We start from the raw sequence: 243,793 nt of genomic DNA, 5'->3' as shown, positions 1-243,793 counted from the left end.
TGGGGGAAAATTTGTTACGTTCTCTTTGCTTTTGCTTTATTTATTTATTTATTTGCTTATTTGGCTTCAATGGGAGGTACTTATAAAAGTATTGATTATATACAGGATAAGGGACTCAGAATTAATAGTAATCTTGGAATATTTTTACACGTACAATTTAATCATTTTAATTTGCAGACTGATACAAATCAAAGGCAGATATTGACTCTGCCATGAATGGCTAATAGGGTTTCTTTGTCTCTGCACAGTCTTTGAAACAGAAGTGGAAATCTGGCGTGTTCTTATGAGACAATTCTGTGCTGTCCAGATCTTTATGAGAGACCTGCCTGCTCCTCTTCCTTTCAAAATACTCATTATAACATGTTCGACACCCTCTTTCCATTTCATTACAACAAGGGAATATCAACTACAGTGAGTTCTAGACCAGCCCAGTGGAATAAATTTACAAGGTAACTAAATAAATCTGTACCCTGCCCACTCTGTCTATTCAGGGCCAGACATTTCTTTCATGCTTGACGTCAGTCCAGCATTTTCCAGTGACATCTTGAGCTGCTACGGTCTTTCTGGGTCTCATTCTTTCCACCACCCTAATGCCTACTTTCTTGCTTCCTCTCTAATCCTTTCAGGGAATCTGGACTGGTTCTTCAGCTGCTTCTGGGCTGCACCTCTCTCCACTTGGCCTGAACCTGCATATTAGAGAGATTCTTCCAGCTGAAAATATCCAGTTGCTTCAAGAGTTATTTCACCTGGCCCAGCACACAATAGCCAAAACAAGGCTGTCCAGAAACATGTTTTCATTGAAGTATAGTGCATAGCATGATATGCATTACTAAACAAAGAGAATAATGCTTTCTGTCACAAACTTTCCTGTACTTTAGTGCTACATGTACGGATGAGCAAAATCAAAGAGATACTCATTGTGGAGTCTGGGATCCAATAAAAGCCACATTTTGGGATTAAGATTTCAGTTCTTTATTCATGCAATGAGATTTTCAATCTGAGGTAAGCAGCTGTTTCCTAAGGCTGAAGGCTTCACTTCACTTGGCTTCACCGGTCTACATTTGCCTTCCAGGCACCTTACAACCAACCAAAATCTTTTTTCTCCAAATGCACCCACAGCTGGTAGAAATGCCATCTCCCAGAGGCTGTGTATATGCTCACTGGACAGTTCAGCAAACGTACATTCAGAGCAGGAATATACAGAAATGATAAGTAACAGCTCACAAATCAGCCATCATGTCCCTATATTCTTTATCACAGTTATACTTTCCATTCTTGTTTTTGTAGTTACAGCATAGGTGTTCAAATAAGTGAATTTTCAGAACAGGAGGGGGTACATAAAGCAGTCAAAGGAACAACTAAAGCAGCACATAAGGCAAAATATGTATTTTGCAACATCTGTCTGACAATTCAGATGTAAAGACTCGCTGAGTTCCAGTACTTTGAGGACTGCTCCATCCTTAAGAGCGTAATCTTTCAGTATTTTGAAGATTATATCTGATCCTTTTTTGAGTGCTGGGGCAATCTGCATATTTGTGTACTGCAAACTTTAAATGACATAAATCAAAGCTGACAAACTAAAAACGTTGTTGTTGAAGTACCTAAAATCCATAATGCTGTCATTCCCATGATTCAACAGAGCCTTTCCAGGTTTGATTGAAAGGTTGCTCTATAGCTCTCCAACTCTAGTCTAAAAAGCCAATGCATTATGGTAGGACTGACAGGATATTATTAATGTTGTTAAAAATATATCAGCGTGTATTAGGGCAGACTTTGTGTATCCATTCAGGCCAATCAAATTGTCCATTATCAAATGAGGTAAGAAAATAAATAAGAGGCTTTCAGTGTCACATTCAGACTTTCTGATTACGTTTGTTTTTTTTTGCAATGTCATTTGCTATCACTTGCTACTTTTCATTAGAACTCAGTTGTCTCTGAAACATGAAAAAGCTGAACATCAGTCATGCTGAATTAAAAATACACAACTTATGCATAAATTTGGCATTCAGAAAGTGTAGAACATTGTCCTTGAACAAAAATTTCCTTGGTAAATATGTCTCTACTCAGTCTGCAAATGTACCAGATAGCTGAAGTGCTGTCCTCTGGAGATGCGTAAATTTCCATCATGTTGCTATTACTAGAAGACCTACCAGCTACCAGCAGACAAATTGTCATGGAATCACAGAATGGATGTCATCAGGTCCAACCTCTCTGATGAAGCAGGGAAACCCAGAGCAGGTTGCCTAGGACCACATCCAGGCAGCTTTTGAAGATCTTCACGGAGGGAGACCCACAGCCTCTCTGGGCAACCTGTGCCAGTGCTCAGCCCATAGTCATGGGTATTACTACTGTTAGAGGTACATCATGCTTGATTTTGGCAATTGGATTATCCTTCTGTTGTGCGCTTTTCCCTCTCATCTAATTCTGTGGGCAGAAGCACACAGAATTATTGCACCGGGGAAGTATCTGCCTTGGTAGGAGAAAGACTGCCAAAGGTGTTGAGAGTTCAAAGACCTTGATGTGAGAATGTGTGTTAATTGAACTTAACTTTATAGAAATAGATAAGGTGCTGTCTGATAAGGATGCTGTCTAAGGTGCTGTCAATAGTCTTGAAAAGGAGAGGTTTGCAGAAAGAAGGCAGCAAGCACTACGATAAGCTTAAAGACGGATCAACTGTGATATGTGTATTGACTGAGACACAGTGGATTTACAAAGAAAATGTGGATCACCATGACAGAAGAAATTGCTTATGGCATGACTTTAAAATGAACTGCAGAAAAAGCAGTGGACACACTTTGTTAACTCTTCTCCTGTTAAAGCCATATAGATCAGATTGCTCCAAAAACCCTTAGGTGTGAGCTGTACATTTCCAGGGCAGTATTCTCAATATATAAATCTGAATCTTTGGAGGATCATGACCTTTGAGAATAACACATGTGGTCATTAATGTCCAACTGAAATATATTTTTTAAATAATAAGTATCATATGATTTTGTGATTTAATCATAGAATCATAGAATCATTAATGTTGGAAAGGACCTCCAAGACCATCTGGTCCAACAGTCCCCCTACCACCAGTGTTATATGTAAAATCTGGATAATTATCAGGAACATTTTTTAATAGTAATGACCATACTACCAGGATTTTCCTTCCTGGACTCGTCCAAGAGGCCATAACAAAGTTTACTTCAGGTCACAATTCCCATGTGAAAACTGGACTAGAATTGAAGATTGCTATGCTGTATTATTATATACCATTAGTAAATGGCTGCAATTTGAAGATCATCTTCTATTTCAGGCATGCTAAAACTGAAGGCATGTCTGTAATCAAAATTCCTTTTAATATTTATACTGCATTCTCTCTTCCTGGGTCTGTTATTTAGATCAATCCATCAGACTTAGGTTTCAGTGCCCTTTTACCAGGGTGTGGAAACTTTGGCTTAAGTTTGTTTTCTCCTTCTTCCTAGAAGAAGAATTAATATTGCTTTTTATGTTCTGTGATTTAGACTGTTGGTTTTGCTCTCTGGGCAGGACTTGTTCTGAGGTGTCCGTGTTTTGAAGTAAAATCAATAGAATCTCTGTGAAAACAAATGTCTAAACATTTCAAACTAATTCCAGATTAGCTCTGATACTCCCTGGAGACCATTTTTATTCTTGGCTGTGGTGGTGACTATCCAGGTGGAATTCTCTACTGAGCTACTACATGGTTAAGTTTGCAAACAAACAAAGAAACAAACAAACATGTAGAAATGCTGTCTCATACCTTTTGACTTTGTGGAACATGTGGCAGTCAGATATTTGTGTTGATTTACTATACTGTTTCAGTAGAAGAGTGACTTAGAAAACCTGATGAAGTAGTGAAGGCATTTTGGCACTTTTCAGTGATGGGAGTGAATGCACAGTAATTCTCTATGGTGTTCATAACATTTAGCAATGTGTTAGAATAAAAGACTCCTCCTTAGTATATTATTTTATATAAATTATATAGTGAATGGATATATTCCACCATACCTTCAACAGCTACTATAAAAAGTTTTTTTAATACTATGCCACAGAATTAGTTGGATACTACATTATGTATAATACTTCATGCTGAGCAATGTTTCCAAAATATTACAAAACACATCAAATGAGAAAGTAATGCAACTTCAAAAGAGTATCAGAGTCTACAAACATTCATTTTACTTCAATAATAGGTATGTTTTGGTTTTGGACCATAGCATCTGAATACAAATGACAACATACTTCTAAAATTGCATTGAGATTGATATTGTGATTGAAAAGAAGATGAGAACATTGCACCTAGGGAGAGATCCATATGTAGCATAACAAGCTGAAATGAGAACTTTCTTAATTCCCGGTAGTCCCATCATATTAAACAGAAGCATTTGTCCCCTTCTATCCACCAACAAGAGAGGAATAATCTTTGTCGCTATGGGATAATCCCACCCTAAGTGACAATCCCTTTTCAGAACAACCATGATGTGACCTGTAAGGAAAGAAAAGCCTCCTGCTTTTATTCACCACAGTTGAAGATTATTTTGTACTAATGGAAAAGCTAAGATCATTGACAGCACAGCAATGAAAATCTACACTTTATGGCCATGATGTTGTTCCAGATTTTGAGTACATACTCCTGTGAGATGGATATGTCCCAAAGAGAATAAATGCTGCTTTATCTCAAACTTTCCATGCATTACCAGACAATGTCATATATATAAGTGAATCTGAACTACATTTACATATATATAAAAGCCATATTATCTTTGTTTTATTTATGCTTCTTAAACTTTGTCACTTTATAAATTAAACCTACCAGAATTTTCATGTGTGAAGCTGCCCAGAAGCTGCCTATCATCATAGTAAAGGGATAAAAATTAATGTTGATTAGAAGTTATAAAAAAATGTTTCTTTTAGACAGTAAGATTGTATATAACCACAGCCTTGAAATGTGCCTGACTAAAGCCTGCTTTTCTATTCAGACAGTCTACACTTCAGCAGGGAACCAGAAAGACACAAGCCTTTGTAGAGATCTTACTCTCCTACGATACAAAAATCAAATGCTATGAGTACAGTTTTATATTTCATTATTAGATTATTTAAATTTAGCTGTTAAAAAACAACAACAACAACAACAAAATTGCAGTCAATGCAAAGGAAATAATTTGGAAATTATAAACATCAGCATTTGGAGCTCCTTGGTAAATTCTGGCTTGAAATGTTAATGAAACATTAAGTTTCTAATACATTCACAATACCTGTACTCATAACCCTTCTTTCATACTGTTGACATTCTGGTATGATAACATCTTTTCTGCATACACTTATACATACAGAAACGTATTCAACGTGCTTTAAAAAAGCCATACCCACCTCTAATCACAAGAGCACAACCATTTTTCCAGTGACAGGAAAAGTAGAAACATAAACTCCATTTTTAAAAAGTGAAAATAGGAATCCCAGAAAACTACAGGCCACTCAATTTCACCTCTCTGCCCGGGTTGATTCTCCTAGAAAGTGCTAAGGCACATGGATAACAGAGAAGGGACCGGTGACAGGCAACATGGCTCCACTAAGGGCAAATCATGCCTGACTAACTTGGTATCCTTCTACAAAGGGTTTATACCACTGGTGGATAGGGGCAGAGCATTTGGAATAAGAAACCATTTTATCCATAGTTTCTGAAGTGATTTTGTTGCTATTTTCATAGTCTTTATCAAGGAGAAGCAGATTTCATGTAAATAAGCAACTAAGTATATGTTCGATTGACATTGGAAGAGTTGAGCAACCCTTTCAGTACTGAGCAAAGGTAGAACCAGACAGGATGTGGTGGAACTTCCTTGTGATTTATTAGTGCAGAAAATACTTCATGGATAGAAACACTGCAAGTTCTGAGCATTACTGGCCAAGTTTCAAAATGCGAGGGCCAGCCTGAACAGCAGCTGAGGTTATTTTTGTGTGTGTTTATATGGTCTTAAAATGCAGATAATTTGAGGCTATCAAGTTGTGCAGTGGTTAAACTGTGTAAGTACATGGTTTGATTTTTCTGTACTACCACATCTCTCCTTTTTGTTGGCAAACCTCATATTATCGTATTACAAGTTCTTCTACCATATCCTTAGACTGCAGACCATCTTTCCCTATGACAGGGCAAACAACAAGGTCCTCAACACAAGGGGACCTCCATGTCTACCTGGGATCTAATGCTAGGAAAATGTTAAACCAGTTAATTAATAACAGCTGATGGGAAAATTTACAACAGATTCATCCTGGATAGTAATAAATTTGGTCAGAGAGCCTGAAACTGAAAGATAGAACAGAGAAAAATCTTATTATTTTAATATGCTTATATCTAATTATATCATGAAAATATCCAGAGGAGCTGGATATCTGACCTTGGTAATCCACTTGCTAGAAACCAGGAGCTTCTTCTTCCAGCATCAACTTGCAGCAGACTGCAGACCTGAGAGCACCTCTCCATCTGCATGGCTTGTGTGGTATTTCATTGCTTCTATAACCCTGAATTCTGAAATGGATTCTTATCTACATCTTCCTCTTTGCAGGTATAATATAAAAGTATTATATAACATTTTGAACTGAAGACAACTTTTTTTGGCATTGATGCAAAATGGTAGAGGAAAAGGTTATTCAGCACAGTTGCTTTTAATACTATATTAAAACTGGCAAAACATTTTCTTTTCATCTGCTTTGCTTTTCTGAGTTTTAATTTAAAACATTGTGCTTTTGAATAATAAGCTACGTATAAAGAAGGTAGAAGATAAACATGATCAATGAAAGTTTACCCAGTGTGCCTACCCAAAAACAGCAGAGATATTTTTCAGTTCAGTCACACTCTTGCAAATCCAAAATGCACATACAGTTCAATACCTAATCTACAAACACATTTGCCAGTCACGTGCTCTGAATATATAACCATATTTAGAAGTCACTACTTGATATTAGTGTGTTCCCTTACCCTAAAGATAATTGACTCATAGTTATGATTTCCTCCCTGCTCCAAAAAGTCCAAATATTTATATGTAAGGAGCTTGCTAACTTCCTTCATGAGTTCATATGACCTGGTTGCCCAAAATAGGAGGGTGAGCAGACTCAGCAATGCAGGCAATCTTCCTCAGTTCAATGTGCCTAAGTGTTTAAGCTCTCTGGAGCTTCTCTTTTTTTGAGAAAACTGAAATTTTTATGTGCACTTTGAGTCTTTGCTGTATAAGAGCTTTAAAGGTTGCATAACAGTCGGCCAAGTGTCATCACACCCCTGTTACATTAATAGTGGGAAGAGAGCTACCCAAGACTCACAAATTTATCTGAAGAACATCCTGAAGTTGGATGGGAAAATATTTGTTACTCTCATTTTAGTAATGTTCATGGTGTAACACGGTGTATAAAAAAAAACAGGGAACATATTTCTTGAGTAAAGGGTCAGTGCAGCCCTGGGTCCATTTCTTACGGTGGTTTCCAGTGAATATACTTGGTTATCTCTTCCAGACCCATGGTTAAAATTACCCCATTGCTTCCTAGTTGTTCAATTCTTTCAGAATTTAGCGTAAGAATATTAGATTTTTCTATTATTATTTATTTATTTATAATCTGTTAACGAAAATTTTAAAAAGAACCAAAAAAGCCCACAAACACCCTAGAAAATAGTGGCAGGTCACTGACCTGCATCCTTACTGCCTGGAGGCCCAGAGGTCCCACAGCATCCACTGTTATCCTTCAGAGCAGGGCTGATGCTCAGCCCTCACCTCTGTGAAAACAGGAATATTGACCTCTTCTCATAGAATCACAGAATCACAGAATATCCTAAGTTGGAAGGGACCCATAAGGATCATCGAGTCCAACTCTTGGCACCACACAGGTCTACACAAAAATGCCACCGCAGCTTGGCATATCAGGGCAGCTTTCAGGTGACCTAATGGTGTTTTTTTTTTATGTAGGAAACAAGTATTTAATAACAGAAAACTGGATACATTTCATTTGTAATGTCTCAGCTGCTACTTCTATGTCTCCTTGGAGGCCTGTTTCTGATGCCATGCTGTGGTGTATCACCCCAAGGATTTGGCCATGACTGCTTTCCCTTACATTTATTTAAAAAATGTCTGATAAATTCCCAGGAGTTACTGCTGATGCACACTAGCTACAGAGGAGTCTAGCAAGAGACTGTCTCTATAAAGACATGTTTTTATATGCATTAGGTGTTGAGTATAATTTATATGGAAATGTTTAAGGGCTTTCCCTCTCTATTTGTTTTGTGAAAGCTTAACTAACTGTGCAGATGAAATCCATTTTAAAATATACGATCATCCTTCTAATGGAAGACAATGAGATGAGAAACTCAGTGATGATTAAATAACTCAAGATATGCATAATTAATAGCAAAAGTTTTTTTAATTTTTTTTTTTTACAGAAAACATTAATTTATGAAGTACTTCACAGTAAACATTCGCTTTAAAAGGGCCTGAGAAAGGATAAGAATAATAAAAAAGGAGGTGAAAATGACATTCATGAGGAGGTGTAGACATGCAGGATGTTATTGGCCAGAGATGGATGGGGTGATACTGTGGAGTAATGGACAGCACTAGTGAGAACTCATTCCAATAGGAAAATGATATGGTTTATGGTGTACTGGAATCAGATGGAAATGGACAGAAACTGTGGGCAGAGCAGCCAGTCAGAGTGGAGAGGCAGAGTCAAGCTCAGTCAAGGCGAATTTAAGTGGAAAGAGCCAATATGTATTCTCACTCTCCAAAATAAACAAATTGTACACAACAAAGAAGTAATTGAGATTTTTTTTAATATCATTTTGCATGATTACATACACCTGCCCATGAAAAGCAGATGTGAATGACACAACTCTGTATATTACACTTTTTAAAGTAGCTGCCTCTGGGAAGACTCATGTATTATGTAGCTCTACAAAATACTGTCTAATAGAAATCCTTCACTGCACCATTGTGACCCCAAATATTTGCTTTCTTTAAACAAACAAAAGAGAAGAAGAAAATCTCATCCTTTTCTCGCACCAGCCTAAGTCAAGAGTATCTGCAGGAGAATCCATGGAATTGCACTTATGCAAAACTGACAGTATCGTTTTCTAAATCTTTGGCTGTTGCAGTGTTGTGAGGATCATTTCAGTTCAGTGTGAAATTGTTCAGGGATGATTTCAGTGCTGTATTCTGTAAAAGGCTACCAGGCTTAGTGGCATATACAGTAAGTATCCATTTCAGTGAAACAGAAGGCAGAGGAGTGACATGTCATTCCCAGGTCTAGAGCCAGAACTGCCCTTCCCACGGGATTAGAGAAAACATACTTTTTCACATCCAAAAGTCTCCATAGCATATCTGCTCATGAATTTAAAGGCTTTCCAGTATAACAAAACTTCAAACTGTGAACCTAGAAGCAAAAAGTACAGTTTTTCTTTCATACAACTTCTCCAAAGCAATTAAAAAAATAACAGAAAAATGTGCTGCAAAATTAAAACAGAAGATTTTGGAAATGAATATATATAAATGTAAATAATACCCAAGAGTTTGCCCTGAAAACATGAAAATGTAATTCTGATTCTGACTACTCTGAGTTTATAATGCCTGTGGGACAGTATGTTGCTGAAAAGCTGTGCAAATCTCTGAAAAAAAAAACAAACCTAACTATCATTCTTACCCTACCTCTGTCACATTTTCTTCTGTTCTCACAAACTGCGGGTTAAACTGCTAATTATTACATGTCCCTTCTGTGCTGTGTCTTTTACTACACAACTGCAGCTAAAAGCCGATATTATATTAATTAAACATTTCACCACTCACAGTGTAAAATCTTCAGAAATCGATCACTAATTTTTTAAACAGGAAAATAATTAGAGCAAATTGCACATAAAGTATGTTTATACTGAAAACAAAACAGAAACAGATTTTTTTTACTCCCAGAAGTCCATTCTAGAATGTTTTCCTCTTGTGATCCTCAGAGCTCATTCTATATGTATTCCACTGTTTTCATAATGTGAAATTTACACTAAATTATGCAAATGAGGAGAAGACAGTAGAAATCCTAATGATGTTTTATCCCATTGAATCAAAGCAATTTTTAAAATATTTCCCACTTGAGGTGAATATAACTCACTGGTCTGTGCATTTTATGTGCCTCTTGCCATAGCCAGCTTATTAAGGAAGCAAACCTGCAACACTCCCTATCTATTTTAAGTGGCTAAGATACACTTTCAGCTCCCCATTCACTTTGTTCAGTCTGCTGTGTCCAGCAAGATGATGGCTGCCCCAGAAAGAAGGGCTGACACAACAGACCGTCCAAGCCCAGGGATGCAAGCCTTGCAGGTTTGGGGTGAGCTGCCCATCTTTGCACGTTTGTACCTATTCACTGCTGTGGATTCTGCATTCCTCTTCCCTTACATTTTGCAGTAAAGCCAAAGGATACTAGCAATTACAACTCATTCCAATAACACTGTGTGTCTTTGACTCAATCTTGGTGCCCATCAAGACAATTTAACAGACAGACTAAAATGCCCAGTTACTCAATAGCACTCGCTTTTCACTTCTTACCAGTTAGAAAGGAGAGTCCAAAGTCAGATTAGCATTGGCTTAGACACTCAAGTAGGTACTGAACAGGAGAATATCTCGGAGATACCATGACTCAAAGCTTGAGCTCTAAATTGTTTTCTACGTTAGTGAGTATGACACAGTGGGTAAGATCTCTTTACAAGAATAGTTCATAGCAAGGGGATGAGGCATAGATGAAATACCGGTAGCTTGCTAAAACAGGCAGAGAGCCATGAAAGCAGGCGAGCACATATTTCTAATGCAGCATAAGAGATAAAAACTAGCTGTAAGGTTACTACATCCCTACTCCAGTGCACATTCTTCCACTTCCCAGTTACTCACCAACTGCCATGCATGCCGCACAGAGATATTTCTTGTGCCAGCTTAAAGATGTAATCTGAGATAAACTGGCTGTGAGTACTGCTCCACTTTCTTTACACTGACTACATTAATTCAAATTGCCTCTATGGAAGAGAGTGGGATAGATAGTTGTTATTTGGTGACAACAGAGTTAGTTTTTCTCCCTGTTATATAATCATAGAATTGTTGAATCATTTAGGTTGGAAAAGACCTCTAATATCATCTGGGCCAACCTTTAACCTAGCATTCCCACATCCACCATTAAACCATGTCACTAAGCACTACATCTATATATCTTTTGAAGACCTTCAGTCTTAGTCCAGTCATACACCAGCATAGAAACAATGAAACCTTTGGGTTTCCACTAACATAAAACTGGTATGAGGCAGTGGAAGGCTGAATCCATTCTGCTGATGAGAGCAGCTCAGCTTCACGGAAAGTGGTTGAGGTGGCATCACTCACAGGAGAATGAGGTTGGATTTCTTCTACTGAAGATACTGTTTCCACCTGCAAACCTCTATTTCCATTTAGTGTCATATAATGATAAAACTACTATCTATTCATATTTTACTTGAGCACTGACAAATCCACAAGTTTCTCTAGTTCAGCTATATTCAATTTTGAATGTGAATATCACACACACAAAAAACTCTTAATCTGCACCGAATGTGCAGTATTTACTTCACTCTGGATCTGGATACTCACTTTTCAAGTTATTACCTAGATAGAAAGTGCTAAAGCTACAGCCAGATGCAAAAATTTGCAGTGAAAGAAGGAAATAACCATTTAAACTTCTAAAAATCCTTAAGAGCCTAAGGGAGAAGCACAAGTCTGAGTACGCACATACAATATAGGAGTTGCTAATGTAAAGAATTTATGTAGAACCAGCACATCACACCTGACTGAAAAGTTTCTAAGCTGATCTAAACTTGTCCTTTCCAAGGACAGATAATAGGAGAGAGTACTGTCTCTGGAGACAGCCACTGAAAGACACTATTGCACTCACTAAATTCTTCTCTGCTGCTCTATTCTCTTTTAATTCCCACCCTCATCAGTGTTGTACCTGAACTTATTCCAAGAGCCCTCTAAACAATATGAATTACATCTGCAATGCATGTTTCATTATTTTATCCTCTCCCATCAGGTACAAAAGAAGACCTAGAAAAAAAGGCGTTCTGGCAGTAATGTGCATAAATGCTCTTGTTCCTGTAAAGTTCAAAGGAAGAAAGTGTAACTGTTTTCCTTTGGGCTCATAAAAAAAAAAAAACAAAAAAACAAAAAAAAAAAAACAAAAAAAAAAAAAAACAAAAAAACAAAAACAGTCCAAGCACTGATGCAGATTACCATTCAAAGAAATAAATAATCAAACAACTACAATAAGTAACAATAACTGTAGGATGTGTTTTCTTTAAAATGCAATTCACAAAGGCCCTCAGCAAATTTGGAATTTAAAAAAATAAATAAATAAATAAAAGAGAAATACTAGAAAACAATTATTCAGTTCTAACATGAAGTAAAGTGAAAGCATTCACTGTGAAGGACTGATTTATAAAGAGCTCTCGGACACCCTTTTCACCGACATAATTCCAGGGTGTTTTTACTTGGCTGACATGACTTCCATGGAAAGGAGCCATAAAAGGAGAGAACTGTACAGATCGTCTTCTGGACAGGACAAATCCTTACTCTTGTGATTCACAGCAACCAACTTATTGAAGAGCACAGCATGTATTTGTGGATGAGAATGGTAGGGGAGTACTAATCCATCAATATTTATTCATCAGTAATTGGATATGAAAAAAAAAAAGGAGTGGAAAAAAAAAACTTTACTGAAAAGACAAAGAAAAATCTGATTTTAGAAAGTATTTCATAAAAAATCAAGCAGAGCATTTTGTAAACATTGCTGCCATGGTGTGATATAGAAAAGGAATACTCTAATTAGAGAAATGCCAAAAGTCAACTTCAAAAACAGTCACAATATAAATTTTCATTGAGACATGAGACATTGTAAAAATATTTTTTCCCATTGGAAGACAACTTTCAGGAAGAAATCCCACTCCATTCTTACAAGTGGACACATTCCGACTTAACTTAGCATTATTATCTGTAGCCTGCAGCAGTTCAGATAAGTATGTGGTGCAAATTCTTCCCAAATTTAGGAGAACACATTTGCAACTAAAATTAGTAGATTCCCCATTTCAAAAGGAGAGCTTTCTGGGTGTCTAGCACTGTGCAAGTAGCAGTGACTTCCTTCCTTTATTTATTTATTTATTTATTTATTTATTTATTTATTTATTTATTTATTAGAAGTCATAGCAGAGTAGGAAATTTCCCTTAACTTCTATAAAGAGAAAAAAAAATCCCTGTTATAAAGAGAAAAATTACTTGGCCAGCCACACACTTTCCACATAAAAATATTTTGTGACTTGAACGCAAAGAAGATATGACTTTAGGTATCCTGCAAAGACACCAGAGAACCTAACTTAACAAATACAGCTCATTTGAAAAATCAGGGTTCTCTCTCTTAAAGAGGAAAATTCATTCCCCATGGCAATAGAAATTGAGCCACTTGTTTTGCAGAATTCGCCAACTAGAGAAGGACAATGAGAAAACTGGCCAATAAACCCTACAAGCATGGGATATTATTTTACTTAAAGAGACACTAATCCTTGCTTTCACTGGACATCCTCAGAAGTGCACTGAAGTTAAATGGAATAATCCTGAAGACTTTTGGATCATCTGAATAATTCCTTTCACAAATTCTTAATTGAAATTGCCACAAAAAGGATAAGTAGAAAATAAAAGATCAGTCAGTCCAAAATTGCTCTTCAGAAACGTTTTACCTTCTAGGCCTTATGTATGCCACTAATAAAAGTATAATCAACTTATGTTAGGTAGCATATTAAAGTCCAATTAAAAGTTGTAGTTTTGGCCTGCAAATTATAAGACGTAACTCTGGGACATTAATATAGTTTATCTTATATGTTGGTATATTTCTCTCTTTTTCTTAAAGATCTTTCTGAAGACCTTCCCTTCCCTCTTAAACTTGCTCAAATTTGAATTAAATAGCCTGCTGGAAAATGTACTGCCATTGTTTCCCCCTCACTAGTAACTACATATATACATGTTTCAAGTGATAAAATTAATTCAAATTTTCTCCTCTTTGATTCTGCTAGACTTGTCAGAATTTTCAAAAAGGCGTCTTCAGACCTGACTTTAAAGGGCATTTCTGAAATGGTGCCAAAGTGATTTTTGCACCCAGGTAACAATTCAGGCTTTGGAATACAGCTATTAGCACAAGAGAAAGCATCCAGATGTCTGATAAAAAAACAGTCAGTTCCTGGTTGCCCATCTTCCACTCATTTCTTTCTTCCAAAACTATTACTTCACCAGTTCTTCTGTCAACACTTATTCTAATGTTATATAAATCATTAATTTATTAAGGAAAAGCAATCTCTGGAGAGAATACTTCAGTATTGCATTATAAGGAAGTGTTAAAGGGATGTAAACCTGTTTTTTTATGTTTTTGTTTTTGTTTTGTGTTTTTAATATCTTAATTTCATGAAATATTGTTACTGGCACATGAGGTAGTTTTCTGAGACAGAACACCAAAACGCCAGAATAAAATCTGTTTATAAGAAACTAGGTATTTGCAAAGAAGATTTTGATTTTTTTTTGCATGGAGTTTTCAGCAGTCTTCTTTCACTGGGCCGAAGCTAGACTTACAGTAACAATTGTTAGCATGCCAAAATCTTTGCAAATGAACCTACTGATGTCCTGAAGTAACCAAACACTGAGAAGACCATGCAGATTAACTTCTTGCAGGAAATTCCATCCATCAGCCTTGGCATGTAAACTAGGGCACACAAAAATATGCTTATACTTGAGACGTAAGAACTGGAGAGGAAGTAAAACTGTGAAATGCCACTGCCAAAACCGTAACAGTTTAAATTCCTCTGCTAATTGCCATCCCTCTTACTCATAATATAAACAAATGAGAGAGTAGTGGTATCAGTGAGTTCAAACAAAAGACACTGGCTAGGAAAGATGCATATGTTTTTCTTGCAAATAAAGTTAAAAGCACAGGCAGATCAACTGAGCCAGAACTTGTCTACTCAGACTGATTAGCTTTTAAATGACCACCTTTAAAAAGAAAGGGTAATAAAACCAATAAAACCACACAGAAATGTTTCACTACTATGTGCCTTTGCACTATGTGCTGCATAGTTCCACAGCAATCAAAGTATTTTAAACTGTGATAATATTTTGATTCAAGAGGTTATGTTTGGGGTATGTTTCGAGGTTACATGCTGTCAGCTAGCATTTGACTAGCTCCAGACATCATCTTCTCTCCATTAGTCAACTAAGATACTCTGGTGGAAAAAATCTCCATACATAAGTGTGCTACAATACACGTCATGGTGTCTGGGGAGAAACTCTATTCTCCTTTGGAGCAGAGGATAGAGAGCAATTCTGAAGAAAATATTAGCTCTGTTTTGGTTGGGCACTTTCTGGCAGTGCCTTGAAAGCAGCCACTTACCGTTCTGCATGTCCGCTCTCTGCATCACATGTGGAAACACCTCTCCCTTGCCTAATTCAGAGACTGACACCATTTGTTTCACTGATAGCAGGAATTGAAACACTCTCAAATGCACAGCTTTCCTGCTGGTGGTGGGATATGGTTGTTGGTCATAAGATTTGTTGCTATTACTGTGGCACTAAGTGAGCATGAATATCTGATGATGAATGCAAACTCCCATCACTTGGAAACAGAATGTTTAATACAAATTTTTAATTAAATTATTTATTTTTAAGCAGGACTGCATGGGCATATCAGCAAGCATTTCCTGCAAATGAAACTAAATACCACCTCCATACTTCAGCGAGGCTTACAGAACCTGCACTGTAAAGCAGTAAACTGTGCTGCTTCTACTGCGATTAAACCAGATATTCATTCTTGATAGCTGCATATTTAACAGCCGTGGCACAGTGCTTTCTGAGCTCTTCAGGAGTACAGGACTCAAACCAGTTTACTTCCTTCCCTTCTGTCTGGTCTGATCGTATGCAGCTCATTGCTGGGCTGCTGCCCAAGGAGCCCTTAGTTAATTGAATATAATTATTCTGCATCCTACTTTCAAATGCTAATGCACTTTCACCTCTCCTTGTAATACAATACAACTGGAAGCCCCAACTGTTGTCTGGTAGATGTAATTCTTTCCTCTTCAATACATTCACCTCTGTAATAACGCAGCAGTTTGCTGGTTGTTCTTGATCTTTAAGTATAATGTACGGTGGTGAGTAAATTAGTAATGAAAGGTAGTTAAAGGTGTTCTCTTAAAACATAGATGGTTCTTCACTGAAAGACAGATTTTATGAGCATTCAGCACTACTCTTTCTGTCATTACTCATCAATAAGTTAACAAGGCAGTCAATTAACATGTTCATCTTCACCTGAGATTGACAAGCTGTAGAGAGCAAGGAGGCAAAGGAGGATGCGTTTTCACTGAAACAGAATGCTCCAATATCAATAAATGTCTGTCAGGGCTGAGGGAGCTCGTAATCAGTTTAGAACATCTAGATAATCAGTTTGTGTTGCATTGCCTTCTAAGAGCTTTCCTGTGCCATTTTAAAAGGGGCAGGATTAGAATGTTTTGGTTTTGTTTTGCTCCACCCCCACCCCTTTTTTATTTAACCAGATTGAAGGGCATGTTGTTTCAATTTGAACAAATAATAAACTCAAAATAATCATTTAAGGTGCTTTGAAAGGTAATGCTATACATACCCTACACATAAATTATAAGGTCTGGTCTGAAAGCTTTCTATTGTTTTTTGTTATAGGTTTTGTTTTGTTTTGTTTTTTAATCCGGGGCTGAGTGGTAGAGGTGAAGGTGGGGATGGGGGTTTCAGGAGAGAAAATGTTCTGAATCAAGATAACTGATAAAAATTTCACGCTTTTTTTTTTTTTGGGGGGGGGGGGGGGGAAGCAATTTCTCAGCAATGTTTGTCAGCTTGCTTCTCAGCCTCCTGAAGGGTCTCCTTAAAATAAAAGTCCTTTCAAAATACATTTTGAAATGGAAAAGACACTGTTCAAATCTATTTACTTTAAAGATGTTCTCTGGAATGTTTTAAACAAATTTTTGGTAAAATGTGATTTTGAAAAGAAAAAGAATGTGATCATGTTTTAATACAAAAACTATTTCAATTAAAATATTCTGGCTGGTTCTGCCAATTCATCACAGGCATTAGCAAGCACCAAAAATACTTCTTCACTTAGTCTGTTGAGAAGTATTCTGGGGATGATATTTACTTAAAAATGCACATGCGCGCAATTTCTGATACTAATAAAAATTGAAAAATTACTGTCAAATGCATCAAAATCAATATTTTGGGGAATACCTGGGAAATGCTTTTGCCAGCCCACACCTGTCAATGTTCACATGACATTTGGACAATGCCTTTAATAATATGCTTTTAGTTAGCCATGAACTGTCCTCTTCCAACTGAACTGCTCTGGTCTGTTCTGTTGTATTCTATCAACTTATAAATATTATACTGTATTAAAGCCACTGTTTTCTGTATTCCAGTTTCAAATATCCAGGCTTGTTGTAAATGTTAATGTAAACATTACTGAAACATTTCAGTGCTGGGTGGATAGGTCTCAGACAATAGTTTTAATTTTAAGCATGAAAGCATTTTAAATATAAGCATGTGTTTATGGGTCCTTCTGGATCAGGATCTAAAAATAGCAAAGATTGTAGGGACAGTCTGATCTGGCAAATCTAGTTGTGCTCCAAAATCCAGCTCACAAACCAGCATATCAGCTTAAATCACTAACTAAAAAGTGAGTTTGAATTATGACAACAGCACACCAACTTCAGTGGCTGTGGCATGAGCATGTCTCCCCATCTGCCCGATCTCCAAGGCAGGCAATAGGCTCCCCCAAAAAAGTCTTTAATGAACAGCCAGCGAAACAGGGAAACCACTTGGCTTACTGCAGCTGTTTCCTCAGTTGTCATAGGAGAATGTCATAGGTGGGGTGGCCACAGAACTGACCTACACACTCAGTGACATGTAATCTAAAATGCATTTACTCAGCAGGATGGACATAGCGGGTGGATAGTGATTTCTGCACTGAGATTTCTCTCCACAAACACACACACACACCATATGCCCACCCCAGCCCAGGCCCCTGGCTGCTCTGTTCAGACTGCCATCAGGGTCCATGGTCAGGACACTCACTCACATTGCCTAAGCAGACAGGTCCTGCCTGGCCACCCTGTGTGTAGCTTTTCCACCTCGTTCAGACTCTGACACTGTTGGATGCCTGTGTAGATGTTCTCCACAGCATGGTTTACTGGTTTAGGTATTTTTTACTTTATATAGAAGATTGTTGACATAAGGCGCAAACAACCTTGCTAACAGTCTAGCCCCAGGCCAACGTAACTGACTTCCTGACCCCAACTGATTGGGGTGTTAGAATTATTCTAATTATATGTATTAGAATGAGTCAGAGGAGGGCCACAAGGATGATCAAGGGGCTGGAACACCTATCCTATGAAGGCAGGCTGTCAGAGCTGGGGTTGTTCAGCCTGGAGAAGATAAGGCCCCAGGGAGACCTCATTGCGGCCTTCCAGTACCTAAAGGGAGCCAACAGGAAAGCTGGGGAGGAACTCTTTGTCAGGGAGTGTGGTGAAAGAATGAGGGGGAATGGTTTAAACTAAAAGAAGTTAGATCTAGATTAGATATAAGGAAGAAATGCTTTGCTTCAAGGGTGGTGAGGCACTGACACAGGCTGCCCAGAGAAGCTGTGGATGCCCCATCCCTGGAGGTGTTCAAGGCCAGGCTGGATGGGGCTTTGGGCAACCAGGTCTGATGGGAGGTGTCCCTGCCCATGGCAGGGGGATTGGAACTGGATGATTTTAGTATTGCTTATATAAATACCAAAAGAAAAATGGTTGTGCCACATCCTTGCATAGCTTCCACTACAAAATAAGAGAGAAGGCTGTGGCTTCTATATAAATAATAAAAGAAGTGATCAAATCAAACAGTTGTAGTGGTTGTGAGGGAAGAGAATGTAATCTTTTAATTTATAGTTATTTTATTTGACCAGTTTCTTTCCCAAACATCATTGCAGGTCTTCAGGCTTATCAGTCTCTACCACATTTATGACTCCACAAAGGTATGTGTCCTGCCTTTCAGCCTTACTTCTAGAGAGGATATCAGCCAAAGATTATAAGGTACTTAGAATAACACTAGTATAACCAAAGATGTCTTTTCCTACTTAACTTGATCATTGCTCAAAAGAGTTAATTCCTTCTTATTACTCAGTGCCTTTCCCAAACCTCATGGTCTGATCAGGAGATAGGCTGGATGGTCTCAAAGTCATCTAGATAGAACTGGAGACGTCAGGAAACCCAAATCCCTTTGTCTTTGTTTGAAAGCCAGAAGTTTCCCTTGCATCTCACTTTGTCTTTGCAAAGCAGATGCATTCAGGCATCACAGAAATGTGCAACAGCAGAAATTCAATCCACACCAAAATAAACACCATTTTACCTGATGAGTTTCTGCCTCATGAATGGGAAAAGGAGATACATTTGAGAACACTATTGGCTTACTTAGTCCTGTGGACTTTTTCTTTTGCAGCTGTCTTTCCTAAATGGTTTACTGTCCAAGCAGGTATTGTTTGAGACTATTCACCAGGGGTTCCTTATGCCCTGGGTAAGGTTTGTTTCCCAACATTTGTTTTACAAAACGTACACCTATTTGTGCCTATTTTTGCTCTCTCACTGAGATCTGTCCTCTTGTGGTACCTTTCCAAATCTTATGAGCGCTCCTATGAATATTCCATTAATTAGGACATGTTGCAAACTGGAAAAAGCAGATAAGAACAGATACAGCTGCTTATGTTTTCTTATGTCCAATTTCCCTTTAATGTGGATTTGTTTGTTTGTTTGTTTCTGTCCTTTTTTCACCTTTAGTAAGATAAAGAAGTTCTACACACCTGTTTTTTTCTGCAATTTCTTCTTAATATTCAAAATTATGGGAAATGTAGAGAAAAAAAGTAAACAGCTGTAATAATGATTACTACTTGTTACTAGCTACTGTCTACCAGGAGGTGCTACTAAAAAAGACTGCTGTTGCATGTATAGAAAGTGGATTACCAAGAGACACTTTAACTATACAAAAATTCACTTTTTGGCTAACAGAAATAATTAAAATAATTAAATCCCCTCTTCTCCCATTCCCCCTTTTCTTCTGTAGGGTGCCACTCATACACATCTGGTATTGACTTCAGTGAGCATGTGAGAAAGTTCATGACAATGACTCTAAACTGGAGGCACAGACATATGATATTGTAATTACTGACCAATTTCCTTGTGGAATTAGGTGGTTTGCTACTGAGAACTTGCATTCTTCATCCTGTTAACACTCTGACATTTGATCCAAGCTAGGTCTGTCATATATAGATACAAATCAGCCTGGTGACAAAACTTGAACTATTGCTTGAAATAAGAACTTATACTAAGAACGTGCAAATCTTGAAGCTGGTGATTGCAGTATAGCTCCTATGCCTTTAGCATTCCTTTAACAAGATCTACAACAGAATTTTAAGTTAAAACAGCAATCTGTGAACTAAAGTTCCTGAGGCCTCATCTTATGTTCCTTCCTGCTGGATTAATGTAGGTCTGGTAAACTATTAGCCAGACGACTGTGCACACAGACGTTGAGAGTAACTCCTGAAGTATCAAAGTGTGATTTGCACTGCTGATTTTTCAAAGACCTTTGTCCAAACTATCATTCACGTTTTTTTTTCTGTCCAAGTGTCTTTCTAGTCATAAACATCTGCAGCTTTAGTTAAATGGTGCTTTTATATGGTGCTTGATGGCCACTTGGTGAAAGGGGCTTTAAACTAAAATGCTGCTGACACCTGAACTGATAAAGAGAGGTATAAAGTAGCTCAGGTTACAACACTGTGAAGCAAGAGCAGCATGTGCAGCTCTTCAGTTGCTCATGCAATCTCCCTTATAAGACACGACCTTCTACTGCTCTGGTGCTGTTCTTGCAGCATGGCTACCATCACTCATCTCTCTGGAAGGAGGCTGCCTTGAAGGAATATTTCAGAGATGCTGACTTATCTTTTGCAATGAAGCCAAGCTTCAGTTCTTAACCACTGTACAGTTTGTCTCCTGTATTTTCCATCTTTGCAAGGTGCAGGTTGAAAAGTTGAAAGTTGCGTATCAAGTATCTAGCTTTGAATGTTTACGGTCACATTCATGTTTATACAACAGTAGGCCTGGAAGAGACCTCTTACATCATCTGCTTCAAGACAGGAATAAGCATGCCTCAACCACTGATGTTAATGCTTTTCTCTGCCATTCTGGAAAAACGTGAAGTGGTAGGGATTCTACAGCTTTTTTTTAGTTCTTCTTTTTTTTTTTTCCCACTAAAAATCATCAGAACTCTCTGTAGTGCTTCTACTGACAGTAACTTGACAAAATTTAGGAATAGCAAAAATATATTTCTGACACAAAAAGCAAATGCTTGGCAAAGAGAAAGCTGCAAGCCCAGCATACAGGAAGAATCAAGTACTAGGTCTTAAAGTTTGCCTCTTCCTCTAACAGACAGACCTTTTTTAATTATAATTTTCTCATGTCATATTTCTCCCCAGGTAACTAGTTTGGGACAGAATCATGACTAGAAAATATTACTACAAAACTTTAAAATTCTCTAGATTGGAAAGTATCAAAAATAGACAGTGGGAAACCATCAGATGACTTCACCACAACCCATTCAAACCCAGGTTTGTTTACTTTTAAATAAACCTTTTAACAAAATTTTCTCCTGCCACATATACAGAAAAAGAATTGAATCTGTCAAGAAAAGCCAACAAACAGACATAGAAAAAAATGAATGTATAATATAATTTTACTTTAATTAAAGGGTTTCCTCTGGATTTCTGTGAGGCAACGGAAGTCTGAGCCAGCAATTGAGTATTGATAATTAAATCTGTTTCCTTCCTTCACATTTTGTTATAGCAAGGGATATTTATGCCAATCTTTTTCACAAAATGTAATGCACTTGGAAATAGCTGGATGAATATCTGTCAGTAATGATAGAACTAGAATTCTAAATCAGTGATATGAACATGTACTGAAAGATAAAAGCTTAAGCAGAAAGAAAAATTTTCATCATACTGCAATGGCAGTTACATCAGGCAGCAAAAGTGAATAACCATGCTGAGGTACTCAATAATGTCATTTAGAAAACTGTTATCAATTAAAAATAATTAGGGAGTAGGTAATTTCAGTAGGACACTTGGCAAAAGATATATGAAACAGGACTGGTCTCAAGACTTCTAGGAATTGTTGTTGAGATCTCTGGAGAATGACTCATGCAGAATGAACTCATAAAAGCATTAACATTTGTATTTCAAGGTTTCATCTGTAAGGTAGTTACCTGCTTTTCCAACAAAATAACACTTACATGGTAACAACACAAAACACTGTTATCTCTACCCATTGTGTTTTTTCAATATTTAAATGGTAAAAGATTTTCAAGATATATTCTGTGTATTCTGATCTTCTTACAACAGCCATACATTTTTTTTTTTTTTAATATTCATATTCTAGCGTGTAAGAGTGTTTCAAATTTGGTCTGAAAATTCTTGGAAATAGTCTAAACTAAACTTAAGGTTAGTTTGCAAGCTAGAGGGAGGCAGGGAGAAAAAGAGAATGTGGCTGTATGCAAGATATTCAGATTTCCTCTTGCAAAGTCCACTTGCAAGCAACCTCCTTCAATGACTGCTGGTTTTGAAATTTTGAAAGGTTTCACCCAAACATGTTTTTGATTGTTAATTTTTTTAAATAGTCTGATCTGGTGTCTTGTGTGTTGGAGGGGGAAGGAGAAAAAGGGTCACTCCCAAATTCCTCATTGTATAATTGGAAGTTCCAAGACTGCCTGTGAAAAACTTGAGTTTAAAGATTTTGATGGTTATAAGACAGCATTTAGGAAAGAGGTGAGTTGATAATTCCCATCTGTGAAGCTCTCCTAGCTCAGGAAGAGATTCTGTGACACTGGCAGGTCAAATCAGCTTTCTGGGCAGGACCTTGTATACTAAAATTGTTCTTTGACATTGCTGCAGTAGGTACATGTATCATTCAATCACTTTTTTCCCAGACACTCCACTTCAAAGTTTAATTTCAGGAATCTCTAGAGATGGCAGGACCTGCAGGATTCTCTCCTGTACACCAGAAAACTGTGGGTCACCTGCCAGATTAGTGGGAAATACAGTCAATTTTAGAATGAGGAGTGAGGTAGAGTTTTTAGGAGGTAATAAGGGAATGTGTACTCGGATGATTCTGTATATTATTATTATTATTCACACTGTCTACTGACTCTGTAATTTATTTATTTATTTATTTATTTACCTTTAGTAGTGAAAACATACGGACATTCTGGATGTTCTTTAATGATCTTTCTATCATGCTACATGGAAACATGGACTTGAAATTATATTTAGATAGTATTCAAAATAGCAGCCAGAACCTGCACTTTATCCATAGTGCCTGGAAAAGCAGATTATTTTTCAGCATTTCAGAGGAATTTACATTGGCAACAATAAGGAAAAGCATTTTGTTTCGGTTGTGATTTGTTGGGAGCAGAAGGACTGGACATGAATTCCATCTCTGTGGTTGTGGTCAGTTTTGTCCAGTTTCATTGCCCAGGCAACAACTGTAGGCAAGAAGGATATTTTGGTCCTCAAGCCTCAGAAAATGAGTGAAAATCTTAACAGGAAACTCCTGCTTTCTAAGCATGAGCTTTATAGCTATTTTTTATTGGACATCTTAAATGTTTGGCTATGATTCAGCAACAAGATAAAATATAAAAGATTATAAAATGTTCTTAAATGAATGTGTTAAAAGTAGCCTGTAGCAAGACACATTAAAGACAAATGTTTATGCCTTCATTTAATAGGGTATTAAACATTGTGTTAAATGTGAATTGAGTAGTTGATTGGATATGAAAACTACTGTAAATGAGCATACATTGTGCAATGCATCCTGTAGAATTCTCTGATCATTATTTGGATGAGTTAATCCTGGAAAGATGCAAGAATGGCTGATGTTAAAGGGAATTAAATACTTGTGTACTTCATAATCGGTTGCAATTTGAAGAGCTAAAGAGATTGCAACTGAAAGAAAAACAAGTCTGGAGTTTCATATATTCTCTGTGAAATATAGAGAGCTACTCCTACAAAGCCTGATGTCCTCTCCCCTTATTTTAGCTTCTGCTTTTCTGAACACTTTCATGCAACCAATAAAATGCCTTTTTTTAACAGGGAAGAGCCATTAAAAAGACCATCTTGGAAAACTGCAAGCCAGGAAATGTGATTTTTTTTTGTCCAGATTCTTGTTTGCAAGCAGCATATGACTACAAGAATTTATATGTAAGAGAATAAATGAACGTACTAAAGTAGAAAAATATTAAGGTTGTGTCCCTTAACCTTTCTTGGTGATGTTGATTCCTTGCTTCTGTATGGACAGCATTCACTGAGGTTAGGTAACAATCATTCTTTTTACCAGAGCTGACTGGGTAAAATGGGGTGAGTTTGTTATCCCTAGCAGGGATTAGGTTTGTGCCCAGTGCACTTAGCCAACAAGCACACAGAATCCACACGAAGGTCTTTATTTTAATTCTGCATAGAATTTGGTGCTTGGAGATCTTTTATAAAACAAGCACAGTCTCGACTAAAAGCACGATTATTTATACACAGCTACTTGCCAAACTATTTCCCTTTACTGTTTCTGCTTGGCTGCTCTGACCTGCTAACTTACCTCTACAGGGTGTGCATCTTGCAGGTCAGAAGACTCTAGGTTCATGGGGAGGTAGCTGTTGTCTCATTTCCATATTGTTGGGAGTGGGTTTTAATATGTTAATGACCCTTAATGAGTATAAGGTTTAGGGTGGGGTGGTTCCTTTCTGGTCACTTCTTCATTTTTCCTTTCATCCTTGTTTCCTGTTAAGGCTACAGGTTATTGCAAAGTGGTTGGAACTTCTGAAACTACAATATCCCATCAAAAAAATTCATTTTAAGACTTGGCTAATTCAGGAAATGACCTGAATATAGTGGATTTGTGTTTCAGAAAGAACTGAAATATCTCTGAAAGATAATTTTTTCACCATTTGACATCACTGAATGGTCTAGAAGATTGTTGTGAGAAGGATCTATTGTATCCATGAATAATGCTATGATGGAATTGTCTGGAATTATATGCTGATTTGCCAACTTCATCCGGCTTGGAGAAGAATTTTATTCAGTGTTTTGAGAAGTTTGTCATATTCTGGCCTTTCCTTTTGTGCAACATTAGCCCTTGCAATACATCTGACAAGGTCACAGGGAAAAAGATTTGGGCTATTGTATTTATCCTTGTGGTGTTCTCTTTCTGACTAGAATTGTTGTTATTGTTTGTTTCTTATTACAAAAAAAAAAAAAAATACAAATCCCTACAGACTAAAGAAAATCAAACAATCATGAATTTGATTTCACCCAGACCCTAGCCTGAAATTCTTGACATATGTTTTTCAAGGTAACTCCTGCTGCCTTTCTTACTTCTCACAACATAAATATTACATAAATGCATGAAGAGAATTTCTGTGTTTCTAGACTGCATTACAGTTAAAGATTTCCTTAGTGTCTTGAGCAAGAAGACTTTTTCTTATAGTTAGGTTGATAGAGACAAAAGATTAATATCTGCTTGCGCATATTAAAATTGTTCTGTCTCTGTATTTTTAACAGCAGAATAAGTCTGAACTCTATAAAAACAATATTTGAACTACTGGGTGGATAGTGCTCACTCTAAATTAAATGATAATGGAATCTTTGTCTTTTAGAAAGCTTTGAATCTGGACTGCATAGTTACATAAGACTATCCCAATATATAATACACATGCATGTATTTAATCAGGCACATGCCCATGTTAAATCTTTCCCAACTCTCTGCCTTACCTACACCCTATATATTCTTTGCCTCATCTCATTCTTGTTCACTAATGCTGATCTCTGAATTTATTCTTAATGCCAAAGAAATCAATGAAAAACAAATGGGCTCCAATGTCTTCTGCAAAAAAATGTGTTGTGTTTTTTGTTGGTTTTGTTTTTTTCTTTAAAGTAGTTCCAGTAAAAAATGAGAAAAAAAAAAGAAGAAAGAAAGAAAAATAAAGGATATAAGCTCAGCAGTCACCATAACTTTTGTCACATATGCACTTGCACAGCAAGCCATTCCTGTGCAGTGGCACCTCAGAACAAACATAGCTTTCTGAAGCCAACAAGTTTTTTTCAGAAGCTCCTGAGTAACAGCCAAACACCAGCTACTCATCCATGTGGAAACTACATGATTTGGTAAATGCTACCTTATGGATTAGTCAAATACAAGAAAAATTGTGCTAAGAAATTAAAATATTATCACAAGTGTAATTGGCCTTTTACTTGTGAAATGTCAGTATTCCCACCTTGTACATATTTTTAAATTAATGATTTAAAAATATTACCTTGAATTCAATGTTTCTTTTTTTTTTCTTGTCTAAATTATACACAATTAAATAACTAATATTTCCAGCATCATTAACATTTAGCCAATTCATTGATATGTCGGAAAGGTATTCTCAAGCACTTGTGGCAAGTGGCAGGAATGTGTTCCTAGGAACAAAAGTACTGGATAGACCCTTCCCAAAAGTCATCAGATCTCAATTGCACCATAACACCCTTCTCTAAAATGAAAGGTTTGATGATCCTCTATAAGTTAGTTAAATTTATAGTTGTCCTCTTTCCACATGCTTTTGAAGACCCGCTGATAGTTAGGATGTTGCTTCTTCTTCCTCCATAGCATAAAATACATAGAAAGTCAGCATTCAGACTTCCACCTTCCCTTAATTTAATCTGTACAGATTATCTATAGATAATCTGTATTCCTGATACATTTACTCCATTCTGCATCAACCCTCCCTGAGCATCCCTGACCCATATTGTCCATTATGTTCGATCTGAGGTATAAGAGGAGGGCCTCGTACGGGAGCATTAATGCGTCTCTTTCTGCTTAGCAAATCACTTGCCTAACACTTCCCACTGCCTTTTCTCACAGTCAAGTCAAATCACAGTAGCTGATCACTGAATTCACTGATGTCTTCCACATTTTCCTTTGCTTTCAATAAATAAAACGCCAGCTTGTCAGTGATATTCTTACCATTAGCTCCTGATTAGAGAATGTGTTGCATTTTGATTATTTGCATTTCATACCCACATTCTACTATTGCTGTTATTAAGCTGACAAAGCTTCCGTGTGAGAACTGTTTTGCATTTTGAACTTTCAAAGGTGCCTAAGAGCCTTCTGTCACATTCAGTCCATTTCCCCTGCAGCTGGGAGCTCCCCTGGGTTACAGACCTGTGTTCTGCATTCTCCTGGTCCAGGCTCACTTGAACAAGGGTTTTTTCCTGAAAACCAAAGACTAAATAGACAAGTGAATAAATCAATGACACCAAGTCACACTCACCTGGTGAATATAAAACCATACATCTAGCTGTAGTTATGAGATGAGTGTGATGGAATAAAATATTTAAGCTCATCATGACGTCCCCTCCCCTCAGCTTGCGGTGGCCTCGCAGCTCAGAGACACCGAAGTCTAGGTACTGAGCACCACATCCAGAACGATCTGTTCATAACCTGGCAGGAAAAAAATGTGCACAGAATAAAATATGAATAGGGGAAAACGATGTAAGTCTATCTAGAACGGATCAGTGAAAACGAAATACTGCCACCTCGTGACATAACGGGGGACCGTCGGGTTGGGGGGCGCGGTGAAGCGTCTCCCAAGGGGCATCCCGCTCCAGAGGGGATCTCCAGTCTCCAGCACCCAGGGCTTTCAGGATGCGAGTGTTCATTTAGTCGTTCCCTGTGCATTATAGCTGGCTGCGTAGGCACCTCCCTGTCTGCTTCCAGTTGCACAGTAAGTCTCAGGAGGTCTCACCAGCTGGCTTAGCAGGAGTCAGGAAGGCATTTTCCTAAAAGGCCTTGATAAGATGAGATGAAAGATGTTTTTGCCTATTTTATGCCCTCGTCTAGACTGAGACAAAGTGCTGGTGAACTTTTATGCACTTCTATCACAGCAATAGACTTCATCCTCCCCATCATAAGGAAGATTGTATCTCTCACAGCAAGCAGCCTGAAAGACGGTGACAAGGCTCCCATTCAAGCAGATGGATCTAGGAGCAGGTGTGTGCCATGAAAGCTTTGAGAATAAGGGTAGGAAGGTATAAACCACAATGGAACCAGAGCCTTCTGGTTTATACAGCTTTAGTTTAATAATCCTTAATTAAACTAAGGGATTTTGTTATTACTGAACTACAGGTTATATGGTAGGAAGATACAGATTGTATCTGCAAAACATGTGATTGAACCAGATATAGAAACTTGCTTTTGAATACAGCTGTTACAGTATGTGTATCACACGTCTTTTCACCTGTCAGATTCAATTAACTTGTAGCACAAACAGATCACTCTAAGAAGGTTTTTGGAAAGAGGGCCAATAATCTGCAGTTCATCACACAGCATTCTGTTGAGACTTTGGAATTTGTATTTGTTTAGTGGCACATCACTGGTGACAGATCTTGTCCTTATGCTGGTCTTTCTGGTTTTCTATAGACCAAGGTTATAATGATATTGTCAGCTGCACTTTACATACTCCCAAGTGCTTTACATTCCCAATGCAGATCAAATCCAACCCAATGGGCTTGTGTATTCCCTTTGTATAACTTGCCACCCTATTTTAACTAAGGGAAATAAATTAAAATTACTACAAAATTATCTGGGGCTTCTTTAATAGGAACAGTTAAGAATGAACATCATATCTATTGTATATTTTTCTTTTTTTTTTCTTCATTTTCTTTTTCTAACCCATTCGTCTTTTCTATTAGGTTGTTTGAAATTTCTAAACTAGCATTTGCAGCCACAGTACATCTGCGAAATTAGACCTGCTTCTTACACACACACCTGAAGTAGTTAGTTAAACACATAATCAAACTATAAATAATAATAATTATTATTATTATCTGAAATGATCCAGAATTCAAAAGGATGGCTTGGAAACATCTTTTCCAGTTGTAAGATGATGGAGGTGAGGAAGAAGGTGCCCAGCCAGTTGCATTCTGTCTGCAAATATCTATATTTGAATATGCAAAACCTTCCTCCCAGAAACCAAAGGTTTTATTCTTCCAAATATTTAATCAAAGTCTTTTTCATAAGCTTCACATACAGACATTTACAAATATAAAATCTACAAACATAATCCCTATGTCTACAATTAAGGAAAGCAATGTACTGTAGCATAAGCATTATATAATGTTTATTATTGCTGAAGCTGACCTGTGGAAAAACACTGTTTGAGCTTTATTCTGTAAACCATATGAAATAAGTTTGAAAGTGAATCCGTCTTTGTCAGCCTTAACTCAGAAGCACAGCACATTACTTCCCAACTCAAAGCAATTCTGTGATTGGCATTGCTATGAGAAAGTAACCTGAGAGACACAATATATAGCAATGATGATAAGAGTTAATGGAAGCCCTGCACCTATCATGAACCCGTGTGAAGCAAAAAAAGACTGGAAACAAAGCGATGCACTATCCCAAGTTACCAGCTGATTTTCCTTAAGAACATCAACATTTGAAGATTACTACAATGGAATTGAGGTAGTGGAATTGCAGCATCAGACTCAACTGTTACTATATAAAAAGGGTTCCTGATAACTTTGAGATGTTTAATATTGTACTTCTGAAGTTTCCCCTTGATGTAACAGAGAAATACATATACTAAAAATTCCCTCAACTTTTTAAAAGACACTATCTATTCTTTTAATTAATTCCCTAGATCATCTCAAAATAATTTATGCCTTTTATTGCCCTATTTTTTGAATGCTCATCTGATTCATTTGAAAACCCTGGAGGACAGAACGTCAGCCTAGCCCTCCCAAAGATAACTCAAAATAGTGCATAGGTCATCAGAAATCACTAGCCATCTATCTAAAACAATTCTTGAGAGAAGTGTTAATGGGTCCCAGGATAGAAGTTATTCAGATAGATACATTTCATGTCTTTGTACTTTGCTTGTATGAATTTTATAGCTCAAGCCAGTATCTTTTAGAAGAAATTCCCTTTTCTCATTAAGTCTGTATTTCACACAAATTAAATAGCAGTGAAGTAATGTGAAATGGGAGTTTTCTAAAAAAGATCTCTTTAAAAGAGTAGTCTCTAGTTCTAAGCACCTTAGCAGACCAAGTGCTTCTTCCAAGATCTATTCAGTCAAGCCTTTTGCAAAACTGAATTTGACTTCAAATGGCGCATGCTGACATTAGGGATTCCCTCTTCCTCAAATTTGAAGGACATTTAATGCACTATGAAACTAAGCAACTTTGCAACTGTTGCGTTTACAAATCATCACTAAGAAATGATAACAGGGCCAAAAACAGTTGGAAAAATAATGTAATTCAAATTTCTCCATGAAAAAGAGTTTTAATAGCTGTTACAGCTTTTGCTCTATGACTTGTGCCCATATAAAACCATGAATTGACAGAACATTTAACTCTAGATGCCTTACCTGTTCCTGAGTAAACCCTGAAGCACATTAAATAATGTAGACCAACAAAAGAATGACAGAACTTAAAAGGACTTTGGCAAAAACTGTCTTTAAATCTTTTATTTCTGACACACGCAGACCTCTTAGTGGATTGACTATATCTTCTTTGAGTATTAAAAGCTTGGTTCTTGACATAAGGTTAGTCTCCTCTATCTACTCAGTGCAGTTTAAGAAAGCTTGAATACTGAAAATGCTATTTCAATCATTTTAATTTTGTATTTTTCATGGTAATTCTGATCCCGGAGATGAATGAACCCAAAGGTTTACCTTCTAAGTTGCTTTAAAATTATCGTCACTGAAACAATTTATGAAAAGGTTTTACTTCTGCAATCTCCGAGAACGACCTCTTCCTATTTTTTCTTGCCTGGCACTTTGCAGTTCGTTAAATTGGACTGCTGACAAGAAGTGACAAGCTGTGAATCGTCTGGGGGTGTTCCCGTATCAGTGGCAACAAACAGATCAGCACAAGGCAGACAGCTTTTATCTAAACACCACTCGGGGGCAGGGGACACGGTGCTCCCTCACAGAGCTGCCAGAAACTCGTTTTTCCAAGCACGGCCTTTTGTTCTCAGTGTGCATTTTACTTGTGTTTGTGCAAAGCCCCTTTGCTCACAGAAGGAATAAGCACAAGGTAGAGTCTGATTCTTAAATCTAATATTGGCTGTGCCACTAACTTTACAGAGTATGGTACACCAGTAACTTTGTAACCCTCTCTACAAACATCTTATTTTCCAAATAGCTTTACTGGTACTTTTTACTGGTATCCAGACAGGCATTAGAAGGAATGTTGTGGCCCCAGCTGGCAAGGTGCTCATGATCCACCGGCATTATAAACCTTAGGGATGTATTTGCAGACCTGGAGTGTAATGGTCAGTGTTGCATTTCCATGTGCAAAGTTATCAGGCAATTAATTATTAGGATTCTATGAAATATTAATGTAAATATTATCTGTATTTTGACAATGCCTGAATGCTCCAGTCAGGAGTTAATGCCCAGTGATCAATGCCCAGAATTTTATTTTATTTTATTTTGATACAGAACAGCCTTTTCACACACGCCTGGATGCCATCCTGCACAACGTGCTCTAGGTGACTAGATGATCTTCAGAGGTCTCTTCCAACCTCAACCACCCTGTGATTCTGTATGTGATTATTATTGTTAATAGGTAACACAGTAGCAGGATGAAGATGAATTAGCTCATCTCCATAGAGCCTTTCTGTACTTTTCTGCATTTGCCTCATTTTAATGTTGAACCCTAAATTTGGACTTTCACATTTGTCAAAAGTTAACCTGACTTTTGCTTTGTTTCAGAAGTAGTGCTCTTCTATTGCACCTCTTCAATTTTAGCCCCTTTTCTTTAACACTTCTTGCTTCATTTAGGTTTCTCTCTATCCCACCCAGGAGAGACAAATATATAGATCTGTCACATACCTCTTTTTCTCTTATTCCACGAGGACCCAGAGCATTTGCTTTCCACTTGATTCTCTCCTTGTCACTGGATCATGTTCATGGGCCAGGCAGACTACACACAGCCTTCTAAGTCTGTGAGCAGATTACACAGTCTCAGCTTTGGTGAGGTGCTTATTGTAACTTTTATACTAAATGGTGTTTAAGAAATTCCCTAATAGTTTCCTGTGTATTTTCTTTCCTTTTTTTCCTCGTGAAGGAAAAAAATTGAAGTTCTAGGAATTTCTGATACCTTCAGGTGAAACTTCTTATCCCCTCATGAGAGCAGTCTTTAATTTTGTGGCCAGTGTATTTTATAAAATGTCAGCAGCCATTCTTAAACACTTTCTCCTGAAGAGGGTGGCTCATGAACTGTTTGTACAATGCACTAAGGTTTTTTGATTTCACAGATATCTTATAATTATGCTGCTTCTTACCATGACTTTCCAAGCACAGCATAAGTGAACGTGCTTGTCTCCCAGGCTAGTCCTCCTTTCCTCATCTTTCTTTTAGCAGTTGGGTCTTGAAATTACACCTTACCTATTAATACATACAAAGGGCAGGCTGAGGTGGCTGCAGCAGCTGTACCCCAAGCCATCCAGAAGCATGAGTTTTTCAGCTAATCTCAGGCATATTGTATTCATGATTGGCCTCATTATTTTTCTGCCAGAGATGAATGGCAGTTTCTCAATAGATCTGATTGTGAACGAATGGGAGGCTGGAGAAACAGCAGTGTCTCTGCTGGAACACCCAGCATTCTCACCAAGAGAAGTGGGGTGGCAAGGGCAAAAAAGCAAGCAGTTACTGTGTGTACAGTCACACCACAAAGCCCACAGTTCAGTTTTCTAGTTTCATAAAGAGAGTTTAATTATCTACCTCCAGCGCAGACTGGATGGAGAGAAATGGATTTGCGTTGGGAGGTGGCAAGAATTTGGGGCAGCACCAGTTGGTCACCTGTCTCTGAGCTGCAAGATATGTGTTCAGGAACAGCAGGAGACCTTCCTTGGGGACATTTGATAATTTCCTTTATATCCTTTTCTATGTAGCGGTAGTAGGAGGCTCTTTGTGACTTGTTTATAATAGAGAGAAAGACTTTTGCAATCACGAGGCTGCTTGGCTATATTTTTCCACCTACATGGAAAAATGGCACAAAAAGAAAATATGTCAGTGGTGCTGCAGCAAACTGCGAGAACTTTTCAGTAATTACATAGCTTGATTTAGTAATAGCAGGCCCATCTTTGAAAAGAACGCAATCAATCATCTTGAATTCTACCTTGATTTTCATCTTGAAATTGTTAAAGCACAAAAAAATATGGAAGCTATGGGTAAGCATTCCTTTTACAGTATATCTTTCTTCTGAAGTTGTTCATACAACACAGATTAGTCCCTTTTCACAGCTGAGAAGCAGTGGAGACAAGGCAGCCATATGGTGTAGCAAGGACACAGAAGACACGCCAGTCATGTACTTGAAATCCAGAGTAACTCACTGTTCTCTCAGTAAGTTTCAGCCCTAGTGGATGTGAAACATGGTTTGATAAATCTTTGTTATTACAATCACTTTCTCCAGCTCTGTTGATGTAGAACAGTTAGATTTATTAGCTCTCATGTCACCGTGAGATGAGATACCAGGTGACTGACTCAGCAATATGAGCTAGTATGACTGGCCCCACTGACAGTCCTCATCTCATACCTCTTATCTTTCCTGTTGTTGATGTATGGTGACTGACCAGCAGGATGAAGACAACACCTGTTTTTTGTCAGTGCTGAATTAATGTTGACTTCTAAAGAAGTGGTGCCTGTACTAACAGCTGTGAGCGATGAGCAGGTTCTAACTGCTTCTCCCACTCGGGTCTCAGGGCCTGGATGCAGACATTTGGTACCAGTTCCCAAGTAGAATATTAAAGAAAATGAGTCAGCAGGAGAAGGTATGCTTTGGCTTACAAATTAAGATGATGTTCAGCATTTTACTGAAAGGAGACTTAAACAATTCACAGTAGGTTCATTCTTACTTTTAGGCTGTGGGTAAAGAATGAACATCTCTTTTAATGCAAAATGAAGATTTATTGTTCTGCTAGCCACACTCAGAAAATGATCCCATCAGATTTGCCTACGAGGCTACTGAGACAATACTGTGATTCACAGTAAAGCCTCTATATTAAGGAATAAGATTTAAAAACAATAATTTGTTGGACTTGTTACAAGAAAGTGTCACATTTACAAAAGAAAGTGTAACCAAAACTTACGCAGAGAGGGAGTTCTGTGATAGAACTGCTGCTGCTTCTCTCTATGTTACAAACATCATTATATATGAACAACTAAACTCACCAAGTTCATCAGCATATGAATTCCCATTAATTTTCATGGATCTTTCAAGAATGAATCGTAGAGTCATGGAACATCCTGAGTTGGAAGGGGCCCACAAGGCTCTGTCTAAGTCAAACACATTAATAAATGTCACAGAAGTCCTAAAGTAGTAATGATTTCTTCCTTAATTAAAAGAGTTTGTTCTCATGTTACTTAACTGATACCTAAATTTATGTGATTATGATGATGAACTATATGAACAAAACTTTCTGCCTTCTGCAGTTCATGAGTTATGATGGAAAGAATATCAGAAGACAAAAATAGCCTTAAAATTAATGGACATATACTTGAAGTTTTAGTAGATGTACAACTGTTGTCTTGGCAGATACTAATTGGGAAGCTCGAAACTAGAGATATTTAAAATGATATGCTGGAGCAGCATCACAGGAGATAGCACCAGCACAGCAATAACTCACAGCATCAGCATGACAAAGAAAGAAGTTGAAGGAAATCAAAATGACCAATAATCACCAACACAGTGACATCTAAGCCATCCCAGCTACCCTGTTACTAAGAATCACCTCAGTTATCATATAACATGAAATACAAGCATTGACACTTCACTGGCGACTAATGAAAGTAAAGGTAGTCTGGTAACTGCTCTTCATCTACCCAAGGAACAAAACCAGCGCTTTCTAAAAAGCTTAGCTTGGCAGTTGCTAATGTGTTCAAATAAAGGAGTATTCTTGCAGGCTAAAATTACTTTTCTTGAATTTTTTTAAAGGCTGAAACTTTGTTAAGTGCAAGTGGTTACTGAGTTACACATAAGAAAGCTGAGTACTGTTCTATTAAATTCCGCTGTCCTTTGCTGTTACTTCACAGCTTTTCAGAGAAAATATTTCATCCAAAAATAAAAGGTAATCAATGATATTTGATAGTTAAGATAGAAAACAAGAAATGTGATGCCCAGCACTACACTCCCAGTTTTTATTTTGTTTTCATACACATGTGAACTTCTCCCTGGCATATACTCTTAACCATTTATTATGCTACCTCCAAGTTTTCATCTTGATTGATAGCAAATGAACTTCTAATATATATCACAATGCCAACATTCATGAATAGGCTCTGAGTTCAGAGTAACTGGGCAGACATTACAAATTAAAGTGAAACACAAATCCAGTATTCATTGTGGCTGTTTTCGTACTACATCCCAGGTTTCCTTGAAATTTGCATTCAAGTTCTTCCTTGCATGCTGTTTTAGCATTAACATCGTCAATTATTGGATTTGAAGGAATGAGAAGACTGACGGTCTAAGTAAATTACTTGAAAATTAGCCAAGTTTAGCAACAACTTCTTGCTTTTTTTCTAAGACTGTTTCTCAAATGAGAATGAGAGGGCAGAGTTTCAAAATTATGTTTTTGCAACTATGCAATTGATTATTAACTTCAGTGGAGTTACTCTGGATATGTTCTGTTATAAATCAAAACCAAATCTGAACCACAACCAGGAAGACTGCTCATTTGGCAGTGATTCAGAGGGATTCCATCATTGCAGCAGCAGAAGAAAGAGGATAAGGATCTTGAGACATACATTACTGATCTTCCCCATTCCTTCAGGTTGGTGAGTGCTGCTCCTCATGCTGGCACCAGTCCCTGTCCTTCACCTCTCTCAGTAGCAGCCCAATACAATTGCTCTGGGCTTTGAGGACTAGAACTGTGTGGGAGAGCTGCAGGGCTGGCCACCATTGCCAGTCTCGATGGGATGGTGGCTACTGGGAGGACATCACCAAACTCTTGATTTTTGATGGCTCTTTTGACCTAGACCCTGTAAATATATACTTTTATGCTGAAAATGGCATGTTATTAATGACTTTCTAAATGGAAACAAACTAACCTTTATAGCATTTATTGAGATTCTGCTTTTTACCAGTATCCTGTCATTATTTTGTCTGAGAAAGCATCTTACATATTTTAACATTAGTGAAATCTACTACAAAAAATAAAGTTTTTTTAAGCTTAAGAAAACCAATAAACTAAACCTAAATGAAAGCGGAAGCAGAAAGTCTGTGTGGAGGGTTCACTCGTGAGACTATCAAAAGCTAGCCAGATGGGATGACAGAATAACGAGCTCTGCCAGTGAAACACACTGACATTTTCCTGTAAGTAAAATCCTTTTTCCTCCTCCCATACCTTTGATCTTTGACAAATATTTTGCTCTTGTTCTCTGTGTCCTTTCTCATCCATGATGCTTACAACCTAGTCAGGTCAACACACACACACTTCAGTATCATCTCATAGCCATTTCACAAAATCGATGTGTTTTCCTGAGGTTGAAATTTCCACAAGTGTAGGAGACAAAATGCTCATTGACTGTAGCAAATGTACAGAAAGCATTTAAGTAAAAAAACAGTCATTATAAGTTAAAAAGTATTGTACTTTGATTAACTGTACCTTGTAGTCACTTATATTTAAAAGAAGAGGTGTTAAACCTTCTTAGCATGAAGGATAGAATTTCAAGTCCTGTTTGCACTTGAACCATTGTCTCTGAAAAACAAAGGGAAATGGAAAATCAGTAAAGAATCACAATTCCTCTACTTTTTATTTTCATCCTTCCTTCTAACGCTTTGCAGATTAAGTTGCCTAAAGCGTGGGCTATAGTTAGACAGATTTTGCCTTTTTAACCATCACCCTCCAAATGAAAATGAAATACTATTCTCTTAACATATTCCCATTCCCTTTCTGGCATTGTTCCTAGGCTTTGTTGCAACAGAGCTTTTACCGACATGTAAAAAGAATAAAAAATGATTGAAACTTTTAACCAGCCTGACTATGCAAGTAAAATTTCGCCTGTGACATAGACTGATGAATAGAGCACTGTGAGAGTGCTAATGCTCAAGATGGTAAAAGAAAAGGGAATGGTACTCCGAGAACAATGGGAGTGGGGAAGAAACTTGACAGGATTAGGACTCCTGCTTGGTACTGCAGGTTGTCATGTTTCTCCCAAATACATTAGTGATTGTTATTGTCGATTTTGCTCTGTTCTCTTCCAGTAATACATTGCACACTTTCCCCCCACTAGAACAAAGGAATGGGTTTATTAACTGCATAGTTTTTGTCACTGCTGTTCTGAGATCAGCAGTCCACTCATTTTAGATGTAAAAATTAGATGAAAACTTCAGGCCTTAAAATTTGTGAAAATGATAAAGCTTGGTCCCTGACAGTGCTGAACACAGAAATGGAAACTGTTCAAAAGAAATTCTTGGACATTCTATTGACTAGGCTGGTAGGTAACCAGTACGCGTAATTGCTACAAGAGTAGGGAAACAGGGAAAAGCTGGATAATAAAATACTTGCTTTGTCAGGATTGTTTGAAATTTCTGTAGTTTTTACAAAAGCATGCTCATATATACTCCTTCTAGGTTAATTTAAGTTTCAGAGAACACTGGACTCTAAATTGCCTTCTGGGAGTTTCAGGTCAGAACAGGTAGCCAACAGAAGGTGTAGGAGATTAGCTATCAGAAGCAGAAATGACATGTAAAATGCCCTGCCTTGAGTGGTCTTGTACAAGAGGTTGTCAGTCACTGTACAATTCAAACACTGCCCAAGGGCAGCATGTATTGCAAAGTCACCTGCAAAGTGCCAGTGTTCCTTCTGAATATTATTTATGACCTATTAAGAAAATCACATATTTTAAATAAGTGGTTCTTCACTGTTTCCCACACACAATACCAAAGAAACACCTTAAAGGATGTTCTTATTTTTTTTCTTCAAAATAAAAATATTTTCATATTAGAACAAAAGAAATTTTACTTGTTTTTCACTTTTTTTTTTCAAGATTCTTCCCTTCTCCACAGTGTCTATGACTTAGATTTCTTTGTAATTAATTAGGTGGAATATACACTTCTCATTTACATTTTAGAAGTTTTCCTCATTTTTTTTTCAATACAATCTCCCAGAAAACCATAAACAGAAGCCACTGATTACTGAAGCAATTACTATTGGTAACTGTAGTTGGCAGGACCTGCCAAGATCACAAGGCTCATCTAATGATCCTATGTACTTTCTTCATCATTTTCTAAATCTTGCTGTCTTTTCTTTAGTCATTGCAGAAGTGAATCTTAGCAAATATGTAACAGTGAGATATGCTTACCATTTGCACATAGCAATGTTGTGACTTAAGTGTACCTACAGATTATTTAGTATTAATTTTGCTTTGAAGCATTACAACTTGAAGAAAGTGACAGAAGTATTATTGTTATAATATTGTGAATTATGTGAATGAGAAAGATGTAAGAATGCTATATACAGACATTTGCTGTAGCACTTGCATTATGTTTTCTATGCCTATGTCACAAAAAGAATCTAAACCTAAACTAGATTCTAAACCCAAACGTTCAGTCCAGATGTACTTTCAGTTTACATCAATGTAAAAGGTTACAAGAAGACAGATTAAAATAATAATAATAATAACATACAGCATGATCCTTCATGAGAGAATGTGAAATCCAAACACAAAATGGTAATCTCCCACAGGAAAGAGATTTCAGAACATTACAAGAAGTTACAGCAGGTAAACGCACTGTAAAGCTTTCTGATAAAGTGTCAGCTAGCCTTGTGAGGCATACCAGCACACAGAGCTCTGACCAAGCAACAGAGACCAGACATATAATAAAAATGTCATATTGGATTTCTATTAGGGGGAAAGTTAACTCTGGTTCGTAAAATACCATGACTGGTTGAACTAAGGATACCTTTCATGCAGGAATAAAATGAGTCCATCTTGCTCACTCAGTGTGGCTACTGACTTTTAAACATCTCACACAGCAAAATCCATAAGAAACTAACTCATCTGAAAAGTTTAAATAAAACTAAAATTTTACCTTCTACAACATGATTGTAGATCAAGCTATTAAATGCAGCAAGCAAGTAAGTATAAGCCATAGCTCCCAGTGCTGAATGCTTTTTAGTTTACACTGTCTCCTAAGTAAAAGCAGTGTTAGCTGTATGGGCATTGAATTCCTGACATTTCATAAGCATACACATAGAATGTACTCATACAGTTTAGTACCATGACTGGGAAATACACAAAGAAAAATGTTAAATCTTGATCATATCTCATGTTCACAGTTTGTTTTTCAGACTGAAGAAAGAAAAAAAAAAGAGAGAAAAAAAAAAGGCAGCTTTTTGCAAGGATATGACCGTAGCAATAGAATATCTTTTTAGTTCTCTAGGTAACCCCCTTTCTCTTTCAAAAAAAAAAAAAGTACAAAATGAGAACTCTACAAACCTAAATGTGCTGCAGAAAGGATAAGACCCACATCTGAGAGGCAAGAATGTACTGAGTCCTGTTCAATTTGTACTGAAGTCAAAAGTTTCACACGAAATCAGTATTTCCCAATTATGGATTCAGATTTCATCTCAAGTACTCTTTTTTTCCCCCTAAATATCAGGCAGACTCAAAATCTAAGAAAAGTAGTCAGAGAAGGAGGTAGAAAACATACACTATCATCTAAAATTGGAACTGGAAAGCGTCTTGTAGAAATTATGGAAGAAGTAGATTCTGAGACTGAGATCTTTGCTTTTCCATTACTTCCTTCAGAGAGGAAAATAGATCATCTTACAGTTTCCAGTGATGTAATCTGACAAAGGCATTTTGGGCCACATTATATTTCTATGTTCAGTCTGCAAATAGGAGACCTTACTCACTAAATTCTTAAGCTATTTTCTTCAGGTATACAGAATGAAGGAATCGAAACCATGAAAATCAGACTCAGACTACAAGCACTTTCTGGCAAGAAGCTTTACTGTTTGTTTGTCAGACAGGCGCCTTATGTGAAAGTCCTACAGATGTGATTCCATTATAGTTTAAATGAAGTTTAACAATTTGTCATTACTTATGTTGGTCTATATACAGTAATATGCATTTTTAAAGCAACTCCAGAAAAGATAAATATGTTAAATCAATAATGTATCATCAGATGTACCTGCTATCTGAGTAATGACGGATTCTTCTGTATTATTTTAAGAAGCACCAGCCTAATAGCAATATGCTTCTTCTGGCACCAGACTGGAGCCCTATCATATCTGCAGTGTGAATCTTTATTGCTTATTCTGCCCCAGTTCTGCATGCAGATGTCTCATCGACATCAATGAGCTCCATGCACAAAGCTAGCACAGAATACACAATAGAAACCTACTTCCACGATGCAGGAGGGCTGTGCAGTTTGAATGCTTTAACAGTGACTTCCAATAAACGGTTCTGAAATGCACACGATAGCAGTGAAATTCATCCACTGTAGTGCTGCTACCCCTTGGTCATTCAGGATAGTTTGTATCATGTCACGTGTTTGTTTAGACAGTGTACTAAATGAGACAGGAATTTTATCTTCTTCTGTGCTTTACACACTGTAGACGCTGTCATCTCACCAATGATATAAGTGAATAGTTGAATGGTCAGTCTTAGTTTGCAGTTTAGTAACATTATTTCTAAAGCACTAGTATCTAATATGTTTACAGTACAGGCAGAAATAAAATTCCTTACTCATAAAATTGATAAAGATTGTTTTCAGACTGTGAAAACTATATTAATACAAAAATTGAATCTTTAATTAAACAAGAATCACTGCTATGTTATTTGATGCTACAGAAATTGTGTTCTAAAACCATACCTACATAAAGCATAAACTTAATTTACCAGGAATTCAAATTATGCAGAAAATAAAGGGCCCCATATCCAAAATAAGGTCCTTTCTTAAGCATTTAGTGAATCTGGTGATTCAAAAAGGTACAAGTACGTCCTTGATGACTGAATTCAAGAGAACTGCTACAGTATATTGCAGGAAAGCAGTAAAGATGTCCAGATTTGCCATGCCAGTGTGCCTAGAGAAATTACAACAGGCTCATTTCCCACAGAGTATTAAGGGCTCAACACTGGACAAGTTGAGCCAGAAAGTCTTCCAAGTTCAGAAAAAAATTTAAACAAGATGATAATCAGAACTATGTCTAGACCACAAATCACAACATTTTGAGCTCAGAGTGAGATAAAACTCAACTCATACGTACTTTAATAACTGGGATTGTTTAAAAAAAAATGGATTTCACATCAAGGCAGGTGATATAGTTGAATATTTATGTGAGTTTCTAGTATGTCCCTAGCTTCCAACTTTTGCCTGCTTTAAAATGCGTATTCTCAAATATTGCTTCCAACTTTTTTATTTCTAAACACTTTTTTATTTCTAAAAAATTCTTTACAAAATTGGCCCTTCATATGGTATTCAATAACAATAGTACACTAAGTGGCACTTCTTTTCTTTAAGAAAAATTAATACTGTCCATAACACTTTTTAATCCTAGGTATTTCTTTATATATATTTACTGCCTAGTTCCTTGTAACTATTCATCAGAGTCACTAAACCAACACATCAAGCTTTTGAATGTTTCCATTTAGAAACACTTCTGCAGATAGCACATCTGTCAGTGAGGCAGATGCCTCTTTATCCATATTATCTGCTCTTTATCCATATTTTTATTACTAAAACATAAGCTTTCTGGCAGTGGTTTGCTACCCTCAGATGACAAACATCATAATCACATTTTTGCAAAGTTACAATCATTCCTACAAACAGTGGTCCAGGCAATATAAACCACACAGTGCAAACAGAAGTAGATAAACCCTATAGCCATTAAGATCTTTTTTCCTTAGTAATATTTTCAGGTATAGCAAATGAAACAGATTTTTCCCGTTAGTGGTATAAATAAGGTTGAGGAACGAATTGTCCCCTAAATCGAATATTTAGTTTTCTGGAGCTGTCAGGTCTCTAGATAAACCAAGTATATCTCATAAAGTAGTACAGATCAGCTTCTATAAGCTTTATTAGTGAATTATTTATATTTAGCACATCATCTATTTGGTCATGTTGTTTTATTTTCCTTTTAAACACACAGTCATGTATATATACATACATACATGTACATGTAGCAATTAACCCCACAGATGTATACATTCAGCTTTCCTTCAGGAAAACTAGAACTCATAGTCATCTCTTTACATTCATAAGACATCTTAATGACTGAGCCTTACAGAGCCACTTTTTATCATGTGACAGCAACAGTAGGACAACAGTTCCTTTTGCATCCTCAGACTGAAGGTGCTAACGCTATTTCAAACATCCACTTCAGAAGGTCAACAAGACAAATCTTGCTGCTCAAATAGCAGTCAAAATATCAAGGGAAATTTAAACATTCTGGGTGTCACAACTCAAATTTTCAGTATACATAAGAAATCCAGACTCAAAATGTTATTTTTAATTTTAAAAACATTTTTCTATTATTAAAGGGAAATACATGTCAGCTCACAGTAGTGGTTTGGGCCATAAAAGGGGAAATATTTGGACTTTGGATCAAAATCTCAGTTCAGTTCTGCTGTATGCATATCCATTTATTTTCTGGGGCTTTGATGTAGGGCCATTTCTAATGTAAAAAAAAGATAAATTTATGAAAGTTTAAGTAAAGATATTTGATTATTTAATAGCATCCACTAGGAAAAAAAAAGAGAAAAAAAAAAAAAAGGAATTTCTGACATATATTTGTGGTTTTGTGATAGTACCAAGTGTTAGAGAGAGCTTCTTATTTGATTTACTAACTCCATTTTTCTCACCTCTTCCCTCTTGATGTACAATAAACTGAAGCAGAGAGAAAATTCAAAGTACGAATTTTGTGTAAAGCAATTAGGATAAATACTAATTGAGCACTACTATAAAATCATGTGTTTAAAAGATTAAATTCTTAAAAGTTCATATCAGAATAGTGAGGCATATAGACCAAAATGTACTGGTTGAATAACAAACAATCTGAGAGAATGCAGACATTCTGAACTGACTCATTTTCAGGACATAAACTGTACAAAAGACAACTGAATTGGCAAATAAAACTAGCTATCTACTCATGCTGATACTAGTTATTCCAATGTAGGTATACATTTATGTAGTCCATATGCTCAACATCTACTGATGATCAGTGGGGCCCCGAAATCTTTTTATTTCCATTTTCCACTTCTAACAGCAGTGATAGCTGAAGTAAATGGTACTATCTAGACAATTAATGATCTACCAAGGTTAATGGCCATCAGCTGGGACTCAAGTCATATACCATATCTAGCAAATCATTTATCTCAGGGAAATACTAATCACTTCAATTATTATTGCTCAAGTAACTGCATTGCAGACTTAAAAAAATAGTCTAGATGACTTTAAATTGTTTAGAGAAATTAGAAGGACTTTCCCACCATTGTTGTTGCCTGCCTCTCAGTCATCTAGTCATCCTTCAACCTCATACTTTATTCGCTCTGTGGAGAGGACTCCTCCTACTCCAGTGAGGTTTTGTTATGACCCAGGGCAAGTTGAAAATATTCTGAAATGTCTAAACATCTGCCAACACTGTAGGAAATCCTTTTTATTTAGCTTTTTCTCCCTTGTTGATCGAGGACTCAAGGTATACCTGCTAGTTCTGTCTCTATGACTGCTTTTCTGACCTCCCTGAAATATTATCCATTCCTACTCTTCACTGCCACAGTGCTGTGGGAAATAAATATATATAGGTATATTTGTGAGTTTTCCCTGGACAAAAATTCAGGTCCTCAAAAGAAGCAAGAAAAGACTTCAGGTTTTGGTCTGTAGTATCCTTTTCTCTGATCTAATTGGGAGGGTCATGTAAATGGATTTAGAAATCTTGCTCATTTGGGGGGATTACAGATATCAATTAAAAATACATAGTGTTTAAGTGTCTAAATTATGTGATCCTCACCCATCTTCTGGCAACTTAGTAACTTGATGAGCCAGATGTTATATTTGGAACATCATTCTTACAAGCCATGAGATGACATTGCTTGAAGCTGTGAAATGCCTTCCATGTGAAAAGTGTCTGTGGATCTCCTTAAGCAGGTTGCTTTTACTACCTGTCTTCCTAAGTTGTACAGTACAGAGCATTCAGAAATGGAGAAGAGTTTGGGCTTGTTCGTGAAGGTAATTAATGCTTTATATGCCAAGTTATCTTTTGTACTATGCAATGGAGCAGAACAGAACCATCAAAAACAATCCTACCTCTTTGGATACATCCATTGACTTTGGAAGTAGCAGAATCATGGTCTATTTTTGTACCAAAACCAATATAATTAAAGATATTCATAGATCTAGGAAATCACTATAACTAAAATGTGTTCACTGAGTCCCACAATAACTAATCCCAGATTTTGGTTCCTGGTTATATCACTATTATATTCTGCTTAGTCTATCTAGTTAAAAGACTACCATAAGTGGCTAAAATAAACAGAAATTAATATCATGAAACACACCAATAAAATAAGCAACAAAAGGAAAAAGAAATGCAAAACAACAAACCATTGGCAACAGACGCAGCCTATTCTTATCTAAGGCTGCTTGTTGCTGGACTGTAGTATGCAGACTTAGCCCTAAGTGCCTCATGCTTCTCTTTTTAACCAAGAGAGGGAACAACTTCCGCTTCCCCATTTTACCACCAGGTCACCGTAACTTAATAGTTCTCAAGTTAGGTGACACAGACCCAGTTGTCTTCGTGGCAATTCCAACTGAAGTCCAGAGGCACAGACAGCAATCCAAGCATTTATTTTTGGTAACATTTGGGACCAGCAATGCAACTGGAGAAGGACAACAACTGGAAAAAGGTGTCTGGAAACTGCTACTTTTACTGTCCCTTAAAAAAAAAAAAAAGCCACAGAAAATAATTAATTGAGAACAGACAAAAATTGATCACAAGGTATCCTTTTGCAAGTTCCTCAAAAACAGAAGGATGCTTCAGATAAACAAAGATTTGTTTTTCATTTCAAGTCACAAAATACACATGTATATGTGTGTGCACAAACACAAAATACATTTCATAGAAAATGCTACATTGACTTACATTCTACATCATGAGCTAATCCTAGAGCAACTGCAGTCAGTTGCAAAAGTCAGAACCGTACAGAGTAACAGATTGACATTACTACTCAGTAAAATAGTACACACACAGACATGCCACATCTCATGCACTGCAGTGTGAGTTAGGCCTGTCTAATGTAGCTATTGACCAGTACCTACCATCAATACCTCCAACAAGCGAAGTGATGCACTTCTCTTGCTACAGGAAGCACATGCATCACTTACACTTCCCCTCACTTAACACTGTCATTGTAGTCCAACACTTAATAGGCAAGAAAGTTACGAGTTTGATGTATGTACTGAGAAACCTGGTGACAAAGACACCTGGCTGTGCTGTGCACTGTGTGAATGAAAGCACACAGGACTAAGATGTGTGTAAATTTACAATCTGTATTTATCAGAAAACAACCTGGTGGGCATAGGCTATTGGTGATTCTAACTCAGGACTATAATAACGTGCACTGGAAATTTTGGTAGGACAGTGTACTTGTGGACCTTGCACATAAAGCTATGATTTAGATGGATTTGAAATTCAATATTTATTTAAATACATATATATTTCAAGGCCTAAACATAATTTTGTACTAAGTGTAAGTTAAGAAGAAAATATGAAGAGCATTGATTTTACATCTCTTAGCCGTCACTGAATTATACAAACTGGAAAATTGTGGGTAACTGAAATGTTTACTTTTAAAAAGTCAACTAATATTTACAAAGGGTTTTCCGAGCACAGCCATAAAAAGTAGCCCAAGATGAATGCAGAATCCAAACAATTAAAGTGTGAATCTATGGTAGGTCATGGTAAAATGCATTATAACAAAATCTGAAATGTACAATGTAATTTTTTTCTCATTGGCTTGAGTTCATTAGACTGAATTTTCTTATGTTTTTAGCTCATTAGAAATGTTTTCAGATATATCTATTACAGTATAAAGTTTTATTTATCCGATTTATTGCTACTATGAATCATTTAAATTATGATGTGCCTGGAGCCTAGACAAGAACAAAGCACATTATGGTAGGTGTAGAAATAAATATGCAGGCTATCTTGGAAAGCCAAAGCCAAGCCAGAGGGGATAAGATAGAAGTAAAATTTGTGGTCTCATGCTCTACAAGGCAAATCCTCTAGATTTCTGATATGTCTTAAACTTTCAAAATAACATGAAACAAATTAATGATTATTACTCACCCATATGGTTTACAAGCATCTTAAAAAAAAATTAAAAAAAAAAAAGAAAAAAAAGTAAAAGCAATGTCTGAACCATTGTTTTTTTCCATTCTTAGGTGTACTACATCTAGGGTCTGTACTTCACATCACAAACAAACAAGCAAACAAATGAAAAAACACTGTTTCTGAACAAGAAATACTGTAAGAAATACTGTAAGAATATTTTTTAAATTGTCAGTAACAGGAAATTGTTCTCACATAATCACTTGAGAGACTCTGTTTATACTCCCCCTTTTGTAACTTGCTAAAGAAATGTTGGTTTTAGCTGGAAGCAGCATGCATTTTGAGGGTACAGAATAAAGTAACTGGACCCAATTTTTCAGTAGGCACTCATATGTCTTGGGAGAAATGCACTTCATCCAGAGACACTTTGCAGTTTTGATTGCACCTTCTGCTAGATTAACTCTAAACCCTTTTGCAGAAACCAGCACAAGGAATTCTGTTTTGAGGTCTTGTGTGAACTTGAAATGGTATACAACTCTACAAAATAAACGTTGTTTACTGGATCTGTTAGTGATTATGGAGAGCCTAGAGGCTCTACCCAAGAAGGAAATCCAACATAATGCACCAGAATGCACTAGAACCAAACACAAATGCTATTAACCCAAAAGGTATTCAGATCAGACGATGTATTTTCTGAAGCAAATGAAGCCAGAGGAAAAAAGACCGTCTGTAACAACACAATCTAGTTCAAGGTAAAGCACCAAGGAAGAAATACTGTTAAGGGTTAGCACTTGATTGCAAGCAAGCTGGTCTAAATACTTTCCTATCATTATCAATGTTCGAAAATTATCTACTATAACTGCTATCTCTGTAAACAAGAAGTTACATGTTTCTCCTCCCTCCCCCAACACTGACTTCATCAATTGTTCTGCAAATGTTCCCAGTCTGTGTTCATAAAGTTCAAAAGGGTGTTTCTGATACAAAGCAGTTTTCTCAACTGCTTTTTTAAGAGACACACAATTTATGTGGTAATCTGCATGTCATCTTATTCATGGCAACCACAAAGCTTTAAAGTGAGATTATGAAAAATGCCCCACAGCATGTGAGCAGACAGCAGGATAGAAATGCTTATGTGACCAGCCCTCAAATGGCAGTTCACAGACCTGAATCACTCTTTTTATGTAAAGTCATCATTACAATTAATGGGAGCTTATTGGGAAAGGAATTGCAGCAATTTAAATATATATATATATGTATATGTATATATATATTTCCCTTTATATTATTGTGTCTGAACCTGTTCAACATCCATGCGCAATCTTTTTCATGCTATCTATACAGCACCCTAGAAATACAATGTTTAGCTATGTCACGGCATAAGTTAGACTGTCAGCATTGCAATTGCCTGCAAGAATCTTGTTTGAAAAATTGTGCTTGTAAATGATGATGTAAATATCAAGATATTTGTGCTTTTTTTCAATGACATTGTGCTGGTTTTATACTTCTGGGCAGCTGAACTCCAACACACTGCTCTCTCACTCCCTTTCCTCAAAGAAAAGGGGGAGAAAATACAACGGAAAGGGCTAAAGGGCTGAGGTAAGGACAGGGAGATCAATCAACAATTATCATCACGGGGAAAACAGAATCAGCATGGGGAGATTAATATAACTGCTGAGGAACTGCTGCTGCGTGCCTGGAGCACCTCCTGCCCTCCTGCTGCACTGATCTGGGGGGCTGCAGGGCTGGCTCTCACCCCTCTCTCCCAGCTGCTGTTGCCCAGCAGTTCTTCCCCTTCCTTAACTCTGCTCTCCCAGAGGCCCACCCAGTGTCACTCATGGCTCGGTTCTGGCCAGCAGCGGGTCCCTCTTGGAGCAGCTGGAGCTGGCTCTTCTCTGACATGGGGCAGCTGCTGGGCTCTGCTCACAGAGGCCACCCCTGCAGCCCCTCTGCTACCCAAACCTTGCCATGTAAACCTAATACAGACATTTCTCAGAAGTTCTTGTACACCTTTATTATAGTAACTTCACAGCCTATGTGACTCATTTACAACACCACCTTGCATAGTACAGGCTCCATTTCTAATTATAGAAATATTCCAGTTTCATCCTTGCCTCTGAGTTCTAGCACAATGCTAGACAATGCTCAGTCCACTGCCCAGCCATATGAAGATTTATACAAAGTAGAAAATATTTTCTGCCCAAAGCATTTCTAGAGACTCCTTTGGAATACCTTGTAAAAACAGATTAAATCCCCATGTTTGGCACTCCAAAACAAGTAGTCCGGTTATTAGATCCCTCCAGTAATTTGTTCCCACATAGCTTTTCCCAGCTGTCAGTTTTATCACCATAGAATCATAGGAAGGTAGAATATTCCGAGCTGGAAGGGACCCACAAGAGTCATCAAGTCCAACTCCTGGCTCCACACTGCACCACCCAAAAATTATGTGTCTGAGAGGATTATCCGAATTCTTCTTGAACTCCAGGAGGCTCAGTGACATGACCACTGCCCTGGGGAGCCCATCTCAGTGCTCAACCACTCTCTTGGTGAAGAACTGTAAGAAGTTTGATTATCTGAAAATACTATTGTAAAAAGTGAAACAGCTCAAAATTTGAATCACAGCATTCCTTTAAATACCTGTTGATTCAGGGCCTGACTTAGTGTTCTGGTAGAATTAGTTTACCAGTGGTAAAGAGAATTACCATTTAATCTGGGAATTTTCATACCACAATATCCATTAACCTGTTGTATGAGTCCTGTGGGATGCATCCTCAGAGAATGGTCTCAAGAAATGTTCCCATAATACAGTCTCAGGGAGAATTTGTTTAGGCTTCACTCTCAAAATTTCATGAATCCCTAATTGGTTACATGGATGAACTTAGTTCATTGTATGACTGTGTACTTCTGTATACAGAAATTAAGAGACAGTAAATTCTCCTTCTCTTCTTGTATGAATATCCTCTACCATTGCTACTAAGAGGAATGCCCACAGATAGAATAACTGCCTGTTTTTCTTGGCCCTGAGTGGGATTTCATGGCACCTAAGACAAACAGAATTAGTAAAAAAATCTGACCTTGCCAAGTGGCATTAGTATTTGGCATACTCCCAAAAGCTGTCTTAATTCTATCACATTGGAAAGAAAGGTGTGATATCATAGGGAAGATAAATAGAAAGTCATTGCAAAGTTGCAACCAGCTATAAGTTTCATAAATGTGTGATATCAATACAAATTACTTCTGAAAAACAGACTGTGTATAAAAAAAATACAGACTAGTAAACTATGGTGCTAAGAAAGCTGAAGAGTTCAAGCCAGATGATAGGATTTTGTTTACACAATTGCTATTTCATGGGTAACCTGACTGCACCACTGGATCAGATTCAAGTAAATGTATAAACATTCCATGTGGAGGTATATCAAAATCTCTATTGCCTATCAGTCTGCATGAGAAGAGAAAAGGGTAAATGCAGAAGAGACCAACAGCAACAAAAAAATTTGTTCTCCTGAAAGCTGCTTCAGTGTAATTTATGAGAGATATGAGTAGTTTAGTTTATATTTACATACTGTCTTTTTACAGTAAACCAGGAGAAAGCGATAGACTCGAACATTTCTTCAAATAAATATTCTCCTTTGAAAGCTTCAGTTTCAAACCATTAGAAATATTGTACTGTTCAGCTGTACATCCAATACTGAAATGGTGAATACAGCATCAGCAATCCAAATGGTTAACCAAGTGCAGAAATGCTTGCCAATCAAAGCCACAGTACCTACATTTTGGAGTATAGTTTGGACACTCAGCTCATTTAAGTCAGTCACTGTCTCCCCACCTCCACCTCACATCAGAATTCACCTTTAAAGCAGCCCTGGCTTTTCAGTAATTTATACCTAAACCAGAACACCTAGTAAATTTCATTCTTACATTCCCATCTTCATGCTTTAGTTGTATTCCTGTTAGCATGCCTTTTTCTCTTTATATCACAGATAAAACATAATGATTCCTGTGTCTGAGTAAACTATATTTACTAACAACATACAATATGCATGGACTGTCTGGTAGCATTCTCAGTACTCTAGAAGCATTAATATATATATTTTAGAAGTATTAATATATATATATTACATATATATATATACACACATATACATATATATAATGTATATACATGTATATATATATATGTTTAAAAAAAAAAAAACACCAAAGAGCTCAAAGGCATTTTTAAAGAAAACATACAAAATATTTATGCTTTTCAGGAAAGTAAGGTAATCTTTCAGATCAGAAGGGGCAATAACACTCTCTCTCTTTTACTGGATTTATTTTCAATTCCAAATCCTATTCCAATTCCAAATTGTGTTTGTGGGTGTCAAGAAACTATGAGCTCAGGTATAGATGCTACTGTTTACTGACTGAGCTTCACCGATTTCCTCTTACTCATTTTCTCTGTCCTGTCAGGCACTTTGCTCTTTACCTTTGTGTTTTTGTTGATCTTTTGCACTTTCAGGTACCTTGGGAATAAGACATACAAAAAGGAAAAAATATCTTTTCACTTGTCAGCAGAGAATAAGTGACATGAGAATAACTAAAAGTCAGTAAAACACAAGACTTTATGATAACAGCTTTCATAGCATTGTTTTTGACAAAAGACATGTTCCTGACAGTGCAATTTGATAGCACTTAAATCAGTTATCTGTAGGAGTGTCTACTTCAATTTGAGCCACTGGCTTGATCATAATGAAAGAAAGGTAAGGTCTGAATAGTAGTACTGGCTTCATAATTAACAAACCATTATTAATAAGGACAAATGTTTGTTAAGACAAAAAAAAGTAAATCTTAATGTCAGTGAAGTGGAAGGTAAATCAACACAAGAGGTTAGCCAGGCTAAGGTTACAGCTGAAATATTTGAACTCTGTGGAAGAAAAACAGTTGAGGCACCAAGAGGGACAGGCAAAAATGCTTTTGCAAAAGGCCACACAAAAGATCTGAAAAATGTTTTCACACAGTGTGTTAAATTAGAGTTTCGGCTTGCAAAGTAGATGTAGGAAAACTATGTAGGAAAAATAAAGCAGAAATTTAGAAAAATATATTCTGATTATTTTAATTTTTCCTTTAATTTCAGTTAGACTTATGATTGTACATATATATTTTAGAAGTTTGGGGATCTCTGAAAGCAGTAGACAGAATTTTTGCCCTGACATTTCACCAAGTTTCTAGTGTGCAGAAGTAATCTCGTATTTTCAGAAGGACTTTAACGGTACAACCTTGTCATATACTATTTAGTATTCTTTTTCACATTCTGAACAGTGCTGTGTATAAAAATAGTTATTACTATCGTTTCCCAAAACCTTATGACTTCTTACATCTGTAACTATTTCCTATCATTGGAAACATCTGCTAGGTATTTCAACGAAGTAGGTTTCTATTGATCTTGTTTCTAATTATGGTGTCCCTGCAAGCCAGCTGACTTAGATGAATGCATCAATAATTTGACCTCTAGAGGAAATAATTCGGAAATTGCTTGTGACCTGTTGTAAAAGTAGCATTAAAAAAAATGCTTTCAATTAGCTTTTTGAAGTTTCTGAAGACACTGAGTTGTAGTGAGTTTATGTGGCAAGGTTTAGGTAGTGGGGGGCCATAGGAATGGATTCTGTGAGAAGAATCCAGAAGCTGCCTGTGTTAGACAAGGGGCCCGCCGCTGGCCAAAGCCAAGCCAATAAGCCATGTTGTTTGCGCTGCTGTGGGAGCATATTTAAGAAAGGAGGGGGAAAGAAAAAAAAAAAAAAAAAGGAACTGCTGTAGAACAGCAGCTGAGAGGCAGAGGAATGAGAGCCAGCCCTGCAGCCCCCCAGGTCAGTGCAGCAGGAGGGCAGGAGGTGCTCCACGCAGGGAGCCGCAGTTCCCCTGTGGCACACTGTGGAGAGGCCCCTGGTGGAGCAGGCTGTCCCCCTGCAGCCCATGGGTCCCACACGGAGCAGATCTCCACGCTGCAGCCCCCCCGTGGAGGAGCCCCCGGTGGAGCAGGTGGATGTGGCCTGGAGGAGGCTGCGGCCCATGGAGAGCCCCCGCAGGAGCAGGCCCCGGGCCGGAGCTGCAGCCCGTGGAGAGGAGCCCACGCAGGAGCAGGGGGTCTGGGGGGAGCTGCCGCCCGTGGGGGACCCGTGCTGGAGCAGTTTGCTCCTGGGGGATGGATGGACCCCGTGGTACGGAGCCATGTGGGACCTGTTCTTGAAGAGCTGCTGCCTGCGGGCAGCCCCCGCAGGCTCAGTTCGGGAAGGACGGCATCCCGTGGGAGGGACCCCACGGAGAGCAGGGGCAGAGTGACCGTGAGGGAGTGGCAGAGACGAAGCATCAGGGACTGACCGCAGCTCCCATTTCCCTGCACTGCTCGCTGGGAGGAGGTGGAAGAGGGTGGTTGGGGGGAAGTTGTCTTAATTTCTTTCCTTTGTTTCTCATTGCTCTATCTTGTTAGTAATAGGCAGTCAATTTCTCTAATCTCCCTACACTGAGTCTGTTTTGCCCATGATGATAATTGTTGAGTGATCTTCCCATCCTTATATCAAACCTTGAGCCCTTTGCATCGTATTTTCACCCCCTTTCCCTTTGAGGAGGGGGAGTGAGCGAGTGATTGTGGTGGAGCTCGGCTGCCCACCTGGGTAAAACCACCACATGACTACTATGTATCAGTGCCTAAAACTGTATGTGAGTGTTTGTTAGCTGAAGAACCCCATGTAGAAATTCCATGGAAGATAGTTTGCAGTGCCCTATCTATGTATCTGGTGAAATAATTAGGAAGTACTCATGTAATTTCATGTATTTTTGATAGCATCTATCTTTAGGGTAATATGAAGGCCAGGTAAGATTTAGAAGAAGAGACCTGATACTTGCAGTCTATGGGGCAGCTATGTTTTTTAAGGACACAAAATTTGTGCTGATTTAAGCTGGTATACAGTAGAATTTGGGATTTGCTAGTTACAACTGAGTAGCAATCATTTTTGCTTGTCTTGCTAGGGTTATCTTTTGTCCAAGTAAATAAATAGTTTTCAAAATAAGGACAGAATCTCCATGCAACTGAAACCAATAGATATTCTCCATTTCCATTAATGATCTTCTGTGGAAAAATCTGTGAAAAATCTGAGAATTTAATTCTTGATGTGAAGCTGGGAATGACCAGATTAATGTGGCTTAGTTTTCAAGTTTCGGACCTGGTACAGTATGTGACTTCTGGTAAAAATTATAAATACCTCTGACTAATATACACATTCATTTGAGCATAAGAAGGCTGCACAACACTAAATAAAGGTATACTTGATAGACTTCAGAGAAATCAGATTATGCTGGTGAGAATTACATGCTTATGTCACTCTCTGCCTGGTGCTTCCTTTTAACTTGTTATTTAATCTTCAAATCTCTTAAAGGGGGAAAAAGATCTGGTACTGATAATTTTGCTCAAATAGAAAAGGAGAAGAATGGTTAAAGCCAGGCCACACTGCTATCTTTATTTAGACGTCAACAAACAGTCACACAAAATGACAAGTTGTTCTTGAAACTCAGCCAAATCTTCAAGAAGCATGCATAAGCAGGTGAGCCTCTTTGTGTCAGGACAGCTAATGTTTATTAGCGTGTAGATGCCTAATTTTTCCCTGCGTACAAATGCAAAGAGCCAAATAATTTTACTATATAAATTATTACTCTGTAAATTATTTAAAATTGTGCTTCAAAATTAATTTGAAATCCAAATCAAAATGCACAGGATATCTATATCAATTGGTTGTCCATACATGCACCTGCTCTAGAGAGAACATGCATATTAGCAGATTTGAAATACAATTTTAAATTATACTGCATTAAAAAACAGTGGTGAATGCAGTAGAATAATGCAAATAATACCATTACTTTGGACATCTTTGACATTTTTTTCCCTCACTGCAGACACAGCTAGAATTCAACTAATACATAAAAAGCATGTACTGTACTGCAACGGTCCAAATGCCGTGACAGTAGCTCCTAAAGATTAGGGGAAAGACATAGGCACTGTCAATTACTCAGAGAGGTCTCTGGCAGTACGCTCATGCAGTTTCTCACAGCGTTTGGGAGTCATCCAAGTCTATTTTTTCTTCAGCTCGACTAGGATGTTAGCACCTCACTATCCCTCAACAAAAAGTTCCACAGCTGAAGCATTGCTTATGAAAAATGTACTTTAGTTTGTTTAAACCAACTATCCCATAGCTTCATCTGATGATCCACGTAATTCTTGCACTGGGAGGAACAGGAAATAGTTATTCCCTTTTAATCACTCCCATCCTTTTCATGATCTGTCAACCTCTATCAAATTCCAGACTCCATCTTTTCCTGACTAGGTACTTAGTCCATGTAATGACTCTTGGCTACAGAAGCCTGACCAACCTTGTCTTTTGTGTCTTTTTGTATCTTTTTAAATCCTAACAAAGGCTTTGAAGATAAGGAGAGGAGGAAAGGGAATACAGATCTCCACGACTATATGCACCAGGTATTTACATAGCAAAATAGTTTTCAAGCTTGTTCTCTGTTCCTTTTCTAAGAACTTTTACCATTGAATTTGTTTTCTAATCTGTACTCAGAGGACTTTTGTATAGAACTTTTTGTGGTAATGCCAAGATCTCTTTTTTCCTGAGTGATAAAATCGTACAGGTCAGTATTAACTTGTCTACCCACGCTCTTGACAAAATTTCATGCAGGCTAATACCAATGATCCTCCATAAATGGTAAGCTTTAGTTAGAAAGCTTTTACAAGAATCTTAGCATGAGCACTGGCAGACTTTAGCTTGCATCTATTCCAGTTGTGAAGTATACAATATACCAACAGCTCACCATGGTTCCAAGACACCATAAATTGCAGGGCTGGAGCTTTAGACAACAGACCAAGAATAAAGACTCCAGTTCTTTTAATATGGCTAAATTCAAAGAAAATCCACTCGCTATTTAATTATCCATTTTAATTCTTCTCCCCTACACACATACCCGCACACTGACCTATAAATTCAAGTAACACATGGGTGGAAGAACAAGAAAACATAAATTAAAACAATTGTTAATCATTTATATAGACTCTTAATACCATAAAACTGCCTTGTCACATTGCTGCTACTGGTGGTGTATTTCATCATAGTCCATAATAAGCGAGTAGTTTCATATGCACGGAAACTAATGAATTTTCATTTCCTGTAATGTGTGGCTCACAAAGAACCTCTGTTCAGGTGGCTAAAGAACAACAGGTTTCAACTGAAACTTTTCCCAGTGTCAGGGCTTTGATAAAACTTCTCCCTGCCTCGAGTTCTTCAGTTGTACTCATCTGCAAGCTCTGAATCCCCTTGTCTTTCTGTTACCTGCATGGTCTCCTCCTCTACCCAGTCTTCATGAAAGTTTTAGGAATTTAATTTTTGAGACTTGTATCTCCCTGATGGATACAGTTGAAATGCATCACCAGCTTATAAAATAATTTAAACCCCGTGGACACTGTTTCCCAAACAAGTTTTTTTTTTTTGTGTTGTGTTTTTTTATTGTTGATGTTGGTTTTTTGTTTTGTTTTGTTTTTTTTTATGAAAAGTTTAGTCTTGTAGCAATGACAGTTTCCTCATGAGCTAATTGGGTTAGGGTTTTGTTTATCTCTTTCTCTATGCTGCAGTATTTGAACTGGGACACAACAACATTTCTGTTACCAGTAGGTCATGAGCTAACTGCTTACAAGAACTGCAACAAAAATGAATTTCCCTGCCTAGCAGAAACAGAAGACATCAGACTTTTTAATGTACTACCCAAGGGGGAAATCTCCATGCCACAAAACACATCATATGTCTCCACGTAACTGGAGCAGAGATTTACTTTTTCACTGTTCACTCTTTCACGAAGATGGAATGCTTGAGCAAGCCTGAAGCATGTCACAGCTGAAGGCTGACATGCAAAACAGCAGTTGTGAGAAAAGATCCTGGACCAATCTGGAAACTGAGCAGTGAAACCTTGCTCTTTGTCAGAAAATTTAGCAGAACAGGCAGTTGTCACTATACAACACTCAAGGAGCTAGAGCCTCCCTAAAAGTAGAGTGGAGTGCCCCCCAAGATGAAAAGAGACAACAGAAGATGTTGGTTTCTAAGCAAAACCTTCTACCTCTATCTGCAGTATGTATCCCCTGGAGGCTGGGGATTGATTTGGGTCAATTCAATTTATCTCTGGCTTTTCTGCTTCTTCTGGATTTAAAATAAAAAAAAAAAAAGAGGAATAAATATTACTTTTGTTCCATTCCTATAGTTTCTTTTTTCCATTTATTAAATGACTGCCACAATACGTTTGTTTCTGAACACAGCATCACAGTAACATTACGACTTTATGACTTTATGCAATGTCAAACTGCATCCAAACAGTATCCAGACAGAGTACCAAGGATAGTTCTGAATTTGCAAGTTCCAGTGTTGCCAGTGATACCAGTCTTAGTATGGGCTACCTGCCTAGCATGAGAAACTAGGTAAGGGGTTTGATCCGTTTCAAGCTCAATGAGCTCATATACTGCTGTGAATAATCAAACTAGCTGAAAACTGGCTGAGTTGTGGCCATCAATCCACATGCTTTGTTTTGCTGTTGAATTTTGAAGATGCTTTTATTTTTGCCAGGTCTGATAGCAGTTTTTAGTTGCAGACATTTGAAAAAGTACTTTGCTCGGTGATTTTCAGTAATAGCATCAGTCCACAGAAATGCAGCTTCCTCTGTTTCATAAAAGTCACTACTATCCATTTTCCAGTTTGTCATCCTTCTATTTGTAAATGCAACACCTTATGTTCCTGTTCATTTCAGCGAGCTCTTCTTTCCTTCTCTTAATGCAATGGTTGTGCCATTAAAATTCAAACCAGCCTGTAGAGAACCATTTTTGCATCTAGCAACAGATAGACAACTTAATCTGAAGAAGATCTACTTAACATTTCTCTTTCTACATCAATTGGTTTGTGTAGACAGCTGGAATGGTAATATAGTTTCTGTTTTGCTGTCTGCTTTGGTTTGTTTTGTCATGTGTTTAGTTTTCAGTTTTACATACCTCCAATGGTAACTCACTGCTGACAGTAAATTCTGTATCTGTTCTAAAGAGACAGAGCCAAGACAGTGTAATGTTCAGACCTCCTCTTCCACACATACTATTCTCTGTCATCAGATGCTTCCTAAAAGCAGTGTTCCCTAAGTCTGTAAGCACAATCATGAAGTAGTGTCCTGTTGGGAAACAACTTATTGTAACAGCAACAGCCTCAGCACTACTAAACTGCATGTGATTGATGGCAAAAAGCAATTGCATTGAGGTCTACAGAAGACTTAAAAAAAAAAAAAAAGTAAGAATGCAGATATACTGCACTGGACATGGTCACAAGCTTACACAGGGATAAGAATATTCATCACTGACATCATTTATACAACTAAGCAAAACAAAAGTATGAAAAATTTGGCTTTATGGAAGAGAAAAAATAGTGAAGCTGAAGCAAATGTTTCTGCATCTGTACCTCATCATTAAATCATAAGCTCATTTGACTAACGCTTGGAACAAGATAAGGAAACACAGGAGGAAAAGATATGAGAAATATTCTTACTGTCAGCATTACAATAGCTGACATTAAACTCCTGAAAGAGCAGGAAGCTTAATCTAATTAACATACAGTAGATAATAGGCCATAATGTGTCACTTCTCATACAGTTCTTTTCTCTTTCATCTGGTGCTATGATATGCATTTGAATATTACGTCAAAGTACCCAAATAATTATTTTCTACAATTATTTTTCAGCTTTGATAGTAGTATTTCTTAATTCTTGCAGATGCCCTCAGCAAAAGCAGTTTTTACCAGCTATGGATCATTGATTCTTCAACATTGATTCTTGCCTGTCTCCAAAACCATTAAGACATCTCACTTCAGTCCTCACTGATGCCGAAAAGCAGTGTTTGAGAACATGACCACTGATAAAAAGTATTTTTATCTGTTAATACTACACTCAAAACATATCCTTTTAATATATTATTTCTAGGCAGATTTCTGCTAGTACATGTCTCTGCTTTCTGATGAGCAGTGTGGGTTGCATCTTCTGCTCATGTGCGCTGTGAACCTACAGAAGGTTCTCAGCCTTCTCAGTCAGCTGAAATCTTTCTCAGATCTCCAAATTTTAGTCACAGATGTTACAGCCCAGAAAGCAAGAAGGAAAAGAGATTGGGTTTAACAATGAGCTGTGGATTTTAAATGTAATCAGCAGGAAAAAGATGGGGAAATGAAATACAGAAAGCAAACGCAATGAGTGTCAGTTCACTGTTCCACCCAAAACAACCATTGCCTAAAGATTTTCATAGCTCTTAAAGGGCAAGCAAAAAGGACAAAAGCAATCACCAAATAAGCTTAATAAAATAAAATAAAATAAAATAAAATAAAATAAAATAAAATAAAATAAAATAAAATAAAATAAAATAAAATAAAATAAAATAGCATGTCAGACATTGTCAGTGTATCAGTGCACTCAGTGTAGGCATATGCATCTGAAAGATACTTATGCATTTACCAGGAATGCCCAGAGGTTCCAGGGGGCTGATGATCAACTCTTGTTTAGCAGCAGGGTTGAAATAACTGAAAAGAAAGAAAAAAAAAATCACACCATTCCTAAGCAAGCATATCCACAAATAGACTGAGCATAAGGCAGTCTAGAAGAGCCTCCTTCTGCTAAGCTAATAACCTAATGACAAAACAATTACTAGGAAATTAAAAATTACTTTGTAATTTTAATTGCTACTTAAAACATCAATAGCAAGATGTCACTTTAGACACCAATAATAATATTCAGCATATTGCAGTAGCAGACACTAGATTTGAGGCAAATTCTTTTTCCTCAGTTAGGAGTCAAACCTCTGGGTAGTGCTTTCTGCCCTTCTGTTAATTGAAATCAAGTCAAATTGAAGACGTTCAGCACCTTGCTGGTATCCAGTGATTTCTCAGATTCACAACCGCAAACTTTTTCCATTATCTCAATGAGTAGGTTGCATTCTTGGTTAGATTAATCATCCCCTACACCCCCTCCTCCAAGGACATTTGCAAATGTGATTTCTCTTTAGTTGCATTTTAAATGAGAAAGCTAAATGGCTTCCAGCTATGGCTGAATATAAAGTTAAATAGATGTCTCTTGCTCTATTTCCTGAGGATGAGTCACCTAAATTGTTAAAACAGCAGAGTGACATACACAAGTAAGAATAATAATGTCCTTGTTGGTGATAATTTAATGAAACAAGTTTATTAGTCACTAGGGAATGATTGAAGTGTTGTATATTTAATTTTTCTGAGTCCATTTTATTGTTACTATTTGATGGGTGTGTATCCTTTCATTTCATTAACCTGGTTATAACAAAAATCAAAACTGGAGGATAATTTAGATTACAGAGTAGATGTTGAAGAATCCAAAACTGTGTACCAGCTCGGTGTTTGCACATACTCTCATGACTGCAGAAGTCTGTAATTTAGCTGTATAGAGCAGCCAGTTAGTCCCTCTGAGTGTTCGAATCAAACTATTCTAGTAAGATAGATGTAAAAAGTCTAAGTAAATGAGACAACACCAAAGCAAGTTGTAGAAAGGTGTAGACTTGATGCAGACTACTAATCCGATCACTGTCCACTAATGACTTGTCTAGATGTCTACTGCATCTAGTCAGTACTCATTTGAAAAGATTATCCTGTTTTTGCTCTTCTTTGAGATTCTTCCTATTAACTTGTTCCCTCTGCATGTGTGCATGTCCCTGCTAATTTCTGAACTGAACAGCTGACTTCAACCCAGTCTGCCCAAACATATCTGACAAACATTTCTTCGGGTGGCAGTATCAGGGTGCACAACTCCCAACACCATTTTGTTCTGTCCTGCCCTTAATTGTAACAATAAAATTGCTTGTGTGGCTGTGCGCTGAAGTAAATCTTACAGGGATGCCCTGGGTATGTACTGGTTCGCTGAGCTTGCTTACTGTTCCATGCTACCCTTGCTAATAGCTGCACCAGCACAATTAGGTGTGAATAAGTAGTGGGTACCTGTAGAAAAGAATGGATAGGAGCTGCTACTGTCCTAAATTTCTGCCAGCAGACTGAAAGATGGCAGCTGGGTAGAGGAGAGGGACACTATTAATGTCCTGAACAAGGGAAACAACTCTGCATGAGATCACTTCTTATTGGACATGAAAAAAAAACCACCCTGTTTCTCAGTGTAGGTGTTTATAAAGGTCTTTATCTTCCCCAAGTTTCAGCATTCAAAGTGTTGCTAGACCTTTACATAATTTGCTCATGTCAGTCACAACCAGGAAGCTGTCTGTACACACAGAACCTGATATGGCTCAGTTGGCATGGTAGGAAGGATGTTCAATGTCTTCTGAAGGGCATAATGAAAAATAATAATAATTTTGTTTGGAAAAATAATAATAATTTTGTTTGTTTATTTAGCTTACTGCAATGCGCTGATCAAGGTCTACTTAAATAGGGAGAGTCAGATCCAGGTGAGATTCTCTGTTGTCCTCTGAGAGGACTGACCATGAGGGTGTAAAGTGTGGGAATCAGAGCAGCCATCAGAGCTCTCACTTCCTTAACACATTCCTTGCAAACACTGAGGACTTCTATGAATCCAACACTTCCTTTCCCTGAACCAACAGATCTGCTTTCTGGGGTTTTACAGCCATTCTCAGCTGTATAGAGAGAAAGCTGGAAATAACCAGCATGGTATTTGAGTTCTGTATTAGCTGATTCCCATTGGTAGAGGTAGTCTTGCTGAATATCCATGATGTTAGGAAGGCTTCGCACCATGAAAGCAGATTACCAATTCTTTAACCTTCAAAATACACAGCGTGTGTGCTTGCCCAAAACATGGACACCCAAGTCTGGCTGGAAATTTCATAAGCAAAATGGCTTTGTTGAATTTCTGTTCATTAAAGTCCAATAAACTGCAAAGAGATACCAGAACCTTTGCTAGTGCAGGAGCACTAAGCACACTTCTGATTCAGGCTTTCAGCTGGGACAGCTGTGGAGGCAGAGCAGGAGCTCTGAGGATTTGATTCTTCCAGTGTTCAAGACAGGACTGTGTATGTGCTTGTAAAAAAAATAAATAATAACAACAAACAAACAACAAAAAACAAACAACAAAAAACAAAAAAACAAAAAAACAAAAAACAAACAAAAAAAAAAACAGAAAGGCACAGGCTAACTAAATAAACAATTTCTCCTGTTAGAAGTGACCTGTCAGACTCTGGGTTTTGTACATTTCATAGAATCACAGAATGGATTGTGTTGGAAAGGACCTTAAAGACCACCCAGTTCCAACCCCCTGCCATGGGCAGGGACACCTCTCACCAGACCAGGTTGCCCAAAGCCCCATCCAGCCTGGCCTTGAACACCTCCAGGGATGGGGCATCCACAACTTCTCTGGGCAGCCTGTGCCAGTGCCTCACCACCCTCAAAGCAAAGAATTTCTTCCCTATCTCCAATCTAAACCCACCCTCTTTTAGTTTAAAGCCATTCCCCCTTGTCCTATCACTCCACTCCCTGACAAAGAGTCCCTCCCCAGCTTTCTTGTAGGCCCCCTTTAGGTACTGGAAGGCCGCTATGAGGTCTCCCCAGAGCCTTCTTTTCTCCAAGCTGGACATCTGTCCCCAGCTGTCTCAATCTGTCTTCATAGGCAAGGTGCTCCAGCCCTGTGGTCATCCTTGTGTCTCTCCTCCATATTTGTTCCAGCCAGAGGAAACAGATTCCCAAAGGACTGGGTAGCCCTAAAATCCTCAGGTCATGCTCTTTATGGGGACCACTGAGCAGCAAACGTCAGCAGTCAATCTTGCTACAAGATAATTAACAGGAGATTCCAATGTTGCTCGCAAAACTTAGCAAAGAAGAGCATGCTTGCTGATATGATGAAAATCTCACACACAACAAAATCTTTCTGCAGAGGAGAGCTTTTGGGGAAGAAAAATATGGCAGTTATGCTGTCATCACCACTGCAATTATGCAGCAACCGGGTCTGAGAAAATGTTCAGATCTACAGAATTCACAGAGCTATTGGCTAAAACTTCCCAGTTCACCAGAAACTGCATTTAAAAGTTCCCTTATGATAAGGAGTACATTTGCAAATCAACATTGAGCTGATTGTTATTACCCGTTATATTCTATATTTGCATGATTGTCCCATTGGATCATCTGACCTTTTTTTTTTTTTCTTTTGAGATGAAGGAAGCTTGCCAGGACATGCAGTGTATGAAAAAACACAAGTCCTCAGACTGCAATGTATAAATCACTCCAAAGTGGTAAAGGATTGGCACACACCCAAGCTGGAACGTCAATGAATGGTGAATGGTGGTCTGCATGTCAGACAACTGTTGCTGCTGCATGTGGTGCATAAGGAAAAAAGAAGCGGGAATCCTTAGTTTACAGTGTACTGGTGCTCAAACTGTCAGATTACTTTCTGACAGACACATTCCTTTTCCTTTCCAAAAACGATAAGAGGTACAGTGTGCAGGCACTGAATAAATCACTGCATAGCAGCTGCTCCACAGAGCTGTGTGCTTAGTCTCATACTGTTGTGGCTGACACTAGATAATTTCCGATAGGTTACCCCACAGTGACAAAGAGGAAAAACTACCTTGTTTTTATACAATGCTATACTGCAGGGCTTGACATAATATAAGCTCACATCCTGTTTATCCCACTGCAGTTTGTAATGCCAACAGTAAGTTTGAGAATGGGATCAGGAGTTAATTTTTCTCCTCAGTACAAGCCAGAAATATTTCCAGAGTCAAGAGAGATCTTGATTTCTGGTAAACTCTTCAGCATGCCTCTAATTGCATTCAGCTTTAGTATCAGCTCACAAAGGAACACTGCACTTTGATTTAGCAAAATGAATGCTGGTAGATGGCCAGAATTTGAATTTTGTGAAATATCATTAGTTACCCTCAGAAGTGCTGTCTCTGTGCTATTCTGAGGTCTGAATATTCAGATGAATTAGAAGGAGATCTCAATTTGCTAAAAGACTATGCAGCTGGAGAGTGAGACTTGCTCATCATTGCCAAAAGAGAGAGCAGAGCATGGCCCTTTATATAATAACATGAGATTTTAATGGGATCCAGAGTTTGGTGATAAAGTTTTCTGAAACAGATGTTATCAGCTCATTTTGTGACAAACAGAAAAACTGATGGCAACTGCCAGATACTACCTAGGCTGCCTTTAGTCCATTGTCATTAGGCTTATCGACCCCGAGCGTTTTGATTGGAAGCAGTGATGTGCGCACAACTGACTCACAATGGATTGTGTGTCTTAGGTTTGCATTATGGTTTCTGTCTGTGGCATCCTGTCAGGATTTGACCTTGCTCAGGAGACAGACAATTGGAATTTTCCAGCACTTTCTGTGCACAAGCCCTGTATAAATGGAAAATTACAACCATAGCTGCGGAGATGAGTCAGCCAGTCTTCATGACTCCCAAGTATTCCAGCAGAAGCAGACCCCAAAGCAGATGTAATAAGAGATACAGAACATCAGTTTTTTTCATAAGTCTGAGAATATATATCAGTGATGCTACAGGACAGGGTTGCCAGAGTCTGTAGAGTCAGGAAACAGTCATTATAGAATACCCGTTTCTTGCTACAGTTGCTCATAGAGATTAGCAAAAATAGTTACTAGAGTGGATGGTTGAAAAGTCATGGACATATGCATCTTGTTCTGTCTGTGTGTTTTGTTTTGTTTTGTTTTGTTTCTGTTTTTTTTTTTTTCCCTCAGAGAAATGGCAAGCATAAGTTTGTGCCTAGTGTGGTACTAACACAGAGGTCATGTCAGACCAAGGAGATCACAGAGGACCATTTCTGTTCTGCAGTCACAAATCTCACAGAGATAATAAGCAAACTTGCCAATCTTGGAGCCATGCAAATGTTCAGCCAACATATGAGAAAGGTCAAGGTCTTAGAAGACTGAAATCACAGGTCTAGGATTGTCTTCATTCTGCCAGAAGCACATTTCCCCAACACTCAGCACTTGCAGGAGCCACACAAGTGTCAGTCTTCTCTATTAGTATAACTGGGCTGCAATTTCATGAGAATGAAATTGTGATGAAGAAAACTTGTTTCAGCACACAGCTGCACTGGCAGAAAGTTACTTCAAATATTATGCTTTTGTTAGCAGTTATTGTTCATGTTTTAAAATCTCTGTGCCCTTACACTAGCGAGATTAGACGAGTCTTCTGGTCTGACCTCTGACATTGGAACTACGGGGTCCTGATGAGCTTTGGCAAGGAAGAAACAGGCTCTGTAAAGGCTGGTCTGGCTGACCCAGTAGTGTCATGCCCTCATACTGCTCTTTCTTGGTTTACAGGAAAGTCTCCGGAATCATTCCTTGGCAGATGTAATATATGATTATGTAGTAAATACTCCTGTTGAAAACATTGAAATATTCGTTCTTCTACACGAAACCTAATCACAACAGGTTCTTAACAAAGCAACATTTTATTCTGCAGGTATTCAGCACAATTTTTAGGTATGTGTATGATATCTTATACATTCTTATTCAGACAGTCATGTCACTATTACTGCAGTTACAAATTATGTTCTAAAAATAGCCACGGAGTTGTCAGTCAGTTTTCAGTCACTATTTACAACACACAAAGGTTTATATTCTTTAGCACATTTAATACTTACTGGATTTATCTTTTCAGATCATGAAAATAAATGGTATTCATGTCTGCATTTATTCAGTTTTCTGTCACAAGTTTCCAGACATTTCACCAATAATACCTACAATATATATTTTTAAAATAATTTGGTTTATATTTTGGATTTCTGACAAATAAAGCAGGAAGAACACACCCAAACTGACCAACTATCACCTGAAGTAATGATTTACTTTTCAAAACCATCCTTTCAACTTCTCAAAGTTTGCATTCTGAGTCCTCTCTATACGTAGTCTCTATTCCCTTTTCCCTCTCCAATAATTTGTGGACTCCACCTATCAGTTTGCTCATATGTAATTACATTGCCGACCAACATATATATTCACCTTTTACCACACCCCAAGAGAGTTCTCAAAATACAGAAATATAGATAAAATAGCTGTGGTTACAGAAAATAATAATAATAATAAATATCACAATGGTATATTTCAATACATTGCTAATGAGCAAGTGACACGCAAACTGTGCATCATGTGAGCTCCCAGTTTTCCTCTAAATACCAGTACCTGCTGATTTTAGGGATTCTGAATTACCCCTCCTAGTTTGATTTTCTTTAGTAAAAGAGACAAAATTAAACATGGCAAAACACAGATCAAGCACCATGCCACTCCTACTTGCTCAGAAGTCCTTGCTGAGCATCATTACACTTATCTCCAGGTCAAAGTTTTTCCAACATTATTTTTCCCCTGTGTAATGTAATAAGATACTCAGAAAAATGACTAAAAATTCTCTCCACATATTCTTTCCAAGCAGAGTTTTCAGTCAACTTCTAGCACTACAATTTTCCTTTTAATCAAATACTTCTCTTTTGTCTTGTCTCAGTAGTCCTACATGCAGGTACAGACAAATCACAAGGACTGTTGCCATTATCAGACTGGAAAAATTCAGCATCTAAAATTTAATCAGATCAGAAATCAGGGCATTCAACAGATGGGGTACACTTTCTAAAATATATAGAACAGTAGGTAAGCAATGATTTTTGACTAACTCTAGACTCTGGAATTGTGGTGCACAGGAAAATACAGTTCCATAAACTAAGGTATTCTTTCACTGATGTCTTTTTCTTTTCTCTAAAAGTAGTATCGTTTCCAATATTTAAAAGAAAGGAATTAGAAAGCAGAATTCTCAGCAACCTGAAATCTCAAAGCAGTTTGGAATCATCAGGTAGGATTGATCCCTCTTCCCCATACTGTGCACAGAAGGGAGGGAAACCTACTTCAGTTTGCAGAGTACTTTTGTCTTTGTGAATTTTAAGTTACATTTCCAACTTTAAAAATATGAATTGATGAAGTATCCCGGAATGTAAGTCTGACCTTTTGAATTACTTCCCTTGTCCTGCTTTTGTTATCTTGCACTTGTTGCCTAGTAGACTATCCCACAGACAATAATAACTTTGGCCTTGATTTCATGACAGTGTAAAACAACCAATTTGCTTAAGTTATTGTTTGGGCATCTGGTCAAAGGAATGCTGTGCTTTTTATTTATTTATTTATTTACTTATTTATAGCCTTTTTTAAAAACTTCTCTAATAATACGTATGTTGACTGCTTGATTCTTTCTCCATTTTACTGGATCATAATGATGCAAATGAAAGAATTTATCAAACCTCCAAGAAAGGCTATCATGTATCAGAAATGATATTTGGTATAATGGCACGTCCTCATAATGAACAATCTTTGAAGATATGCGTGAATCTGATGCCAAAATTCCTCTTTTATTTTGACTTTCTTTTTTCTTTCTTGTTGTTAATCTTTTATTTTTGCATTATCTTGCATCAACTGCAATGAATGCACCTGTCAATTATTCTCCAAAGTAAGAACAATAACGACAGTACATAATGAAAAATACATGTTTGCATTAAAAGCAAGTTCCTTGTATTTAACTGCCCTTGAACTGGAAGGAAAACAGATGCAGGTATCCAGCTACAAACCATTAGTAGCACAGCATTACTAGTATTTTCCATTGTACATAACATAGTCTCCACACCTCAGCCTGCCTTGAAACTTTACTGGCGTGATTACTTTAATTAGTTGGTTTTTTTGTTTGTTTTGTTTTGTTTCCATTGAACTATTATGTTGATAACTATGCTATAAGAACTAAGTATCTTTATAGAAATAGTTTATCTGCAAATACTATTAAAAAATGCTACTAGGGTCTCTGGACAGACAATATGCCCCTTCTGGCTTGGAGCCAGATCAAGGCTGCAACTGCCTCAGAATACCACTGCTGAATAAAAGATTAAGTACTTAATTACTGTTATGAATACTGTTACAAATAAGTCCACCATTATCTTTTCAATTTGTGTTCTAAGTCACCAAGCAGTGATTAAAAACAGGGTTGTAGGGCTCCTTATTATTGGACCCATGTCATTACAGGGTGAGCCTTTGAAATGCCCCTCACCATTGGCACTGAACAGTGCCACAATTCCAGCAGAAGAGACCCAGAAGAACCACAGATGGCTCCAAGAACATTGGTGACATATCAGAACTACAAAATGTTATGGGTAACCTTAATTAACCAAAGCTCAAGAAGATGAAGAAAGAGCTAATACCAGGAACCCCATATTCCCTTATCATTTTAGAACCTATAGTAATCTAGTTTGTTTATGGAGGGCGTTAATCTGTAAGGAAAAGCACTACTGTAACAACCAGCTAAGAAGATTCCTTTGGACCTAGTTAGTGCTAGATGTTAATCACATCTAGAAAAATCAACAGTAGTCCTTCTGATTAGAAATTTGAGTGTACAGCAGTCCAGGAGTCCTGAAGCGTCAGTACCTGCACTCTTACAGCCCACATCTCATGTTTTCCTTTGGGTACTCCATTTGAAGTGTATGTGCCCCAGCTGAGCTACAAAGCAGTGCTTCTGCATTAAAGTCATACTTACACATCTCGTCAACTCTTGTTTCAGTCACTGGCCATTCAGTTCTGCAATCTCGGTTTCTATACCTTCTTTGTCCATTCTGTTCAAGCTGAACAGGATTCCGATTATTCAAGCAAGAGCTTATTTTATTGCCTGAGCACAACCATTCACATTGCTCGGTGGTGTGCCCTTTGAAACAAGGCATCTCACCATCAGGTGGAAAAGCTTTCCTTTACTTACAAGTGCCCAGCTATCACACTGCCAAAAAAACAAGTCCATTTCTAGTCCTGTCTATCAGCAAATAAATTTCAACAAATATATTGCTCAGAACACTTTTCTCTTAAAAACAAAACAAAATAACAACAAAAAAACCTAACCATTAGCATAGCAATAAAGCACAGAACCTCCCCTCTCCACCAGCTATTCTTGTCAGCATTAGCAAAGCACAGACAGAGGTCTCTGGACCCCCATCTGGTCCTACTGACAGTACACCTTTGAACTGCTGCCGAAACCAGCTGGCAGCAACACAGGGCACATGTGGAGTTGATAACCAGCAAAAGTCTCTAGCTGTTCCAGGAAAAACTGTCATGCCCATTTAGTACTAAATTCCTTCTCAGTAGTGCTTTGTAAAAATGATTGCTGAAGTATACAAAATGTTGTTCTATATGCAAGCTACCTACCACCAGGGACATGGAAATAGAGAGAGATCAGGGAGATTATATGGGAGAAACTGCAGCCGAAGAACAGAAGGGAAATGTCATTTTATTTTGAATTTCTGACTGACACTGTGAAAAGTTAGACTTTCACTTCTCCAACACTGTGAACTAGAGGTACTTACATGGCCCTTATGTCTTTGGAAAACTAATCCTCTCTAGAAACATGAGACAGCTTCACATTTGGCATATGATTTTGATGCCCTGACCATTTGATTATCTGATTTAATAGATAGTATTTAATAATGCCTCCTCAAATGCCAAAATGACTGCAAGGTGGTTTGCACACTTCATTCTCCCTGTGCAATATGCCCCAAGCCTTTGGGAATTCTTCACAGAGACAGATATTTGCTAACCAAAGGTCCATGCTGTTTTGGTTTTGTTGTTGTTCTTCGTTTGTTTGTTTTTCTTGAGACAGAGGGAAGATCCATGTTGAAAGACCTCATTAACATCTCATTAACTAGCAAAATAACATTGAGTGATCCTTGCCCTACCCACAGCCTGCCAAGCACCCAGGTCACATTGTCATGGGTGCTGGTGGAGGGGCTGCATCACGCAAACCAACACACTAAGCTCCAGGAGGCAGGTCAGGCCCAATGGGCAAAGACTCTGTATGGCTTCCCTGGAGTACACAGCATAGCCTTTACTGTTTTTGTTTGTTTGTTTGTTTTTCCAGTTCCTCCTCTTGGTCTAGAAAAAGTGTAGCTCAAATGTACTGGTGTTTGAATTCATTCATGGAGCCTCACTAAAGAGAAGATAATTTATGAGAACTTTGATTTTGTTAGCTGGAAGCTAATGGTAGTGCCAGCTTATTTTACCATCCAAACTCAATCTTAGAGAATCCTACACAAATGTGCCAAACCACTATGAGTATGGCTATTTTCTAGAGGAAGGAAAGCTCTCCTGCTACCATGCTGACACCAAAGGAGGCACAGCACAGGGGCACCCAGTCATGGTGCCCACCTAATGACCACCAAGCTTTGTCTGAAGGCATGGCAGGGCCGAAACCCTTGTTAGCTCTGCAGCAGTGCGGGTCTGCTTTCCATTCCCCAAACCGATGTCCTGGGACACAGGGCACTGATGAACTGTGGGCCTCCTCAGGGCACTGCTGAGAGGAAAGGAGGAGACAAGTGACCTGAATAACATGTCTGCCCCTCCGTGGGGCTGGGGTTGGCCCAGTTTGTTATGCTTTTAACATACAGGGATACAACTCCATGCACCTCCCTCTGTATTGCGCTTATATAGCAAGGTTTTGGTAAAAGAGCCCAGCAGCTGCCTCATGTCAGATCAGAGCCAGCTCCAGCTGCTCCAAAAGGGACCCGCCGCTGGCCAGAGCCAAGTCAGTGAGTGACACTGTTCGGGCCTCTGGGAGAGCTGGGAGAGAGGAGTGAGAGAATGTAGAGAGAAACCACCCTGCAAAAAGTTTGCATGTAGCCCATGGGTCCCACACGGAGCAGATCTCCACGCTGCAGCCCCCCCGTGGAGGAGCCCCCGGTGGAGCAGGTGGATGTGGCCTGGAGGAGGCTGCGGCCCATGGAGAGCCCCCGCAGGAGCAGGCCCCGGGCCGGAGCTGCAGCCCGTGGAGAGGAGCCCACGCAGGAGCAGGGGGTCTGGGGGGAGCTGCCGCCCACCCGGGGGGGACCCGTGCTGGAGCAGTTTGCTCCTGGGGGATGGATGGACCCCGTGGTACGGAGCCATGTGGGAGCTGTTCTTGAAGAGCTGCTGCCTGTGGGCAGCCCCCTCAGGCTCAGTTCGGGAAGGAGGCATCCCGTGGGAGGGACCCCGCGTGGAGCAGGGGCAGAGAGGGACCGTGAAGGAGCGGAGACGAAGCATCAGGGACTGACCGCAGCTCCCATTCCCTGTTCCCCTGCGCTGCCTGGGGGGAGGAGGTAGAACAGAGTAGATGGGAGGGAGAGGTGTTTTTAGTTTGCATTTAGTTCTCACTGTTCTAGTCTGTCATCAATAGCAACAAATTGCATTTATCTCCCTTATGCTGATTTTGTTTTACCCATGACAGTAATTGCTGAGTGATCTCCCTGTGCCTATCTCAACTCATGATACTTTTCTCATTGTATTTTCTCCCCCTTGTCCTTCTGAAAAGGGGAAATAAGAGAGCAGCATGGTGGTGCTGAGCTGTCTACCAGTGTTAAACCTTGTAGGGAGTAGAGGAGAAACTTAATATTCATCAGTGCTCAAGGACCTTAGGGTAAAAGTGCTATGGAGCAACAAAAAGCTGTGCTACTGCAGTTTGTAGAGGTTCTTGTCTTAACTAGTAAGGCAAGGGAAGAAGACATCCACAAAAACCCTCAGCTGTTACCTCTGACACGACTGTCAAGTAAGGTAATTCTCAGATCTTGTGTGACATAGCTGTTTGAATATCAATACACATGGAAGTGTTTGCTTTTAATCCTGCTAATTTCTGGCAGTGACTCTTAATGTAATGAAGTGCAGAACCCCTCACACTGCCAGCCTGCTGCTCCATCTCTTTGCAGCAAGGGATCCAGTGCTAGGGCCAATGGGTCATGGCCATGGGGGCCCCCTCTGACACAGATGCTGCAGGCTGCAGATAACCAGTATGAGCTGTGCTCTGGGCCTGTCAGACCTCCCCTGACTTCCAGTGGCTGACAGGGGCATCTTCTGCTGCCCAAAGTGTTTGGTGATAACAAGGAATATTACTTCGCATCTGCACAAGGGCTCACACTATCTCATTGCTTGAGCCAGCAATTCTTCAGTCCTTTTCAAATTTATTTATTTTTTTATTTTTTACAGGTAACAAATGATAAAAACAGCCTTCTCAAGGTTACACAGCTAGCTGGTAACGGAGTCAGAGAAATAAATCATATTTTCTCAGTTGTCATCCCTGCTACCTCCTGGCCTTTCTGCTGCTCTCCAGCTTTCTCTCAAATTTCAGCAAGTATCTCCTTAGTGAACCTGTAGGATCGTGACTACTGGAAAGGGCAAGCAAGAGCAAGATAGAGATAAGCACATGACAAAACAGGGATATCTATAGCACGTCCTCTGTACAACTGTATAACTTTGTAAGTGCAGCAATGCAAACAGTATAAAGACCTTAAATTCCAATCTGTGCACTCTCACAAATACTCTGGGAAATGCAGTCTGAGTGTAGGACAGAGAAAGTCCAGAAAAAGTTCTGCTGATTTTTAAGCAGATTCACAGCAGAGCAGAAGCCATTATGCGTGGACAGCAAGTACAGGCATCAGTACACATTTCTTTGATCGCCTGCAAATCCCTCATAACTCTGTCTCAAAGCATTAATGGGTTGAAAGAATGGGAACTCTATCTTATAAAGGATGGACAAAAGCAATCCCATACAATTCTCAAAGGAATACGGTAAATAGGCTTTACATAAATATGAAACTTTTACTAGTTACTTAAGTTATATCTCCACTCATAAACTCCTCATATATACACTTTCATAATGAACTAAGATTAGCTTTTTTTTCCATTTAATCTTTTGTCTTATATTTTGCAACATAAATTAAACAAATTATGATAACTAATAAATACCATCCATTCCTACACCAGCATGAGAATGCGAATGCATTCAGTCACGTGTGCTGTTAATACAATACATCCATACAACCTGCTATGACAGTATCTTTCTAGATTCACATCTTCTCTTACTCCCCTATAGCTGTGCAGAGACCTGTAATCTGTGATCTGTAAATCAAAAAAATGTGTTCTGTTACAAAGGTCATTAACACACAGAGGAACTCTTTTGAATTTTTTTTTGTCTGAATCCAAAATAGCACAATGACATTATAGCTAAAATATTATATGTACCATGTATATACATCAGCATACTTTATGTCTCTCCAAAATATACATACGGTGTATATTAGTACATTTTTATATACAATAGCTCAGCAATATTTTTGTATGCTTGCTAGTATTTATCTTAACTGAACACTAAGAAATGTGTCATAGTAATATACACCACCCTGCCTGCAATTTCAAAGCTAACAGTCATGCCTGTATTTCAGTCTGGCCTTTGGCAACTCAGCTCCACGTTGCTTACTAGCATTAATAAAATACTCTCAGCCAAGCACAGCATGCTTCAGAAAACAGCCTATGTACCATCGGCACTCTCTGGGTTAGGTACAAAAATGATTTAATCAATTTCAGTAGTACAGGTTTAAAATTTATTCCTTCCTACATGTGAATTTATCATCTTAGTGGGGTTCCATTATATACTTTGTTTTGCCAGCTTCCTGAACAATATAAATAAAACTAAGCTGAAACTCACAGGCTTAAAAGAATTTCTCAGGTCAGTATTGTGTCTAAGAAATTTAGGACTTTGTCACGTAACATCTTTTCTACAGGTGTTTATAATTACATATATAGAGATGGATAAGTGTTATAAAGTTTAAGATTCCAAGTTCATCTCTGATCTTTTATCTAAAAAACACATTCTTGATGCCTTGTGTGTATGACTATATTTAGATTTGCTTGCAATTAGGAATAAATTAACTCCTTTTATTTTGGTTTCACAAAATCACAGAATCACAGAATGATTGAGGCTGGCAGGGACCTCTGAAGGTCGACTTGTCTAAGCCCCCTCCTCAAGCAGGGACACCCAGAGCAGGTTGCCCAGGACCACATCCAGATGGCTTTTGCAGATCTGCAAGGAGAGAAACTTGAGAACTTCTGTAGGCAACCTGTGCCAGTTGCACAGGTTTACCATGCCTTCTTTACCTGCATGGTAAAGCAGTGTCCAGGTGGAGCCTCCTGTGCTCCAGTTTTTGCCGATTGCCTCTTGTCCTGTCACTGGACACCACTGAAAAGATCCTGGTTCCATCTTCTTTGCACCCTCCCTTCAGGTGGTTACACACACTGATGAGATTTCCCCTGAGTTTCCTTTTCTCCAGGCTGAATAGTCCCACAGCTCTCAGCCTCTTCTCACAGGAGAGGTGCTCCAGTCCCTTGATCACCTTGGTGGCCCTCCGTTGGACTCTTTCTAATATGTCTAGGTCTCGTCTATACTGGGGAAACCCAAAACTGGACCCAGTACTCCAGCTGCAGCCTCACCAATGCTAAGTACAGAAGAAGGATCACCTCTCTTAACCTGCTGGTGCCTGATGCAGCCAAGAGTGCCATTAGCTTTCTTAACAGCAAGGGCACATTGCTGACTCACGGTCAACTCAGTGTCCACCAGGTCCTTTTCTGCAGAGCTGTTTTCCAGCTGGGTGGCCCCCAGCATGTCCTGGCACCGGGGGTTGTTCCTTCCCAGGTGCAGGACTCTGCTTGTCTTGCTAGTGTAGCTCTGTAGTCCGTAATTAAGGCAAACTCTCTTAATTATGCACTCCTTAATATCCAAGGAATTCTTCAATCATGTATGCTACATGTCATATTGCTGCCATGATATATAGTGTATATTAAACCAGCAGACACTAGAAATTGAACTGGCAACCTTTATAAAATAATATATAAGATACATCACACACACTGTCCAATAAATTGGGTAAGTGGATTTTCAGGAAGTCTGAACCAGTAAAAGCATATGCTATACACCAAATCTGTTCACTCTTTACAGTAAGCATTGCTGTGCAACTACCAGTGCCAATGAGAACTGATCAGAGGCACTCCTATCTGCATGCTGTGCAGTTTAGCCTCCAGTTCCTTTGAACTACTGTCAAATTGTCTTCCTTTCTAGGTCTCAAAAGAATCCTTCTGCAGCATGGTAGGTCTTGAGGAGCAGCCAGAATATGGTGAAATTCTCCTACAGATGCTCTGTGTTTCCGCATCAATAAACCTAAGCAAATCAGGAAGAGTAATACATCTGCAAAGAGAGTGCTGTCATCCAGACAGAAATGCCCAGGCCATGGGAATCAGGAGCACAGAGCTATAGGGGTTGGAGGGCATCACCCTTCATTAACATTGCCTTACCAAGCATGCAGTATGTTGTGGTACGTAGCTATACGACTAAATTCTTGAGATGAGTCTGCCCTACTACTAGCCTAAAAAGTATGTCTCTGTAGTGCAACAGGGAAAGAATTGGACGTTGGGAATATCTCTCTCAGCAAAATGTTCGTGGCAATATAGAAATAAAATGAAGAACAACTGAACCTAAGGGAGCCTGGATCAACCCCTTCTGTTCCAAAATAATAAAGGCTGAAAATGGGGATGAGAAAGAGAAAAAGTGAAAAGACGTGAAATCCACTGCCATGGAGAACGACAGTTATATAAAACTTGCTTGGAGGTTAAAGAAATTTTCTGGTTGTGCGGTGCTGCTGACAGTATCCAATTACAGGCAGGAAAATGAAAATTTTGAAGCTTGAGGCAATAGTTGATTGCCATTACCCTTGCACCCTCTCCCAGGAATTTTCTTTTTAAGCTTAAGCATCAGATGAAGGGTATAGCAGATGTTCTGCAGCTGAATATAGCTGTACTTACCAGAATAGGCTGAATAACCTCTTTTTCGTAGTCTTTGTCCAACTCAAAAAGTAAGGAGAGCTTCCATTGCAGAACGACCGCTGCTGGACCTCCAAATGCAACTCTGTGCCTGTGGAAAGTTACAAAATAAAGGTTCTAAAAATGGCCTTGATTTTATACTTCATGTGCTCACATTTCTAGAAATTTAGTGCTCCCAGTTAAATTTCAACCTAAAGGGAAGAAAGTCACCTAATCAACAACATCATTTTCTAAAATCTTTTTTAAGGTTTTTCATTTGTTTTTTGTTTCATTGGTTGTTGTTTTTGTTCCTTTTCTCTTTTTTTTTTTTCCCTTAGATGTTGCCCACAAGGACTCTTACTTAATGACAGCGTTTCAGACCACAGCTCAAATAGGTGTGATCACCTAACAGTTGTTTAACAAGCAGTAACTTCCATTCCCAAGACACAGCAGGCATTTTCTCCTCAGTTCTGTCTGCTGTCATTACCTTGCCTTGCTGACCACCTCTGGTGGTCTTAAAAATTCTCTGTGGTTTCATTCTGTTGGGCACAAAAGAAAAGTGCTAAAAAAAAAAAAAAAAAAAAAAAAAGCTATTTACCGATTAACAGTTTTAACTGTTTAAATGGTCAGAATAGTGGATTCTCCTAGACATCAGCCTGAATAAATGGACTAAAGTGCCCTCTTGTGTTTCACAATGTTATGAGAGGCTTAGAAATATTCTAATAGAATACAGAGTGTTGAGACAATTTTCTTAAGAAAATACTAAATAGCATATCAACTATTAAAATATGAAAGAACACAGAGACATTCAGAAAACATTTTCAGGACCCAGATATCTAAGCTGCTGTCACATTTCACAGTGCAAAAAAATATGCTAAAATAGCTCTAGGTTGATCACTTGTCCTGTACTGTACTGACTCCACACTGCAACATTTATATCAAAGTTACAGCATAAATCAAGAAAACATCAGCAGAACAGAGTTACAAAAATAAACCTGTATTGAAAAGCCCCTTACATTTTTGCTTTGTTTCATTTTCTGAAGTAGTAACTTTGAAAACACCAATACAGCATTTTTTATGTTTAAAAACAAACAAACAAACAAAACTTTAAGAAGTTGCAAATATTGGTGTTAAACTTGCTTCCTTTTTTTGGCCAACTGTATTTCTCTTGTGAGAAGGGATTGCCCCTGTGAATGAAGTCTGAGGGGTCGGGTACTGAAAAGTTTCTGTAGTTTGCTGTGCTTTCTCAGGATAATACTGTAGTACATTAGATTTTAGTGTTGATGCTCAGATCCTGCTTCATCTGTTCATTTTATGGAGGAAACAGCATGAATGATAACAACAATTTTATTGTTTATTTATGAGGGAGGAAAATATATAAGCACCAAAATTACTTTGGAAAAATTAGTCATAATTTGTATAAACACTCAAACCTTCATGTGTCTTTCCCTAGGAATATGCCTGACACAGCCAGCTTGTCAAGAAGATAAAAATCAGGAGCTGTGCACAAAGCCCATGCAGTAAATTCAGAGGATTGCAGCAGGAACGGGCACCCTAACAGCATCCACCAACTGTCCTTGGCTGACAGAGGCACACGGCAGTGCTCGTTGCCCAGGCTGTTCTGCTCACGGCACAGCATCCCTCTTCAATTACTCCCGCTTTGCTCTGTTCCCACATTTTTGACAGGCAGCTCCCTGCAGATCTCTGTTTTAATATTTCACGGCTGAACTGGAGCAGTTGTTTAGGGAAGGAAATGGAGGTTTTAATATCTGGGAAATTTTTGCCTGGAGGCAAAAGGGACTTTCCCATTAAAGTGGTTGGCTTAGAAATAGTTACAGAGATCTAAATGTTCATTTTTTAGGATTCAGTTCTGACATATTGAGATGGATGTAGCACTTGACACCTTTCACTTGAATTGTTTCAGTTCTCGGGAGAGTTAGGAAGTTTGCCTTCAGCTCACGATTTTCCTTCAGATTTTCATATTCTTCACAACTATAAAGGCTCACTCTGAAATGAGAGTTCTGCTTCAAGAGACCTACACAATGCCCATCAAATTATAAGCTAGAAGGGTCTCTAACCACAAATACAAAACTTGTTTACCTATAGCAGGCAATGGGGTGGGATTGGGGGGCTGTTTTCTTTTTTTTTTTTTTTTTGGATCTACCAATGTTCAGATCTTGATATGTGTGGAGAACAGGGCTGTCTGTGTAGTGTTGTCCTTTTCTTTCCCTGTGTTCTTGTGTCATTTATCACAAAAAATGTTTTAGCCTAAGGTAGACCCCCTACTTACCTAAGTCTGCTCCTCACACACAAAGAGCCAATGCCACAGATGTATGATGCCTCAGGAGCTACTTCGTCTCTCCCAAAACGGGGCAGTTTGTTTGGCCATCAAACCCCCAAGATAACTCAGCTCTGCTGCAAACTGTATGGGCAATTCTCAAAGATCCACAGCCCCTCCTCTTCCTCTGCGTGATGGGAAGTTTTTCCATAGCTCAGATTTTCACAGCCACTTTCATTTTCCTTTCTTTTCTTTTTCTCTTTCCTCCTCTAACACCACACTTATAAGCCAAGCCCTGGCAAACTGGTACGTGTTTGTCAGCTACCAGCTAGAAGTCCAGGAACCCTGACATGGGGTTCATTGGTTACTGCTATCTCACCGAGTCCACCCTGCAATCTCAGAAAGAAGCCATCAGCTGCATCTAATGACACTGACAAGAAAGAGGAGCAACCAAAATGTAGACTGAGAGACCTCCCCAGACCAAGCAATGAGTTACAGCTGAAAAGTGATTTTATCTATCACCCTTTTTAAGAAGTAGAGTCTGAATTAACAGATTTGGGTTCATTAATAGTTAAAACTACAGCCATGATTAATGACACGGAATGATTGCCTCTGCTATTATGTTGTTATATTCTTATTTTTTTGGTTATTACTTTGCTAGAGCCTAATTTACACTTCAACATCTTAGCTGTTTTGTTTGTTATGTTTTGCTACCATTTCTTTCAGCTGTTGATGAATTGTGCATGTCCCCTGGATGAGAAGATGCATGGAAGTCCAGAAAGCATGAAAGAGCAATTCCTATCAGATAGCTTACTGGCATGACCTAGTAACCTGCTTTCTTCACCCAAAGTTAGAAGGAAGACATTTTTTTTTCTTGCTATCCCCTCACTAAACACTTGACCAAAGCCTTCTGACTTCAGCAGAGCTACTCCCAGTGACGTGTTGTCTCTGGGCTGTCAGTCAGGAACCCGACTGAGATACAGGTGTAGATGGCTGACTACTGCAGTGTTCTTTTAACAACTTTGCAGAACGAAAACATCCCTGACATCCCTCTGAACTAACTGCCCAAGAGACCAGAACTGCCAGTGATGGCAGACTGGCATATGTACATCCAAGGGAAGAGAGCACAGGAGAAGTCATCCACAGCCACTCTTGCAGGTGGAGGAGGGTGAATCTTTAATATCTCTGCTGTCCCCTTCTCTCTATAAACACAGTCACTGAAGTAAATAAATGGATATTATAACTATTCATGAAAAAAGGCTCAGACGTGAAATATGGTTTGAGCTATAAAATTATTATAACGAAGTTGTGCACTCTCCTGAATACCGTGAAAATAAACACATCTTGCAAGACTGAACAGTAAAAACATACAATGAACTTAAAACCATACCATTTTATCTGCTTTGGATTAAAGTATTGGCAAAGTTTCTGATGGTGTAATTATGAAGAATTTTCTAAACCTCAGTTTCTTTTTATTTAAAGAAATTACTAGATATCTTTTATATCTACTCAATATGGTTAATAAAGTCAGACTGCAATTTATTAAAGAGACTTGGCTATCTGTTGTCTTTTTTTTTGTTTTTGCTGCAATATCAGATGACACATAATAAAAAGAAATAAGAGATGTCAAACAGGTTTATTTCTTTTTCACTGAATGCATTTTACTATGGAGGCAATACCAGTAGAATTCTCATTGGCCCTAATTTGATTGTATACTTCTATTGAGATAAGTTTTCACATGCATTTGCAATCAGCAAAACTTTTAGGCATGTGCTTAAATCTCACAGGCTTACAAGACATATTGAAACTTTACTTCAATTCCATATCTCTGCAGGAATCTCACTGGAATGCTCTAATTTTAATGCCCTAGATAAATGTTGCAAGTTACACTTCCAAAGGGATTATCCTTTCAACTGTTTTAATTTTGTGTATGTTTTTATTCCTCTGGCTGTGTCAAATATTGGCCTTGCAGAGCTGACAGAATATCTGACTGTGTTCATATATCTTTGTTTTTGTTCTATACTAAAGCACTAGATATAGTCAAAGTAGTGGTGAAAAAAAAAGGCCTTGAGGTTTGGGGCCTGAAGAAAGGGTACATAATTTATTTCCCTTTTGTCATGTTGGGATTTGAGCATTGAATTACAGGGCACTATGACAAATGAATCTAGTTGGCCATGTTAAGAAACAGTAAGCAAAGAGTTTACTGAAGTCAGAGGGAAGTCAAGAATTCTGTTTGTTCCCAAGAGATAGCATGTCTGCTTTGATAAAAAATTTCCATTTGATGCTCAATATAGTTACCAAAGATAAGTGAATTTCAAGTGCTTGCCTTACTTTGATTGACATTCTCGTAAGCAAAATTAAACTGATGTTAATGAGTGTAGCTCCAGCTAAGTCGATGGTACTAAATAAATCCTTAGCAGCTGAGCATTTAGCATAGCATATATCCTAATATGATCTCAGATATTTTGGTCAAGAATCAGACCTGAGAAGACAAGTGCTTCTGTAATTAATGGTAGGTGCTTCCTGCGGTTGGTTTGATTGGCCCATAAGTGTACTAAATCCGAATCAGCATAAGCTACAGAATGAAACTGAGCACCTTCTGCAAGAAGCTCAAGAAGTGGGGCCAATCTATATATATGGAGAAAGACATCAGTCAATTGGCATGAGCATCCCAAATGACTGACCATTTATCTTAGCCCTTGAGAGGACTGCTCAAAGTGTGTGTTTTCTGGTTTTGACTTTTGTGCTTTCTCATGATGATTTTGTTTACAGTTTATAAGAATAAAAAGAGAGAGATACAACACCCCAAATCAGCACTTTTGCAACATAGAATAGTGAGAGACCAAGCTGCTAATCTCCTGTTGTAGGACCATCGATCAGACTTGCAGTGTTTTCCTAACACTACTACTAACATTCTTGTAGTGTTTCCCTAACTCCACACATTTTCATAATTCATTTCAATTGGAAAGCCTCTAAATCAAGTTTAACCTGAGTCACCGGAACAACTTACATGACTGCGCCCACAGTTTCTAAGAAAAAAGAAAAAAAAAAAAAAAAGTCGACCACAAAAAAACAGAAATAACATCAAATGTGTCTATGCTGCAGACACATCAGCAATCACTGTGCTCCAAAAGGCAGCTCATTCTGTCTAGCCGAGGTTCTCAAAGAACATATGTGTGACCTACAGACAAGGCTCTCGGGTCAGCAGCATGTCCAAGGGACAGGCAGCTGCAACTAAAAGCCACAAAATTGAGGACAATACCTAAAATCTACCCAAAATCCTAAAACAGAAAATGACCAAGGCTGTGGGAGCAATACTGTGGACTGGCATATGTCCAAAAAAGTGGAGCCCAAGAAAACCATTATACTTTCACCATCCAAACTTGTGATCTCAAGCAATTAAATTAAGTACCTTTGACAAGACCTATTTTCTTTTAGGCCATATTGACTGTCATTAATTATACTGCAATCTTTTAACCATTCCATTTTTTTTTGGCCACAAATCAATGAAAGATTGACCTAAAATTACTCACTTACCTTTCTAAAAATAATTTCATGACTTTTGCGCTGCCTTAGTCTCTTGGAATGCACCCAGTGATAAATTTACAAGAAGTTGTAGAGGTGGCCCAGAGATGTCTACTGTAAGCAAGCCTTTTTCAGTCATCTTTGTACCATTGTTGGAGTTTAAAGGATAGAAGAGGCCAGAGAAAACTGGGCCTCCAACTTACACATTTCTTTACCTGGGTGTGTTTGACAGCTCCAGATCAATGGCTGCAGGTGGCTGGAGCCATTAATCTCATTAATCCCTAATGCTCTCAGATGGCCCTCTTGGCCATTATCTCCTCAAAATCTTAATGCATATTAGGGTGCAGTCAGTCCTAACCTGAGAAATTTTTCCTCAGGCTTGTCACTTGTCCCTATGAAGAAGGCCCTGGGTGTTGGGAAATCAGTGTAAATCAGTATATCCAGGGAAGAGAAGAAGATCCGCCCTACAAAATGTGCTGCAGATTAGGGGGAATATGAGACCATTAAGTAAAACAAGCATGTCACCCTCCTTTTTGTCACAACTCTGGATTATAAACTGCTTGAACTGTGCTCCTCTGCTGAACATGAATCTTAGCATTTTACAGCTTTGTCAGACCATTTATTCTTTGATTTACCCCTCTCCATACATTGTCCCTCTGACTGAAGTAGTTCTGCATTTCTGGCTTCTTATAAATTGATTTTTCTTTCAGGACCCTGGGTTTTATCTCCTCTTCATTCTGAACATCATCTCGTTGCTTTCAGAAGAGCCTTTTTCATTATTAATAACATAACAATCGTACCCCTCACAACCCTTCTTTCTCCAGAGATGAACATGATAGTGATGGTGATGATGATGATAACTATAATAACAAAAATCTAGTGTATTATAAAAGAGTAATAGGGAGGAGGGAATAAGCTGTAATAGTAGTTAGTCTCTATAAAATAATTAATCCTTATAGCAAAATGCTTGGCAGACTGGTAGAAGACTTGAAAATCCCAATCATAAGAATTAAAGTGACTGAAAGTAAGTGGTATAAGTATCTTCAGGTGAGCGTAGCTGGTGAGTTTCTTTATGCAGTGATTCTTCGTGTAACAGCCTTACCTCTAACTTTCAGAACAATCCAGCAAACTAAACATGTTACTGACATCTACAGAGGGATTTTCGTGAGTCATGCTTGCTTTGCTATGCGACATGAAAGCAAAAATGCACAGAATCATGTAGCATTTCCAGTGAAGATATGCCAAGCAGTAGATGAATCCCAACACTGAGATGGTCCTTGTGCCTACTGCACCCTGTAAGGCTAGAGGGAGAACAGTGAGGAGCATCGCAGGCACACTGAAGTCAGAGGTAAAGCTTTTTGCAAGGCCTGTAAGAACCAGATTTCATGTTTATTTTGCCAGTATTTGATAGCTGCAAATAAAATGCATTTTTTCTTTGTAAATCATTGACCATACAGCAAGGCTTGCTGTCTCTTCAGCACCTTCTCCCCCATGTGCCAGCATCTTAGCCAGTGGAAGGCATTGCAAGAAACATCTGGTTTAATGGGTTTATCATTGTTTTGTTATCAATCGTTATTTAAAGACAAGAACTGTATTGAGAATTCTGCACTAAACATATACTTAAATGTCATGTCACATGTACCCTTTCAGACTGGGAACTGTCTCACTTGAAGTAACCTGTAAAGTGCTTTTAGCTTGTTCCTTTTAGCTTGTCTACTAGGCCACAACATCCTTCATCCAGGCTGGATATCTGAAAGCAAAAGAAGTGTGAAGGTAGCCAGGTGTGCAGCAGGGCTGGGTATTGGAAGCACGTATGTTTTTATCTGACTTGAAAAAGATCTGTTTTCACTTTCCATCCAGCTATAAGAGTAAACCTAACAATATAAGGAGAACTGAAAGCTAAGAGTAGTGATGGTTTCTGTCTGTTTGCTGTGATCCTGGCTGGAGGAAGCTTTCTCCTAGCTTTATGAATATTCATTCTTATGTCTCCAAACAGCAATAGAATGTATATTTCATTCTATTTTCACAAAGACAACCAAAAGAATAAATTTCACATATCCAGGCTGTGCAAGGAAGCAAACTAAGGAGCAAAATGGTCCAAGTTGGTCAGGTTGGGTATTCAGATACACATCTTTATTGCAAGTTGTCTTTTCCACTTGAACTGTGGTAAGATGATCCAAGGGAAATGACATGTGCTAATAATGGATTGAGTGCCTGAATTAGGGAATATGAGACATCAGCATAGTTTCACTTTACTTTGGGCAGAACTGGGTAAGAACAGAATTTTTTTTTTCTTATTTTTTTTTTCTGTACTTAAAAAGGAGTCTGAGAGTACTGCCAAATATAGAGAGAACATCAGCATCTGAACTGGGGATCTGTCATACAACAGGCACACAGTCATTAACGAAAGAGGGTCACGTTCACTGTTGATGTAAGTGGACACAGCATTTTGTATCTTAGTGAATCCTCATTTAATCAGCAGAGTAAAGTGATATTCTCAGCGTCAAGGACAAATACTCAGCTCACAAAATCACCATTACCTCCAGCACCCTTGTGTGTTAATTTTCAGAGTGTAATCAAAGTTAAGAAATCAGACATCTCTCTTCAGAAAAGAAAGATGTCGCAAGTCAGTGTGCCAAAAGGGGTCTGCCTCTTCTAATAGGAACTTTGACCCAAATCCTTGGGTCATTAAAAAAAAAATAACAGGCAAGTTGGCCACTCCATCACCAGCTGGATTTGTGTTGGCTATTATGACTGGAGGAACCAAATCCAAAGCTCAATAAACATATTCTGAACTTCACAGAAAGCCATCTAAGCCTTAAGGCTGAGGGAGACATCAGTGTAGCTGCACGTAACACCCAAATACAATGCATTATAACATAAGGTAGATACTGACTACAAAGAAGGAAGAGTTTCCATCACCTTCATTGCCCAGGGAAACCTTCTATGAAATGATATAACAGAATACTCCAAGGTGGGGAAGCTGAAGCACAAGCATGAACATGAATGCACATTTTCTGTCATTCCTCATGCATGGTAAGAAACAACTTTAGCTTCCAAAACATTTTTTTTATATATATAAAAAGGAAAAATCATTAGAGGAGACTAAGTCCTTAAAGGGCATTTTAGCAAAACAGTTACTACTATCATGTATATCTTGCTCCATCCCCAAAATACTCACCTTGCTAAAAAGGCCCTAACACAGACCTTGCTGCATTCTCAGCAAGGCACTATTTGGTTGATAAGTAGTGATTGAGGAGCACTGCAACAACCTTTTTCTGAGCACAGGTAGACAGCTGCTTGGTACACACAGGTATTTGACCACAGGGCTACAGTCAAGCATTTGTTTGATCTGAAATAGAGTCTGTTATATTTCGTATGTGAATATACTCAAGAGATAGAGTCATGGAATCACAGAATGGCTCAGGTTGGAAGGGACCTTCAAGCTGATCTAGTTCTAATGCCCCTGCCATGGGCAGGGACACCTCCCACCAGACCAGGTTGCCCAAAGCCCCATGCAGCCTGGTCTTGAACACCTCCAGGGATGGGGCATCCACAGCTTCTCTGGGCAACCTGTGTCAGTGCCTCACCACCCTCTGAGTGAAGAATTTCCTCCTAACCTCTAATCTAAATCTCCCCTCTTTCAGTTTAAAACTATTCCCCCTTGTCCTGTCGTTATCTGAACGAGCAAAGAGTTGCTCTCCATCTTTTTTATAAGGCCACTTTAAGTATTGAAATGTTGCAATAAGATCATCCCAGAGCCTTCTGCCTTCTCTTCTTTAGGCTGAACATCCCCAGCTCTCTCAACATTTCTTCATAGGAGAGGTGCTCCTTGATCATCCTTGTGGCCCTCCTCTGCACCTGCTCTAACAGCTCCACATTCTTCTTGTGCTGGGGCCCCAGATCTGGACGCAGCACTCCAGGTAGGGCCTCACAAGGGCAGAGCAGAGAGGGACGATCACCTCCCTCCACCTCCTGCCCACCCCTCTGTTGGTGCAGCCCAGGACACAGCTGGCCTTCTGGGCTGCAAGCACACACTGCTGGATGGTGTTGAGCTTTTCGTCCACCAGACGAAATCTATTTCCAGATAGATTGGAAACAAGCAGTATATATGTCCTTCAGAAAAGGAACTTCATTAAATCTTCCTCTGAGGAAGTAATATAGCATGGGGTGAAGAGACTGAGCTTGGGATGTTTCACTGCAATTCAAAACAAAGAGCAAATTGTCCTTACACAAAATTAAAACAAACAAACAAACAAAAATTTTGTTCTTCATAACAGTTACCTTCACAAAGCAGTAACTATGATGACATCAAGTCCTGAAGCACAGAAATAAAGTAATGTTTATGAAGTCTCCTTTTCCCAATGTCTGAAATTAGAGAGAACTTTCTCATGTCAACTGAATGATAACAAAAAACCACAATTGTTAAAGGAAGTATTTTATAAACTAAGGGCCATTATTAGGGTATCTTTATAAACATCCAGGAAGAAACAGATCTTAGAGAATGCTTTCCCTAAATGATGCTGTAAGTAAATCAGAAGCAATGAACAGGATTTGCTGGATTAAATTCTGCAGTCTGAATTAGTCTATGTTCCAGGGTTAGATAATCGGAGTGATTTCTTCGGGAAAAGAAACAGCTTCTGTTATGGATTCATTTATTATTTTAAGAGGATGAAAATACAGTTTAATAAATTTTATTAAGTACTGCTGGGAAACACAGATGGAAGTATAATCTGTTTAATTTTTCATGCGAGTTTTTATTAACAATGGTATGTAACTGTGATACATGTTTTTTCTAAGCTGATCTCTTTTACTAGTGGTATTTGAAACAGCACTGATTGAAATTTGTGTAGCTAACCACTGAAATTGAGTAGGTCTAGGGTAAGTAAATGAAATATATGAGTAATATTAGAACATGTTTGCTTTTAAAACTTCTTTCTTTTTCTTATTTTCTGGAAAACATACTTATACCAGCAAATCCTGAAGGAAAACAAAATAAAATTATTTTATTGTTTTAAGACAACAAGAAGAGCATAAAGACATATGAAATTGCTTTTTGATCTTCATTTACCATATGTGATTAAATTAAACTATAAATTTTGGCATTGCAGACAAGTAGACGTATTCTCCTGAACAGAACCTGTTCTTCAAGTCTCTGTCATCTTCTTTACATAATATCTGATAATATGCACAAAATCAGAAGAAATGGGTTAACTGGAAAACAAAGAATAAGTTGTTGGGATGGTCAGGGAAGGATCATGACTGTTGAGTAAATATCTCAAATATCCATACACAATATTAATAGATAATAATCATTACCCACATGTGAAAATACAATGGAATTGTACGATATATTGTGTCCTTTCAATAAATATATATATATATATATTTTCTTTTTCTGTTCTTGTAAAAGCTGCAATGCTCTTGAAAAACAATATAGCATTAACAAATGAATGAGTTTTTTCTTTTGACCATCTCTCTGTCTGATAATCTGGTAACTTATTACTGAGGGGACAGTCAAGCACTGGAGTGTGCTCCCCAGAGAGGTGGTCACAGCACCAGGCCTGCTGGAGTTGAAGAGGGTTTTGGACAGCACTCTCAGACGTATGATTTGATTTTGGGGTGTTCCTGTGTAGAGCCAAGCGTCGGACTCGATGGTCGTCATGGGTCCCTTCCAACTCGAGGTATTCTATGTTTCTGTGATTTACATACAGTCATCTCTGCAGTTGTGTAAGCAAAGATGGGACTTGGCAAAGGTTTTGTTGTTTCCTGCTGTTACCTGGGTATAAGGTCCCACTCATGATTCAGGCTTGTGGGAGTTTGTAGGGTTTGTGTGCTATCTCGCAATCCAGTCAGGATTACTTTAACTGTAGGCACCAACATGAAAAAACTTCTCTGTAGAGAAAATCCTCTGCTGCACCCTGATTCAGAAGCAGGCATAGGCCATAAAAACCTATCCGCTATCTGATGAGCAAGCATCAGCAGATCAAGAGTAAGCCACCTAATGATAAAACTCCCTGCCAGAAGAGACTTTTAAAACATATCTGTAAAAACAACTCGGGAAGTAAAATCAATTGCCATTCTATTATGCAATATATAAATACATATTTTTTTAATAAAACGCTGGGCACTCATCCTGCTGGAGGAGACTGCTCTGGAGTTCAGTACTGATCACTAGTGCTCAGGCTCCCAATAAGCTGCTTAGCATGGCTATCAGAAAATTGCTTATCTTGTTAAATTACAGCGTAATCATGGGCAGAATCCCACAAACTTGGCAAAATTTCTTATAGCTGATGCCAACCAGAAGATACTGAGGTTGAAATAAATCATGCAAGAGAAAAGAAATGAGAAATAATATATCACTGTACGCCTCTATTGGTATTTGGATAGCTATAAAGTATCTAGCACATAATCATGCATTACATTTACTTAATGTAGCTTCATTGCCAAAAAGGTTACCCTTTTCCCACTGCACGTTGCTCATTCTCATCCACGCAGGATCAGCCATCTTCCTCTTAAAGAAATGGTCTGGAGGTGGGAGGAAGGGTCAGCTGTTGGTGGCAGAGTGGCCAGAAACATCTCACACCAGCTCTGGGGCTGAAAAATTGCAGTATGGGACTACGTTGTTATTCTTTACAGCAAATGTGACTTAGCAGCCTTGACCTGAAACAGATCTCTTTTTCACTTAATCATGTCACAGTGCTGACAGCAGAGTCCTTAAATAAGACACAGATGCTCCAGAGAAATGAGCGTGCATGTGTCAGAAAGGAAGAAATGACTGCAACAATTTCTGAGCTAATTGTAGGGTAGACTTGTGATGCTCCTAATTGGGGCTAAGGAAATAAGCTACAGAAAAAGCAGGAAGACAGGAAAAGCAGGTAAAACACAGAGAGCAGGGAAAATACAGAGTCAGCATGTTGGATAACAGGGAAATGTGAATCATGCAGGATCAAGGGACACTGCAAAAGGAGGACCTGTCAAAAACAGTCCTTTCCTTTCCTCCAGCCCTTCTCAAGCATGCAGTTTATACAACCAGGAGTATCAAACCCCAGATGCTGAGAGTCTGGCTTGGTAATGCCAGGTGAAATAACAGTTCTCTTGTCAACTGCTTCAAGGACATCATTTTTTTAACTTTCATCTGTTCAACTAGAAGGTTTCTGGTCTGCCTCCAGAAAAGCAGTTTCTTTCTTAAATGCATTTTTTTTCCTGCTTATGAAAAAAAATATATATATACATTTATCTTCTGAAATTTAGGTACAGGAAGTCATCAGGAGTATGGGCAAAAAGACATCGATAATTCAGAATGGATCCACAAGCTTTCATATACGAAATGTGAAGCAGTTTTCTGCTCTCCCCAGCCCTGGATTCAGTTTGGGGGCTGTCCTTCCATAAAAATAGGAGCTTCTTGAGAGGGTCTAGGGATGGGGTCAGGGGGAGCAATTGACGTGATAGAAAACATGACTTTTGGAGACAAATTAAAGAAATTGGGGAGGGAGGGTTGTACTTTAAAAAAGAGGAGACAAAGGAGGAAGGGATGTAATAAGCTCAGGGGAATTCTGCATAGAAAAAAAAGGAATTTTGCTCTTCATGCCCACCATATATACAACCTAATCAAGCAAGCCATGCTGTCCCAGGAAAGGGGGATGCTCCAGGACTTCCCAGGGACCCACTGGTAACTCCCAGTCTGGGTAGGGCTAAGGACAGTTAACTAACTCCTTGTCTGGACATAGCCATCAATGGTGCCTCTTCACAGCATGGCTGTCACCCTTCTGGGTAAATGTAAATTATTGCAGAGTTTGGGTCACTATTGTGAAGCAATCATTTACTGAGCTGATCATGGAAAAAATAAAAATAAAAATGTATCTTCTATGTGTTGAGAAAAAGAAAATAAAAAAAAAAAATCACAGATATTCTTGATGGTATGCTTGTTGGATGGCAAAGCCCTGCAGGTCTGCTTTCCAAACCTGAGCAGTTGTGTTGCTTAAACAGGAGATTCAATGACACTCAGATGCCCAAGGAATTGCTTTAGCTGGCCACGGACGCCATCTAGGCAACAAATCTAAAAGTTGTCCTCTCAGCTGCAGAGCCTGCAATGCAAATGAGTGCTGTGTCCCCTTTCCACCCGTTTTTCCCTTAGAGGGCTAAAAAATGTCGGTGTGGCCCTCTCCAGACCCATTTGTTGTCGGTGAGCATGTCCCGGGGAAGCAGCTGGCACCCTGGGCAGGACGCTGCCACCCTGCCAGGAGGGGTGCAGAAGGGAAGGAAGCTGGTACCAGTTCAACTCCCTGCTCTTAAGTGAAAAGAACGGTGTTTCAAAAGCACTGCTTGTAACCCAGCACTCTTACAGCACAGGGGCAAGGTGTGGGTGCTTTTTGGTCAGCTCATATACCCACACGGGCACCCGCTGACCTGCTGGGGGAGGCAGGAAAAAATCTATTTTATTATCAACAGGCTTGCTCCTCAGCAAAGCCAAATGAACACACGATTTTCCTCCATTACAGTGTCTTTGCTGTGTATGTCCCATGTGCTTGCGTGATGGTCAGCCTTTGAAATCTCTCCTAGCCAAATGCGCCAGCGTCCAGGAGCGTGTTTTAACCCCTGTAAGGATGTATAGCTGGTGTACACATCCTGCCTGGTACTTAACATATAGCCAGTGTATGCATCCCGCAGGTGGTTCCCGTGCTCAGAACCGAGTATCTCAGCGCCACCACAACAAAACCAGACGGGTGCAGGATCTGAGACCCCACACCTCCCAGCACACGGGTGAAGCCCACCCAACCCACTCACCGACACCTCTCGCAGACCTTCCCACACCCGCAAGCAAACTGTGGACAGCTTCTCGGCCGTCAAAGGGGTGACTTTGCCCCTGCTGTGCTCTGCTGGCCGCCTGCGGCCCCCAGTCCCTCCCAGTCCTTCCCAGTCCCCCCCAGTTCCTCCCGGTCCCCCCGGTGCTCCCGGCGGTGACAGAGCAGTGCGGTGCGGTGCAGAGCTGCCACCTCCTGACTGCGGAGCGCGGCGGGGTCGGGCCGGGAAAGCCACATTTCGAACAGCAGCCTCTGGATGTGGTGGAATTTCAGTGGGGGCACTCACCACCGAAAGCCATTTTCGGCCACATCTATAAGTGCGGGCTCCTATGTAGGCTCCTTTCAAAGTCGTTGGAGGGTCACGTCCGTTAAAAAAATCACCAACCTCAGATGACCAGCAACACCAAAGTTAAAGCACACCTTACACTTTGAAGAATCAGAGTTTTTAAATGATTAGCACTGTGGGCATTTGAGACCAGATACCCTTTGGAACAAACTATTCAGGCTATTTCTAGCTTTCAATCTGCTAAGTATATTTGTTCATTTTTTTCCACTGACATTTAGAAATATGTTGCCATTATAGCAGCTAATTTATATTTGCTTTCATTGAAATATCCTATTATTGGGACTGCAAGGGGGTTTCCTCTATCCATACATCACAAATTTATACACCAGCTTTAACATCTGCAGCAATTCAGTATGTGACTTTGAACAGTGCAGTGTATTGTGCATAGCTACAGACTTTATATTTAAACACACATCCCATTTTCAACTTTTTTTTTTTTGGGGGGGGGGGAGGGGGAGGCTCTGGGGTGACCTCATTGCAGCTTTTCAGTACTTAAAGAGGGCTTATAAAAAAGATGGAGAGTGACTCTTTGCTTTTTCAGATAATGACAGGATAAGGGGGAATGATTTTAAACTAAAAGAGGGGAGATTTAGATTAGACATTGAGGAAATTCTTCACTCAGAAGGGGGTGAGGCACTGGCACAGGCTGCCCAGAGAAGCTGTGGATGCCCCATCCCTGAAGGTGTCCAAGGCCAGGCTGGATGGGGCTTTGGGCAACCTGGTCTGGTGGGAGGTGTCCCTGCCCATGGCAGGGGGTTGGAACTGGGTGGTCTTGAAGGTCACTTCCAATCTAGCCATTCTACGAATTATTCTGTGATTTTTTTCCCAGTTCCCTTGTACCTGGTACCCCAAGTAGAAATTCATGTTCCTTAGTAGTTTACATGATGTAATTGTTTTGTTTTGTTTTCTTTATGGCACTATGCTCTATAATCAGACTTAACAGAAGGAAGACAAGTCTAAACCACTGTTGCTTGTCAGAATAAATTGACAGCATTCTTGATCTCCAGTTGGCAGAGAAGCAGTACCCACTGCAATGCTCCCTGAGCTACTGGCCAGCTGCCCCAGGGCTGGGATGCAGGCAGGGCCCTGATGGCACGCAAGGAGCCCTGTCTTGCCCCTGCCCTTGTTCTGGGAGAGGTCCCACCGTAGCCTCACCTAATTTTTAATTTTTCCCTAATGATTTGCCCCAGGCTTCTGCCTCATGGATGCCCTGGGAGGGCAGCCAGTCTCATCCCCTCAGACCATGTGTGTCCAGCATGCCCATTCAGCTATTCCATGCACCACCACCACCATTGTCAGCAAAGCACTTAGCACTGCCCTCTGCTCACCTTCAGACTGGTAGCAAAAACCAAACCAGGCCATGGACTGCAACTTCTGTGTGCACCATGTGATGGGCAGACACTGCCCAGTGGCCCAGAAAATGGGCTCCGGTGCATCAGGTGTATGTGCTTCACGCAGAACTTGCTGCTTGCTTCTCTTAAAGATAGATAAAAAGAAAGACACTGACTAATACAGCTTTCCAGTATTTACTGAAAATACTACAGCTTTGAAGAATAAGAGACTGAACTCTTTACTTCACTACAAATTCTGTTTAGGAAGAGTTCTTACTGCTTTGTACACACAGGTGTTGTAATGGCCAGCTGCACGGTTTAATGACAGCAACTTAATGGGAGTGAGTTCATGATTTATCTCCAGGTCTGACAATTATATTAAATATTTTATTAATTTTATTAACTGAATATGTTAAATAACTATATTACTAAGACATGGAGATAAGCATAGCTGCTTCTTCCTGCTATCCCAGCTGCAAACCTGCCAATTTTCAAATTAGGGCCTGCGCATTGGAAGTCTGAAGACTGCACAGTGTCACAAAAACCTGGCTTTTCAGCTGAAGAAATACTTATTTCAAATTGAATCTGAGCATTTAGGTAAAAGCAGAGGCTACTATGCTACTTGCCCAAAGCAGGAGGTCGAAAGTCTGCCACAAGCTTGAAACCCACCTGAAGTCACTGTGTGTCAAGAGGATTATGCAATGAGAAGCAAAACATACCTGAGAGTGATGAGGGGCACAGCAGAGAGTTTTGGAAAACAGGAGTCTAAGACTTTATTTGCAAGAATCTAGTGTGGTTTTTATTAATATGGCACAGATCATGGCTGTTGTTAAGTAAAGGTCTTTGTAATTCAGCGATATCCATGTGGTCCAACATTCGTATCCCTCCAGCAGAAAGTTAATCTGGCATTGAAAGGAAAGTATTTTCCTTGGCTTCTTTCAAGGGTCTTTTCCAGGACTGATGAAACTCTGTGATGAGGACTTGAACTAGTGCAAGCAAGATGCATTTAAAGTACATTCTCAAACCTGGTTTTCTTCCATTTGCTCGTCTTTGTCTTTGTCAGCTGTGTTGTATGGAACATGTTTTGCAAAAGCAAATGACCAGTGGCTGTTCTGTCAGTGGAGTACACTTTCTTAAGTATAGGGAAACTGAGCTTTGCTGGAGGGGATTAGCTATATTCCAAGTTAGAAAGATGATGTGAAATTTTCTGATTCAGGCCCAAAACACTTTTTCTTCCTCTTCTCTTTTTTTTTTTTTTTTTTTATCCTGCAATGAGTTTTATTAATTTGATGTGCAAAACTTAACACAAAGCAAAGAGAACCTGAAGTCTGTTAATATTAATTTTGTCAAATGACAGCTATCCAAGGATCAAATCAAATCTTGTAAATGAAGGTGTAGAACAGGGTTTTCCTTCCTCTTTGACAGGTAGTTTGATATCTTGTAATGTTGTGGCCTTATCACTTTGATAAGATAGGAAAGCCAGTTGCTAAACTAAACAACCTAACATGAATTATCTGCAAATATTTCTGCCCATATTTATGTCAACTATACAGTATTTTGTGTGCATTTAGACCAAACCTACTATAAGAAGGAGAAGGGCAGAGAAATAAATGTTCTGGTCAGTAACTCAATTTTGGAAGAGGGAAGTAAAAATTGGCAGGCTCCTTTATGACAAGATTATAACGCTCACTAAAATTTCTGTAAAATTTATGGTAATATCCTTTTTTATCTTCCAGTTTCTTGAGAGCTGCTCTCCTCTGATTTCAGCAAGCCTTGGAACAAAGCCCACCTTGTGACTTCAACCCATTTGGCTTGAACATGACTTGGCTTATTCACACATGATGTAAACCTGTATGAATGAAACCTAAGCATACTTTGTAAACTGGATAGATCCAGATCATAACAATAACTATGCAGGGTTCAAGAGCATGGTTAAAATCCCATCTGCATTGAAAATGATAATTATACCTGGATGAGACATCTACTTTTTTAGTGATAGTTCAGGAAGATGCAACCTAAAGGGTATTGCAGTCGCCCCTTAGTCTTTTGTCTTTTGTCTTTTCTTTTTTTTTTTTTTAGTATATTTTAATATTGCTTTGAAAATAGAGAAGGTTGGGGGGTGGGGTAGTTCTTTTGGTTTGTTTGATTGATTAATTATTTGTTTGTTTTGCAATGAGACTTGCTTGTGTTGTCACCAGGAATGACAGGCACAGGGAAAACACATTTTGTGCCATTTTAAAAAAGAGAGAAGTAAATATAAGAAAATCAGTATCTTGCTTAAAGCATAAAAATAACAAATGTCAACAAGTGACTAAGAAGTGACTTTTTGTTACTGATTAAGGATATTTTTATTAAATCAGAGTTCATCTTAATGACAATTTATGAATTTACAGGAGATTTCTCAATAATCTGGGTAGAAGTTGGCAAAACCAAACCTAAACTTGTCATTGCAAACACATTCCAAATGTGAGCAGTACTGACCTCAGCCGTGAAACATGGTATAATCACCGAATCTGAGTAGCACTGGGTAAGTGTAAGCTTTTGACTTAATTTCCAGCAAGTCAGTCCCCACAGACCTGCTCTCTTTCAACAGGCTAAGTATTCCCTAGCATAAAAGATGTTGAAAGTAAAAATGTGTTTTCTCTGGTCCTTTGCTTCTCAAAGCCTTTTGATTGTCACTCTCTAGCATTCATTTGCATTGTATGTGTCATATCAAAAGGAATGGCAGCCAGAGGAGAAGTGGCTTCTCCATCAGGTTTGCATTTCAAAGAAGAACCATTTCCCAGATTAACTTCAAAGCTGCCAGCCCTTGTGCCTTCGCATTCATAAATGCTCCACGGAGGATAACCCGATGCTACCAGCAGTGTCGGAAAACACATTAAAACCGGGGCTGGTCCCATGTCAAAGAGCACCTCACGCGGTCTTAAATCTTGTGCCTCTCCCTTGAGAAGTAAATAGGTGTTTGTGAAACTGCGGATTGTACAAAGCAAAGCACACATTGACTATACATGAGCTTCACAAAGCAGGCCGGGCCTGTCTCCCAGGAAATACTGCCAATGGCTGCTGAGGAACCACACAGCCCATCTCCCCTCATTATTTTAATGCCTACTTCTCGTCAATATGCCTCGATTATGGGTGCTTTAAAACATCTCCTTGCTTCCTCGTGCTGCCCTGGTGCACGATCCAGCCTCACAAACACGTGCAACCAGCCCTATTGGGGTGCACCCACAGCAAGAGCTCCTGGGAGGACAGATCTCCCCAAAAGTGCCTGGGGGTGAGCTCAGAGAAGCACAGTGCTGCAGCAGGGCAGCAGGAACTGGGGCTGCGCACTGGGGGTAACGCTGGGTAGCCCCTCTTTGGAAAGGAAATCAACATGGTTAACAGCTGAACTGGAACCAAAGTCAGACTGAAGAAATCAGTATTTCTTAAGCAATACAGACAACATTTTTAAAAAGTAGTGGTAGGCCTTCTTTAAAGCTGAAAAAAGAAAAAGAAAAAAAAATGGATAAGCTAGGTTTAAGTCTCTTTTATTCTTCCCTTGAGTAGCTGTAAATAATAAAACACTAAAATGGGCAATACGTAAACAAGTAAATATGTAGGCTTTTCTCCTTACCATATGTATCACCCTACAAGTGGTTGTGTGATCTCCAAGGGCATGTTCTTTGCACTGCTTCTCTGAAAACGTCCTTCTGCTTGCATTAACATTAGAAACCCAGCTACTAACTAGATAAGAAAACCGGAGGAGAAGGAAAAACTAAATGAAGGGGGAGATGCTTGGAAGTCAGTGAACGCATAGCCTGCCTGCATGGTCAGGGTGTGCCCTATCAGTGCCAAAACCACTGGCATGGACCCAAAACAAATGACAGGACAGCCCCGAGGAAGAGCCCCCTGGGCCCACGCATCCTGGCATACTGGCTGCTCGCATGACAACTTAAAAGAGGGGTGCAGGAAGATAAACTCATGTTTATATACCATTTGATGTATTTACACCACAAATCTGCATGCCGTGTGCTACTGCCCTTTGATTGAGCAGCAGCAAGCTAGGCTGAGCACGGCACTGCCAGGCGCTGGCTGCGCACCGGGAGCTGGAGGGGGCAAATGTAGGCTGCATGATGCTAGGAACATCTCTGAACTGGCAGAAGAATTGGGATATTTAAAGGAGAAATAGGATCTGCAGAGAGAAGTCTAACCAGTACATCCTTTCCTCATTTGAAAATGCTCTTATTGTAAGTTTTTGTGTCTAGAAGAAACAGTGCTCTGGAATGAAATTAAAATGGTACCAATGTGGTGTTATAACTTATTTTTTTACATAGCAAGTCCCTCTTCATCCCTGTTTTTATGTCCTATTAGCACTCTGAAATGGACTCTATTGTCATTGAAAAGAAAAAGCAACAATTAAAATTTTTAGCTGGATTTGCTTTGTGTAATGATTTGCTTGTTCCCCTGTCAGGCAAGAAAAAGTTTTCATAACACCTGGAGCAAGACTGAATTCACACCTGCATGAATACCCTGCAAATTCAGAGGGTACCTGACAGTGTGGGTGCCTGACAGGTGGGGAAATCCTGAAGAAAACCATCCTGTTGGCTCTGCCAAGGTGTACTGTCACACCTCCACATCCTCCTCTGGCTTAGAGCTCGCGGGTACCGGAGGAGTTGCACCACCGGCACTGCCTGAGGTCCTTGTGCCTCTAGGTCAAACATCCCCCTCACCAAACGCACCCCCAGGAGCACCCGAAAAGGATGTTCCTCTGACACCTTGCATATTCCAAATAACCGGGTGCAGGGCATGCGTTTGGCCAACAGTGTGCGAGATTACAAACAAGAGGGCTCTCAGAGCTGCCAGTATTACTTGAATGTCAGCATTTCCTAACAATTTATCAATGAGTAGCTTAGTAACATTCCAGAAAAAAAAAGAGACGTGCAAACATGTCAATGCATATATCCATATGGTTACGTATAGGCAGGTTCGGTGATAAATGAAATGAAGTGCTCCCAGTTTTCCTTAGCCAAGTGGCTGGCTCAGAGCCTTGCAATTTTCTCATGAAATGACTTCCCAAAAGAATTCTTCATCTTAATTTATCACTTAACTTGATTTTGAAGGAGTATTTATGAGCCTACCTCTTAAAGGAACTTTTTTTTTTTATTATTTAGCTGGTTTAGTTATGATGTGTTGTGGCATAATATAACTAAGAACAAGGATGATGACCCATTTATATTGCATTAATATAAATGATTAAGTTTATACTGCAGTTCTTTTTTAATAGAGGATAGAGAGATATCTGTACAATGATTCAGACAACAGTTTTTCATTGGAGATGGGCATTGTGGGTTGCCCAGAGCTGTAGGTTGCTCGAAGAAGCTGTGGATACCCCACCCTTGGTAATGTTCAAGGCCAGGTTGGATGGGGCTTTGAGCAACCTGGTCTAACTGGGGGTTGGATCTTGATGGTCCTGAAGGTCCCTTCCAACACATACCATGCTATGATTCTATGATCTTCTATATCAGCTGGCCAAACACAATCTTTTTACATTATGACATTTATGAAGAAACTGTGAGGAATGCACTGAACCTCCCCGTGTTTTAGCCTACCAGGTCACAGTGGGTTCCCAACCCCAGAAATAACGATTTCTAAACAATGTGCCTGTGGGTTGTATGTTTTCAGCAGCACTAAGTGGGAACCTCAACTGCCTGCCTTGTTCAACCACCCACATAAAATGGTCAGTCAGAAGCCCTGGGGAAGAAAATAGTCAATTTTTGTCTCCTCTGAAACCTTTTATTGGATGAAAGTTTTCTGTCTACCTGCACTTTCTCTCCATTTCCCTCAGCAAGGTTTAAGGACAACCATATTTTCCCTCCTACCCATGTTAGTTATGTTGCATGGAGGAGCAGAAGATATGGCTGCTGCAGTTGTCTGCAGGTCTGAGAGCAAAGAGTAGAAAATCCAGTAACTGCATCACAGCCAAGCTGATGTGGTTGTAATGGAGCAGGAGAAAGAGAGGGGCAGAACTTAATTAACAGGCAGGAAAGAACTGATTTAGAGAAAAACGTTATTTTCAACTGTACCAGCCTCCCATTTCTTCTTTACCAACGTCTTATGGGAAATAGGAGGCAGGAGAAATGTAAGGGTTAAGAACAAGGACTAAGCCTGTCAAACCAGGCAGGCTAGCTAAAACAAACAGATCCTTTCATGCCAAGTTGGGTTTCCCAGTGCAATGTTTATAGTTGGGCAATAAATACACAAAAAGCCTTATTATTTTGGCAAGGAGCTAGAAATATCCTTCAGGCCAAGTCAAAGCCATTTCTTTCTAATTTGAGACTCCTGTGTAAACTGAAGCTCTCTCTCATGCCGTTGTCCAGTTTGTTTCTCTGCACCTTAAAATAAGCTTTCAGAAAACTGTCGCTGAGCAAGAGCTGACCCAAAGACCACTCACTCAACATCTTAGCCTGCCCCTCAGGGCAAGCATTTCAGGAAGTGTCAGTAAACTCTTTATTCATGTGCTGATGTGCCCCCAAGAATATTCTTCAGCCTGAGTCTTTTTTCAAGCTTCCTCAGCCACCCTTCTTGTCTTTATAGTGTCAGTTTTACTCAAAGCAATAAGCAAACCTGTCATTTACACCTTTGAACAACATACTTGAGATTGGCTGTCGTATCAGAAAGTTGGGAATTTTCAGCAGAATACTGTTTCTTTTTCAATGCTCCTGCCTTCCCAGCAGTGTGAGCCCTTTTCTCATAAAAAAGCGTGGACATGCACACTGTAGCTGTGTAGCTGTTTTAACTGCATCAACATTGCTCACAAGACGTTCACTGCAAACAGCCTCCAGCGCTCACAGCTGCACACACAACACTTCCAAAGGCAGGAACCAACAGAAGCTGTAACTTAAACACCCTGAAATGAGTAACATCTCAAAATGCAAACGTTGAATGTTCAGAGATCCAGGTTTGAGCACTGGTACCAGTTTTCAGAATTGCAGACCAAATCAAGCATGGTGCTGGATCCACCCGATCTCACTGAAATTGTGTGGCTGGGCTGCTCAGCCTGGACAGCTAAGTACCACATGCCTCCACTGTAAGGACGGGCAAGTGTATTTTGAAAATGCCTGAGACAGTTTCTTTTGATATGCTTTCCCCTCTGCTAACTGAAGAGGGAGTCTTGGGCACCTACATTCCTGACATCTCAAGAACCAGATGTGGCAGCGGTCCTAACTAGACTCCTTCCTTCAGCAGCTGAAGAACAGACATACCGGGTAGGTATAGGTGCAGACTTGAAAACCACAAGCACTGCTTTCTCCCCCTAAGTCACTTGTTTTCATCTACTCCCAAAAACATTACTTCAGCTGAGATACTTCAGAGATGGGACATAATAATATGAACAGTCAAGCTACTGTATTTTCAACTTTTATTTTTAAAAAAAAGGAAAAAGACATCACATTTACATTTCAGAATATTTTTAAATAAGGCCTTTTTGTTAAAGCTTTAGATATTTAAAAAGAGTCTACATTATTCACACCTGCATGGAGCTTTGCAAATCACACAGTAGTCACCAACATCTATATTGCACAAAGATCCACACAATATCACACCATTCTTAGCTTAGTCTACATCGTAAAGTGCTGTTTTGTATGAAGAAACTTGTTTTGGAAAAATAAGTATCTGTATAGGCAAGTACCGCTGAATTGTATTTCTGAAAGGTGACACTCCCACTGGAGAGGAAAAACATCACTTGCCTCTGACATTACGTTTCTATTTAATAAGCTGGAGCAAGCACCGTGTAGTACTGCAATGAACACATCCAAAGGATTCAACACCAAAAGCGTTACCAATTTTTAAACTCAGAATGAGATAAATACAAACAGACATATCAAAAGGCAGATAAATGTTTGAAGTAGCATCAGTCTGTGTCCAGTAAAATAAGTAATTGCATAGCAGGGCACACCTTAAATGAATGTAAGGTAAAGCTACAGCAGAAAACAACCCTGAATTCTTCTTCCCTTACTTCTGTATTCTCAAACCAGTACTTTTTTTTTTTTTTTTAAATAAGTGAGCCTGAGGGACTGTCTTCATGTATCTAAGATGATGTGCATAGTTTATGAATATTTTCACGACGTAATGAAATGCTAAAGCCTGGTGATATTGGTCCGGATGCTTCCAAAGAATCCAAATGTGAAACTGTGGAGAGCTAACGAACACAAAACCTGTAACTTAGACCAATTTATGAAACAGAATAATCAAAAATAATGACATATTTGCCTGTAGAAAGAGATTTGATCTGGGGACAACAGACTGGGATATCCAATCCTATAATCTGTAGCCTTAAGCTGATACTAGATTCGGCAGATAAATGGAAAAATGACAATTATGCACTGGGACAAGTCACAGCTACTGAAAAGAATCTTGTCTCCTGAGTCTGTTTGACTTATTGAGCTCACAAGAACATGAATTATCTAGTCAAAACATACTAAAATGTAAGGGTTTTCAGTAGCTGAATAATTATGGGCCAACTGTATCCTGGGATGCATCAAGCATGGCATTGCTAGTTGGTCAAGGGAGGTGATTGTCCCGCTCTACTCTGCGCTGGTGCGGCCTCACCTCGAGTACTGTGTGCAGTTCTGCGTATCACAGTACAAAAAGGACATTAAACTGTTGGCGAGTGCCCAGAGGAGGGCGATGAAGATGGTGAAGGGCCTAGAGGGGAAGACGTATGAGGAGCAGCTGAGGTCACTTGGCCTGTTTAGCCTGGAGAAGAGGAGGCTGAGGGGGGACCTCATCGCAGTCTACAACTTCCTTGTGAAGGGGAGTGGAGAGGCAGGTGACCTATTCTCTGTTATCACCAGTGATAGGACCCGTGGGAACAGTGTTAAGCTGAGGCAGGGGAAGTTTAGGGTGGACATCAGGAAGAGGTTCTTCACCGAAAGGGTGGTCGCACACTGGAACAGGCTCCCCAGTGAAGTAGTTACTGCACCAAGCCTGTCTGAATTTAAGAAGCGACTGGACTGTGCACTTAGTCACACGGTCTAAACTTTTGGGTAGACCTGTGCGGTGCCAGGAGTTGGACTCTATGATCCTTATGGGTCCCTTCCAACTCGTGATATTCTATAATTAACTACGGTTTAATAAATGGAAGGAACAGCACATGTTCAACAGAGGGGAAGAGAACTGATGTCTCATTACAACGTAAATTGTTGCAAGATCTGGAAAAGGAAGCAAACAAAATGGACTGCAATTGTGTGCCCTATAAAATTTCTCCAAACAATCAAGACTAGAAGTGACTGGAGAACTGCAGCAGGCCTGCAGTACCAAGTGACTAGGTAAGTTGGCAGATGAAACTCAACCTTAAATGCAAGCTAGTGCACCAGGTGGAGAAACCCTTCATGTGCACATCTTGTTCAGAGCTAACCATAAGGATCATGTGGAAAACACTGCAGAAGTAAATCCATGCACATCAGCTTAATACTTGGCCAAATATTAATATTGGCCAAAAAAAGGCAAATACAGTTTTAAGACCACAGAAAGAAGCAAATCCCATGACTTCTGTCATTCTTCACAGAAGGAAGTGTCTGTACAGAGTCAGTCTCAGAAGGCAAGAGAAGGAGAGGGGAGCAGGATGCTCACATGGACAGAACTGCTTCTATTTAGTGAGAAACTACACGGACTACCAAACATGAAGGGGTGGGTACAACAGGAAAGGCAGGCTATGACAATAACGACTGAGGGACAATTTGCCATTTCTCCTTCAGGAGAAAGTTCCACAAGACACGCACTGCTTCAGCACTGCTGCCTGAGGTATCAAAGTGTTTCTCACATCAGCAGGCAAAAAGCTCTAGAATTTACTTCTACACGGCGTTAATAAGGCAGAAAATGTTTGTGGTGAGACACACACAAGAGGTTGCCCTTGCTGAGCCTTTCCAGCCCCCAAAGAGCTGTCGTGCTCACCTTCCACCAGTTTTCCTTTCTGCCATTTTTTTCTGACAGTGGTCACTGGATGGAGCCTTAGGAGAGAGGACACTGAGCAGGGCAGACTCGTCAGCACAGCAGTTCAGACAGCAAAGCACAGCTAAGGTTTTGCACTACGACTTACATTCATTTAAGTGTACTGTGATTTTCAGGTCCCAGTTCATTGCTCTACAGCTATATACAGGTACTTAGTAAGCATACTTCACACACATTCATCAAGATGCGACATTATATCCCCAATTCAGAAAGCACCAAGTGTGTATTAGAAACATCCTTCACTTTAGATGTTATTTTTCCACAATGCAAATTAGCAGTGCAAGTACTCAACTGTTTGGTTTTTGTTTACATAGATTACTTCCAAACAGGTGCAAGCACTACTTCATGATACAGTTTTTAAACACAAGAACAGAAATTTGAACAGAAACATCCTTTAAGGCAGAAATTGAGTCTCAAAACTTAATCAGTGCATTTTTATCATTATTACTAAAAACAAGCCATTCCTAGATTAAAAATTTAACTTAGAAACACATTAACAGAAGTACCTGAATTTTTAAAAGTTTGCATGTTATTAGTCATGTCAATAAGTCGTTTGCTTTTGCCCTAAATACCAGGTTACTATTACTCACACATGCAAATACTTCTGATTTTGGACTCTAAAGTCTGTTTAAGGTCAAATTGCACTTTATATATTTTATGTAGCCTACACTAAAAACCTGGAAGAGTACAGAAACTTACCATTATACCACCAACTATACAACAGGTGTCAGAACTAGAGTTTCAGCTTACAGTCACATTAAACATATACGAAATACAGTTTCTAGTTTAATCTCCTCCTTCCAAATACAGCCTAAATGTTCAACTGCAATTCTCATTTCTCACTGCTTTCTATTGTATTTGTGCAAGAGTTATAGAGTGCTCAAAGAACCACCTCCAGGGTGCTCATTGGTTAGTAAGAAACCATTTCACCCCTCAGATGCACTCAGGCAGATTTCTTAGAAGAATAATGGCAATCACACATTGTCAGCTTTGACTTCGTCAAATGCAAAGCTGACTGTGTAAGGACTTAAGTTACATAAAAGGCAGATTTCCACCCTGACAAGTGATTTTGGTTGCTAGCTGAGCTTCCTCCTCACCTCCCCCTGGGAGGAAAGTCTGTGGAGATCAGCATTGCACAGGTCACAAGGAAGGCAGGAGTGCTCCTGGAAGAACATCTCCTACTGGTGGAAGTGTCTGGATCATTTGTTTGAAAAAAAAAAAAAAAAAAGGCACAAAAAAACAAACACAAAAACATGACCCAAAGGCTTGTGTGCAGCACTTAGGTATAATGTAATTAATCAGGACTGAAAACTAGGGTAGGACACCTCTGCTCTCATCTTCCATCTCAAAACAGCAACAGGAGGAGATCACCACCCTATAGGTCATCTTGGTACTCCAGGTACTTTGTTGCGATGGCTTCCTCAAGATGAATTGCTGCGCTGCCCATCAAGGCAAATGCTGGGTACATTATACCCGAGCAGTCCACCTCGCACTCGTAAAGGCATTTCATGCGGCCAGCGTCGTAGAAACCCACCTTGCCGTTGTCACAGTCAAGGCAGATCCCCAGGCAAGAGGGCAGGGGGAGGACTCTGCTCGCTGCATCCTTGGGGTCAGCAGCGGCCTTGGGGATGAAGAACTTCTTCATGCCCAAAGCGACCAGCGTGAAAGGCTGTGATGAGTCAAAGCAGGCATCCTCACTCCCACTGTCATGGCCGCTGTCTTGTTCGTACCTAGAACGGAAAAACAACCATTTGCTTGTCACATTTGGGCAGCACTTGTTCACATTGGCAGCACTGTGAACTAGAGAAAACATTTCTGTTATACAGGTAACAACAGCACATGATCACTAACAAAACCTTGCGGGGTAAAAATACACCTATGCTGGAAGGGAAGATGCATTTCATAGCTGAGAACTCACTTGGGCCACTTGAAACACCTGGTAAGAGTTGAACGCTAATGAGAATGAGACCACAGAAGGCTTTACCTAGGAACTATTAAGCTGCAGATTTATCTGAATGTCTCTATGCTAGGTAATCATTAAAGAGCCTATAGGTATAGCAAATTAGTTAACTTGGCAAGTAATATAGCAAATATGACTCACTACTACAGGCAGGATAGGTTTAACCTTATTTTACGCAATGTTAAACAACATCAATAAATACATTTAACATTACTGTTGTCCAGTGAGTTTTTCATGTTGCTACTGTACTGCATTGCCTTCACAAGACAACAATTAATGTGTTAAGTTTTAAAGAAAATCACGCTCTGCCTGGAGGCTTCCCTGAATACCTGTGTCCCAGCAGGTAGCTGGGGGAAATTTGTAGCCAGATCTGCTCAGTTTACACGTTTTCCTCCAGCCTCTGTCACCAGATAAAGATAGACCAGAGAAGCACAAGAGTCAATATTCTTCTATGCAGGCAAGTCCTATGTAGATTTGCATTTTTGGTGGTGATTTATTTATTTTTACGGATGAGCAATAGCTGAAGGTTTCCAGATATTCTTGTGATTAAGTAAAAAAGGAATCTGGAAATCAGGACCTAATTTCTCACTTTGCAAAAAGGCTCCATCTGACTAAGCAACTCGAGACACTGGCATTTTTTCAGTTTCAGTATGTTGTATAGCAGAAAGCAAATACAACTCTTAGATTCAAAGTTAAGAGTCCCCATGTGATACCCTCCCAGCCTCCAGTTCATAGGTACATCCAAGCTTACTACAGATGTAACTGAGACCTGGAAACCTTTGTGTTCGTTTGTCCTCTGTACTTTGGCTTGTGCTCAGTAGCACTCCCAGTACTATATGTAAGTGTATAGCCTGGGAGAAACCAGTGACTTGGAATGCATTGTGACGCAAGCTACAGCAAAGATACACAGACACGTACAGTGAACGTTGCACCTCTGAATGGCTGCCAAAATCCAGCATGCTGAGGGCATTAAGCCTAGTGACAATTGCTTCAGCCTTGCAACTGACAGATTTTTCCCCCCTCTTGCTTTAACTAACACATCTTGACATCTGTTCAAACCTGACTTCTTTCCAAAAAAGAAAGGCAAAAGAAACGTGGGTAACTAGAACACTTTTCTACTAATGGCAGAGAGCAGGGAGAGGAACAGGATAACCAGCACACACCATATTGCTTCAAGCTATTTTCCACTGTTTTGGTTCATGTTGTTTATTAACTGAGACTAGATTTGCTCTTAAAATAATTTTTTAAAAAGTCCTATCCTTATATAAAACATATTATGCACAAGCCTGCAATTTACCTCGGGCTGGTCACATCATGGGTATTATGGAACAATTTCTGTACTTTGGCGCTAGAAACAACTCCCACTTTCACCAGGTAGGAATATGCTTCCACACGAAAGGCCCAGAAGTGCTTCCCTTTGGCAATCCCAGTGTCACCAATGATGTAATCCAGAGTTGTGTAGCATCCAACCTGTATGCGTTCAGCTCCTAGCAGTAGAGGAAATCCAGCTCTACTTTCCACAGCAGTTCTTCTTGGGTTGAGCAGTAGACGTTCACTGTTGTACCCACACTTGTCATCAAAAAGAAAGCTAAAAACTGAAAAAACAGTATTCCAAGAATTTCTTGTTAGTTAAATATTTTTGGCCTTCTGCTCTTATAAACTACATTTTAACAAATTAGCATTAGATATTCTCATCTCTAAAAGCTACCAGGAATGTCATGCAAGCAAATAGTTTCAGTTTGTTAATTAACCTGTTCATTAACAGTGCTTATACACATGTATGCAACCAATAATGAAACAGAAGTCCGGGAGCTACTGGAAATCTCCTAACAGCTCTTAATACCTACAGATTCAGCACCTTGTGGAAATAAGAAAACGCAATACCTGGAGCGGGAGGTGTATGCAAAATAACTTCTTTGCTCCAAGGGCTACAGATGGACCCTTTATATCCTCGAACTCTAAAAGCATAGCTGCTGTTGTCATCAAGATCAGATATGACTTTGCTCTTGCTGCAAACTTCAATCTCCTGCCACATCACGTTCTCCTCTTCTCTGTTAAACTTACGATACTCAAGAACATAGATATCAGCTGAGTCTGTCTTCCCAGGGGATTCCCAACTGATCACAGCTTTGTTGTATATTCTGCTCTGCTCTTCATTGATTTCTGGTATTTCCAGACCTGGAATGCCAAACATTAAGGAGAAAATTCTTTAAGTTTAGATACTTAGATATACGTTATTTTAGAATTTCCACACAAGCCTTTATTCAGCAGCTTAGCATAGTGGAGAGAAAAATAATCTGGAACACACAGGTAAAAATTGTAGGTGAGGATGGCTCTGTGCCTGCACACAAATAAATCCCTTACTTTCTGCTTTAAATTTGAAACTTGTATCCTTTACTTGTGCTGGCAGTTAAAAAAACAGCAAAAAAAACCCACAACTATTCTGCCATGCAGAAAGGTTCTACTAAGACTTACTAACATAAGTTTTACTTAACTACAGTTTTTGGAAGCCAATGTAAGCTGGTACTGAAGTTGATGGCACCTTAGTTTGCCTGTCAAAGCTGAAACTATCACTGCTGACAGGTAATGCCATGTGGATCACGGAGGCAGAAGGAACAATGCAAGTCAGGGCACCTGCCTGAGTTCTGCAACTTCACCCCTGCATAAACCTTGCTCTTTCTAGAGAAGCCCTTAAAGCTGTAACTCATGAAAGACCTGATGTTTTCACAATTTACCATTGGAATAGAAGGACAAGTCACCAAGGATCTGTTCTTGCTTAGCAGTGTCCACCACAAAGTCTTCAAAAGAAGATTCAGCTGCTGGTCTGAAGCTCTTCAGAGATTCAGTAGCTTTTTGGATTCTGAAAGCACAGGAGCAGAGGGACAGAAGAAGAGAGAAAAGGGAATTTGTGAGCATTTTTAAAAATAAAAATGCTAGGTTTTGCTTAAAAAATGTTCTGTTTTCGTGTACTTACTGAAGTCTCCCAGGAATTTGTCTCACTAGAAGGAATTTAAATTCAAAATTTAAAAGCCTTTTGTATACACATGTGAAGATAACAAACAGATGGCAGAGTATTTTTGACTGTTTAGGGCATTATGTTCAAAGAACAAAGTAGATGTGAAGTGCTAATGGAGAACAACTACTAAGATCAAAAGTTTAAAGCCAGAAGAGACCTGTTTGATTAACTTGCAAATAACTGATATAATCACTGAACAAAGGAATGTGTCAGTGAGCCGAACGGACCACCTTTCCATTGCAGTTTTACTAAACAGGGCTGGATGCTGTAGAAGGATAAAACCCATTCAGTGCACACTGTAATGCAGTAATTTCTTCTGAACCGTACCTGGACCGGTCATGGGGCTCTGCAATACAAGGTACTGCACTCAGAACTTTGCTAGCGGGTGTCAAGAGAATGTTTGACCAGACATCCTACAGCAGAACGTTTATCTACACCAGAAGGTAATTGAGATACCTGACATGAAGTTGTTTTGCTGTTTGAACAAAACAGGACTGATCTGTTTCTTTAAGTACTTCTTGAGCATATCCCACAAGGCCATTATTTTCCAGGAGACCTTGATATTCTTCTGCCTGGGTTCTCAATTTGTCCAGTCTTAAATTCTTAGATGCATCAATTGCCCGAAGAGCTGCAGATTTCTTCTCCTCCAGAACATGAATTAATTTCTCAAAACTCTGAGATGCCTCTTCTTTAGCTCTTTCCCCCTTGCACTAGGAGGGAACAAAATACATTTCAAACTGATTCCACAGGACTGTGGCTTTGTATAGAAACATACCTAAGCTTTCTCAAGCTATCACAGCAATCTAGTTACCTGTTAGAGTGACAAGATTTATGAGCTTTGTTAAGCACTGAAAATGCAAGCAACAGTGCACCCAAACTAGTAAGCGTTTATCATCTTAACACAGAGAACGAAGGGCAGAAAAATATTCCTCTGATTATGCCTTGAATTATGCAGTACATTCGTGTGCCTAAGCAGCTCATGGAAAAGCACTGTAAAAGCAGGTCAGGCTCAGAAGTCTTCTTGCCCAAGAGGCTGGTGCTTTTCCATCTTCCCTTATCATCTTGCATCAGGAGCCTAGACCCATTTCCCACGTATGCCCTCACATCAGCAGGCCCACCTCAACTACTAAAAAAGAACTATAAAGCATAGATATGGTCTGCACTAAGACATGGGCAGGGACATGACCTCCTGCAATTTCTGTCACAGACTTTCACAGCTTGCATGCAGAGAATGTCCCCAGCTCTGACTCTCCTATGGCAAGTTTTTATCCTTAATGCTGACTTTACTGCAACATCCTCAGGAGAAATAGAAAGCATGAATCGTCCACTGCCATTAATACACAGACCTTTAAGTTTAACCCAGCTTTCCTTGGGTAAGGTATCAAATAAGCTTTATTTCAATTGGATTTACACTAGCACCTAAAACTTGCTTTCCCTCTGTACGTTGTCTAGATTTCTTACTGTAGAAAAAGTGCAGTTCAGGACTAACACAAACTGTACAGAGACCGTTTGTATTTTCAGTTAGCTAATAAAAAACCGTGCTAGGAACAGCTCCAGTCCCTGCTGCATCCCCTCAAGGACCATCCCCTACCAACCAACAAGTCATTCTTACCTCTGTTTCTTTCAGCAGCAGACCCAGCTGTGAAAGGTGAGCTTTTACCTGGCTCTCCTTACTGATGAGATACTCTATATCTTTTGAAAGCTTTTCCTGTCAAAATAAAATGGCAAAATGGCAGAACAAAAAGCATTTCCCACCCAAACGGACCACCAGCACAGGTGGTCACCCTGCAAGTGTTCGGTTTATCTTGTTACAGGGCTGACTGCCTGCCAACAGTTACAGAAGGCAACACTGCAGAGAACTGCTAGATAAACCAGGATGAGCAAGGAGGGAGACCAGGTGACTTTTCTGAGCAAGACAGGGAGCACATGCAAGATACAGTAACCTAAGTTGACTCATTCCTTCCCAAACTGAGGAATCATGCTCTCTTAGTCTGAGAAACCTGAAGTTATGGACATTACTACAACTTGCAAAAAAGCCTTGCTAGTTATTAATTCATTTCTAATAAAATTTGCTAGAGAAATTAGAGGTATGGAGCACTATCTTATGCACTTCCCTATTTGAAAGAGTTCCAATCAGTACAGGAACAGCCTTGCAAACAGGCAAGGAGGCCAAAGAGCACAAGGCAGGAAGACTTGGTCTCCCCCCAGCTCCATCCTCTCTCTTCCTCCTCTTCCCCGTCCTCTCTCATCCTTTTTTCCACTTTCTTTTTTGTTTCTTCCATTTTCTCTTTTTATGTGAGCAAGAGGAAAAAGAAAAGGAAGAAGAGAAGGTAGCTGAGATCATTCTCTAATAACAAAATACTGCTTGCAAGTCTTTCTTATTGTACTACACTTAGGGAATCAATAGCTATGCAGCTTCAGAAACATACGATGTCCCAACTGATACTTCAGTTTCATATGTTTCCAGGGTGCCTTTAATGTGTCAGCTCACCCAACACATAAGGAAACCAACCTGAAAACATTCAGTGGTATAAGCTAGACTGTAAAGTACTAACACCTTAAACTCTCTGAAAGGGTCATCTCTGCTGCACAGATGGCTAAATTAACGCGGAGGCCCTTTGAAGTGGTTATGCTTCAGCCACCATAGAATACACAATTGTTTTCTCAGGCATGTGCCATGTCATGTTAATATGTGCATTAACAGACGTTGCACAACAGCATGCCTCATGACTCAGCTCAGTGTCCTCCAAGCACATGTCCAGGCTTCCTGCCAGAGGCAGTTTGTCCTTACAACAGAAGCTCAGTGCTCTTCCCATTCTTAAGGCTGGGTCAAACAACATTTACTTTTACCTTCAGTGTTTTATAGGCAGTGCTCATCGTTGTTACCCTGTGGTTTGCATGAGATCCACCCAGTTTACAAAGATGACAGACAGGCCTTCTGCAGATTTCACAGTACATGTTTACTCTTTCCATTTCATGTTCCGGGCACATTAAAATCTGAAAAAAAGAAAGCAAAGAATTAAGGTATATTTCCAAAAGCAAACAATTAAAACAAACAGCAATCCTACAGCATCTGACTGCCACAACGGATTTTTTTTTTATTCACTTTACCTGCTGTCTTTTTATATTTGTTCATCCAGGAGATGAAAACACAGTTTCAGTGAGGTCTACAGTAAGTAAATATGTAGCAATGACCATGTACACATCCCATAGCCTCCATACTGCAATTAACCTTCTTGCTAATCCCTAAAGTGGTTTGCATGCCTTAAGCTCCCTGTACTCATATTCAGGGCTATAAATGCAATATACAACACACCCCACCCTCTCAAATTTAACCGTGTCCAGGCCAGCATCTCAGTTCTGTCTTGAAACTGACGTGATCTCTTTCTTAAAGCAAAGAGTTGCCATAAGACAATGATGATTTACATCTAAACTAGACTCAGCTCAGCCATGTGGCTACTGGTCTTGGAGCAACAAGTGAAATACAACCTCTGCCACCAGTCCCTGTCTGTTTAAAGACAAAAGGCTCCAGTGTTTCATTTATTTTTTCTGACTCCAATTACAGGTTGTTCATGCCGAGTTCTAATCCAAGTATCAGCTTTGACAGGAGCCTGAAAAATCTGGTGCTCACAAAATCATCTTTCAAAAACTGAACATATATGTTGGAATAACTACTCAGTGGGGGGGGGGGGGGCGGGGGGGGGGGGAAGTGCAACTCAACTCCAAGCTCTAACAACAGATACACACACCTAAAAAGAGGGAAAAGATAAAGAAAATCCTTTCGCCTCATTCCAAAGCACTGCAAGACTACATCTGGGTCAAAGGAACAGAAAGAACAAGACATCATTGCCAACAGCTGAGCCATTAAAAATGTCATCTCTTAATTTTAACATTTAAAAAAAAAAAATAACAAGGGAGGGGAAAAAAATTGCCAGTGGCACAAATCTGGACACACTAAACTAAATCGCCGACCATCCGTGAAACCAACTCTCAAACCCCAAATGTTAGCTTAGACTATGGGGAAGAAGCCAGAGACACCAGTCTCACTAGCACCTTGGTTCATAAGACAATCATTAAGCAGAACACAATAAGCCATCCCACACACGATAAGGCATCTCATTATCATTGTTTAGTGAATTAAAAAAAAAGGAAACTTTTGGGAAAATAACTGTGTAAGCAGGTATTTCCAAAGAACTGCAGTCATCTCTCAGTCCATGGAAGTCATTTTTCCACAGCAGCGTCTAGCCACACTTAATAGAAACCACATATTTTTAGTCACCTCTTGGGTAAATCAAGTTTACAGCCTGCAAGCTGTAAGAGGTAGACGAGGTAGATGCTCCCCTCACACCCCCAGTGCTACAATTCGCTCTGTGATCTAGTTTTAAGTTAAAGTTATTACTGGGAACATTGCTTAGGAGACTAACAAATACTCCACATATTGAGTTCTGGTCTTAACAATGGACTGTAATGAAAAATGCACTTTCCTTAGACTAAAATCAAACAATCCTCAAAAAACGTAAACTTAATTTGCTGTTGCTAGGACATTCATTTTTAAACAACATACATGTACTTTTATATCTACAATTTTATTTTATTTTTTAAAAAATACTTCTGTTTCCACCTATAATTTTAAAGAGCTACATCAAGCGTTTACGTGATTTATCAAGGTCACGGATATCAGAACTATTTCTCCCCCTTTTGCTCTCCTTCAACAGAATTCAGAATTCAGCTACTGATTTTTAAATCTAGTTTTAATCTACATGTAGTTGACCAACATGTGGTACCTGCAACAGTACAAAAAGATCATCAGATGGTTTTGGCATTTTTAATTAGAAATACTGCTTCAGTGAAGGCTGAGATACCACAGAAGCGAAGTTTATGTTTGGTACATCATTTTAGATCAACAGGTGAAATTAAAAATTTGTATGCTATCTTCCAAAGTTTCACTTTTAACTGATAAAGTGGCGTTTCACAAAATTAGCCACGTTCTAGCACATTTCAAAGCATTTTAAGCACACACTTGCTCTTAAGAGGAATGGGTATGTTAGAAAAAACTGCACCAACTGCACGATTCCAGATATTCACCATCTCCAAGCTCACTACTTCTTGAGTCGCAAATTCTTCCAGCCTCAGAAGACAGAACGTCAGTAAAGAGCTTCTTACACAATGTACAATACCCAATTTAATTGAATCAGAACTCCCTGAACATGAGCACTGCTGACACTGGTGGGACCATCAGGGACACAGGGGCACCTGGAGCAGTGCACGCTGTGCATCAGACCGTACTCTCCTCATCACCACGGTCAACCTGCTCTGGGGCCACGCAATCCTTCCCCCCCTCAGGATGGACCCTGAGAACACCTGGAATGTTCGCCTGGAGTAAAGGAATGTTAGCTTCACCTTAAAAGCCTTTCCTTATGCTACATCCCTTCTATACCAGGGACAGAAGCAATACACTAGAAACTAGGTCATTACTGGGGCTACTTTTAATTGACCTTGCTCCCATGCCCTGCCCCAAAACATACACATGACACACACCATGCTTGGTGCTTGACACACACCAGCTACACACCATGACACAACTTGCTTGGGACCAAGACCCAGCAACATGTGAGCACAGCTAGTCTGCTCCAGCAAGTGCTAGCCCCGAGCATCACTGTCACTAGGAAATCCATGGAAATCAGACCACAGCCTCATCACCAGCCACAGGTATGCAGCAAATACAGGGACACTAAGGTCTGCTGTGGTCTTTTGCTAGGGAGATGGCAGACGTGACAATTCCTCTTATAGTGCAACTTAAATCCAACAGGGCACAGCCTTGCTCTGCATCACACTTTGCAGGAGAAACAACACATCAATTTGCAGGCACTCCATTTTGTCTGAATGCAGCAGCACTGTGTGAAGTAGAAATTTTGCCATTACGTTGGTCTGTTTTGCTACAGCTAGAGAATAGCTAGGTGTAATTTCAACTGAGACCTGAACTTCCATCCTCAGTCACTGCTAGATGCAAGAAGGAAGGTCAGAAAAAGATGTTTGTGTTGGATCAAGTTCAGGCTCAAAACATCCAGAGGGACTTCAGCCACTCCTCATATGCCCTGTAGCCCCTTCACTATCTTTGCTGCTCTCCTTTGAACACTCTCTAATAGTTTTACATCCTTATATTTTGATGCCCAAAACAGCACACGAGGTGAGGCCGCAACAGTGCAGAGCAGAGCAGGACTATCCCTTCCCTCAACCAACTAGCAGTGCTGTGCCTGATACACCAAATCCCACACAAGTTCAGAGCCAGCTGGGAGTTTGTCATTCTCACAGTCACAGTCCTCTGAATTAAGGCTCCTGGGGTCCATCTTCGGTGTTAAAAACAATGGGAAGAAGGCATTAAATGTCCCTGCTTTACTGGCATCCCCATTTGTGAGGTGACCAACCTCATCAAGTAACGGACTGATGTCATCTCTGGTCCTCCTTTTGCTGTTAACATGCTTTTAAAACCACTTTTTGTTGTCCCCCACAGTACTGGCCAGCTCCAGCTCTAATTCAGCTTCGGCTGCACCAGTTTTCTCCCTGCAATGGCAAACAGCATCTCTGTAGCCCTCACACGTCACTTGACTTTGCTTCCAGTGTCCATACACTTTCCTTTCCCACTTAAACTCTAGAATAAGACCCCTGCTCAGCCAAGCTGGCCTTCTGCCCAGCTGCTTGACTTTTGACACTTGCGATTTCCTGCTCCTGCACTCTGAAGAGGTGGTACTTAAAACTGACCAGCACTGATGGACCCCAAAGTCTTCAAAAGCAGACACTGTTAAGGTCCAAGGGACCTTACCAACTTGTTCCCTGATCAGTTGCAAGCCTGCTCTCCCCATACCCAGGACTGAAGTTTTGGTGGCTGTTTTTCTCCTGTCACCAAATATTTGAAACCCAGCTGCTTCACAGTGACTGCGGCCAAGATGTGACCAATCACCACTTCACCCATGAGACCCTCTCTGTTCACCAGCAACGGATCTAGGGGGCACCTCTGGTCACCTCCCTTAGTACAACTGTAGATATTCAACATGAGTAAGTCTTAAAAGAAAAAAAAAGAAAAAAAAAACAGAAGACAGAAAAAGCATCTCAAATGACAATTAACACAATCAATTACCCAAAGTAAAAAGGTAAAAAAATAAAAAAATAAAAAAATAAAATCCCAAATCCTTATTTTTAGGGTCCCCTTGAAGTGTGTTCTCAATGTATGTTTCAACAGCAACTATTTAAAAAAACAACAAAAGTTTATGATTCACTCCAGAAATGACAGCAGGACTCAATAAAGCAACACTGGTCCTTAAAAGGCCCTGCAGCAGCACAAACACATCTGAAGCTATATCTGAATACAGCAATCCAAATTCCTCAGATACAGTGTACTCGCCTTGGGTCTGAAATTGGTGGTTGGTCCGACATACTCGTGCTGGGCCTTCACAGTTCCCCAAGGGTGGTGTACTTTGAAACACTCGTTGCAATAGCTTGCACTGCAGTCCATGCAGCTCTTCGTGGATTCTTGAGGTGGAGGTTTGCAGAAGTCACACATGATAGCTATGGCTGCCCTGGCTGCCTGCCTGTGTCTTTCCACAATGGTTTCCAACGTAAAATTGCGAAACAAGCCATTGATGCCACGTTCTCCAAGATCAATGTCATGCTGACAGCCAGGACAAGGAAACATAGTTGTTCTAGGAGTCAGTGAATTGCGTTTTCTGCCTGTGTAGACAGCAAATCCTGATTTAGAAGGAGCACAAACAGAAGAGTTTTAGGTTTTAAAGGTAGAAGCGTGGGAATTTATGAACCAATTCCAAACTATTGTAGCACATCATCCAAACCAGTACGATCAATACTAATTCATACACACTCTGCCAAGCCAAAGAGAGTAAGTTTGGCATGAGAAGGTACTGTCATGTTTGAGTCCAGGGGACACTACAAACTACTCTAAAACTTAATTCTATGTTAAGATTAAATTTAACTGTTCCAATTCTACCTTCTGCTTCCTGCAGCTTTGTTTCTTGCAACACTAGAACAATGCCACCACCTTTTTCTTCAGAGCAAGCACTGCACTGCCAGACACGAGTAAAAACAGGTCCTTTCCTGCTCAGAGCTCATCCTTGGTGGAGGGGACTGCATCAACTTGTGGCCTTGACCAGCCAGAGGCTTTATACAGCAATAAATCTGTGCCTTCCCAAACCTAAGTAACATCTATGTTAGCTATACACAGCACAGGGACTAGCCCTTCCCTGGCTGAAAGGCTTTGATAAAGGAGGACTGCTAAATAAGCCTCAAATACCAAGGGAGACACTGAGATGATGGAGTTTGAGAGTTTCCTCCACCCTGAATTAGGGAACCATAGCTACGGACAAATAACTACAATTTTCTCCTCTTCTCTCAAATAAAGCGACTGAAGGCTTGAGTAAAGCTGCAAGCTGAGAAGAGCCTCTGGAGCCTCACGCAGACCCAAAACCTATTTACAACAAGCACAATGTTCTTAAAGCTACCAAACAGGGAGCGCATCCCTGTCTCGCTCCTGAACCCAAGGGGAACGACGATCAAAAAGCAGTCACTTAAGGATTTCTGAAACAGGCTAAGCCAGCATATAGGCCTAATGTGTACCTTCTCTGCTTCCCCTTACAAAGAAACAAAAACCTATCCTCTGCAGCTGGAGCATGGTTTTTAAATCCCTTTGAGAGGACTGCATGCTGCTGTAACTAACAAGTTCATGAATGGAGGTGACAAACCTGAATTCTTAGTCTTGAAATGGGTTCTTCTTCAGAAAGGGAAATTTGTTCTTATCTATATTTAGTCATTACCTTCCCTTCAGAAATGTTGATGCCTCATTTCTTTTTGAAGCATCCTTTGACACCAGACAAAAAGACACTTGCTTTGCACTGCTCTTCTGCAGCCCCTTCACCCAACACTTCAAAACTCCCTTTCCTAGCGTGCCCTTTCAAGTTTCTCTAATAAGAAAAAAGAAAACCAACACACACAAAACCCAACAATGCTCCCACAAGGAACTAGTTCCTTTGAACGCCTTTGAAATGTGCCCTGTGATAGTTATGTATGATCGTCAGCTTAGAAACCACATCCAGAAGCATGAATAAGAGTGCACGAGCTGGCAGTCTCACACTTCTGCTGGTCCCACGCCTTCCTGCAGGTTCTGAGCAGAACCACCAGATCACGTCTACAGGACACAATACACATGACCGAAGTCACCATACACAACTCTCTGGCTAAGGGAAGCAGAGGTTTGGTGGATTTTTTAATTATTTTTTTTTTTGGTACTTACTTGCAGTGAATTAATTACCCAAACTGCATGTCCTGCAATACCTGTAACTTGACATACACAGCAACACACACATGCAATGCACAGAACAGCAGTGAAACACAAACTTCATCTTTAAACGTATGCTCCAAGCTAGCACTGTGCACAGAAACGGAGAGAGACCTTCTACACAGACTTGTACAACGGCCTAAACAAAAGGATGATTTTGCATGCAGTGCCATGCAGTCAATAGCTATAGAAAGGGATTCAGAGCACTTACATTTGCTAAAACTAAGAAAATAATGGCACAGTGTTGTATGTACAGGGACTGCCTACAAGCAGTTCACTACAACAGAGAGCAAGCAATGACAAAGCAAGAAAACAAGGGGAAAAAAAAAAAAACATGGTGCAGTGGTCAAGTTTAAAAATACAATCTGAAATTCTTATCCAGGAGCATGCTTTGAAAGTCTGGCCCAGGCGGCTCACGCGTGGGACTGGTGTTTGTTAACGCAAAGGTGAGCTCAGCTGCAGTCCAATTGAGGCCTTTCATTCTGCCAGTCGTGGGACAAAACCGGACCATCGTCACGAGCCATGCTCGGCAGCAACTGGTGACACTCTTCTTTACAGGGAAGCCCCGCACATCTTAAGATGTCTCATCCCTTTTCACTGACAGCTTTCTGAGAGCCACATTTGTTGCTTCCTGCTCTAAAAGCTGAGAGCGTGTTTCCTCGGCTCCTCTGCGTGTCCTGCCACTTCTGCAGTTCAAAGCAGGGAAACATCCTTTTTTTTTTTTTTGCCTCTAACAAGCATTAATGCTAACATGCAGCATGAAGTAGCCCACTTTCTTCAAGCATACAAGGTTTATATGCTTGTATTTTAAAAAGAAAGCGCTGATGAAGTGATAAATTACTTGGAGCATACCCTTCCTGTCTGCCTTGCATTCAGTCTGCTAAAACTGAACTGCAAGCACTTCACACAGCAAAAAACATGAGTTTTGTACTCAGATGTGTGGCTCAGAGGAACTCAGATCCATCCCATATTGTCTTTTACATTTTGCCAATCTGGTTTCCAACAAACAAGTATGTATTTTGTACAAATATTAGGAATCACCACAAGAAACCTCCCATCGTGGTTTGTAAACAAACCACTTCACTTGCGATGAGTAACTCTATGAGCAACCTAAAAAATAAGCACAACATGTGCTCAGACTTAGACTCCAAACCCACAAATACTACAATATAGACTGTAAAGACTCAAGTCAGAGAGCAACCTTACATATGCCTTACGCTTTAACTTCCTCTCACCAAGCAGAGGTGCCAACACTTCAAAGGTGGAAAAGCCCAACCTGTACCTCAGGGTTTGCAAAGGGATAAGACATCTTAAAGACAAAATTGTGTTTTCCAAGTGAACAGTATCACCAGCATTTCATGATAATGGAAGACATGGAAGTTAAATGTGTGAGTTAGAAAAAAAAAAAAAAGGAGTATTTTAAAAGTCAACTGGATTTTCATAAAAGTTTTTAAAAATGTAAATGTCTATTGCCACCCCAAACTCAATTAATGCTTTTGGATGGATGCTTAGGAAGAAATTAAAAGAAAGATGTAAAGCCAGTAGCTGCAAAACATCATTTTCAGATATTTTAAACTTCCCCATATCAATGGTGCTTTCTGCAAAAAAGGCTGATAAAGAAAGCTTTTCTGATAACTCTGACTATACTATCTTTGGTTTATGACACTTCCAGTCTTCACCTGATGCAAATGAATGCCCATGTCCTACTAGCTGCTTTGCTGTTCACACTGAGTATGAAATTTGGATTTGTGTTTAGTTCTGTTCATTCCGTTCTCAAAGGACACAGCACCTTTATTAATTGTTCATGTGTCTGCCAATATTATGGCAACATGGAGCTTTTTTTTTTTTTGACACCAAAGAAGAAATATTTACGATAGTAAGCCCAAACAGTGGCTGAGATGCTCAGACTAGCTCAATTTCAGTAATTAGATTTATTTCAAACCAAGAGACACTGGCTATTCCTTCAACTTGACTATGTCACTAAGCACACCAAACACTACAAGAGTATCAGTTTTAATTATTTAGTTTTCTTCACACATTCAGGCCTTGTACTGAATTGCCAGATCCAGAACTACCTACTCAGATTAACAAGGTGTAAATTTCAGTCTGCTTCTTTATCAGAGGCAATTAAGAGAGCTCAGATACAGTGAAGAACTGGTTTTACCTTCCATTTAGAAGTGACAGCAAACTATGACCTCTTAATTGTTACAAAGATCAATAAAATAATAACACTTCGCTGCTAATAAGACAGTAGTTTTACTGAAACTTGAGTATGTGAATTCATGAAAATTAAAAAGTATAGGCATAAACTGCTGTATTTTTGTTTTAAGGGGAAGAGAGAACTTACATTATTTGCACGTATCAAAGTATGTTTAGCCATGCATACACATGAAAAAAACAACCCTTAATTGAATTTCAGTCCAGTTGACCTTTAAGTCAGTGCTAAACAGAATGAAAAGCTTTCCTAATGTAAGTCCGTTGCTGTACCTTTGCTCACTGTAAAAGCCATTTTGTGGACTTGACCACTGACAGAAAGCTATATGCTAACCAACAATATTTAACTCTAGAGTTAAACACTAAACTATCTAGAGCCAATACAAGAAGTGAAGCATTTCTACCTCTCCACCCAAAAGACCTCCTCTGTGAGGCTGCGAACAATGAACAGAAAGCTGTTTAGAAATTGAAAAAAAAAAAAAGAGAGATACACCATTGGTTTACAATGGCTCAAATGAAGAGCATCAACTGTTTTCCCTCCTGGAGCTGATAAAACACTGCAGGGCTGAAATGAAAGAGTGTTTAATTTCCTAGCACGATGACACAGCTGTAGCATTTGAGCAGAAAAGAAACAGGGAGAAAGAAGAGACGAGAGAGAAAAAAAGATCTATTTCAAACATTCAATTTCTGCATCACCCATCAATTCTGCAGAAGTGTCAACATAACCGCATCACATGCTTTATTCTAACTACACCAACATTTTAATTACACTAACATTATGACAGATTAGCAGTAAGAAGTACCCTTTATTTTCATTTTGTATACAGCAAATTTTTGTCAAAATTATTTTATATACAACATAGATTGTGTTTTTTTTAAACCAGCACATTAGATTTTAAGAACATACACTCCATTTCAACTACCAGTTGCAGCATTTTTATTTTAAGATAAATTGTATTCGTAAATGCAAGCTGTGTGTGCACAACAATTACAGAAAGTAGACCAGTTCTTTCTGGCACTCAAGCATTTAAATGCCAAAAACGTTTTTAATAGATTGTACTCCTCGTGAAGGTACTAAGAATTTCTTCTGTGAAAAAAAAGAGAAGGAAAGAAAGAAAGAAAAAAAACACGACAGGAGGAAGATTTCACATGTTCTCAAATGCGATGATTTGACAGTGACATGCCACGCACACCACTACTTGGAATTCTTGTTTCTTTTGTATACATGTGAAGCCCCACTTTGGATGTTGCCTTGTGCCTTTTTGCTCTTATGAAACTGTTCTGTTATAAATCCCACTGAGGATCATAGAACAAATTAAGAGAGAGGATGTAGTTTCTTCAGATGCAGGACATGAATGGTACAAACATAAGTTGCAAGCTGGATGAACGTTATTGGTACCAAACCTGTGAGGGCAGAGCTCACACTCCACTGAGTAAAAGAGCTATAATACCTGTAACATCAGAAGCAAAGACAGCATAACCTGAATGTCCAAACGTATTCTTTAAAGCTCCCATTTCCATATGCTTTTCATTTTGCAAATCTGAACTGTCTGGGATGGTAATTCTCCTATGATGTGCCTCTGCCCAACGCTCTTCAGGGGGAACGGGGCGAAGCCTATTACTTCGAGGGACCAGCACTCTCCTGCTGCTCATCAAATGGGGACAAAGATATTAGCAAAGCATTTCTCTCTCTCAGTCAGCTAACAGGTCAGTTCAGCAGATAACACACATTACTGCCTATCAGTTTGCTGGGACGGTGGCCGACTGCTGTGGATTTGAAGAGGACAATGCCTGCAATAAATACTGATTGCGTAGATCTCAGTGGGCAGGAGCACCAAAAATGGGTCTTTCCCGCCCTGCTCTAAAGGATGTAATAAAGCAGTAACACAAAACCCTGTGAAAAAGGCTGCCAACAACTACTGCAGAACTGCAAGCTCCACTCTTCAAACCGTAATTCTCAAGTCTCCAAGATTCCTTGCTCCTCCCTTCCACTACACTCACACAGGAGGATGTGACAGCATTTGGTTCCTTGCAGTAATTCAGCGTCAGCTTCTCAGCAGAGCCTCTGCCTCTTTCAGTGCACAGGGTGGTGGACTGTGCTACGCACCATGGAAGGACCACATCGTGTTAGGTCATCATTGCTACTGGCTGATGGGGAGCAAGCTGAAGGCAGGTTTTGACAGGGGAGAAAGGACTACCTCCTCTCCTTGCTCAGGCTGCTGAACGCAGCACAAGGACGCAGCTCCCCACGCACATTTTGTATGCCCATTTTCACAAGGAGGTCACCCATGGCGTGTTTGCCACCTCTCACGTTCCACTGGGGCTCCAAAACTCACTTTGTAAATACACAAAGCCAACAGCTGCAGCTGAAACCAGTGAGATCACTAGTCCATACATACGTAGCAACGCCAGAATACAAGGCGTACTGCGGACAAAAAAGCAAGCAGACTTCCACCTGGGATGACATGGCTACCAGTGGCCTCTTCAGTCAAAGCCTGTGTCAAGCCGCAGCTACAAAGGGTGGGCGGACTGTGTGTAGTGGTCACAGCAACCACAGGGCTGTCCATCCCAGTCCCTGAAAATAGGGCTGGAATAAGGATAACTGCCCATTCCATCTGGGAATTCCTTCACATCGTGTAAGTATCAGTCAGACAAGCTACGGCAGATGCAGCGTTTGCTTATCACACTAATTTGAAAGAGTATCTGTATAAATGAGTTAAGTGTTGTTTAAGAGACGACAGTGATTTCGAACTTTGAAAACTGGGAAGGGGAGGATGACTGTTTGTGATCTATGAAGTGAAAGATACGGATTTAGGGTGTGTCTTGCGAGTGACTTCCCAGAGCACTGCAGTGTGGTTTTATAGCAGATGATTTTTTCAGCATGAAGCCTAAAAGCCAAGGTGAGGTTTCTTTTAAGAAGCATAGCACGCACGAAGTACTTCCAATGTATCTGTGTAAGAGCTGATCATGTTACACACGGATTAGACAGAGCGCTGAGCAGAGTCAAAATCTGTATATTATGACACCACAAAGAGCATTATGAATTCTCAAGCTATGTGTTCCTTAAAGGCTCAAGCAGACCACACTGAAAGAAACTGTTAGCTCTTTCTTCTCACAGTCAAGTCCTCCAGTTCTTCAACCACGCAATGATCACCATCTACGGAAAACAATTTACTGCAAATATCAAGAAATGGGTAGTAAACACTATCATTTGTAAACGCCTGCAAAGACTCAGAGTGAAGTCCATACTGCAGAATTTAGGCTGGCCAAGATCTGGCAGAACAGGCAGAACAGTGCTATCGACAAACAACAAAATTGCCGAAATCTACAACTTGATGCTCAACAGAAATTGAAATAAAGGAATAAACAAACACAGTGACTACAAGCATTTACAAGATGCCACAAAGACAAATGTATTCTATATGAAATGGAGTGCACTGTCCTTAAAATTAAAACATTCCCATTGTTCTCACCACAGAATGAACAAGACCTGCACTATCCCCATGTCATCTATTTAACTATGTCAGGAGTACTGAGATGAGATTTTACCAATGCAGACATCATTCAGCTCAAGTCACCCTAATACATAAAATCGGAAAAATGTGCAAAATTCAGATACGTACCTGATCTACTAATCCTGTCAATCCTATCCATGCTAGGAGATGAGATTCGAATTCGAGGGCTGCTCTGATTAGAGGATTCAGAACCCCCATCAGCGAAAGAGTCTTCAACTGTGAAGAGTATTTCTTTCACGCATTTGTGACAGACGTTGTGCTGACACGGAAGGATCAGCGGGTGGGTGAACAATTCCTTGCATGCTGGGCAGATGAGCTCTCTTTCAATACTCTTTGTGGCAACCTTCATGACAGAAAGAGGGGAAAAACAAGAGTAAGCGCAGAAGGCGTGAGCCGCTAGGACTTAGTGCATGTTGTACCCGTGCATGTCACCAAACCCCAGCTCTGCTGAAGGATGGTTGGTGTCAGGTGTTCTAAGGTGCTGCTCTGGTTAACGCTCCAAGCAAACCTTTATTAACATTTATGAAAGCAGTGACAACACTCATTTCAGCCGAAATGCACACGGCTACTGTGCGCGGTTCATCTTTAGGTCACGTCTGCATTGCAGGGGAGGAAAGCAGAGGAGGGGAGTAGTCTCGGTTGCACCTAAGGACCTATTGAAATGAAAGCAACCACGCTGCTCAACAATAGCAATCCACGCGTTTAAGTCAGCTTGCTTTACAAAAAGGAAGGGGGGAAAAAAAAAAAGGAATTAAGTGTCATATCGATTAAACAACAGGCTCCCCCGCCGCGTAACTCGCGTGTAGGCACGGACATGCTGTGACTTCGTTAGCCGACAGTCCGAGCCGAGCACACGCATTTATTTCTGCACAAAGCGCTGCCCCCCGATGCTCGCAGCCCTCCAGCACCGACCTCCACGGCGGCACGAAGGGGGCTGCCAGGGGCGACCTGCTCTTGCTCGTCCCTCCCCAGCACCGCTTCCCTCGAAGCCCCCAAAAGTAAAAGAAAAAAAGATAAATTAAAAAACGCACAAAAGCCCCAACCGCACAGCGAGGCTCGGCTCGGGCGCCAGCCCCCGGCGGCGTCGCACCGCGGGACGGGGGGGGTCATGGTAGCGACATGGCGACACCGCCGCCCCCCGCCTCACGCCGCACTCACCTCGGGCTCCAGCCCGTCGCCATCCATGCCGGCGCCTCACGCGGCCGCAGGCTCGGCGGCTGTCGGGGCGTCGGGCCGGGCGGGAGGGCGGAGGAAGAGAAGGGAAGGGAAGGGAACGAGGGAGAGGGACGGAGACCGCCCGCCCACTGCCGCTGAGCGGGGCGCGGCCGCGCACAATGGCGGGCGGGAGGCGGCGGCACCTGGAGCCGCGGGGGGCGGCCACGCCCGGCGGCAGCGGCCCGGCAGGGGGCAGGCACGGCTCGGCACGGCCGCGGCGCTCGGACCCTCTCCTCGTGGAGGGGACGACCTCGGCACCCAGACATTTGCCCGTTCACCTCGGGATACGGCGCCCAAGGACCCCCCTCGGCGGCAGAGGCCCCCAGGAGCATGGCTCCCTGTCCCGTCCCGTCCCGTCCTCACAACGTGTGCCCTCACCACAGCCTGCCTCCTGCCTCACCGGCACCCCAAGTGCCCCTTGCACCACAGTCGGGGAGAACCGAGGCCTCTGCGGTCCCCTGGCCCACCTTGTGGAGGCTATTTCTGAGGCCCCAAGCGGAGGCACGCGGTGTCCTTGCACTACACAAGCAGAGGTTTAGTCCATGAGAACAGGTGGACTGCGGCAATCTCGAGATGCTGTCCACTCAACAAGCCCTAAAACTGACCTACACATTACTGCATAGCCTGTCTGAAAGGCAGACGCAAGGATAAGAAGTTCATTTCTGCTCTCAGAGTTGTTCTTTGTGTCAGTCAATAAACAGGCTTGAAATGTCTTGCTTGGGTTCTGGTCATTACATGGCGGCTTCAGCAGCCTGGCCGTGAGATCTGAATGGAAAATTTCACTCTGGAATTACGAAGCCAGAGGTGATGTTTTTGCATAGCCAGCACTACAAAGAACGTTATTTAGAGAACACACGTAAAAATTTGATTTCACGTTTAGTTTAGAACGGAATTCATAAAAGTAGATGGGTGCTCTCGCAATGACCCTGCCAATGCCAGTGACGGGCGGTGTGTGCATTCAGACCAAAACGTGCCACTTAAACCAGCGAGGGGGCAGAACAGGCTGGCAGGGATGTGCTGGGCCGTCTGCCTCCCCACCAGGTTTTGCGCAGCCATCTGTGAGCTTGTGAGTAAAAATGTCATCCCCAAATCTCGTCTATTATCCCCAAATTTCCTGGATATTACAGGCAGGCTTTAAAGGATCTCGCTCTTAAGAAGCCCTCGTCTGCATTAGTGCATCACTCACTGCCGACACTGGACGTGGTCGACTTGGGTCCAAATGAGCGAACTATCATCCGCAGACCAGAATGAAGCCGGTCTGGCTCTGCTGCTGCCTTCGGTAGTGTCAAGGACTTTGCCTTGGGCCAGGAAAACCGCCCTGCTCCTCATGCCGGTGGTGCAGTGCCAGCAAAGGCTGACATTAGTGCAGGCAGACCTGGGGCATGCGTTGACTCCAGCTTCCCCACAGCCCTGCAGGGGCATCCCCGTGCCAGCTGCTGTTACGGTCAGGACGTGTGGGTGACTGCTCAATCCCCTGATAGATCGTTAAGGCATTAACTTGCTTGTGTCTGTTTGCTCTGGCTTCAGGGTACTTTAGAGCAGGATTTTAATTACCACCTCCTCCTCCACCACCACCATGTTAAGACATGTGCCAAAAGCTGCATTAACACTGAGTTGCTGAGAGAAAAAGAGAACGGTTAGGCATCACTGGTAAGTTAAAGAAGTAAGAGCAGAAGCCACTGCCAGAAGGGACTCCTGCTCTTGGCCTCTGCAGAAGGGGATGGTAAGACCAGCATGGCTACGGTGTCAGCCCTACTCGCCTGCTTTGCTTCTAGAGACACATGTGCATCAGCTGGACACCTGTTGTGCTAACGAGGGGTTTCTTTTACACCAAGGAGTCCCTGTAAAGACTGAAGATGGCTCAGCCCTTCCTGCAGAGCCCGCTCCCACCCCTCAGCCAGGGGCCTGGCTGGGAGCTGCTGGCCCTCCTCCAGCAGCAGCATGCAGCTGAAACTGGAGGGGAGCAGGGGCTGTCACCCCTGTTCTGCCGCCTCCCTGAGGTTGAACACACTCGTTCATTCAACCAGTACTACCCAGCATTCATCCCATGCGCTCATCTGCACTAATTATCAGTGCAATTCAAAGAAGAGCAAAGTTTTCAATTAGTTGTAAAAATCCTGCACTTCTCAGACAGTATTTGGGCTGTGATCAGGGTCCTGCAGTTTTAAGCAGTACAGCCCTGCCCCAAAGAGCTCAGGGCATTCTGGCAACGCCTCCACTGCCTTCAGCAGCCATGCTCAAAGTCACTACCAGATTTTCCAAGACAATTTTGTTTGCACTACTTTTCCACCCTACGCTCATCTCCTGAACCGAACCACTGTCTGGCTGGCAGGAGACTTGCACCACAGCAGAGCCAATGTGTACACAGCAGAAACACACAGGATGCCATGTGAGACTTGTTCCTGAGCTAACACGACAGTACGGGCACAGTCCTAGGGACTGAGCTACCAGACAGACACCTTCCTCCCCATGCAATGGAAAGTATTTTCTGCCAGGGTGGAAGCAGTGGGGTTTTAGACCACATTCATCTCTCTGTAAATTGTCACTGGCGAGATCTGCTTCTCTACTTAGCCTTGAGAAGTTCAGCCTCGAAGATGGCTGTTTTCCCCAGGATTTACTCAGTCCTGCAGGCTGAAAGACGCATGGTTAGCTCAGCAATAAGGCAGGACTTTATGCTGCCTGAGAGAAATGTGTCCATTTTGGCTTAGGAATACAGGCTCATCTTTGTCTTCCTGACAACTACCCTTCAGCTGCGTCATCCCGAACAGCCAGCAAGGGCCCACAGACCTCGGGTGTTTGACAATAAAATTAAGGATTGCTTGAGGATTTCTGGGCATAAATTTAGAATTATCAAGCCCTAATCCTTTGGTTCTAGTTGTTTATCTGCCCTGCAGAGAAGTGCTACAGGCCCACAACCTTCATGGTCGGACGGGTTTCCTAACGAATCCCATAACCTGATCAGCTGGACCAAACAAGTTTGGAAGGTCACATTAGCTGCTGCTTGTGCACGCAGAGTGCTCAGCCAATAAAGACTGTGCTCATCAAACTGCCAGCATTTTAGGTTTGTGCTCAGCTTTGGAAAGGATTTGTATTGGATCAGTATATCTTGGCTTTTCCACCTTGTGCCGTGTGTACAGTATTCTGTTTCACGTCCAGGACGCGTGGCGAGCAACAGCATCAGGGGATCCAAGGCGCAGCCACAGGCAACAGTCTGCACAGAGGGCACTGCTGTTTCCCTCCCTCCCTTGTAATTACTTGCTGAGAAAATGAAAGAATTACCACTGAAAGGTTTCCTAAAAGAATACAGAATTCAGACTGAAATACCTTCCAGCTCTCTCTTATGGGATTCTAGAAGAGAAGCATACCTGTGAATAAATACTACTGTTTAGCAGAAATGAAATATAGGAGTTATTTTTAAAAGGATTTAGAACTTCAAAAGTTTATGTGTAAGAAATCCAAATTACAGGAAGCTCACCCATGGACTTGGTTTCTGATGCCATATAAGATATGGTGTGAAAAGCATGAAAAATACAGACGTGGCAGAGGGTGGGCTGCTGTTCTGCCCTGATGCCTTCCCTCCTCCACTTCTGGTGGCCGCTCTCTCCACAACCATCACAGAGGGGCAGCCCACCCTCACCCCCCTCACATCACCTGCTCTTGTCAGCTCCTCAGAGAACCACTGCTGAAACGGTGAGGGCAGGCCTGCAAACACACCTTCCACACACAGGCTGACTAGCCCAGATAAGTAATTCAGATTAAAAGCTGCAAAGACAGGCAAATTGGATTTTAGTTCCTCTTAGCCACCAGATTTCAAACTCAGGCTCCTCTGCAATACCTGGCTTAAGCTGTTACCTGAAACTGAACTCTGAGTTACCTTTACAGCTTTTTTAACCCAAGTCTTTCAACCCAAGTCACCTTTCTGCACAAGCACCCCTCTCAACACAATCAAACACTAGTCTTGATGCTCTGAGCAGGAGTGAAATTCGTGTTCAAGCAAACTGTCCTCATGGGGACTCGAAATCTAGACAAGCCCTTTTCTGCTCATCAGCAAGAGATATGAAAAGCTTTTCTTCTGAAGGATGAGGAGTACGACTCAGGTTCACATGAGTAAGGCAGCTCGGAGCAAACCTCCAAGTCCCAGCAGCAGTAATCTCTGCTTATTTCCTTTTTGCAGCTCCTCATGTGATTCATTTTTGTACCGCTGCCCAACTCTATCTCTTACTCCCACCTGGGGAAAGAAGAAATGCCATCACAAGAGAGCTGTACATCAGTCACTATATAAAACGAGGCAGAAGACAGGGACAGAAACTGGTGTCACCTGCAGGGTCCGGACGGAGAACATGCAGAATTTCAAACGCTTTTAAAACTATTCTCAGAAAGTTCTCATGTTCATGTCATATGGGATCTGGGGCTTGTTTCTAGTACTGTCCGTTTCTCTAAGTGCTTCTTCTGGAGAAATGTTATTTATTCCGTTCCTCGTAAATCACAAGTTCTTGGTTTCTGCAGACCATACTGAGAGCATGAATACATCTTAGAGCAGAGCAAATGAGTGAGATAAAAACAGAGAAGACTAGGGATTTGACTAAAAAACAGAGTATACCATGATCCATATTTCAACAAAATCAATAGCTATTGCACAAGGACAGTGCCAGTGTTGCTGTCCTATCTCTGAAATTCACACTATTTTATATCAGTTTACTGATTTTATTCTACTTGCAGGAAAACGCCTGAGGTGGTTCTAAAGAAGGGACGAGTATTATTATCAATCACACCATCAGACACAAATATTTCTTCACAGCATCTAAAAATACTTCGAAGTTAAAACTACAAGAGACATAGATGAATTCCAGTGAAGGAAACATAGGTCTGTGTGAGTAAAACAATTTTGAGTGGACTGAGGGTGAATAACTGCAGGGGTATTCATGTGGCTGACTGCTGCAAAAGGAAACTTACACACAGTGAGAAATAAAGAGAAGGAAAGAAGCCTGAAACCCTTTCGATAATATTATGGCATTTTTATGACTGTCCTTTCCTGTGATTTGAACTGGGATTTAAAAGTCCTGAAAGAAAGTCATACAATCTCCTAATGCCTCAGTGCCTCTGCTATAAAATGCACGTGATTGTTAATCTATCTCACAGGGATATTTGGGAGTGCTCAGATGCTACTGTGACGTTTGTGACAGGTGCCTTGGGGGCCTAGGATATCTCACAGAGCATTGTACTGAGCCTAAGCAGATGTCGTGGGTGTATGGATTACACGAGGACTGGCTTCTTGGGGCTAGAAGTGTTACACGCGTCTTTGTGTCCCAGGTACAACGTGCAACTCGTGAAACAGAGTCACAGGGGAATAATCAGTACAAATCATTAGGAAAGATAATGAGTTTGTGAAGTGATGTCCCCCTGGGGGACAGCAATATGTAATGATTTGTCCTGGTGTGAGAGCTGACAAGCTAAGTGGAAAAACAGCATGACTGCCAAAAGAGATAACGTGCCCAGGGTGCAGGTGCTGGTGTGCAGGGAGGGAATTATACCTGTTGGGATGTCACACCGCAGAGACAGGAGCGTGTGAGAATAATGAATTGGTGATATATCCTCTTTCCCTAACAGGAGCTCTTTGTTTGGAGAAAACCAGATGTTTAGCAGTTAACGCAGAATACATTAATGCTCCCTGGCTTTGTTGCAACAGCTTTATTGATGTGAGAGGTTTGGAAAGGCAAAACTGGGGTAATGGGATCTGTGAGCAGTAATACCCTGCTCCTAAGCATGTATGGTTTACCACACAGAAGCATCCTTTTGCTGGCATGATTTATGTCACCTGAGAAAGAAGCTTCATTATCGCAGCAGAGTATCTCTCGGCTCCTGGATAACATCAATAAATTACAAAGGGGCTGTAATCTAAACCCCGGGCTGGAGGTAAAGACATGCAAGAGGAAAACACGGAAAGCGGGAGGCCTCCGAGGTGGCCCCTGGAGAGCCAGAGGCAGAGTGACCGCCACTACGGCAAGTCTGTAAAGGTCACAGGACAGCTACTGCTCCGCTTTCCTTCACACACATCAAGCATCTCTGGGGTTGGGACTTGGCAATGCGATTCTCTGCGTATAAAGAACAGCACTGTTTGCAGTAAACACGCACATTTCACTCCAATGTGCTAACTCGGCTGTCTATCGAGGCATATGCTCTCGTGGAGGGAAGTCTGATCCAAGCTACCAGCACAGGCGGCACACGCTGTCACCCCCTCGCAGGGAAATCATGGGCAAAAGGAGCTTCTTGCCTGAAACCCTCCATGATTTTGTGTACCGTGTAAAATGGATGGGACGGGAACAAGACCCGGCCATCCAAATTGACCCAGGAGCCCTGGGCATGGCTGCTGCTGGACCAGGAGAAGCAGGAGATCACTGGGGAAGGCCCTCTCTCAACCAGGCCCAAGGGGCCTGCACTTGGAAGAGGGGAGAGGGACAGGAAATCCGTGGTGGACGCAAAGAGTAGTGTGTAAAGGCAGTTCTGGAGCTGGCCTAGGACGTCTCCAGGACGCACTCAGAACAAGCATAATCTTCCAAATCACCCCTTTGTTTGTCACACTTGGGTTTAAGGTTAAAAATGCAGTGCCTACTTCATGTTTTCTAAACCCGTCAGGGCAGAGTCTCTGAGGGGAGGGGAGAAGAAGCGCTCCCTCTTCTTTGTACATGCACCAGCAGCTCAGAAACACGAGAAGTTGGATTTATTACCCCCTTCTTGTGAGAAACGCACTCGCTACTTTCCCTCAAAATATTTTCAAGCCCTGAATCATTTCCTGCGGGTGACACTTCCCACTCCAGCACTGCCCGCAGCCAGTCCAACTGTGGGTGACAGGAAAAGTACCCATCACCCTGCCAGCCTGTGTGCGGCCCCGTTGGAGCCCCACGTCCACAGGTTAGCGGAGGGACGAGCTGCATGAGCGCCAGATGCCGAACTGACGGGCCGAGCAGTGCCCCGCATGGCTGGGTTTTGTTGGCTTTCATCCAGCGGCCGCAGTAGCGTGCTGTGAGCATGAAGCGGGCGCACAAAATATATCGTGCACAGAGGCATGCTAACAAACAAGTTAAATAAATAAATAAATAAATAAACAAACAAGAATGATAATAATAATACTATAGGATGATATAATAGTAATGCATTATTATTTATAATGCATGTATATCATTTATAATAATGAAATAACACAAAATATAAAGAAATCATAAACATAAAATAAAAAAATAAAAATAAAATATTATATAAAATGAAATAATACAACGTATAATGTAATGAATGAAATAATATACATAAAATAAAATGAATAAAAATGAAAAAATAATAAAATAAAATGAAATGATACAAAATAAAATGTAATGAAATAATATAAATAAAATAAAAATAAAATAGCAAAATGAAATGAGATAAAATACAATAAATAAAATTAAAAATAATAAAATGAAACGAGATGGGATGAGATAAAATAAAATAAATAAAATAAAATAAAATAAAATAAAATAAAATAAAATAAAATAAAATAAAATAAAATAAAATAAAATAAAATAAAATAAATAAAAATAAAATAACGTAAAATAAGGTAAGATAAAGACGGAGGGGACGTGGGAAACGCCGGGAGGAGGAGGCGGAGGCGGCACCGCCCGCCCCATCCCAGCCCGGCGGCGTCCCGCGGGCGCGCCCCTCGCCCCGTCCCCGGCCGCAGGGGCTCCCGGGTCGCTCCCCGCGCCCCCCGCTCGCCCCCTACCTTTCCTCGCTCCAGCAGCTCCGCGATGTAGCCGAAGCGGCCGCCCTCGGCCGCCCCCGCCATGCCGCAGCCGCCGGGGGCGTTGCGGGAGTGCCGGCGGCCGGGCGACGGCGCCTCGGCCGGCGGGGGCGTCCGGGGGGCACGGCGGGGGAGCGGAGCCGGGCTCCCGTCGCCTGTGGGCGGCTGGTGTCGGTGTGGGGAGGTGTGCGAGGGCGTCGGCACGGGGCGTCTGCTGCTGGCATGCAGTGCAGTGCAGTGGTCGGCACGGCAGCGCCCGTGCCCGGCCGGCTGCATGACTGCGGGGGGCGTCAGGCAGGGTGGAACTTGGTCTGCATGCCCGGCCTGCGCTGCCGCCCGGGCGGGAGGGATGCGGCGTGCCCGGACTCAGCCGAGGCACAAGTACGGGTCCTGGCACCCTGCTGCTTGGGAAGGCGATCCTCGGGGCCTGCTGAGGCGTTCAGGGGGCTAGCTACCAGGACGGCCTCTGCAAAACTCCGTCCAGAATAGGTGGCCAAGGGCACCCCGTGGGGTGGCCGGCGATGGATGCTTGAGGCATGGCACGTGTTGCACCCCTGCTCCGTGATGGCCTCTGCTCTCCACAGCTGGAATCACCTGCTAATAATGATGGAAGCAGGACGGGTCACTTCAGCTGAGTTCTTCCTCCCCTGGTCCCTCGCCAGCTCTCCCCCAGACTGAGGGGTGGAAGGGGACAAGCCGCCCTTACCCTTTGGATATCGGGTGGCCCATGGGGCACATCACCCCGGTGTGGTGAACACATACTGAAGGGTGTTTTATAACGGGATAACATATCCCTTTGGAGGCTGTATTTACTAAGCTTGTTGATACAGTAGTAATGCTATACTGTATTCTCTCTGCAGGTTACTCACGGAAACAATATACCTTTCTTTCTCAAGAAACGGGACTCATGAATAGCTACCGGACTGTTCTGTTACTAGATACTGTAGAATTACATATATCAGATGACTCATTAATCAAATAGCCTGTTATTGGGATATAGACAGGCTTTCAGCATTCCCCCTCTTGCTTTTGTGCAAGTAGCAAACAGTTTATCAGAATAAACGATGGGCAGTGTCACGGTGGACAGTCAGTTGTCATCGCCCACGCAGCTGAGAAGCCTGTGATATATAATTTAACTCCAACTGAGATATTTTGCTCCTCTGATCTACTTCCAGCTCACCAAGTGGCAGTCATGTGGGGAAGATTTGATGCTGTAGTTTGGGAGGGTACAAGGACGGCCAGGGGCTGGGGACGAGGGCTGCACAGCTCCTCACCTGGCTGCACCCAGGCTCCGCACCAGCCACAGCGCCCCAGTATCGGAGAGGGTTGCACTGTGGCATCAGCATCAACCTCTGAACGATAACCAGAGCTCAGCAGCAAACATACCTTTGACCGTGCTGGTCAGTAATGACGGGCCATGCAAAAAGCTGAGGAATTTACAGCCCTTCCTGCTCAGTACAGGAGACGATGGCTCCTCACTGCTGCCTTCAGCTGGAGGCGCGTCTGCGCCTGTGCCTCGTGGCAGGGCTGTCACATTCGTGATAATCGACGCCCAGCGCTCTGCGAGGCCATGCTCTGACGTGGCATGTGTCTGTCTGGCGCCCTTCAGCCGTGAATCACACCGGTATTTTGAACTAGCTGCTCTGAACGATTCCTGCTTACAAAAGAGATGTAAATGTAGCCCAAGTCATGAAGGGCAAGGAGGATACAGGAGAAGAAGGACGAAGCTGATGGTTCTTTCATGCTCTCTTCTTGGAGAGGTTTTGTTTCAGCACTAGCTCTGTTAGCATCCTGGGCTCCGGTGGCTGTCAGTGATGGGCAAGCAGGACAAGGTCACTGCCTGCTTTTGCATTGATCTTAAATCTTTGGCAGTGGCATCCTCCCAGGTGGCTCTTTCTGGGAAGATCCCTGTACAACAGCCATCTGTGCCATCAGCCCTGCAGAAGAAGTTGTTCCAGCAGACTGCTGCAAGGCTTGTGGGGCCTAATGGATGGGTCAGTATCACTCACACAAGCTGTCCCCACAGATCTAGACTGGCCAGGGGGTTGGGACTGTTCCCTGCAGCAGATTATCAATTCCCTTGGCCATCCCAAGGGGTCCCATCTACCTCCCCTGGGACAGAGGAAAGTTTGCACCAGACTATCTCGAGCGGCTGCAGGCTGACAGGGGAATGTGTGCTTGGAAGGCCAGGGACAGGTGGAGAAGCCTCATGTTTTTGCAGCTGGTGGCCCAGGGGCTTTAGCCCCACTTGGTATCTGGTTGCTGTGTTTCACACAACCTTTGCAAGGTAGGCTGTATGGCAGAAATAGCGGGGAGTGCCTCACCTGCTCCACATAAATCGCTGGTATGAATTTGCTTTTTGTGCTTTTCTTCCCTCTGTTTCCTGTCTCAGGTTGGTTCCTTTCTATGGAAGCTGGACGTCTGAAAATGAATCAAAACTTCAGTAATCAGGAAATTATCAATGTCAGAACACGTCATGTTTTGTTGAAATGAAACACTAGAATGATTTAATCTCCTTTATATCACTTAGACTAGAAGTGTCTCCAAAAAAGCAAGGATTCTGGGCCCAATTATTCACCAATAGTTTTATACCAGTGGAAAATCTGGCCCTGCATTGTTATCCTGAAATGTTACGTGGCACAGTACTTTACCCTGACACATTGGTATAGAAAGCAAATTGTAAAGGAAATGTATGTTTCCTGACCTGTGAATTACATTGATTCTCCTAGGACAGCAGTGACAGCTCTAGATTTTCTGGTTGATGTCCTCCATCTAAGTTTCTAATTCCTAACTGAATCTGCGCAGTGAAGCCTGACACTATTTTCTTTTTGCTCCTTCAGGATTGTAAAGTGTTTTCCCATTTCCACAGTACAGATAATACACTCAGGTATGCACCTGTGGTAGCAGTCCAGCATCATCCTCAGCAGGGGCCTTCCCCCGCTGCACACCATGTGTGAAGTTGCTGGCCATCGTGACCTAAGGAAATCTACTCAAAGGTGGGTTTGAAAGCAGCTGCAGGTGGCCATACAGAAAGGGCTAGTAGAAATATTTCAATACTAATGAGATACAGAGTGCTGTGCTTCTATTTTACAGTATTCATGGGGGAAATGGATCTGTGTAGGTGCACTGCCATCTTGGAGGACTCAAACGTCACCAGCAATTTCAACACCAGAACACCAGAGATGGCAAGAAAGATGATGCTATAGGTAGTGGAAAAGTGTGCCAACATTCACTAGGACCTACCTCAGTGTTAAATTGTACATTTGGGCAAACATCTGAAATCATGAAAAAACAAAACACAAAACATGCATATCCAGGGACATATGCCTCTGGTAAGGGCTATGGCCTGCATTAATTCTCCTAACAATTTTTAGAGGCCTACATCCGAATTGAGCAATAATGAAGAGAATTTGTGTAAATAGTTTACAAATTTTATGTAAACTGCTTCCTTCCGTGGGGAGTGATGTTGATGGGAACTGTCATGAAGAAGAAGAAAAATTGCCTTAAAATAGATGAGACCTTCTGATGGTTGTAAAGGTTTTGTAAGCAGGGCAAATGTGACCAAACTGTATTTCAAAGCTTGCAGTACCTGCACGCAGATCTAAAGCTCTCTCTGCAACAAAATCCATCCCCACTAGTTCCTTTTGGGACCACAGGGTTGTTTCCATTCCCACCTTCGCTGCTTTATGGATAATAAAAGGGATAACCATCTCAAGTCTTTTAGTAAGCAGTCAGGGAGCCGTCTACTTCTGCATCCATTCCATGTTCAGCTGAGGTTCCACCAAAGCCACCCCAAGAAAACAAACTCCTGCCCCTGCTCTCTGACACTGGTGTTAATGGCCCCTGCTCTGGGTCTGGACTGAGTCTGCGATTCCTGGGAACCCCCAGATCTCTTTCCACACTGCAGCTGACTATTTACATCCTTGCTTCGTGTTGGGGAATGTGATTTTGCCTCCTCCACATCTCTAGTCTAGACTTCCTTAGCGATCTGATTTTTATTCCCCACCAACACAGTCTGAAACAGGGTTTTACTGAGTTTTGCATACCTCATTCTGATAGATACTGACAAACCCCAAAAGATCCCTAAACACGTAGCACTGAATATAGCACACAAACAGCAACAAGCCACACAGACACTGAGGCAGTTCTGCAGCTGCTCTGAGGCTAAGTGTGATGTTGTCCATCATTGATGGCCAGAAGAAACAGTGTCCCCCTTAGCCTGTACCTCACATTTCTTTTACTTCTGGCTGCAGGTCCTCTGGCTAAGGCAAGTTTAGTAAAATTAAAAGGTGAATTTCAAATCCACGATATTTTGGAGCCAGATGTTTTGTTCTGCTATGTTCAACAGAGGGCGGCTGCAACTTGTGTTCAGACTTTTTGTCACCACTAGGTATCTATGGGTATAAATCTGTATCAGATATGTATCTCTCTACATCTATCTATACAGATACCTAGATATAGGTACAGGTAGGTATCTACCTCTAGGCTCTAAATGGCCTTGCTCCATTTAGAGAGCTACATTCAAATACCATGAACATCTCTATCCAATAGTTTTGAGGTACAAACACACAAAATAAAGCACAGAGCTGACTGCATCCATGCTACATGAAAAATTATTTTTATGTATGATTTCACCTAGACTGTCCCATATGACTCTAACACAATATCACACACCCCTGGGAAAAAGCTTATTTAAGAAATATGGGTTAAGTATGTAGGCTACTATTAATATTTAATGTATTGAATATGTTATTATATATTTATAAGGAATAAGCTAAAGTACATAATGATGCATACCGTGAATATATAATGCAATTGCCATTTTTTGCTACAACTACAGTTAATCAAGTTTGACAATGTAAAGAGAATTTCATGTATATGTGGAGTTTTAACAAATATTGAGTAAAACATAGCAGGCTTGAGTCTACTAATTTACTGAGCCTATTGATTTACTTAAAAGAAGTTGTCTAATTAAATCAGAGACATGGAAATTGGGTGAAGATACAGGAAAGATGAGCCCTACCAACCTCTGCATACGAATGCAGCGATGCATATTTCAGTAATTTTGCATGTGACACAGAGGAGACATGTCTGAAACGGTACAGGCACCAAGGAAGGCGGCAGAGCCCTGAAAGCTTTTCAGACTCAGCTGGCCTTCAGAGCATATCACATCTCCACAGAGCTTGTCCAATTTGTGTGTCCAGGGCTTGAAGGCAGCAGCTGCACTCCGACACTTAACTATGCCAGGGTTGGGTTGGAGCTAACTTTCCTTTCACGGAGTAGCGTGCCCTGTGTTCATGCAATGGTGCTGCCCTGTGCATTTACCAGTCTTTAAACCCCCCTGAAAGTGGGTTCAGTCTCACTGTGGAGTGGCTTTGCACATCTGTGCAGGCCCTGAGGCCTGCTGGACACCTCCTGCCTGTCCCTGCCTTGCACCAGGCCAGGGTTGGCGTGTCCCTCTGCTCACCCATCCCACAGGCACCTGAGGTCCTCCTGGCCAGGCCCTGCCACCCGCTTACAGCACCAGCCTAGTTTGCTCGTGTATATAAAGAGATGGGCAGCGCTGAGCTAAAGGCCTAAAACACCACTGTTGGGAAGTTGTCTGAAGTCACAACAGGGCACATGGTTGCTGGTTGTATTGATGGAAAGCCAAGAGTCAGCGCTGAAGAACAGCAGCTCTCCTGCTCCCTGGTCCTGCTGTGAGGAGCACAGGGGGACGGGGGAGACCAGCTCCAGCCCCAGGTGTGAGATGGACACCAGGGCTGGGAGTGAACTATGTGGGCCGCACGCTCTGCAGCCCCAACTCTGGGCCCAACCATGGGCAGACAGCCACTTACGTGCTACCTTACAGCTCCTAAAGGTTTGTTCCTTTGACTTGACAATTTCAGCAGTTCTCCATGGCATGTTTAAAGAGGCCTCTGTACTGCAGCAGCCTGACCGAGCGGAGCAGGTTTCCCTCTGGTTCAGCTGTAAGGCACACCTTCCACGTTGCCACACTTGCTTTGCCGTGCTGTGAATAGAGGAAAGTCAAAAGCACGTTGCTCTGCCAGGGGCAGCTCCCCCCAGAGTCCTCCCCAGACAGCGCCCAGCCCAGGATTTCAAAATGGTTAAAGACCAGAAAAACCTTTCTCCCACTAGTTAGAAATATTGCATTATTTGTTACCTTTTTACTGTTTTCATGTAGAGCTGTGACAGGCAAAATAAACTATGTTGGTAAAAAGGACATCTTTGTCTGGTTTGATTCCTGCCCCCCTTGTTTAAATTAATCAAGAATAATCTGATCCTGATCGAGGTCTTCCCTTACTGGTGTTTGCAGTGCACTGACCTCCACCAGAGTGGCTGACATCAGAGCATTTATTTCTGACAGGCAAAAAATAAAATACTTCCTTCACTGTGTTCCTGCTCGCTCCAAATCTGTCTGGCATCAAAACTCACCTCAAGGCTCAGCTTGTCTGGGGGTAGAAGCCTGCCCGTGGGTAGCTGCAGCCGGCTGGCCAGCCAGGAAGGGGACAGGAGGGGGGTCCAGCCCAGACGGGCTACCAGATCAGCAGCTGCTGCAGAATTTAATATCCTTTTATAGCAGGGAGATCGTGGGAATGCTTGCTCCTCATAGCCTGCAGAGTCTTTGGCTTAAAAAGCTGCCCTCCCTGGGGACCATATGCCACGTAACATCCCAAATGCCAGCCTGTGCGTCTGCTCGGGTTTCTGCCACAGCCAAAAGCAGCATGTTTTCCTTTGCTTTGCATGGGGACCCGTGAACCCTCCCTGTTCTGGGGCTTGGGAACCGTGACTTGGAGTCACACAAGGTGAGAAAGCCTGCAATACTGAGGGTTACAGCCAGGAGATGCAGGACCAGGGGCAACCAGGAACAGGAGGAGTAGCGTGCTAAGAGCACACACAACAAGGCATGGGACAGGCTCTGGTGCCTGCTGGGGTCACCACCTACACAGCTGGTGGTGGCAGCAGCCTTCCCACCAAAAGCTGCCGTTCTCAGCCCAGAGGGGTGTTTGCCAGAGCCAAACACCCCTCCTGGGATGGGTGCACCACTCGGGCAGAGCATAGTTAAACACATGCTGCTGCTGTTCCCTCCTGTCTGGGTCTCATAAAAACCCAAGTGAGCCCGGGGCTGCACAGTGGAAGGGGGCAGGACGTGAGGAGCTCACCTCATTAACGAGGTTTATGCCTGCTGTCACAGCCCCTACTACTACCAGCAGCGCCCAACTGTGCAAGAGGAAGTTGGTTGAGGCTGGGGCTACGTACACTGAAAACAAAAGTCAAGGCATGGAGCCATCAGAAAAGTTTGGTAGCAGTAACAGTTTCCACGGCCTGCGTAGGAAGCTATCTATAGCAACTGGGGAGCCACAGAGGGCATTTTTTATCAACACTCTGCAGGATGTGTGCTGCCTGGCCATACACTTCAAGTTACATAGAGAGACATACACAAAAATACAGAAAAGTCCAGTGATCGTGTTGGAAAGCCTCATCCAGACACATCTCTAGCAGGATCTTGCCCTTGGCTGCACCATCAGAAGGATGTTGGGCAGCCAGCACTGCCCAGGGGCAGCTGATCTGTAATGTATGAGCACAAAGGCTGGTGTGCAAATATGCTCAGTCCTTCCAAAACTTCTGATTTTTTTTAGATTATCTTCACGCTATTTACGAAAACTGCCCCCGCTCCTATCTATATACCTTGCAGTTCAGCATTTTAAGTCTTACCAGAAAAAAATAATGTGTTGAAGCAGCACTGAATGACTTGTTTTGGTAAAAAAATAGGCCAGGAGGGTCCTTAAGAGTCCACCAAACTGTCCTGAGGCAGGATAAGCTGTCCCCATGTCATCCTTGGCTTAGTCTAACCTGATATGAAAGGAGAGCCGCGGTGAAAACTCCACAGCTTCCCCAGGGCAGTAGGTTTACAGAGATGCCTTTCAGGGCAATGCTCCTCCAAAATAAGTCTGAAGTTGAAGAAGGCTTTTATAGAAATGTTATAATAAGCAGTAAAAAGGCTGGGCTCAAGATTAAAATGTAGTTTCATAAAGTGAGCCTGTTTTTGTAAGGCATGGTCATGATTTAAAGAAAGTTGCTAAATAAACAGCACAACACCAAATATAGCTCTGTGCTTAGGAAAACCTTCAAATTACCCAAAGGCAGCATGCAATTTCAGCAGCATTCCAGCATATTTAACTTTCCAGGCAGCATAAGCACCACTCCTTTCCCACAAACACGGAGGTGATGAACAGTGAAAAGCTGTGTCTTGACTTCTGTTCTGTCATTTTCCTGCCAAGTCGTCACTTTTGCTGATTCCCCATGAAATGGTCACAGGGGTAAGGCAGAGCCTGTGTAACACGTGCTGTATCAAAGGGGATAAGGGAAGAGGTTCGGATGGAAACTCTGCAATGGCTCTTGCAGAATTAGCTTCATGAAGGCCTCCAGGCTATCTCACAAGGGTATTTGAACTCTGTCACTGCTAGCTCACAAAGTGATTGGTTTAACAGGACACAGGGCAGCCTCCTGGTCCTTGATAAGCAGAGACCGATTATCATCACTGCTACGAGTTAACACAGAAACCACCTTCGCATGAATACATGGCTGTCAAAACACAAGCTTCTCTATATAGACACATCTCCTTCCTTTCACTTGTGAACTTAACATAAGCAGCCTAATCTGGCAAGTTGAGCGCTCTGTCCTCACCACAAACCTTTCCCCTCCCAGGCACATTTTGAAATTCTCAGATTGCTGCTGCAGATTGTTCTCATATAGATTTTCTCTTCCTTGACGAATTTCTCACTTTTGTTGAGGCAGAGCTTTTTCCTTCCTCGGGATCCTGCTCATTCTACAGCGATAGTAACTATTTTTGTCCAGTCCTATTTGTAAGTACAGGGTGTGTACCTAAATAAGTACATTTTAAAGGGTGGTCACACACTTCAGTTGTCAAAGAAGGCATTTTGCCAGTACTTCAGAAACCAAGTGGTGGTGTGGGATTTTTGCTGCCCTTGGTGGTGCAACTTGAAAGCCTCTGGACATTTTCACATTCAGTGCCCAGAGAAGGTGCTGTGTGGGCAGTTCTTCACTCAGAACATGTGACTGGTTTGCAAAAACCCACCAGCATGAGACAAAGCTCACCAGAAATCAGTTTTTCCTGTTTCACAAAGCAACAGGTCATTGATTTTTATTAAATTCAGAAACTAATTGGACAGAGACAAATAAGACAAACTTTAGAACAGTGTGTTGAAAGTGTAATTCTATAGTGTACTGCTGTCACTCGGTAGAGTGATTTAGTAGGCTTTTAGTATAGAGATAGTGACACTTGTTCTGTTTCACCCTGTGGTTGCTGAAAGTGAGAGGAACTGCTTAAATGGTGACTACTTGCAATAGCAAACCAAGAACTTTTCAGTATTTAATGCCAACCGAAACGGACCAATATTCTCATTCAACAGATGAATTTCAGAGACATTTTGTGTTTTAGATGGTCCAGTAGGATCTGCTTACCTGGGGGGGGTCTCTCTCTTTTTCATGTCCCGACAACATATCTTCTACCTCATCAGTGGCACCAGTATCAGTTACCAATATCAGAGTTCTTCTTGAGCTGTCCACAATAGCTCTTACTTTGGAAATCCTTGTTCCTTCACCCTCTACCACAAGGTAACCCCTAACAGAATGGCTAAGGACTCACTACAAAGCTGAAATATATTTTTCTGGGAACACTACTGTTTCAAAGGGATATTTCATTTTTGATACTGGCTTCCACTGAGAGCAGAGTATTTAATTTAACTTCTTCAGCTCCTCTTAGGTTGTCTTTTACTTTGCTATGGGGCACTGAACATGGAGCAAGGAAGCCTGTTATTACATTTCACATAGATACTTCAGATGTTCCTCCAATGTCCAATTTACTTGTTAGTCATTTTTTTTTTCATAGCACGTAATTGTTCCATTTAGAACCAAATTTCCTCTACATGAAAAGCCCTCAAATAAATATGTACAGACTTAGCAACAGTTCTCCAAAGTGGTTCTATCATGTCTGCCAGCAGCTATATACAAGAGATTAAAGTTGCTGTGAAAGCCTTAATGATGATGTTTAAAACCTCAGTCCTCAGATCCTATTGAAAGGATGCATTTAACTTCCCTCGTTCAACAAGCTACTTCAAAGCTGTTCTTCTAGAACAGGAGTTGAAGACATTGTGAGCAGTCAGAGATAGGGGCATCCAGCTGACACATATTTGTCAGCTGAGCCAACATCACCAAGCTTTGAGTGCTGATGAGGATTACGTAAGGCATTAATTTTATAAATACAGTCTTGACAGGCAGGCAGAATAAAGGAGTTGTACCACACCATTGCTAGAACATCAAAAGGTTGTGGCAATGTAGCTGTTCCACATAATTAATGCAAGCCCTTATAGCCAAGACATTTTATACCCTCAAGGACATGTTAAAGTCACTGAAGTAACTGATTTCTTATTTAGGTTCAGCCTCAGCAATGTAAAGCTGTTGTTAATGCAAAATTGGTACAGGTGGGAAGTAATCTGACAGATAGCTTTTGTAGCTATACTTTTACTTTACATTTCACATGTAAGTTTAGATGCATTTGAACTTCAGCTTTTAAAGGGATTTTAAGTTATGGGCTCATTACCTATGAAATTTTTGTCTATCAACTTATCATTCATTATTTTCTAGTCAGAAGACATGATAACTGCAAAAATGTGAAAGGCAATGCAGTCTAGTGTTAACCACACAAGTCAGTCAGAATCAAAACAGCCACTCCACAGGCACACTCAATGGCCATCACCTGCTTGTTTGATGTTGAGTGCGATGTTAAGAATGGTAAATCATGCACGCAGAGTTGGTTATTAACACATTTTTGTCAACTTAAAAAAGTTTAAAGATTCCAAAACAATCAAAAAATTCTGATTATGCCATAAAGGTGTAAGCAGTTTGCTGGGTTCAGAAAAAACTGTGGGAGTTAGTGGGAAACAAATATGCCTTCTGCAGTTTTTAGGAAAGAGAAACTCTGCTGTCAACATTCAGTCTGAAAAGGATGCTGTTATTTAGCTGGGGGAAAAAAAAAAGCTGTAGAAGAACTGGGGCCCAAGGGGAAATGCAAAACACATATCAACAAGCCATAGAAGCTTACAGATATAAAAAAAAAACAACCACCACCACCAAAAAAACAAAAACACCCCCACACAAGAATTAGCTCCTTTTGGCCCATAAAACATGGTTAAATTACTTGCACTGAGAAATCAACTAGTTTTTCCACAGAATATGATTTTTCACTGTTGTGTCAAGACTTCTGCTTCTCTACCCTGATACCCTTTAGAGTTGAGAACACGGTAACAGGTAGTGAAACTCAGGAGCCACAGCTCAAGATTTTGCAAGCATGGATTTGCTCCAAGATAATCAAATGCAGCATTCCTCACGCAGCCAGAAAGTATCAATACTGGGTCTGTTTGCCAGCAGAGACTTACTTAGAGCAGCTTAGTTTGAGCACAGTGCCATATATCAAAACACCACACTCTCATTAATATCCCATGAAGATAGTATTTCAGATAAAAATACTTTGGCTAACAATCCACCGCATATGTACAGAAGGTACCCAGGAGAACCATGAAATTCATTTAGTGATGCCACACAACTTTAAAAGTCCAGTATATTGAATAAAATAATTTTATTTGTATTTACTTGATTTTATTTTTTTAACAAAGTTTATGGAATCTGAAAGTAGACGATAAAAGGTAACTTTTAACTGAGATTTAATATGGGAATATTCTCTACCCAAAAATATGTCAGACATCAAGATCATAAAGAACTCCAAGGTTCTGTGCTATACTGTATGATATGTAAACAGATTTTGAAAATACTTCCCCATTATATATTTTGACACAGTATGCACAAATTTAAAAAAATAAAATAAAAATGAAGTTTAATTGCCTCAAGGGATTTCTTAGACATAAAGCCATTTGAAGAGCCATTTACAGTCTGTGGTGACAAGCTTCTACATAATCAAAATATCCCCTTTTTTTCAAAATGCAGAATAATCTGCTGAAGACAATCCCCTATCAAAGTGATGCCAGCAACACAGATCTGATTGCATGACTCCAGCACTTAAAAAGCACGTTGGTTATACATGGCTTTTAACCTTGGGCTACAATTATGCTACCAGAACTAAATTCAAGTCTAAATCAGTCATGTAGGGATGTGTGTGTCGTCTGAACACTGTTTAGAGTCCTTGTTTTCCAGATCTGGTGAAGATGGTGAAGGCGCTCTGAGGTTCTTGTGCTTACATTCAGGGCAGGATGAACTTTGCAGATACCAGATTCTCCGATTAACGACAAGCCACAGATCCCAAAGTAGGCATGTAAAGCATCTGAAAGGAGGACAGAATATGAAAAACAGAATTGTGTGTCTTTTAAGTTGTAGCAGTCAAGTATTCCTGGGTTTCAGCACCCCTGAATAATCACAGCCAACGAAAACACACAGCTGTTAACATTTTAAATTTGAGATTTTCTACAAGAAAACAATTTCTGCTCAAACCTGCCAGCGTGAACTGATGGTCTACAATCTCTAAGACTAGAATCACTTTTATTTTATAACAATTCTTGCCCACTAGTCAACTTCCTAGTGCTCAGGCCAAACAGCAAAGAATTTCAGGAGCTGGAAATAATTTCCTTCAAACAGCAAATGTTTTTTCCCCAAATATGAAGGAATTTTTTGGCTATGTGTTGGACTGATAACTAAAGAAATATTAATAGCTGACAGACAGCAAGACTTAGAAGTATAGACTTCCCTATCTTCCCTGCTTCCTGAGCAAATACCCTAAGAACAGGAATTCATTAAGTGGCTTGATCAGCTGTAACAGATGACTACCAGCTCTTATTTCCCTGCCCCACTCTGCTCCTGATGCCTACCTTATACGGGGACTAAAGCTTGCTGAACACCCTCCACGACATACACCAACTCAGGAAACATATAAGCAATTGTAAATGGACAGTTTTCTGACATGTTAGTGAATGAAACTGTTTTGCAGACAGAACATGGGTCCCACACGGAGCAGATCTCCACGCTGCAGCCCCCCCGTGGAGGAGCCCCCGGTGGAGCAGGTGGATGTGGCCTGGAGGAGGCGCCTGCGGCCCATGGAGAGCCCCCGCAGGAGCAGGCCCCGGGCCGGAGCTGCAGCCCGTGGAGAGGAGCCCACGCAGGAGCAGGGGGTCTGGGGGGAGCTGCCGCCCGTGGGGGACCCGTGCTGGAGCAGTTTGCTCCTGGGGGATGGATGGACCCCGTGGTACGGAGCCATGTGGGAGCAGTTCTTGAAGAGCTGCTGCCTGCGGGCAGCCCCCCCAGGCTCAGTTCAGGAAGGAGGCATCCCGTGGGAGGGACCCCACCTGGAGCAGCGAAGAGAGTGACCGTGAAGGAGCGGCGGAGATGAAGCATCAGGGACTGACTGCAGCTCGTGTTCCCCTGAGCTGCTCGGGGGAAGGAGATGGGAGAGGGTGGAAGGTGGGGGGGGGGGAGGAGGGGTGCGTTTTTAGTTTCTTTCCCTTTTTTCCCACTTCTCTAGCTTGTTAGTTATAGGTAATAAATGTTATTAATCTGCCCATGCTGAGTCTGTTTTGCCTGTGATGATAATTGTTGAGTGATCTCCCTGTCCTAATCTCAACCCCTGAGCCCTTTGTGTCATATTTTCTTCCCCTTTCCCTTTGTGGAGGGGTAGTGAGAGAGCAGTTGTGGTGGAGCTTGGCTGACCAGCTGAGTAAAACCACCAGTTAGGCAAGGCGAACTCAGCTTCAGGAAGTACTAAATGCACTAAAAATCATATACAAACCTAATTACCTGTACATGGTGAGTTTAACTATGAAGTTCAACTGTTCTGCAAATCCATACCAACTTAATACTTACGTTCTAGAAAAAACACATTTATGGGGTCTATGTACTACTCTGCTTCAAGCTATAAAAGACCAAATCTTTTCAGTGTTGAAATACGTTAGTCCAAATGTTTTGTTTCATGAGCAATTCACAAGCATAGAAAACAACAAAGTGTATGTACTATGAGAGCAAAATCTCACTTTAGTGTTTTACATTTAGTAATTGCACACATTCATTTTCATCTTTTTGCTTTCTTTTTTATTCATGTTAAATCTTTTCATCCTTCTCTTGCAACACGTGTAATTCACCCATGCTTCCAATTCTCTTCTACTGCATATCACTTACAGATAACAAATGAGATGTGTAACAGTTGCTGCATGACTTCCTGGGGCACACAGCAGTGCAACTAGCAACTTAAAAGAAAAGTTTATTAAATCTAGTAGTGATTTATGCTCAAGTTAAAAAAAAAAAATGTTTATGTATATGTTCTAACAAAATGTTGCAGTATAACCTGGGTAGGCAGCTAAGCACCACACAGGTTCTCCCTCTCTTTCCCTCTTCCACCTCCAGCAGAATGGGGGAAGAGGAAAAGAAGATCAAAAGTGAGAAAACTCCCTGGCTGATATAAAGATTTCAACTGGTAATGCAAAGGTGCATGTGCCTGTAAAGCAAAACAAGGCACTCATTTAGTACTTCCCATCAGCAGGCAGGTGTTCAGCCACTTCCAGGAAAGCAGGGCTCATCATACATAAGGGTTGCTTGTGAAGACAAACACCTTAAATGCCATAGTCTTCCCTTCCTCATTCCCCCAGCTTTTATTGCTATGATGCCATATGGTAAGGGACAGTGTGAGAAACAGAGAAGACCTTGCTGCTGCTGTGTAAACACTGTCTGGCAATATCTAAAACACTGATGTCTTATCAGGACTGTTTTGGTCACAAATCCAAAGCACAGCATCATATGGGCTACTGCTAAGAAAATTATCACAGCCACCAGACCCAGTACAAAAAAGGAAAAGTTCTGTAGAACTGTAGGACTTAGGGGTTTAAAGTTTGTTACAGGTGGCATTAACCTCAGATAGCAAATCTAATTACTAAGAATGAAACTTTGAAAAAAGAAAATGCCGCTTTCATCTGCCTCACATGGACATGTTCAAATAAGTTTATCAGACAGTTGTAAATAAAGAACTGAACAAATACAGTACGTATTCAATTCTGTTTTGAAGTATGAATCTCTCTAGAAAGCCAGTGTTCACATCCCCTTTATACAACAGTAATAATACTACTACAGTGATATCCAGAAGATTCATTAGATAAAACCTTTCTTTGGCATATTCTTATTTTGCAAACTTTCCCTGGAATGTTCTATCACATCTGAGTTTTGTAACAAAAACAAATTGAGGCCACTATTATCAAGTATTTAAAAACTCTAAATACTTCAAGGTGAGTGAATTATTTCATATTGACCCTCAACAGATCTATTAACTCGTTTGCAAGATAACTCATACCATTCTCATCACCTTCTCATTTTGCATTTACATTAAGTCAACATGAGTGTGTACGCTTAACCACCAGCAGGCTTTTGACAACAACAGAGCTGCACGGATGCTTCACGTTAGCAAAGTGTGGAATCTTAATTGTGGGAGACATACGACATTCAAAAAGACAGCTTCCCTTCCAGTTTCTAGACTGAACTTGTAGGAAAGTTAAGTGTGCATATATGACACTGAAATTGCAGATCCATAGAAAAAAATTTTGCAATGCTGCATTTATAGTCATTCTTCAGACTGAAGATGTGCTGAGCTTTTTATTCTTTCCTTCAAAACTTGAACACAGACTTACAGTCACTAGTTGCCTGAGGAAAGAATCCTGTAATAAACCCACCTATCACAAAAGTGCAAATCTTCCCCTACCCCTGAAAAATTCCTAGAGCACTTAAATTCAGTAGTACCAAACATAACACCAAAAAAAAAATCCTAGAATATAGACATAAGACGTGCTGTATGAATTGTCAGAGCAAGCTAGAAAAAAATCTGGAATACCAGCAAAGTTTCTGTATGTTCACAGAACAACCTAGTAAATCAGTACTTTACTTTAACCCTCCTGTTCCACTTCTGTGGCCAGCCGGGACATGCAAGTTCAAAAAGCAGCTTACTCTCATGAGAAAATGTAAGAGATAGCACAAGCTTGTTATATAGGAAACAGCAGTGTTCAGGCAGGAACATCACACAAATCAAAGCAAAATAACTTTATAAGAAGTCTTGCCTTTTTCAAAAATCTCAGTCACAGCTATGTTAAAAGCTAGGTTAAAGAACTTTGCACATGACTGGCATTTTAAGCAGGTATTTTCTTCCTAGCCTGCGAAGTAAATGATTCATCAAGACAAACAGAAATATTTTCGCCAAGTGATACTGACTGGTCTACCTACTGTAGGAAAAATATAGCTAGTCCTCAGGAAACCTAAGCAGGTTTTCAGGGAAACAGGGGGAACATATCCATCACATACATTGCTTTCAGTCTTGGTCTACCTCAACAAATTCTCAACTGTTGCTCGAAAAGAAGTGATGAAAGGATGAAATATCTGCACAGATTCAAAACTGTCTCGTCCTTTACATTTTTCTCTTGTTTACTGATTTTACAGATTGTTTATCTTACCTGTACAAAACACCACTGAGCAACATTACTGGCCCAACTTTTACAACTTTGCAATACCTTTGCTGAATTCTAGCATCTTGTGAAATTATTTCAAATGGAAAGATTTTAGCATCTTTTCAAGCTTTTTGTTACTTCAAATTATACATTTGCAAGATGATAACAATAATTGACTTTCAGATATACTAGTTCTTTCTGTAACTATAATCTGTAAATCATATCTATCTATGCTTCGAGTTGATTAAATACATCAATGACTTCTGCATGAGCTTAGAGGATTCCCTTATTAAGAAAGCAAATGGTCTGAAGTATTTTAATCGGAACATTTATGAAGATATCCACTGTACAACGCGTTCCTTAATTGGAACAGTTAAACACATTCAGAAAGGCTTGTCGAGCTCTAAACAGATAGTGATACTCTTTCAGTGATGGTCTAAACAACAATAGCTCACTTGCTCCATGGATCAAAAAGAAAAAAATACACCCCCTGACTTCCTTTTAAATCATGAAAATTTCACTATATATTTTTTTAATTTACTTTTTGAAAGAGACTGGGGAAAAAACTTCCCTTACACCTCTCAAACATCTGACTGCTGGAAACATACTTCTAGCTTTTAACACACTTGCATGATTTTAAAAAGTAAATATACCTGGATGGCTATCTGGCCACTTGGCAAATCCACCAACAAGGCGATCTTGAGTTGACAGAATGTAATTTCGGTTTTTCTCAAAATTTGTGTATTGGAATATGTTCAAGAGCTGAAAAGAAGAAGGTAGACTGTTACAGTAATATACTAAACCCTAGTGTATTTTTAATACTAAAATACAGTGCCTATCTATGTAGATAAGCAGTGCAATAGAGCACTAAGCTGGTAAACCTCCAAATCCTGCATTCTTGCAAGATAAAAAACCTTTACTGTTATCTGTGCATATTTACATACTGATGCCAAAGATGTAACTCTTCCATGCAAAGAAATGGTATGATGTTTAAGGAAACCAAAACAAATCAGTAACTATCCTGTGGCTGTTTTATACGCTACCTTCAATGTGGCGCCCACCCAAAAGGAATAGCAAGTGTCTACAGGTTTGTTAGGTCGTCCATGGTAGCCATTCTGTTGTCTCATTATACACCACCTTCTTATTCTGTTCAGTTCTTTTTCTGAAAAAACTTCTTCCAATTTACCCATCAAACACAGGGATGCAATACCACAAAATGTAGAGCCACCTGTGAAGAAACGGTTGTTAATGAGCACATTTTCAGGGAAGCCTTTGGGACATCAGTCAGAACTTCAATTAGAGTAGTGACAATTTCATCAATAGATTTCTACAAGTTTGAAAGCATCTTTTACATCTAAAATCCAAACAAATAAAAATACTTCAGTACATATATCAAGGAAACAAACAAACGAATAAACAATTCTAGCACAAATAAACCTGAATTCATTTTACTCAAGTTAGAGGGCCTCTCAGTGCTGCGTAATTTACATTACACAGCAGCCTGGGAATGAGTAAATGCAGCAGAAAACATTTGTTCATATTAAACTTACACAAGAAAGCTATTGAGAAGCTAGCAATTGAACTGAAACAGAGATGCCAAATGCAGTTTCAGATACAATGCCCAAGAGAAGAAAACCAGAAGTGTCTGATGATCAGAAAGCCCCAAAAGTATTAGGAAAAAATTAAGGCATGGCTAATATGATGGAAAGACTGCTGGATTCTCATGGTTGTCACCAACACAAATTATGTTTCTATGAAATTTTTTGTTGTCAAGGAATCTGTAAGCAATTAGAAGAGAAATTCACGTTGTTTGTGTATCATTGCCATCACTTTTTAAAACCCATTAAAACTCATTCTGAGCCTATTATCTGCAATGATAAAGTTACAGCCTGGGAAAGAAGGTAGGAGAGATGTTGATATATGACTTAGGGCTCAAAGTTCTTTATACTGCTCAGGTGCTAGAAGACCACACGCAACTATAAGGTTATCTTCTTTCTGATGCTGAAATGCAGGAAGGGTAACTGAAGTAATGCTATGTGTTATCAGGGTTCTACAGTAATTTAGTTAAGTATGTAGGGGTATAGTTTAAGTTTTTCAACGTTTTCCTTCCTGCAGGAAGAATTTCAACTCCAAGAATAAAACTAACAAAAATCTGAGAGATTTAGTATCAGTTTCATAAAAGTAAGAACTTTCTCTGTCAGGAAGAGACCAACTACTTCATAGCATAGAAAAATACTTTGCTTAAAAATATCAGTCTCTTGGGAATTCCTATCTTTGAAGCTACCACCTGTTTATAAAAATATGTCTTCAAGATTTGAGCCCCCAACGGGTGGTGCAATCTGTCAGAGGAAATACTTCCAGGTTTAACTAAAAGGTGCTGAAACTGGGGATTATCAGGGGCATTGCATAAAATCTCATGCAGATAAATCCACAGAGTAGCAATGGTACACGATGAAAAGGTTTGCTCTGTCAGCAAGACACGATAACTACAGCCAACACCTTTCAACCAAACATTCATGAGGTAAAAATATTGGAGTTGGTATATCAAGTATCCATCTGGTCTGATATTAAGCAGGAACTAAGGGAAAAGGAAGATAATATTGTGAGGCATGTTTTAGATTTGCTCCTCCTCATCCCACTTCCTTAAAATTAGAGAAAGAAGGAAAGGCTTGACATACCCTGAACTTCTTACAGCATTTCACCATTCCAGTCTTAAAAATAGTTGTAGAATATTTTAACATTCTTACCATGAGATTCCAGTCCAGCTCCTTGTGCCAGGCCATTATCATAAGACTGAAGAAAAAAAATGCACAAACCAGTTACTTCAGAGCCAAATCACTTTTACAGACATTGCAATTTCTCAGTTTACCAGCAAAATTATCAGACTATAATGACCATTTAAAAATAGTTAAATTCTGAACCTATGCCTCAAGAAAATTCTTGGCACAAAATTGTTAACTGATCAGCTTTGTTTCAGTACAATAAAAACAGCTTTTATGACTTTTTAGTTCATTTTAGTTAAATGTCTGGAAATAGCTAAACATTTCTTTGCCCAAAAGGGAAAGCATATGATGCAGATATCCATTTTCCTTTCTTATAATGAAAAAGTTTCATTTTTTCTTTAATGGTTATGTAATTCCAAACAAAATTAAACACATAAATGAAATCTGTCTCAAAACCTCATTAATATACTGAAAGACAAAATACAGGTTGATATTGTATCTACAGCACTGAAGTACAAGAAATATTTTAGTTAGGAGCAAGACCATCAGGCTTTAAATAAACTGAAGCCTGAAGTGAGGGGAGACCAGAAGCAACAATATAATAAGGCACGCTATTTTACCAAACTTAATCTGTCCTGTAAAATACGACTGTTAAAAAATAATTCACAATGCTCTAAAATTACTTTGTTAAGTGAAAGAAGATTTAGGAGCTTCACTCTGACAAACAAAGCAGCAGAAGTATTATAGTACAGATTTGTTATGAGCAAGAATCTAAGAATGGGTAATATTGTAAATGTAGGAATAACAATCTCTCTTGACTACAAATTCACTAAAGCATTCTGCATGATAAAGAACAAGAGAACAGAGTAAGTTATTCATAAAATGGAACATGCTTATTTTACAAGTGTTCACAGAATACTTAATAACCAATACATTATCACTGGACAAATACCAAACTGTTTAGTTGGAAGAAAAATAATTCAACCTTTTATGTTTAACTTTCAAAGTTAAATTACACAGATCCTGTTCCTTCCGTATCAGCAGTTCAATTAATGATTGGTTCATGTTCTGATTAGATAGAGAACATTTTTTTTTCCCTGACTATGAATTTCTCATGTTTTCTTCAAAACATTTAATAGTGGCTAGAAGATACAGGTAATCTTGAAAGACCACCAATGACTCCCATAGTCCTAACCAAACAATGGCTACAGCAGCTGTCACGTCCTTAGGTATTACCTAAGAATTATATTACTTTGTAGGTCTGTTTTTAAGGCTCACGTTGGGGAGAAAACAAAAAGGAAACAAAAATAGATGTGGAAGCAACACACAAAATCTGTATTTCTCAGTTTTTGAGTTGTTGCTGCAAGTTGAAGCAACTAGAAGCAACACACAAACTTCAAACTGCAGCTTGAACTTCCAAAGTACAAACCGATTTTAAGTAATGACCGTCAACATCTGAATGTTAAAACACAGCGCAAATTTACTTTAAACTCTGCAGTACCTTTTGCAAAGGCAATCCGAATGTGCTACCTCACTCCGTGGGCCCATTAATTGCTAAGCAAAGGCAAACTGATTAGCAAAGCTAAACTGAGTAAGCTAATTAACTCTACAAACAGTAATTGTAAAAGGAGGTGGTTTACTTCATGTATGACAAAGTAATTAGCTCTGCAGAAAAGCTGTTAAGTGTGCATCCCAGACAGCTGTTGGGATGCACACTTGTTGGGCTGTAAAATTAGCTGGAAATTTTAATAGATAATAGTGGACCTTCGGCTGATTGGTGCCAATGTATTTACAGGTAGCAGCTTCTCTTTGGGGACTTGTGTGCGTTAAAGAACTAGAGAAATATTTTTAGTTCTTTGTCCTTTTGAACAGGCCTAGGAAAACATATGCAAAAAAACCTGAGGTTTCTGCTACATGAACACTACGTAATAAAATACTATCCTCAGGAAATGTGTAAATCCAGTTAGTACAATCTTTACTTCACACTCTAAACCTTCACTCCAAAAGTTTCACAACCAGCTATTATATCACAATTGATCAGCAGACTTGTATACCTGCATTTGCAGAGGACTCTACTGTACCAGGAAAAACAGATGCTACACTTAAATTCTTGCAATATCTCTACTTAAGGCCAAATTTGAGGTAAACCAAGAAATGTTGAAAACTGCAGCATTTAAGAGTGCGTGTTTGCTGAAGTCATTCAAAATTTCAGCATCTGAATGCCTGCTCTTTTTTAATTAGTGATACATCTGACCTTTGAATTTTGTAAGCCAAAATCGACTCACTGATAAAAACTGTGAGATTAGAACCTGACAATTCTGATGACAATAAAACTGAATTTTTTTTTTCTGATCAGTACTGTATAAGCACTTTTTAGTCAATTGATGATAATCTTCTGTATGAAGATGCAATTCTTTTTAACGCTTACTTGCCAGAGTAAAGCAACACCATCATTTCACGCTCCAGTCTGCTGCTCTACTTGATGCACCTATCTACATAAATTCCCTGTCCTTCAGCTGTATTATGTATGTCAGAATTCTGATACCACACCACTAAAGAGGAATCCAGACGGTTTTTTTACAGATTACTGTCTAAGCAGTCATGTTACTCTCCATCCAAATTAGCTGTAATTCACTTACATGCAAATTTGAATAACTGAAAAAAGTTTGTGAACTACATTTGCTTCATCTACTTGCCAATGACATAGGATAGTCAAACAAAACCACACCTTTAGCAGCTTACTGCCAAGCAATGCACTCTCGTTTGTTTTTATTATTAATAGATGCATCAAGACAAGGTAACATGGTAGGAAAAGAGGAACAAGTATTTTCAAGAAGGTCTACAGTAGTATTTAGTTACGTAAAGAATAATAAATCTATCTGTTAAATACATTGTGAAACTTGGTTCATATGATTGAATTGAATTTGAGCACATCTCAAGGCAGGTCATGGAAAGAGATGAATGAGAGGAAGGAGGAATAACCACTGTAAAATGATTTTCACGAAGGGCTCCCTCTCCATACACCTGAGAGTTCTTTGGACACATTTTCAGCTCTGCCATGTGACTAAGCATGAAGCCAAGATTCTGCTTATTGACGTAGAAGAGCCTTGTCACCCAGTTAGTGCACTGAAATATGTACTGGTCTGGCCACTCAGCAGCATATCCACAAAACCCAAACAAAACTACTGTGCATGTGTATACCAACTCTGCTGTACATTCACAATAAATCAACACTTTTAAAAAGTGTTAAGTCCTACTGAACACAGTGCATAGTCAATTTACCAGTTTACAGTAAACGTGGACAGAAATATATTATCTCTTGTCACACATTAGTATGCCCTAAGGAGACTAGTACCTATAGAACACTGCCTGACAAAATCTCCTGGAGTTACTCTGAGCTAGCCTTGAAAAGATCTAGTGTTTTCCACAGCATCTTCTGGACTTTGACCATGCTCAGACTCCAGTTTTACTTCACTGGTTGACTGAAGTATTAATATGTGTGTTTCCAAGAGGTCTTGCTCTGTTCTGTTCAGGCTTCAATTTTTAAATATATTATATATATTATAAATATATTATGTATATAGTATATATTATATAAATATAATATTATATATACATATAAAAAGTGCAGTCAATTTTCCCAGTAGAATCACAGAAGTTGGAATTTTCAGGTTAAAGAATTAATGCCCGGAGTCTAGAAGCAGTCTGTCAATTCATTTCAAGATCACTGTAGACAGAGAATCTCCAGATGTTTCAAAGCTCCAAATGCAAAAAATATCCACTCGCCTGCTGTATCAGTAGCCCTATATGTTGCCCCTTAGGTTCTCATCTTAAAAATAAACAGTTTTTCCGTACTTACTTTGTTTTTCAGTGCCATTTTTTACTTTACATATTTCTGTCCAAATCCATATAATCATGTCATTTCTAGAACGAAGAGTACTAGTAATATATACTAACACAATAACCCATGTAATAGTATATTAAATGCTCCTCACACAAAAGCCACCTCATACCTCTGGCAATTCAACTAAGCTTTCTTTTCACCCTTCCCAGAACTATCCTTTGGGACCAAAATCACACTCAGGTGTAAAAGATAGATAGTAACTTACAACTGATGTGATGTACGGAGCAACATGGCAAAGATTTTGCTCTTAAGTGAGCACCCTGACTTGGCTGATCTGTCATGCTGTCAAAGGAGAACAGGAAAATTGTTGTCCCTGGTGGGAAACCCACTGAGCGGAGTCTGCACAGATATCCTCAGCCTGGAAACCAATGCTAACTAAGTTGGGGTTACGTGGCTTCACATGGGATGCAGGGGAAGAGAATTCTGTGTCTGTATAAAACTTATTATGGGGTGCTTTAATGAGAATGCAGGGGTGTGCAAACTTATTACGGGATGGGTAGGGAGAGGAACACAGCTGAGAAAGATCAAAGTGGATGAGGGAGGAAGTTTTCAACTTCTTTGAAAATCATTTATTCTGATCTTGGAAAATAAAATTAAACCAACAAAAACATCATATAAAAATTATTTTTACTCATTAACTAACATACCAAAAGTCTGCTGGACATACGTATTTAGAGGTACCCTGTAATTTTCATATTTAAACAAAGTTACACAGTAATTTAGATGAACCGACCATATATCCGGAATTAATGAATTTAAGCATTAGTTTACTGTCAAGTATCTTCAAAAGTTTCACCTTGTGTTTGAGGTGTGTTTTTTTCTTTACAATCCACACAGATCATGTCTCACATCATTTGTATGCTAAGAGAACACTAGTTCTTCAGCTTTTCTGCATGTGCAGCCTCTCATCATAACAATAAACTCAGGCTATGTGGTCTTTTAATACCTACTACCCAAATTGACACGAAACATAACTAAAAGCTCTCTTGCTCCAAACAAAAACAGCTTGCACAGACACAGAAAAAAAAAAGTCACATACTAGTATTTTCCTTCATTCCAAATATCTAATAAATAATTTAAAAAGTGCATGACTGGAAACATTTATTAAGCTTGAAGAGATGGCAATAATTAGTTTTTGCTTTGATTCTGTATATCATTTAAAAATGCAGGACTACAGCTCATTTATATTTGAGGATTTTACTGATGTTTTATGCACTTTTTGTCAGCTGTAGGAGCTTCAGACCCCCATTTTTTAAATCTTGCTTTCAACTTCAAGTTTTAAAGAAAAAAGGTCAGATTTAATTTAACTTGAGGTGCTCATAAACAACAAATAAAATTAATTTGTTAGCATACATATTACAGTGAAAATAAAAATGCAAAAAGGAAAGTACTTTTCCATTTTCAACTCACTGAAGTAGGAACAGAAAAGAAACATTAACTTAATATTTCAATTTGGATTGACAGATTTTTAGTCATGATAAAGAAATAGAACTAATAACTTTAAAATGTAATAAGAAGTAACACTTTTAGAATACTTACCATGCTTCTTCTAATGTAGTCTATTGCTTTCTTCATATCCATGCCTGACCAGTTATCAAGCATGTAGCAGATGCAGGAAGCACAGTACACAAACCTCATATCATTCTCACTTCCTTCCAGCACTGCACAGAAACTGAAAGAAACGTTTCTCTCATTACATATCGTGTATAGCTTTTCATATTAGAAGTTGTGAATTGCCTTTTAAGGAACTGCATTTAAGGCCTTTCCTTTCAAAACAAGTTACCTACTTCTGTTTACAGTATTCATACCACTATAACCCAAAGGTACACTAGATTTTCTTTTCAGAAGATGTGTTTCTAAGTAAGTCAAACAAAATTAACAGAACTATTAACAACTAGGTGCTTGCAAACTCTGTTTCCAGAAATGCAATGACTTTATTTATCAAAATGTCTTTATTTATCCAAAGATGTTAACGCTTACATTCTTTCACCTATCACACAATATACTGACATATGAGTTACTATTGTAGCACTTGCTGTTCTTGGCAGATTTTTTTGCCTTCCTAGTAATCTTCATAGCCTGCATAGCTTTTCTGACTCAAACCTCAGGATCAGATTCCCACGTATGTATAAATAGTACTCCTATCACTATTTCTAATACAAATACTGAAAATTAACTGCAATACAGGTTTTGATTTCTTATGGCTACATTCTTTCCAAAGAACATTTTGTTGCACCTATGCTATCCTGTGCTCTCCTGTATGATCCCGTACTGAGATCCCTAAAAGGATGGATGCTGTGATTTGCTGTGTGACAAGTCTGTTTCGCTCAAAGGGTTAGTTAGAATATTTTTTAAGAATTAAACAGCTGCAAGAAGCCAGAACAATAAAAAGAATATTTTGATCAGTCCTCCTGTCACATCTCTTCTCAAAAAAAAAAAAAAGTACTTCTGACTTTAAAGACAGAAAGGTGAATTTCAAGTACCGCTATTGCCACTATGACACTCCCACTTAGGCACTGGGATTCCAGCATGTACCCTATTATCTTTTTGCATACAATAGCCTCCAACATCTACTGGGAGATATTTTCACTTCTCTTAACCCCAGCGATGCCAGGCCCTACTCTCTGCAGCTCGGATGGGGGATGAAAACCATTGCTCTTTGGATACGGCGAAGGACATTCTGGGAACCAGGACACTTCCTAAGATGTGCCAGCATTGTGGTTTACAACTTTTCTCGATCCCTAGGTGACACCGCATTGTGGGTTATCCAGATGCTTAAATCACATTCAGCCAAAGTAAGGTAGAAATGCAAACACCTTTATTTGTGTACTCTAACACTTAAAACCCCATTTTTTTAGTTAATAAAATACAAGAAACAAATCCAAAGACTAGAATACTTATACTAGGGTAACATTAGGAAAATTTGTTTCCCTCATTTGGGTTATTTGATGTTTCTACCTGGACAAGATGTAAGCAAGTGCCTTCGCACATCCTTTCATTTTGGTGTAGTAAAAGTGGTTTTCGTAGACAGGAAAGTGTATTGTACAAAAACTTGACTCCTGCCCAACAATTCTACACCAGAGACAAGCAAAGCACTCTCCTTTACCTCCAGGGTCTAGCTGGCTATCTTCAGCAGGGAATACAAAACACGGAATCAAACGTGAGTGCAAGTCTGCACATTAAAACCATTTGTGACACAAACACGTAGAAGAGGTTAACTGCATACTGCTTATTGCTGTGATCAGGCAAGACAGCAAGCAACTGCTTCAAGATGATAGTGTGTTGGGAGCACCTCATCCCCTTGTCCTCCTTTTGGATATGCTTTAACAGCAAAAACAGTCCAATATCTAAAATGAATGCTTAGAAGAATGGAACAAGCACGTCCATGTGCTTGAAGAAACTTTAAACTAAGGCAGAGTAACAAATATTTGCATGTATACATACATACATATATATGTATGTGTAAATATATATATTCCTACATATATACGCGTGGCCCATTAAGGTCAGTCTGATGTTGCGAATAATAGGTTGTGGTGCATCATACAGCTCATATTCACCACTTACATTCCGAACATTTTAGAGGTTTGTGCACACATTACACTGCATTTTAATAGTTATGTTTCATTAAAAAAAAAAAAAGCTTTAATTATAGAAAACATCTATACAATACAAAGTCTTTTGACCAAAACAACAGCTCCATAACTAGTAAATGATGACAGCAAATTCCTAGTGAAGTGAAATATAATTACTTCAAGAACAACAATTTCTGTAATTCGGCATTTCTTAAAGTATTTTTTCAAAAAATTATATTCATTAAAATTTCAAAACAGACAGATCATGGGCCCTAGCAGAAGCTTTCATTAGCTACCTGCTTTGGTTTGCATTAACGCCCACCACCACTCATGAAAAAGAGCATGAAGTAGATCAAGTGGTATATACCATCTATTAAAAATGTGTGTAAATGAATCTCACAAGGAAGTTTAGTAATACCATGCTCCTATTATAAGTAATATAGGTTAATTCATCCTGTATATAGATATCTTGAATCTGTGAAATCTTCATACCTGAATGGAGGTCGTTGTCCCACAAAGCAGAGCAAACATCATCTTAACAGTACTCCGGGGAATTACAAAAAAAACAGAGAATATAAACACCTCACTTACCTGAATGACACAGCACAAAAAAAACTAAGACCAATCCATTAACTTTCCAATCAAACGTGCCCACAGCTGTAAGGAAACATCATCATTCTACATATGAAAACAAACGCAGACACAAAGTACTGTTTGGTCTTGTACACTAGCATGTGTTCTCTTACTAACACTCGCCAAAATATTTACTGACAGAAAGAAGATATTGTAAGATTGTTTTCATAAGAACCATGTTTACTATGTTTCATGCCACACCTGCATTTTATATTAATCTTCCGAAGTGTTGTAAAATATAAAGTATTTTTTACCTTCCATCCTCCAGCTGGAGAGCTCTCAGTCCTGCCAGTAAGGCATCTTTATTTACTCGACTTAAATCATCTCCAAGAATAACCAGACATGACAGACCTGTGTAAGTCATTGCTATGTGCCCACTATCATAGGGATGAGATATACCTGGACCCTAGAAAAAAAGGAGAAACAAAATATTTACACACTGTAAGACCTTATATTACAGTCAGGAATTCTAATAAATAAATAAATAGGTGAACAAAGTTCATTTCTGTTCACTAATTATGGTTAAACTGAAGGCAGGCCACTCAACTTTTCTGAGTCAAACAAAGCTAATGCACAGTTAGCAACCCTTGTAAACAGCTGGTCAATAGCAAGGTTTGGAATAAGGCTTTCCAAAGACCGGTATTTATGCAAGCTTTAAGTACGTCATCTATACCAAAGTTTATTCTGGCACACCACTGTACATGAGCTTCCTGGGAGTTGAGGAAGCAGTCTAATAAACAGCCAAGCCTCCAGAAGTCCTTTCCACAGACATTTTAGAATCTAATGATCTACAAGCAGAAAGCAGTGTGAGGGATTACTAGTAATCTCTCTTGTAAATGGAAGCAATAACAGATTGCACCTCAGCTACTTTCATCTCCGCTTTAAAACAATAACCAGAGCTTAAACAAAGTATTCATACAGCAAATAAAGTCAACTGAGAAGCTTCAATTAGAGTTAAGTGATGAGTAGTCACATGGTACAAATCACAAAATGGGTGTCAGGGGACATTAAAGTAGCTGCACCAAATTTATTATTTTTCCCTGTGGTGTAGGTACATCCTGGATTGTACACTGCATTACAACACAAAACACGCATAACAAGATGGCTTTGGGTACTTAGGACGGCCCAGTTTGTAGAAAAAGGAAGATGACTTTTTCTTTGTTTTTAAGCATAATAAAAGCTATTTCCATGCTGCGCATCCGTGCCAAGCAAGCTTTTGAAACACACTTTACAAGGATTATGTTAATTGCAATTTTTTATTTTCATTTCATCCTAAAAACACATGCAAAACAAGATAAATAAGTTGGTGTTACAGGTACATGGTATTTTTTAGGCCTAATCATGCTTATTTCCAAAGCCAGGAAGCTTTACTTCAAATAAAGGTCAGACTAGATGATCTTAGAGTTCTTTCCCAACATACATGACTCTACGTTTCTACGAAATAAGAAGCTGGGAGAAAAACGCATGTTATCTACTAGACAACAAGGGACTGTTCTCACACTAGGGAATCAAGCACGGTTGGGAAAGGGAGGCACAAAGCAAAGTGCAAGTGGCTGCAACAGCACCAAAAAAGCTCTGGCTAAGCAACAGAGAAGGGGAAGAAGGGAATGCCGAGCGCTGTACCTTTTACTCCCTGATTTCCAGCCCTGGCATCTCTGTTGAAAGGTGAGGCACATCTCCTTTGCACCTGCCATCACTTTTGTGTATATTTTGGTGAGACCCCCTTGAGCCTCTCCTTGCTGAACAGCCCCAGCTCTCTCAGCCTCTCCCCAGAACAGATGCTCCAGTCCCATGGGGCACTCCACTGATGCATGACAGCCATGTACTCATACAGCTGTAGTAGTTTGAGAACTACTGTAGTCATGAAACATATTTTTCTACCTTCAGTGTATGCCAAGACCTAATCCCAGAAGGAACAATTTGGCCTATCATACCAATTTAGGCATTATAAATCTAACAGAACTCCAAATCTGCTTCTCAGAATACCTTCCCCTTAAAAATTGTAATTACAGCAGCTTAATGCTTGTGATGCACCAACATATTTCAGCTGTAAAATTCTGCCCCAGAAACCCAGGCATATAGGGTGATACAAACTTGTTCTGACACACAAAAGCTATTCAGTTTAATGTAGCTGATATATCTAATTTTGAGGAAAGGAAGTATCTATTCTGAAAACACAAACTTGAACCAGTTCTGGCCCTGAAAGGATTCTCAATGTTCCAGGCCTGTAGTTAAAACTGCTCACATGTTTTATCGTGGGAAATACGAGACACACATTAGCAGCTGAAATATATTTGGAAAGATTCTCTGTTGTTTGGACCAACTGCCTACAAAATGTCCCAGCAGGTCCAGTCAGCAGCTATGAACAAAGACTCCAAATATCTGTATAGCTGAAGTTGAACTGGAATGAGAGGAACAATTAATTTCTCCTTACTTGGAATAACCTGGAAACGGAAGATGCCTCTGTTGATTTCACACAACGGAGCATGAAGAGCCTGCAAATCAATATTAACTGTGCACCACTGCTCTGTTTACATGTTCTAATAGCTAGCCCATCTCCACAGCAATGTTGACATCAGGAATAATTGAAAAGCAGCAGATATAGTGAAACAGTTCAACTTTACTTCTGAAAATATTACTTCTAGAGGAATACTGTATTTACTAAACAAGTAAGTTTTACTCTAAGGATATTCAGACTTGACTTTTTAAAACCGTAGTTATGAAAATTCTTCCAAAATCTTCTAATACAAGTGTGCTTGGATATTCAGGAAATTTTCTAAGGCATCTATAGTTATCAACACTCTCCTTTAAGTGGCAATTTTTCCACACAGTATTTACATAAAGTAACTAAAAACTCCTGGTTCACAATATTTTCTTCTACTATTCTATACACACACTAGTTCCATACTGCCTGTAAAGCTCTGGTAGCCTATGAACATTTTAAAATAATTGGGTCCTTATTTTTTATCGCATATGAGTATTTCTAATATTACTCACTGCAGTAAAAACAGGCTGCAAAAAAAGTGTTATAAGCATATATACTGTATGGTTGTTAAATTAAATAATACCATCCTCCCCCCGAAACTGTATCAATCACTTCAACATCTGGACAATGTACAAATTTTATCCCCACTTCCTTTTCCTTGCAAACATTTCGACATGTAGCAGTATTGCACTGATTTTCCGAATACAGGGTTTTAGCAATGCCAGAGTTGTTAACTTCTGCAAGTGAGGTAGTTTTAAAAAGGAGCAAAAAGTATCCTTGCCTGATGCATATAAAGCAAACAGTAGTCTGTCAGCTGTACATACAATCATGAAGTTCACAGCTAAATTAGTCCTGCTACCTCCTTCTATCTTTGAAGATCACACAAACACTTAGGTACAAGTAACACAGAAAAGATTGTTCAGGTGCATGATTTCCAAACGTCATTATATAGGGAGTTAGGGAGGTGGTCTTGGCATTTGAGAATAGCTGCTAGTAAGTCACACAACTACCTTTACTAGTAATAGTTCCCTTTAGTAAAGGATTATCTTGTGATAAATAAAACAATTCTTTACATAATAAATTGGTATACTTATAGATATTTTGGTATGTAATTACTAAAAAAAACAACAAAAAAAAAAAAACAACGGAAGTGATAGAGGGCCCAATAGCCAGTACTCAAGAACATCTGCCTGAGGGTCCCAAATCCCAATAAATATAGCCAATATTCCAATAAAATCAAAATAAACAGAAGAATAAGAAATCAGATATGAGATCGTCCGGGAATCACTTACAAGGCATACTCGCAAAGGCCAAGATGAAGTTTTATACATACAATTATGGTAGGATTTTGGGAGCTTTTGATGGACTAACAGATCTTTGTTTGCAATATGATTTTTTGTTCATTTTTAACATAAAACAAATACAGATATTCACCAGAAGAATAATAAATTATGTTCCCTAGCCATAGTTATCCAACTTTTAAGTGTACTGGAATTCATTTTATCTTCAAGACTCCATGTAATTATTTCAAGTTCACTGTGATACTACTCATCAAATTTTATTTTGTACCTATATACACCAATATACCATCATCAGTATGCTCACATGCTAATGCAACAGACACACCTGAGCCCAGATTACAGAATGCCTTTGAGGAGACGGTAAGTAGAAGAATTGGACATTTCAGGGAAAACAAACAAACCCACTAAACTAAACAAAACAATACTTTTTTGCATATGAAGAGGCAAAAATTGAGAATTCATTGGAGCTGTAGAAACCAGCCCCACGACATCACAAATCAGGACTGCTGCGGCTTCTCTAAAAGCAAATATGACAGCATGCCTCAAAGGTTTCAGGAGATAACTGCTAATACCTCTAAAATTTGCATGGCTAGGAGGAAGTGGTGTTATACTGTTTCTGCTGTAAAGGACAGTCAGTCAGACACTGTGTAAAAGCCTGTCGTAAGTTTAACAAAGACACTATAGTCCAAGCAATCGATTTTTAATGGGCACCTGTAGAGTTGGTAAAAAGGAGGATTTTTTTTAAGTTCTATACTATGAATAAAGACTTCTTTTAGTGCTATAGAACTATTTTGGCTCCCTGGACACTATAAACCAAAGCAACAGCAGCAAATAAGCAAACTATCTGCCTAGGCACGAAAAGAACATTGCTGTCATCACCTGAAACTGTGAGCTTCGTGGGCCAAGAGACACAAAATGGAGTTATTTTAAGAATGACAGCATTTCATCTCAAAAAAACTAGCAACAAGAAAGCTGTTAAACTGTGGAACGATTGTTAAACACAGCTAAACAACGAGAAGAAATACATTTAATCCTCTAAGGTTATGTCTACGCAAAGGAATAAATGCAGAGCAACACAGTGCTAGTGTCCCAGTGCCCACACCACGTGCACTGCGGAATTTGGGACTGCTGCAGTCTGCATCCTTAGTCCGTAGGCCCACTAACAGATAAGTGCATTTGGTGTGCTCCTTCCAGTTCAGTTTCATTCAGAAAGTCCAGTTTGCATGCTTCACTCTTGTGGTGCAAGCACACTAAAGTGCACTTACCGAGTTCTCTGATGATATGAACTAAAACACTGCTGCAGACATACTCTTAAGACAGCACAGGGGACAATGACAAATAAAGAAAAAAGACAAGACCTTTAAAGTAACTCAAGGTCATTATAACTGATTTCCAAGGTGTTCATTTCAAAACACTTTAAGTGAACAATGCTGGAGGTCCTTTAAACTTCTGTATACCAACAAATCAAGCAAATCTGTTCCCTTTAACACAGATGCAATGAGAAGTATAAGAAGGCTTGAATAAAAAGCACAACCATCTGCAAATGGTTTTCCAGATATAATAAACAACCTTGTAACTAATTTCCACAGGTTACACGATTCCACCGCTTTGTTCCCTCTACAGACTGGCTAGCTCATTATGAGATGCTGTTGGATTGTTGCATTTACTGCACTGCGTGGCACTGACCCAAAACTTTGACAAAATATGATGGAGCATTTTTATTATCTCAGTTTGGTAAAGTTATGTCCTTAATCATTTTGCAGTGCTTTTATTCCACAATGTTGTATGGCACTTACTGTCCTCGAGTACCCTTCTGGACAAAAAGTCCATCATACAGCTAGACAAGTACATAATAAGAAGGGTTAAAACTGGCTGGTGGGTTGGGCTCAGAGGATTAGACCACATGGGGTTACCCCAGGCTGGCAGCCAGTTACTTGTGGCATTCCCCAGGGCTCCATTCTAGGGCCAGTTCTTGTCAATGTTTTCATAAATGATTTGGACGCAGGACTTGAAGGTATACTAAGTAAGTTTGCAGACAGTTCTAAATTGGCAGGAGCTGCTGACACCCTTGAGGGCAAGAGGCCTTGCAGAGGGACCTTGGCAAATCAAAGGGCTGGGCAATCACCAATAATACGAAGTTTAACAAGAGCAAGTGACGGATTCTGCACCTGGGAAGGGGCAACCCTGGCTGTGTGTACAGACTGCGGGACGAGAGGCTGGAGAGCAGCCCCACAGAAAAGGATCTGGGGGTTGTGGCTGACAGCAAGCTGAACATGAGCCAGCAGTGTGCCCTGGATACCAAAAGGACCAACAATACCCTGGGGTGCATCAGGCCCAGCACTGCCAGCGGGCCAAGGGAAGGGATTGTCCTGCTTTGCTCTGTGCTGCTGCGGCCTCACCTCGAGCACTGTGTGCATGTTTGGGCACCACAGATTAAGAAGGACATAAGACTATGAGAATATTCAAAGGAGAGCTATGAAGATGGTGAAGGGTCTGGAGGGCAAGACGTATGAGCAGAAGCTTGAAGAAGCATTTGGACAACGCTCTCAGAAATAGGGTCTGACTTTTGGGTGGTCCTTTGTGGAGCCAGGAGTTGGACTTGATGATCCCTGTGTGGGTCCCTTCCTACTCGGGATGTTCTGTGATTCTATAAACTTATTTAGGTGTCTTATTAAAAAGAAGACAACCAGTTTCCTTTTCACCACCCCCAGTCTTTTTTTTTAATATGTAACTATTGAAATGATTGTCTACTATTTTGTTTTTAAACTTTATTTTTAACAAAGTATCACAGTAAACCACCACTAGAGATCCCAAACTAGTTCAGGTTTTAAGCAGAGGTTTTGCTTCCTTCCTTCCTCCAAGCACAGTGGGTGGTAGGATTGCCACTGAGGTTAATTCCAATTAAAACACAGGATGAATTCATTTTACTACTACATTTGGAGCTCACTGCAGACGCCATCTGTAGTGTAAAAAGGGATAAATACCAAAGCAAACCAAGAGACAAATGACCTTATCCATCACATGCTGCTGTACTACCTGGTGTAGAGGTGTAAAAAAGCCCTCCTCACAATTATTTTTCCCTTGTTAGAAAGCATAATCTCTGAATATTATTGCCATGAGTACCTGACTGACTTGCAGTGCAGAAAGTGGCTAAGCAGTTGCTAATCTAGTGTAGATTAATATTCCTACAAGCTACTCAGAAGCATAAAGTTATGCTGTTAAGAGTAAGTAAAAATGAGGCCAAAGCATGCCTCACACTCAAGCTAGTCCAAACAGTTTTAATCTCTGCTACAGTCATAAGTATGTCATAAGTATAATTGGTTTTGCTCTCAATTTTATATCACAGGATTCATTCAGTCACATTTAACAATTTGCTATCTGTCCTCCAGAAAAATCGAGTATTTATAGTTTGGTACTCTTTTAGATTTTTCATTCACTCTTTAATGAGGTTTGACTCTTCATTCTCAAGCACAACGTAGAAAATACTGTTTCACAGTCCTTCCTGCACACTGGCATCTATAGCCTTTTTACAACCGTATCGGACGTTCTGTAACATCTTTAGCAGCATCTGCCTGCCTCTTTTTTACCTTGTACTGCTGGCACTTTCTTTTTGTGTAGACCTATCTCTCTTGAACCTCAGTTCCATGGGCTACGAAGCATCCTTCTTTTATAGACACTGACAAACTGGCATGAGCAGAGCCTTGCCTATGTTTGAGTGGATATCAAGTGCAACCAGATATCCATTTGTCATCATAGGAAGTGGAAAACTAAGGAACAGCGCTTAATGCTGAGCTGTTCTGCCCTTCACTACCAAGTTTGCTGATAGTTCTTCAGCTACAGAAGTTCTCCTACTCATGCTCAGAAAAGCAGAGTACACTAAGACAAACCACAATCTGTATTTTACTTTCTTCACTGCCCCTGAAATACAAGCACCACCATTTTAGTAGTACTTTTGATTCCTAAAGGCTCTGCAAACATTTCAATGCATTAGCAGTGCAAAAATCGCTGTTTTCCAGACATTCCACAATTGTTTTGTTATTGTTATAAAAAAGACACAAGATCATTTACTACCTAATTGAAAAAGTTCCTCCCCACACTTGCATAACTGACCTTGGAGGGATTGAATGGCATTCCCAAATATGAAGAGCCTCTGAATCCACAGCGATCCAAGTTTGACCCTGGAAAAGAAAGAAAGAAAAAAAAAGATTCAACTAATTTGATTTTGCTGAAACAGTAATTATTAACCATAAATCTCTAGTAAAATTCAAGACCTGCTAGTTCAACATCATTCTTGGTACTACTAGAATTTGCATGTGTCTTTCAGTATGTTCCCAACCTCAGTTTATTATCATTCTGATTAGTAAAAAAACAACCCAAAAAAAACCACCACCAAACAAAAAACAAACAAACAAACAAACAAAAAGGAAGTCATAGGCAAACTCAATTCCTGTTGTAATGAAAAAAAAACGCAACAGATTATCATTTTTTCTTTAATTTTGTGGAACTACACTGTTCATATCAGCACAGAACTATATTCCAAGCTCCTAAGAGTCAAGAAAAAAAAGAGGGAAAAACAAAAAAAAAAGATGAGGACAAAAAAAAAAAATATTCCCCTGTAAACGTGCCCAGAGATAACAGATTTTTTTCCCCCTCTCTGGATTCCTGCCTGTTAATACCATCTGTTCCCAAGCAGAATTGTTTTTAATATACTTTGCAACATATACAAGGACAAACTGTTTGCATTTTTCAGCTAGCACTGATTTAACTTGATATTGTCAGAGTGATATAGTTAATGCAAAAAACAATTTTTTAATTGAAACCATTCTTCCTTCTTACCCAAAGCACAGGTACAAGAATGTTTTAACTATCAAACACCTCTGTTAGTGATTCAGGTATGATTTCTTTTAAATGTATCACAAGACCTAAGCATGTGGTATACAGAACTGTGTACCATATACTGTTTAGAGCTAAGCACAGTTTTAAGGGCTCAAATCTGTTTCAATAGAGCAGAAGCTCTGTTGCTTTACCTCTCATCCTCTGAATGCAGAAGCCTAGTGAGTTTCACAGCACTCAGGTGTCCTTAAATTCTCTCCCCTTCCTTTCCCCCCCCCCCCAAATCATGGAGATTTGGGAAATTTGCACCAGACTAACTGAAAAACAATAAAGCCTAAAGTCCTAAAACGATCACTATGCAATGTGGTCTACCAACTATGGCATAGCTTTACACGTTAACTTCAAATTGTAAATGCCATAAATGCCTGTATGTAACATTTAAATTAGAAGCTTGTTTCAGTCTAAGTACTTCTATGCAGTATCTGAGTTCCTCTATGAGATCAGTAGGATTTAATTTATCTAATATTTGATCTTTGGATCTAATTTACATGGAATGAATTATGATTCAACAGGAAGGAAATACTTGCAATTCTCCAGCTCTTTCACCTTTCAACCAAAAGTACTTTTTAATGATTCTACAGGTGTAATGAAGCTGTAATGTCAGTTCAGCCTGCAATACAAAATCCGTATGCTACAGTCCTACTTAACAAAGAAAAAAAAGAGAGTATCTGTATCTGTAGACAAAAAACAGAAAAAAAGCATAACCATTACATTTTGTTATCATCTAAATATCAGCAGGCAGTTTTTGCCTTTTAGTTCCTGGAGTCTAAGATTTATGTTTTGTGTTGCAACAGGTTCCAGAAAGTACAATAAATATTACTCTGTAGGGCTAACCTAAGGTCCTGAAGGACGCTACCCAAAAAGCATCACCGTTTCAAAAACGATATGGAATGAATGAATCCATAAGAGAACTAGAATTCCTATTTCTTAAATAGCCAACTTCCTAGATGGCATAGTAGAAACAATAACCAATCACTTGTCCCATTTTCATTAAAAAATAACCTGTGTTGAATGTGCTTAAGTAAACTACAAAATACACTTTGAAGTGGTATAAATATGGAAACCCTTTTTCCAGAAGACAATTTTTAGCATACTGACACCACTAGCTAGTCTGACCTGCTGCAAAAAAAAGTTGTGCTACTAACAGGACAGCTTTGCAGTCAAACAGAATGCAGTTTCTAGTTGCTGGATGGAAAGATTCAACCTGACAAGACTGATCCCCATCATAGAACATCCCCACCATGAATGATGATGCACTGTCAAGGCAGAAATGGCAACATGAATCCCAAGTGCAGTGTGCTATTGGTGGGTTACCTCGACTGGCTTTTACATGACAGGTACTATGAAAAAGAAACCAAAAATGAACTGCTTGAAGGAAATCAGAATCTATTATTCCCTTCAGCTGCTCAATTCTGAGGCAGTGTTTTAAAATTTTCTTACACCACTAAACTGTTACCAACCAAAAACTACCACGGGTAGTTTTCAAATGCTGGATTTTTAACTGTATTGCTGTCATTGATTTAAAAATTTGACTACTTATTTCAGTGAATTCTGGTCTCCAGTCCCAGGCTTTACACAATGGCTCTTAGAAGAAACACAAGAAAAAATTTGTGTTTTCCGTGCCCCCACTACTGCATAGTCTCCAGAGTGAAGTTTTATCTCCTCCAAATAATAAAAAAAAAAACAAAACAACCTTGTCATTAATGTGGACACAACAGATTCTTCCAAGAGCTTCAGGATTGCAAGCGAATTGCTAAATTTATGGTTGCAATTCTTGAACTACAGTATGAGTGCTGAGCTGATAAAGGAAGTGTTAAACGGGAAGTGAAAACAGCTCATTTCTAAACAGATGACTCTGCCACACTGACGTCACGTCTCAACTTTTTTTCTAGTTTCCTGTTGCACATACGGGTTCTGAACTAAAGAGGAACAAGGGAAAAAACACTGTCCTTCAGTTTAAGCTCATAATCTTACTTTCTGTGAAGTTGGTTTTACCATCTCACTGCAAGCTTCTCGGATTTCTTATCTTTCAAAATAGCTTAGTAGCACTTATCAAACTCTTGCCTACTTTTTTGAACTGCAAACCACCAGAATCAGACTTGAAAATTAAATGTACCCTCATTAAAAGTATATGAATCATAAATTATGTCCCTTGTGAAAAATTGCTGGAGTGACCAGTTCAAGCTCAGCCAGTTGAAGCACTGAGGAAAACTACAGTTATGAAATGGTACCACCTAGTGTTCACTTTCAGAGTTAAGCATACATTACTTTCTGAAATAGCCTGAGAAACAAATAACAAACTTTACATCAATCAGTACATGGTTGCTGCAAGCTGACTCAAAAAAAAAAAGCCTAGAAAAATGTTTCAGAAACAAGCAAATTTGACCTTCTCCCCAAACCAAATAATTCCACACTTACGTCAAGAGCTGAGACTACCTTGAAGACCACATCACTTAAGTGTGCATAGGCCAGGAAGCCCTTACAACATGTACCAGAGCTACCAGTGATGACCACAGGTGACTTACTCTAGAAGCTAGGAGCTTTTATGTTACAGAAGGGACATTTCTGTTATTTGTCTGTTTCATCTATGATTAGGCTTGGGTGAGAACAATGGTAAATTTCACCACTATTCCTTCCCATTTGCATTATCTATGCATTTCTCTTGTTCTAAGTCTTTCTTTTCTCCTTTTGCTAAGCACAGTAGCAATCATGCACACCTTTAAATTCTTAAAATGCAAAAAAATACAATAAAAAAAATACAGCTGTAACACTGGCCAACACAGTCAGCATACCTAGAGAAAGGTGAACATAAGCAATTCTTACTGAACTACATCTAAAAGTAATTACTCTTACAAATCAAAGCAATAGAATGTGTCATAAAATGCACAGCTGCATTCTCTCCAATGGCAGTCCAATGATATATCCAGATATATACTTCAAATGTAACCATTAAATAGGGCTATTTTGGAGGAAAATTGGTATTTCTACTCAAGAAACTCATGACCTGAAAAGCCTACATGTAACAATGATGTCAAAAATAGTCAGTGGCACTTTCCCCATGTAAAAAAGAAAGAAGCATTATTGCTAAACTAAATTCAGACCCTGACATAAGGAACTTTTTAGGTTCCTGATGTATTGTGACAGTTTTCAGCCTGTTACACATGGATCCTGGGGGTTCAAAGCTGCAGATGAAAGACATTTCAGCTCTCCTCAGGGTACAGTTTCTTAGGACAGCAAAGCCAGTGGCACATCCAGGTGTCAAAGTGTACAATCTTGCTCCCTCTCCACTGCTGGGCTGGCGCTAGCACTCCCCGCCAACTAGGTTCACCAACACAACACAGAGCTAACCCTCTGTTAGATAAATAAATACATGCTTTTCTGCCACTTCAACGAGCTAAACCAGCTCCCAAGGAGGCTCAAACAAATGTCTGTGTTGCTATGGGGGAGGACAGTGGATGAGTATGGCCAAGGAATGTTCCTCCACTGTCTGTCCATAATTAACACTTCTTCAGTCCGGAGCTCTGGATTCACGTTCTTTCAAAAGTGCAGAACGGATTTTATTTGATCTGCAATATACTGGGTTACATCCTTCTCACATTGCTAAGAGTTGCACTTTAAGACAGTCAAAACAAATTTTAAATTTTGCCTAGGACCTGCTTTATGAGAGGGAAAGTGACAAAGCTCTGACATGAGAAGAATCTAAAGAACAAGCAGTTGAAACAGGTCTTTTGTCAATCCTTTTCCAACTTTACTAAGACTTTGAGAAGTATGGCTTAGTCTAAACACATCATTTCTAATAAGGCTTGTAAAGGAGCACCACCCTCCCTTAAAATGCAAAAAGAAAAGTGAACACAGAAACAAAACAAGCACATGTATTTGACATGCACCTAAGCAGAGCATTTGCTAAATGCGAAGAAAAAGTAACGACAGCCAAAATCTACAGAAGACAAAGTCAATCAGTTTTGCTAGAGTCATAAAAGACAGGGGCCCTTCAAATAAGTAGAAGATGGCAATGAGACCAAGCATTCAGCTAAGAATATAAGTTTCTGTGTGAGGGGCAGCTATAATGTGTGACATACCATTTTCTCCTCCATATAACTGGTAATGAGTCAGTTTCTGACTCAAAAACATTTGAGCTGAAATTAGTTATGGTACCTAAAAGGACATTATTTGTTTTAAACTCCTATGTTTCGCAGTTACAGTAAAGCCACTGAAGAATATAGCCTGTCCTGTCAGGACTTAACCTTTAGCTTTCCATTGTGCATTTCAGTTTGGTTGACAAAGTCCACATTTGATTTCTTAGTTGGCAAGATCAAGGTCTCACCAGTTTGCACTAATGAGCTTTAGTTTTGTGTAAAAATTTCAACGGCTACTAACCTGTGAACCGTTTGCCACCAGATATGTCACATACCAGTAAACAGAAACATACTACTTAGAACTTTCACAACATATTGTGAGACTTGAACTCAGCCTTCTAAAACACCAAATGCTGAATCTTCTACCAAGTTCTGTAATACCTGGATGTGGTGAGTTGACCCTGCCCAGCAGCTAAGCACTCTCCCAGCCACTCACTAACTCATTTCCCCTTTCTGTGCGATGGGGAGAAAACGGGAAGAAGGTGAGAAGACTAGTGGATGGCGGCAGAGACAGGTTATTAGGTGAAGCAAAAGCTGTGTGTGCAAGCAAAACAAGGAAGGAATTTATTCACTACTTCCCATCAGCAGGCAGATGGTTAGTCACGTCATATAAACTAAGGTCTCAGCATATGCAATTGGTACTCAGGAAGACAAAAGGCACAGCCACACAATCAACATCGCTTTTCTCTTCTTTCTCCCAAGCTTGTTGCTGAACACAATCTCAGATGGCAGGGAATATCCCTTTGGTCAGCTGGGGTCAGCTGTTGTGGCTGTTTCCCCTGCCTGCCACAGCTTGGGGGGCAGAGGGGGAAAAAGACAAAGGCTGGATGCTGTGCAGGCTGTGCTCAGCAATAGCTAAGACACTGCTGTGTTAACAGCAGTGTTTTAGTCACAAACCCAAAACACGGCACTGTTTGGGCTGCTGTGATGAAAATGAACACCATCCCAGCCAGCCTCAGTACCCCTACTATAATACCTACCGATAGCAGTAAACAGATATTAAGTTTGTAGAGTAACAATTTTTCTGTATGCCATCCATTGGAAAATGGCTGTTAGGTTGCAGTACAACCAAAAGGAATAAAGATTTACATCAAGTTAAATACAGTTAGTTACTTAAGGCAATGTTATTGGAATTTGCAACTCCAGAAATTATAAAACTAAACTATGTTATAATTTAAATGTTTGAAAAACAACCTTCCCCAGAAAGAGAGATCTATCAGCATGCATGACTAAAAAGGTGAAATAGAGTATCTCTTTAAAAGCAGAATAATTATTTTTGTTTTTTAACCAGGAAAGATTCTGATGCATTATTCTATTTAACTGGAGATGTAAAAGCACTTTGAAACCAAAAACTTCAGCGCTGCAGCCTACCAGAGTTTAGCTACTTCTCCAAAGAAGCCAAAAGAGGGAGTCAGAGCTCTACTGCTGGAAGGCTGCCCACTAACAAATGCTGCATACACCCAAGATTAAAAAAATAAAAAGTCAATACATTTTATGGAAAGGAGATGCTAAAGGAGGATACACATTCCCTTCTAAACATTTAGTCGTCCAGCATCCAATTTGTTGCTCTTGATATCGTTTATATTTTACAGCATCTATTAGATGACATAGAAATGGAATAAAAATAATGCTGAAGTTTTAGAGGAGTCAAGCAACCACACAGAGTATTATTATTTGTAAACACAAGAGAATGTAAGAAGAACAGACTCCTTATAAAGGGATACAAAGATAGATGACTTGAAGGAAGTTTGGTCTTCTTTCTTGAGAAAGAGACATATTTAAAAGCACAGAATGCTGTGTCGAAAGCATCCTCCCCAGAATTACTGTCCTGTAATTTTATGATGGGTAAGAAAAAAAGGACGTCTTATCTATTTCCTAGATTGTTAGACTCTGCACCTGCATGTTGAGAGTTATACTACCCTCCCTACAAGGCTCCTGACAATGGGACTATCCCAAATATTGGCTACGTATGAAAAAAAAAATAAATTACTCTATACTGTATCAAAGACAAACAAAAAATTGCTATTCTAATCTCCCTTCTTGCAAACTTGTAGACTTCACTGTTGTTTTAAAGATATACTCCTGAAGACTGCGATAGAGATCAGAAAGTGTGCAACTCCTATAACAAAGCATGCACACCCTGGAAAAAAAAAAAATGTAACACCAAGGGGTAAGTACCTTCTCATGATTAAAACCACGGTGGGGACAATTATGTAATCCAAAAGCTCTTTTTAATTTTTTTTTTCTGATTAGTCCTGGAATACAACACACGAAAAAACAGATCTATTAGAGCTAATGCCTAGAGTGGATCTGGTGGTTTCTAAGCTGCCAGAACAAGAAAAGGGATTTCTTCATTACTGTAAAAATCAAGCATCAGCAAGCTGGACTTCCATACACTCACTTCATAAAAATGCTTTTCATTGATGGAACAGCTTAGACAGGCATCTGTAATTACCTTTGCTCTAAGACCAGCCTGAAGCTATCCCCACTCCAGCAATCAACATGCCAACACCTATTGTCATAAAATATCAGTGTCTTGCCTGCAGCTCCCTCCCTTCTGTTCCCTCCACTGCTATTAGCCATGCACCTGCAGTGCCACTGAAAATATGTGAATACCAAGGAGCCCACAGAAACGGCACCTCCCTGCGCTCCTGTTCAGTCAGTCACCTGGAAAGAGCCAGGTCCTGCATGGTCCCTCCCCTGCTTGGATCTATTGTGCACCTTCCAGCCTGAGGACAGCTGGGTCACAGCAACAGCATTACCCCTAAAAATGTCAGGTAAATTAAAGTCACTGATCTAAAGAACAGATTGTTCATTTTGAAGCTGGAACTGTGTTTACCCTTTTTGTTTCTTAATGCTACACCTCCCTTTTCCAAAAGCTGTTCCAAATAAACACACCTGTGCTTATAGCTCCTGGCATAGCTACAATTTGTGGATGTCAACATAATCATTAATAGACCCATGAGGCTTATATAGCATGCATTTCTTTTAGAAACAGGTCAAACATTTCTCTGAGATGCTTAAAGGTGCAACTTCATTATTATTTTATACTGTCTTATCTTCATATTAATTTCATAGCTTTACCTTGAATACAAAAAAAAAAGTTTAACTTTTACTTTCATTTCTGTAGAGGGAATTTCTGTTCTATTTCTAGGAATTGCTAGACATCACTACCTGAAATTATCAGGACAGCACTTCTGGAAGGTCAAGCTTATATTTACAAAAGAACAAAAGCCATACACTATTCCCCCAGGTGAAAAGCAAAAGTAAAGAAGTTAATATCAATTAAAAAAAAAAAAACTAAAAACTCACTCACTGTCTTCTGTGGGAAGGACCTGAAGGGAATAAATCCATTCTATTATATCATCTTTGTTCACCACATCTAAGGAATCCAACATATCCAGACCAGAGAGTGCGAAAAATGCAATTGTCAACCTAAAAGAAAAAGATAAGACTTACACTTCCCACCATAAATATCATGGGGAGATTAACAAACGGTTGCAGAAACAGATTCATCTATGAATTCTCAGGCTTTTGAGAGTGGTGTGACACACAGAGCCTATGTCAGAAAGCATGAAATTTATCTACTGGACAAAATCATGTTTTTTGTGCTGTAATCATTTCACTGTCTCAACAAGAGATTTTGTATAAGCCAACCCTCCTGTTATACAGTAATGATATGACAATTCAGATGTTAACCTAAAGGCCTGCTTATCTGAAAAAGACACTATCAAAGTAAACTGAGTTATTAACTTATGGAGCACTGGTTCTCTGTGATGAATTCTTACACAAACAATCCTACAAATCTGCAGTAAACGCAAGGTAACCCTGAACTGAAGCAAGCTGATTCTTACTGTGTCCTAAAGCAAATTTCAGGCTTCCTATGTAACCCATCAACGTACAAACAGGGAGACAGGATTAATTACCATCTAGAGGTACTTAACTCTTCTCCTTTGGTACAGAAGACCCTAGATGACTAAATTGAGCATCTAAAATTAAGCATCCAAGTATCCAACACAGTAGTAAAGTCTGGATAGTGAGCATGCTGAAGCTCTCTCTTGCCCATAATTCATCTCCTTCCATAAACGCATGCTATCATAGCTGTTTCATAAGGCTACTCTGTTAACTGACAATTTATTTGGGGGGGTTTGTTTTTGCCTCAAACCATTTCAGCAACCTAGAACAGCCCCTCGAACATGAGTCTGCATGAATTGCGCTGACAGGGCACCAAGGGAACAGCAGTGGGGTAGGAACTCAAGATAGTTTGTATCTTGAGACAGAGAAAATGTTCCTGTAACGGTACCCTGGAAGTTCTGTCTCAGATTAAAATTGGCTGGATGTCTATTTTGCCATTCATGGTTACACCTGCCTAAACTTCTTGAAATTCTTTCTCTCCTTTTACCAGATACGCTGATGGTTTGTGAAACAGCTGCTAAACAGACAGAAACTGCTGCTTAGCACAGTAAGGAAAACCGACAGTTGAATGCTGGCTTTCCTTAGTAGACTAATTATAATTTGAAGTTGCCCCACAGGCTGCTGTGCCACCTTGGCCACCAGCAGTGGACACCTCTGAAGATGAGGACTGATGTGAACAGAAGCCTCTACAGCCATTTAATTTCTGCCTGAGATTCTGCATGAGAACCAAACAGTAAGACCAGAGAAAAAATGGTGATGTGAGTCAGCTCAAGGCACAGCTCAAAGTGAATTATTCCAATTAAAACAGCAACTAAATGATGATGCAGCAGACACTCATCTCAACATAGCTGCACACCCTCGAAGGGTGACATTCCCACCAGTGGACTGACCTGCTGCTATAGTCATCATGTGGTCATTCGCAAGTGCCATCATCTTCTGCTTCAAAACTGTTATCACCTAGGATTACATGTTACAAGCAGTGGACACAACTTATTTGAAAGAATGGTGACTTGTTAAGCTAAGGTTATATCGTTTTACACTACTTTTTACTTCGACCCTGAGCTTTTGCATTGCTTTTCATATCACTCTTGCACACAAAAGGCTTTAAGCCGTCATCTGTTTGGTACTGAGCACTAACCTTCCCTGTTCAGAAAATTCCCTCATGCAACACAAGGTCTTAGTGAAAAACATCAAACACAGAATAGCATACAGCTCCATTACTTCAAGTGTTTGCGTCAGAAATAAAGTGTATATTTACTTTGTAATCACCATATCCTAAAACAGGTCTTTTTACTATTATTACTACTAATAAAGTTTTTTGAGTACAGAGAGACAAAAACACTATGTTGCACAAGTTATTTTTACACGGAAGACTTTTGTAGCCATCTGATTGCTACAAAATAGTCTTTCAAAGAACAAGATTAACACTTCAAGGCTTATATGAATTTTGCCATTGATCAGATCTGTGTAACCCAAAATCTGACCCTGGCTAATCCACTACTTTGAACAAAACCCCTATTAAAAATAATAATAAAAAAAGTAAAAATAAAAAGACAGTTCAGCTACAGTATATTACTTTTTTGAAACCCTGCACATGGTATTTTCTGATTTTCTGATTTTCATAATCATGAAGTTTGAAAATCTTGATCTGCAAAAATTTAATGGCATTTTCACACTGTGTTGCCCAGCTTAGCCAAGCTAAGCTCCTTCCAGTGAGGCATGAACCTGCCAACTCCAGGACTAGAAACTGCTGCAAACTAGGTTCAAAACCAGAAGGCTGTAAAGGACAAAAAAATAAACCCCATATACAGTAAAATATGAATGTATTGAATAAATGAATGTATAAAGTGGTTATACATACAGACAGGTTTCAGTTTATTTAATTAGAGCAGACTGTGTTAGCAGTACCACCGTCATTAAGGAGCAGCCTATGCAGTGTGCTGGAATTCATACGGGATGGCCAGGAACATCCGGCACCACTGGGTACAGCGAGCTCCTGGCACAGCTATCTGGATACTACATCTTACTCTCTGTTACCCTGCCTCACGGAGAATTAACACACACACACTCTAAAACTAACAGAGACAATGGATACCAGCATTTCAGCTGACATGGCATGAAATCTAAAAACTTCACATACACCAGTTCACACAGAGGGCAGTCCTTGTGAGACAATCCCCAGGTTTGGCATCACTTTGCTGTATCTTTTCTTCGTGTCTTCTACCACTTCAGTTACTGTGTGTATATCAATTTAGAAAGTGAAGCATCAAAGTTTGACAGCTGAAATGTATTTGTTAATTGACCTACTCAAAGCTTACAAAACAGGTATCATGTGTATTAAATTCCCATTCCAGATAGAAGAGTAAAGACACTTCCGAAGACAGATTCGGAGTTCTTGGTCTTCAGGCCCGGAGAAAGACTACAGTTTCTCAGCAGAATTCAAAAACAGTTTGAAGTGACTGATCTGAGAAACTGAACAGTACAAAGAACAACATAAAAAATCACAGTATGAAAGACTTCAGAAACTAGGAGACTTTTTTTCTTCCTCCCACCAAACTTGATGGCACTGACTGGCCAAGTACGAGATTACTTAAAAACTACTGTTGTTAATGTTGCAAACACAAAATGCAGACAAAAATAATTATGAAGGCTTTGGGCCGATAATTTCAGTAAGGAAGGTGAAATCAGATTTCTTTATAGCTGTGCCTACTCCCTTAATATTTGACAAACTACAGCCTAGGTGCTTAAGACCAACACTGTGTGGAAAACTTCACCCACTACCACCTTGCCTTTAGACAACAAATGCAGTTGTTTCTGCTGCAGTGCAGTGAACTCAAACCAATCCACTGACGAACAAGGTTTTTCACCAGTTGCTCTTTAATATATTTGAAGTCCTCATTCTTGTTCACCATGGAACCATGTAAATGCAGGAACAAAGGAGGTAAGGATAGGGTAGCAGCATTTCTTCCAGCAGCAGGGACAGTTCGGCAGGTCTGGTGAACTCAGTGACCTTGAACTCACCAAAATACTGAATCTGGCACCCTCAAGGTCCAACCAGGGACCACATACTTGTGGTTCAATCACTAACTTAAATTTTGCTCACAGATATCTCCAGGATAATGATCTAAAAATTGGTGTAAGAGAAATGAAAAATCTCTGCCTGTGTAAAAACTTCATGACTTAGGAAAAAAAAATGCATGAGTTGAGATGACTGATTTTTATTCTAATTGAAGGCTTGAACTTGAGAATGCTTATTAGCCAAAAATTAAAATGTCATGAAATAGTTCCAAACTGACAGTCCCAATTTTCAAAAAACAGGTCTTTTTCAGTATTGCACAACCCTTCGAGATAAAATTTTTTAACATTCCTTTTAAATATCAAGTCACATGTTATTACACATACAGTTCAACAGTACATTCATACTGGTCCTCACAGGTGAAAAAAATGCACTTTTTTGTGAAATGTGCTCTGAACTGAAGGAAAGCTTGTACTGACAGGAAAGCTTGACCAAAGTCTTAGAGCTTTCCTCATAGCATGACTTCCAAGTAATTACGAAGTGAAAAGCATCTGATAAATTTACCGGTTGAATAAGATATTGAATCTTTTACATTCCCCCAAGCTTTTTTTTTTTTTTGACAAAGGACAGCTGGACAATCAAATTAGTTATCGTCCTGTGCCTCAGAGACAACTTACTACATTATGTGAAGAGCTTAAGAATCACAGAATGATAAAACATCTTGGGTTGGAAGGGACCTTAAAGATGATCCAGTTCCAACCCCTCTGCCATGGGGGGCACACAATGGATGCCACCCACTAGATCAGGTTGCTCAGGGTCTCATCCAACCTGGTCTTGAACACCTCCAAGGATGGGGCATCCACAGCTTCTATGGCCAACCTGTTCCAGTGTCTCACCACCCTCTGAGTGAGGAATTTCCTCCTAACCTCTAATCTAAATCGCCCTTTTCTAATTCAAAACCATTCCCCTTCGTTGTATCACTCTCTACCTGTATAATGTCACTTTCCATCTATTTTATAAGCCCACTTTTAAGTATTAAAAGGCTGCAATGAGGTCTCCCTGGAGCCTTCTCTTCTGAAAGCTGAGAGAGGTGGGGACGTTCATCCTTTCTTCATAGAAGAGGTGCTCCAGCCCTCTGATTACCTTCATGGCCCTCCTCTGGATCCGCTCTAACAGCCCCACGTGCTTCTTGTGCTGGGGGCCCCAGACCTGGATGCAGCACTCCAAGTGGGGCCTCACAAGGGCAGAGCAGAGGAGGACGATCACCTCCCTCCACCTTCTGGCCTCTCCTCTGCTGGTGCAACCCAGGACACAGTTGGCCTTCTGGGCTGCAAGCACACACTGCTGGCTCATGTCGAGCTTTTTGTCCACCAGAACCCCCAGGTCCTTCGCTGCAGGGCTGCTCTCACTGAGTTCTCCTGGTCTGTGCTGGTGTCTGGGGTTGCCCCGACCCAGGTGCAGCACCTCGGACTTGGCCTTGTGAAATGAATGCATTCCAGAGCCATGAATGGGGCTCTGCATTACAGCGCGTAATATATTTCAGTACTGCTTTAATATTTGTACTAGCTAATGAAGATTTAAACGATTCCTCTCGCATTAACAAGAGCACCAACTTGGAGCTACAGAAGGCTTAACTCATTTATTTTGAAATCGGCTTTCGGAGAAGGATTAAAAGAACGAAGCACAAGCCTAAAAATAGATTAAAAAAAGATCAGCGCGCCTTCCCTCGCGGACAGGGGGTGTTCGGGTAAGCACGGTGCAAACCTCCCCAGGACGCCCCGTGCAGGTGGGTGGCCCCCCGGGGCAGCCTCTGGCCTGCCGGGCACCCTCGGGAAGGGAGAGGCGGAGGGGAAGGGGCAGAGGACGGGTCGGGGGGGGGGGGGGGGTGGCGATGCGGCTACCTGCTGGTCTCGAGGGAGGAGTAGCGCTCGGGCAGGACCTGCAGGCAGCGCTGGAAGAAGCGCACATGCCGCTCCTTCAGGAAGTCCAGCCGCTCCGCCTCCGCCCAGCACGGCGACGCCGCCATCTTGACGACGACCACCACCGCCGCTGCTGCCGCCGCCGGCGCGCGACGAACGCGTCACAGGGCTTAGCCGGAGGGGGGGGGGCGTGGCCTCGGTGGCGCAGGCGCGCCCGGTGCGGCGCCTCCGCGCTACAGCCCCCGCCGCCAGGCGGGCACGGCCCTACAGGGACGGGAAAGAGCGGGGAGCCGCTCAGCGGACGCGCCCTGCTGGCGGCCCGCGGCTCCCCCCGCCCCGTACCTCCGGGGAAGGCGGAGAGGCGGCGGCGCTGCGGGGCCGGCTTCCTTCATGCGCTCCTCCCAGCCCCGCGTCGGCCGGCGCAGGCGGGACGGGTCGCGGGCCGCACGGACGTGGACCTTGCGGGGGAAACACACACGGGGAGGGGGTGGAAAGAAAAAGAAAAGTGTTTTTATGTGGCCGCCGAGGAGCCGTGCGTTGCACCTTACCGTAGGGGCAGGCTGCGGGCCGGCCTGTTTGGAGGTCGTTTGAATGACGGAGCTGCTCACACCTGAGATCAAAAAAAATACCATACATTACCTTCTGTCTTAATTTCGCCAGTCTTTGTTCTTTTTCTTGTTTCTCGGCTTCTTTAACTTGCTTTTGTTGAATCTTTAGCTGAAGTTTATGTAGATCCTGAAACACGTAAAAGAGAAAAAGCCTATTTTATTTCAATTTACTTTGAAATGCTTTGAAATATGTACATATGCAGCAGTTTGTTAGTTTTTTTAATTTCATTTGTCATAGTATAGAGTAAAGTAACACTAGATAGCTACTTGCTACAAGCTTCTCCTGTCCAAACTAAAATTACACAGTATAGAAAAAATGGCAGTCATTCAACCTGTTTATAGAACTGAAATTTAGTGTAAATACTGACAATAGTACCGGTTCTCCTGTTTACATTGAGATGGGACCTAACACCCAATGAAGCCTGCAAGATCTTCAAACAGCTTTTTTTCTTTATACTATCATACAATAATCAGGTCTCAACTTCAGCAATGGAGCGCGATAGAGTCAAGCCCAAACCATTTTCACATGGAAATAAACAAAACCATCTTGTATTTACAAGGAAATACAGGCCTGAATAATCCTACAGAACTTAAATGTTGAGGAAAAGAGTATCATGGTCTGGAATAAAGCCTCATACTGTTTCTTTGGTGTAGACAGATGCTGTTATACACAGTGAATCAAAACCAGATTTAACAGATTTTGAGTAGAACTAGGGTATCTAGATTTTTTTTTAGAAGTGTTTAGCAGATTACGTTACATAAGGAAGTAGGTAAATTTAAAAAAAATCATATGCATGAATAGAAGTAATTACGTACTCGCTCTTGAAATTTAGTAATTTCTGCTGCAGCAATTCTCTTCCTCTCCTTTTCAGCTTCATCTCTCTTCTCCTTTTCAAGCTTTTCAAGTTCCTCCTTTTCTTTCTTCTGCAAGGTATATCTTTCCAACAGTAACTTCATGTGGCATTGGCGCTGGCGTTCTTTTAGTTGCTTTTTCTCCTTCTCTTCTTCTACTTTTAGTTGTGATGCTTGTTCCATTGCAAATGCTATTGCTTTCTGTTTTTTCCATACTTCAATTGCTGCTTGTTGTCTTTTTCTTTCTTCCTCTGCTTTTTGTTTCTGAGCTTCTTCATGCTGAAGCCATTCTTTCTTGAGCATTCTTTCTGATTTCTCTTTCTTCTTCAAATTTCCTTCTCTCTCCTGCTGCTGCTTTTCCTTCCATTTCTTAATTGACTGCAAGAGAACAGCAGGAGACACACAAGGTCTTCATAAAAATCTTACATGGTCCTGTTGATTGCATATGATAAAGAGATATGTTCTAAGGATACTAACTGAAGATGGGAATTGGAAATCTACTTAAGGGAAAACTTAAGGCAAAAGACCACTTGTCTGCTTTGTCATAATCAAATTTTCTTTCTATTTTATGCATCATACAGGCAGGTTTAAGAATTATGAGTTTAAATTTTTTAGGTTATGGCATGTTATCTTGAAACAGTTACGAATATTAGTGTAAAATATTATTCTGAGTGAAAATGTTATTTTGAAGAAAAAGCTAAGACCTGAAATACAATTCCACCCACTATTTTATACCCCAATTTTTATGTCAGTACATCTTTTATATGCAGATGGATAGTTCTTGAAGGCATCAATTCTTTACAAGGAGCCATAATTATCTACACCAGAAATTGATAGGTATATTGCTTATACAGTGGGACAGACACTCTCCAGGATGTGTAACAAAGTTGCATTTTTCAAACAGGATCACTTACCACTCTGGGATTGACGTCTAACTTGCTGGACGACTTCCATTTATAAGCATTTGTAAAATACGCTGACAATACACAGGCCATGTCAGTGTGTTACTAGGTCTACGCTTACTGATAATTCATTTAAAGACAAATATTTTGGTAAGTTAAGGTCGCTAAAGAAGACTTCAGCTATGTATCACCAACTGTAAAAGAAATCTACCTAGCACTACCACCAGACAGGCAAATACAAAAATAAGTGTGTGTGTTTTAAAAATAAATATGTTTTCTTAAAGCTACCATAGTCCTAGGAGGGGGGCTTTTTTGTTCATTTTACCTCTTTTTTTCTTTCCTGTAAAATTAAATATTCTCGATACCATTTGTCATGTTGTTCAACTTCTTCTTTTGTTCTTCCACACAGATACTCAAGGGCTTCATCCATGTAGGACAGCCTTCCTTTGTGCTTTGTCCACACTTTCAGAAAATTCTGATGATCATAATCATCCCAGCCTCCTTGCCTCCCCCCCGTTCGCTGCAGAAATCTTTCAAACTCTACTACTTCTTCAGGTAGATGATTTTCCAGTGTTTTATCAACTGAGATCCTAGCTGATGGCAACTTCAAAACTTTTTCTGTTGTTGAGCTGCTGCTTAACACCCACAGTTCCACTTTTTTCTCAAAGACACTGAGCTCATTAACGGCAGTTTTTTCATCCTTCAAAAGCTGTTCATATCTAAAAAGGGAACAAACACTGGAGTGTAAGAAAAGAGATCCAGTATTCATTGCTCAGTGAAAATGAATTTTGGAATTGTTCAATGCCACACAAAAGCTATTCTTAAAAGATTAAGAACTGAAATGGTAACTGACACAGATGACAGCATAGTTTTAATGATCCCATAATAAAGCACTACACAACTGGAATTAAGTTACCCTTTTAGTCGAAACACACATTTATGGCACGCAAACAATTAACTCAGTCCCCTCCTGACACCACTACAGAGAAGAAAGAGGAAAAAAATCCACCCACTTAAAAAAACCCATGAGAACAATATAATGTGTTCTGCAACTTTTCTTGGAAAAGCCTCTTCATAGGCAAATAATTGTTACATTGAATCAGTGAAGCAGCTATATAAACAGCCTCTCTAAAAGGTTGTATATCAAGATTAGAATCTATAGTTTGAGTTTTGATTGACATACAACAGGGATCATGGGCAAAAGAGAAAAATCAAGAGAATAGTTTACTTGATTGATGCAAAATTGTCATTGTGTATTATGAAAGCACTTTTTTTTGTAGCTGAAGCATGTATAAACATACGTTTGCCTCTGTTCTTCTTTAAAAGCATTGATTGCATTTTCAGTTTCTTCCATCATTTCCTTGAGCTTGTCAACAACTAAAAACGAAAAGAAGAACATAACACCTACGAAGGTTAGAGTATTTACCAGTAATTCAGCACTATTCAGAAATGTAGGCACTTGCAGAGAATTCTGGGATGCTTTTATTTCAGTGTACAAAAAAGGCTACATTTCCATTTCAAACACTCTTACAAGAAAGACTCATTTATTCAAAAGGTGTGATTTCACAGTGGTTTAGCTAACTGGATGCAAATCCCAGTATAAATGTTTATTTCAATTGAATAAAAAGTCTCATTCTGGTAATCTTTACTGATTCACAGAATGAGACGGCCTTACCTTAAAGTAAAGGGCTTCCACTTTTGTCTTTTTCTAACAATGGAGTTAATGACTTAAGAAGCACAATCAAATCTTTGTTTTTTACCAGGCTGTACTAACCATATGTAGCCTACATCTCACTACTTTCTACAAAACTGGGCTTACAAAGAAACTTCGAAGTGAGACTTCATACCCTGTACTTTAAATGCTTTAATCCTCATTTGGAGGAAGGAGAGAGAGAAAGACAGCTATTTTGTAATGGTGGAAAGACATTTTAGAACTTGAGTGTTTTAAACCAGTACAACATCTCTACGAACACATATTGAACACACAGTTTAACTAACCTGGCTCTAAAAAAAATAATAAATTGATGCCGTTATATCATCTAAAACTTTTGGCTCAGCTTTCACGTCTTGTTCTGTCACCTTTGCTAACAGTGTAGAAAATACTTGACTCTCCATAGCCCAAAGAAACAAACCCACGTCACTTCTAATAGAGAACAAGTTTATCTGTTCCCACAGAGAACTGCAAGAGGTTTTACTCTTTCTTATATTTCTCCCTTCTTACAATCCCCTTCCCAGATTCCTGGAAGGGCAGACAGACTAGAGTATCCCAAGTCTGCAGGAGAATCACAAGCACAACTATCCAAGAAACCTGTCTATAAACAAAACTGTTTTAAAATCTGTCAGCATGACTTACATTCTGATGTATGCTTCACATCTTTCAATTGTTGCTTAAGTTTCTTCACATTATTACGTATTTTTGATAGCTGCTGCAGGATTTTAGTTTCTGTTAAAATAAGGTGATTATAGTTCTAACAGTATCTTTGTGCATTTAATTCAATAGAAAACAAAAAGCAATGAAGTGTCTAAACGGAGGATTTCATCTGATAAGAAACAGAAATTCTGTTTAATCATATGAAACTGCTCTAATACAAAGCATCTTAACATATCTAACTGCATGTAGCTGAGTGCATGTGCTGTGTATCTTCCCACATAGCATCAGATTTTAAAATTAGTAGTTCCCATTTCAAAAGGTTTCAACAGTATAGTCACATCGAGATTAATTCAGTTTTCTCAAACCTTTTATGAGGTAACTGGAGTTTGGAGAACAATATTGCCTGTACAAATAACAGCTCTAGAGTTTTGAAAGGGCTTTGACCTAGGCCTCAAAACACTCAGCAATGGAGAAAAAACAGACTTAAAAAGCACTTATGAATTTACTACTTCAACGTTATTTGTCATATTAACTGAAGTAGAATTAATGTCTTCAGGAACTCCAAGCATGCATATGCTTATTTGCTTTGTTACCACTTGGTTCCTCACAAGTTTATAAATACTGATTTGAATGAAGTTCTGGGTACATCTAAGGTACTAGGGAGTCTAGAGAGTCTGTCTTTTTAACAGGATTGGTTTAAGGAAGAAATAACAGAGACCACGACCTAAATGTAACAAAACAGAGCCACGACGTGACCCTGTTAGTTCAAACTAAGACTAAAATACAAAAACTTACAGATTGTGCTCAAAGACCTGAACACAGCAGCACAGAAAATGAGAAGCGTGGGGGTTCTAGTACACATCCTACAAGACTCTAACATTCTTTCACATCTCACATTTAGTACCTTACACCTCTCATTTTTTTTTTATTTTTTTTTTATTCTTGCAATAGTATACCGCAGTACATCCACCCATACTTTTGTGCTTCCTCTGTACACCTGGAAAACTTTCTGGACTTTTTAGCTTGGTCATTTTTCGGAAATATTTACACTTTTTAATGATTTTAAGATGTAAAAAATATGTTAGGATTCCTCAATTAAAAGACCCACATTAAAACATACACATTTCTAAGGTATTTTTAGTTGTCTCCCTGAATCCTTTCGCCTTCCTTCAACTTACTTTTTCATCTTCTGTATCAAAAGGCATAGCATGATTATTTTATTACTTAGGTACTGTATCGAGGCAGTCACTTTTGTCCTGTTTAATCAGTCTGGCAGTAGAACAGATAATAGAGGATGGACTGTGTATTATCTCACTGCACAATTTGCACTATGAATATCCATTATCTCAGAAGCTGAAAAATGCAGGCACAGAACTGTTCAAAAACCTATTTACAGGCAGTAATCAGTATAGGAAAAACTTCTTTTATGCTAAGTACCTATTTATAGTACCTAGCTAGACGACATTACATTTTGCAGTACACATACAAAATTGCTTCTAAGTTTCTAAAACAGAAAATTTCCACCAAAGTTTTTTTTTGTGAGTAGTACCCACTACATTCAAGATTAAAAGAAAACAGTTGGTAACACAAAAGACCCAAAACGCTTATGCTTCTGAATTTTGCAAGTGAATTGGGGAATTCTTCCTTATAAGCAATACACATAGTGAAATACTATACTTTAATCATAATCTACCTCCCATCCACACTGATCTCTCTGTATTGCTGACTGATAAACCATTTAAGCAAAAAACTGTAGAGTAAAAATAAGTAAACAAACAGGAGAGAAAAAAATGAAAAAAGGGAAACCCACTTACTTTCAGTTTTCCTGTTGACAGTCATTTTATGTTCCAGTTCTTCTAGCATGCTGTATTCTACCCTGGAATCACTCTTCCTATTGTAAAGATGTCCATTTTTGTCCTTTTCGATATTTGCAAGCCTGGAAAACAAGGCTGCCACACTGAGCAAGCTGCAAATACTTATCAAAGCACAAGATTTTCCATGGTTAGTATCCAGCTGATGCCGTGTCAGCAGGACAATCTTAGATATTATACAAGTCACTGGTTTGCTACTATAGCTGATTTCAAGGAAAACCTTTCTGTAGTTACAGGACTACACACCGAAGTAACCCAAGAACTTGAACAAGACGTTAAAAGAAGAAATTATCTCACAGACAAGCAGTGCTTTACACACTGAAACAGCATGAAATTTTATCTGTATGATGCTCACTTACCAAGCAGCCTTATGAGAATTTTCATTGGAAAGCACTGAGGGGACACAGGCTGTATTACTGCAATTGCACACACAGATGGAGCCCCAGCACAGACAAATCAAGTACATTCCCTCAGGGTTACAATGACAGTAGTACTACTGCAACTGAAGATTTGAATTCAAGTTCATTACTATCAGCCTATCCCAAGATATTAACGCTGCTACCTTACTGACTATAGTTTATATATAAATACACAGATCTACAGGTGACTTTTGCTTCCTCACTAAGGTCAGAAGCCTCAGAATACAACTCACAGTAGGATATGCTTTGCCTTACTGCAGCTAGGCAGTCTACTAGAGTCTGACCTAGAGAACCACAGATGCAAAAGGACTGCCAATACTGCAGCCTTGAGCCTATCTGTGTAGATCAGTGCCACCATGCTAAGAGATCAGAGCAGTACAACACTGGTGCTATCCATAACAAAGACATGTGGTGATTCCCAATGTTAAGCAGCACTACTGACAACCCATAATCCTCTGTCTCTCAGTAGGAGGTTGGTTCTGCAGTAGGCTATTGCTGCTATATAGTTCAATCCTCTACATGAAGATGCCTTCATAACTTAAATGCTTTGCTGTTCACTGGAGTTCACATAACCAACCTGAGTAACAAAATCTCAGACAGTGCACTAGAAGTCTTAAGAGCACAACTACAGAAGGACAATTTGCCATAGTTAAATGGCATCCAAACTGCCTCATTTAAAGCTCAGGAATCTCTACATTACCCAGCAGTCAACTTTTGAGCCATTACCGAGGATCCAGAACAACTAAGAGGAGCTAATTCAGTCAGAGTAAAATGCTGCTGTGAGACTTCAGTGTCACAGTTCATTCAGGATTCATAACTACAAACATGTCTCCCTGAACCCGCTGGCTAAGCCAGCTCTTCCTCTGAAAGCTCATTTGTGCATGCAGAAACCTCACTGTTCTTTCAACTGCCTGTATAGTTATTAAAGCCATTACTCAAGATGTGGGGAAACACATTTAAATCACGTCTGTGCTTGAGCTGTCTTGAGCTCCCATATTCCAAAGCAATGGCCTAGATAATCTAGAAGTGCTCTCAATCTGCTCTAAGGAAGCTGTTGTAATGCTGCCACAATTTTCATTTTGCTGGTATCTTTTATAGGCTTTAGTTCTTTAGAAAGGTAAGCACAGCTGAGTAGGAAAACTAAGAACTCAATAATGCCACATGCACTGCACAGCTGAGTAGGAAAACTGGGAACTAAGTAATGCCACGCACACTTTCATTCTTGGGTTATCAACATGGTGCAACAGCGAACTAAAGAAAATAACTGACTCAAGTCCTGGTAGCAATTAGAAAAACAGGTCATCTTGAAGCTCATGACCCTATCCTAAACAACCAGAACTGTAATAATCTACCTGAAGTCCTGAAAAAAATGAAAACTTTGCCTAAAATTTCATTACTGTGAATTCTTACCTGGAACTTTGAGTTGTATTATCTCCAGAACAGCATGAAAATACAGTTATGATTGTCTTTTACTTACTGAGTTCTTAACTTTTCTGCTGTTCTCACGAATTCTGCTTTCTTAGCTTGTTCTGCTTTCATCTTCCAGTTCTGACACTGTTGACCAGAACCTGCAGTACTGAAACAGCTGTCATTCTGTACATAACAAAATGGAGTATTATTCAAAAACAGTATTTTATTTTTAAATACTCATAGGTTATTTTTAAGCAGACAATACCACAGTGCAGAGATAACAAACAAAAGCACTACTTCTGTTTTATACTACAGTAATCCAAATAATTTTAAGTTACACAGGTATAAAATTGAAGTGATGATAAACTGATGAGTGTATATAAAAATCCATTCTTCAAAGGAAAAATGGAAAGAATGCAATGTCAACTTGCTTTCACAGATGCTGCTGATCACACTACATACCACCCTAAATCAAGATAGTATCTGAAGATTTGGAGGTAACTCGCTACCTGACTATACAATCTTATGTTATCTACATGTAATCTACATTAGGCAGATTACCCCATTTCATCTCGTTAAAGGAAAGCACTCGCTTAACTTGTGAAATCTGCTCAAAATGCCCTGCAAACTGTTAACTCTTACTCACAGCAACCCCAAGCAGTCTAAAGGCACCACATGCTGGGACTACTGACAAACACGGGCTATGAAACTGGATGTTGTGAGCCTACTATCTGAGGTCAGCCCGGCAAACCAGCAGCTCCTGCTTCAGCCCTCTCCCCGGGCCGCCCGGCGAGGCCGGCTCCGCGGCCAGGCCTTTACCTGCTGCCGCCCGCCGGCCGCCGCCGCCACGGCCGTTGCCAGCGCAGCCATCTTGGCCGCGGGCAGCCGCCGCCGCCCGCCCCGCCCCGCCCCGCCCCGCCCCGCCCCGCCGGGAGATGGAGGCGGGCGGGGAGCCCTGCAGCCGCCGCGTATGTCTGTCTGTGTGTCTGTCTGTCTGTCTGTCAGTGTGTTTGCGAGGGTGTGTCCCTCTGTCCGGGCTCCGTCAGGATAGGAGTGCCTGGCGTTGCTAGTTACCGTGGTAATAAACGCTGGCCGCGGCAGGGCGTTCCTGGAGTCGTTTCTACCCACGCTGCCTGAGGGGACAGTGAAAGGAGTTCAGTTAACTCAAAACAGTAACAGCAACAATAATAAATAATAATAATTTGGACCAGAACCCCCTGGTCTGTTTACACGGTTCTACAGTGGCCATCTTTCAAGCTTGGCCACTCCTCTGTTGCTTTATAGGAAGCGGTATAACATGACAAAGGACTTAGTGGTTCTGACACAGACCTGCTGGCTCTTTAGGGAACGGTGGTCACACGAAGCCCCAAAGCCTACAGTGATCTGGAAGGGAAATCTGACCTGAAAAAAGAGCCCAAGTCCTGAAATCCTGGGATTTCAAAAGAAGCAGGTGGGGTATGTTCAAAAGGCTTTCACCACCTTGTCAGAGGCAGACAGTGACTACATTAGGCTCCCAGCCACCCTTGCTTTTGGGTGAGAAAGTTGTAATCCGGAGTGCCCATGACCTTCCAAGCCTTGCAGGCATGTACTCAAGGTGATGACCATGTGGAAAAGATAACAGGCTCCAAAGGCTCCAGACTATCTGACCAATGCCATTTAACTCCCCTGAGCTCATTTGAAGAGCTGAAGCCACAGACCTAATGTCACAAGCAGGAGTCTCTTCAGAGCAATGTACTCCAGTAGCCAAAGCTGACCTGAGGTGTGTACACATCTAGGGATGTGTGGATGCAGATCTATCAAATGCAGAGCAGCAAGTGATGCTTGCTGTATGGTGTCACCATATCCTGCTTTTCCCTCAAGGGCTGGTTTTAACTGGGAAGAGCAGTGTATGGTTGCAATTTGGCTACGACTGATTCACCATCTTGGATGTTTGATTAAACACAGTCTCTTTCTTACTCTTTCAAACTCATGGAGCATCCTTATGACTGGCTAAGGTTTTGTTTATGTCAGGATTTAGGGTTTTGTATTGATTACTTCCTTCAGGAAGACCAGACTACATCCTCATTATCCTGACAGGAAATAAAGAGCTTCATATTATTCAATACATTTTTGAACTCTCAAGATTTTGTTTTTCACACAGATATACCAATCAAACTTTTAAGGAGTTGCTAATTAACATTTCTGCAGAATAGAAATAATCTATTCATGCAGTGGCTTTGCTAGCTAAAAAGATTTTATGATCTGGTGTTTTCCCAGCTGTAGAACACAAAAGCATTCACAGATGCTAACCAAATGGCCTAAGCTGAAGACATTTTATTGCCTAATTGATGTTTTTAAAAGCACTTTTCTGATATATTTTTCCTTTTTATATTTTATGACCGTGCTTACATTTAATTTCTTTGTATTTGATGAATAGAAATTAACAAGTAAAGTAGAACATTTCAAAACCTGAAAATATTCATCAGCATAAATTAAAGAGGATTGTTCTCACAGATTGCTACCTGAAATGGCTTACAGAACTCTTCTTTCCACAGCAGTGTTTCAAACTCTTCTTTGTCTTCCCCTCTATTATCTGATGTAAGAGAAGGAAGCGTATCTTCTAGAACTTATTTGTATTTGCTTTTCTTTGGTGAATCCTATTAAAGTATCTGATATTAGGATCAGCAAACTGATAACTGCTTAGGGATTATACTACAGTATTCTGAAAGCAGTTTTGTTAAAATGGCTTTAGTCATAGTGTAATTCAACAACTTCAGTAGATCACCAGTTTCCAAGAGGTGAATCCATGTTATTACTGTTTGCCACACATACTACTCATGAGTAACTCAGAATCCTGAGGACTTTGTACGAGATGCCTGTACAGAGGTATTTTAGGTGTCTGAACAGAGCTAGACTTTGCTGGTTCTCTCTCTAAGCATTGGAGGTGTCAGGCCTCAAGCTGTGAAGCTGGTATAGGGATAAACCCTGGCTTTCAGCTGAGCCAGGACCTTACTTCATTCCCTGTTTGGGACAGGACTCATCCAAGTCAAAATGTGGCACAACAGAGGGTGACATCTGTGTACTTTTTGTTAACTATTAATCTGTATCCAAAAGAAAACAGCTAGGCAATTACATGATGTAATTATATCCTGATCTCTTTCACATTCTCTATTTCTCCACTTAGTTTGGTGTTTGAAGTACTATGGGAAACCCTTGATTTCTGTGACAGCTTTGCTTGATAAAAGCTTTCAAGATTTTGCACCGCCCTCCAGCCCCTTTTTGCCAAGAAGGAGGCAAATAGTTTTGTTTAGTGCCCTTCTATTAGTTATTAAGCAGGAAAAATACATGGAAGGAATAGTGCAGTTTCATGCACTCTCTTAAGGGTGAGTGAGATGCAATACCTGCAGTGGAGAAGAAGATTTGAGTGGTGGAGGTATTCGGGCCAAAACTTTTGGACGTACAATGCTTCAGTGTTGTGGCTGCTGGCATGAGATGCCTTGCCTGTACTTTTTCGTGTGGTTAAGCAATTGTTTCTCTTGCTGAAATCCCACAAAGCTGTACATGCTCAGCACTTCTGAAGAACTTCTGGCTGGCCTACACATGACAGAGGATTAGAGTCTGGACATGGCAATGGTCAGGTCGAGGGAATCCACAGCAAGCTGTGCATTGTTTCTGTCTCTTCCTAACCTTGTCTGTGCCCAGCTAAACCTGATGGCAAATCTGGTGGAGGGATCTTTAGAAAAGTCAGGAACAGCTTAGGTGGGACTGGCGGCTGATTAAGGTAAAAATCTAGAAAAAATTAATAGAAAATTAAACTATTTTGAACCCAGACAATTTTCCTCGTAAATGCATAGGAGTTAAACAGTACTGAAAACCGTACTTCCTACCAGCAAGTAATAAATTGTGTTCAGCTGAGAAGAATTCTCATGAGATTACAAGCTGCTTTGGTTAATCTGTCCAGTGCAGAGTTTCTGTCACTGATGCAACTGTTGTAGAGGCTGAAACACAAGCGTAAACAGGGTTTATGCAGCTGCCAGTGTTTTAATGTGGTTATCTGAATCCTCCGTATATGCTGGAATGTACATCTCTTAGTGTACGCAATACGGTAACATTTCACATCTCAGCAGAATAGGCCACATCCTGAGATTTTTCACACAGCCTCTCTCTGGGCAAAATCTGATTGAGAACCACATAACTGTTTCTGAATTTGGACATACAACATCCTGTTAGCAGAAAATGTTTGCATTGCTCTGGCAGCTGTGGATAGCAGTGACAGACCTCACTCTCGCATACAGAAAAGTCCGCAGAAAGAGCTTGAATGCTGTCACTCTCATAACTGTAAGCAGAAGGTATCTGAACTGAGATTAGGATTTCAGAGAATTGGGTTCACTTCCTCGCTTTGCCACATATTTCCTGTGTGAGCTTGGGCAGGCATGTTTGTTCTGAGAAAAAGAAAAAGAAGGCCATAACAGGCCTTGCTACCTTGCCAGGAGAGGGCTGAAAAAATAACCACTTCAAAAAGTAGAGGTGTCCTGGCCTGGATTTGATCTGAAAAAGGCTGCAATCTTCCCTTTCACAGACAGACCCCACTTCACCCTCAGTTATTTCTGGCACTGGTGACAACTTTGATATCACTAACTACGTGGTCTCTTTGATGTTGGTGTCATGAGACCTGAGAGCATCTGATGGGACTTTTAACTTGCTGCAGCCCCCAGAACGGACACTTGATGTAGTGAGGGGAGACATGGAAGTACACAGAGAAAAGATAAAACTGTTAACATTTAAAGGAACTGGCTACACATAGAACAAAAAAAGTCCAAACAACTGAAAAAAACACACGTTAATCTGGAAGATGCAGTGCTGGCCATCAAAGCATTAATCACAGCCCCACGGGTGTGTGGAAGGAGCCTCATCTCTCACAGTGTTAATTGACCAGTATCTCCTATTTTCCTGAAATCCTTCAAGCCAAATAGAGAAAAAGGACAGCACAATAACACTATATTCCCATCTATGCGATCCTTGGGGAAACCACCTATCTTACCAGGAGGCATCAACACGCACTCACTAGGAGTGGACCCCCAGAAAAAAGACTTGCCTGTGCAGATGTTTCTTTCCAGGTGAACTCAGAGTGTTTTTATTTTATTTTATTTTATTGGTTCCCCCAGGTCCTCAACAAGAATGCTGTAGGGCAGTTGTAAAGCACCAAGCAGAAAAGACAGGTTTTTTAGACAAGTAATAGCAAAACTGGAAGTACTTTAAAAAGGAAAGAGTACATTAATCAGAGGAAATGAAAGTCTCTAGCCTTGTGGGTACAAATATCCACTTGTGTAAGTGTCCATAAAATTGTCTAGGTGTCCTGAGCTAGGAAAGCACCAAGTCACTGGTAACAGCATGGGCTTTCATTGTATTTTTATTCATAAAAACAAGATGTTAATTCTAGCCTAATCTGATAGCATACCCTCGTACTCAGTGGTCAGAATTAAACCAACTGTAAGCATCAGACAAAATATGAAAAAATGCAAAAATGAATAAAAGAAAGCAGATGCAGATACGGAGACGATATGTGCATATTCGCTTATTCTGAGGGGCTGTAATAATGCTGCCTGTGAGGGGATAACCAGGGTACTGAGGACACCAGCATTAAGTGCAACAGTGCAGATATCGGCTAGGATGGTGCAGTTCTGCACAGTAGTCTGCTTTCAGGCTGCGTTTCATCGCTTTTGCTTTTGTCCACCAGGTGTCATCTGAGAAGCACCTGATAGCTGCTAAAGGCATGGTCGTAGTATTTTCTTTCCAGAAACCAACAGCAAACCTTCAGTGTCTGTAAGTAACATAGACAGCCCTGTGGCTGTCTGTATCCCTTTTAACAGAATGATCTGATCTGGCCCTGTACTGGTGCCATCCGCTCCCCTTCATCTGATGGGCACAGAGCAGTCATCTTCTCTCCTTTTGAGAGCTGTTCTGGAGTGCTAGCAGCAAGGCAGCCCAGGCACACAGGTGCTTGCTGCTCTGTAGCTGCAGCTCAGTGTCGCCATCCTCTAGTACGGTAGAATCATAGACTCATAGCATGGCTTGGGTTGGAAAGGATCTTCAAGACATCAAATTCCAACACCCCTGCCACGGGCAGGGACATGTCCCACTGGACCACGTTGCTCAAGGCCCCATCCAACCTTGCCTTCTCCTGCCAGAAGTGGAGGAGCACCAGGCTAGACAGTTGTACAGATACAGCTGTATAGAAGATCCCCTTTTTTGATCCCCAGACAAGTACATATTCTACTCATCCTAACTCATTTGTGTGTAAATCTGTGTTTTAGGTAGAAGAGACTTTGTGTGGTAGCACAACGGTAAGCAGTGGTAGCTTGGCTTTCACATTTCATTCTGTGCAGAAGGACTCTCCAAAGAGAAAAGGATGCAGAGAGAGGCCTGGTCAATAGGTTAGTTTTAGTAAATGTTTCTAGATATAGAATATAGATGGTAGGGAGGAGACTCGAGGAGAGGAGACTCGAGGAGAGGAGACTCGAGGAGACTCGAGGAGAGGAGACTCGAGGAGACTCGAGGAGAGGGGAGGGGAGGGGAGGGGAGGGGAGGGGAGGGGAGGGGAGGGGAGGGGAGGGGAGGGGAGGGGAGGGGAGGGGAGGGGAGGGGAGGGGAGGGGAGGGGAGGGGAGAGGAGAGGAGAGGAGAGGAGAGGAGAGGAGAGGAGAGGAGAGGAGAGGAGAGGAGAGGAGAGGAGAGGAGAGGAGAGGAGAGGAGAGGAGAGGAGAGGAGAGGAGAGGAGAGGAGAGGAGAGGAGAGGAGAGGAGAGGAGAGGAGAGGAGAGGAGAGGAGAGGAGAGGAGAGGAGAGGAGAGGAGAGGAGAGGAGAGGAGAGGAGAGGAGAGGAGAGGAGAGGAGAGGAGAGGAGAGGAGAGGAGAGGAGAGGAGAGGAGAGGAGAGGAGAGGAAAGGAAAAATAAAAGAGCCGTCTTCATTTCATCCCCATTAATATGTGCTCATCTAAACTACCATTTCCTTTACCTTCTGTGAAATATAGACTTTATCTTTTAAGAAAATAAACCTTTACTTGAACTCTGATTATAGTCTAGACTTCACAGTAAAAATGGAAGATCAAAAGGGAAATGAAAAACCGAACAAATAAACTTGGCAAATGCAAGGTTCCCAAATGAACAGGAGTACTGACCCCTTAATAATTCATCTTATTCTTTCCTTTTTTCCCCTCCAATTCTTTTGTGTATTTTTTTTTCCCATTCTTTAGAATTTACTCATGTATTTTCACATCTTCTCTCAGTTCCCCACTCTTCTGTGATTCTTTCATTGTACTTCTCCCTCACTTGTTATGAAAGGAAGAAGAAAATGTTTCCCACAACCATACTTGAAGCAAACACACAACAAGAAATAGCAGGCAGGCCAGTTAAATGGAGCAGTTCCTAATCTGTTTCTTATTCTCAAAGGCTTTTTTAAAAACTTTCTGAATGTGATTAAGGTGATAGTTCTAAGTTCAGCTCCATCTTCCAAAATATCTTCCATCCTAGATCTGGAAAGCAGAGGATAGAAGTGTGCTCTGCCAAAATTACAGACAGTTTTAGGCTTGGCCAAACCTCAACACAGCAATGTTGAGATTGAATGCTCTCCCTGGTACACATTTGTATATTCAATCAACAACCTTAGCAGCTGTTTCTATTTGAAACTGGCACACTGCATAGGTCACACTGCTGACAGCATCAGTCATGCTGGGGCTTCAAGACCTTACTCAGCAGCTGTCTCTGCCACTTCTGTTTCATAGTGAGTTTTTAAATTATCAGTTCCTATGTTACTTTTCTGTAATCGGTTATTAATGCAGTCAATTGTGATGGATTTTCTTAGGCATTCCCTTTCATTGGCCTTTTCTGCAGCTTCTGTGAAAAACTCTGCCCATTTTGGGCTGTCATGGGCTTTACTTCCTCCTGTCACATAAAAGCTAAGCATCCACTAACTCCAGCCAGTGTCAGCAGCACTCCAAAAACCTCAGATAAGTCAGAGGCAGATAAAGGAGAAGACATTAACATTATAATGAAGGTTCTCCAGGGAAGTGTGCCCTGCAGAAAGAGAAAGTTTCCTGAGTGCATAAGGAAAATGGCTGGCTGGCAGAGCTGAGCTCAAATATCCTTGAGCAAGTGCGAGGATATTTGTGTACAAAAGCAAAACTGATGTTCCCCCATAAAGATAATCACTCAGTCTGTCACAAATTTATGGCCCGACATAGATACAACAAAGTTTTTTAGAGTTTTGCACTGATTTCATAACAGATGCAATAAAGCTCTAAATTGTTATGATGTCTTTAATTTTTCTCACTTCTAGTCCTTACAGCTTGCTGCGGTAGCTGTAGGAGTTAAGTGATTATAGCAGTAGAGACCAGAGTTAAAAAGCTACATTTCTAATATTTGTTTCATTCGTAATTCCTCATGCTTAAGGAGCTAGCTGGGCATGTGTGTGAACTGGGACTGTACCTACACAAACCAGTACAGCAACATACAGAGGCCAATCCCAGCCACAATTTTTGCTTGAGTGGGGACAACAGTTAATATAGCATGCCCACCATAAAGCCATGCCAATCTCACAGATTATTCCAAATTTTAGTATCACTGAGTTAAAACAGAAACATTGAGGGTTTTACAGATCTGCTCTTGCAATGAAAACAAGTGGTTTACTAGCAGGTTTTACTCACATTTAGTGAGTATTCTTTGATCAGTACTGATTTGTGAAATGCTTTCTGGACTGTATTAAACATTGTGTCTAATTTCACACCTGGCCTCAGAACAGTTTACTCTAACACATGACAGTATCTGTGCAAGAGCATACCTGTCTGTACATATATCATCTCAAATAAGTGTTCTGCCAAAATAAACAGTAGGTTTTTGTGGGTGCAAGGTGTGATCTTGATACAATTTTAGAGGAAAGGATATGGTGGAGATGCTCAACACATTGCCATGTTTCCACTGATCTCTCCTGGTATCTCATATTGAGTGTACTAAGTTGTGTGACACTGGGATAAGAACTAGTTGTAGTCACTGAACTAATTGACACAAACATCATTTCTGTCTAACTTGATGCATTTTACTTAGGTTTTTGACAGGTTTTTCAGGCTTGTAACACTACCTCTGGGCTTTAGGACTACTTGTGGTCAGGTCGCAATCACAAATACCGCAGAAGCAGAATTCACAAGCCACAAGAAGAAAGAGAGAATTCAGGAGGATTCAAAGCCCATCATTTACACAATTGTCTTAATTTTTAATTTTCCTGGGTTTTAAAGCAATACCTGGAGCCAGAAGAACCTCAGGGGAAAAACCTTACAAGCAGAAGCAGATGAGACAACAGGGCAAGTAGATACTGCTGGTTAATATTTGCAGGGACTGATCTGACAGCCTGCTTGGCGTTCCTAAAAAGCTGTGCCTGTAGCAGTACCTTTTGGCCTCCAAGGCACTGGTGTTGTTGTTCCCAGCAGCTGAGACAGTGATGGGAACCTGAAAAATACTCTGCATAGATGATTTGTAGGTCTGTTTGAAGACACTGATTGCTTCCGTATTTGGCCAACAAGGAACATAAAGTGAGAAGAATTTCTTTTTCTTAGATTGTTAACTACCTTAGAAGTATGAGCATGGGCATTATTGATTTCTACATGCAGTAGAAAGAAAGCAGACAAAGTTTGGAAGTAGCCAAAAGTGAAACTGAATCCAAGGAACATTGTGCCAACTGGAGTTGTGAAGGCCATATCAGCAAGTATCCCAGGGTCAAACTGGGATTGATAATTTGTAGGGTTTGTTTGTATTCTTGCTTGCTTTTCTTGAGATATCAGTCTTGTCCCTTTCAAAGCAGAAAATGAATGCAGAGCGCTTTTGATTAGTTCCTGCACGTTGGCAGAACAGTGAAATATCAAGCTGTTATTTTCAGTGAAATTGGATGGGCTATCAGGATGTATGAAACACAGTCACTTACATGTAGGTGCAGAATGCTTATACATGCATAATGTAGTATCAAATATGCAAGGCACTGGAGGTGGCCTAACTGGAAAAGCTCATGGTGGAGGCAGGACAATGCAGCAGACCTGGAACTGCAGTGGGGGTTCAGAGGACGTCACTGCTGCCTCCAGCACAGCCATTGATTTGCTGGGGGACCTGTGGCAAGTCACAAAGGCATCTCCCTTCCCTGCACTGGGAACATACACTCATTGTGTGTGCATAGTGCTTGGAGAGGTTGGGTGGGTAGTGCCAGGTAATTGCTGAGTGCCATAGGAGTGACAGAGTTGAGAGTCAGCATTCCGCTAACCACTCACTTTGCAGCACACAGGTCGAGTAAGTAGTCACGTCTGTATTTGTGTTTGAACTGCTGTTAATCACACCTATAAAATATGTGATTTAGAAAAAAAAATACACAAACATATGGAGAGTTCATGTATAAGTACCCTGTCCTTGCTAGGTAACACAGACTGCAAGCCTGGAGGTCACAGCAGTCCTTAGTTAGACGATCAGCAGAAATATGTTCGGCTGAAAAACAAACAAATACTGTGGGGCAGAATAGAGAAACTGAGGTGTTCTTAGCCCTCACAAACAGTATCTTGTACCAGGCTGGAGCACACTTTGGGCAACTGATAAGGAAATGCAGGAATCCATAAAATGGGCTTTTTTCCTCAGTGAAATGTGTAAGTAAGGGTAACGTTGATTACATGTGTGACACAAATTAATCTGCCTTACATACTCTTCCTAAATGAGAGGTGTGCAGAAGGGGAGAAGCTTGGTCATAACTTAGAGAGCTCTCTGGCAGCCTGGGGAAAAAACTACATTGAGCAGTAAACTGCGAAGTTTCAGAATAATACAAGCAGGTGGGACTGTTAATAGTGAAATTTGCAAGGATGATTCATCAGGAGACAGACCAGGACAATTATATGTTTTTAGCTGTGTATGAATACAGACCAAAATCTAAAGGTCAAGGCCATGTTACAAGTGGTTTAAATGTGGTGAGAGTAATATGTTCACAAAGCCATCTGCCAAACAGATGTGTGACAGTGCAGGCTGTTCTGTAGCACTGCTGCTGCTAATAACAACCACAGCTTTCCACTTTTTTGGTGTATTTCCCATGGGTACCAGTTCCAAGCAGCATCCACTTCACACATAAATATTTACATGACACTTCTGAACTCCATTCACATCAGCAATCCCCAGCACTGAGGGAGCACTGAAGATTGCTTAAAGCTTTTTTTGTCCATGCTGCTCTCCTCCTTGCTTCCTGGCTGATCTCTTCCATACCCACCGGAGAGGGAACCTACAGTGAGCTGCAGGACTCCAGGGATTTGCTCTTGTCAGAAGGCATATATCTGTGTGGCAATGAACACACACTGTCAGTGTCCTATAAATAAATAAATAGTAGTTATTAGTCAGGCAAAACAAAATGCAGATTGTCACCCTTTTCAGATGTTTAGCTGAATCTATGCAGAGAGAGGCATTAAACCACAGAGGATAGAAAAGTCTATTTGGTAGCGTGTTCTGGATTGGCATGTGGTAAGGCTGGAACACGTCCCTCAAGATCAATATTCTCCTTGGAAATAATTTCACTGTGCAATCACACCACTAAACAAACTGTTATATGCTCTGAGAGACCTTCTCAGGCAACCTTCTCCATTTCCAAGCTGAGGTATTTATTGTTTTCCTAGTGTCATTTTGCTATTTTATTGTAGAAGTCCAATAGGACTGATATGCTCCCTCTTTTCCATCATCTTACCTCTGACATCTTTCAAGAGGTATTCCCATTAATTATGTTTTCTTTCAGGGAGAGAAAATCTGGATCCTGACTATTCCTCTAAGTCAGATGCATCATACGATTTATTAAGGTGTGCCACCCTACTGAGAACCTTTAGTATCCTAATTGTATCCTGAAGTGTTGATCATAGTTAATGTACTTGACAGGGTACTAGGAGTTGTTTAATCCCCACCCTCATCCCCCTTTTTAATTTTTTAAAGATTATAGTCCCTCTATTAACCTTTTGTTTGTTTGTTTGTTTGTTTGTTTGTTTTTCTGTGAGAGCAATACAGTAAGCATTCAAATGAGTGCACCATTTGATAGGACCCAGGGATAACTCATGTGGCAAAAGAGCATGTCGTTAGGCACATGGGCTCTCTGACGATGCTGGTGTGAGGTAATAGTAGAAGTTCACCCACCTGGAGAACACTACTGCCCAGAGATCCATGGCTTCTCCATTATCTCTGTATGGCCTGAGTGGCTCAAAGGACACATAGTGGGGCAGAAAGTCCCATTACTTTATGCTTATGTCTGATTTTATGTTGGAGGCACATATTAACACATCTACATGTACATATTAGCATTTCAGTACCTCCTTCAGTACAAAAGCAATCCTCCTAACACTCTACTTTTTGTCTGCAGCATTAGATCTTACTATGCATGAAGGTCACCTTGTGACTTCTCCCAAAGCTGGCTAAAATTACCCTGAAGGACTTTTTCTATGTATCAGTGTCCCATCTGGCAAAGAGCTGACATCATGTCTCTTCCACCTTCCCCAGCTGCGGGCGTAGGGCACGTGGCTGTGGGAGAAGGATGTGTGGAAGTGTAGGAGTCCACGCACCTGGGAACAGCTGAGTTTGATGGGGATCTGGCTTGATGAGTTATCTCCTTGGGGACCTTAGTTTATCTACACCTCAGTATTTGTGGTTTTCCTTTCTATTCTGCCTTCAGTCTCTTTTTGGGTGCACTGAATGTGATATGAGTGTCTAGATGCTTGGTTGTTTTTCACATGCCAATTGCTCCTGTCATGTTTACACTAACTCAGATTCCTGCAGGCCTAAAGGGACAGGCAGAGTGCTGTGTCCACAGCCATAAAGTCAAAATGAAATGCTAGGCCTTTCAAATCTTTCTTTAATTGTCACCTCAGAAGTTAGTCTTAGAAATATCCAAATAATAAGTTATCAAAATATATTTTAACCCTTTCATTTTGTACAGCTTTTACATTGCTTTGCTTTTATCAGATGAGATTTTACTTTGTAGATGAAGCAGCAGATGCTAACGATGTCCTACCACTGCTGCTGGACCACTTGTGTGAGAAGAACTGCTTGGTGGCCACGGAGAGAGCTGCTCAGACTGAGCCTGTTCCTGTCTGCTGTATCATGTCACAGGCAATCTGTCTCAGAAGTAAATCCTAGTCCAAGTGCCAAATCCCATAACCAAGTACACACATAGATAACTTGACAAGGTTGAGCAGGTCCCCCATAAAGCAAATATTTGTAGTCTCAGACTCCAAGATATTGAGGAGAATGTTACACAATCCCTATCCCAGGGCTGATAGCTATCCTCAAGACATATTCTTTCAGGAGCCTACTGATACATAAATATGGTTTCAAACACTCCTGAAAATAACCTTGCCTATCATTCCTTATCTAACAGCTCTATCTTATCTCTTTTTGTTGTGCAATATCAAGGTTCTTTCCTTGTATTGCTATATCTAGTGTGCAAGAATAAATTCGAGAAAGCTCTGGTCTACCTTTTCTTTCTTCTTACATACCTAACCTGCTACTGAACTTTGAGAGTCCAGTCGGAAGGGAAAGTTGTATTTGTAAATCTATTTTAAAGAGTGATTAAAATATTTCAGTTTTATTTTTGTATATCAGGAATATGAATTAGAAGTTCAGATATGCATTTTGTCTTCTTACAGACTTAGATTTACTTTCTGCAGGAAGGAAAAATTGAAATATTCTCAAAAATGATTCCAAAGGAGAAAGGGGAGAAAAAAAAGAAAAAAAAAAAAAAGACATTTGCTTGGGTGATGATCAGCAAAGAAAAAAGAACAATGGTAAGGTAATCTACAGATGCTTGTGTGCCTCCACAGTGCATCTCCTGAGTCACAATGCAAAGGAACTAACAGTAATCCAAAACACGAACATCCAGTTCTTCTCAATGCTTTTCATCCACAGCAGCAAAATTATGAAAGTTTCAGTCATAATGTGCTTCCCAGTGAATCAGATGATCCTTCACAATACACAGTTCTTCTGAAATAGCCTCCAGCTGACCCAAAAGGTGGTCTGCAAGTAAATGTTATACAAAATTGTGTTAGATGACCTGTGTCATAGCTGCCTTATGTGACACATGCAGTCACCTAAGCCTTCCTCATGTAGGGAGAGCTTTGTATGGGAACCTATATAATGGAAGCAACATCTTTCCTTAGAAACCTGGGCATGTGATATACCCAATGCATTTCAGTGTGTTACATAATTTTGTAGAACCAGTCTGCTATGGGAAGCAAGATATAATTAAATTAAAGTACCTTTTATTGTGTGTAAGAGCTATTTGGGAAATACAATTGTGGACTTTATGTCAAAAGAATTGTTGACTTTTTACTTAAAAATATAGGCAACACCCACTGAGTCTCAGATGCCTGTGCTAAGAGCATATGAGGATCACGTTTTTTAATATCCGTAACAAGTAGAAAAATACACTTTAAAAATGAGTTTGCGCATGTTATTGTGCACAAGACTTCTAAAGGGCTGTGTTCCTATTCCTATTCAAATCTGCACTGTGGGTGGTATAACCAACTTGGCCTCTTGTGCTCCAAATTCAATTGCTTCTTGTTTAAATTAAAATAGATCTTCCCCTGATTACCAAGACTAGTAACAGGAATAATTGTATGTTTCACTACATCTGCACCACTACTAGTAGTGAATATAGTTGAAAAGTTGATTTTAAGCAGTTAATGTTACATTTTAATTTGAAATGACTGAGCAAAAGCCAGTTGTTGAAAAGCCAGGGATGGATCAGTATTACAAATTCTACGCATTGCTTGCAGAACTTCTCCAGAACACTGTGCACTCCAAAAATATTAATGACATAGCCATATCCCAGCTAGTCTAAATAAACCAGACCAAAAACACTTGGTGCATACAGAATTAGGGAGTTTAACTGCTGTTATCATTGTAATTGCCTAGATTATAAACAGACTAGAGCATAACAGTATTTATATTTTCAATAAAATACCATCCAATATAAAGATCAATATAAAAAAATTAAAGCTGCAAAAAATCTTAGTTCTCTTTTGGAAAATAAAAGTAAGAAATAATCTGATATTGATACAACATTTAATTAAATAATCTAATTTGACTTGGAATGATAGCTTGCATTTTTGCCTAATGAAAATTTTATGCCCAGTCCTGAAATGTACAGGCCTCTAAGTCTCACTGGTACTAGCAAAAGGTTGGTTTCTGGATACTTTTTAAAGTTCTAGCTGTATAAAAGTAAGAATATAACACCTTAAATTAGTATTGATGTGGATCAGGAAGAGGAAAATTAAAATCTTCAGTCCAAATAATATGTTTCATTAGTCTTGGAAGCATTATCATTTTCTTGGCTTTTGTGAATATATTAAATGTCTTCCAGAAAGTTTCATTAAAGAAGAATATTAGGATACTTAATTGTTCTTCCATGATATCTAAACAAAATCAAAGTGAAGCTACACTATCTGCTCTAAAATACATCAAACATTACAATGCTTAAACAGCTGCTTACATTATCTAAATAAATACATGGGCCTTTGCTTTCTTACTTTTTATTTGTTTTTACTGATGCAGTTTAAAAATACACTACCATAAATTTAAATATACACTAAAATAGTAAATGTGCTAAACTAGTCAATTACAGAAGTTATTGTCCCGGTAAGATGATAATATTCGTGTCATGTGAGGCAGTTGTAGGAGACAAGACTCACCCTCTGCCCTTGCATGTTGCAAATCCTTTACAGGTACTGACTGAGCCTCTGAAGGGAAAAGCAGAGAGGGAAATAGGAAAGGGAAGGGCAGCTGGTAAAACACAGTCAGAGCTGATAGGAAAACGACCACCATACAACACAGTGCCTGCCTTTGCCTGGAAGCTCGCACCAGGACAGGACCAGAGGAACGGACTGAAAACATGCTAAGTACACACATGTGCCAGGTATCTCCTTCTTACTGGCCTATACATCTAGCAGATGTTTGCAGAAAAGGGCTTCACTCTTGTCCGCTCCATCACGTAACTTCTGCTATGAATGGCATCTGTTAATTTCACTTACTGATCTCTTTAACAGGGAAAAAAAAAAAAAAAAAAAAAAAGCTTTTATTTTACCATCTGGAGCCCTTTAAGCTTTTTTCCTTCTGGGAGATATTTTTTTCCAAATGGGTAAACATGTCAATGCCCTCATATCCTTTCAGCATTTCATTTTCTGGGCACAAAATAATAAAAGTAGTCAGATGTGTAGTTATAATAGGCGTTCTTCATACAAGACCCTATTCGAATTATCCTCAACTGTTCAGAGGATTTTTGCTGATGAGGTGTTGTCAGCCCTCTTCAGCTGGGCAAATGAGGGGAGAGACAAATGTCAGCAGTTTTAGCTCCACGTTCTTCCTCTTGCTTTTGTCAGCACTGCAGCAATAAGCAGAGGCCCTGGCAAAGATCGGGGCACTATTTGTTAGAGCTGGTCTACACTGGAAGTTTTGCCAGCAGAAGTATGCTTTTTTTGGCTTGGGCTCATAGACCAGCAAACATTTGGATAGTAATGTTTCCTGAGAGAGACAAGGCACAGGCACGGACCAAGCGAGGGTACATTTTTGGCTTTCAGAGCTTAGGTCTAACATGAAATAACCTGGAAGTTAGGACTGAGATAGGCACGATGGGCAAGTAGGGCTCTCGAGAAACACAGCAGAAAGCCCAGGTAGATGTTCAGGCAGTTCTCACTGGACTCCAGCCCAGGCAGCTGTGTCCCGTGGTGCTGTCTGGAGTCCTGTGTGCCGTGAGAGGTGGCCTTGCAGACTCCATCCTGCATTCTTTAACGTCAGTAGTAAATCCATTAACTCCAATGAGGGTTGAAATGAGCTTGTAGATAATGTATGCCAGTCCTTTACCATTAGGTCAATTAATCTGCAAAAGTTCCCCGAGGGAAATTGGAGCTCTGAAATTTTAAAGAGAGCAGAGCTTCCCAGAATAAACACTTCGGACTTGTAAGAATGTTCCGTTTGCCAGTGCTTCTGCGGGAAATTATTTTTTAAAAATATTTATCTTTCTCTGCTCTACACCAAACAGCAAAGAATTTTTTGTTCTCAGTTTCCATAAGGGTTTAATGAAGTGGCTAATAAGCGACTTGTTGCACCTCCACAGGAGCAAGAGGTGTGCTGCATTTCAAACGGTTGTAATGGCAGCAACCGGAATACTTGTTTCTCTCGTTCCTATGCAACTTACATCATTTCCAAAGGAACAATGAAATCCTGAATTTGTAACAACTTGTAGGCTTTTTCAAATTTCTGGGAGAAAAGGCAAAGAGGGGACAGACATCCTGTCTTTTTTCTCCAAACAACAAAAAAAAAATCAATCAAGAAGCAATTCAATTTCTGAAGAAAAATGGCTGGGAAATGGATTTCTATATCAAGGGGAACCTCTATAGACAGGTTCTATCGACTGCTACAGGGAACAGCCTAAGACATCCCTTTAAGCTCAGAACTTGAGCGCCAGCAGAGCAAGAAGTTGGAGGCCAAACCTAGCTTTCCTTAGTAAAACAAAAAAATTACTTAGGCTAAATACTTGAATATGGACTGTTTTGATTCCCTCAAAACTGAATGCAGTTTGTGGCATGTGTATAATGATACACTTCAGCTCAATTTTTCTGCTGGCTTAGGAGGCTGTAAATGTGCTGAGTATCTTCCTCTAGCTGGACCGAAGAGCCAATAACAGAGTTTTAACATTTAGGTATATTTGACACTTCCCTAGTCTCACAGCATGCATTTCCTGGGCACTCAGTGGGCTTCTCTGATTTAATCAGTACCGTCTCTTGGCTGTTATGGTCCTGTTGACATCTACACAGTTGGTCTGGTTATCTCTATAGCTGGCAACTAAACAATTAAGGGCGCTGTTCTGCATGTGCTAGTGTTAAGCCCTTGGGTACCGACAGCAGTGCAGCTGCAGCAGGATGTACCTGACACACGCAGATCTGCTAGAAATCCTATTTGTGTAGCTGAAACCTGAGGAGTCACACTAACTAATTTCCCCGTGGTTAGTTAGAGCTGGTTTAATGTTAGCTGGCGGATTATGGACTGCAGCCACAAAGCGAGCTGATATTTACACAGACAGGTGCGGTGTCAGTGAGAAAAAAATGAATAAATAAATAGCCATGTCTATTCAAGTGATGCCTCTAATGTTGTGGCATGGGAGAACATATCAGGAGGGCCTGATCCAACACCCTCTGGATGCAGCAATGCTTTTTTCATGGCTTTATTGCAACATGTCCTTAGACTCAAGTAGTAGCTGGAAAGCGTTCAAGAAATGTTACTTCAGCAAATAATAATAATCTCTACCTCCTCATAGCATGCTTATATAATTGTGATATGAGTACCAGATAAAGATACCTGTGATTTTGCATCTCCTGTGCAAATAAATTCATGGGACCTTACTAGAATTACATACATGAGCTTCAGACATGCTCACACAGAGACTTAGCCTGAGTAAAAGCTAGGACTGGTAAAGCAATTTGAAACTTGGAAATTGGAATGCATATTGTTACGGTAATGCCTTTCCTGATTTTGTATATAACTTTTTCTCATTAGAGAATTTCACTGATTGTCAAAAAATAGTCTGTTTCTTAGGTTAAGAGAACACAACATAAAAGTGAATGAAGTATTAATCCTTCAGATACCTGGACCTAAATGCTATCATACTGTTCTGTCCTTCTCTTCCTAATGGGAAGACATTTCAAATGAACTTAAATATGTTCTCCAAGTAATCTACAATTGCGATGAATATCATTGCACCGAGACTTTAGTCTTGTAACATTTCTAAGGGATGAATGTTGAGATCTCTTTAAAAAGGCGTTTTCATGGTGTACCTTTCAAATTACACACAGAAGTTGTGCTATAGACACTATTTCACCTGTTTCAGCTGCATATGCAGCTCCAGACTGTGGGAAAATATCTCTTCAATAATTCAGAGTGACAAATTCATGGCTTAAAAAACAGTCTACAAGTTTTGTTTCCCATATACACTTTTGATAGTTTTCCCAATGTAAATAATGGGAAATCACTGTCCACTGGGTCAAAAAGAGGAAGAAAGAAGTCATCAGTTCTGAAATTCCTTGGCTGTGGAGCTGTGAATGCTTGCAGCCTGTTCACTCAGCCCAGTGGTTTCAACATTGTCACTGGCAGTGGTCTGGCAGCATGCAGCTTGCCTCTGAGAGCCCTGTGGATGGTCCAGAAGATGACAATTAATTGTTGGTAACACCACCAGTACATGTTGGTGGGCACTGACCTGCTATCTAACCTATTTGTATTCTGAAGATGCTTAGAGCTCCATAAATAATGTTTTAGGGGTCTGCCTGTAATGGTTACATATTTACTCATGACTAGGTGTATTTATTTTTATAGAAAAAGGAAGGAATTAAACACTGATTTTCCAACAAAAGAAACATCCTCAGCTAATGGGGAAACCATGAGGACCTGCCACAGGAAAAAATCTTAAGCATGTGTTTATTGTTTAGTTTTAAGTATGTGTTTTCCTTTCCATACTTTCCATCCGAACAAAAGGAGTTTTTTCTAAAACAATGTAGAATTTGCTGAATGTTGTTGGTCCATTTCAGAAGGTTGATGAGCTCCTCTGGAAAAAAAAAAAAAAAGCTATTTAGGAGAATCACAGGAAGAGCCTGCAGTAACCCATGCACCACAGAGCTGTTGGCTTTAAGTGGAAAAGAAATATGTAGAGTGTGCTAAAATAGACCAGCCAGGCAAAGCCAGCCTGGGGTGAATGTGCGTGTATATATGTATCGCACATTTAGTCAATGTCAGTTCCTTTTTCTTGGGGAGACAGTTTGGTATTGATTTTTTTCCAATGTCTGTTATTTATGTGGCAGTACTATTATTATGTGGTATTATTAATTTTGTAACATTATCATTAATGTGGTATTATTATGGTATCGCTAGTGTTATTATCACAGGGTATTTTTCCAACATTTGATATTTAGTAAACCATAGGCGCAATTATGGTTTACGATTGGCATGCATGTGGCTAATCCATCCCAGAAATAGACTCTGTGTAGGCGGGACTGCTTGTGTGCTGCTCTCTGCAGACCCACTAGGCTGTTTCCTACTGGGAAGCCAAAAGGAGGTCACCATTTGTTCTGAGCGAAGATGCTCCTGATGTGATTCCTGATTTTGTTTACATCACAAATGCATTCCTTATTGACACATATAAAAGGCAGGACAGAAGCAAGCCCTGTGCTTTTGAGGTGGGAAAATGAAGTACCATTCAGCTACGAAGCTCAGATTTGCAGAGAATGAACTTCGCACAAGTACAAACGTATGTTTATCAGATGGAATGTGCATCAACAAGTGCCATTGCCCAACTTACCTTGCTTTGATCGCATCATGTCGTTTGTGAAGCTTATCTAGAGAGTGAAGCAAGCGGTTGACATAAAGTGTTGCCTGAACATAGAATGAACTTTGATCAGCTATAAGGGAACACAAGCAGGTTACTGGAATTGTTCACATCATGAACCCTTTATTTTTTTTCTGTGGGGATCTGACACACTTCAAATTAAACTGAAATTAAGAGTTTATATATATATATATATATGTATATTTCTACAAAGCATTGCAAATGTATATAAACCAAGAAGAAAGCAGAAACTTCAGAAGTATATACTTCAGTGACTAAGCAATCTAGATTTTGCCATTTCTGTATCTGAAAATTCAAGAAACTTGATTTTTGGAAACAAAGCTCTCTGTGTGAACTGAATGGGCCTGTATGGCTTTTTTGAGCAACCAAAAGTAATGGTTCAGTCTGAATTTGAACTAGCAACGACACTATATAATTGGATTTGGTTCCATTTGATTTAGTTTTTGTTTTTTACTCCTCTTCAGCTGTTCTCTCTTAAAAATGGAAGATAGATTCATTCATAGAATATATGACTGGGTAACCCACTGGAACATGTAGTGTTTTTTGTTGTTGTTGTTGTTTAGTTTAGTTCAAGCATGAATGTTTACTTTCTTCCTGAGAGATTTAATTTCCATCCTGAGAGATTTAAAAGTCCCAGAAGAGAGGCTGAAAACCACTGTGACTCTTCCAGGACTGGGGCCGTTGCCAGCCAAACCACCTGAGAGGTTTGAGAGGGACCCCAGCTCCTCACGTTACTGCAGTCAAGACTTAGGCAGGGGCTGTCCTGATTTCCCCAAGGTCATGAGGCTCCTGTGTTTTTCGTGCTCTCCTGAGAAGACCTTCTTCTCCTGAGAAGAAGGTTTGATATCCAGGATACATGCTGCAAAGCTCAAGATTCGAAGTTTTCTGGGACACTTTTGCCATCTGCTTACTGTGGGATAGGTCTCATCCCACCAAAATGTAGTTCAAACTCAGGGTATCTGTGCGTTGTGGCTGGTATCAGGGCCACCTGAGGACAATTTCATTCATTTGAGAATTTCTGGGGCAAAAGGGTCCCTCGGTTCTGGCCTCCCTCTATGAAGCGAGCAAGAATGGACAGGCAAAGGCAGTGCCAGGGCTCCCTGCACACGAGGGGCCTGCCCAGAGCAGCACGTGGCTGCTGGTGAGCTGGGTGGTGTGGTTGAACTGGGATGGAGCAGCTGGCAGACAGCAGAGAGTGGCACCTTGCATTTATTTATGGTTTTCGTGATGGATTTCTTACCATGCATGAATAATTTTTCAATTATTTGGGCAGCAGGTACTTTTCAGAGAAAACAAAGGTCCTCATTTTCCGCAGGGTAGTGTGCCTGTTAACATTAGTACATCTGTCAGAGACTCCTGCTTAGCATATATGTCCTCTTTAATGTTCGAAGTGCAAGAAGCTTAGCAGATTCGAGAGGACACCAGCATAAAAAGCATTCCTCGTTCATCAGTGGATACTTAGGAAATAAACAGGACACCGGTGCGGTAGGAGAACAAATGTTACAGCCACATGACCTCTCTGGCGAGTCCACATCCACTTCATCAGCCCAGCACAGCCTGCCCTTCTGCAGACCCCCTCTGGAGACTTGCATTTCTCTGTGGCGTCGGTACTGTGGACGCAAACAGGCTATCTGTCCCTGCCTCGCATTTCATTTAACACCAGCTTTGTGCAAATGGAAACTGATGATTCACAGGGATTGTTCTGGGCCTGGTTCATTAGAGTGTGGAGAAAATATCACAGTGGCTGTTCCAGAGAGGGCAAAATGATGTACCCTGAGTAAACACACTGTACTGGCTGGGGAGCTCCCTGCAATAGCCCAGCTTTACGCCTCCACGTGCATATATCTCTTCTGCCTGACTCCGAACCGAGCTTATTTATGTCAAGGCTACTTGTGAAAATGAAAATGCTGTTCATCCAAAGTAGTCAAAAAAATGCATTGAGCTTCTGGCTGGCACAAAACCAAGGCCTCAGTGCTTCGCACAAAGTGTCCCCAACTCGTGAGTAACACACACAATATGACAGAAAGTGACAGCGGAGTTTGGCATCAGAAAGCTTTTACATAGTTTGGAGTCTTAATTATCAGAAATCCCCCCCCCCCCCCAAATGGTGTATACACAGGTATATCTATGTTTGTGTTATGAATTTGGGGCACCAATAGCCTAAATAATTAACATTTGGAAACAAAGGTAAGGAGGACTAATGTAGCAATGGTAAACAGAGCAAAGAGGTGCCCTGAAGTGTTGCAGGGTAGCAGAGTGGAAAACATATGCTGTGAAACACATACAGTGCTTGAAAACACCATATGTTGCTTTGCCAAGACATCTAGCTGTGCCACTTAGCCATGCTGAGCATTGGTCATGAAGCAAGTTGCTCTGCCGGGAGGGAATCGGAGTTAATGATCCTGCCTTTAAACAGGCTTCCCAACGCAGGAGCCCTCTCTAACCACAGACCTTCATTCTTGTAGCACAACGGGGGCCGTCATCCTTGTTAGGACTTCTTCTGTGATATAAATTATAAAAATAAGGTTTGTGAGCCTAGGTGTGAAATGATTCCTAGTGCATTTTGTAGAATATTACTACCTCGAGAGTCATTGCGAGGCTTGATGCCTTTTGGTAAAAAGAGTTGTGCCCTAGCGGCAGCGGCAGTCCTGCTCAGAGCAGGAGGCTGGCCACCAAGGTGTCTCCCAGCCCACATTCCTACTCCATGGGCAAACAACACATCTGGGAATCCAGCTAGGAAGATTTATTAAAGCATCATACAGTGTCTTGATTGATGCTGCCCTTTGCCCCCTTTAGGCAGATGTTGCTATTGCCAAGTGGCTCCAAATCTGTCAGATGCATCCCAGGAGTATCCTCCAGTGTGACTAAAATCCTTGTGCACAAGGGACATGCAGGCACCACTGGTGAAGAGACCCTGGCAGAATGTCAGCGAAAACATTCATCAACAAGCATCAGCAATCACTGATGTGAAGAAGGAGATAACATATACCCCAGCACTTAAATGCAATCCTGCCACCTGTAATGGCATTTTGCCTTCAGAATTCAGTAACCAGTGGAGAACCTTGGCACCCCCAGCTCCCACATGTTCCCCTCTCTCCAAAGGAAGCCTGAAATGCAAAGAGATGGAGAGAAAGCTTTGTGGGTCTGAACTGGCAGTTGGAAGAGAAATCAAAAATACTCAGAGAGCAGCACAAAAAAAAATCAGTACCTTGCCAAGATTTGAATATAAATAATGACTTTCTGCTGTATTCTGCCTAAAATTCTCTTTGCAATTTCTGTCAGACAAGGTTTTAATATCTAATTCATCACATTAATTTAGAGATTGAAGTGAGGAAGTTAATGATAAAGTGTGTCTCCTTTTGGCAACATGAAAAGGAAAGGACTTGTAGAAGGTGAGGTGTATCCTGAGAAAACATCAGCTTAGTTCTCAGCAATGGTCAGAAAAGCAAGGGTAGATCTGAGTTGTTCAGAAGAAGGTAAAGGACTAAATAGGGAATGCCATCATGCCTCTCTATGATGCATCTGCATCCTGAACAGTGCATTTGGTTTGAAACAGCTCAGAAAGAGTCACTGAATCGAAAAGTTACGGGGAAGATTGACAAGATTTTTGAAGCTAGAGTACAACTTTTCTACAACAACAATTCAAACAACTTGGAAACCTTCAGCCTGGCAAGGAGCAGATTCAAGGGTCTGTAAAATCTTGAGTGGCTTGAGGGAGCTGGGCATTATTCATGTTCTCTTCTGACACAAAACTCATAGACATTGACCAAAATAAGCGTAGGCAGGTTCCAATGAGCAAAAGGAGGTGGGCTATTGCCAAAACACAGAATCACAGAGTGGTTGAGGTTGGAAGGGACCTCTGAAGATCATCCAGTCCAACCCCCCTGCCAAGCAGGATCACCTACAGCACATTGCGTAGGATGGCATCCAGGCTGGTTTTGAATATCTCCAGAGAAGGAGACTCCACAACCTCTCTGGGCAACCTGTGCCAGTGCTCTGTCACCTGAACCATAATGCACAATGCACAATTAACTTTTATGACTTCCTGCTACAGGATTTTGTGAATGATAAATGCTTTGGATTTCACAAGATATCTCAACAAATCCATGGGAAAAGTCCATCTAAAAAAAAGCCTAACTAAACACAAAAATCACCATAAATATTCACCAAGTTTTTCAAGCTCTTCCATGTCCTTTCATCCAGACTAAAACAACTCTCACTAAAGGATATCTGTTGATAGTTTGAAAGACACTGTTTAAAACTATTTTGTTATTATCAACGCCTAACTTGTAGTTAGTTGGTAGTCTGTCTATTTGGGGAAAATACTCATTATTTTCAAAAGACTTAGATGATGAAGAAAAGAGAATATTCCCATGCAAGGCTTCCCTGCTTTGAACGTTAAGACAGAGCACAGCTGAGAGACCTTTGCAGGTTATGAACTTTCAGCTTTACCTGTCCACTGCTATCTCATCCTGTCAGGGATGTTTCTGCTTGAAGTTACACCTCGAGTCTTGCTAACGTCTCAACAATTTCAGAGGATTTTTCATTCATATTCCAAGTTGTAATGGAACAGAAAATGTATGTGTGGCTGAACTATGATGTGAAATCTCTAGTATCCAAGGAAACAGAGAACACACACGGGAACTCATCTTCTAAAAAGCTAAACCAAATTATCTGTGTCATTTTGCTTGTCCAAGGGACTTATTTTCTCACTCAGATAAGCCAGTGTAAGAATATGAAAAATGTCAAAGTGGAACCCACGCTGCAAAATTTAGATCACGGTCTCAGGCACCCTAGTTCTTAACAGGATTTTCATCTGCAGGTATAATTTTTGCCCATTAAAATCACAATAATGAATCACAGACTGATAATTTGTCTCCATAGAGCTGGATCATCTCTTAAAATGAGATTATTGCAAACAGCTTGAGACTGGACATGTTTTCATGCAAGTTGCTAGTTCAAGCCCACCAGTAGTGAAAAGAAAATCATAATTAGGTTGGTTAGACAAAAAATAAGAAGCACTGGGGAGAAAATACTGACATAGCATCCAGTAAACTCAAAAGAACCACAAAAGGACAATTTCTCCTCATGTTTTCACTTCAGTTTACTTGCTGCCACCGAGAAATTAGAACTGCCAAAATGCTCAGAAAAATGTTTTAGTCTGGAGCTTTCCATTGCAGCAGGGTGCTTGTGTTACACGTACAAATGAGAAGAAACTTTTAGTAAAATGGTATGGATAACTAGCTCCTTTAATTTGTTTTGTGTAACTGAGCAAGGCCTGGCAATGCTTTTTGTTTTGTTGCTTTTTTACAAATGTAAAACCATCATCATTATTGAGAGTTACTCTTTCAACGAATATTCAAGAGCAGACAAACTCTTAGGCATAGGGAAAGTGGCAAAAAATACAGCCCAGGAGCTGTCTGTGAGTCTCCATAACTTATTTTTAGAAGTAAATAAGAAAACAAGAAGAAATATAGCATCTTAATGCTAATCAGTGTAAGAAAAAGATGTCTTCCTTGTTTTAAAGCACTGTGCTTTAGTATTTCCCACAATGTGCACTCACACATGGAAGACTGCATGAACACACACGAGCTCTGCCGTGTGCCTAAGACTGGCATATACAGTTAAAATTTTCTGTAGAGAGATTTTTAGGACAAGGGATGAGAGTATAATCTACTAAAAGACCAGTTTGGCCAAGTACCTGCATGTCTTTTTGTGGTGTCACCTGCGGGGTGAGAAGTAGACAGGGCGAGAGCTGCCCAGCCCTGGCTCTAGGCAGACCTGGCAAGTTTACACACACACATATGCCTGTTCATATGCACATGTATGCATACACTGTTCTCAGGCAGACGGCAGAACACAAGCCTAAAATGATCTCAATATAAACACAGTATCTCTACAGGCACAAAAATTGCATTGGCTTTGGGGGGAGGAGGGTTGCCATCAGGTGGCCAATCAGCACTGGTGGTGGTGTGGTGCACCTCTGTGTGCCCTCCATCCATCTGTTTGTGGGCAGTCATGCAGACACCTTGCAGGCATACGACAGCAGGTGACGAGGTAGCAGTATGACTCTCTGGTTGCAAGCTCAGGAGTTGCCAGGCCTCCAGTGTGAGGGAAACCTGAGTATCTACTGAGGACTGGGAATTTAGGAGGAGGTAGAAGGAACTTCTGCTATTTTCATGACCTTAAAGTGAATCCCTTTATTCTGTCGAGGAGGAGTTGTCAAAAATCAATGATTTTTGAATGTTCTGGGCTAGGTTCTACTTCATTTGTGAAGAAGAAAGCAGAGATCCACACTGCACAGCCAGGACTTCCCTGGTCAGTTCTCAGATCAGTGACCAGCTCCAGTAGCTGTGTGGATACAGATGAACCAAAATGTGGAACTAAAACCAAAGCAATTAGTAGTCACCCCAGGGTAATTGCTTGGCTTAGCCCAGCCACTGTATGACTTTGAGTCAAAAAATGCCCCATTGCAAAGACCCAGTTTGTGCAGGGCGCTCACAGATGGGAGCTGGCAAGCCCCATTCTTAGAACAACACCACTTAAGGAGTGGTGGGACTGGGAAACTCCTGTTACTGCTTTCTGTGTTCAGGAGGAGAGAATATCCAGCTCTGAGAAGAGCACCAAGCTCACCCAGGGGCAGCCTGCTGGGTTCATTTGGGACCAGCTCCTGCAGGCCCTCCTCTCCAGGTGTGTGGCTTTGAGACCCAGTAGATGGCTTTCTGTGTCAGCACACCTTACAGACACTGCAGGAGGCCTCAGTTCGACTGAGGATGGCTTTCCTCATTTTCAGAGCCTGTTTTCAACCACTTCTTTTTGTCATTCAGCCCTTTCTCTCACTTCTGCAGCCAGAAGAAAGTGCAAGTGGCCCTGAATTACGGGTGGTCTCACATGTATCGTCATTTATCCATTTCTACAGTCTGCTGCATCTGAGTGAGCAGCCAGAGGTGTGTGGTGGGGCCCCAGTGTGAAGTGCAGCCTGTCAGCACCTCAGGCACTCGGCTGCCAGACTCTGGGTGTGGAAACCCTGAACAAAACCAGGCAGAAACACTTCTGAGAATGCGGGCAGGAGCTGCAGCAGCTTTGCTGTGAGTGAAGGCAGAGCATTGGTACTGCTGTTCTCTGGCAGCAGGGAGCTGAAGGGGGGAAGCCGAGACTCTGCCCTGTCCCTCTCACCATGTCTCTTCTCACCTGGGGCCCCAGGAGGCATGAACAGAGCTGGACTCACCTCACTGTCCTCGCTGATATGTGCATCTTCCCTGAGCAAAACACAAAGGAGAGGGGTGAGCTGCATGCAGCACAGCCCTCTGACTGGTGCAGATGAGCACTGCTCATCCCAGGTGTTTCAAAATTGTAAGACCCAGCAGAATAATATAATTAGCTAGAAAAAATATCAGGAGATTAAAATAAAGCTTGGGCCCTTTTTAGTAGTTAGCTCATATTTTATTATTATTATTATTTTTTAACTTTAGGGTGATGTTTGGGTTGTATTTCCTAGCTTTTTTTTTTTTTTTCCACATCTGTGACAAGAAGAAATATGCTTTTATTTTCTCATTAAAAAACAAAAACAAACAAAAAAACCGACACTGTCACTACTTTAATCCCCTTTCTCGTCCTGAATAAAGTGAGATTCGGGATTGGATTCTGGGTGGGATATCATATCCCCGTCTCACTTGCAATGCCTGAAGGCCAGCCTTGCAGCAGAGCACTATCACCTGTACTCTGACACTCCTCATAGCTGCTCACCTTCCCAAATAAAAAGGGAAGCACCTCATGAGCTGAGATGATGGGTGACCCACATGATGGAGCAGCACTCCCCATCTCATGCTTTGTGATGCAGAGGTTTATTCCCTCCTCTCTCCTACCTCCTGGACTGTTCCTTTGGGAGTCGACAACATCCAGGTGGGCTTTCACAGCTGGGAAGATGTGCAGGCTGCAGACACAATCACCATGTTGTCCAAAATGCCTTTCCTGCTGCTTGCATGCACAATGCACTGGTTTTGTTTGAAGTGTTTCTTTCTGGCAAATTGAATGCCAATAGCTGTAAACTCTCTAACAAAATGTGACATACTCAGCATCACAGGAGCCAAGCTTAATTAGGGAAGAGGGAGGCTGTTCTGCTGTTATTTGGGAGCGGCAGGAAGAGAACAGGCGGCTGAGAGCTGAAGCATGCTCCTACCTGGAGATGAACAGTGCACGGCACAGGAAAGAGGGAAGCTGATGGAGTGGGATTTTGCTCGAATTTTCCAAGCTGTGCAGATATTTTCTGACCTTTTCCAGCAAAACTTCACTGTCATTAAAGGACTCCTAATTAGGATACATAGCAAGGCAAATGTATGCTGACTACAAGGACTGTGCTTGCTTATGAGCATCATCCTTCATCTGCATAATATATTTAAAGCAGTGCTGATTAAAGCCACCAAAAATAAAGCTTCCCCACACTCTACTGTATGATGACTCTATTACCAAGCTTGAGGACCAGACTGAGACATTTTAAGCATCACAAAAATTATATGCATAGGGAAGTCCTATAGGATTTTACTGAAATCCATGCTTTTATAAGCTTTTGAATCACTCTGTGGAATTTGTCAGGGACTTTCCCCAGCAGTGGCACTGACGTAACATACTGCAGCTGCCCCTGGGATGTAAGTGTTGGCGTTACCAACATTGCAAACTGGCATTACTGAGCCTGCCAGAGATGTTTCTGGACCCAGGAAAAGTTTATGTCCCCCACCTGCCTGACAGCACACTGTGTTGGCAGCTTCAGGGTGGTGGTGGGTGCAACCAGGAGTGTCGCAGCACGGGTCGTGGAGGTGACGCTCAGCCTCAGCCAGGGTTTGGCATGGACAGGAGCTAGATAAGGGAGAGGGGCTCCCAGAGTTGTGGCAGTACCTGGCTTCCTGGGGACAGGAATAGCTGTTTTCAGATGACAAGAAAATGTGTCAAGCAACAGAGAATTTGCAGGGTGAGGGAAGTCTCACTGTAGAATGACGTGTAAACGACGTGACAGTGGCTGCCTGCTTTTCACCTTTAGAGCCATCGCACTGAGCTTGCTCATTATCGTTTTGTAAAGCACCTGGGAATGCAAAATAAAAGTACTGCATAAAGCTGAAATCCATTCCTTTCAGTGCAGCAGGCGGAAAAATGTCTGTACAGGAAAGCCACGGGTGGTCCTTTCCTTTTTTCCTTATGCCAAGTGATGAACTGGGTGCTTCTTGCAGAGGCAAATGGATTTTACCGGAGTCAGCATGACTCCCCACAAGAATAAACTTTACTCTCAAACAGGAGGAGACTGACGGGTAAGGCCAAATGTTAGATAATCTTTGCCACCTCCCACTCAGTAAAACATTTTTCGTACATTAAAAGCAGAGGGAGATTAGAGGTGGTAGTGAGTGCCCATGAAATATACAAAGCAGGCTCCCATTTATTATACTAAATTGCAGTAATTTATTATACTGAATGTCTTTGACAAAAAACTTTAAAATCTAAAGGCTTAAAACCAAGACAAACTTTCTGACAGCTACCGATAACAGCTATGGCTGAGTCAGTAGTCAGTCAGTAGCAGTGTCTGGTGCTTTTTCTTGGGGAGGGATGGTGGGAAGGGCGGGGTTGGTGATTTTTTTTTTTTTCAACATCCAGTTAAAAACAAATCTCAGGAAGGGAAAAAAAAAACCAAAACCAAAACAAACAAAAAAAGCCCTTAGTGATTTTTCACTCTGCGACAGCATGTGAATAACTCCACTGAATAAAACCATCAGACTCGGTGGGGAAGGGCTCATACCCACTGCAGAAAGGAGCAGAAATTGATACCCAAGGTGCTAAGTGGGTTTAAATCATTAATAATTAGCACCATGCATCAAGGGAATAATTGCCTGTGTTAGCACATGCATTAGAAGTTTTTTTCACTTTTATACCATGAAGGATATGATATGAAAATTACTTTTTAGGCAGAGCTTTGACAAGGGATTGAGGCAATCTTGACGCACCCTCGAAATAGCAGGAGGACTGGAAGAAGTGTGGAGGAGAGGGAAGGAGCGGAGCGTTTTCAGACCTGCTGCAACTCTCTGGCAGCCTGCTCTGCTCCAGTCCACAATTATGCACAGTAGTACAATTTTGTCACCCACCACTTTCCCATTCCCCAGTGCATACAGCATACCAATCACCTGCTGTGGTGACAGCCATAATAAATTTACTGTCACTTAAAAAAAATAAAAAAGGCATCAGAAAAAGGCTGTCAGTAAAAGGCAGTGAAAAAGTCGAGGGAATTTGAAGTCTGGGAGTTTTTATTAGGTTTCTTTCCTTCTGTCTTCTTTTTTTTTTTTTTTCTTTTTTTTTTTTCCTTGACATCACTTTCTAGACACTGACATACACAAGTGCTTAAAATTATGCACACTTTTTTAATGCACACTTTTTCTCTGCCTGCTATCAGACATTTCAACGACACTGTTAACAACGTTGGCACTGCCAGGCTAAATTGGATGAGACGGTGAGAGAGACAGTCTGCTGGTGTAGACTGGTGCAGTCCTGCTGAAATCAAGGGAGCCGTTTCAATTCACACCTGCGGCGCTGTTCCTTCTTCTAGAACCATCCTTCTTGTTCCACACATCCCAAAGCCCTTTTGAATTCAGCAAGTGAAAGCAGACCAGGGGTTTTCTGGCCCACCCTGGGAGAGCTGGAAGCAGAGACTTGTGGAAGAGACTGCTCCCAGTGTTAATCACGAACAGCCAAGTGCATCGTTTTTGGAGTGAGGGTGTTGGTGTCTGCCCGCTTGTGTGGAGCCCTTGCAAGAGAAAGACCCTGCAGCTTTTGGTCCTCAGGGGCTCATAAAGTGCAATGATTTCAGATTTGCATTTTGTTGGCAGGAAGAAACCTGGCATGGCAGGATAGCTCAGTCCCCTGGGCGCTGTACAAACCCAGTCAGGCTGCAAAACACCTTCTCTCTCATACCTACAGCTCTGCAAAAATTACCCAGTCTTCACTGACAAGTGATCCTGTTAGCTGTCAAACTGCCTCACATGTTCAGTACTCAAAATCTGAAATAAAAGGGTATTTTAAGAAGGTAAATGCATTCTAGAGATGAGAAAAGCTATTTTTACGTATCTAATTAGTCACACTTGATAGTAATAATAGCATTACTGGGGTTATGTTGTTATTAATATTATGCAAAGTACTAGATATCAGTTGTGACGTTATCTTTTCTTTTTACCACTAGACCAGAATTCCACCAAACAATATTTTAGCATGTAAACTCTTTTTTCATATGTTAATTTTACCTTTGTTCTGTAACGGCTAAAATGTACTTATGTTAGAGGAGCAGGAAAGAGAAGAAATCTTGGCAAAGACCAAGGTGTGAGACAAAGGCCCTTCACTGGCAGAAAAATAGTGACTGTAGTGGATGGGGTTTTCTTAAAAATGTTAATTTGCACAGCCAAAAATCTTTGTTTAGCACTGACACCCAAATAAAGGCAGCACGTACACTAGCAAGTGGCTGTTTGGAGATATTTCCCCTGGTCCTCAAACTCTGGCAGCCCATCTGGGCCTTCAAAATTTCACATCATGTTGGTCACACCACATCATTGTCTGAGGAGCTTCCTCCAGACTTAATAAAAGTGGACTTCAGTCTTCATCATGTTTAGTTTAAGAGCATACCCTTTGCACTGAAAACAAAAAACAAACAAGACAAACAAACAAACAAAAAAAAACCCTTCTCTTTTCTTGGAAATAATATTTGTATAATAATTTGTATAATAATTGTTACAGATATTTATGCCTTTGAGCAAAGATTTGACTTGTGTTTTTTAATTAATATTATTATTTTGTTTTTGTGTGCTACTCTGCTTTTGTTTTAAAGGGGCTTGAGAATCTGCCTCAAGTTTTGGGCTATCTAGAATTTGGAGAAAGTCACTGGAGAAATAATAGATTTAGCATCAATACCAAGGGATTAGAGACAAACTTAAACTGAAGAATATTTGCTGAGGAATTGTGTAGTACAAGAGAAGTACTGGGCAAGAAACCTGTACACATACATTTTATCATGGCTGGAACTCTTCATTAACTCCAACTGTGCTGCCTTAATGTCCTCAACCATCTACATTAGATGAGTGCAGTTAGTCACTCTGCACTTCTTGTCACATGCCAGCTCCTTCCTTTCTGTTTTATTCTTCACTATGTGAAATCTTTTACAATTCTATGTGAGAAGCGGAGACGTATTTTTGTGGTGTATAGAAGAAACATTACATAGTATCCTTTTTACCTTGGCTTTATTCACAGCCTCACTGAACTGTTGAGGTTAGCAGGGACTCTGGACTAGTCTTTTGGTCCCTTTTGAGCTTGAGTTTGGTCAGCTTTTTGTTCACCTATGCAGGCTTCCCAGTATTTTTTCCAGACTTTCTGCTCATTGGAATGGACCTCTCTTGAACTTGGAGGAGATGGTCCTTGAAGATCAACAATCTTTCTTGGGCCCTTCTTCCCTCCAGGGAGTTCTTTTATCCCATGAGACTCTTCCAAGGAAGTCTCTGAAGAGAACAAGTCTGCTTTCCTGAAATCCAAGGTTATGATCTTGCTTTCAGACCTGTTCCCCCTTCTCAGCGTCCTGAATAACTCCATCTCACAGTCTTGACCTTCGCATTGCCAAGGAGCCCCTCCTTGCTGGTGAGTATGAGGTCCAGCAGAGCATCTGCTTGATTGAACATGGGCTGTTCAATCACTTGGGTCAGGAAGATATCACTGATGATCTCCAGGGACCTCCGAAATTGCTGAAGTGGACATCAGGCTGGTTGAAGTCTCCCATGAGGATCAGGACATTTGAATGTGAGACTGCTAGCAGCTGTCTACAAAGGCCTCATCCACTTATCCTTCCTGGGCAGGTGGCCTATGGCAAGCACCCATTACAATGCCACCCATACTCATTTGCTCTTTAGCCCTTACCCACTAAGCTCTCACTTGGCTCCTCACCCATCCCCGGGCAGAGCTCCATACACTGCAGCTGCCCTGCCCTGTAAAGGGCAACACCCCCTCCTCATCTTCCCTTCCTGTCCTTCCTGAACAGCCTGTATCCTTCCACAGCATCCCACCATATCTCCATGATCCTAATGAGATCATAGTTTTGCAACCTCAAACAAAAACCTCTAACTCATTACGTTTATGAAGTGCATTAGTACATGCACCTCACAGGGGCACCCCAGCAAGATGATTTCTCAGAAAGTGTCAGGTTTTGTTAGTTTGTTTTTTAATTTCTCAGGACTGAGAAATGCATCACCTGAGCTACCATGTCCTTGACTACTTTCCCCAGAGCTCTGCAGCCACTTTTGATACTGTCCAGGTTGCCTCTGGCAATGTCATCGGTAGCCACATGAAGCAACATCACAGAAAACATTCAGAGGGTTGGATAAGCCTCATCAGTCTCTCCACAGCACCTCAGCCCTGTATCCCAGAAAGCAGCAGACGTCTGTAGTCAGCAGGTCAGGCTGGCAGGTGGGTGTCTCTGTCCCCTGATGCCCACTGCTGTCACTTGCTTCTTCATCCTGTCCTCTTGACGGTCCTGCATGGTTCAGGGGCTTGCATGCTTCTGACACTTTTCTTGAGAGTATGCCTGGCTCCTCCTCAGCCTCGAGGGAAGTGGCCTTGTTCCGTAGCTGCAGGCCTTCAGGTGAAGCAAGAGCCTTCTTCTTGCCAAAGTCATCAGCTCCCATCCTTCCCCTCCCCACATGCACTTACTGTCCTGCTGGGCACAGACTCTGTCTGTATCTCTGCTGCAGCTGGAGTCTGAGGCTCCTGAAGCTGCTGCACACCTGAGAAGATCCCATCTCTTTGAGTTCTACTACTTTTATTTGTATTTTTATTTTCTTAATATGTGGGAGTTGTTCTTGTCTGTTACTGTGATTTCTTTATTACAAAGAGAATGACAAGGCAATTAACTTGTTTTCCTGCAAGGAAGGAGAGCTTGCATAAGCAGAAATTCCGTATTCAACATAATCTACTATCAACCTGAGCAACAGACATTGGAGACATATTAGAATAAAGTCATATTTCTCTAGCTAGCATGCATTTTAAGGAGAAAATTTATTTATGTACAGGGAGTACGAAAGGTCATCTTGTAGTTTTCAGTTGTTTAAAACAATTGTTTAATCCCAGGATAAGGGTGGCAGCTGCAGTGGAAAATATGTATCTGTGAAAAGCAAGTTCTTCAGGCAAAATAAATGCTCCTGTTTGTCCTGAATGCCCCTTTGGTGTGAAGCTGAGGAAAGGAAGGGCACACGGTAGGAGTTATAATTTGGCTAGGAGTTTGGCTAGAGCACTTTCTGCGAGGTATTTGGGAGTACTCCTAATGTGAAACGTTCAACTTTCTTGCAAAGAAATGTAATTTACCTGAATGTTGCAACGAAGCCAAACATTTTCTGCCCATAGTGAATGCCCAACGTGGTGCTAACTCTCTGGAGAAAGTGTACTCCAGGCACCAGAGGAAACTCTCTGGCTCCACTACATGGTAACACCACTGAAAGGCCAGTCTTCGTAACCTGTGCCTCACCATGGCTCACAGAGTGCACAAAAGCAAAGCACAGTCATCTCTTCCATATGTACCACCAGAGAAAACCCAACAGACTTTTGGCTTCTTGAAAACAGAATCTAAAACAGATTTGTGGACTTTAAATTGTGGTTTCAGCAGAGTGAAAGAGACTCAAGGACACAAGGCAGGAGATGAGTCGTTGGGGCCTGCATCTGCATTAGTCCAAGTGGATAAGATACGTCAGGTATGTTTACTAGTTGCACAGGAAGGCCATAGCTTCTCAGAAAGATTCAGGAAGATTACACAAGCTGACTTAGTTAATTCTGTGGGATTGATCCTGTTACCTGAACACACAGATATGCCTGTGAATTAATTGAACAAAATTAAATAAACTGAAAATCACATAAGTGCTCTATAGCAAAGAGAGGTAAATACCTGGACTCGTTAAGTTATCATCTGAGGCATTGCCTATTCAGAAATACATTACGAGCCATACCCTCAGCAAGCAGTTTAGCTGGGCAGACTCATATAATGGTGTAGGGCATGCCAGCCCACAGTGGAAGGAGCTCAGACCCACTTAAAGCATAGCAGGGTCCTCGTTCTCTCTGTTTTTTTCCCACGTGGCTAAAGAAGCTCTGTGTATCATCTCCAGACTTAATCTGACATCAAGTCCATCCATATCTCAATCCCAGACGGTGGTACAAGTGTAAAGATTTACTACATCATGAGTCCTGCCAGGGTGAGGGACTAGCTTAGAGCAGCCAGGGACGAAGCCTGCCTTCCCTGTGGCTCTGCTGGAGGCTTGCTACAGACTCCACACCCCTGCCTCAAGATGCCTTGCTTACGTAAAATGGGCTTTGGGCAGTGGTTTGAGTTGGGGCTCCCTTGCTTGGAGGGAGCTAAAATGGTTGAAGGAATATTTGGCAAAAGGCTGTACCCCTGAGTAATCACAGAATTCTGTTAAGAGGATGTTGCCTGTGCCCACCACAGCCTAACCCTTTCCTTTTCCTCTTGGTTCTAGGCAGAAAGCCCACAGGAATATAAGATGCTGCAGAGTCACCATCCTTCAGTGACAACTTTACCTGGAATTCACATAGGATAGACTACAAAAGAAGTGTTTCAAAGACTTTACCTGTGTAAGGTGCCAAGGGAGTCTGACGGGATGGGTGAGGCCAGCACAAATTTTCTCTCTACCTCAGGAAGGTTTTCAGAAGATCCTTAGAGTTAGTTTTGTCCATCAGAAGTTGGCATACCAACCAAAAATCACAAATCCTTGTGCCTTTTTTGAAGGGTGGGAAGTGCCAAGCCCCATGAGACTATGAGGACAACACTGTTTTGTTTCTTTCCTGCTTATGACAGGTTGTAAGAAAAGATCAATTTTATATTTATTATCTAGAGAATGAAAAATTTATTACAGAATTAAGCTCATAATCTTGTCACCCTTGGAAATATTACATTGCATTTCCTTGCTCTAATCTTCCCCCACCAACTTTCAAACGAGTTGCCACTTATCACCTTGTTGCTACATCAGTCCAGGCAGTGCCTTTTTTTACAAAGCTGTCACAAAGTGTTCAGGGTTGCTGCCCTGCCTCACTGAAAGCTGAGATTACTGTTTGCCTGACCTTCAAAGCAAGCACCCGCTGTCACCCCTGTACCCACTGACAGGTACAGAACCTGGGTTTTATCTCCCCAGGGACAGCGAGGCGGTCCCCTCGCAGCAGCCGGTTTGCAGCAAGCTGCTCTGCCTGCCGCTGCCACGAGCCTCGGAGGGCAGGAACGTGCCAGGCTGGTGCTCACACACCTGTCATGGCATTATCCCTGCTCCCCCCCATATGCACAGCACTGCTGCTTCTGGCTTGCCATGGCTGGAAATCTGACCTCCTGTTATTTTTAATACAGGCTCCGTCACTCTTCTGCTGGAGGATCAAAGACAGTACGTCTCAGATAAAGGGCATGGGATCAGCTTGTTTTCTAAGAAACAGGTGTCAGCACTGGGTAACAGCTTGGAAATGAATCATTTCCTTTCAGCTATAATAATGTGTGTGAGCACATTTTTGTGTCCCCAGACATTACCTTGCTGTCCCAGGTTGACCTGGGCTGCCAGGTGCCCACCCAGCCACTCTCTCTCGCCCCCTCCCCAGCAAACACAATTAAAACCTCGTGGGTTGAGATAAGGACAGGGATATCGCTCACCAATTACTATCACAGGCAAAGCAGACTCGACTTTGGGAAGATTAATTTATTGTCAGTTAAAAATAGAGTAGGATAGTGAGAAACAAAACTAAAAACACCTTCCTCCCACCCCTTTTCTTCCCAGGCCCAGCTTCACTCCCAGCCCCTCTACCTCCTGTCCCCAAGCAGTGCAGGGGCTGAGGTCAGTCCACCACAGCTCCACTCCACTGCTCCTCCTTCCTTGTGCTCTTCCCCTGGTCCTGTGTGGGGTCCCTCCCGTGGGATGCCCTCCTTCATGTTTGCTCCAGCGTCGGTCCTTCCCATGGGATACAGATCTCCTCTCACAGAGGCCACCCCTCCAGCCCCCTGTTATCTTCCTAGTGACTAAAATACCTGGTGATCCCTTGCCGCTGCTCCACTGAGCTGATGCTTGGAACAGAGGAGAAGGGCAGGTGGCATTGGCCACTACTTTTGACAGAATCTACTTGCATCTTCAAAGCACAGGGATACACTGATGCCACGTACAAAATGCTGACAAGATCGTGGTTTTGTCACCCGACTGCTGGAGATTTTGGTTTCCTGCAGCCTTCAGTAGGTTCTTTGAAACATTCACAGATTGATTTATGTTCTTAAATTTGGGGTAGGAAAAAAAAAAGTATCACTCTACTGACAATGTCTGGAATCACTGTGGCAACTGTACTTTTCTATAGGCCCTTCAAATTTGTTAAACATGACATTAAACAGATTTGTGAAAAAGTGTAAGAGAGACCTGTCTCGATACCTGTCCTGACTGACAGTCTCACTCGGCATGTGCCATCCAGAGCCAAGAACCTGTTTGCATCATTAAGCATGTGTGCTTTAAAAACAGTTCCAGAGGTGTGGCAAATTGCATATTTCCCTCCCATCCAGTCCTACCTCTACGCCCACCATGTAACTCTGAAGCATGACCTTTCACCGGAGATGCCAGCCACATCATTATCCCTTCAGACTTTCCATGAAGACAGAGAATGAGACATCACTTTTATCTATATGCCTGGACTGAGGGATTACATTCTGCCTGCCTAAATCTTGTTTTTCACAGTTTTAGTTAGGTATTCTTCCTGTCCCAGTACTTGCACAAGGTTTGCTGTCCACGGTGAAGCCGTTGCAGCATTTCACGCTGAAGGTGACCTCAGGCGATACAGCAGGTACAGCAGCTCCTCTGGGGTACTCACTTGTACATCACTGCCCACTTAGGTTTTGGCATCGTGATGCATCCATGCACTTACAGAGGCAGATCTTCCCCTCCGTTCTCGTGGTGCACTTTGGGTACAGATGAGTAATACACATGACTAGCTCAATTCTGGAAATTGTCATTTCTGCTAGTAAGATCTCATAAATCCCACATAATTTTCGCACTAGCATCACAAGGGTCTCTGTTTTCCTCGGCTTTCAACAGGATGACCTCTGTATTTGCATTCCTAATAATATAGTTAACACACAGTCTACTTGGCACCTTGCACCTCACAGCCACCAAGAGCCATTTCCTTTATGGTAGCATGTTTTTTTATGAAGTTGAATTGGTTCTTAGCACACTTTTGACTTAATCACAAGCACAGTGGTTTCTTTCCATGTTATCTGATTACGTGTTTTTTTTGTTTGTTTGTTTGTTTTTTTTCTTTTTGAGGATGGAGAAAGGCAAAGACTTCTGGGAGGGAGCTCTAAGAGTGATTGCATTTTTCCTAATCGTAGCTTGCTGTTGGGATGATGCAGGTAGGCAGGCCATTTCACTGTTTCACTGACTGGCCAAAAAGCAGCAGTTTCATGCCACTATTTAATGCACTAGAGAACAAAGGAGGTTAAACCAACACATCACATCAACAAAGGACTAGCTTTCCTTACCCTAAATAATTTTGTTCTCATGCATTTATTTTTTGGTATTGCTTATCCTAAATAATTTTTTCCTCATGCATTTCTTTTTTGGTATTGATGAGCAGAAGCTCACAGAAGCTCTGTTGTGCTGAAAGAGGGAGCGTGGATCTCTATTATGAAGAGGCTGTAGTTAATTATTTCTTTGAGGGTACAGACCTCCTGTTATTCAAAGAAAAGTACTCATCAATAATCAGAGTCTGGTTTTTGTATGATCACACTCACTGGTTCTGGCAGAAAGCCAGTCTCCTCCAAGACAACTTGAAGTCAGCTTCTTCACATGGAGAAGTGAGACTTGGTCGTGTGACTAATTAATTTCCTAATTGGCAGCTGTCAAATTGTTATTATTTTTAATTAACTGATCAAACTAATCTCATTCTAAAATGAGCAACATTTCATCATTAATACAGAAGTTCAATACTGGTATTTATAGGTTAGGCCAGGCTGATATGAAAGGCAAGCCCTACAAGATCTGCGCGAAGCCTGCACACGTCTGGCTGTCTCTTTTTGCACGCAAGTGTTCCTCGCTGTGTGCACAAGTCAATATTTCCAGGCACAAATGCCTTCACACTGACATAACCCCGGCCTGCACACATACCTGATTCCTACATGCATTTTTCAGCATGGCTTTCATCCGATGTTTTCTCCGAATGTTTCTCGTGGGCGGTTTGGTATCTATGTAGGAATGAATCAAGCTACGTGTGCAGTTTTGCCCAGGAATGCCCTTATGTTCTCCTTCTCTGTCTGTTGAACGTTAGACAGTCCAAGGTTAGTTTTGCTTTCTGACAAGAGAACAATAATTTGTATAAACAAGTACAAGCTGCTTTCAGAGCAGGCTGAAGAGCTCTGTTGGATTCAACCAGTTGATCCCTACAGACTCTGTTTATGCAGCTGTGGCTTTCTACAAACTTGCTGCGTCATATATGTACCGAATAAATATAACTTACTGAGAAGTATCAGGGGCCATAAACCCTGGAGCAACTGAGAAGGTATTAATAGAAAAGTGGTCTACAGGAGCCCAGGCTATATTAGACCAGGTCCTTGTCAGCCTGAAGCCTGGCAAGTGGAAACTCTCCAGGAGGATTTATTCCTATGTGGGAAAAGGGCAGTGGGAGGATGGGCAGCACTGGGTCCCTTGTCACGAGGAGAAGAAATTCTTGAGAAAAAGCTGTTGTAGCTGCAAAGCCAGGCCTGCATGTCCAACCACTGTTTGCTGTAGTTTCCTACAGAAACAGAGTTTACAGAGGGATGTCCCCTCTCCCACTGACCCCCTTCATCTGCCCCCTCCAGTGTCCGAGCAGGGTGCCTGCATTTGCTTGGTGTGGGCCTTCCCAGTGCCACCGGGACACACGGCAGCCTCCAGAGTGATGAAAGGTGGTTATGCTGGCAGAGGTTATTAACTGTGGGCTAAAACTTGGATTTTTTACACTGTTTTTTATTCCAAGGAATAAAAAGGAATAGAGGACCAGGAGTCATCCTGAACAACGTCTGGTGAGAAAGGTGAGCAGCAACAGCGCTTTTATCCCACCACCCACAGGCCCAGATGGCCTGTACTAAAACCCTGGGTGCTTTCCACTCATATCAGAAAGACAGCGTGCCGGGCAAAGCCAGGGCACTCTGGTCCAGTGTGGAAAGGCCAGTCCTCAGTAACTTCAGGCTAGGCTTTCCACAGGGGCAGGCTCACTGGTGGCAACCTCCAGGCCTTGAGGAGCGGTGCCAGCGTGCTCAATGTCTCCGCGTGTGGAAAGAGCTGTTCCTGCTCCTCGGGAAATGCTGTATAATGGGTTTTGCTTCTACCCCATGCCTTTCGTGAGATAAGAGCAGCTCATTAATTTTAATGGCTCTGACATCATTAGCAGGCAGGAATTTACTGAAAGGATAATAGGGCACTGCCTTTAACACTAACCCCGTGGTGTGCGCACACCCAGCCACATAACACAAGTGGTTGCGCTGCCTGCGTGTTCACCTGAGGGCTACAGTCCACGTTTTTTTTTTTTTTTTTTTTAAACATACTCAGCTTTAGTGCCTGGGAATTGTACTCGCAACTTCACTTGTTCTCCAAGCATCTTCTTGGTGGGTGTTGTGGAAATACCAGCTTCTTCAAGTCGTTGAGAAAAGAGAACTTTATTCTTTCTCATATCAGAAATACCAGAGAACATTCAGATTTTCAGTGGGCTAGTAGATGCAGGAATATTTTTTCTTGTTTGTTTGTTTATTTTTAAACTGATGTCCCAAATCTTTCAGCCTAGCCAAATTTTCAACCTGCTTATGTTTTACATTAATGAAATAAAACATCCCCAAGTCTATTTATTGTAATCAAAATCAGAATACACATTGGCATTCGGGTGGTACTTCTAATCTGTTTTTCTCCTTATATAATGACACACATCCCTGTTCAATTAGATGACTCATCATATACTTCATCAGCGGTGTGCTCTGAAAAACAGAGTAAAATGCATTCCCAGCAATTAACTACTTCTTTAAAAAGTTATAATCAATCAATGTTGATAGAAAGAAACAAGGTTAAGCCCCATTTATGTCATTTAAAATGATAGTGTGGTCTATTTCACTGCACCATTCATTTTTAAAATGGCAGCATGGTTTGTGATTCATATCCATACCCTCTGTCACAAAATCACATGTTTAATTCCATTTAACCACCTACATACACTGACTTGCTTTTCACCTTTGTTGTTTGCTCTTTCATGCTTCACTGAAGCTAATGTGGTCCTCTAAAACAGCAACAAGATATGTTTAATATTTATTTTTTTATTTTTAAATTGCACTTATAGGCTGCCAATTATTCTCCAAGTTTGACGCACGGTTAGCTTGGTAACGTGTTACCAGAAAAATCCAACTCTGCTAAAAGCACAGCAGACATGTCTAAGAAGAGGGATTCTTGCATTTCGCAGAAGTTGCACTGCAAGCAGCGCAGAGAGGAGGTTGGGATGCTCCCCCTGATCAGTCCCCTCCCAGTACACGGGACCCTGCAGCTACAGCCAGGTCATACATACAGAAGATCCCAAGGCTGGAGTCCCTCTCACAGCCACATCGATTGACATCAGATTGCTCAATTAGTTTGACACCCCCAGGCAAGAGAGTGTTTTAAGTGGATGTTCTGGTGGAAGTTGTCTTCCACACCCAGGAGCAGATCAGGTTGATTGTCATTATCAATTTCAACCCTCCCGCAGCTCAAACCAAACCATGTAAGCCTTGGACATCTAGGCTAGGAGCTTTAGTTTTAAATAATACGAGGAATCAGAGCACGAGGCCGATGTTCCTGTGTCATCTAAACAACTGAGACTGGTGTGTGCAGCACCATCCCGTGCTGTGGGATCCCTGCCAGGTGCCAGGCACGTAAAGCATCATGCCCACGGGGTCACAGCCCACGGGATGTGGGCCTCCATGGCACAGCTGTGTATTGAGAAGGAAGGGAGCTGGCTTTCAGGCTCCTCCAACATGAAAAGAAGTGCTTCTGCAGCTTTGAGATTTATGTACCCAGTATGAGTAAGGAGCTGACACAAAGTGTGTTGCCAGTTAGAGATTTACCCCAGGAAAAATGGGATGAAAGTCAGACCCAGGCATTTTAGGATTTTAGCCACAAGATATAAAGTGTTGCGGAGCCACTATATTAGCTCAATAGGTTGTTCCCAAGTATTGTTAAGATCCATACTTACATATAATCTGTCATACTTATTTTTAAGCAGTCAATAAAGAAAAAAATAATACAATACTACAAATAACTCAGAGGATGAGTAAACGTAGGGTTACTTTTGTGAGGAAGGAGTTACAAAAATGTTAACAAATATAAAAATTGAAGATATCAGAACAGCTCAGAAGAAGCTTAACAAGCCAATCTGTGACAAGCTCTACCACAAAAACAATGCTGGAGATTTCTCTCTAATAAATAGACATATCTTATTTGAATGACTTACTTGCTTTTGCCTTGTCTAATGAATTGAGATGTTATTCAGATTCAAGATTTAGGAAATATTATTATTTTTTTTTCTGTGTGCATTCATTAAAGCTGATTTAACTCATGGGTTACTCCTGAGTAGACTCTTTGGCTCATTGCTATCCCTTTTTCACAGCACTGCTTCTCCAAGGCTTACTGCAGCTTGTGCTCAGGGACTGGCTGCTTGAAAGCCATGCAGCGAGGAGGAATGAATGGCAGTGAGCCAACTATACCAGTTGAGCATCACTCTTCAGATGAATGACTGCACAGACCTCCCAGACCTTCTCTGATGCACAAATATTGGTGTTTGGAAGAAAGGATTGTCAAAGAGCAAATAACAGGGGTTCAGTCCAATGAAGCCAATAAACTCATCACATGTTCACAAAGCATTAGTGACTCACTGTGCTGTCACAGCCTAGAGATTTGTGCAGCCACCTATTAATAAGGATTATTAGAATCAGAGCTGAACCTCTAGTTATCATTCATACCCGAATTTTTACAGTAGAAATGTCACAGCACTGAAGTACTGCCTAATTTCCAGAGCTTTATTCTGGTTCAGATTAGTTAAATATTAACTTCACCACTAACTTAGCCTCCCTGGCTATACTGTTGTTAACTAGGTTAAACACATTTAGTTAAAGCCTAAGTATATCTTTTCCTCTCAAGCAGAAAAAGTTAAATCAAAACATTTAGTTAGAATATTTTTAAGAGGTATATTTTCCATACCATGAGGAAAAAATACTATGAGCCTCAGCAAACATGTCTAGTAATTTAAACTCATATAGCAAACAAGAGTAGCTGACAAATTGCCTCCAAATTGGCTGCAGTGATGTTTTTTCCTCTAAAATACATCAAGTGAAACATCAAAACAGCCAGTTTGCTAGATTCGTGACTGATGGAAATGTTTTCAGTTCTTACCCAGGGTAATTCTGCTAATTTCACTATGAGTGAAACTAAATTGTGCATCAGTGGAGGCGGTAGGAAAGCTAAAGGTCAGTGTTTAAATTTGGCAGCTCCCTAATCTACCGTGCATCTAGAAATCAGCCCACCTTGTCTAAGAAACGTGTCACCACCCAGAAGGAAACAAAACTGCATGAAGCAGAGCACCTGCATTGAGAGACCACCTGAGAAGTTCCCAGCATGAACATCACAGCTGGGCTGAGCCAAAACCCAGTGGCTGGAGAGGGATTTCCTCCAGGTGTAAGGGCTCTGCACCCCTAATTCATCCAACTTCTTGAAGGTCATCTCTGTGCTCAGGGGAGCATCTGTGCAACAAGCAGCTCCAGATCTTAATGGATGCTTTTTGTACTAGCCCAGTCTGGATGAAACTCTGTATACTGGTGCAAACTGTGCAGCCAGTAAGGATGTAAACATTTTGTTCAAGATGCGGAAGGATATTTATATGAGCCATTTACCCACTGGAGCTTCATTACAAAACTTGATGAAGGTAATAGCAGAGAAATTTAGGGAGTCCTGGCACAGCCAGTCATCAGATGTGGTTTTGAGCATGAGAGCAGATGGATGGACAGGACGCATTACCTCAGTGGCACAGGAGGTTGTGAAAGCACCAATCAGAGAAAGAGGGAAGAAAGCTGAAGTTAACATAGATACTGTAAGCAGAAATACTGCTTTAATGAATCCTTTTGTGAAATGAAACGACTACTATGAAAGGAAAGAACCAAGGGATTTCCACTGCATGAGCTTTAGGACTTGTTTTGACACAGCAGTGATAGCGGAATCGTTTAATAAGCTCAGTGCAGTGGGGTAAAGACAAAAACAGGTATTTAAAACTCACAGAATAAGTGTCACAACTGAGAGGAACACGAGAGGCGCTTTCACTGCTGCAGTGCCTTGCTTGGCAACATCATATAAAATAAAAAGATTGAACGAGAATAGAGCTGAAGTACAAAAACAGAGAGAGAAAGTTGCTAGAACTTCTGAGGGAAGAAACCCCACAGGGATACCGCGTGGAGGCTTCTGCATGGCAGAGGGGTGCCACGTCACACACACGCACAAAATAATTGTGTATTGGGAGAACTGAGGAGAGACAGGGGAGGGTAAACCTATGCTACATACAGGTTGGAGAAGCCGGTAATTAGCTGAGAGGTGTTAACAACAGCTTCAGCATAGCAATTCTAACAGTGTGATATGGTTAAGAAAGACCAAATATTTAAAGGAAAAATGGAAATTGCGGCCCAGAAGCAAGCAAACACTTACCTCTGCTCAGGCTTTCTCCTGTCTGTCCAGCCAAAACCTGTTGGTTCGTGCACCTCTATAACACACCTCTGCGCTCTTCACCATTACTGCCTGCAGCACTGGCACGAGCTGGGTTTCGCGAGGCCTTGTGTGCCAGCTGGGAAAGGCTTCATTCAGAGAAAAGAAATACATCCCTCCCTGACACCTGGCAGATGAGCTCTGCTGCAGTGCTGCACTATGGCATTGACACCAGGAACCTGCACAGCCTAAACCAGCGTGCAGCAGGCACACTTTTATAAAATGAGCCTTCCCCAGACTCCTGGGAGCCGATGGGTGGAAAGTCACCAGTTTGTTTGCCTTCAGGAAGTGTCTGACCTCAGCCTTCGTTGCTCTGTGACAAAAGTGAGACTTTACAGAGGATCAAAGAAGCCCTACCTGCACCAGGCATCTGCTCTGATCTCACCTCATCATTACAGTGTGATCCACTGCCATGTGGAGTAAATGCCCAGTTCAGGGTGCTACCTAATTATCCCGAGCATGCCTGTAAGCCACACAATATCATTCCAACAAACAGGTGACAGACGAAGTCAGCGATTGCCTGTTTTTTCTCTACCCTAAGTCCAATTTCTCACTGCAATTGCTGCAGCTGTTTTTCAGCTCCCTCCGTAGAGGGAAGACTCTGAGTGAAATAATTACAGACCTTCTCTGAGTAGTGCTCTGTGAAGCACAGACAACACAGCAGCGTGTTTACTGATTTGTCCCTGTGAAGAGGAGCAGCTGAGAATAAACCCAGGCAAACCCTTTTCTATCTCACTGTCTTTAGAATCTTAGAGGGATTTGTTTTTCTACCCCGTATTTTTCTGTTCATGTTATCATAGCTCAGTGTATGGTAACCCAACATTTACCTCCATAAGTAGCTCTGAGCCCTTTGTGACTCCTACCCTTTCCTGTAGAAATGTTACATATCACAACAGGTTGTTACAACTCCAGCTGATTTCTGCTGCACCAGATGCAAATTGCATTCCTGCCTTGCACTTGCAACCACTAATTTGGTTAAGAACAAATGCTCAGTCATAGAATAGCCTAAGAATAACATCGTGCACTTGCAAAAGTAGGGGCTTAATGCACTGTTTTGTGTAAAACAACTTCCGAATTTTCACACCAGCTTTAGTAAGAAAAAAATAAAAATTATCAGTTCCATCTCAGTGCCCCCAGGCACATCAGTCAGTGTCCCCAGGCAGGCACTGGACTGACACCCACGAGCCCTCTGTCCCAGCACAGCAAGGCCTAAAGGAAAAGGTGCATAAAGGATGTGGCTATGTGGCAGTTAAAATATAATGTGCGATTACATGGCATTTTTAGAACTCTGTTGGACAAAGATGATGTTAACAAAGACTTACTTTCACTGCCCTTGCTGTGCCCAGAGGGCAGGAGTGGTGCTTGCCTTCAGAGCCTTCCTGGTTGAGAGCTCTGCTGGGATAAAGGCATCAGCAGCTTTCTGCCAGCACCCACATCCTGGTGGAGAATCATTTGAATTTTGGTGGGATTTGTGAAGCACCACATGGTAGGAGGGGGGATGCCCCCAGAGCAACTTGGGCACGCAGCCAGCAGAGCCAGTAGCCACGCAGCCCCTTGCCAAGCCTGAGCTGCAGCAGGCTGGGGACACGAGCAGCATGTGAAGGAACTTGCAGGCAAAGAGCTTCTGGTGCAGAAGTTTTTAAACTGTCATTAATTACAGAGACATTTATTCTGTCTCCGTTATATCCAGAGCTGAAATTACAATAGATAATTGCTTCTGAAGTGCATTTAGGCTGTAAAATCGTTATATGAAAAACCAATGTGCTAATAAAATGCTTCTTCTGGTACTCTGTACATTAATGACTTTGCTCAGTGCTGATGTTTGTAGATTTTTTTTTTTAAGGATTTAGTAACTGGTTCCCATGGAGCTGTGATCATTTTCTGTTTTTTGTTGTGACCTTTCTATTGTTCCACTAGTTGAACCTTCTCTACACGCCATGACTGCATTGAACCCAAGCTGCACTGCAGGATAAAGACGGGTAGCAGCTCTGGTTGATAAGAATGGAAATGCATGGGATTTTCTATTGACATAGAAGATTTTCTTTATCATATTTCTACAGGCATAAAGAACCTCCTTACGAACATGTCTCATACTGCAGGCAAGGAGGAGTGGCTTATGGCCAGTAGTCCCCACAAAGAGATGACCCCACCGTTCATGGTGTTGTCTATTGTGGAAGAAAGCAGAAAAAAAGTGGCTGCTCCTGGTTTCTCAGTTCACTGCCAACGTGACATTAGGACCCAGCTGAGCCCTCTCTTGTACTTGGGGCTCAAATCCAGCAGTGCATAAAAATAAATGGCACATAGTCTGGGAAAGAAATGCAACTATTGTGCAACCACCAAGGACACAAAACTGCAAGGAGTGGCTGGTACGCCAGAGGGTCATGATAATATCCGTAGTGACCTGGACAGGCTGGAGAAATGGGCTGATAGGAACCTCGTGCAGTTTAACAAGGGGAAATGCAAAGCCACCACAGGCACCGTGACGTGCTGGGGCCACCCAGCTGGGAGGCAGCTTGGCAGGTGGCCCTGCTGGAGCAGGGCTTGGAGCAGGTGCCTCCAGAGGTCCCTGCCAGCCTCAGCCCTTCTATGATCTATTGTTCTGTGGTTCTGTTAAATCTGAAAGCAAAGAATTCACTTTAAAATAAAAGCAGCAGAAAGAAAACAGCCATGGTCTGGAAGAGCAGTAGCAGTAGCAGATGCAACCAAGCTGGGCCTGTCTGGCAAGCAGGTTTCCTTCTGCCTCCAAATTGTACATACGTGGTTTGCTCAGACGTTGGCAAAACCAGGCTGCAGGTCTTGTGTTGAGTACAGAGCTGAACAAATGCTGTGCCAGTACTGCAATGCTACCAGTTCAGCCCATGTGGCATTCAGAGCTCAAACCAGCCTCACGGAAGCGAGTGAAATCCAAAATGTGTGCTGCTCACTACTGGTGGAGCAATGTAGGTGGAAATTTTGGAAAGATGGAACCAGTGCAGTGAAGGAAATGGCCAAATGGAGTAACCAGAGCATATGATAACAAGGGAGAAGGAACAGATTGGGTCAAATCTTGATGTCTAAAAATAAGGTTTCAGTGATTTAATTTCTGGATGCTCATGTGTGGAGCCAGGAGCTGTATTCGATGACCCTTGTGTGTCTCTTCCAACTCAAGATATTCTGTAATTCTGTGATTATGTGAATGTCACCATGGCACAACTGATCAGGTACACCTCAGTAAGAGGAGTATTTAAAAAGAAACTCAAAAATGCCATAGCAGATATGGGGAGTAGGAAACCTGCTGCATATTTAGTAGGAGCAGGGAGTGTGCTCAGGCCAAAATTCAATCTTTCATTTTTATAGAACCAGAACTAAAGTAGGCACCATTATCTTAGTAGGTTTTTGACTCTTTTTAGCAGTGAATACTTATGTATTTCTAAAGACATTGTAACCATAAAGCTGAGATCTCCTATGAAGAATGACTTCCACCCTTCCTTCACCCACCAGCCGAGCTGCCTGGGTTCTGATGGTCCCTGCCATCTCTTTGTACCTCACACTCCGGCACAACCCATTGCATGTGGTTACACCCAGTGTCCCCAGCACCTGCCCCATCACGACATCCTTGCCAGTTTTAGGGGCTGGTGTTTTCCTGTGTCAGCCAGGTTGATGTTCCCAGCATTGGTGGCCTACCACACTGCTGTTTGTTTGCCAAAGCTGGAATAACTGCAGTCTCAGCTGACCCAGAAGCTCCGCTAGAAATGCCTCTGCTCCCACTCGGTCCTCCGTGGAGAACATGCACAGCAGGCTTTGGTGAGGTCAGAGCTTCACTACAGCAAACAAAGCAAAGCTCCAACAGAAACCACAGGTACTTTCTGGGACACATGGCAGAGTCTGCTCAGTGACAAAACTAGTGCTAAATATAACAACAAATTGCTGCTTAATGAGTGAGATTTCATTCGGCAGAAAGAAAAACTTCATTGGTATAAACACTCAAGGTGTAGGAAGCCTCGTAATGGAGACGGTGAGCATGGTGGGGGTGTGGTTGGGTGTAAACAGCCTTAATTTAGTATCGAGTAAATTCTCCAGTATTTTCAAAACCTGAACAATATCACATATTTTCACACAAGAACAGGAGAATATCCAAGCCCGAGAGTCTTTTAAATGTGACAAATAAAGTGAAATAAAATGTGTTTATTACAAATTATCCCTACTGGAAATAAATGCATTTCCAAAGGAATAAAATGCTATGGCAAATGATTCCTATCAGAAGGAATATATACAGCAACTCTTTATGAATGGTGTGATTTACTGAAGGAACAACAACAACAAAAAAGGTGAAAAGGTTTCCAGAAGATTTCCAGAAGATCTTGTATTTCTTGCATTTGTAAAATAAATACTGAAGATGCTGGAGATGTGACTAGATCACACCGGTGATGTAGTTAGCAAATGGGTTGGGAAATCTCAATTCCTGCAGGTCTTGCTTTGTTTCTGTTCCTTTGCATTTGTGATTTTGGAACTCGTAAAATCAAACCTCTAATAGAGTGCAGAAGCTGTGTGAAAATGCGCGTGTGTTGTCCATTGTTCAAAGATCTGTGAGGGACGGGGTTTAATCTCCCTCTGGGTGGGGATGTCTGTGCAGAAGGGGTGGCATTTTGAGCCTGAGCAGCTCCACAGCGCCCGATGTCCTCACAGTGCTTTGTGGCTTTCCCAGGAAATCTGCTCCCTTTGCCTTTGCTTGGCATGTGATGCAAGTCGGCAGCACTTGTTCCTCATCTCCGTGTGGTTGCAGGCTGAAATAATGGCCTGAACCAGCTCAAGTGCAAGCCTGAAGAACAGGAAACCTAATTATTGGAAGGTTGCAATTAATACAGAGGTGTGATTGAGAGTGCAACTGGTTAACAAGTGGATAATGGGCCAGTGAGAAGGATGTCTGGAGTCCATCAAAGGACTAACTGGGTCCTCCATGAGACACCTGTGCTAGTGAGTGACAGGGCAGCCAAATATAGCACCTAAAGGGGTACGGCATGAACCAACACGTGGTGCAGCTGGCAGCGGGTGCTCGAGTGCATGCTTGGCACAGGGATCAGCTGCCCCGCTAGAAAGCACGTGCTCAGTGCGGGATGGGTGCCAACAACTGGAAGGCTGGTGTAAAGCAGCGGGGGGATGGCTGAACCCATGTCCCGGGGGGATGCCTGAACCCATGTCCCAGGTAGATGGTAGGGCACACATGGCCTGCTCTGGAGCATGGGTGGGGATATATGGCCACCCCAAGGCTATTGTGAAAGGAAGCTGGTCACCTATAAAGTTTTGCAGGATCAGCAAAATGAAGTAAGAAGTGAGAACTCTAGGAGAACTGGTTAGTTTTAAAACACCATATGTTAAAGTCTGTCACTTTTCTTTCTCACTTAAGGGTTAAAACAGCTCTTATGAGAGGAAGGAGGTTAACGTGATTTATATTAGAAATTATGATTGTTATGGCAGAGAAATCAGGGCAATTATTTTTATTCATGCCTACGTTCTGGCAATGACATTTTACATCTCTTATGCCTGTGGGACCCTGCTGAAGAGCTGCAGATGATATTATCTGCTGTGCCTCAGCAAATCAGTGCAGTTGGTGTGCTGGCAGGGCAGAAGCAGAAAGACCTGAGCAAGAAAGCAGGAAGAACCACTTTACATTTTACACCCTTTTCCAGGGTAGTTATCAGTGTGCTCAAGCCAGCGGGGTTACATCAGAGATGAATTTAGCCTGTTATCTGCAGAACTTTCCAATAGCCTTGTTGTTGCTGTCACCGTGTTGCCACTTGAAGACATTCATGGCATATGGGATGTACTGAACACACAAATCCTTCAATTACTCACCAAATGCCGTGAAACTTGTAGGTGGCTCAGTACTCAAGCAGACAGCATTTGCAGTGCCTGGTTACTAGCAGGATGCCATGTATGAGCCCAGAGAGAACTTGAGAAATTTGTAGATAATTAGTGTGGACTGGGAGACCTGAAACGTTTCAGATTTTTCTGTAGGTCATTAACCTAATGTGCATCAGGAGCTGAGTGTGTAGCAGCTAGTTCACAGTAGAGCACGTTGTTAATACCAGGTCTGCAGCTCTTTAAGGTAAAGCCCACCTCTTAGCATGTGCTTAGCTAGATCTCAACCAAAGCAAGCTCCAGACACACATGGGCTCCCAAAACTCTAGGTGTTGTAACAGAGGTAAATCAGTGCATAAAACACAAGGCTGTCTTGTCAGAGGAAGCTTTGAACAGCTATATTAACCTCTGAATAAATAATATGTTAATGATTGACTAAAATGTGTAAGCAGAAGATTTCAGGTTGACAAATCACCTTTGGTAGGCTATACAAAGAAGAATGTAGCAAATCATAGAGCTCATGTCAAAGAATTATTTAGAAAGTCCTGAGGGGAAAAGAGATCATATGAACAACTGGGAAAGTGTCGTAGGAAAGCAAGGGGAATATCCTGTGATATAGGTTATGACAGCTGGGACTGAGTATGTTATTTCAGATCTACTTAAATTGGCTCAAGATTGCTTTGCCTCAGACTGAACTAGAAAAATAAATTGGGAAGGAGCTGCTTCCCCAGCTCTGAAGAGGGTGGGAAAAGCCAGGTGGCTTGGGATGTGCAGAAGGTATTTTGGGAGCTGTGGATTAAAAGAAGGCAGAATTCTTGCTAGTGTGTCATATCGCAGGGACAGTTGCCATAGCACCATTTACTGCTAAGAATAGATTTGTATAGCCCAGCTGCAGGTCAAAATATTTATGACTTAAGATTTTTTCAGGGCCAATTCAAACAAAATGCATTTTCCCTGTACGCAAGTGTTGAAGAGCACAGGATGTAGCTCACACACGCCAGCCCCAGGTGAGGATGAGGTGGGGTAATCTGACACAGACACTTGCTATCGGGTTCCACGACAGCAGAGCAGCCTGTGACATGTGGCCCATTGCACCTGGATTGTATTTTGGGATGCCAATTGACAGAGCTTGGATTGTGAGGCATCCTGTTTTAAAACAGAAGGTTTTGTGAAATAGGGGAATGACTGAGACAAAACAACGATTGTCAATGATTTCTCTCTTCACCCAAGAATGTTTCCTCTGCAGGGAACCTGGCAGCAAGTCCCATGCTGAAGCGAGGAGACTTTGGCATCCCGAACGATGATGTTCCCTCTCCACAGCTGCCTTCACAACTTGGTGAAAGCCACCAGGTGACCACCAGAAGCAGGTCAGAGGCACCAGGACAAGGCAGCCTCTGCCAGGCGCAGAAGTACCTTGTCCCTGAGCAGAGCTTTGGAGGCAGTGGCTGGAAGCAGGCTGCCTGGCTGAATGTGGGCTGTGCATTGGGGCACTGCAGGAACTGCTGTTGCACCCTCGGTAATCAGCAGGCAGAATCACAGGGATGCTGATCAGCATAAAGCCATTCCCAGCTGTGGGGAACCAGAATCTGACCAGGGAAGCACGCTGTTAATATTTCACCCTCTGCCATGCCATGGACCCACCTTCACTGCCTCGCCTAGACCAGGCTGCACACCTGGACCGTGGGGCAAAGTCTTACACAGCATTTGGCCTGACTTGTAGCAGGCTTGAAAAGCAGAATGCAGACAAGTCTTCAGGAAGGAAAACAAAAGATGTTGACAGACTCCATAAAAATGACCTCCTTTTGTCACTTAGGTCACTTCTAACATGAGACAGCATTCATTTATGCGATTCACAGTGTCAGCCTTCATCACACACTTGATTAAACCCAAGAGACTTGCTACGGAGACAGGCAAGTTGCAGGCAGGGGATGCTGACTCCTTGTCAGCAGCTGTGGGGGATTATTGTGTTCTCATGAAGTATCAAAGATGGGGAGAACAGGGTGAGGAAGAACAGAAAGGTAACCACAAGACTGTCATCTCCAGGGGATACCAATTAAGTACACTGACTCCACGGAGAAATACCGATCCACGTTCTGCTACTTCACTCTGATGCAGAAAAATTAGCTTGTTCCATGCAGGGTATCTCCTAGTTGCCTATCTTCTGCTGTTGCCACAGGATCACAAGATCGTCATTTTGAAACTTGGGTATGTAACATTAGTGAGATCGACAGGGGACACATATTGACCAGAAAAAAAAAAAATCAGTTCTTAAAAGTCACCAAGAATTTCCTCTATTCTTTTTTATTTTATTTTATATTATTTTTTTTTACATGCTTGAGCTACAAACAGAACTTCCCAAAGGATGATGAAACCTTTTTTGTTTCTTCACTGTGACATTCACAAGAAGACGTCTGCTGACTGCATGGATTTTACTCCATGAACACCTGCACGGTGCCTTCTCTTTCTCTTTCTCTTTCTCTTTCACACACGCCTTTCCATACCTGCTTTTTCCATACCATACCTTTCCACACCTGCTTTTCTCTGAAATGGTTAAATCTTGTCCTTTTAGGGATTCCTGTACACCAGGATGCAGTACGAGCCATTGATGTACATATATAATTTCCTGAGGAAATTAAGCATCCTTCAGCATTTGTGATTTAGTGTTCATCATATTAGAGAGAACAGTTACCAGCTCTTGAGCAAGGCTCTCAGGAGGAAACCAAAACATGCCAATGGCAAAAAGTACAGCGAGCCTTTCTCCTGTCACAGACTAACTTACCAGTCCAGCAAAAAGCATGACCGTACTCATGCTGACCTGTGACCAGGATGGTGCTGACAGCATGGCTTCCAAATAGCAAGCAGCTGGCAGTCAGCATGGGGACAGTCAGCGCGGGGATTTCTTGTCGCTCGGAGTGCCCCATAACAGGTTCGTCCCTGAGGCCGTGTAGGAGGAGTGTGAAGAAACATGGATCCTCTCCGCAGATGGAGCTCTTTGCGGCTGTGCTCTCGGCATGAACGTTTGAGGCTTCGGTGTGGAGGCGGACAGCATCTCCACACCAAGCTGGCAAAGTTTAAACCCCTTGTGAATGTGAGGTACAGACTGATACTCAACCTGCAGCCATCCTGCCAAAGCAGGTCTCCCTGGTAATTGCCCTGGCTTTCTGAGGGACAGAAGGTTTGCTGCATCTCCTGCAGAGGGACAAGAGCCCCTCCTGCAGCCTCTTGGCTGGTGGGCTTATCTGTAGGCTTTTTGTTTGCCAGCTGGTAGCTCAGCTCTAGTCTAGAGGTAGTATTTATCTGTATGACTAATGCACTTTGAAATGTAATGCTCATGTTGCGGGAAATGTAGTGATAATGCTACAAATTATCAATATATACATATATTCTGAGTCACTGCCTATGTAGAAAGAGAAGGGTTTGGGTCATATTAAGACAGAGAAATTTTTTTCCATGATGTCTGAGATCAGATGAATGTATGCACATGCAAAAAAAAAAATCTTCCATATGAAAGAACGAACATACCTCCCTTCCCCATGGCACTGACAGCTGAAGCACTTCACCCTTTGCTGGGGTGCGGTATTTCCTGCATCTTCCATCTTTGCTATTGATTCCTCATCCATTTCTTTCTCCCCCCCCCCCCCCCCCCCCCCTTGCTGTTTCTTGTTTTCTCTCCCCCTTCACCTTCAAGTTGCTTCTCCACTGTGCAGAGATGCGGACAGTTAACTGCTCCATCCCTGCCAGGTGTGGCTGCTGCCTTTTCCAGCCACCTGCCCAGCTTCTGTGTACGCCTCACGTCGAACTGCTGGTGGGGAAGGCACTAACCTTGGAGGCAGCAGCAGTGGAAGGAATTGAATTTTCATCCACTCCTTGGAGAGACCAGACCTGTGTGATACATCTTCTCAATACAAATTGCTGCTGGCAATAAGAGGAGAGAAAGCCGCCTGTTGTTTTCCCTTCACACACTTGTCTCTCCCAGTGATATATGTACTCTGTGTTTTCTTCTCCTCAAATTATGCCATTCACAGGAAGTCTCGTCTAAGAGATTAGGGAGAAAATAACTGTTTACACAAATCAGCTGCAGGCTGGAAGATGTTACACGCTGCAAAAAGCCAGCTGGGTCTTCTTATTGGAACCTGTTGGTTAAAATTATATCAAGAGGCTGGGACAAGAAGTCCAATTAAAACCTTGTTTTCTGTTTTAGCATCACTGGAATGTACCCCATGGACAAGAGACCTGTCCTGCAGTTTTACAAAATTAATGCTATTTACGAAACTACACTTCAAGCAACAACAAAACATGCCTACTCTGAAGAGTTAATGGTATTATTTTTCCACACTAAGGCAAATAGATCAAACATTAATGGCAAATACTTTGTGTGTGGTCTATATGAGGCAGATAAATAAAATAATCCCAGAAGTCACATCTGTGAAAGAGCAGCTTTTGCCATTCCTTTTTGAAGGGCTCTCCGCAGACCTTATCTTCTCAAAATCTCAAACTTCCAAAAAAATTCTGGAAATGTGAAAGCAAAGCTCCAGGAAAACATGAGTTTAATAGGCACAAGCAACACCAGAAATGTCAATTACCAGCTATGGATGGCATCGCACCCGGACTCAGTGACTAGAGTTTGCCAAAACACTTTCGTAGACTCTCAGCAAAGATTGGAAAATTCAAACAACCTGCAAAACTGGGAAGCCATTCGATAAAAACATCAGAACAGGCACTTTTTTAAGGAGAGAAATTTCATTTTTAAGTGCAGTCTTTCTATGTATTTTTTTTTTCTCCCAGGCAGAGACGTTTTGCCCAGATTTGGCCCACCTGGCTC

The 243,793-nt window shown here is 40.8% G+C and overlaps 3 protein-coding genes and 3 long non-coding RNA genes across 12 annotated transcripts; 2 read left to right on the top strand and 4 right to left on the bottom strand.

Annotated features, from left to right (window-relative positions):
- Nucleotides 1–8,799: 8,799 nt before the first annotated feature.
- LOC125180344 (uncharacterized) lies at nt 8,800–75,842 on the bottom strand. 2 transcript variants are annotated; one of them, XR_007158813.2, is made up of 8 exons: nt 75,170–75,842; nt 59,021–59,085; nt 36,806–36,898; nt 34,374–34,478; nt 32,925–33,179; nt 32,034–32,144; nt 27,468–27,637; nt 8,800–9,408 (listed from the first exon to the last, which is right to left on the bottom strand). It is a non-coding gene; the product is annotated as an uncharacterized lncRNA (long non-coding RNA). The 2 variants fall into 2 exon arrangements; XR_007158814.2 differs by having other exon boundaries at nt 33,003–33,179.
- LOC106046533 (uncharacterized) lies at nt 52,663–57,130 on the top strand. Its single transcript, XR_001213270.3, has 3 exons — nt 52,663–54,048; nt 54,916–54,974; nt 56,130–57,130. It is a non-coding gene; the product is annotated as an uncharacterized lncRNA (long non-coding RNA).
- Nucleotides 75,843–98,826: 22,984 nt separating the features above from the next.
- On the bottom strand, nt 98,827–130,531 carry TRIM36 (tripartite motif containing 36). Of its 4 annotated transcripts, none has more exons than XM_066987709.1 (10): nt 130,454–130,531; nt 121,594–121,828; nt 113,813–114,156; nt 109,264–109,410; nt 108,026–108,121; nt 106,870–107,123; nt 106,133–106,257; nt 105,282–105,575; nt 104,695–104,992; nt 98,827–103,167 (listed from the first exon to the last, which is right to left on the bottom strand). In XM_066987709.1, exons 1-10 carry the CDS (start codon nt 130,514–130,516, stop codon nt 102,813–102,815), a joined length of 2,211 nt encoding a protein of 736 aa, XP_066843810.1. In that variant the 5' UTR covers nt 130,517–130,531; the 3' UTR covers nt 98,827–102,812. The 4 variants fall into 4 exon arrangements, with proteins under 4 accessions (XP_066843810.1, XP_066843811.1, XP_047905876.1 ...); XM_066987710.1 differs by having other exon boundaries at nt 113,813–114,138; XM_048049919.2 differs by lacking the exon at nt 130,454–130,531 and adding an exon at nt 122,644–122,833 and having other exon boundaries at nt 98,828–103,167.
- Nucleotides 130,532–142,106: 11,575 nt separating this feature from the next.
- On the bottom strand, nt 142,107–179,617 carry PGGT1B (protein geranylgeranyltransferase type I subunit beta). Its single transcript, XM_048049923.1, is given in 10 exon segments — nt 142,107–142,695; nt 142,698–142,829; nt 147,627–147,735; nt 148,017–148,201; nt 149,721–149,766; nt 155,140–155,272; nt 158,063–158,214; nt 165,705–165,772; nt 173,940–174,058; nt 179,456–179,617. Coding segments are annotated over 10 exon segments (1,116 nt in total). The 5' UTR covers nt 179,581–179,617; the 3' UTR covers nt 142,107–142,648.
- On the bottom strand, nt 179,599–188,842 carry CCDC112 (coiled-coil domain containing 112). Of its 3 annotated transcripts, none has more exons than XM_066987714.1 (10): nt 188,726–188,842; nt 187,974–188,089; nt 186,021–186,142; nt 184,189–184,278; nt 183,137–183,212; nt 182,161–182,554; nt 180,898–181,311; nt 180,113–180,208; nt 179,816–179,931; nt 179,599–179,737 (listed from the first exon to the last, which is right to left on the bottom strand). In XM_066987714.1, the coding sequence occupies exons 1-10, from the start codon at nt 188,774–188,776 to the stop codon at nt 179,707–179,709; spliced, it is 1,506 nt and encodes a 501-aa protein (XP_066843815.1). In that variant the 5' UTR covers nt 188,777–188,842; the 3' UTR covers nt 179,599–179,706. The 3 variants fall into 3 exon arrangements, with proteins under 3 accessions (XP_066843815.1, XP_066843813.1, XP_066843814.1); XM_066987713.1 differs by adding an exon at nt 180,022–180,083 and having other exon boundaries at nt 179,712–179,931; nt 180,174–180,208; XM_066987712.1 differs by having other exon boundaries at nt 179,707–179,931.
- Nucleotides 188,843–193,145: 4,303 nt separating this feature from the next.
- LOC125180341 (uncharacterized) lies at nt 193,146–202,299 on the top strand. Its single transcript, XR_007158781.2, has 3 exons — nt 193,146–193,708; nt 199,682–199,742; nt 200,912–202,299. It is a non-coding gene; the product is annotated as an uncharacterized lncRNA (long non-coding RNA).
- The last annotated feature ends 41,494 nt before the right edge of the window (nt 202,300–243,793 follow it).

Source organism: Anser cygnoides, chromosome Z (genome assembly GCF_040182565.1).
Source record: "Anser cygnoides isolate HZ-2024a breed goose chromosome Z, Taihu_goose_T2T_genome, whole genome shotgun sequence".
NCBI classification, from domain to species: domain Eukaryota; kingdom Metazoa; phylum Chordata; class Aves; order Anseriformes; family Anatidae; genus Anser; species Anser cygnoides.
The sequence above is the reverse complement of the archived record's forward strand: the minus strand, read 5'-3'. Positions and strand labels throughout refer to the sequence as shown.

Coding starts and splice junctions, on each gene's coding strand:
- CCDC112 (XM_066987712.1), bottom strand. CDS start 188,776: ATGGCTGCGCTGGCAACGGCCGTGGCGGCGGCGGCCGGCGGGCGGCAG. Junction 182,555..183,136: donor AAAGAAGAACAGAGGCAAAC/GTATGTTTATAC, acceptor TTCCCTTTTTAG/ATATGAACAGCTTTTGAAGG. Junction 181,312..182,160: donor TACAGGAAAGAAAAAAAGAG/GTAAAATGAACA, acceptor GTTCTCTTGCAG/TCAATTAAGAAATGGAAGGA.
- TRIM36 (XM_066987709.1), bottom strand. CDS start 130,516: ATGGCGGGGGCGGCCGAGGGCGGCCGCTTCGGCTACATCGCGGAGCTG. Junction 108,122..109,263: donor CTGCCTATAAAACACTGAAG/GTAAAAGTAAAT, acceptor TTATTTTGACAG/GAAAAGCTTTCAAAAGATAT. Junction 105,576..106,132: donor CTTGTCCTTCTATTCCAATG/GTAAATTGTGAA, acceptor TTGGCATTCCAG/GTCTGGAAATACCAGAAATC.